Source organism: Uloborus diversus, chromosome 1 (genome assembly GCF_026930045.1).
Source record: "Uloborus diversus isolate 005 chromosome 1, Udiv.v.3.1, whole genome shotgun sequence".
NCBI lineage: Eukaryota > Metazoa > Arthropoda > Arachnida > Araneae > Uloboridae > Uloborus > Uloborus diversus.
In genome coordinates, this window is record NC_072731.1 from 156,872,887 (window position 1) to 157,120,833 (window position 247,947).

At 33.4% G+C, this 247,947-nt stretch overlaps 2 protein-coding genes across 2 annotated transcripts; both read right to left on the minus strand.

The window, feature by feature from the left end:
* Nucleotides 1–31,077: 31,077 nt before the first annotated feature.
* Nucleotides 31,078–153,691, minus strand: LOC129233113 (serine/threonine-protein phosphatase 2A regulatory subunit B'' subunit beta-like). Its single transcript, XM_054867176.1, has 17 exons — nucleotides 153,431–153,691; nucleotides 142,284–142,299; nucleotides 124,590–124,622; nucleotides 123,028–123,043; nucleotides 122,935–122,964; nucleotides 74,066–74,214; nucleotides 72,208–72,311; nucleotides 66,758–66,860; nucleotides 65,580–65,654; nucleotides 58,654–58,740; nucleotides 54,260–54,416; nucleotides 53,098–53,146; nucleotides 52,397–52,483; nucleotides 40,188–40,332; nucleotides 36,314–36,463; nucleotides 33,330–33,436; nucleotides 31,078–31,712 (listed from the first exon to the last, which is right to left on the minus strand). Exons 1-17 carry the CDS (start codon nucleotides 153,634–153,636, stop codon nucleotides 31,583–31,585), a joined length of 1,644 nt encoding a protein of 547 aa, XP_054723151.1. The 5' UTR covers nucleotides 153,637–153,691; the 3' UTR covers nucleotides 31,078–31,582.
* An 18,664-nt stretch (nucleotides 153,692–172,355) lies between these two features.
* LOC129222415 (uncharacterized) lies at nucleotides 172,356–236,185 on the minus strand. The gene is made up of 19 exons (XM_054856928.1): nucleotides 236,085–236,185; nucleotides 229,919–229,971; nucleotides 224,805–225,034; nucleotides 222,219–222,500; nucleotides 216,880–217,133; nucleotides 214,956–215,138; nucleotides 209,852–210,157; nucleotides 208,983–209,021; nucleotides 208,026–208,125; nucleotides 206,428–206,600; nucleotides 205,610–205,713; nucleotides 195,980–196,085; nucleotides 193,060–193,197; nucleotides 187,319–187,464; nucleotides 180,934–181,027; nucleotides 179,100–179,135; nucleotides 177,195–177,290; nucleotides 176,955–177,005; nucleotides 172,356–173,605 (listed from the first exon to the last, which is right to left on the minus strand). The coding sequence occupies exons 3-19, from the start codon at nucleotides 224,855–224,857 to the stop codon at nucleotides 173,511–173,513; spliced, it is 2,256 nt and encodes a 751-aa protein (XP_054712903.1). The 5' UTR covers nucleotides 224,858–225,034; nucleotides 229,919–229,971; nucleotides 236,085–236,185; the 3' UTR covers nucleotides 172,356–173,510.
* Nucleotides 236,186–247,947: the final 11,762 nt, after the last annotated feature.

Consider the following 247,947-nt stretch of genomic DNA (forward strand, 5'->3'; position numbering starts at 1 on the left):
ACTTCATTAGTAAGAAATCATTTTCTACTCCTCTGATTTCGGTGAGGAAAAAATGCATTTTGTCTACGTTCGAAAAATTGCACTTAAGAAACGGACTCAGTTCAACTGGTTTTGGTTTTGAATTTTAAGTGTTCGATTAAAGGAAAAACATGTGCTGGTATTCAAGCCGTAAGGTTAAAGCAGCCTGATATGCGAAATTATATCAATTTTCAAAAATGAGAACACTTATTTTCAATCTAATTTATTATTTGTCTAGAATGTTTCAATCGTTACGCGAGATCTTCCTCATTCCTTAGTCAAATTCCATAATTTACGAATAATTTTTAAGCGTATCATGCTGGCTAATGACAAAACTTAGACGCATGGTCTTTTTTTTTCTTGGAAAAAAGGCTTTATTGCTGTTTTTTATTACACATTGCTTCAACGAATAGCAATCAAATACGAAGGCGCAACTGCTCGGTTGATTGGAGTGTCGTGCTGTTAACAATGGCGCCAGTTCAAATCCGTGCCAATAAATATCTATTTAATGTTTCTTTTTTTCCCGTCAGATGCTCACATAGGCAGGACTGCATTTGCCACTACCCAATTTTTCGCATGCACAATTACTGCTTTTTCACGAGACATGTAGTCACACTTTTAATGATATTTATGTTTGCATTGAAAATACGTACAACCAAAAGGTGAGCGATGATCACATCATTATACAGCGTTGTATTTAATGAGGTTTTGTTGCTGATGTATTCAAATTACCTGCCTTCTTTTGTGCGTTTACTTTTTCCCGTTTACTTCAATCCGTTTACTTTTTTCAATTCTTCCTTATAATGTTCTTTCTCTGAAATTTTTAAAGAGCGAAATGCCACATGAAACGATTCGAAGCACAGTGCGGAGTTCCGTGCGGGTCGACTAGTAAAAATTAGTACCTAAGACTCTGTTACTTGTAAAATAAGATCTAACAACGTTTTATCGTAAAAAAATTGGCAGATTCTGCAAATTTTGTGCGATAAAATGTTACTGTCTTATTTAACTTTTCAAGCACAAAGTTATTTATGCAATCTTACAGGACTTGGTTTAAGAATTATGTCATGGCAGTTCTTTTTTTCCAGATGTTTTCTATTTCGTAGTGGCATAGCCTATATTATTATAGGATTTTTCAAAGATTTGGCAGTAATTGTGATTCACAAATCATGGAATAACTTTTATCTGAAAATAAGAAGAAGAAAAATTGTAGTCTGAAAATTTAATGGCGCAGTATAGCCCTCAAGGGCTCTTGCGCCATTAAAAAAAAATCAACTGAAATCTTAAACCTGATAGTTATATTTTCGCTTACATTATGCTTTAGTTTTCTGACCGGAGCCAAAGCTTTAAAAACAAAAAAACAACAACAACAAAAAAATCTTACAATTTAGAATCAGTTTAGCTACAGGTTGCATCAAGTTTTTTAACAGCACATAGGGTTTCCACCTCACTTCTTTTATTACCTCACTTGTTTTAATTATTGCGTTTAAATGCTTATTGAATGCGTGATATTTGTCTAATTTCTTGATGCAAATCGTCCGGGTCAGGCCCGAACACTCATTTTTCTGGTTACCAGTCAAACGCTCTGCCGTTCGATATACTTATTCTTTTTTAATTCTCGTGTTCAAAGTTTTCTCATTAAAGGAAAAAATGACTTTTAAAAGGAGAGAATGTGTTAGCGGTGAATATTTTATACCATATAATCATTTTGCACAACACAAAAAGATTATTTTACAAAACGTGAAAACTGGGGGGAGGGGGGATGTTCAAATTCGTAGCCCAATGTTTTCTTATAAACTATGGTAAGAAAAATGGGAAAGTTGTTCATTAAAGGTTATTATATTTCTCCGAATATCAGTAAAAGCTATTTCACAAACCGGGGAAAATTTATCTTTAAATTTGAAAGCACATTTGTTTTATTTTTAAAACGACTGACAAAGGATTTTTTACTCGTAAACTGAAAGTAAAAACCACACAATATTTCATTTTATGAAAGAGCAATTAGATAATTTCTATACCCCCCAATGGTATCTTGCAAACGTTAAAACTTTTAAGAATACCTGGGATAGGGAATAATTGTTTTTAAGACTGAAAAATAAAATTAAAATTTCAAATAAATGGGAAAAAAATAAACAGGGTGCATTTTAAAATTTTCTACGATAAAATAAATACGTACACACAATAATATACGAATAAACTTGAAATAAAGAACTCTTACATTTTGAAGAAAATAGGTAGTGAATGTAATTGATCAAGAATAGAATTGTTGCATATTGATCAGTTATCAAACGTTTTCAATGAAAATAAATTGTGTGATTGGTTTTGTCCACCGGTAAATACTTTTTCATTTTCTTGTAGGGCTCTTAGCTGACAACTCTCATCATAGTGAATTATTCACGCTTTTCCTTACCTTCCCTTTGTAAAACGTTTCGTGTTTTTGTTGTCTACTCCCAGACAGTTTATCAGTTAAAGGGAAAGTCACATTAAATGAAAGGTTAAAATTTAGTGGGTCACGTGTCAAGCGTCAAGCCCCCTCCTAGTCTGTGGACGATCCATTATAATCTCCCCCTTCTGGACTGCCTTGCGCGGGACCACTTGCAAAAAATGCAACATTTTTGCTTACGCTGATCTTGGGAGAGATTTGGTTTTCTGGTGTAGCTTAGTTAGGGATCTTCTCGGATATTACCCGAAGATAAACCATATTACAACAATAACAAAAGTTAATAATCTATAGAAAGAAATTGGAAAAGCAAAGCGCGATTAAATACAATGTTTTCATGTTATGAAATATTGTTAAAATTTAATTTCGAAGAAAAAAAGTTGAAATAAATTAAACATCAATGGCATTTGAAACAAACAACTTATTGGTGTGTTGACTTACTGTAAAGTTGAAAGAAAGAAGAAAAAAGAAAAAAAAAAGAAAAGAAAAAACTTTGGTGAAAATCTAAAACTTTCGTATGAGAACTAAAATCTTAACGTTATTATGCCAAAATTCAAGATCAGTTGGGTATTTATTACCAACAGGAGGGCTTGAGAAATTAAAATTATTTTAAAGGTAATAAAAGTACTAAAACCAAATCAAACCCTGTGGCACGACAGCCCGTGAGATGTTCCGGTTAGGTGGTCAGCCTAACGTGGAACCCCCCTAAGTACAGAATTGCAATAATACGATGTAAATTATTTTCATCAATCGACTTGAGCTCTCATAAAACGTAGGATTTAAGATTACATAATAGATTATACTGTCACGTGAAATAGGAATGACAACTTGATTCAGAAAAAATGACGATTCTTTTTCTATAATAGTAGCAATATCAGCAATTATCAGTATTTCAGAACAAAATTACAAAAGAAAACCGGCTAAGTGCTGAAATTTTGGGAAATAGATATAACTAAAAATCAAATTGTGTTGTCACCAACACTAGCCAAGGGACATGGGTCAATTATTTCTTTCAGTAAGTTACTAACGAGCCAGATTGAGGGAAGCCTTGTGAAGAAAAGAAGTCATATCCTTCTTGTCGTTTTGCTCTTACAACCAATATCTACCATCACAAAATTTTTAAACTCCACAAATTCATTTTTTTACCATGTTTTTATGAACTTGGTTTGGTGCATGTCGGTTCGGGTGGAATCTTGCAACTCAATTTCCATCTACTTCCTGTGATCGGATTCTTTTGAAATTTGGCATGCCCTCAGACCCGATGACAGTGCAATATTCTGTAATCATATTAATTAATTAACTATTATTAGTTTGTTCAAATTTTAATTAACAACTTTTGCAGAAATCCTTTGAGAACGAAACAATGCTCGCACAAATTAGAGTTAAATATTTATAAAAAGGAACTGATTTTTTTACAAGGTAATTAGAAAGTGAATTAGAATTGTCTTTAACTAATTTCATGCTAAAATGTAGGTGAGCCTTCGACTGAAAATTAATTTATTAAAATGTATCTCAAATTTTAAAGCAATATAAATATGACCCGCCAGGGTGCCATGACATCGACTTTAGAAATCACTGCTTTATAAAGGGTGTTTTTTTTTTTTTTCTTTTTCTTTCTTTTTTTTTTTTTTTTTTTTGAGGTATAGAAATTTAGGTTCAAATAAAACACAGTTAAATGCTGTTAATGGCTATGAATTTAGCATTATTCGAAATATGATTCTTTGTCATTTTTATTCAAGTGTGATTTCCGGCATGGTCACCTCGGCTGGCTCGGAGAAAGTCCAATCGGGAAGTCCGATTTTCTCACTTTTTGCAGCAATGGAGGCCGTATGTCAGTGATAATGTGGCGAATGTTCTCTTCCAAGGCGTCAATCGTCTTTGGCTTGTCAGTGTAGACAAGAAACTTCACATAGCCCCACAAAAAATAGTCCAGTGGTGTTAAATCGCATGATCTTGCGGGCCAATCACGGTTCCATTGCGCGGAATTATTCGTTCACCCAACGTTTCTTTCAATAAATCAATTGTAACACGCGCTGTTAGCATGTTTCACCGTTTTGTTGTCTTTTCATAATGAAATGGCAAACCAAACTAAACACAAAACAAGTGACAGCTATCAAAATGGCGCACAAATTTAAAGTGTTGCCAACTTAAAGGTCTATACCTCTAAAAATAACACCCTACTATCTGCACAGAGCGATTAAATGTTTTGTTAAATTATAAATTCATCAATTATATGTTGTGTGAGCTCAAACTATTTCATTTCACAGCTTACAAGTATGCTGATAGCTAACAAAAACTCACAGTCACACATTTGCCAGACAATCTGTTAGACATTCTGAATCTGTATAGGACTTTAAATCAACATGAAGCTTAGAAAGAATATTTACTCTTTTAAACACATGGTATATATTAAAACCTTTACCGATAATAATTAATTTCATTAATTATTAATTTCATTAATTATTATCGCTATAAACGTAATTGATGTATACAGTACATAAACTTTGTTGTTTTTGAAAACGCTTTGTTCGATCCCTACCCCTTTACCTGCAAAGCGTAAATCGCACGACATTAATTTTATTAGTAATAAATAAAATAATTCAGCACGTTCAACTAACTTTTTTTTATATTTCTTTCAGATTCTTGTGTAAGTTATAAAATTGTTTTTAAAATGGGCAAGGTAACAGGAAGGTAATTGATAGTGAAGTATTTTCTCTATCATCCTAAAAATTCTTTATTTATCGAGGGAAAAATACTGAGAACATTAAAGTGAAAAATATTTTACTTATCCTCCGGTTTCAATTTCACAACCGAAATCGGTGCGTTTTTCGAAAATCTCGAACAAAAATTTAAGAAACACGTTTGGAATTTCTTGGCAGACTTTTAGAAGAACTGTTTAAAAGGGGGTGGACAAGGGGCGGTCAGGTCAGCCTTTAAGTGGTTAGATCTCCTCCTTTTCCTGCAATCCATTTCTCATATTCTATCATTTTGACAGCTGTAAACGGGAAACACTACTACCCCGTCTGAAAATTCTTCTCTCTTCGTTACACCTCATGTTCTTTTGTCCGTTAATGTTTCTGGAACGGGGTTGAGCTTATTTTTTATGACCACTCAACAAAGCTGGGAATTTTGTTTTTAACTCATATTTTATTGCAGTCAAATACATCTTTTTTTCCTTTGGTATAACACTTACATTCTCATCTGATAACATCAGGTTTACATACATACATACACAAACACACTTACATATATATATATATATATATATATATATATATATATATATATATATATATATATATATATATATATATATATATATATATATATATATATATATATATATATATATATATATATATATATATATATATATATATATGTGTGTGTGTGTGTGTGTGTGTGTGTACAGGTAGTTATCAAAATAATGGAAGCACCTGTGAATAAAAGTGACATCTTTGAATGTGCTTGTGCTTCGCACGTAATAAAGAGTAAAACTAGATATCTGGTTTTTTGATAAATAGCAATGTACATATGCTGGTAATAAATGGTGGATGAACTGAAGTTCTGGACGTCTCGGATTTTTTTTAAGCGCGTGAAATATCGGACCTCTCAAATTTTAAAAGAGGCCAAATTGTTGGAGCGCGTCTAGCTGAAGCAAGTGCAACTGAAACATCTCAACTTTTTGGTGTTTCTAGAGGTACAGTATATAAAGTCATGACAGAGCATACACGCAGCGCGGTAACACAAGCTCGGCAAAGCAAAATAGTGGACGGAAAGAGAAGCTTAGTAAAAGAAACCGACGGTATTGAAGAGGATTGTAATGTCTAAAAAGCGAACAATATCAGCAAAAATCTCCAGAATATTCACCAGTGTGAGTGATTAGAATCAGAAGACACCTTTATCAACAGAACATTTATGGCAGAATATCGATTCCCTACACACTTGTCTCAGAGTGTTTCCATTATTTTGATAACTAACTGTATGTATGAATGTATACAGTATATATATACTGTGCCCCCAAATATAAGTAGTGGGAAAAGGAGAGTTCTGCGGCAGGAAGCGGTGTTGCGGTGTTAACACCGCCTCCCACTCTTCCTCTTCCTCCTAACACTTCCTCCCACCCCCTGACGATTGCACCTCGAACTTGAAGAAGGTGACGAGGGTTTTTTTCCCGTGATTTCACTCTTCCTCGTTTTCGCTCGGCTACATTTTCGCCCTTCCTCGTTTTCGCTCGGCTACATTTTCGCTCGAGTTTTTGCTCTTCCTCGTTTTTGCTCGCGTTTTTACCGTGAAAGGTTACAGGGATATTTTTAGACTTTGTCGTTTTTACCGTGAAAAGTTTTTGGACTTAGAATATTTTTCCGTAACCTTATACGATGGTTTTCGAGTGGCAACCTGTTTAGGGTATGACAAAACGTCACAATTGTTGTCATAAGAATGTGTGATACTTTTTGTCATGCCATCCTCATGAAGTTGTACAGAGCTATTTCCAGTGTTTTTTTTTTTTTTTTACAAACATACTGGACTTTGTCGTTTTTTTTTTACCGTGAAAGATTTTCCCTACCTTTCTGAACTTTGTTACAAAATAAATTTATGTTTTAAGTTGACGGTCCCACCAACCAGCCCGGTGTATTAAATACACCCCATCAACTTCTTTTCATCTGCCAATGCAATTTGCATACAAATGCAGATCAATTTTGAAGATTTTTCACAAGTTAGATCAATCAGCTTTAATATTCAATATGATTTATACATTTTCATGAGTTATGTTTTAATCGCGTTATTAATCGTTTACACTGTCATTTTATTATTTTCATGCATTTATTATACTTGTAAAAATAAATCCCAACTCTGTTATATTTATCATTCTTTCGGTGATTCTTTTTTTTTTTTTTCGGACTTTGAATAATTTCGACGAATGGTTGTCAAGACAACCAAAGTTTCGCGAATTTAATTATTTTTTGAATATTTTTCGCGAATTTGATTATTTCAATGCTTTATGAACTTGGATTATTTTTCATGAATTTGATTATTCATTTTAGAGTTCGAATATTTTTTACATTCAGGTCTTAGACTAATTCGACGTCTTTCGTTCTTTTGATTATTTTCGAGCGTTTTCAAACTTTAAATATTTTTCACAAAACTTTTTTTTTTTCATAGTACTAATCAGCTTTAATATTCAATATGATTTATACATTTTCATGAGTTATGTTTTAATCGCGTTATTAATCGTTTACACTGTCATTTTATTATTTTCATGCATTTATTATACTTGTAAAAATAAATCCCAACTCTGTTATATTTATCATTCTTTCGGTGATTCTTTTTTTTTTTTCGGACTTTGAATAATTTCGACGAATGGTTGTCAAGACAACCAAAGTTTCGCGAATTTAATTATTTTTATTTTACAGAGTGTCGGGAATCGAACACCCAAACTTTGAGTTAGCAAAAACGTATGCTAACCACTATGCTATATTTCCCATTACACTTTCAGTCTTAATGTGAATCTGTACCATGACAACGAATATTACAATTAAATTAATTTTAAAACCATCAGTTAATTCACTCTTTAGTACTAATCATGGCATATCATTAACTGTATTTCAGCTCATAATTGAAACTATCATCATTATTATTATTTTTCATAATAACAAAGTTTTCACTTAAGTAAAGATTTATTTAAATACAACCCATTCGAGATTTTAGATTTGGTTCAATGCTTTGTGGACTTGAAATATATTTTAAACTTTGATTTTCTTTTTCATGCATTTCAAACTTTATCATTTTTATTTTTTCTAACTTGTTAAATTTTCTTAACTAATTTCTTTTTTCTTTGTCAAATTGACAAATATTTTTTCTAACTTGTAAAAATTTCGAAGAAATAATTTTCTTAACTAATTTTTTTTTTTTTTACTTTCATACAACAAAATATTTTTTCTTACTTGTTAAATTTTCGAAGAAATAATTAACTTAAATATTCTTTCACACATTTTGAACTTTAACGTTTTTTCCTGTCATTTAGCACTTTGATTTTTTTTTTTCACTATTTTAGCGTATTTCAATTATTTTCAGTCTTTAACTATTTTCTTAACTTTTTAGTCTTTAACTAATTTCAAGCATTTCAGACTTAGATTATTTTTTCGTGATTTCGATTTTTTTTAGTATATTTTAGAGTTTGATCATTTTCTCGCTTGTTTTTACTTTATCGTTTTTTTCCGATATTTTTAAACTTAGAAATTTTTCACAAGTAGTGACAGGAATCGAACCTTCAAATTTTTCAAAACGTTATCATGTCTTCAATTTTTGCAATCATGTCAAACTTGCAATCAATTTACTCGTAGTAGTAATTAACACTTATCATTAACAAATTTTCTCAGATTTTAAAAAATCAACTTAATTAATTTTTTCCAGTAAGCAAATTGCGCACTCAAGTTACATTCCAACACTGCATATACGTTTCAAGAGTTTCATTGAATTTATCACATTCCATTTAATTAACTCTAATAATTACTTTTTCATTAATACTTAACTTAATCATTTTATCATACATTTATTCCAGTTACAAAATTATGCTTAAAAGTTATTTATTTTTCTTAGCACAAGAGATTTTAACATGTTCCTACTAAAATGCTTTTCACTCTAGTTTGAGTTTACTAAAATAGCAACTCATTTACGATTTAGATTCATTTAATCGTCTTTGATTCTTTTTCATTGTTAATATTTTAAATTATCACATACGTTATTATTTTTATACATTTATCCATTTAATTTTCCAAAATCTACAATCAATTTACTTTTCGTATTAATTAACACTTATCACTATCAAATATTTTCATGAATTTTAAAAATTATCTTCTTAAATATTTTTTTACTGTAACCAAATTTCCCACTCAAGTTATATTTTATCACTACATATGCTTTTCATGAGTTTCACTTAGTTTATCGCATTTCATTTAATTAACTCTAATAATTATTTTTTTATCATCGGTATTTAAGTTAATCATATTTTCCTTTCTTTATTTTATTTTTTTTCATGCAAACACTCTTGATGGAATAAAACAAAATTTTCAACTTTCATGAATTAAATCCCCTCTGAATATTTTATTTTACTTTACCATACTTTACTATTTTACTTACTGCGTTTTACTATTTATCATTCATTACAGCTTTTCCAAAATATTACTTTACAACCAACCAATTTCATTAACAGAATTTTCATTACAATTTATAAATTTCACTTTTATTTAATTATTTTTACCTACGGTAAAATAAAACACATAACACAAAAATGTTAAACATCAATGAAGTACCCAAGAAATGTTAAAATTATAAGTCGAGTATCAAAACTTCATGTCAGCAAATTTTAAAAATAGACTTACCGAAAAATAACTTCTACTGAAATTCATTTCAAAACTTGGAATCAATTTACTCTTAGCATTAATAAACACTTATCATTAAGAAATTTTCATGGATTTTAAAAATCAACTTATTTAATTTTTTTCCAGTAAGCAAATTTCGCACTCAAGTTACATTTTATCACATTTTATTTAATTATTTTTTGATTAGTATTAAACTTAGTCATTTTATCGCTTAGTATTTAACTTAATCATTTTCTTGCTTGTTTTTACTTTATCGTTATTTTCCCCGTTATTTTTAAACTTAGAAATTTTTCACAATTAGTAACAGGAATCGAACACACAAATTTTTCGAAACATTATCAAGTCTACAATTTTCATCCAACTAAGTTAATTTAAAAACTTGCAATCAATTTACTCTTAGTAGTAATTAACACTTATCATTATCAAATTTTCACGATTTTAAAAAAATCAACTTATTTAATTTTTTTCCAGTAAGCAAATTTCGCACTCAAGTTACATTTCATCACTTTATATGCTTTTCAAGAGTTTCATTTAATTTATCACATTTTATTTAATCAACTCTATTAATTATTTTTTGATTAGTATTTAACTTAGTCATTTTATCGCATAGTGGTTTACTTTATTATTATTTTTTTTTCATACAAGCACTCTTGTTAGAATAAAACAAAATTTTCAACCTTCATGAATTAGAATCACTTTGACTATTTCATTTTCCCAATAATATTTTACTTTAACAACTAATTTCTTTAACAAAATCGATATCATTTATTTTAGTCTTTATCCTTTTCGAACGATACATTCAAATGGACAGCTATACGTTAGATTAAGAAACTTAATCTAAAATTTGACAAATTAAGTTAAAGCTAAATACTGACTAAAATTAAGTACAAAAGACTAACCTTTTTGGGGTGAAATCTCTCAAGTACCAGCTATCGCGAAGTTATTTAAAAACAGTGAATGAAATTGTAATAAGTGGATTGTTAATTATAACTCAATCTCACAAATTACAACTACACGCATGTTTTATTTGAAATCGCTGCATACGGCTGTTTGACCATCGTCGATTTGCAGAAGGCATGCCGTAAAATCGCAAATCAACTCGGCTGTTGAAAAAAACTACAATAATCCTACAGCACTTCGGATGGTCCACACACAACGGTGCGAATTGAGGAAATGACTTTATCAATATTTCTATCTACCCTTTACCGATAACAGATAACAAACCCCACGTGCGAGTATGATTCACCCCTTAGCAAGTACGTCTTGTAAGTGATGTCACTGTTTCTGACCAATTAAAATTAGTTCACGTTTCCCAAATATCAAGCACATAGATCGACAATAGTCTGATGTCAGGTTTTCCAAACAAAATTTTAGATTTTAATTCGTAGTTTCGAATTAATTTCTTTTTCATTTCAAACTTATAAAAAAAAATTTCCAGCTTGTAAGAATATTTCTTTCAAAAACAGATTTTTGATTCAAAACAGTATTTTTTCAAACTTGTAATATTTTTCTACTTAGAAAATGAAATCAAAAATTTTTGTTTTCTTTAATCATATAAAATGTTTTTAAGAAATAATTTCTCAAACTTGTAATATTTTTCCACTAATTAAAAAAAATCAATTTTTTTTCAATCATATAAAAATAAATTTTTAATCTTACAACAATAAATTTTTCCGCAAAAATATTTTTTTCAAATCAAAATAATAATAATATTTTTGTAACATATTATTTTTTTTTCTTTTCAATCTTTTTTTTTTCGCAAAACTATTTTCTTTTTTTTTTTTTTTTCCAAAAATTTTCAAACTTACAAAATAAAATTTTTTCAACTGAATCTTTAAACGAAATGCTTTAATTAAATTTAAAACTCAATATCACTTTACTCTTAGTATTAATAACCAATAGCACTTAACCATTTACTCTTTGCACTCTAAGTATTAATTAACACACATGCATTAGAAATAATAATAATAATGTTTAAGATACTTACAAATCATCCACTCAAGCTTTCAAATATCCATCTAGCATGTTATTGTTCATTCGTGTGAGGGAACTTGTAATAAAACTTTACACATCAACCGAAATTATAAGCGAAAATATCACATTTTTAGCACTTAATATAATTCTACAATTAACAAATTGGTTTTAACTTTGAATTTAAGAAAAATAAAAACTATTACACACTTAGTAACATATCTATCGATGTATATTATTTCATGACAAATCACAAATAGGTGAGGATCTTTTATCGATCATGTGACCAACTAAGTTAAGAAAGAGCGTTCTTATCTCATATGAGAATTTATAAGTCTTTAATATTTCTCTTTAATGTAAGTGTATTGATACGTACGAGTTTGTGTACGTGAATATAACTGTGTATTGTTTTCAAACCATTGACATGTTTAAGCTTTACGGTTCTAATTTTGACTTTCCACTTAGCATTAATCGAAGTCCTTCGCATGTATTAAACTATAGAAATATTACAAAAATTATATTTTCACTCAGTCTTAATTACAAAACCATACAATAAGATGAAGACAACACCGATAGTATAAAGATTACTTACAATAAAGTGCATATAAAAAATATATGTAAGAGTGATTTCAAAGTATAATCCATCAACCATATTCAACAACTCAATCAAAACACAAGTCTCTTTTAAAATGATAAACACAATTTATTCACACACACAAACTCGTACGTATCAATACAATTACTTTAAGTGATTACTTAAGTGATTTGTATGCAAATTGCATTGGCAGATGAAAAGAAGTTGATGGGGTGTATTTAATACACCGGGCTGGTTGGTGGGACCGTCAACTTAAAACATAAATTTATTTTGTAACAAAGTTCAGAAACGTAGGGAAAATCTTTCACGGTAAAAAAAAAAAAGACAAAGTCCAGTATGTTTGTAAAAAAAAAAAAAAAAAAAAACACTGAAAATAGCTCTGTACAACTTCATGAGGATGGGATGACAAAAAGTATCATACATTCTTATGACAACAATTGTGACGTTTTGTCATACCCTAAACAGGTTGCCACTCGAAAACCATCGTATAAGGTTACGGAAAAATATTCTAAGTCCAAAAACTTTTCACGGTAAAAACGACAAAGTCTAAAAATATCCCTGTTACCTTTCACGGTAAAAACGCGAGCAAAAACGAGGAAGAGCAAAAACTCGAGCGAAAATGTAGCCGAGCGAAAACGAGGAAGGGCGAAAATGTAGCCGAGCGAAAACGAGGAAGAGTGAAATCACGGGAAAAAAAAACCCTCGTCACCTTCTTCAAGTTCGAGGTGCAATCGTCAGGGGGTGGGAGGAAGTGTTAGGAGGAAGAGGAAGAGTGGGAGGCGGTGTTAACACCGCAACACCGCCTCCTGCCGCAGAACTCTCCTTTTCCCACTACTAATATATATATACTATATACTACTAAATATATATACTGGGGTGTGCCCCCAAAAAATGAAAGTCGATTTTTTAAGTCGCACACCTTCTTATATATTTTTATTTTAAGTCAAAAAAAAAAAAATGTAAAAAAAGTTTCATGTAATTTGAACAACAGCATCCTCGTGTCTACTTGCGTTTGAAAGTGTAAACCATTACTGTGTACTAGGCCGAATCTAAAAAATACTTTTTTCGTATGTTCAAAGCTTTGTGTTGATAAAACGTTGTCTCTGTTGCCCCACATGTAACACAAAAATATTTATCCAAATTTAAAAATATTCAGGCATTCAGCAGAAGGCCTAAAATTTGCAATTTTTTCTTCAAAAATTTATTTTTCCTTTTTATCTTTTGAAAAATTACATGTAAACGTAAATAAAATATCAAATTCAAAACTTTTTAGCGAATTCAAAAGAAGTCATGTTGATTTGAAGATTACAAAGTCCATAAAAATCAAATACCTTCTGATCCTGACATTAGCTTAAGGTGATTGTAAGTGATACGCAGGAGCTCAGAAAACAATTTTATGTTTGTTCTCATCGTCAAAAAATACATTAATAGCATTCCGCAGTAATGAAATTTCAAGAATTTGCAATTTCGTTGAAAGATTTTCCTAGTGCAGGCAGTCATAGCCACTAATAAAAATCGAAACAAAAGAAGCATGTCTAAATGGTCTGTAGACTGATTTATGAATGAACTGCCATCCACGCGTTACACATAAACGCCCTAAAAGTGCAGCCACCTGCAAAAAAGTCCCCCCCTCTACGAACATTTGTTTCCCCATGTTTCCCCCAAGTCGAAAAGTAGATTTATGTTACGTTCTTTCCTTTCCATAAACAGAAAACGAATGCAGAGCTACATATTTTCTGTTTTTTAAACCAAGAAATTGTTCCTGTTTTGTGTGTGAGAAAATGTTTTTCCAGTTGCTAATATCCCCAAGTTCTTATGAGCATTGCTAAAAGAACAAACAATGGGATGGTATCTAATCATAACCTCATATAGATATCAGACATTAAGACAATGATTCTCAATCTGTGGGGCGCTCCCCCTAGGAGGCGCGAGCACACTCGAGGGGGATGGGGGTGCGAAAATATCCAAGATAAAAATATTATTTTAAAAAAATTGATTAACTGACTGAAAGAAAAAGCAGACATACAAATAGGAAAGAAAATGCATTTCAACACATTTAATAACTATCTTATTAAAGTAAGCAACTTCTGAATCAAAACTTACTTAATAGAAACATACCAAATTAAAAAGAAATTTCGTAGTTATTAGTGACTTCCTTGGGCCTGTCTTGAAGAACCTAGTTTTTCGAAAGGCCTAATATTAGAAATAGCCACTCTTAGTTTTGTTTCTATACACCGTAAAAACCATTCAGAAACGTTCCTGGAAAATAATGGGCAGCTGATGTACCCAACTTCTGCAAGTAACATATCTTGCAAAATCCAGGAACGTTTTCCGCTAACATTCAGTAACCTTCTTGATATATTATCCTGGAAGCCTCCTGAAATATTCAGAAATCTTTCCATTAAAATCCAGTCATGTCTCTAGAAACTTAGAGCGAACTTAAGAATGCATAATATAATAGCTTGGCATCTTCCTGATTTCTCACGGAAGTTCCAAGAGCATTAATGCAAACATGGCCAAAGCTAAGCCAGAATTGCTGATAAGTAACGAGAATTTTACTCGCCTTCAATTCTTGCAAAGCAACGTAGTACATACTAATTCGCTCCCTTAGGGAGTTTAATTAGCTTGGACGGGCCGTAATTGAACCGAAGCCGATACACTTTATAAATACGCTTAGTTAATCTTTAAACTGGAAGCTAAAAACATTTTTCACAACAGTGAAAAATCTGCATTCGTGCAACTTGTAGAAATTCAGGAAACTTTTTGACAATGATACTTGATTTTTCCAGGAAGTGGATAAAAACCATTAAAATCCCAAAATCTAACACGGAAATACCCAGTAACGTTTTGGAATTTTTTTACAGTGTATTTAGCCGAGATCTATATTTTGTCTTCAAAGAAGCCGCAGCAGAAAATCCAGTTTCACAAAGGCAGCATGGGCAATGGTAATAGAATGCGAAATCCCCTTGTTTTTAGTGCGGAAAATGAGTTCTCTACTCCTGATCAAAATTCAAATAGTGATTTATTATTACATTTTCTTTTGGTTTCGCTACTTGTCAAAGTCTATGAATTTTTCTTCTTCATCAATGGATAGTCCTTCGGGAATCTTATGAAATGAATCTCTAAGCCACCTGTGACTTGCTATCAGTTTGTCATCAGCAAGAAAACACTTTTTAAAATTCTTTGCCAGCATGGCTAAATGATTTTCAATGGTTACAAAAAGAATTTTTACATGTTCTTCTTCAGCTTTATAAATTTTAGTACTGTTAGAGGATAATATTCAACATCATCTAGGTCCTAGATTGCTTGCAATTTATTTGCATTCAGTTCTTTAATTTCCTATGTTCTAATAAGACTGATCAAAACAAAGTTATGCGTAGTAATATTAAATTTGTTATGAAATAATCAATATTTTTATATAAAAACCTGTTTCAGCTATCCTAACTAGCTTCAGTTTCAAATTTTGACTGTTCCCTTGTATTGACGGAGGGAGCGGGGGGGGGGGGGCGTGAGCTTCCGTCAGTGTTCAAAGGGGGCGCAAAGAATAAAATGTTGAGAACCCCTGAGTTAAGAATATCGTGTTTGAATTGTGCTTTCGATTTTTTGCTGCAAGGCGTCATGAGACTTCTCAATAAAAGAAAAGATTTTCCCGACATGGAAACAAGTTAAACTATGTAAATTAGTGACCTAAAGGTTGAAATGAAGTTGGACGACAAGAAAAGGAAAGAAAATATGCAAATTAACGGCTTAGATAATGTCGAAATGAAAAGTTTCCCGACAATGAAAGGATTGAAACTATTCAAAATAACGACATAAATAGGGTAGAAATGAAGAGATTCCTGAGAAGGAAACGAATGTAACGATGTACTAAAATACAACAAGAAAAAAACTGAAGCTCTGTATAGTAGGTGGAAATGGGAGACACTAATCTAAATAAATCGATAACACTAGTAAACAAGGATTTTGTCACATGAAACATTTATAGTGTTGCTATAGGGAAATTCTTGACACTGATTCCAAATATCCAACCAGAAATTTTCCACCATCCAGACTTTGTGCAATCAAGGGTTTTATGTTTTTTATTTTCCCTATTTATTTCTATGCTACATAATGAGTAAAAAAAAAACACAATTAACATCCTTACCTAAAAACTAGGGATGTGGTGATAGATGAGTAGGTTTGCTGTTACTGCAGTGGCAATATGAATTTGAATTATTTACCTTCGATAATAAAATATAAAATAAATTTCTTTGAAAAATATGTTTAAGTAAGTAAAAATGCAGCAACTTGCATTGATTTTTATTAAGATTTTTTAAATTTTAGATTTTATTGTATGTTTCGAGAACAAAAACTGGAGGAAGCCTTTAATGTTCTTTAGTTGGTTAGATAATTTTACATTATTTAAAGGGAAAAAATGAGGTAGAACATATTTTTTTCCAAATTCGTACTACGTTTAAAACCCTTATTACTGCAGATAAAATCTCTTTTAATTTAAGATAACATCTTATAAACGAATTATTAATTTACTTTCATTCATTGATTAGCTTTCTTTGAATTCAAAATATCCCTAAAATGTATAAATCTTCATTCATATGTAGAATAATTGCAAATTTTTTAACCCCCGACATACAAAGGAAGGGGGTTATAAGTTTGACGCGTCTATGTATCTGTGTGTCTGTGCATCTGTCTTTGACACGAGCGCCTAAACGGATGGATCGATTTTGGAAAAAAAAAAATGTTCGAAAGGAGAGTTGATCTACAGTGCTCTTAGCTAGATTGTGTTTTCTGATGGCATTAATTTACGAAGATATTAATTAAAAACCTTTAAAAGGTTTTTCACGATTTTTGCAGTGAAAACATACTTAAAAATGTAAAAATTTGTACCGCAATAAAGAGTAATTCTTTTCTGCGTCTGATAGAATGTGTTTGGAATTTCCATGTTATATAGAATTCGAATTATAACGTTTTTTTAAAGCAGATTTTAAATGCGGCTAAGTGTTTATTCACGCGATTAGTAACCGAATTCATTGTTGGCCGATAAGGAAAGAAAATGCATTGATTTAAAATTTTTATCTGTTGCCAGTTTCTATTTGTTAACAAATAAAATAAATCGATTTTTAATAGTATAAGGCTTTTAAAAGGATTTTCAATTTTCCCTCTTGATTCTACACTTGAGACTCAATCAAGGGTACTTATAACAGAGAGTACAATTGCATGATGAATGTTATTATTGGAATGAAATCTATATAATATTATAAAGAGAGAGAGAGAGGGCGGATTTTTGTGTGTCTATATGTTCGAAGTAATCTCCGGAACCACTCGGCGCCATCGTGAAGTCAGTCGGTTTCCCTCTTTCTACCGGGCCTGCTTCAAGCGAGCGAATTCCTGGAATGAGTCATCCAAGTGATCCCATGGTCCCCAACCCTACGGCCAGCGGCTATCGACAGAACGGCGTTTGCTTACAAAGAGCATTTAGTTCGAGTCGAGTTTGCTGTCCGTTACAGACATGCAGACTTGGATGAGAATTAGAAAATTCAAAATTCTAACAGGAGATAATGCCTTAAAAATTGAGTAAGTAATATTTTTCTTTTTATAGTATTATTTAATTTATTTATTCTATATTTCGTAAAAAACGTGTGAGGGTATCTGCCTGTTAATAAAAGAGCAATTTAAGTTTAGTCTGAATCACAAAAAAGTGACTACATTTACATGTACTAAAAATCGTTCAGAATTCTGATTATTATCATTTGTTAATCAAATTAATGTTGTGATTTAGTTAATTTTCGTTGACAGGAAAGAAAGTTAACAATAAAAATTGACAGTTCTAAAGGTTAATATGTTTGAAAATGTAAGATTTAGGTCATTTTTAAAGATGAGTCTAATTGAATTTATTTCAACTAATTTTATGCGGAAAGGTTTTAAAAAAGGTACCTGTGTGACACGATGTGTAAATAGTATGCATTAAAGCACAAGTATGTTTAAATAGACCTTTTCAGTTTCAATACTTTTAAAGTACTGTGTTGAATGTACGAAATCGATAGGGGGTGATTTTGAAATATATTCATAAAAATAAAGTCCTAATAGATATCAAATATTTTAAACTGATCAAAATGCGTTTTCTAATTTTTCTGAGTTTACTATGAAATATGAACATATATAATGGTTATATATTTATTAAATATATAATCATAATAAGCCAACAGGTTTACACAGCATAATTTTTCAAACAATGTACTGTGTATCGCAAATAATTTCATCCAAGTGTTTGCTATTAAAAACTTAAAAGTACTTTAAAGACAAAAATACGAATTTCATTCTTAACAACTTTCAAGTATCATAGTGACTGTCTCAAGTGTCATATTAAGGATTTGAATTGGTTAATTAGAAACCTCATGTGATTACATTTCTAATTTCTCATGATTTTTTTTTTCAATAAAATAGTTAAAGAGGCAGTTATATCTCAGATTTCATATGAAACTTGGCTGGATTTCACATAAACAACCATTATTGCAATTAATAAATGTGTTGGGGAATTATGCTCAAACTCCTCTGAACTTACATTTTTACGATCATTGTTATTGTTTTTTAATATTCAAATTTTTGAAAACTTGAGAACACAAACCCTTAGTTTGTAGCTTATGGGTACATTAGTAACTTTTGTGCTTATTAGTTTTGTCACATCGTTAGTAACAGATTATCACTGAATTTGTTCAGTTTTAAAGCTGTTTTATGCTATTTTTTATGTTTGTAAATAAAGTGTATACTCTCGAAATGTGTTATGTATTATTTGAAAAAAAAAATTCTCACTGAATTTTACTCTATTCTTGAACGTTCTGGTTGAAATTTTCAGATTATTTCGACCAAATAAGATTAACATAATCATAAGCAAAAAGACGAAATTTTGTAAAATCAGGATCTTACTTCTAAAATGTTAATAAATTTTAAAAGGTCTGAGAATTTTCGAAGTTGGTCATTTTAAACACCAAATTTAAACTGATCAACTACCAAAAGATTTATTTTCAGATTATTGTATCTCACAAATTTCAAAAATGTAATGAATAATCTGTTTTCTTTATTTAAGTTTTGACGGCAGTAATCTGAACTTACAGCATTTTTGTCGCACTCAATTAAAATTTAAAAGAATAATTACAATTCAAAACATAAAAAGTACATATGTTAAATACTTAAATGTATGATAATCAAAAATACCATTGCACTATTTATATTGCTTTCTGATCTTTTTTTCAATGAAATATGTATGAGAACTATTGTTTGCTGTGTATATGTCAAAATCAACTGAAGATACTGAAGTTTTAAGACTTTCGTGCTCCATATCGAATTGTAAGTTTGAAGAGAAGGGATGAAGCGCTTAAAAGGATGGGATCACATGGATTGCGCAATTAAATCTTGAAGCAGGCCCGGTAGAAAGAGGGAAACCGACTGACTTCACGATGGCCCCGAACCACTGCACCTATTTGAAAAATTCCTGCACTATATGAAAGGTGCTTTCTTACTGAGTGCACTGTAAAAAATCCCGGAAAACTCTCTGAATATACAAAAAAGCTTTCGTAATACACAGATTCGTACGCCCTCAGCAGTTTTCTGCTCTTCTCTCAAAAACCTTTCCCGTTTAGCAAGAAAGTAAGAGTCGACGCATGCGCAGTTCACACGGCAATTTTATAGTCCAGCACCAAATCCAAACTGAAACTTTCGAAAGCACGCAATGAAAACAAGTGCTGACTCATGTATGCGAAGTAACACTCATCAAGGGGATTAGTAGAAGTTTTGTTCCTCGCATGAATTCACTGAAGATAATTTTAAAGTCTTATATTTTCTTGCTTATGTATCGTCATGAGATTGAATTTGAAGCTATGTCACTTATTTTTAAGTACGAAGTGCAACTTCTCGACGCATGCTCGCGGAAGGAATACAAACTGAAATTAAAAACCAAATAACTGCCGAGAGGACGCCATGTAAATTCGTTGCGTCGCATAACTTGTGTAGGTAATTTACTTTTTTCTTGGATACTTTTCTTCTTTCTACCAAATGGGTAATTTTTGTTGGCAGAATTTTATTCTGTCATAAAAATCACCTTTTTGGTGACCAAAGCCTGCAAAAGACCACCACCGACCAATAGGTAAGTCGCGTTGCAACTCTATTACTTTAAAGAGATTTAGTTCATATAAATCTCGTTAAAAAAAAAAAAAAAAAAAAAAAAAAACACTATTTTCCTCAGTATCATTTTTTCATTGTGAACTATTGCAATTTGAAAATACTTTACATTACATAGAACACATATTTAAAGTGCAAGTGTGTCTAGTTTTATTCTGCAAAATTTATGAATTGAAGATTATAAAAAACTTTAAATAAGTGTTATTGTGTACTTTGTTTTTATGTGTCAATCTCAGTTAATATTTGGCTGAACATTTATGTATCAAGCATTATGAATTAAATGTTATAATATGCAAATTGTCAGGTTTGATAGTTCGTCTTTAAGGTTGCATGTTTTCATTCTCTTGTAAACAGTGTAGCTAGATTGTATGAAGTAATTAGGAACATAGTGCTTCAGTATTATCTAAATGACGATATCTCTTTAAATATTTGCATTAGCGAAACGCTTTAAATTGGTTAAATGTGCATTAATTTCTTTAACAAATAGGTACATATATGTATTTAAAAGTGTCTTCATTTTTTCGTTTTACAAGCCTCAATTTTACCAAAAGCAAAAAAAAAAAAAAAAGACTTAATAAAATAATTTTGTATTTTTACACCATATTAAAGTATTTGACTTATAATTTATATGATACTTTGATTTATAATGTATATGATACTTTGATTTATAATTTATATTATACATGAAATATTATTTATCTCAGCAGAGCTGCATTAGTACGATTTATTTTAGTTGCAATGTACCTGCCCTTAAGGGAAAGAAGCTGCAAATATAACAAACAAGAATTATTTCTCAATAATATATTTTTGTATATATATGAAATACACAAGCAATGAATAGCAATGAGGAAAAGAAAATTTAAAGTAGCAATTATTAGAATAAAGTTGAAAGGTTGAATTCGGAGCTCATCAGCCGTGGAAGATTCGATAAATATGGTCAAAAGACCAAAAGATATTAAACTATTTACTAAATAGAGAGTGTTTAAGCTCTAATATATGCATTACATTGGGCCAAACGCACCATATGCTAAACTGTATGCAATAAACAACAGCTTAAACCTAAAATTAAAAGTAGGGGTTTTTTACCTCGGCTAAATTAAGAAACAAGTCCCTATAATTTGTCTTCCTCAGGACAGTACCTACTGCATGCATACTAGTTTAATGTAGGACAGTCAGGAGGAATGAGTCAGTGGCAAAAATGGAACAGCTGCATTTACATGCCAAAATAAAAAGTAATATTATTTCATGTCATTGTTTTAAAAGTGATCATTTTTAAAAAACTATGTTATTAATATACAATGTACACATATGGGGAGAAGACGAGCGGCGTTCACCACGCAGACTGTGCCATTGACATTTTCAGGGGGTTGCTTTTTCAAGGGGGGGGGCGCTTCATAGCATTTTATGGGTGCACCATCACTCTTGTGGTGGGGGGGGGGGATTCTCGTATATATGAAATGGAATAATCATGTAATAGAGTTCCATGTTTTAATAAATAAAATATATATTGCATTTTGCGCACACTGTAAAAATAAAATCAGTAACCTATTTTGAATAAGTATTTATATTTGTGATGAGCTGGAAAAGGGCAAGAACAGAAGAATCAACCCGAATGGTTCCAGCAGGGGGACTTGGTGTCATATTTAAATTCACCAATTTCTCTGTTGGTACTTTTCGTACACTTTGTTCGTCAGAGAAATTGACTTGAGGTGAACGAGTTCCGGAACGCGAAGGGTAGGTAAGTCCTGTCAAATTTTATCCGAAAATAAAAGCTATCAAGTTTGATACAAGATATGTTTTTAAGTTCTGCATTAAAAATACAATATGTTGATAGTTTTGTCTTGAAAATATTGAGAGAAAAACTGAAGTTTAAGATTGTTTAACAAACAATCCCCACTTTTCAGAAGGTACCCCCCCCCCCCTCCAATTCCTCGACGATTTCATAATTTTTCAAAAATTTATAACTGTGCATATGTTATGCTGTTAACCATGCTATTTGTCATTAGAAATTCAAAAAAAAAAAAAAAAAAATCCACGAATGATTCTAAAATTGCTTGTATTATTGCTTTTAGATATGAAAGAATTGAAACTGATATGGTATGCAATACTATAATAAAGAATTATATTTTAGAAAAAATCACTGAAAAAGGATTCCGAAATTCTCGGAAACGTTTTTGAAAATTGTTTGGAGAATTCCGAAATACTCGGAAACGTTTTCGAAACTTTCATGAACCACAGCTGCACAGAATACTCAGAAACATTTCTGGAAATTACGGAAAGAGGATTCCGAAATACTCAGAAACGTTTCTGAAAATTACAGAAAGAGGATTCCGAAATACTCAGAAACGTTTCTGAAAATTACAGAAAGAGGATTCCGAAATACTCAGACACGTTTCTGGACCTTACAGAAAGAGGATTCCGAAATACTCAGAAACGTTTTTGAAACTTTCATGAACCACAGCTGCACGATATACTCAGAAACGTTTCCGGATTTTTTTTTACAGTGTGACATAGGCTATAATTCGAAAAAATCCGATACTTAGTTCTTTTTTTTATTCCAATTTAGCCCCAAATTTCACATAAATTCCCGAATATGGGAATGAAAAATTACTTGCACATATTAATATTACATATCGTTGAAAAGAGTAGAATTTTACGCGTTCTAAACTATTTGTTTCAATGCTCTAACTTAATTACGGCGGGAGTAATTTGCGTTTTAGCTCGAACTTTTTTAGGCTTAGCTGAAATTTAGGCACTACTTTCTTCATTAAATCTATCAATTAAAAGTGAAGGGATTGTCCCACAGTTTTTTTTTCTTGACACCATTGGAAAAAGCGACATTTTTTACTACAGCTCTCTTTCAACCTACGGTCGGAAAAACTTAGCTTCTATCTTCAAAAGAAAAAAAAGTTACAAGCGTTTTTAAATCAAGTATGAAAAACGTCGTTTTGATTCAGGTTGTCAACCATTTTATTTTCGCGTATCCACGGTTACTCTTTTTCACTCCATTGTTTCTTTCCTTATTTTGCATTTAATTTCTTAAACTTTTTTTTTCATGTCTCCATGGTTACGCTTTCAAAATCCATCTTTCGCATTTTAATTCCTTTAAAGTATTTTGATATCCGTTGTCATTGTTTGGAAGGGTAATTTGGTGGGTTTTTTTTTTTTTTCTTTTTTGAGCAATCACGATTGCTTATTGTTCTCATTTGACGGTCATTGGCGTTGTGGTTCCTTTTTCAGCTTGAACCAGGGGCCTCTGCAGCAAAACCGCCCACCGGCTCCTTTGGTCCTGAGCACTGTCCCCCAGAATCCGCTTCTCCTGATCGGTGGCGTCCATGCATACACTCTCACATACAACACGCATACACTCTCACACACGCGCATACACTCTCACACACACGCATACACTCTCACACACAACACACATACACACACGCCTAAGTGCATACACACAGCTCTACGCAAACACACACAAACCTACACATGAATGCACACGCGCCTACACACACGCCTGCACACACATATCTACACATGTAACCGCGCAGGAGGTGGGGCACGCTTGGGGGGACAGGAGCCGTTTCTAGAAACAATAACCCCAATGAGTAGATTCCTGTCACAACTCGTGATTGCGAAAAACATAATTTGAATTCAAAATTTCAGAATTCAAATTAAATTAATTCAATTTTTCTTTTATTTAAGTCTGATTGTTGAATATATGTCACTTGACACAATTTATTCTCGAGGTAGACCGGGCAAAGCCGGGCAACGCAGCTCTTAATATATAAAGATTTGAAAGCTACTGTTAATGTGATTTTGTACTTTTTTGTTTGTTTGGCGAAACGTTTATTATTTCCAAATTAAAAACATCCGCTTCACTCGCAAAAGGGCTGGGTTCAGGTAGCGTGGTCGCTTGGCGCGTCAGGCGCTGAGCAGTTCAGTCTCGGATTATTGTTTTAAAGCAACCGTAAATGTAATTCATTGTTTTGGCGATTTGTTTCGAAAGAAAATAAACTTGATTTGTTTTTATCCGAGTGAAATGTACGACATTTTCATCTTTTATTTCTGACGATGATTTTTGATGTTCCACGGAGTGTTTTTTTTTTTTTTTTCGTTAGACGGATGGATTATGATAGCGCGGTTGCTGGGCGAGTTTGGCGATAAACAATAGAGTTTTGCGATAAACAATTATTTTTACATTTGAAGGATATTATTAAATGTCTTTTTTTGTTTATTTTCCGAAATATTTTAAATTGCAGTAAAAACCGCTTCACCCGCTAAATAGAGTTTTAAAGCAACTGTAAATCTAATTTAATGATTTGACGAAAAGTTTTAAATTTCAAAGAAACTTGAATAGGTGTTTTTTTTTTTTTTTGAAAAGGTGTGTACCCATTAGGGTGGAGCTTATTTTTCAACTATGAAAATTTTAACCTCTTACCCTCTCATTTTGTTCCTTTGTATGAAAAAAAAATTCAGGCCAAATCTTAGCACATTTAAAGATTATTTAGAGGTAGCTCAACAACTGTGAAATTTTTAACATTGCGGGATCTTTTTTTTTTCGAAAAGCAAAGATTGCTTACTTTTTCATTATGTGTATTTGTTTTCAGTATTTTATTTTTGCTTCAGTTTTGAAAGCAAAATGACTGAAAAAGCCACAAGATCTCAAAGTGACTTGTATCTTCTTTGTGGGTCAGTTCCAGAATTAAAAGATGGAAAATTGCTATCCTTGCGTATGGCTCTGGGACATTTTTTGCATCATCATCTTGAATTGAAGAAAACCGTAAGACAAGCTTCAACTCTGACCATCACAGAAATTGCCAAGTTTTGGCAAAAAGCTAGAAATCCTATGCGAGACAACCAAAATTGTCAAATGAAGCTTGAAAAGTTGTATAAAGAATGGCAGATTTTGAAGAAAAAAAATAAAGCTCGATGTTCATCAACACAGCAAGCTAAGGAATCAACTTTTCTCTCCAAACTAGAAGATCTTTTTGATGTTGCTCATGCTGATGTTTTAACAGGAAAAGCAGTCTTACAAGAAGACAAAGACTTTTTAATAGCACAAAGGAAGAAAGGTAGGTGTGGATCAATGTTAGGAGTTGATAAAAAGCTAGGATATAAAAGAGAAAAAAGTTCTTGAACAAGAAGCAAATGCCCGAATACAGCAACAGAAAATTAAAGAATTCAAAGATTCTATAGTGGAACTTGAATCATCTACTGATACTGAACTGATAGCAAATTAAGCTCAACGGAAGAAGGTAAGAAAATAGATATCATAGAACAAGCATCAAAAAGACAGAAAAGGAAGCGAGGGAGAAAAACTATAGTTACTCCCCAACTTGCTGCAGCTTTGGACAGAACAAAAGTGTCAGACCGAAAGGCTTTCTATATCATAGCAGAAACTGCAAAAGGCTTAGGCTTCAATATCGATGGATTTTCTTTAAATAAGGACTCAATTTGCCGTCAAAGAAGGAAGGAAAGAGCTCAGAAATATGCAGACATCAAGGCTAAGTTTCAACCTAACGTCCCTCTAGTTATCCATTGGGACAGCAAATTAATTCCTGATTTCGTAGCAAAAGATAAAGTGGATCGCCTGCCTGTACTAGTAACTGGGAAAGGAATTCACCAGCTACTTGCAGTTCCCAAGCTTCCATCTGGGACAGGTGAGGCAAAGGCTACAGCAGTATTTAAGCTATTGAAAAGCTGGGGAACATCAAACAACATACATGCTATGTGTTTTGACACAACCAGTTCAAACACTAGCAGTAACTCGGGTGCATGTGTTCTTTTTGCATGCAGGCATCATGTGTTGGAACTGATTATAGGTTAAGTGTTTCAAGTGTGCATGGGAGCCACATCTTCTCCTGAAATAACATTATTCAAACGTTTCAAGAAATTTTGGAGCTTCATTGACACTGACCAGTACAAAACTGGAATTTCAATTGACATAGTTGATAAACTGATAAAGGATATAAAAGATACAATTGCTTATGCAAAAAAATACATGGAAGAGTCTCATAACCAACTAAGAGGTGATTATAAAGAATTAGTTGAACTTGTGCTTATTTTCCTTGGAACTGCCCCTGTTAGAGGTGTTAAATTTACGTCGCCTGGAGCCATGCATCACGCCCGTTGGATGTCGAAATGTATTTATAGTCTCAAAATCTGAATGTTTAGATCACAATTCGAGCTTACATCTAAAGAAGAGAAGGGATTAACAGCTGTATGCATTTTCATTGCACGTGTATACATGAAAGCATGGATATCAGCACCAGAAGCTGCAAGTGCTCCATATAATGACCTGTTACTAATGAAGTCTTTGATTGAACATTCGGCTATTCATACAAATATCTCGAAAGTAGCTGCAAATAAGTTTTCACACCATTTATGGTATTTAACAGAGGAACTAGTTTCGTTGGCTTTTCTTGATAGTCATGTCAGTGCATCTACCAATATAAAAATGGTCAGTGCTATGATAAAACCAGCTAAAGAAAATTCTAAACAGAGGAAGATTGATCTTCAAACATTTGAGAACAAAAATTTGGATGATTTTGTAACAGCAAAGTCTATGTCACTGTTCCAGGCATTAAACCTGCCCGTAGATTATCTTTCAGTTGATCCAGCATCGTGGGAAACAAGAAATGACTACAAAGAAGCCAAAAAAATTATTCAAGCTTTAAATGTAGTGAATGATCATGCTGAACGTGGAGTGGCTCTCATTCAGGAGTTCAGTGGACTGATAACATATGATGAAACGCAGTTGCTGTTTCTGCTGCAAGTCATCGAGAAACACCACAGAATATACCCTGACAGCAGGAAAGTGACTTTATCGGGGACTGTTTCAAAACAATAAACTTGTTTCCAGAACAATGCCAGGTGCATTTTATAACCCAGAAACCACCTTCTTTTATGTCTCAATTGATTTACAAGTGCTATATAAATAAATGTGTAACTATCACTTTTTGTCGAAATTTTCTCTATGTAACAAACTTCATGTTCATTGAGCTACCTCTAAATATCAAAATTTTTCATTCAAACTTCATATTTAGTGGTTTTTCATCAAAAGGAACAAATTAAGAGGGTAAGACCTACAAAAATTAAAACTTTATTTTTTCAGTGCAAATAAGCTCCACCCTAGTACCCATTTTATACAAAGAAAAATGATCATTTCACATCAGAGGGGTAGGGGGCGTTTTTTTTTTATTCAACTAACTTCCATTAAATTTTTAGCACGGGCATCGCTGTGTGGGTACTGCTAGTACAAAATAAATAAAGTAGAGACATCTTCATGGCACTTTATTTAAGTTCATAAAATTTATATTTACAATCTTTGTTAACGTAATCCGTACAGATGCACTAGTACACTTGATAAAAAATACTTTCAGAAAAATGAAAAACCATTACATTTCATTACATTTAGAAGGTTTGTTTCTAGTTTCTAAAGTACTCTAAATCAATAAACAAAATAAATATTAAGAAGTTTATAAAAACAAGTTCATGAACCATCAAATAATAAACAAAAGTTGTCCGACACATTCACCCGAAGCAAACAAATCGACTTCCACTTCTATTTGATGAAATACAATCTATAAAGCATACAAATTTTTGAATATCTCATTTTAAGAACAACACATCTGACACAGTTAAATTGGTTGAATGGGTGGGAAGGATTTTAGATGGATAAATTTTTTAATTATAAAAGTACACCATTATAAATAAAAGATGTAAGATAAGATGCTTACAGTTGCATGATTTATCGATAATAGCAGGGACTGATTTCGGCAAGTGGGGGCTCGGGCACAAACAGTAGCTGAGGCCCCTCCGAAAAGATACTGAAAATTTCAAATAGAGGTGAAAAATTTGTTACTCACTTTTCGAAGGTCGCAACGGCCACATTCTTTTGTTTTAGTTGTCAGCGGGACAGGATTCTTCTATACTATTATTTTTTAGTTAATAGTAACATCATGACGAATGCACGCACTGTAACGATACATTATAGTTAGAAATGGCCTTTTGATCATCATATTTTCCATCATTAAACAGCATTATTAACAGTATTAGTTGAGCTGTTTAACGGGCAAAAACTATTGCACTGCAACCATATTTAATGTACAAAAAAAGAAAAAAATGCCAAGAAGTTACTTAGTCTATTTTGTATTTTATATTGAACTAAATTAAAATGGCATTTTTTCCCCCATTCTAAAAGACTAGGAATAAAGTTTTGGAAAAAAATTAATGCGTAATCTCAAAACTGATGGGGGATACACAAAATGTAAAAAAAAAAAAAAAGAAAGAAAGAAAATTCTAAACGTAACGAAAACTTGCAATTTAGGGAGTCCCCCCGCCCTCATAAAGTGGTGACTCGGGCACCGTCACCGGATTCAATTCCGTAAATCAGTCCCTATGTACCAGAGATGATGAGGAGGATGTTGGATTAATAAGTTTAATAAAATGAATTGATAATAAAATGAATCGATAATAAAAGTTCAATAACATAGCTTTTGTTATTGAACTTTCATTATCGATTCATTTATTAAAGCTATACATGCAAAACTACTAAAATAATACTTCTTTTCAAAGCAGAGAACAAAATTGCAACACATACCACAACGTAAAAAAAAAGAAACTCACGGTTAAGTTTCGAACAATAAAATTAAGTTTCATTTTAATCTAAAAAATAAAATTGCGCAAACGTTTTCAGTTTCGACGCTATTTTTCCGTTAAAAGTATGATAATGATTACATGATGCAGAGAAAACGCTCAGATACAAGAAAATTGGTGAAAAACTAGGATTCACATTTGGGTGAACAAGTTTGAATTAGAATATTCAGTGTAAAAAAATAAATAAATAAATAAAAATGCAAAGGATATTTTGTTGCTTACAACAGCAACTTGCTATATGCAATTTTTAGAAGAAGTTGAGTTGCAACAAACTTTCATCTCAAATGTTCAAAAACCATTGATTAATAGTTCTCTTATTTGTTTCACTCTTCATAGTCGCCGACGAAACGACGAAGCGGTATTCAAAAAATATTTTTCACTTTGGATTTGGATTTTCATTTGCGTTACTTCGATTAGCCATAATTTGTTTTATTTTCGTACAATTATGTTTGATTTTTACTTGATTTATGTTACAACGGAGAAGTGAAATATTATGTAATAGCTGCCATGGCCTTTTCCAAAAATTAAAAAATAGCTGCAGTTCAAGTCAATTAGACAAATCTATAGCTACAAGCATGAGAAAAGTATAGAACAAAACTGTTAATATATTTGCTAAAATTATTCGAAGAATAATCTTAGTTTGTGTCAAAGATCTCAAACAGAAAAACAGTTTCAAAATAGTTCAATCGAAATTTTTTTTTTTTTTTGACTAATTTATTAACTATATTTAGGAGTTGCAAAGCTTTACACTATCTTGAGGTTTACAACAAATTATAAATGTTGGTAAAAATTTCAAGCTGTTTGAAACTAAGATAAAAATGAAATGTGCTTTTATAAGATTATATGTTATTATGTACTATCGACAAATAACACTAGAAAGCTTCAAAACATTTTAAATTTTCACATTCATGCTAGATAAAATATATTCCCATTCAAGTATGTTTAGTTAGTAGGTTTTAGTTTACACAACTGTTTGGAAAACAATGAAACGGTTTGACTAGATCTTAAAATGCTTGCACATGAGAATACTACATATTTACAATACAGATAAGCAATCTATTTAATACATTGAATGAAATAAATTAACGTTAGACATTAAAATATAAACGTACACAAAAATCAAGTTGTAGTGCTCAAATGAATTTGCTTTTGTTTTTCACAGCATGCGCCATTAAATTGAAATATATAAAAAATCATACGGCCCTACGAGAAATTAAGATGCAAATATTTTCTTAATGGCTGGAAAAGCATAAATCGAATGATCTTGAAAGGGGGAAAAGTAATAAATATCATGGGAAATATAAGTTTTTTTCTTTTTTTTATGTTTTCTTTTTTGGCTTCTGGACGATAAAAAGGAGTAACGGTGCTTCCAAAAAAGCAAACTTTAAAAATTGCTTTAAAAAATATATATGAATAAATAAAAAAAAACAAGGCTTTGGACAAAAGTATTTGTCATTTTTCAAAATAACTGCACTTCCACTTTTTTTTTTTTTTTGAAAGTCTAATCACACGAAATATTTAAGAAGTTAATAACTATTAAAGTTAAAAAGTATTTCACCTTTGTATTTCTATATTCTCTATTAACGAAACTGAAGAAATATATCCGTTATGAGTTTGTAAAGTTGGTTCAGTTGCACTTAACTCTGTATTTCAATAGGCTTTCTAAAAAACAGGATCGAATAACTCAGATTGCGGATTACCCCCTCCCCTTCATTCTTCTTTTGTATTAATTAATGCGAAATGCATTTCATTCCGTTTTCCAATGCATCAAAATTTGCAAGATCGGATTGTCCGGGATATTTGATTATCCGAGGGACGAGGGACCGAGGCTTCTTCTGGTTAAGTCCACTTTTTTGAGAAAAGGCACATACACTTACAATGTAGATGTATCTCTTAGATTACTTCAATTGTTACATAAATATTTTTGAAACAATAATAGTTGCTGGCAACACTACTTTTCAGACGACTTCAACTAAACACTAGCCTACAAAAATACTTCATAGCAAGAAAAAATACTTCATATGCTCAAGAGCTACTTATCATTCTTCTCCTGTACATTCAAATATAACATCATTCGTAAATTTGATTTAAAGAAGGCGGGATTAACATCATCATCATAACAGAATTCACTCTGAGTTCAATCTGACTCATTATAACTTAATGTGAGAACTAATCAAATGTTCTCACATTCAGACTTCGCGCATCTGTGGAACGCACCCACAAAAACCCCTTCTTAAACATACACAGAATCGCACACTACATTCTTTCAGCAAAACATTTTAAAAGGTATTTTGTAAGAAACGCTTTTTTCTTATCAAATGAATCTTGAACTCATTGACGAAACAAATTGCTTCAGTAGTGATAGTCATCCGAGTCAGCGTAATCATATTCATCATCTTCGTTTTCGACTGATCTAGAAGCTTTGCTTGACGACAATTTGTCCAAATTCGTGGACAATTCGTCGTCGTATTCCTCAAACATTCTGAAAAAAAAAGTTCACATTAATACGAAAGTCAGTATTTATTTTTCATATTAACTATCAACGCATAAATTAAATACAATAAAAATAAATCTTAGGACATTTTAAATTAATTTTCATGAAAATGAATCATGCAGAAGAAATTTAATATCAAAAGTTATTAAGAGGGAAAAACACAGCAGAAACCATTTTAAGCAGCAGATGGCAGCACTAAATATAATTCCGACTTTCTGTTTTTAATTAAAAAAAAAAAAGAAAAACTCATAGAAATGCTATTTATTATGCTTTCAGAACAGTCGAGCGTTTGGAAGTTAAGAAAAGGGCTACGGCAGGTCCTTCATTTAATTTTTTTCCGGAGAGGAGGTAGGTCAAGAGGTGTATAAAAATGCAAATTTTACCGAAAAACAATAAAAAAACCACGCCCACTTACATTTTCAGAGACGGGGAGGAGGTGGGGGAGGGGCAGTTGAACCCTCTTGGCATCCCTAAACGACGGGCATGGAAGGTAATTTTCTTAAAATATTCATTGAATAAATACTCTTTGTCCTCTGCTAGAAATTTTAAAACGACGGGTTTGCAATCTGTTTCCCTTTCCTGCCATAAAATGCAACATTACAGTAAGAATTTAAGAAAAAAAAATCATATGATTTCCGAAACACCTTGATAACTTAAATGTTATCAGTTTTATATTTTGGGCTGAAGACAATTCAGCTCTAAAAGTATCCTTCCTGCTCGAACGAAGTGCACTTTAAAGAGAGGAAAATAAAAAGGTGGGGGTGGAGGAGGGGAGAAACCAAAAACTTCGAACACTTTATGCATGCCGTAAACCGTAAACCATTTTGTTGTTTTTGAACTTACTTGCTTTTTGGTGTAGCGCAGGCGTTAAATTAATATTATTCAGTAACCTGACGAATGATGCTGCCATCTATCGAGGATGCAATAAACCATTAATATGAAATATTTTTACATGTTACTACCAAGGAGGATTTCTACGATTTTCTGAAGTCCGTCATAGTTCACTTCTTTTAGATCGAAAATGGGATTCTTTGCAATAATTAAAGACTTGTAGGTAACAATTAGCGATTTCTGCACTTTATTAATTTTATTTTAAAATCATTTTGTTGATGCTGCCATCTTTGAGAAAAATATTGAAACCAAGATTTTTATTTAGTTATTTATTATTTTTCCTGAAAACTTTTTAAACTTAAGGCTTGGGCTTGCTTTCAAATCAAAGACAACCAATCAGAAAATAAAAATCGATTACTTAGTCTTAAGTAAATAAATCGGTAGTCTAAAAATTTTAGCTTTACTATAACTACTCAGCATACACAGGTCTGTCATGCATGATAACCTTACACACAAATTAAGAAAATAAATAACAGTTTGTTAACATTGGCAAAAATGAGGAATCATTAAAGGCAAAAATTTGAATCTCAATCTCACATTGAAGCAAACAGTAATTTTAAAGGACGCATCATTGGAAGAAACTCGATCAATTCAATTAGATTTGTTTATAATGGGCTGTTATGGGGTTTCAGGACACAACAACATCAACCTATTTCTATGTCCTTTACGTACATCGGAACAATTCGACGATTTTAGACAAAGTCTACAACGTACAATTCATCCTGCTGTTCTGTTGCCCCTTCTTCGGCAACGAGAAGTTCGTATTCTTCCGCCGCGAAGCGATCCCAATCACTCATTTCCGGTCCATCCCCATCATGTTCCTGCAACAGTAGAAAAACATTATTAAGTAAATTCACTTCAAGTTCAAAACAACGACAGGCACTCGAAACATTATTACAGTTAAATTTCGTTGCAACGAACTTAAAAAGACTTGTTCGTTGTAGCAGGAATTTCGTTGATATGGAATTTAAACACTGTAATTTCAATTATGGAATTGAACATTTATTTCGCTGAAACGGATATTTCGTTGTGTTGGTATTCGCTGCTATGAGATTTTAATGTAAATATTGGCTCTGACATAGACTGTAAAAACGATTCAGAAACGTTCCTGGAAAGTAATGGGCAGGTGATGTGGCCAATTTCTGCCAGTAACATGTCTTGAAAAAACCAGGAACGTTTTCCGCTAAAATTCGGTAACCTTCCTGAAATTATCCTGGAAACCTCCTGAAAAATTCAGAATTCTTCCCGTTTAAAGCCAGTCGTGTCTCTGGAACTTCAGAGTAAGTTTAGGTAGGTATTAATTTAATAGCTTGGCACCTTCCTGATATATCAAGAGAGTTCTAAAAGCAGCATTGCTAACATGGCCAAAACTAAGACAGAATTGCAAGCAGTGGAGTCACTACGAAGGCGGGGACGGGGGGGGGGGGTCCGCTCCCTGTGTCACCCGTCTTGGGGGTGACACCCAATGTGACACCCAAAGTTTTGAAAAATAAAGCAAAAATGCATTTTTAAGACTACAAATTTGAAAATTTTCCCGGGAGGGGGTGGGGGCTCACCACAAATCACCGCCTCGGGTGTCACACATGCTAGGTACGCCACTGATTGCAAGTAAGGATCAAGCATTTTACTCGTCTGCAATTCTTGCAGAGTTAAGTAGCCCATAGATTTATTCGCTCCCTTTGAGAGATTAATCAGTCTGGACGATCCAAAATCGAACTGAAACCAATGACTTAGTAAATACGCTCAGTTAATATTTAAACTGGGAATTGAAATTTTTTTTCATAACAGTGAGAAGTCGGCATTGGTTCCACTTGTAGCAATTCAGGAAAAATTTTGACAATCATTCTTGATTTTTCCAGAAAGTGGATAAAAACCATTGCAATCTCGAAATGTTACACGAAAATAATACTCAGTAACGTTTGGGAATTTTTTTACAGCGTAGTCTGGCCTTGGTATAAAGTTGCTTGACTTTGGACGAGTTCATTTATGTTAGAGTTGAAAGAAAAGAAATTCCGCATTTGGCATAAAAGCTAATAGTTGCCATGATCGGTAACGCAAACGTGCATTTTTCGCACCCATTTTTTTTTTTAAAGGAATCGTTTAAGCTTCATCGGAAGTTATTTAATCAGAGCCAGATAAGAATAACAACAAACTTGAACGAACATCAACAAGTAATGACTCCAATTCGAAAGTTTGTAACCAGTTAATTCACCAAGTATCAAATTCTATACTCCGTTATTGAAATAAAATTGAATAACAGATATTAATTTAAATTAGACTAAAACACATTCCGTGTGAAATAAATAAAAGTCGTAGTTTCTGCACAAAGAATGTGTTTCTAATGTAGCATTTAGGTTTAGCAAGCCTTGGAAAAAAATTTCATGGTGGTTTATTTTAGACTATTGTGAAATGTAATTACATTGCTTCTAATTGAAATGCATAATATTTTTTACTTTGAAATTCATAAGGCAGGTATTTAATCTATTAAAGAAGAAGAAAAAGAAGAAATTGTTTGTTACACATTTAGTTGAAAAAGTAAATTCAACGAGGACGAAATATATTTTCTACACATTTGTACAATATGATGATGATAACGAATTGTCAGCTCCTCAGGGTAAATAACTAAGTTAATTTCTGAAATAGGAAAAGTACTAAAATTTCGTTTCTAAAGGACATCTATGGCAAAATACTTAACTGTTAATAGATTGCTTCATAAAATGCAAGCTTTTAAGAGTATTATACGCTTATAAGTTCAATATCTAACGATGACTATATTTTTCTTGAAGGGGTATTGATGAAATTTAGTTTCTCATCCAGTTAACTATGCCATAAAGAGCAGTGTCGTAAGACAATTAGAAACTTTATTTGATTAAAATGTTCCTCAAGTAGCTCAAAATGTAAAAAGAAAAACTAAAAATATTTTTTCTGAAAAGAAATAGCTATATCACTAGAAAATGTTTAAGGGAGATTACATATGCTTTTAGTCTTTTGTTGACTATTCTTGACTGATGAGTTTATAACAAGGACGAAACTGCAGTCACTGGATGTGATAACGGGTTTTTTTCTTTTCTCATTTTAAACTTTGTCTAGATCTGCTGATGTAACCTCTCATTTTCGCGATTTTTCACATCAAAACTGAATATGTAATTGTTATACAATGTTTCTTTCAAATTTCGAGGTAACTAAGAACAAAACTCTATGACACGAAGCAGTTGTAATTTATTGAATTTATTTACTGTCAATTTAACAAATAAAAATTATTGTATTAAGTTTGTAGAAAACCAGTATGTAGGATATAAATTTTGTGCATTAAGTCATTGCACCAACAACAATTGCACTGAGTTGATTCAAAGTACACGTAAAGTTGATTGAGAAGAAGTAATTTTTAAAATGTGATTATTAATATAGTCCATGTTATTACTGTCATTATTACTCTTATTATATGATAACAACAATAATATTATTATAATGTGAGAAAATATTATTATTTCATGGATATATAAATGGTATTTACGCGTACAAAATCAAAAATCATTATTTTATGTCAAATATTTTTCACACCAGTTATATTAATTTGTTCATCTATATTCAAACTTAACAAATCGAATAATTACAGGTGAATCAACTTTTAATGATTGGTTAAAAACAGAAGGAGACACATTTAAGCTCAGAAGAAATAGACGAGTTATCCTACGTACTCTTTGTGAAGCGAATGGATCCCTTTGCTCGTGATCAAGGTATTTTTCAAGATTGAAGAAAGTATCGAAGAATATTGGCGTCATTTTGCACTTCTTGAGGTCGGCTAAAGCTACTTTACCGGGAACCTTTGGCTTAATGATGTCCAGCATCTGAAAACAATGCACTGAATTATTTGTCTGTACAAACAAACCAAAAAACTTTCATGTAGCTATGTTCTTCGAACAGATGAACCTGTATAATATTTGTACAGATATTTCAAAAATATGTAACACTTACATTTATAAAAGAAATGTGCGCAGAATTAAGAATTAAAAACAAACTTGAACTTTGGCAACTCTACATCTAGCGTGGCAGATAGGCGTGTACGAAGGGACTTTACTCACGTTCAAGAATTTTTCAAGAAATGTGGTTCCAAAGAGTTTATATATATATATATATATATATTTTTTTTTTGAGGGGATGAGGGGGGGGGGGGACTTTAGCATTCGATTGAGTGCGCTTTCACTCTTGTGTGCCAGAGATGAGCACTCCTTTGTAGACCAGTCATAGGCATGGTAAACTAACTGTTCGTGTACCTAAATAACTAAATATTTTTTATTTCTACGTAACAGATAATTTATGATGGTCACATGACTAAGAATTCCCGCAATCGTTGCTGATTTTTACAAATTGCATTGATTCTGTTTTCATTATAATGAGGATTTCCAGAGGACCAGACTAAATTTATCTCTATAAAATTTATCTATTAAGTCTCTTGATAGATATCCCTGATATTTTGTATATTATGCTTTTGAGATTTCACCTGTCATTAGCGGAATTTATGCCCCAAGGGTAGAAAAAGGGGAGAATGAAGGCCAAATTGCAGAGTAAAACTTGCTAAAACGAATAGAATGATAGTCGTTACATATAACCATAATTAACAATCATATAGTTGACATAACATCAAAATTGTGACATGTACACTGTCAAAACTATGGGAGCCTTTGACAAGCTATTTGGCTCCTTGGGGTGAAAACACGGAGCCTCAGGGTGCAATAGAGGCTAGGAAATGTGATCAAGATGAATGACGCTAATGAATGTGAAGACGGACCTCCTAAATACATGGGTGAAACGTTGGCGCATGCGCTCTCCGCTCTGACATCATTTAACCACAATCAATGGCGGACGCAAGAATAACTACGCAGATGCACTTTCCCATTGAATGAAGTACGAAATTGGATTAAAACTCATAAGTTTCTGCGATTTACTATTCAAAATTTCGAGTAAGTACAGGCATATGATCATAGTGTAGCTTTTAAGGCTTTCGAACATATTTAAAAGTGTTTCAAAGGTACGTTGATTCTTCAGTTAGCCGTTATGTATATTTGCTATTTCTATCATGCATAAATTTTACCTAAAAATAGCTATCAGCACCGGATAAGTAACATTTAATAATCAAAACGCTTAAATTAGATGATATTTGAAAAGTTATTTCAACAATTAATTTCGAATATGTGGTTTTACTTGCTTGTATTGTCAGCGATCTTGAGGATTTTTAACTAAGAGATTTTTTGTTAGCAATGTGATGTGATGCACTCAGCAAGTAAACGGAAACTCTAATTACGATGATGCGAATATCAAAAACATAAAAGCACGGAAAAAAAATCCTTCTCCGTCTCGATTTTTTTAAATTTATTATCTCGTGTCTAAGTTAACTAGCTTTAATCGGCGTTATTGCTTGAAGCGAATGACTGAGCTTTTTTCGTCACTCTAGTAATAGTTAGAATGAATAACTCGTTAGAATTTGTTTCGGCTTTTAATTTATCGAAAGACTTGTGCTCTTTTTATTCTATACGGACATTCAAATGTCGAATCATATATACGTACGTATTAATACGTTGCTCTTGATTAAAATTTTGAATGTTTATGAAACGATTTTATTTTTCCATGATTGCAATATAATTGAATATTTATTGTTCGTGTAAATGATTTACAAATAGTACCTACGCCCTTCATTTTGGTACGGTCGTGCTGCAGTAAATGTCAATAATATATTAAAATTACTGAGCAATCCAAGTGGATGAACGAAAATTAGTGCACGGCAGACAAATTTAAGTCATGAACACTTTTAAATTATGTTCGAAAGTTGAAATGTGATCAAATGCCTTAAAGTGCAAGTCTTAATCATTTTCAGAACTATTCAATGTGGAAAATGTACCAAGACTTAGTTTTTTTCAACTCAAACTAATAAATAAGAATGTACACAATTGTTTACGGAAATGCACACAAAACCGAGGGGGGGGGGGGGAGCTCAGCAACAGGAAACAGTGGGTGCCAATGTTCTGCCATTGGGTTCCATTTTTCACCGCGGTGCACGCTGGGTGAAGGGTGCCAGTTTTTCGCCCGTGTTAATGGAGCAATTTCGGCACCGTATAGAGTGCCGCTGGTGAACAAGCTTTTCACCCTTGAAAAGTGCCAAATGACAACCTGTAGTTTTAACAGTGTAGATTTCATATAAATTTGAAAGTTATGCATTGGAAAAAAATATGATTTGAATTTTCAAATTGGTATCGGTTTGATGCGTACTTATACTTTAAGCAAGCTATTACATTGCAAAATACATGAACATCATGCGTTTCGGTTAAAAAAAAAAAAAAAGCAGGAGCAGAAAACTATATCTTTAATCCAGTATTTTGATTTTTGGCAAATACTTAGTCAATTATGAAGATAAAATTAAAAAGAAAATTGTATAGGTTTAACAATGTTTCCAAACAGGCTAATGAAATATTAAGCGGGCGGTTTTATACTTCTTATAAATGAGCTTCTGTTTTGAACAAGCTTGACATATGCTATTTTCCTACTCATAGTTATCTGCATTCCTGTCCATTTTTGTTTTCTCCTATGCGTAAATAAAGTTGAGATGCAACACCAATGACAAAACATCGACTCGACGCTTCAAAATTTTCAATGTTCAATTCTAAAACATCGATGTTACAGACACATTGGCCAAACACGTAGTTTCTTCTTATTCATCCGACCGTGTCTATCTATCTATGTCACTCCAACTCCTCGAGAACGACAGCGTATTAATTACCGAACCAGGCATTGAAAAATTCGAAGTTTTTCGAAGAACATGGATAGCTCTGTATTACCTTTGTACGATTTTTAATTAGCAGAGATATTAACTAAAACGACAGTTGTTAGCGATTTTCCACCTATTCCGAATTGGTAAGCAGAAGTAGACCGCTTGTGAAGAAAAGGATTAGGTAAGACTAGTATTTGATGCAATGCATTACTTTTTTTACTTTTTGCTTTGAAGGAATGTAATTTACTTTTTCTCTTTGTACGCAATCAATCAAAAAACAATGACCAGATAAAAGCGCAATCAACACTCTTTTGTTACATTAAGCAGTCACATTACGCAACACTGTTAAAAATACAGGTTGCGTTTGGCACCTTTCAGGAGTGAAACGTTTGTACACCAGCGACACCCGAAAGAGAGTTGAAAATTGCGTCAGTGAAATTTTTATTAAATAAGAACGAAGTTAACTTTGAAACAATCAGAAAAAAAAAAAAAAAAAAAAAAAAAAACCCGTAAAATGACCTCCGTTACCACTTTTGATCTCTTTCTGACGCTTAGTAACAAACGACGAAAAGCTAACTTTTTGAGCTAGGCATTTTCTTTTAATAAGGTTTTAAAAAATCTAACTTGACTTAACTTTGCGTCTATAACATAAGCAGAGAAACTTAATTTCCCCTATTCTGAAAAGCAATATCGAAACTAACTTGAGGTTCCTTTGTTAAAGGTCTAAGACCTATGTATTCTTCAATTATCCAGTCTAATACCTTATATATAAAAAATGCAATGGATAGACAGTTTCATCTGTTTATTACCTGACAAAGGCAATCGTTGAAAGGTAATGTTTCAATGCCCAGCGCATCTAGTCTTTGCAGTTGTTCTTGATAAAAATATTCTAATTCATACATAGAAAGAAAACCATCACCATCCAAATCCATGCAGCGAAACCAATATTCAATGCTAAAAAGTAAAAAAAAAAAAAAAATTCATTACTTTACAAAATTTTATAATTTACGTAAACTTGGTGGCTTAAAAGTATTAATAGTAATTCAAATGAACACTACCAATTTTAAGCTCTTTTAAAAGTGACACAAAATATAGTTTTAATAAGTAATTTTAATATATATTTTTTAAATCAATGTTTACTTTAATGATCTTTAAATGTGTCTATGAAAGTATTATATGTGCCAATATTTCTTAGCAAATAATGTTTATATGCATTTATAGTGCAACTATATGCATTAAAGCGACCATAAATTCATAAATAATTACGTCACAGTAAATCGCGGATATACTCTATTTCGAATAGATGAAATTATTTCCCGTTAAATCTAGCAATACAAATGACGATGTGTCTATTGTTTTCTCTTTAAAATGAGCTGCAGAGCTATAGAGGGCTTTAGCAACAAAGGGACATCCCATCCTTTAGAAAAAATGCATTCCAGTTAGCTACTTTTGCAGTTGAAAATATCACTTAAGGCAAAAAAAAAAAAAAAAAGAAAAAAAAAAGAAAGAAAGAAAAGAAGAGCATTTCTGTTTCAAAAGTCTGTCTTTAAAAACAAGTTGGCCTGCTAGAGTGGAAAAAATTTGCAATTTTTGTGAACGTGAAGCTTTTATTTTTATAATGGGGTGGTTTCATTCAGTCAAAAGTACTACTTTTAGTCAATGAAATGGATAGAATGAGCAAAAAAATTACATGGACCCAGAAAATACTTTCATTTTCCCAACAGTTTTTTTTAATTAATTTTTTAAAATGTCCGATTTTTCAAACAAGGCGTGGTCTTTATGACGTCACAAATGATTTCAAATTGGCGCATCTTTCTACTACGTTTCCACGTTATGATAATCAAGCAGCGAATTAAAATTGCACTCTACGCTTGCTATCAACCAGATCGTTGCCAATACACGTGAGTAAAGATGCGAATTAAATATTTTGTTCTGAGAATGGCAACATTGAGTGGCATTTCATCATTTGTGATTAGAACTCGACCGATGCATTGGCGCCGATGGTTCAACATTTTAGCCATCGGCATCGGCATCGGCGGCCGATGCTAACTTGCAGGAAACATCGGCCCATCGGCCTTAAAAAACATTGAAAAGCCGATGGAATTGGCCGATGTTTTGAAAAAAAAAGGACCTTTGTTGTTTTATTTTTTAATACAAAGTAAAGGGAGTTATTGTTTTCATATAAAATTGTTTACTTAAATTTCAGTATGAATTTCTATTTTAATCACCCCTGAAAGAGTTTTTAATACTGCATTCAGGTACCAAACAAGTTAGTTATTGCGTTGTTTCTTGTGGCTGGATGTACGTATGTATCTCTCATAAGTCATAACTCAAAAATGGTAAGCTGCAGAAGGCTAAATTTTCGCATATGGGATGTGCGTACGTTCCAGTTGTGCACTTCCCTTTTTGTTTTTGATCGGGTGTTCTAAAAAGCCTACTTACTCATTTTTTGTGGCTATTTATTACTTATTTCAATGGAAAATTAATATAGCGTCTCAGACTGACGATCATTTGGTGATGTATTGCCGAATTGGAGGTCATGGAAAAAATATGAGATGGCGAAACCGGTTTAGTTTCATTTTGTTAGACTCCCGTTAAACCGACGGTAATTTTTAATTTTTCGATATTTGTAATATGAATCACAGTAATACAGTCTTTTCGGTATCGCTTCGGCGGAGCTACAAGTTTGGGGCCCGTCGAAATACATTTTGGGGCCCAATTTCTCTATCACAGAAGTTGTAAAACATTTATCATAAGCATTTTTGTAACTCCTACGGTGCCCCTATGGTTATGGGCCTCTCGCGCAATTGCAACATTTGCTATTTTTTAAATCCGCCACTGCACGTCAAAACAAACTCGGATGCAAGTTTTAAAAGGGTTTTTCTGCTCAATGTTTATGATTGTTTTGAACTGTATTTTTATGACTATTTTTTGTATTTCCAAGAACACTTGCGTGCCCCTCCTCCCACTCCCTCAATTTCTGAAATTAAACTCTAGGCTGTACTTAGTTGTTTAAAACTAACACCATTCTTAAAATTAGAGATTTTTTTTTTCAAGCTTTATATATTGTTTAGGAAGAATTTAGAGCGTTAAGGCTCTTCTAAACCTCTCCGTAAAATCAGATTCGACGAAAACACGAAATCTGTGGCAACACAGGGGGTGTATCTGGGAGGGGCTAACTCGATTTTTTTGCACTGCTAATTGGTCAGATTTCATGATGGACAACGTCAATCATTGAGTTGTTGAAAGGACAGTCGTAAATCTAAGCTGTCCCCATGAGGGCAGAGAGCGAGCTAAGAAGGATTCTGTTCCAAAACATGTCCCCCACCCCTCCGGCCTGTTTCCCACCACGACAACAGATCGGGTAGAAGGGTGTAGTATGAGGATGAAGAAAAAAGAATCCAATTCTCCTATTCTATTCTACCACCCTTCTCACTTTTACTTGAAAACTTTGGAACCGCGAGACAATTCTACACATTTACTCTTCGAATCGAATTCTGTATTTGTTTTGCAATTCATGGGCGGCATAATCTTCGTTTTTTTTATTTGTTTTATATTTATTCGTTCAGTTCATTCATTTATGTATTTTTCAATATATAATTGAGGGGGAGAGGGCGAGCGGAACACTGATGATCTTTATAACTTTATCGATAAAAGATTGCTTTGCTTTTTACAGAAATTTCTGAAACTATTCTTGAAAAGAAAAGCAAATTAATCATAGAAAAATGTCGAAGAATTTCTGCGGATGTCGGTGTGAGCATAAAATAAAAACATTTGGTAGTTGTGTAGTTAGGTTTGCTGATAGCTAGTTTGATGAATGTTACAATTAATAAAAAGGCATAAATAGTAAATCTTTCGAAAACAATCGCGCCCTGTACAAGGATTTTCTGTGCAGTTTTTAATTAGAAAATTATGCTTTTGTTTTGTCAGTGAATTTTCTGCGCATTAAAAGAGGAAATAAAGAAACTGACGAATCTGCATGTTGGCACGATAGAAAACAGGAAAAGAAAAAAAATGCTGTTGTCTTGTTAGTGATCAGAAGGATACCATATTACCAGTGGCGCACATGAATTTTTTAAAGGGAGGGTCCAAGGTCGAAAGTCTCATTCCATTATTACGCCGTCAAACATATTGACTTGATTTTACCGATTCCCGAGAACAAAAAACAGTAAAAAATAAGCTAATGAATAAATAATCAGCATTAAGTAAAGAAATAACCAGAAATTAAATAATTTACGCTTTTATTTTTCTCATAATAAAAAAATGAATTCAAGTTCAAAGGATCTCATTTCAATTTGTAATCACAAAACTAAAAACATACTTATTACTGTCTATTCATTTATAATCCCTATTCTTCTTCTCATAGGCTAAGAGCACAATATTTTAAAAAATCTCTTAACATGCGGGTTTTATTTTTTCACTTATTAAAACAGAAGTTATTGTAACCTTTGTTTGAAATTATTTCACGCACAAAATATAGAATCGTAATCGATCGGGGAAAAAAGCAAGACCTATGGGAGGGGTCCTGACCCCCTGGTCCCTAGTGTGCGCCAATGATAAATACCCACTAAGGTTTTCATTATTTATACACGTGTACTAAATAATTAGAATGAAATGACACCTCTCAGTAATGCTAAAAGCAAATTATTGCAGAGCTTAGTATTTTTGACAGTTGCATGCAGAATCAACGCTTGATTTAAATCTGAGAAAAGCCATGTTACTGCGTACAAAAGCCCTTTATCACGCTCTGAATGCAAATTGGGAATTTTACTGTTGTTTTTCTTGGATAAAAGCATACTTCAATTCAAACTTTCGTCGATGTGCCTATTCATCAACATTTTAAGATAATTTCAATTCATTGAGCGTATTGTTAAAAGAATAAAAATTATATGTTCACAAATTTTACCAATGCATATAATAAAACGTAAGTAATTGAACTCTAATGGTTTAAATATACTTCGAAAGAATGAATGAAGTGTAAGAAAGCGTACAGTGGTTCAAAATAGTCAGCAAGTGGTATTTAGGAATTTCCGTATCATAAAAATTTGATTTCTTGATCTTGAGGCAAAGAATGTTTTTTTCTTTCAGTTTGACACTCTCTGTTATTTAAACATTTTGTTCACATAGTAGGAAATAAATAAAATTCCTTATGAAAATACAGTGGCGTTAAACAATATGAGTAGCACAGTATACAAATGAAAAACGTTATCTATCATGAAAACGTCTCGAAAAATATTTACGTGTACCAACAACTACGCTGTTGTAAAAAGATTGCCATCAATCATGAAACGAGAAAAAAAAAAATCCTAAAAAAAGGAAGGAACATGGTTTTGTTAATATTTTCGAAAAATATTTTCGTTTAGAGTTGAAAACTGTCATATGACAAAAAGAAAAAAAATGCATCGATTCAATGAATCAAATGTATGATCATGTTCAATATCGAGAATTATAGGAAAAAATAGATTGCAAAAGACACAAAATTAAATAAGCATTATTCGAAAGGAGAGACAGTGAGGCACTCAATTTATGTGCCGAATTAATTATCACTATGAGGAACTTTCTTGTTCCCAGTCTCATTCGCTGTACGCAAAAGAGAAGACTTGTTTATCCAAAGTGGGGAAACAAAGTGCAAAAGGTGAGAAAAAATTATACATGAAATCAAATGAATTGATATCGTTCCATCTTCAGTATTGGAGGCAAACAAAATAATATGAAAATTCAAAAAAAAAAAAAATGAGCAAGGAAAAAATAGTACTGTGGCCCTAAATTACTGTGACAGTATCACCATACTAAACTTTCTTGTTCGCAGCCTCATTTCTTTTCATGCAGTCACGATGATTGACAAATTCGGATTGCAAAAATAAACTTTATGTAACATGAAAAGATTTCGGAAAATGCATTGTAAATTGTGAATAGAGTTCTTTGATTGTGAGCATGCGCAAATGATCAAGACGAAAGTTCAACTAATGATACTTCTTGAAATATGGAGAATGTTTTTGATATGAAGTGCTGCTGGCGTCATTGCTTTCTGGATTCTTTGAAAAAAATACTTTCAATTAGTGTTTTAAAGAGCCATTTGGGCGGAAAAAAGCATCACTTTATACATGAAATTGAATGAAGCAAATATGATCTTGTTCCATCTTGAGTATTGGAGGCAAACAAAATAATATGAAAATTCAAAACAAAAAAAAAAAAAAAAAAAAGAGCGAGGAAAGAGTACTGTAGCCCTAAATTACTGTGATAGTATCACCACACTGACCTTTCTTGTTCGTAGTTTCATTTCTTTTTCATGCAGTCACGATAATTGACAAATTCGCCCTGCAAAATTCGTATTGCTTTCTTGATTCTTAGAAAAAATATACTTTCAACTGGGGTTTTAAAGAGCCATTTGGGCGGAAAAAAAAAGCACCAATTTATTCATAAAATTGAAGGAACCGAATATGATCCTGTTCCATGTTGTGTGTTGGAGGCAAACAAAATAATATGAAAATTAAAAAAAAAAAAAAATGATCGGAGAAAAAAGGTTGTGAGGTACAAGGGCGGATTCAGGGGAGGGTCAAAGGGTCAGCCGACCCCCTGTGAGAAGAATGTCATTATGATTATTATTAAACTTCAATTCTTTACATCCGAAAAAATAGTACATGGAATCAATGTCAACATTTTTTTTTTTGCTCGGTTCTGTAAGGTAGTTCTTTTTAGCGCGTCATAATTCAAAGAATTGACTGGATTTGTTTACTGAGGCATTGCTATTTTGATTTCTTTGTTCATTTTCAAAAGCGCAAATTTCTCTAATGAGCTTAACTTTTTCCCCAGTTCTCCTCCCCCTCAAACCACATGTTGTGCGTGTTATGGGTGCTTTTTATTACTATTTATAGATGTTATCTCATATAACTAAAGCTTACGGTGACACGACCAGCATATCTGCCGAAAGAAATGTGACTTTTGATGAAAGTTTGAGGGAATATGATCCATATGGCTCAGGCTGTGGCACTGAAAATTTAGGGGGAGGGGAGGTAATTTGAATGGGTTTTGACTTGGGGGGGAGGGGAGTGCTTCGTAGCATATGAGGCGGTACGCTCTCCTGCATGGAATGATGGGCAACCCTGATTAACTGCTACTTTTTTACGTAGGAATAATAACGATATCCATTGAAACTTGACCCCCCTTACAAAAATTTCTGGATCCGCCCCTGTTGATGTACTAAATCATACTTGCTGATGACAGTATCACCGTACTGAGCTTTCATGTTCGCAGTCTCATTTCTTTTTCATGCAGTCACGATGATTGACAAATTCGCATTGCAAAAATAAACTTTATGTAACCTGAAAAGAGTTTGGAAAATGCATTGTAAATTGTGAATATAGTTCTTTGATTGTGAGCATGCGCAAATGATCAAGACGAAAGTTCAACTGATGATACTTCTTGTACTAGCGAGAATTATTTTGATATGAATTGCTGCAGGCGTCATTGCTTTGTTGATTCTTTGAAAAAATACTTCCACTTGAGGTTTTAAATAGCTATCTGGCCGAAAAGCATCATTTTATACATGAAATTGATTGAATCAAATATGATCCTGTTCCACCTTGAGTATTGGAGGAAAACAAAATAATATGAAAATTTCAAAAACATTGATCGTAGAAAAAAGGTTGTGAGGTACTAAATTACTTGCTGATGGCTGTATCACCACACTCAACTTTCCTTGTTCGCAGTCTTATTTCTTTTTCACGCAGTTGCGAAGATAGACAAATTCGCTTTGCAAAAATCGACTTGATGTAACATCAAAAGAGTTCGGAAAATGCATTGTAAATTGTGAATAGAGTTCTTTGATTGTGAGCCTGCGCAAATGATCAAGACGAAAATAAAAGTAATGATAATTATTGAAATATGTACAATCTTTAAAGGAGAAGCATTTTGATACGAGGTGCTGACTTTGCTGATTCTTCGAAAAAATACTTTCACCTGTGGCTCTAAAGTCACAGGGGAGGAAAAAATGCATGAAATTGTGTATATATATATATATATATATATATATATATATATATATATATATATATATATATATACATATATTGGATTAATCAAATGTGATCCCTTTCCATTTTGAGTATAGGAGGAACACAAAATAATATGAAAATTTAAAAAAACAATTATCTGGGAAAAAGATAAATACTGGCTGATGAGAGTATTACCATAGTGAACTTTCTTGTTCGCAGTCTCCTTCTTTCCTTTTTTTTTCACACAATTATAATGACTGATAAATTGATATTGTAAATAAAAAATAATAATAAAAAGAAAAACCTTTATCTAAAATGAAACATTAAAGAGTTCGAAAAAACCATTGTGAATTAAGAGAGTAGATCCATGGTCGCGCCGTCCTTATGTGCGAGGTCGTGAGGCGCACTACGGCGCCAGAGTCAAAACGGCGCCTTTCACTACCAATCAAAAATGTTCCAAATGGGGGGAATCTCTCCAACCAAAGAAGGAAAAAAAAGAACTTTTCATTATATCCAGTATCCAACAGGGCCCTCTCAGCCCAAAGTGATGCCCAGGCCCTGGCAAAATTTGGTGCCCCCTCTCACAGGAATATCTGCAATTTTTTTGTGTGGAAGTTTTCAAAAACGGGAAGAAATAAAGAAATTTACCCCCATTTTGGTGCTCCTAAAATTGTGGTGCCCAGGTCCATGGACCTACCAGACCGTGAGTTCATCAGGCTCTGATTATATATCCTATGGTGGCGGAGAAATTACACTGCTCACTGAAACAAGCAATCCTCTCGCTGCCTATCTAAAATGAAAAATTATTGCCATGTTGTGTGTCTAAACATGCTTTTCAAGAGTGCAATCTTTTACACTGAAATCACGTGATGCTAGTTAATTCATACATCAGCATTTTTCTTCTTCGTGTGGAGGCGTGAATGCTGTTTAGGGTTAATAGTACACGAAGCTGAACATATGAGGCGCGAGAAATTTTCTATTCTTCATTTTGGATCTTGAGGAGAATATGTTGTACTATAATTTGTGCAATATGTCTCTTTTTGATTTTAAATTATTGCTCGCGGAAATTCGACTATTTCATTTTATCATACATAAAAATTATGGTAAGTGTATTTGCATATATTTTACTTGTGCGTAATATTTGTATATTGTAGACTACAATTTTGACTAACTTTTTAGTTCCAAAAAGTAACGACTTGACCATAATTACTCGATTCCTCTCCCCCTCCTTTTTTTTAAACTATTTGTGTGTCAGAAAAAGAGCTTTGGACAATGTATTTGTTTTAGATATCATATTCAATGCCTTCCGTATTTTAGAATTGTTAATATTTAAAATATTTTCTTTTTCCTAAACGCATTAGCATATCAGAGGAGCTACTGAACTCGAAATAAGTTCGAGATATGAAGTGAAACTGTAATCACACACGTGCACTGTAATCCAAAATTAAATACACATTTTTTTCAAAATCAATTAAATGACAAACGTATTTTTTTCTACGTCATATTGGTCTACAAAACGTCAATCCAGCTGTTAACTATATTTTCGCCGAACGCCACTGCATAAAGGCGCTCAAAAGACATTTGCACAACGGCGTTGATCAGGCTTGGCGCGGACCTGAGTAGAGCTCTTTGATCTTGGTTATGCGCAAATGATTAAGACAAAAGTTCAAGCAATGACAATTCTTGAAATATGTATATGAATCTTCAAACGAGAAGACTCACATTTTTTCCCATTATAAGATGCAGTAATTTACACAGATTCTTTAAACAAAATAACTTCTACACTCAAACGGTGTACTTATATTAAAACAGCATTGAAAAATATATCACCTAAGTAATTTCAAAAACTTATCGAGGAACTCGAAAAAAGAAAAAAAAAATGCGTTTTCTTTTTAGAACGGATGTCACCGTCGAGTCACATAGATACAAAAAACGACAAAGAATGAATGGTCATTAGTAGGGATCCAGTTTATTGCCTGGCGAGGCCTGTGGCGAGGCAGAGGGGAAAAGCGGAGAAGCAGCCAAAGACCCTGGGGGAGAAGAGAAAGTGGTCCCTCAAAGTGGGGTGTGGGGGGGAAATGGGTGTGGTCTGGTGGAAGGCGTGTTTTTCGCAGTTTTTCTCAATTTTTCGAAAATAAGGCTTTACTCCGTGGAGAATATCAATAGAACAAATTGTCTCAGAAACAATCTCAAAATATGTTTTTAAAGAGAAATGTTCAATCTCTTGCGCTCCTTTTTCCGCTTCTCCATATCATTTTTCAAACGTGTGAAAATAGTCGTTTAAAGTTTTAAAATGTTATTAAAAAAATTTCAAAATAACTACAGAAAAAATAAAAAAGAGCATCTCTAGTTCTAAGTCATAGCCATCGTTTAAAACAAACCGCATGAAAATATTCCAGTAATTTCTCGTGTTATGCTTTGTATAGGTAGCAGATTTTCCCGTAGAGAAAGCATTAGCGTCGAAAACCAAGATGGACGGTATAGAAGAGCCTTAACCCCTTCAGTCGGAATTATGAAATATTTGACCAAAAATTTTGATATTTGGTACACAGTGTACTATGGTAAAGGGTATCTTATTGACAAAACTTTGAGTTTGTAGGAGAAAAATTAAGAGAGTTATGGCACGTCCAATATTCCTGACTTATATTTTTGAAATCAATATTTCATATACAAAAACGATAAAATACCGAACAAACTTCATTATAAAATGTTCTACAAACAATTATAAAACATAATATAAGTGTTTGAAACTATTAATTAAAGATTGTATATTTTTAAAAAAATCAGGAAAAACCTCGCTTTTCAAATGAAAATCCATGGTTGGAAAAATGAGCCACTCTCTATCTCTCAATCCTTATATGTCAGTGTGTTGTCGACCCCAAAACGAAAAATTACTTCAAATTATAATAAGTAGAATGTAAAGAGTCAACTACAAAAAAATCAACTAGTTAAATCAATTATTAAATGATTAGCAGCTGTTTAAAAGTTTGAAGGGGTTAATGTAAGAAATTGATTAAAGACGTTTTGAATGGTGACATAATTCTGAAATCAAAGGCACTTTTGAATTTTTTCTTCGGAAGTGCTGAAGTAGATTCAGAAACTCTTCCGAGGCGTTGGTGCTAGCGGTTCTGTACTAAAAAAATGAGACTACAGTTGGGGCCGAAGTTTTTTATTGTGAGTTACTCCAAAATCGGAGGGTGTCCCCCCAAACCCACCCACGTCGTTTCAAGCATTTCTTAAATATTTAGCGATTATTTATTTTGGCTAAGAAATGTCATTTTGCGTATTTCTTATACTTGTTTCAATGATCCTTCAAATCGCTGACAATCTTAACAATTTATTTCTGTTAGATTTTTTTGAGCAATCATAATTGCTTATTGTTCTCATTTGACTGTGCTTGACGTTAGGCTGATTTTGTTTCCCTCCCCCCCCCCCGCTTCCCTCTGCCGCACTCCCGCCCACCGTCCTCTGCAGGCGCGGCTCCTCCGGTCCTGAGCAATGTCCCCCGAAATCCGCTTCTCCTGGTCAGTGGCGTCCATGTCCTACACAGCTCACACACACACACACACGCCTATGTGCATACACAAGTCTATGCACACACGAGCCTACACATGCACAAGCACCTACACACAGAGAGACATACACGCCTACGTGTGTGCACAGGTCTACGCACACACAAGCCTACATATGCATGCGCGCCTACACACACACACACACACACACACACAACTATACACACGTAACCGCCCAGGAGAAGGGCAGGTTTAGGGGGTCAGGAGCAGTTTTTGGAAACAATAACTCCAATAAGTACTGTCCTGTCGCAACTCGTGATTGCAAAAAACATAATTTGAATTAAAAGTATCAGAATTCATATTAATCTTTTTATTTGTTTTTTTGCCATCGGCCAACGGCATCGGCAATCGGCATCGGCAATCGGCCATTTGGAGGAAAACTATCGGCCATCGGCCATCGGCCATCTTTGAACAATCGGCCAACAATCGGCATCGGCCCATCGGCCAAAAAATGCCATCGGTCGAGCCCTATTTGTGATGTCACACGACAGAAGTGTAAACAATGAAAACGCAACGATTTAAGTAATTTTTTAAAAATATTAAACTTAAAAAAAAATATTTAAAAAAAGGTCAGATCCTGTGTTTTTAAGCATGTTCTTTCAGAAAAAAATACTTTTAAAATTTTGGAAACGACCCCTTTATTATTAAAATATTATTCTGATTATAATAATGTCAATATTAGTAATAATAATAATAATAACAATGGGAGTTATTACTATTGTTGTTGTTGTTATTATAGAAAATCGCCCGTCAAGGCATGACGGGTGAAAATTGCTTCTATATTTGAACGAGACAATTGCCTGTTTGGTGATACTATTTCGACAGTTGAAATTTAAACCCAAACTCCAGTGGATTAACCCTAAACTCCAGTAGATAGCGTTCATTGTTGACCACTTTTTCGTTTCTTCATTCTCCTAAAATGAGTCTTGCCAGTAAAACAGTTAAGTTACCAGATCAAGTTAGCCTTGTCTAAATAAAGCATTTCACTGCATGTCAAACATTACCAAAAAATATTATCAAATTATCATGCCGTGACACGAGTTTCATTGTTGGTGACGTCAGGAGCGTAACTCTGTCAGTCAATTCGCTATTACATTTATATATGAGGAGTAATATTATTATTATTTTGTGTGTTTGTGAATAGTGCTAGAATTTACTTAAAAAATTCATTTTTTCGTCTGCTAAAGTTTTTTTATATTATCAAGTGCATATTTTTATTATCAACTCTTTAATACAAGTGATGCTTTTAAATGATAAAAAAAACCCTCTATTTCAGCAAATATTCCGCTAATACATCAAAAAAGTCACATACAAATGCGGACAATACATTAAGTTAAATATTTTACATTTTTTTAAACTGGAGTTGTGGCGAGCTTGATCATCAGGAAGCTCAAATTTTAAAAACAGCACTCTTAATTATACAAGAACAAGTTTGTCTAAAGATGAACATACCTTCTTGGATGCCTTTTGTCTTCTTCGGAGATAAGGAACCATACAAACTCAGCATAGCTCATTTTGCCTTCTTTTTGTTTTGTACCTCTGGAAAACATTGAGGCATTGAATTTCTGAGACATTGCAATGGTTGCTTTGTTACAGCAATCATCAAATTTCTAGTAAAATATAGAGGGCCATTCCACGGAAAATCGGCCATCTTGTCTCGATCGCGACATCTCATTATTTACGTACGTAAAACTAATAATTTAAAAATGTAACGAACAAAATTTTGTTGCTTAAAAAATTACAAACGTATGCGTAATTTCCTTAGCAACAATTTTGTTCATTTGAAAAATCAATAGTTTTAGTGAAATATATTGTCTCGTGAGGAACAAAATGGCGGCTTTTACCATGGAATGGCACTATAGAGACTGTTCCCACTATTGGATTTAGATGTGGGGTTGGTGGAATGTTGTAAAAGAAAATATTTCGTTTCTAGAAATCATTTCTCACATTTAACCCTTTTTAAAAGAATAAATTACCTTAAGGGTATCTGAAATTTACATGTCAAACAACACTTTTGCAACTTGTGGATGTAGTTTATAAAGCTACACTTTCTGAAGAGAATAATTGGCATCTAATTAGCAAAAACACACGAAAGTCATTTATCTATGATAATTAAACATCCCTACAATGTTCGTATTTTATTAAAAACTTACCGTGTAACAGCTCCAGAAAATATTCTTTGGATGATTCTCGTCGACAAAGCTGGAAAAAATGCCATACTAGTTTAATAAAATACTCATCTAATAAATTAACTGATTTAATGAAATTTGGATTTGAATTTGTATTAAACTTTCAGAAATATTATTGTTATTAAATATCAGCGGAAAAAAAAGAAAAAGAAAATAAAGCCGTTTTTCGTTTTTTCAAATGAAGTTTAAATTTACGTAACCCACAAATATAAAAGCAAATAATTACTTTCTGCGTCAAAATTACCGTTCTAGAGAAAAGAAGGAAGAAACAGTCCAAAAATTATTCATACATCATGCGTGCTGCGAGAAATGAAGCATAAATGAAAATTGATAGAAGGCATCTTTAAAATTATTGGTTTCGTTTTTTGCGGACGGAAAAACGAAGCCAATTTGCTTATTTCATAATAAATAAACCAAATATATTTGGGAAAGGTTTCTCACTCAATCTTCACCCAAATACACACTTTATTTCCTTGCATAAATTGATTAGGGGATTAAAAAACCACAAGTGACGTTGGAACGGTTGGGATGTGGCGAAAATTGCCGGCAAAGCATTTGAAAGGATGAGAATTTTTAGGCCTAATGACAACACAAAAAGGGAAGATTTTCAACGCACTTTGCATAACTGATAGGGTTAGACAGAAGTAGAAACACCAATCATAAAATTTCCCGTACAACGTTGCTTGTGAAAAAAAAAACTTCAAAATGCAGCGTGGGTTTCTTCAGTTTGGTGCTCGAATTCGACAATGAGCAATGTTCATCATACGCCAGTCGTTCTGACGGTAGTTGTGGATTTTCAATCCACTGATCATTTTAAGGAATGAAAAAAAAAAAAAATAAATAAAAAATAAATTCATTCACTAAAATCGTAACTGTGAGTACTCCGTAGTTAAAAACATCACTATCTCGAGCGCATACCTTCAAACAAACATATCCAAAATTGTGGTTCGATTCTCTATTGGTTCAGCGGATAAACTTCTTATAGGGGTTTCGTAAATAAGGTAAGTTACTTTGGGACCACCCTTGCGTTGGTGATTGAATTACTTAGTAACCAAAATTAAGCGTCGATTATCTCAAAAAATGATTTTGTGAAAATGATTTTATCGATTCTTTACAGCATTCTTACCTCCTCCGCTGTGCAGTTTCAAGTCATTCTGGTCAATATAAAGGTCGTGATCTTTATCCAGTTCCCAAAACTTGCAGTATATCACATAGAAATGCTCATACGAGAAGTAATCTGTGATTTGATTTATGTCTTCTTCCTCTTCAAGAGTTGCTAAAACCTGCAAGGGAGAAAAAATCGAATCAAACTTCGAAATCACCACAAAAGCGAAAATTATTTTTTTTCTTTGTACCAGTCTTCGTTAGATTTGCATATAAACCAATCTTTTTATTTCACTGCGCAGAAATTTAATTATATTGCTTTTGCACAGTTGACAAAGATTGAGGTCAACTTAAAACAAGAAAGAAAATACTGAAAAAGCACTTGTTTTCGATTGGTGTTAATTTTCGCGATTTTTGCAAAACCGTCATAATCACAAAAAAAAAAAAAAAAAAAAAAGCCTTGCAAAAAAAATATTTTTTCAAATTTCGATCCTGTTCATATAGTACAGTAAAATTAGACCAAAAAATGGCCAAACCCAAACATCCAAAAAAAAAAAAAAAAAAAAAGTGAAACCTGTTGCAAATTACTTCTTACCCTTCCAGCAAGAAGGGGTAAAAAGTCCCAGCACTTTGCGCGTCGGGTTTTGGGGGGAAGTGGGGGAGACGAAATAATCCTCTATTTAAATAAAAATAATTTCTATTACTTAAAAAAAAATCTGAAACCTCGCAGAAACCACTCTATAATAGTAAAATAATAAACTCTCACATAAAAAATTCTAATTAACAGGGGTGTACAGGCGGGGGGGGGGGGGGGGAATGGGGGGGGTGTCCATGGAGCAGCTCAGCTTTGCGTCATTGGAATTTTTAAGGCAGTTTTTTCAAGGGGTAATTCTTTCTTTATTGGGGACTTTTATTCTTGATGGGTACTCCGTCACACTTAAGGGGTCCGCCATCGCTTTGAGGGGGGGGGGACCCCGATTTTACATTCTAAAATCACAGTGAGTGCACATTTGCAGTGAAGTTCACGAAAAAATTTCCCTGACTTAAACTTTTCCGAAGTACAAAATGCCTCACAATGATATGGTAATGTCAGAATGATAATTCTAAAAGATCTAAGCGAGCTCAGTAACCAAATTATTTGTGACTGGAGTTATTAAACTGTTTAGAGCGCTAGAAAAAAAAAATTCCTGTGGAGCATAAAAAAAGTCCAAATTGACCAAAGTTTCCCTACTTCTTCTTGATTAACTTACTTCAACTTTTCTACAATCTTTTGCCATCACCGTAAGGGTTGGACAATGCTGCAATTCTGCACCCTCTAAGTCGGTGGGGGTTCTCATTTGCAAACACCAAGCTACCTCTCTTTTACGCAGCTGGTTATGTGAATTATGTTAAATAAGCGGACATATACTTGAAATTCTATCTGAAACTTTTGAGTACATTATGCGATAAAAAAAATTTGATCACATCAAACATCAGCTATCCATCGATCTAACGCAGTGACAAATTCAGGTGGTCTAGAACCTGTAGTGATTCAACGATAGAACAAGTCTTGATGAGAGCAATGAGCATAACAGCAGCATAACAACAGCATAACAACAATAGAATGCTAAATATTTACACTTTTTTAGCTCTCAGTTTGGAAATCACAATCCGTTTCTAAAGCCCCCAGAAATTTCTTCCCTCTCAAGTTGGTAGTGGTATTGCTCGCTGATGATAAGGTGAGTTGCGATGAGACCTTTAACGTTCGGGTAGTAACATCAAAGGAAATTGAAGGCAAACAATTTTGTAGCATTTCTTTGTAAAGGAGGTAAGCAGTTATGTCTTTAGCTTCTGTTACGAGAGTAGTTACTATCTGTAAAGATGTGTAAGACCAAACCATCTTTTACACCGAATGGTATGAACAGTAAAGATGGAATAACAAATTGCTAAAAACTTCTGGTACGAGTTATGCGCTGATCCTTTATCAGTATTCGATAATTCTGGTTTCAGAAGGAAAGAAATCCTGTATCGTTAAAGTACTATTATCTGAAGCAAAAGGTTCATCCAAAATCACAGAACGAACAGCTGGTGTCATATATGAGGCAGTGAGAAGCAAAGGGATGTAAGTGGACATTTTCAAGTTTTGAATAAAACGCGTTTAAAGATAAGATCCTAGGTAGACTTTCATTGATTTTTTTTCTAAATCATGCTGTATAGAAGCAACTACCAGGTCTACTAGGACCATTTCTTGCCCCAAGATATAGGAGAGGTTCACCAACCATTTGTACTGGTTATCTCCAAATTTTTAATTTTGCCCTTTGCTTCTCACTGCCTCATATGTAATAGAAGGAAGATACCCGCTTGAACATATTTTTGGTAATGATATTTAAGTTTCAAGGAAATATGCCAGCAATGCAGCGTGTAGGTCACTTATAAGTATGGGAAAGCTAGTGTCATTTTTGATGGCTGTAAAGAAAGCACCACAGAAATATAAATGAAGTCCTATTACAACAGCCAAGCCTTCTGCTCTAGAAGACTTTCTGCGTCTCAAATCTTGTGCTTGCTCTGAGGGGTTCATTGGATATAGTGAATGTTTGAAAAGTCTGAAAGTAGACTGAAGTGCTCAATTATATGCGCAAACTGTTTTAGATATAGCTGCAACAACAACGATTTTGCTGAGGATCTAGATTCCAAAAAACATCTTGATAACGAAGACTTTTTGTTACAAGCTTAGGAGAAATCATTTGAAAGCAAAAAACAGTTCAGCGTTATTTTTCTGGCCATTTAATCAAATGTGCACCATCAGAGGGGGTGGGGGGGAGGATAATATTTTAGTACATAATTTCGTTTTGGGACGTGAGCTACTGTTCTTATGGGGTGGACAGTCCTGATTTATGCATTTTAGATTTGCATGAAATAATACTTCTACTTGAAATAAAAGGTGGGGGGGGGGGGATTTATTTTATTTGGCCGGGGGGGGGGTGTTGTAGCTTTGAGAGGAGGTGCACCATCGCTCTTGGAAAATGGACACACTTGATTTCTAACAATTTTCTTAGCATAAAATAATGTTTCCATATGAAATGTATGGAGGGGGGTTCGGGGGTACTGCTTCGCTTTACGGGGATAGGGGGGGCTCTGTAGCATTTGTGGGTTTTGTCATCCCTCTTGGAGGTCAAACACCTTTAATTTTATGCTTTTAAATTTAGTATAACATAATATTCTCACTTTAAATTTATTCTAAAAATTCTGAAAAAATACCCAAAACTGCAATTTTTAGATGCCCCCCATTCTAAAACCCGACGCACAATGGGGTGGGACTTTTTACCTGTTCTTATTGGGAGGGTAATAAACAATTTGCACCAGGTTTAGCTTTTTTTTTGGATATTTGGGTCCGATCCCTATTTTTACTGTACTAATATAAAATACGCGGAATTTTCAGCTCGCGAAATCACCGATACCTTGATTTCCGAGAAAGTTACTGCTGACAAAAAAATAATGCTTTTACAGTTATTACAATTTGACCCAGACAATTTGAGTTAAGACAGACAAAAGATTATATGAGTCTATTTATTAAAAGAGGGATGACGAATGCTGGTTTTCTTCGGCAAAAACGTACTGGGATAATTGTTTCAACTGTGCCAAAATGAGAATTGCCTGGCTACTGCACATTATTTATTTTGAGTATCAGTAATTATTAAGGACATTGGCAGTCAGTCATCAGATCTGTTTTACCGTACCTATACCTATGACTGAAATAGCATTAGCACGAGCGATATCTTAAGAAACACATTTTACAAACCTGGGTGTCATCAAATTGATAATCCTTTTAGCATAGGAACTTCAAATGAATTTTAAACATTTATTAAGTTCGAATTTAAATGTGACAAAGTTCTGCAGGAACTAAACTACAGAAATTCCGTGGCAGTTCATTCCAACTGCCACGGAATTTCTGTACGAATTTACTATTACGAAGAATTCTACAATTCTACGAAATCCCATTCCAAGGTTTTCCCACGTATGCCCCACTCGTTAGCAATACGACAAATTGTCGTCTCTAACACGGTTAAAACTTCCCTTTATGTATGACAACTTTTAGGGTGAAACGTTGTAGTACCAGCGGCATCTCCTAAAAGAAGCCATTTGGCTTTCCATGTTATCCTTAAGGGAACCAATGGCAAGGGGGTGCTGCTTGGGCTACAATGTTTCACCAAAGAATATCTTTGATTTCACCCTCAAAGGTGTCATACGCAACCCACTGTTTTTACAGTGTAGAACGATATCAAAAATAATAAGAGTAAGATTACATAATATGAGAGGATATAAAAGCATTTTTTTTCCTTCAAGAGACAATAAGATAGAGTTTTACGATAGATGATTAAGGCAAAACTTCGAAGTCGTTATCAGAGAATGAATAAGGAACAAGACTTTCTTATTTACTTGCAGGAAGTTGCTCCTTCTAAGCTCTGCAGCAGTAATTCGTCCACTCCACGACCTGTTGACACAGTAAAATATTCTAGCAATGACCTAAAAGTAAAGATAAAATAATTATTTAACGCTGAGAGTGAGTACACACACAATCATATATACATTACTCTCAGCCTTAGAAATTATCTAAGCGAGTAAAATTAACGTTATGTATCTAGATAGTATTCGTGACTACTGACTGGACCGTTAAAACACAAGTGAAAACAAATAAAAGATGCAGGAACGAAAGGTCAGGGTATATGAATGAGTAGAAATGTGTGTACAGTATAATTAATGTATTTGAATAAAATTAAATCCAATTCTGCTTCATATATTCCAAAGTAGAACTCATGTAACTATTTAGAAAACTACTTCATAATAATACTGTCGTGGGAAGGTAAAGCGCAGAATCTGCAGAAATTAGTATTTAGTCTGCCTCCCCCTCCCCCCCAATGGGCATATCCTTGCTTTCAAATTATTATTGGGATAAACTACTTTAACATTTAGGTTTCAAAATGTCCGATGACTTCCCTCTATTGCAGATCTCAATATACAAATAATATAGCTAGGGAAGCACATCTCCCCAACTGTGATGACACCCCTCAATTGTACTGAGCGTCATCCCCCCACCCCGAAAAAAACTGGCTCCCCTAGTGAAGAGTCGAAAATCCTTTAAAAATAACTCCTCTGATAGCTTCAGTGGTATAGTCATCCTCACGCCCCCCACCCCTTCAAATGGGCACCCCAGCTTTATCATTAGAATAAATTGCTGGAATATTTACATTTCAAGATTTTCGTAGGTTTTTCTCTACTGCAGATCTTAATATATAGATCATGATCCTAGGGCTACCAACCCTAATAAGTGCGATGGCCCCCCTCATTTTTAATTTTATCAACTCCCCCCCCCCCCCGCCCTAAAAAAAAGTCCCTATTTAAGAGACTAAAATACTTTTAAAATAAGTTAATTGATAATTTCAATGACATAGTCAACTTCAAGATCCTTCCTTCACCCCCCTCTCCACCGAATGGGTACCCTGCTCTAGGCATTATTATTTGTCTAAATTGCTGGAACATTTGCTTATCAAGATGTTCGATGACTTTTCTGTATTGCAGATCTTATGTATGTGATGTAACTGGGGTGCCAATTTTCCTCCCCAAGTGCGGTGGCTCCCCTTAATTTTATCACCCCCCCCCCGAAACAAAAGAAAAACGCCACCATCTTTTTAATGGATTAAAATCCTTCTGTAAAAAAATTAATGGCATTGTCTGCGTCATGAGCTCCCTCCCCCCTTCAAGGGCTGTTATTATTCTTATATATTGCTATTATTATTCGCATAAATCCCCCTCCCCCCTCAAATTTATCGCGCTTTCTGTGTTCAAACGTATCTGTGATATAATCCTGCCTCATGACCCCCCCCCCCCCCCGGCCAATGTGACACAAACACATTATTAGAAGAAATTGCTAAAATATTTATTCACTAAGATTGCGTATGGCTTTTCTCTGTTGCAGATACTTTTGTGACAGGCTTTGCAGTTCCCTCCCCCCCATAAAATGTTGAATTTAACGACCTAAATATATCGATATATCGAAAGTATCGATATTTTGAAAGAACACTACTTCCAGACCTCTAGGAAAAAAATAGGATGGTGCTGCCATCTTTTAAGCGTTTTGTAAAAAATTACATTAAAAGAATTATGACAGAAATGCTGGTACGTAGTTCTTTTTCGAGTTTGGAGGCAAAATGTTTTATATCCTTTTGTTCAAATACTTTGAAATTTAAAAAAAAAAAAAAATTGAGGGGAAATTACTGTAAAAAATAACTTATATTTTCACCATTAAAGATTTACGAATTTATTGCGACTGCACATAAAGTAAATTGGTTGCGACAATTTTCAAATTTGGCATAATATCAGACAAAAATTCTTTTAAAATTTAGATAAAATTCATGCTAAGGGTACACACTATCACATTTGTTAGAACCTGCATTTGAGTTTATTCTTTTGTGTTTCTAGATTTAACATCTAGTTCTCATATTTTATGCGTCTTAAACATAGGGATGTATTTCACCTTAATTGTTCCTGTCCATAGTTCATAAATGCAAGGCAAAAGAGTTTAAAAATGGAAAATAAATCGAATACAAACTGTAGGGGGACGAAAAATATTCCCTTTAGAAAAATGGATTTGCTTCATAAGTCAGAAAATGTTCAATTAAACAATCTGTAGTGCTTACGCGGCACAGTCTACGTATACATCTTGGTTTATTCATTCCAAGAATTCAGGCTATAATATTCTCCCCCCTCCCTCATCAAAATCAAACATTTAGTAAAACATTAATGCAAATAATAAACATGTTACTGCAACAATGAGATTCAACTTAAAACTCACTTCTGAATTTCAATTACGAAAACAGATACATCTCGGTTTTTACAAACATTAAAAGATCAGATCATTTGAGAATTTGACAGGTTAAGGTTGAGAACTCTGACACCTGAATAGAGAGGCAAAATCAGTGTATTTTCAACCTTTCTCAGATTTATGTAGAATTTTTTTTTTTTAATTTCGTACCAGTAAAGTTTTTTTTCCATAGTTTTTATTTTAATTATATGAGCCGCTCAGAAGCCAATGCGGTTAAGTCCATTTTTGGATATTTTCTGATTTTTGGAAATTTTGATAAAATAAATGTTAATCTTCTTAGTTATTAAAGGATTTACTCGTTGGTTATTTTTTTCTAGGTTAGACAGCCCTTTTTTTAATAGCTTCTGAACATGTTGTATAATAATTTCAGAAGCCATTGTGAATAAGTCCACCTTTTATTAATATTTTTTTACATAAACTTTGAAATAAAAATTAAATTCTTCTTCTTCTTTCGATATTTGTTGGCAACACTGAAAAACAAGAAATTCATTATACAAGAAGTCATAATCCCAGTGGCAGATACTTGAATTCAGATTTTTCTATTGCAAAAATGTATAACCTGTATGTCGAACAATGTAATGAAGAGCAAATTGTACCAGTAAAGGAAAAGTTTTATTACCATATATTTTCGACAAAATTTAACTTACATTTTAAGCAACCTTCAAAAGATACTTGTGCAACATCCGATTATTTGGTAATAAAAAAGCAATTTACAATAGATGAAGAAAAAAATGCAGCTGAAGTTGAACATGACGAACACTTGCGAGATGCAGAAATTGCCCGTAATAGTATGGCTAATGATCGACTAAGAGCTTCAGACGAAATATGCATGTTCAGTTTTGATTTCGAAAAAGCATTACCATTTCCGAAACTATCCACATCAGTGGCTTATTACAAGAGAAACTTATTTGTATACAATCTTGGTTGCCATGATTTAAAGACTAACGAGGGCTACATGTATGTTTGGCCTATAACCCAAGCATCGCGGGGTTCATAAGAAGTGTCATCGTGTTTATCTAAACACATTAAATTGTACGCAAAGGATTTTCAAAAAATTATAATGTATTCAGATTCATGTTCAAGACAGAATCGAAATATAAAAACTGTGTTAAATTTAATGAAATTGGTTCAGAGTGAAGACATAAAGCCTGAATCAATTGAGCTTAAATTTTTATTAAGTGGGCACAGTTATTTGCCCAATGATGCAGATTTTGCTGTTATAGGAGCTTATGCAAAAAAATTCTGTATATTTATAACCCTAGTGACTGGTATCATATAATACAAAATAGTAAAAGGAATAACCCTTTCAGAGTTGTCGAAAAGAATCCATGAGAGTTTCTTTTCACAAGACCATTGGAAGAAGCTGTTAGCAACAGAAAAAAAATCAACAAGTGGATTAACAGTCAATTGGCTTAATATGAGATGCATAAAATTGGAACCCTAGCAGCATTAAGTTCAAACATAATTTTGACGAGGATGATACCTTTCATGTAATTGATTTTAAATAAATAAATAAAAAAAAGGTAGGCCAGTAAATTTAAAAAATATAACTCAACCTATATTCAGAACAATTTCAAGAGAAACAAAAAAAGACATCATATGTTCAGTAAAGTATATACCTCCAATTAAACACTACTTTTACAGGACATTAAGGACAACACATGGAGATCAAGATTTATATTTAAATAACTTGTAAGAAGATGGTTTTTGTTATGACGAATAAACATAAAACTTATGACAATATATGTTATTTTATTGTTTTTACATAAATTTCTTATATTTTTCATCTGCCAAAAGGTATAAGTCCTAAAATTTTTAAGATGCTGTCATTCTTTCAATAAATACTTACGTTTTTATTTACACATCCTGTACATATCTTGTTTTTTTGCAGAGTTTACATTTCGAAAAAAGATTTTATACACTTTTCTAATTAAATTGATAAAACCAAGAATTTTAAAAACTAATGTATCAAAAAACATTAATTTTCTCAATTTTTGTGCTTTGGACTTAACCGCATTGGCTTCTGAGCGGCTCATATACCAACTTTATAAAATTTCAGGGAAGAATAAAATTGCTCTCTCCTGTTCTCAGTGCGTTCTCTGTCTATCTATCGATCCACAAAATCAGTTTAAATTTGTAAATCATATAAGACACACACCAACTTAATTATACCCAAATTAAGAAAAAAACATTGAATAAAGAAAGCTGCAACAAATATATATTTTTTTAAATAAAGAGGCTGACTTCTCTGTGGAGAGAAATGTCGATTGTTGGGAAAAGAGTTTTACAGTTGCTGTATTTTAGGAAGAGTAATTTTCAAATATTTCGTAAAATTCTCAAAACTAAAGGCCAAAAGACGCGATATTAGGCTTTCTCTTTGGTTTGGTCAAGGAGGTTATAGTCATTTCCGAATCATCTGACTCTGGGAGGGGCTTAAGCTCCTTAGCCCTCTCCAGCGACGTAGCGTAGGTTTCTGCCGCCCGGGGCAGGCACCAAATTGAGCGCCCCTCTTACATTGTCCTGCTATATGCCCCCCGCCCCCCCCCCCCACAAAAAAAAAAAAAAACACGACATGATTAATATTTTACAGAACGAAAACAAGATTTTATTATCTGAAACTTTTACATTTTAATATAATCTTACTTCAACAGAAAATACTCTTGCTTGAAAAATTCTGATAAATATTTTTCAAAAATAATTGTATTATGAGAGACAATATTTTAACTAGATAAAAACATTCAAAACATGATCTAAAACTGTGTATACTGGTATAATATTTCTTAAACCTTTTATTGAAAAGAAGAAGAAAAAAATATGGTTATAAATTACCTAATCGATACATTTTTTTATACTTGAAAAGATTTTTTCTTTTGAACCTAAAATTTTAATTTTCTACTTTTTATCAACGGAAATTCTTTAACAACCCTATCAATATTGATTGTATCAGTCGTTTCTGTAAAATGTTGCATAAAATGTTGTTATTTAAAATGACCCGAAGAATCCAATTATACAGCCCCGGATCTGCGCACCCGCAGACCCCCGCAGCGCAGGCTGGACGGCTTTAAGGGGCCTGATGATCCAAGAAACTGAAAAAAAAAAAAAAAAAAAAAAAACTAGCACTAAGACTTATTAACGTTGCAAATATACACTGCTGGCCTCTGGGGAGAGGCCCTGCAGATTTAGTTGCAGTGGGTCCAAAATTTATAGATCCGGACCTACAAATATGACCACTATTTCCCCCTATTATCCACCCCGTTTTGGAGTTCTGGTGATCAACCTCCCCCACTCCCAATTTTTTCTAAGCCAAAATTTTTATTTGGAGTAAGAGGGAGCATTATATGAAACGTTAACATTCTTCTGGGGGACTAGACAAAAGAAATTATTAAAAAGATGAGCATCTGTAGCAAGGAGGGACCCTCTCAGGGAGGTACTCCATTCTAAAATATTTAAAAAATCATCATAAAAACTGTTTCTTCTTTTTTCCACAGGCTCAGTCACGTTAGTAAAGGCAGTGACTGCTTGCAGAGGCGGTCTGGCCTGCGGGCCGATGCGTCCTCGAACGTCCTATGTGTGCCTTCGTTTTTTTCTTGTTTGTTTCCCTCAAACTTGTGCGACTTCGTTTGCTTTATTTATTTATTATTGGCGCCCTTAAACCTGTGCGCCTTCGTTTTTTCACGCCCTCAAACCTGTGCGCTTTCGTTTATTTTTGCACCTTTAAAACCTCTGTGCCTTTGAACCTCAGCTCTTTCGTGCCTTTTAGTAGTAAAGATTGGCGCCTTCTTGTGGGACCCAGTCCGCCCCTGCCTGCTTGTCTATTTTGTGATTTATAATCCTCTCCAACGAGATTGTCCTCTCACTTCTCGTCTTTCTATGTCAGCGCCAGTGATAATGGGCCGAATGCATGTCAGTATCCAGTATTTCGTGCTCGAGCTTCAACGAGAAAAATTTCCTGAGACAAGTTAGAACTGAAGAGTAAAAAAAAAAACATTTTGATGTTAATTTAGTGACACATCCCAAGCAAAGCGCCGTCTTAATAATAATAAAAAAAAATGCCTTTTCGATGTTAATGTAGTGTTACAGAATTTTCCGCCCCTAGTAATGTGCCGCCCAGGGCGAATGCCCCCTTGGCTTCCCACGCTACGCCCCTAGCCCCCTCCGTGGATGCGCCACTGAGGTTGAGAATGCTTAAAACTCTAGTGCAACACAATGAATAAACCAAAATTGTAATTTCAATTTTGGATACCTATTTTTTTTATCTAATTTTTTTTTATGAAGTTCCAACTTCCACATGATGCAATAATCTGGCAACATAATCATAAATATCATAAAATATATTTTAGGCAGTCAAAACATAACATAAAGCACACCCTCCCTCTTCTCCCCTAGATTCAATCACAGAAATCGCCAAGAAAAAGAAATATTCTCACGATAGTGCTGCCATCTTTACTTAACGCTACGAGCTAGTTGCGAAAATCATATTTACCGTGTGAATATATCTGGAGTGGAATTCTGTTGCTTCTTTAAGGAAAGTAAGCCCTGGATGAGAATCTATCACATCCTACAAAGAAAGAACTTTTTGTTTTTATTCGTAAGAAAATAATCCAATATTTTTTTTACTAGTTGCACTTAAAAATTTTGATAAACATAAAAAATATAAGTATAAATAGAACCTGTTATGTTTAACATGTAGCAAAAGTAAGCAACGTAATTCAAGTATAAATTATTAAGCTTTGTTTTGCTAATTTTTGCATCAATTAATTTGTTTACTTTTATTACTTTGTTTCACAATGGTGCTGGGATGAAATGAGTTGCACTTTCATAACCATTTCAGCCCAGTTATGTTTGTTTACTATGAACAATTGTCAGTTTCATAGTTAACTGGTTTGCACAAATGTGAGAAAGGGTCATTCAAACCAAATAAATAAATAAATAAATAAATAATAATAAATAATTAAATGAAATGAAATAAAATAAAATAAAATAAACCCTCTCGTATATGAAAACGTCAAAATCAGGAGAAAATTTAGAGGAGATAACGTTTGCTCATACAAATCTCGAATGTTTTTGAAAATCTCAAACTATTTGAGTTCATCTGCTGTAGAATTTTTTTTTCCAAAAATAATTTTTTTTTCTGTTTTCTATTTATTACTATTCATTTTTTAATTGTGAGAGAAAAATCTATTACTTATATAAGTAGGAATTACAAATCGAAATCTTAAATCAATCAGAAGTTAAGAGTAAAATTAACAGCTAAAATATCATAAACAGTGAAGAAAACGTTAAAAGCAGTGCAAATTGTAAAATAAAAGCAAATAAAATATTTATTAGTAGTTTCAAAAATCTAATAAGAGCGCATCAATCGTTCCTATGCTACTATTTTGTTTTTGTTTCGTCGATTAATACAAATTTTAATGAAACGTTTTAAATTTTAATTTTAATGAACATTTATTATACGCGCAGTCTTCTAGCTAAAAAATAGCAAGTATGTTTTGTTTCAAATGATCTTCAAGATCTAAACGGAGTGAGTTAAAAATTAAGGAACGACGAAGGTATCAGCAAGAAAATTAACAGCAGAAAATACGTAGTGTCATAGTTAGACATTACGAAAAGATATGTGTTAAATTAAAACTTCAATGACATTGAACAAAAACAAAAACTTACTTGCATCATGGGGAAAAAGTCGTCACTTATAAGATAATTTCTCTTGCCTCGAGTCATGACATGTATAAACTTTGATGACTCGTCATGACAAGTGTTGACAACTCTAAAATAGAGCAATGTGACGTAAGAACAATAAAATTAATGTTTAAAAAAGAAGAAGCAAAATGAAATCCAATCCGAAATGTATTTAAACCCTCGAGTACCCAAACATTATTTCTCGTAGGAAAAAATATTTATGTTCTCAAAATGTTTGTTGAATAATATTGTACCTAACGCAAAAAGATGGATTTGTTTTTCAATTTTTTTTTTCTTTTTTTTATAATTTCAAAATAGTTTTGTGACTCTGTGACTGAACTGTTAACTTGTATCAGTATCAATAATTTAAATGTAAATCAGTCATGTTGCGCCACTCAATTCACACTGATCAACAAAGGAATAACGCTCCTGTAGGGAAACATAATGATGAAATTTGACGAGACGTCAGACTCACTGTGGGAAGTAGAGTGTTAAGAAATTGATATAATCCCAGAAGTATCAATCGGTGGTAATGATGTGAATACCAGTTCCTAACCCTTTCAAAATTTAGCAAAAAAAAAAAAAAAAAAAGATTTAATCTTACTATCCTTTATTAATTTAACCAGTCACAACCCGGTATTTGACCGGAACAATTCCAGTTTTCAGACGAAAGCGCGTTGTCCCGACCGGTTTACTTCACGTCAAAAGATAAATTTGATTACAGACCATCAAAAAGTCCAAAAGAAACTAACTGTGAATGATTATTTAGGATAATTATTTTGTGACTTGTAACATTGACTTGTAAAAATAATATTAATAATAAATAAGGATATTAATATAAATAGGATTTTTAGAACAAGATTAAAACCAAAGAAGACATTAAAAAAAGTCCCTGTCAACGAAATGTTTATGTAAATAGTGTTCAAATCCCGCCCCCCCCCCTCATTCAAAGCGTTTCTTCTTACTAAAGTAGTTGAAAACCAGTCAGGCCTGTGTACTCTGTTGAATACTCGCGACGCGGGGAGGGGGGGGGGATGAATTCCGGTGTCCTGGTTGATCATTTCCGAAATCTGGCAAGCCTACTTTAAGAGAACTCTTCAAATACTTCATGGGATTGAAAATAAATGAATAAATAAATAAATAAAAAGTTCATTTGTCTGATTTAAAAAGCGATTTTGAGTAACTTTCGTCTTTTAAACTTTCTTGTGATACACAGCGAGAGTATTTCACACAATCAAAAATATGACAGAAACTCAACATAACATAGCACAAATAAAACTGATGGCTGATTATGAAAGTTTCCACATCGAAAATCTTATTAATACGATATTCTACTTATAGAATTAGTATTTCATATTTATTTACTATTATTTTTGAGCATGAAAAGGGCAAACATCGAGTTGGCAATTTAGCGTTCCTGTGTAGTTGCATGCATGGAGAAGCTGTTCTACAATTTTTCAAAATCTGAATCAAACTTCATACACTTTTATGAAGCACACGAATGGTATTTCACTCTTCACAGAAATTATTTCTACACAGTTTAATGAGTAACTAAAGGGTCAACCGGGATTAAATTACGAAATACTTGCAATTAAATGAAATGGAACAATAACCTTTCTCCGAAGCTCATGCGAATTGCGTCCCTTTCAATTGTTGAAAAGATGTGTTCGAGGTCAAGAGGTTTAGTTAGGATGAGATTAATATAGCGTGTCCTAAGGCCCCGCATTAGCTTAAGATTAGCCTTTTTGGATCGGAGCGCGTGTTAGAGTGGTAGTCTTCTGCTGGCGAGTTATCACGTTTGGTGATTGTTCACTGTGAGCAATTATTAGTGGCACGTGAATTGTTATAATAATAAAATATTATTTTCGTTAAATTTGGCGAAATCTGAAACTTTGATGTGGTAACCCTAGCAGCGCAACAATGAAAAATCCGATCCAAAATGGCTGAACTTAAGCTGATGTGGCGTGTCCGAGCTAGAACTTTTTCACGTTAGCTGACAGTGCAGCATGCTTGTTTGCTCGTGTATTGCTAGTAAGGGATATGAAGTAGGTTTATTTAAGTTAGTCGCATTAATGGCTTGTGAAGATTGAACTTGATTTTCCTTGCATGTAGTGTTTTTACCGATTGTTGTGATTAAATATTATTTTGTTTTAAACCATCTCCTTGGTTTATTGAGAGAATAGGAAGACAATACTCACGAAGAAAGTTTCTTTAAGATAAAATTGGCGAGATAAGGGATCTCTACAATGTAACCACAGCTAATATCAATAACACGTGAAAGAATAGGAGTTTTAGAAGTGTAGTTTCTTAGGCGTATTTTGGAATACACGCATCACTTTTATTGTTTTTTTTTTTTTTTTTTTTTTTGGCAATCACGAATTGCTTATTGTTTTCAGTTGACCGGTCCATGTTCTTCGTTTTGGAACTATGCATCTGAGAGCACCACCGCCTACCGGTTCCTGCAGGTGCTGCTCCGGCGTCCGTGTGTCTCGGAATCGAGTTATTTATAAACGGCCTTCTCGACTTAACACAATCCTTTTAAGACGAAAACAGTATCCAGCACACAGCACGCAGCACATAACATCCAGAACCCGGCCCCTGACATTCATTTGAATTTTGACCTCTTGAATTCAAATTATGTTTGCGATAAAAACCATTAGTAGAAACAAGAAACCCACTGAATAGAGTCTTATCGCAATTCGTGATTGCGAAAAACATAATTTGAATTCAAGATATCAAAACTCAGACTAATTTTGTTTTTGTTGTTTACTTTTATGCAACTTTATTTATCATCTTTCTTTTCATCCTAGTGTTTGTCTACAAATGATATCAGGATCTGGGGGGAAGAAGTTCGTGAAATTGTGAAATTGGAAGAGTGACAAGGGGGAAGAAAGGAGTAACAAGAAGTGTAATATCACACAATTTGGCTGAAACAAATATTTTTGTAACAATAATTTTATGTAATATTGCGTGACATGCGACAAGGGGAGGAGGAAGAAAGGTGCACACCATTTCACACGTCAGGGACCCTTTCCTTAACGCTATTTGTGGTTTAACCGGTTGGATAAGATCCCCCGAAGATTGCTTTCTTTCTTTTTTTTTGTTGATCCAGACCAGAAGTCGAGCAATCCCTGGTCCAACACCTCGAGAGGTATTGACTCACTTGGAGAACTTTGATCACGGCATATTTAACGTGCCCCAGTTGCCATCAACGAACATGGAGGATCTTTGAACGGCTGATATTGAACATGGGACTCTTCGCTTACAAGTTCAACGCTTTACCGATCAGGCCACCACGACCTGCAGAAGGGTACAGTGCGACACTTTGTGGGGAGGGTTGAATTATGTTGAAAAAAAGTGTGACATCATTTATAGACAGCCCCTTTGCAAAATGCCAGGCAAAAGACAACTATCTTTGTTACTTTTGAACCAGGCACGACATTTGGGGAGAGGGAGGGGGAGTTGGAGGGAGCAATTGCCCCTCCCCCGGCTTTGGGAAATCAATGTATTTACGTATATCTGAAAGTGATTTCTGTCGCATTTTGAAAAAAAATATGAATTGATTATATGCCCTTTCCCGAGTAGCATCAACTCATCGGCCGATCATCGGCCGTTCATCGAAATCCGATCAAACTTTGATCGGCCGATGATCGGATTCCGATGAGTTTTCATCGGAAATTGCTCCAATATGTCTCATCGGCAATAGTAGAATCCGATCATCGGAATCCGATGAATTTTGCTCCCTATACCGATGAGATTTGGAGCAATATACGAGCAGTGCTCTTCCGTGGCGATGAATTTTGGATGAAAATACGATGAGATTTGGAGCAATATACGAGCACTGCTGTTCCGAGGCGATGAATTTAGGATGAAAATACAATGAGAAGTAGTGACAACCGCGATATAGGGACAAGCAGGAGGGGAAAAAAATAACAGTGGAAAGGGGGGGTCCGCCATCTTGGATGATCACGTGACCCTTCCGCCATCTTGAAAACTTTCAGGATGGGGTATTTTCGGACGACGTCATTTGGGACAATATTTATTATAGTTTAGTTTTTTTTAAAAAAGTTCTTCATTTAATTCCTAATTTAACAACTTTGGATGAACATGATTCATCTATCTAAGTCGCTTTAGCCGGGAATCGAACCCTAGACCTCCGGAATACGAGATTCATATGCTAACCACTAGACAAGTAATGCTCTTTCAAAGGAGGAAAATAATGTATTAAATGTAAAATCATTTGTGGCGCCATCTCTCGGGGGGCAAGGCCATGACAGATTTCTGAACGGAAAGTGAGAATTTTATTCAGTGAATATACTTGTGGCGCTATCTAGTAAAGAGTCGGAGTCGATCATTTTGCCCGCAAACCGAGTCGGAGTCGGTAATTTTGGGAGTCAAATTGAACGGAGTGGAATTGTTTTGGAGATAGAGATAAATCATTCAAGAGTCTCATTTTGTTCGCAATTCCAGAGAGGTAATCGGGGTTGGAATCGTGGAGTTAAAGTTGAATTGATGCAGCAAATCGGAGTAAATGCCTCCAAAATCCAGGAGTCGGATTCGGAGTCAAAGTCTGTCATTTTTGATCCGAATCTCAACCCTGAATGTTGATCCGTATAGCCTTACGTTTGATCAACAGTCGGATATTCGAATAATTAAACTTATACAATTTTAACAGTTGGGAGATTTCCAAAAATTTTAGATTGGGAAAATTTTTATCGGAAAATTTAAACGACCTACTTTTTTAAAGATAAAATGTAACTCGGCAAATTTTCATCGGAAAATTTGATCGTTACGATCTCTTTTTCCGATGAAATGTAGCTCGGCAAATTTTCATCGGAAAATTTGATCGTTAAGATCTCTTTTTCCGATGAAATTCAGCTCGGCAAATTTTCATCGGAAAATTTGATCGTTACGATCTCTTTTTCCGATGAAATGTAGCTCGACAAATTTTCATCTGTAAAGTTGATCGTTACGATCTCTTTTTCCGATGAAATGCAGCTCGGCAAATTTTCATCGGAAAATTTGATCGTTACGATCTCTTTTTCCGATGAAATGCAGCTCGGCAAATTTTCATCGGAAAATTTGATCGAAAGGATATAGTTTTCCGATAAAAAACAGCTCATCGAAAATCGTTCTCGGATTCTGATCGCAACGATATCAGCGTGCATTACGCGATGAGTTTAGGAGGAGTCGATGATCGGCCGAGCAAAATCCGATGAGTTGATGCTACCTGGGTTGCATGTTTGCCTCCTGAAAAAATGAAATAACGTATGAATATAAAACTTGTTGCAGATAGTGCATCTACTTCCAGAAGCCGCTAAAACGGAACTGCCTTCAAAGCCCCCGCAGGTGGGAAGAAAGTGATCTCGACATTTTCGGCTCTGGCGCTCCTCGAGCAAAAGGTTCAAGAACCAAATTTAGCTGAAATAACTCACCTTCTCCAGAATTCGAGAAACGCTTCGCAGCTGATCGCGGATTTCTTCTCGCCTCGTGCTGCTAGGAACAATGGCAGCTTCCAATACAGAGGTAATCCACACGCCTGGAATGGAGAGAAAAAAGGAATAAGTAGAGGTTTTTGAATGCTTTGGTTTATTCTGAGACTGAAGTTCCCTCTTTTTCAATTTCGAGCTTCAAAGACACAAAATCATTTAAGAAAGAATGCGTATTCTAAATGAAGAAAAATTGCTCGCCAAATAATGAGATTTAGTTGAAGGAGAAAATTATATTTAGACGTTTTCTTTCAGATGTGAATTAATTACATACACTCATCGGCAACAGTAGTGGCAGGTCTCAAAAAAAAAAAAAAAAAAAAAAAGAAAGAAATTGGAGAAAGTTCGGTTTTTACATAATACTACATTTTTAAACTACTACAAAGAGGGGCAAAGATTATGTTTACTCGTTACTTGCAGTACAGTCTAAATTAAAAGTATATATCATACACTCTATTTCAAAAAAAAAAGAGCAGAAAACAGAAAAATAGAATTGAAGAAGTGAGGGTTTTACATGACACTACTTTTTACCGATTTATTTTCAAACTACTACAAAGAGGCAAAGATTGATGATGTTATGTCTGCTCAATGCTTTTATAGTATAAACTAAAAATATTTATATATTACACACTCTATTCCAAAAAAAAAAAAAAAATGAGCAGCAGACAGAAACATGGTTGTAAAACGAAAACAAATAATTGAAACACAACAGAATTTTCAGATTGTTGAACGGAGAGATGCAATAAATGTCACGAAAAATAGCAGAGGAAAACAACAAATAGTTTCCAAATGTAAGAAGTATAATAGAATCAATAATTATGTCCCCCCCCCTTGCAAATATTTATCCCTCGATCATCTCTACTGGAAATACAAATTCATTTTCGAAAGTTAGAAAGAAAGAAATCAAGAATGAGCGCCAAATAAACGCAACGAAATAAATAGCAACTTGTAAGTGTTGAATTGAGTCAAGTTTTATATATGTTGCAAAACATAGCTCAGTGTGCAGTTATATGCAACTATTATAATGCGTACCTAACCTACTTTCACGTTTCTGTGTAAGGTATGCGTGAAAATTTTGTTGCTGGAACTTTTCTTTTCAAGTTATGGTAATTTTTTGTTGCTTATTTTTAAAGAGTGTAGTTAAAAACCTCAACATTGTGGCAAGAAAGAATATTAAGTTAGGATTTTAAATTAATAATTATGAGGTTCTTCCAAAACGTTGGAGCCACCATTGCCGCCGTTGAGCTATTATTTGTTGTTAAGAAAATTTCAAGCAAAAATAATAGTCAGAGAAAAGAGCTGGCTCAACTTTGACTCAATTTTATTATTTATATAATGAACTTAATAATAAATATTGAAATGTTTAAAAAGTAAATTTTAGTTATTTTTGATGGTTTTCTTTTGTAATTTTGAAGTAAGCTAAGCGCAGTATTTGAAGGACTACCTGCTTTTTGAATGAGATGTTAAAAATATATTTCACTATTTATAAAGATTTGTATATTGAAGTTAATGAAATGTGTTTGCAGTCTAAAAATACTTATTTTAAGAACGAAAGTAAATTAATTAAGGACTTCAATAAATTGTGTATTGAGTAGGATAATACTTTCGTTTTTGCTTATTACGGGAAAAAACGGCAGTAATGGGACTGACCGACAGTAGCTTACCAAGGGTTATTGAATAATAATAATAAAAAAAAAACGTTAAAAACAAACTTTCCACATGTATTTGGTGAAAAAAAAATCGAATATTACTCTCAAGCGCCTCTTCGCTTAGTTTCTATCTAGCGACAAATGGAGTAACAAACCTTGGTAATGATTCCGAATTCCTCCCTAGAAGCTTTTCCTTCATTCAACCCGGAGAACACTGCTGCAACCTTTTTCAAATGGGTGTCAATTTCCTGAGGCGTTCGAGGCTTTCCATCTGGGAAATAGAATTTTGGTATTTGGAAGTTGTCTCTTTTCCCTGACTTTACAGCCCTACGCAGGGAGCTGGTGCGAGGAGACGTTGGGGCGCCGCTGTCTTTGTCTTTTCCTGTGCCGCCCTGATGTGTCTGCAAAAACGAAAAAAATACGAATTAGAAACTGCTGCAACACCATGGAAAAACTGTAGGTTGGTAATCGTAGGTAGTTTTTTTTTGCATAAACCCGAAAAGTTCTGTAATTTCTTCGAAATATATAATTTACATCAAGTTCAAACATAGCTCAATCAATCAATGAATTTTAAAAATTGTTTTTATTTCATTCATGGTCCCACTCAATGGCGCTGGCGCTTACATTAAGTATTGAGTGGGGCTATGTTTCATTCTTTGATACTTCTTGACTCTACTGTCGCGCTGCAATGCGATTTGGAACACATCCAGCTCAACCAGATCAAAAACTGCAGCGGAAAAACAAATTTTCTATGAGAAACAGCTCAATCCGTGTTTGCTTTTTGTAAAATTTTGTGAAATTTTAAAAAGTGGATTGAGTTGGTTGTGAAATTAAATGCATCACATAATTTTGTTATGTTTATTCATAATTTGAGAACAAAGAGTGGGAAGTCAGACTAGCACTAGCTAAGGAGAATTAGTTAATTAATTATGCGAAATCAGTGGGTTTGCGTTACATCTTATGATGTCAAAAGTGAAAGTTCTTTTTCCTCTGACCATACAAATGTACAGGAGATTGAACGTTTCCAATAAAGACTTAGGTTCCTGTTGTTTAGGCAACACTTTTGAAACCCATCAGCACAAAGAAATTGTGCTTTGATATACAAGTGCTTAGCTTCTGATATGCATATTAGATGCCACTCAAAACGACAACTAATAATTTGTCACCATAAGTTGTTCCTTCTCTGACATGCACTCTACGCAGCTCTGGGGAGGTGATGGACTCCGTACATTCCACTGTTCTGCTCTGAACAAGATTTTTCTCGCTGAACAAAAGATCTCCCACTTTTAAACTTTCGTAATTCCCCCGATTTTCTTGTAAGAATTTCTCAATAATATACTTCAATATTACAACCAATCACAATTTATGATTAACTAGCTGCACTGCCCCGGCTTTGCCCGGTCCATCTTGAAAATAAAAATTGTGTCAAGTGACGTATATTCAACAATCAGGCTTAAATAAATAAATAAATAAACAAAACATTATGCAAAATTTCTCTCCTAAACAATGACGACAGATATTTAAATACTTTTAAGAAATAAAGTCCAGAAAGATGGATTTAAAAAGTGTAACCATGGAAACATAAACTAAAATAAGTTTAAGGAACTAAAATGCGACAGAAAATGGTTAACAATTTGAATGGACATGAGATTATTTGAACTTGATTTAAAAAGGCTTGTAACTTTTTTTCTTTCAAGATAGAAGCTTAGTTTTTTGATGGATCTGGAGTAAAAAATGCCGCTATTTCCAATGGTGTCTAGAAGAAAACTGCGGGACTAGTCCTTCACTTTTCATTGATTTATTTAATGAAGAAAGTAGTACCCAAATTTCAGCTAAGCCTAAAAACATGTGAGCTAAACACGCAAATAACTCCTGCTGTAATTTAGTTAGAGCATTGAAACAAATTGCGTAGAACGCGGAAAATTCTCTGCTTTCCAACCATATGTAATATTAATATTATGCACGTAATTCCCCCCCCCCCCCCATATTTGGGAATTTATGAAAATTTGAGCTAAATTGGAATATAAAAAAAAACTACTCGTCGAATTGTTTTCGAACCGGTCTGCAAACCTTTCCGGTGCTAAAAGAAAGATACTGTGAAAATTTCAGCGAAATTGGCCGAGTAGTTCTCGAGTTTTGCGCGTTCAAACAAACAGACGCTTTTTGGAGACTTCATTTTATACTATGCAGAGAAGAAAAGATAACTGCCATTTACTCCATCTCCTATACCTGCATGATACATGATTTAATTTTCATAGGCAAACAAAGAGCATTTCGCCTATGGAAAAAATCAGATCATCCAAACTTTCAACATAATGTAGTGAAGCAATTCTAAACCTGGAGCATAGAAAAATTTCAAGGGGTGCGCCAGTGTATAAAAACAAAAGAAGTAAAAAGTAAAACTAACCATAATTATCTCAGTTTTAGGGTCACATGTGAATAATCTCGACTCGACATTAGCACTCTTTTTTCGTGCATTTTCGAAGTTCAGAGTTAACCTTTTCATCCTTTCCAAGACTGAATGACCTCCTTGATCATACGAAAAATCTCCCATTGAGCAGAGATAAATTAATTGGGAGAACGTCGATCATGATATTTGGTGGCATTGAAAAATGATGATACCGGCTAGTTTCATCTAAAATGCAATTTTCAAGTAAATGCGCAAATACGTAACGATAAAAAAAATCGAAATAATGAATGTACAAATATGAATGTTGAAAGTTAGTTCCTCGTTTCAGTAAGTTACCGCCCTATAGCTAGGGCTAAGGCAGAAATACATGATCTTCGAGTTGAACCGAACCATTGCTCCGGTCACTCGACTGGTCAGTGCTAATTCTATATTGGCTACCAGTATGTTTGGCACTCTTGGCTTCCTTAAGAGGTTTTCTACCTCCAGCTCAGTCACTTCCTGTTCCGGACTGATGATTGCTGATAAGCACGAAACTGCAGTCCTGGGATGGAATGACTGAGCTGGTGGTGTATTGTTGTTCTTCCTTTATCTGAAGTTTCGTGAGATTGATAGTTACTACGTGATAGCCTCAGCTAGTTCCCAAATTATTTCCAATAAATTTGTGTTTTTTCTTTGGTTCTTTGATTTTATATTTTCTAATAATAATATACTCAAAACAAAAGTTGTGTAGCGATGTGAAATTTTCTATATATGAAATATTATGCATTTTCGTTTAATAACCAGCTTTACTTCAGCTGTCCTGGCAAACTTAGCTTCAAATTTCGATTGTAATATTTGTACTGATCATACCTTTTTGTGTGTGTGTGGAGGGGGGGGGGTGACCGAATATTTGCTTTGAAAGGGGGGTGGAGATCTTAAAAGGCTGAGAACCCCTGGAATATGGGTTTTGAGTCTGTGTGCGACGCTTATAAGAACGTGTTAAATCGTACTTTTTCATAATTCCATGCTAAAGGAATGCTAGTAACATAATATGATTAACTTGTGTGCGCACGATAAAAAACAATAATGCTAGCGGGAATTGGAAATTATTTAATTTAGGTTAAAACTCGTTCTTAAGGAATCTTAAACAATTTCAACAACAAACTGCTATTGTTCGCTTTGGAGAGGACTTCATTTGGATGCGGTTTCCTAATGGGGCGCAATTTCTGCTTTTAAATGTAATTGCTTTCTTTTATATTTTTTAATTTCTAATTTTCAAACATACTGCTAATTTTTTAACGAATTTTATTGAAATACGTATTTAAAAAGAATTTCTAACAAATAATTTCAAAAGTAAATTATTTAAAATTTTAAAGCGTTGGGTAAAATTCTACTCCATTGGCAAAAAACACAGTACGATAACAGTGAGATGCTCGGACGATACAAGATTTCTAAAGAACTAAACAATATCAACAACATTATTACGCATATAAAAATTTCAAAAAATCATAAATCTATTGGTTTTTTGTTTCAAACTACTTCTACCTCAACACAACTCGACTCCAAACAGTGAATAATAACTTATTACACCAGTAAAAAATATTCCACAAAATCAGAAATTTTTCCATTTTCTAATTTCTTAAGGTGAAAAGAGAAACCACAGTTTCAGGCAAATCATTCGTAGAGAGACATCATTAAGCTATAAATATTGATTTTAGTTCATCATGGTCAATAAAGTTGAAAAAAAAAAAAAAATGTTTATATTTGTGATAAAGAGTTTCAAGTATGTCTATTAGGCGTTGAAAGATTTTTTTCAGTTCAATCAATCGTATCAGATCGACTTATTTAAAAAATTTGGAAGTTAGTTCAACGAAAAGTGACGAGTGACGTACAGATGAATTGTGATAAAGAAACGTAACCAGAAATACGAAAAAAGATAAAAATGTTGCTTGTTCCAATCGTTTGTAAACTACGAGAAAAAGGCATCAGAATATAAAAATACGAGCTTCGAGAAGAACTGATACATTTTAATTAAGGCTGCGAATTAGGAAAATAAGACAATGAAATAGCAATTATTAGCTAAGCCTTTTTACTTGGTCTTCTTTCTAAGAGATGTTAAAAGATGAAACTTTACAATAATACACAAGGTATGACTTAAAACGCATCACAGCCATTCTCTAAAACAAACGAAGATAGATCTCTATTTCTATAAATAGGTTCACAAAATTATTGTGTTGTTGCAATAAACGAACGGATAAAAATATTAATTAATTAATACAAGAGAAAAATATATGAGTGAATAAAATAAAAAAGGAATAGGAAAATAAATGATTCAATGCTTAAATATGAAAATCATTAAATGAAGGAATGTAAAAGAATTAATTAATAAACTAGCACGTAAATGATTTAATAAATGATTGACTAAGTAAACGAAATGAACTATTTCACTTTGTTCCGCATGCACTTCACGAATTATTCATAACATTTAAAATGTTAATAAGAAGAACTTTATCATTTTATAATAACAAAATAATTTTGCCTTATCACAAAATATTACTATATAAATATCAATTTTTGAAAATTGCTTGTGTTATCACTTGCTTTGATCTTCAGAGATAACATTTTCCTGTCTGGGAATAAAAGACTTCAAGTGTAACAGCATACTTAAAATATTAACTGATAGGTGGTGCTAAAAGCAGAGTTAATATTTCACCACTTCACTTTGTCCCACATTCCCCTGCATCTCACGTTAATAATTCGCCAAGAAAGTTATGTATAACATCAAAACTTTGCAATCATTGTCAGTGAAGGATCTTCGATTTTTCCTACCGTATTACCCCGTATTATCCGGCATGCCGGAAAAATAGCGAGGTTGATCAACTTGCCGGGTATATCGAATTTTCCGGCATGCCGAAATATTCGAGGATTTTTTTGCAACAAAACAAAAGTTAAATTCTTCATTCAGTTCCAATCAGAAAGCAAAACACTGTAATGAAAAAAATAAATAAATTCCGAAAGTTACTTTTTTTTCCAAATATACACTACTGGCCGTTAAAATTGCTACACCAAGAAGGAATAGTCTGAATAAAACAAAATTTTGCACACGTGATGGCAACATTGACACTAGAAAACGATTACAAAATGAAAGCAAAATGATCATTTATTACTGGAAAAATCTCACATGAATGGAGGTTTAAGTACCCTGTTGCGCCACCTCTAGCTGGAATGTAAAAACCGATACGGTCGAGCATTGAGGTACAGCAGTTTCGTACGATGTCTTACGTCTTCTCGTACCACAGTTGCTGTAAAAGCGCCACTAATTTGATCAAACATACAGGCTGTCCAATTTACCGTCTCAAGTGATCCCAGATATGCTCAATTTGTGACACGTCACAAATCGCAGACCAGAGCATCACGCAGACCAGAGAAAGTGATAATGCGGAAGAGGAAATCCCTTTACACCCTTGCTGTGTGTGACCGAGCATTGTCATGTTAAAAAAAGGTTCCTGGGAGCCCCGTAGTGAGTGCTAACAGATATGAGTTTGATCGAATGAGTGGCACGTTTACAGCAACTGTGGTACGAGATGACGCAGGATATCGTAGGAGACTGTTATGTCTCAATGCCCGATTGTTTCGCTTCAAGTACATCGTACATTCACGCTAGAGGTGGCTTAACAGGGTACTTAAACCTCCATTAATTCGAGATTTTTCCAACCATAAATGATCAATTTGCTTTAATTTTGTAATCACTTTCTAATGTCAATTTTATTATCACGTGTGTAAAATTTAGCTTCATTCTGGCAATTTCTTCTTGGTGTAGCAATTTTAATGGCCAGTAGTGTATATATATATATATATATATATATATATATATATATATATATATATATATATATATATATATATATATATATATATATATTGCATATAATTTATGTGTTTGTTATTTATGGTAGGTGGCCAATAAAGTAATCAATTCAGAAGCAATCATCGTTACTGCGATTTGTTCTTATTTTCTTTTTTAATAAATTATTTCAGGTTCCTTTTAGAGAGGTAAGTTTAATTTTTATTTATTCAATAGCTATGGTAAATTCTTTAACACTAAAAAAAACCCCTAAATTCTTTAGGGGTGGTAACTTAAAGCATAAATGTTTGCTTACTTATATTTAATTTAATTTTGATAAAGTTATTCGTTATTAAAAATATTTTTCTCGTTTAAATAACAAATGGCATTGTAAGTAAATATTTTTACAAAATTAAACTGTTTATTAATACTAATAAGATATGTATAGAACTTATATTCATTTTTAAGCTGAACACATATTTTTTATAACACTAATTTTTTTTCCTAACCTCGATTTTTCCGGCATACCGGAAAGGACCAGGAAAGTATTATTGAAAATCTGGTGACATCCAAATTTTGCGGCATGCCGGATAATGCGGGGTAATACGGTATTCTGAGGAAAACTTGAAACTGTCGTAATATTAACGTGAAGTGAAAGTAATATTGGATGTACAATTTTTTTTTTATAGGGCAAGCTGCTCTACCCACGGACGGTTGTACCTACCAATGGACGTTGGTCGGGAAATTCCGGGTATCGTCGAGAGAGATCCCAATTGAGGTTCAACGTGTGTGTCACAACACTCTCCAGTACCCCAGGAAGTTTCAACGCCATCAAACGAACATTTACGATTCTATCACATTTTTTCGGTTTTAGTAGGATCTAAGTAAAAAAAACATAAGCAATTTCTTTTTTTTTTCGTCCGTCTTGGATTGTTTTATTCATTTTTGTTGTAGGTTTCATGACTCCCTACATTTTGAAGGTTTTGTTTCTGATTTTCAATGTTGTAAAACTGTGGTCCTGTCGATGTGACTGGCTTGCAAAACCAAAATGGCGTACCTTTGTACCCAAGGACACATAACCTTGTGTACCCACGGACGGCAATTTTTAGTCTAATTGGGTCGCACTTGAGTCTTCTTTCAATGTGAAGTACCTCAAAATGGTGCCTTGTCATCAACGTCCGGAATTTGCTTTCAACAATGATGATGAATTTGAAGTAGGGCTGGAAGATATAGTGTAGACGTAACCCCCACCTGTTGTAGGATCTACAGACCGTCAACTACACCTGTTTTCATTTGAAGTCGACTTTTCTAGTATTTTGTTGGTTGAATCTAAACTGAGCTTTTTGTAATGGGTTAATTTTGGTTAGAGGTTTGAATTTGCATATAAATTGAAGTTATTATTTAGGTACATAGAGATCCATACTGTCATGAATCCAGTTATTTTTTGCTTGAAAACATATTTATTATTCATAGCATCATTAACTCTCTTAAGAGTAATAACTTTTTTAAAGAGTTCACTGATGTTAAAAATTAAGGAAAATTAAAAAAAAATCTTCGATTAATTTTCAAAGTTTAATTTCTGTTGGCTATTTTATTTAATGTTATTTTCAATGGATGTTTAAAGTATTTTAATATAAAATGGCTTGTGGAAATGTATCGAGTATAATTGAGTTCCTCAGATCTCTTTATATATATTTTTTTTATACGCCCATGGGTATAAAGGCACCTGTCCGCAGGGTGAACAGGGTGTTGTACCCGCGGACAAAAAAGATGGTTTTTAAGAAAAATTTTTTGAAGCTGAAAGCTTTGAGATTTTCACCTGACAAAAATTGCCAAACTAGATGATAAGTTGTAGATTCTGCCAGAAAATTTTCCCGATTGATTATCCATTCCCAGAGACCTTCAAAAATTTAACTGTAAATTTTGTCCGTTGGTACAGCAGCTTCCCCAACCAAATAACAGATACATCACTCAAAAATCAAATTATTAATGAGGAAGATTGCATGTTTTCTTGTATTCCAACTAATCCCATGCATTGTTCCAACATTTCCCGCCATGAGGTATGTTTGTCGACTGTCACACTAATGTTCATTCTTTTTTTACATATGGTAATATTTTAAATGTTGACTGAAAATCATAGCTATAACAGAGACTGGTGAAACAAAATCTTTAACTAAGTTACAGACCAAAAAGTAAAAATGTTCCAACATGCCCCGATCTACCCTAAGCATGCTTGTACCATAAAACTATGATAAGATTAAATAAATAAATAAATAAATAAATAAATAAATAAATAAATAAATATATATATATATATATATATATATATATATATATATATATATATATATATATATATATATATATATATATATATATATATATATATATATATATATATATATATATATATATATATATATATATATATATATATATATATATATATATATATATATATATATATATATATATATATATATATATATAAATGAAAATGAAAAACTTTTCGATACAGCCATTTACCTGCCCGGAGCAGTGATATCACAGATATGATTGTTTCGAAACAATTTTTTTTTCTGAGAGCAAAAAATCACGAATTAAAAAATATATATATATATTAATAAAACAAAGTATGCTGTAATTAATTACGCAAAGTGTATTTTGTATAAAGAAATCTAGCCGAGATTTGACTTCAACTTCAACAATTGAGATTTATGACTCTAGCAGGACGACCACGATGCCTTACGGTCGCTTTAGAGTCTTTCCTGGTGAATGTTGGGTATCAGGAAAAAAGCGAATAAAATAGTTGATTAAGAATGGGCAGGAAAAATATGGGTAGACGCTACGCAGTAAATGTGCTATGCAGTAAAATATTTGAGACAGAATGAAAGTGTTTTAAAGCGTAAATTACTACACGCTCTTCCATGAAAAGAAGAAAGCAAGGCAGAAATATTTTGATAAGAGAAGAATTGCTTTAAACTGTTGAACTTAGAATTATAACAGAAAAGTTGGAAATAAATCGTGATAATTTCTGAATTTATTATTGAAAGTGCAAAACAAAGTTCATCTTTTTTTTCCAGGAAATTCCAGTACGAATTATTTTTATTTGTACATTAAAATTAAGAAAATCATTCTAATCCCTGTATAGTTATGGTATTTTTGCCCATTTGACTCACTTGTTATGAATTCAAGGGGCACGAAATTGCGATTTGTCAGTTCATTGTGAAGCAAAAGTGAAGCTTAAATTCAATTACCTTTTAATCAAAATAATTATGCCGCAATCAAGCGCTGCATATTGTTATTACAAAGATAAAAACTTGGGATTCATTGTTGAAAGCGAAGTTTCTATCCCGGATGTTGTTCGGTTCGAACGTTTTAATATTTTCAATTTGTTTTAATCGTTTACGATCATTGCAATAGAAATTCAAAAAATCCTAGTAGGTCAAGACAGTTGTCTCATGATGATATTTGTCTTTTATATCTTCTAGCAAACCTGCCGGATTCTTACTCTACACAGAAAGTTACTTCTGCTTGAGCAAATAGGAAAAAACATGCAAATTTTAAAGTCTTAAAATTTTTTTTCTACCACAGCAAATGAAGTTCACAATTAGTTTAAAAGAAACACACACACTCAAAAGTAGCACCAAACAATTGTGTTGGCGAAAGATGACCTATCTATGATCGTAAAATATAGGTTTTATTTTGCCGACTGATATAATAAAATGATCGTTAAACTTGCAGAAATTTTTGTCAAATGCTTGTTTGGCATTTGACAAAATACAACATCATTTTATCTTATGCACATTCTATGGTTTATGTTAGATAAGATAATTATGTGTGTCATTAATTATAATAAAACGTTGGTAACGCAGGGCCTAACAAATCCTGGATGCAAGGTCACCCGGGCGGCTAAAAAAATATGTTGAAGACTAGTTCTTTCAGAAAGAGAGAGAAAAAAAGACTATTATTCGTAGAATGTTTAAGTTAAACTTAGACAAATCAAACTAAAGTTTGTGTTTTCAAATTTCTTATTATTATCTTATTATTATTATTATTATTTTGAAGTTTTATGAATTTGATGTTTTTTTAATAGAAAAGTTTAGTTGTTCACTGCAAAATACAACATACACAGTATGAGACCCCTATTTTGGAATCCATAAATCCGGAAAACCTGAAATTCAAAACCGTCTTCCTTTCAAAAAATCAAAATTATTTTCCTTTTTTTTTCTTTTAGATTTGAAAGGTCAAATTTGTAAAGGCTTGGCAGTTTTTGAAAAAAACTACTTTCAGTTCAGCTTTTTGAAAATATTTTTCTATGCCACGTGTTATGTATATATAGCGTTTAGCTGCGATTGTGCAGCAATCTTTTAACATCCACTTTCGGTTAACAGTAATTACTTTTTTCTTCTCATGAGTATGCAGTACAAATCTTATTTAACAGAAATACGAAATTATTTTTAGTAAAAATAAGTTTTATGATTTGTATCGATCGGCACTTTTCGTAATAATAAAAAGCAACATCCGCGGGATGTACACCGCTGCAAGTTATCTCTGACTTTTGTTTTAGTATAATTAAGTATTGATCAAAAGTAAGAGTGATTAAAAAATAAAGGAAATGTAGCACGAACCAGAAAAAACATGGATAAATACCGCACAAGAAGAGAGGTTTCATTATTTTAGGTTGAGAGTTTTCATAATTATAAAATCCAAAATCCGGAAAGTTCCAAAATCCGGAAAGGTCGCGGTCCAAAGTGTTACGGATTAGGGGTCCCACACAGTGCTAAAAATGGCCTACCGAATTTTGCTCTTAAAGCGAGAAATTTTGAGAAATAATTTGTCACTCATTCGTAGCTCCTAAAAAATTTCTTCGCTCCAAAGATTTGTTTTTCTTCTGACAAGTGTAAGAAACATACTGCCTAAAAGCAAATTCAAAGTTTAAAGAGTCGGTTATGCCTCTAAATAGGAAATTGAGATTCATTCGCATGCAGAGTAAGCGAAGCAGTTCAAGAGAAGTAAAAGCACTCAGCAAACCATGCAGAAAGATAAAGAAAGAAGAAAGTAGCTCAGTACTGACCACATTTAAGGTCTTGTCGCCGTCAGCCACGACCTCCCAAAACTATAAAAAGAAGCAAAACATAGCAGCAGTCAATTAGAGCATCCGACACGCACACTCAAACATTAGTATATGCATGAATTAATCCATGCAGCACACAATTGTAAATATGGGGTGACATACTAACATGCACTTACTTTTAGAAAATACTTTTTAAAAGTGCTACTGAATAATGGAAAAGATGATAAGAAATAACTATAAAATTAATTATACATATATATTAAATGGAGAACATTCCTTATTTAGACAAAGAATACATATAGCAATTTATAACTAATGCATTAGGGTAGACCGGGGCACGTTTACGCAGTGCCCTTTTTCGAAACGAGTTATAACTGGAGAGCCAACTATCATATCAGATTGATGCTACTCCTTAGCCAATATTCTCACGAGTTTTTGAGTATTAGTTGAGCTTCGGTCCAGTATGCAGAAAGAATAATCTGTTTTCTACCTAGTTGAGTAAATTTTGTGTTGAATGTTTTGAAGCTTATTGTGAATAAGTAATATTTAGTCTAAACAAAATAAATAAATAAAAAAAAAAAATAGAAGAATTTTATCCTTTTTTGGGAAGTGTATTTGCATGAACTGAAATATTATTATTATTAATTTATTTATTTACTTATTTATTTTTTTGAACGTCAAAAATAAATCCAAACTTGGCGACGGGGCAAGTTTACGCGTTGAACGTCGGAGCACCTTTACGATCGTTCTTACTGTGTCTTACTTAAACATGCCCCTGACACTTTTTTCGCTCCAAACTGCCTCAAATATTTTTAGTATTTTCCGGCAATTTAGTTTTGAAAATTACCATTTCAGTTTTAATTAAGTTACACATTCATATCTAGCTTACAATCGTATAGTGCTGTCTTCATGCCCCTTCAGCTTCAACTTTATGCACTATTCAGTCTGTAATAAATTTGCTTTATTTAAGCGATGGAAAGACATTATGTTCAAAACACTAACAGAACCACGTAAGGTGTCAAAATAAGTAATTACTGAACTGTCAAGCCAGTAATCCTTTGTTTCATCCAAGTTTCTGTCGCCTCTTTTAGAGTCGTGCCGAATATACACTCCTGTTTGTAAAAATTGCAACACCATGAAGGAAGCATTATAGTTGAATAAAATTTAATACACAGATGAGTGGTAATGGTACAAATAAATGATTACATTTTCAAACCAAACAAACAATAAAAAGAGATAGAAATTAGTATTTTGTGTGGTTACCACGCGCCGCAATAAGAGCTGCTATACCACTCGGCATGGAGTGAAACGAAGTTTGAATATCTGCCTGCGGAAGAGTATTCCATATTGTTTGTATGCGCAACCAAAGTTCGTCTGTGGAAGCAACAGGACGAGGATCACGCCCAACGACAATAAGATATCCTACTGCTGTTCTCAGTCGACGATATATTAAATATAGAGTTTTGCACTTTCAAATTTGAATATTTTGATGTTTTTGTTAGCATCATGTATATAAAGTTTGAAGAAAAACGCTGTAGTGTTTTGTAAGAAATGATGTTAGCAATAACTACAGTACACTGTAAAGACGATTCAGAAACGTTCCTGGAAAATAATGGGCAGCTGATGTGCCCAATTTCTGCCAGTAACATATCTTGCAAACTCCAGGAACGTTTTTCGCTAAAATTCAGTAACCTTAATGATATTATCCTGGAACCTTCCTGAACAATTCAGAAATCGGTCCGTTAATAGCCAGACGCGTCTTTGGAAAATTAGAGTAAACTTAGGAAAGTCTAGTATAATAGCTTGGCATCTTCCCGATTTATCCCGGAAGTTCCAAGAGCATTACCTGCAAACATGGCCAAAGCTAAGCCAGAATTGCAAATAAGTAACGGTAGTTTTACTCACCTGCAATTCTTGCAAAGCTACGTAGTCCATACTCATTGGTTCCCTTTGGGAACTTATTTAGCATGGACGGGCCGCAATTGAGCTGAAGACGACTCACTTTATAAATACGCTCAGTTAATATTTAAACTGGAAGTTAAAAATATTTTTCACAACAGTGAAAAGTCTGCATTCGTGCAATTTGTAGCAATTCAGGAAACTTTTTGACGATGATACTTGATTTTTCCAGGACGTGGATAAAAACCATTAAATTCCCGAAACGTAACACGGAAATACCCAGTAACGTTTCGGAATTTTTTTACAGTGTAGAAATAAATTATAAATAATGAAGATAAAGCACAGACAATTCACTTTTCATAATTCTTCCCTAATTATACTTTTACTTCTTAAATGAAATTAAAAAGATAAAATAGCAATGAAATTTTTTTCAGCAAAGAAAATCTAATGAAAATCTTTTTTGGAGCAGCTTTTGAAAAATTTCAGAGGGGGTTTGAACCTTAAAAACCTGTCACCCAAATACTGCCCTAATTTAAAGAATTGTGATTTTACACATCATTGCACTGAAATTTAGAATGATGATGATGAGTGCAAAAGGGCGTCCCCCATGAATTATTCATAATACATAGAGAAACGAAAACTTCGATTTCCGATAAATGAGTCATGACAAAATAAGTATCTATTCTAACTATCGCTTTTAAAAACTCCTGTTTTAAAAATATTCGTTATATGCAGTGGCGCAGCCTGGAAGGAGGTTTTGGGGTCTGTGCCCTTGCACAGATATTGACTGTGGTGGAATTACACGTTTAGGGGTCCTTCGCAAAATGACTTCTTAAGGGCTCCTTTGTCCAACGTTAGCATTTTTTCATGTGCTGATTTAATTCTTTTCGGGGCCCTTAAGTCGTTGAGACTCCTCGCAACTGCGAAATTTGCCACATAGTTATTCTGCCACTTCATGTTGCCAATTTTTGTGCTGTTATTTGTATATAGAGGACGGTGGCCCAAAGCGGGTAGGCCTTCGTGTCCCCCCCCCCCCGCAGGTGTGTTAGCGGCGATGCATACGTATGTCGTATTTACCCGAAAACCCCCGAGTTTTAATCAGCCCCAGTAAAGTAACAGTGAAGCGGCATGGCGCAACCAGGCTTAAAATTGAAAAATGATACATTTCTAAAAAAATAATAATAATAATAATTGCAACTTGTGATTAGTCGAAGACCAACTTATTTTTTTTATTGTCAATAATATTACGTTATTCTGACACCATCCACCTACAAACTACGATTGTCATGTTGCACCATGGGGGGTGCTAATAAACAAACCAATAGACCGACAGACGCATATTTTTTCATTTCAAGACCCTACTTCAAAATTATTTAGTTTCCAGTATTTATTAAATTATTTCATGTATTTTTGACTTTGCTTTTAGCGAAATTTTTGCGTTGCATGAGATCTCCTTTCATGCTTTCTTCTTATTTTTTCTATTTTTACGGAAAAGTAGGTTAAAAAAGGCTCTATAATTGGCAAAAGATTTATAGCAGTCACATTACGAGATCACTGGCAAAAATCCAAATAGAAAAAAGCTTACACTGATTCAGTACGATGTGTAGTTAGATTTAAGGACGTCGAAAGAGTTATCTTTCTCAAAACACGAAAGATTTTAGATTAAAATTGTGAAATAAAGTGTGGTTAAACCACACTTTGACTTAGTTAAATTATGTCTTTGGTTTAGTTAAATTATCAAGCTTTGCTCTGCGCGTTTGATATTTTATAGTGAAAAGTTATTGGTTTGAATTTCTAACGCAAGGAGTCTTAAATTAAAAAACAGAAAAACTAAACTGTATGTTTCGTACATGAAAAAAGAAAGAAAAAAAACGGATATTAAAAGAGAAATAAAGTTTCATTGTTTTTTCTTTTTCATTCTTTAACAAACATCAACGACAATCTTTAGCCGTTCCGGTACATTAGAATTGATTTCGATAATTTGTTGCTCTAGAGTTCTGTTACTTATTGTTCCTTTTTAAAAAGTTGAGAGTACACTTAACAATAAGATCCATTCACCAGTTTATTAAATTATTCTATAACGCACTTTCTAAATCGACTTCTAAATAGATTTTATATCCATTCAATTCTATGTCATGAATAAAAAATATTGCATGAAATGTGGTCTTAAGTTGTTGAACAACTTTTTCATCCATCATTATTTCTGATGAAGAGCTCAATTGAAAGCAATTGAATTTTACAGTTCAATCTATTAAATGGATGATATTTAGGCCAACGTGATGCTTGAAAAGCCTGGAACTCTCCAAAAGAAAAAGCAAATAAGAGTTTCTGACGTTTTTTTTTTATTGGTAACTTCTATTTTAAATCTCAAACTTAATGATTTTTAACGTACTGTCGGTTTAAAGACTTCCCTTGTGTTACGTTATTTAGAAAAAAAAATAGAGAAAAGCTTCAAAATATGCTTGTAATCTTGTTGAACTTAAAGTGCAATAACATTTCATTCTGCAAGTTATTAACTTGTTGAACGAATTATGATCTACAAATCAGTGTGAAATTTTTTTAAAAAGAAAATAAAAGCTAACTTCATTATGCTCAACCAAACGTAAAAAATAAGGTTTCTCTAATAAGAAGAGAAAAAAGTTTAAATTTTTATCCAAGTTTTTAAAAATTCATTCAATTTTAAATTGGTCAAGATAGATCAAGTAATATGTTATGTATCATCAGTTAATATGTGTCAATTAGTTAATATGTGTCAATTGCCAATAAACAATCGTTCGTTAAACAAGTTCAGCGATATTATCAATGGACCACGGGGCACCCTAAAACCAAGCCCCCCCCCCCCAAAAAAAAAACGATAAAAAAATTCTCTGCAAATCACCGTTCAAAAGAAGCAATCTTTATTGTTCAAGTTAATTGTGGGAAAACCTTGTGAAAAAAAAACTTAATTTTTATTTAAAATCAACAACAAATTTACTCAAGCAAATTTGTGCATTAAAAAATAAAATAGTTTATCAATTCTTCCTTTTAAAGAGTTAGTTTTTGCTATTTTCTGTAAAAAAAGCTAAAGCTATGAAACAATGTTAAGCTTTTTCTTTTACACATGCAGTAGCTTAAAAGTGCAATACCGTTTTCAGGGAAAAAATTGGTCTCTTTTTTGATATGTCTACAAGTAGTTAAAAAATGAAAAGGTGAACAAAGAAAAAAATGATTCATATAAATAAAAAGACAACTGCCAAGACGACGTGCTTTAAAACAGAAACAGATAAATAGAGAAATGGAGAGATGGGAAATTAATAAAAACCAAACAGAAGCGAAAGAAAAATTTTAACTAAATTGCATGAGTATCAAGAATATTCCAAGTAAATTACTTGTTTTGCATCTATCAAGTGATTTATTTACCGTGGTAGTTGATGTAAGACATTCGCATTGAAAGCTTTAAGACATCATAACCGCCTTTGGTTGCAACAACAAAAAACTTCCGTTGCACAATTTCTGAAGTCAAAGAAAACAAGTTTCAGCTGTGCTTTCACGGTCTTTAAATGTAACTCATGAGTATTTCGATCGGAAACAATGCATGGTCTAACAAAGAAAAAAAAGTTTTACCGTTATTAAAAAAAAATATAACCGCTTTATATTCATAAAAATTCATTTAGTAGTTACATAGAGGATGGAAAAATAAGTAATTAAAGTAAAAATAAGTTCTACTGTCCCCATTTTCAAGGAAAAAGCAGACATTCTTTCATATCCAACATGCCATAAAACCATTGTTGAATAGAGATCCTGCGATCGTAATAGTAATGCCAAACAATAGTTTTTGACGAAATACAAGTCCCCTTGGGTTCATGTATTGTCATTAATCACTCCTCGGCTAAAATTTTCGAAATATTAGTTAGTTACTTAATGTGATCATGATAAATACAAAAAGAAACAAGAGCCAGTTTGAATATAATTAAAAAATAAAATCTAAAAAATCGAAGTTCGCATAAATAAGTTATTGGAAATGGCAGCAGTATTTCTTTAAGGCAACTACGGATATTCACTACGGATTTTGAACTAAACTTATCGATTAAAATTTCCCCTGTAATGCAACCTCATAAATTTATTTCCATTAATTTTTCTTGTTCCAAATCATCAAACCTATGTTCTTATTCTTCAACAATCGTACTTGAAGTCGACAACTTTTTTTATCGTGTATCCTTTTGTTTTTGGATAGGAATGATGAAATGCAAAACTAAGTGCTATTATGTGATCAAGAGATTTTGAAATTGCTCCTATTTACATTAGTTTCTCGAATATACTCATATTTTTAAAATGAAAGAAACACATTATAGTTGTTTCGTGGAGGTTGCTTTTTACCGTCACCGTACTTGCTCACAAGATTTAATGCTTGTATCATTGGTGTCGCTGCAGGATTTTTCAACCCCAAGGGCGTTGACACAACATTCGGCTCAACAGAATCAACAAAATTCACAGCAACGAGCTAACGTGTCGCAATGGCCCTGACTTAAAGCCAAGATTTTTTTCATCTCGGTCCGTATCTTTCCTTCCGACTTATTTTCATTCTTGACTAAGTGGTGCGTCGGGGAAAAAACGAATAACAAAAACAAGGTATTATCTCAAACAGATGAGCATTCACGCTCCAGAAAGAAAAACTTTCCTCAACTGGGCCGAGGTAGGGTAAAGGTATGACTTTTGCTCAGCAGCATGTGAGGCTGTGGCAGAGATGACTTCGAATGAGAAAATATGATTTTAATCAGTCAAAAATTTTGGTTTTTTAATTACCAGTCAGTTAAAATATATCTTACACTTCCGGATGAATAAGCACCTATATTGAGTACATCATTTTAAAAGTTTAACTTCGCACTGAATATAATTTTGAAGTGATAAATAGTAGTACATTTTAGTATAATAACTAAAACGGTTATAGAGTAGTTCTTGAGAATTAAGTTAACCTTATAATTAAAGGCTGATCTACAAAAGAAACTAGTATGTTGTGACCAACACAAAACTTTCTCCTATATATATCTGTAGAATTCTTGGATCTAACAGATGATTACTATACTACAAAGTTATGCTATTTGCAAAAACCATATGATTATGCTAATTGGAAAAAGGCGATCTTAATTCATTGCCGTTAATTTTTTGGCACCAATACCTGATCGAGGAATGTTTCTCCTTTGCATGCGTAGAGTAAGGAAATATTAATTTTCATATGGTTACTATAAAACAACAGTGATACCAAAGTAAAATTATCCACGCAAAATTTTGAAGCAAAAGCAGAAGCACAGAGTAAAAATTGAAAAATATTTTTTAAACTGTGAAAATTGATTAAACATTTCATTTATTAGCAAATGAGACCGTGAGAAGCAAAGTGATGTAAGTGCCAAAATTAAAAAAATCGAGATAACCTGTACAAATGGTAGGAGAACATCTCCTCTGTTTCGGGGCAAGAGATAGAACAAGTATAACTAGTAGGCGCTGCTACACAGCAGGATTTAGAAAATATTTCGATGAAAGCCTACCTAGGATCTGTACATCAAATGCATTTTTCTCAAAATTTTTAAAAAGTTCACTACAGCCCTTTGCTTCTCACTGCCACAAATAGTAGTAGCCTTCGAATGCTTTCTAATTTAGGATTTTTTTTAAAAAGAAAACAACTTAAAATTAATACACCGTTTTTTCATTCCAAAATTAGAGATAACTCTTCAGAATATTAATGCATCTAAACGTACTTAAAACAGCAAAATACACTCAAAAAAAAAAAAAAAAAAATATATATATATATATATATATATATATATATATATATATATATATATATATATATATATATATATATATATATATATATATATATATATATATATATATATATATATATATATATATATATATATATATATATATATATATATATATATATATATATATATATATATATATATATATATATATATATATATATATATATATATATATATATATATATATATATATATATGCAGAGGTTTGACGTAGTAAGAAAAATATTTATTCAACAGAAAAATCTTAACATTGTTTCAATGAAAAACGAAAGTTCCTTCGAATAACATTCTTAAAAAAATGGATTTTGATAATCCATTTCCTAAATAATTCGATTCACGTGAATAATGGCACCCTGTACCGGTTTGTCACAATATGAAGCGAGTTTCTTAGTAAATGAAAGGTTGAAAATCTCCAATCGAATGCATTTTAAACTAAACATACTTTGTGAAAGATATTTACAAAGACATCCTCGTACAAATTTTATTACAAGATTAAAAAGTTAATGAACGGGATATTCTTTTGTCCTATCTACTAATTATTCATAATTAATGTAATTTATACGCTGAAATAAATTAGCTATTGTTCGGAAGAAAATATTTGTGGCACAAAAATTCCACGGTTGGTCTCCTCTATCTGAAGCAACTTGTGTAGCACCAATAATTAATAACCCCATGTAGATGTTATAAACGGTTTCATGCATGAATGAATCTGAGGTAGTATTTAAATAAGTAAAGAAACACGCAAATATGTTGCAATTGCCTTTATAGGGGTGAATCATTTATTTAGAGTTGCATCTGAAAATTTAATTTTTGTCTGCGTTATTTATGTATGCTAAGTAGGGATGTGTCGTTCATGAACGAACGGGTCAAAAAGAACGAATCCTCAAAATGAACGGATCCGTTCATTCACTTAAAAAATGAACTACTGTTCTCTTGAAAGATGAGCAGTTTGGAACATTGTATTCATGCACTTGTGATAAAATCGCATTTTTTTCCCCTTTAAATTACATTCATCTTAAAATTTTTAACTTTCAATCAATCTCAAATTTCATTTTACTCATTGCAGTACAATAAATTCATTTCGAACCTTTTTTACTTTCTGCTTTATTCATCATTTTCTTTAATCGTTGCAGTTCATTTGCAATTTTCCAATGTATCCATTAGTAATGTTTTGTGTAATTTGTTTGGACTGCTAAAACAAAATATTTGGACATTCCACTTCCTGTCCCACGCACCTGCAAAAATCCTTCTCACACTTAATGTCGCCAAAATTATTTAAAAAAATAGGGGAAACCCGGCTAAAGTGGATACCCTGGGCAAAGTGAATTTCGCCTATAACTCCCAAATAATTAGTTGGCCGGCAGCCACGTTGTCATAGAAACGGTCGCCTGTTGCCGCTCCGTGTGGGGCAAACACGTCAGGACGAGTTCCCCTCACGCGACGGCAGTGAGCGAACAAAGTATGTTTTGGAAAAAATATTATTCGTTTACAGAGGTTAATGTTTCATTTAGAACTTTAATACTATTTGTGACATGTTCTTTGTTATGAGTAGGATTTGATGTACGTTTATGTAGCTTTCAATTATCCGCAGACGACGAGTTTAGATGCTCTGGTTTTTTAGTAATTTTTAGTAACCTCAAAAATGTACCTGAAGGGCAAAACGTATTGGGCAAAGTGAATACCATATTCACTTTGCCCGGTCATGACAAGTCACTTCATCCAAACCTGGAAGTCCCTCAATATTAAGATCTCAAGACAATACTAACATTGAAGACCGTCCTTATACTTCCATGGGATCTGAAACAACAGAATAAACCCAAGGCAATGATGTTCCCGCCGCTTCATCCAAACCTGGATGTTCTAAGAACTACTATAGTCCTTCAGTTTTGTGACCTATTCCTTAGCCTGTTAAACCTATAACTACACGTAAACAAAAACTACAGATATCTGCACTCCAGACAAGTACTCCAGTAAAGGAGAGTCAGAGACAAAAATTTGAAAAATCCAAAAAGACTGTCATGAAGTAACTAGATGAAGTTTCGACTAAATCTTCTCAGAAGACTTAAAAAGACCAAGTACCAAAAAGACTAATCAAAAATCTCTGCTACAAAACATAGGACTGCATAAGAGAATGATAAGAAGAAGGAAGTAAAGAAATTTGATGATGTAAAATGCATTTTCTGTGATAAAATGTTCATTGAAGAAGATGATCAGCCAATGGAAAACAGGATAAAATGTCGTATTTGTACTCAGTGGTGTCATAAAGAATGTTCAACATTCGAATATGGTAATTATTTTGTTTGTGATAGCTGCAATAATTAGTATTGTAGAAGAAAAATGTTTTTTTCTTTCTTTTTTATATGCTCCTAAATTTTGGATGTTGACTAATTTCTTTTAAATTTCTTTGCTTGTTACAATAATTACTGCAATAATTAGTATTGTAGAAAAATGCTTTTTAATATGAGCACTTAATTTTCAATGCTTATTTTATTCTTAAGTTTAGTTTCATCGTTTGTAATAACAACAGTAATTAGCACTGCAGCAAAAAAATGTTTTTAAATATGTTCCGTTTATTTTCGACGTTTATTTTATTTTTAAATTTAATTTCTTTGTTTACAATAACTACAATAATTACCATTGTAGCAAAAAAATGTTTTTCGAATATGTTCCTTTAATTTTCGATGGTTATTTTATTTTTAATGTTTAGTTTCATGACAAATAATATTGCTGTTTGCTTTGCCCTAGTAACGAATCCACTTTACCCGGGGTGTTGGGCAAAGTGGATATTTATGCCATTGTTGAAAACTGGCCTTATATCTAACAGTGTAATCAATATTAAGGACAACTGCTATTGCATTACGCAAGTTCATTAAATGAAGACTGATTATAAACATTTGTTTCAGTTTCTAAAGTTATAACTAAACGACAATAATCAAGAAAAGCTTAAGGTATTCACGTTGCCCGGGTTTCCCCTACCTTTTATCACTTTTCTGGCGATCCTTTTGTCTTCGATAACATCCCTATCAACTACCATCTAAATTAAATGAAAAATCATATTTTTAATCATACCATCTGTATTGATTTGACTTGATTTTAAACTAGCTTGGCGACTTTGAAGTCGCTTATTTTACATTCAATATCCAGAGATTTTTAATAAGGTTTATCACTGTCTATTTTTTTCCCCATTAAAAAAAAGTGTTTCGTTTTTTTTTTCTGTTCTCATCGGTACTGTGGAATAATTTTGAAGCTCCCTAATATTTTTAGCTCATTTATTTTATTTTAAATTAGGTTATCCGGTACTCTGGCTTAACTACCGATACATTTCGTATTACTTTTTTCGTTGTACATGGTTAGTTGGTAATACTATATGTATACAGGATATTCCGGTTTAACCTGCAAAACCTCTATTTTCGCAAAAGTTAGTCCTAGACGTATACTTCCAATAGAAAAAATGTTCAAAATCAGATGCAGAGTTGAGGCATTAGATGTTTGAAGCAAAAATAACAACATGTCAAAAATACTAAAACTTTTTTTATACGGGCCGTAGGTACCCTAACTTATGTTTAGGGAAATAAAATCCATTGAAAAATAATTCCAACCTAAAACGTTTCACATTTGTTCGACCAATATTCACCGAGATGTGCTGTAGTGGGAAATTTTTAATAACTTGATATTTGACATGCTGCAATGGAACCTGCGATTTTTGGAATAGAGAAAACATATCTTACCATTCGGCAACTGAGAAATATCGTAAAAAACGAACTATAACTGCTTTATACATCTAAATCGGAACGAAATTCTTTTGATTCATTTTTCATAAGCATATTTTCTTACTTCATTTAATTATTTTTCAGATCATTTTAGTTATTTTTCCTTCAAAGAATATAATGGATCTAATTAATGAAGCATTTCGAATGTACGTGAATATGTCGTGAATTTTTTTTCTTTTAAAAAGTTTTAAGGAAGTGAACTAAAAATGCATTTGTGAATAAAGAAATAAATAAAAATAAATAAATAAATAATAATAACAAAAAATAACGATAGAATTTTTTTTCAACGTGTGTTTTGAATTTTTTTTACGTGAATAATGTTTTATAGATGCAATAATTTGTAAATAACCAGAACCTTATTTTTAAACATTTTAAGAAGAGTTTAAATTTTAACAGAATGGCAATTTAAAATTTAATTAGTGTAGTAGCACTTTAAACTACATTAAAGCTTATCTCTTATATAATAACATATTAAACTATGACTTTAACTAGAGTAAAATTTGCACTTGTCTTTTGTGAATTTCGTATCATAAAATAATCAAATACAAAAATAAAGAAAGAGAAAACATCAATAAATAAATAAATAAAAGTAAAAAATAAATAAATGAATAAATGACAGAAAAATGCGATAATGTACAAACGAGGCTTTTGCACAGCTGTAAACTTCGGAAGGTTTTTCTTTTTTTTTCTTTTCGATTCTGATAAGCTCTTTTAGCAAAATATTTGACAGTTTACTTTCTCAGTATTTGAGTGCAGCAGTAAAGAAACAGCTCCAGAGACCTTGAAGCACATGTTTACTTGCACACAATAGATTTATTTTTATATTTTCTTACTATTTGTTTTTGCTTTCAAAGAAATTTTTTAATTTCTATATTGTCTAGAATTGCTCACTAGTTTACACTTTAGACGAGTTAACGCTGTAACGTGTACAGTACACACCTCAACAGAAAAAAAAGGGAAACAACCTACATGAGGACATTTTAGAATAGGTCAATGTTTTTTTTTTCCCACACTTATGCATAAAAATGATTATGGCAAGAAAAACAGTGCAGGGATATATTGTGTTAGAACAATAATTCAAAATCCAAATCAAACATAACTGCAGCAGCATCACGAAGCAAACAGAATACATAAAACTATGAAGCTTATAACCTTTAAAACTAGAACTGTATTGATTACAGTAATTGTTCTAAGACTAATTCTCAAGCCAAACTGAGGGGGGGGGGGGGAGGTATCGAAAATAAAGTAAGAGCTGACCTTTACGTTTCATGCTGAGAATTTTTTTATTAAGAGCAGCTGTAGTTTTTTTCCGGGTGATAATGCTTACAACTTTATGATAATTATCACACCACAGGATCGAAAAAATATTTATTGTATTTTTTCTCGTAATTTCCTTGTAATTATTATTTTTTAATTGGACAGTACGTTACTCTTCTAGAATTAAAAATAATTTGCTGATATATGTGCACATTTTTTTAAAGTGATTTTAACACATGGAACACCACTTACAATTTTTGAAATCTTATATAATTAAAAACTGAGCGTATGTACCTATGTATCTATGTATGTACCAAGTGTCTATGTACGTACCTATGTATCTATGTATGTACCTACGTGTCTATGTACGTACCTATGTATCTATGTATATCCAAGCTTCTTTTCCTGAACGACAGTGAACTGACCATCGAACCAGGTATCGATGTATTCGTAATCTTTCCGTCTTCATGTTTGGCTATTTAACATAATCCTCCGATAATAATTAGTGGAGATATCAATTAAAAACTTATAATTATGACACTTAGATTTCGACATAAAATCCCTATTTTTCGAAGGCTTTCCTCCATTGAAACTATTATTCAGTGCTTCATCTCAACTTTCCCGCAACAATGCTTTTATTAAAATGTATAGCGTGAAGAAAATCATTGAGATGAAAGATCTGTTGCCTTTTTTTTTCTCGAATGTGAACAGGTAAAATTCTTGTTTTTGTTTTGAGGCTTTTCCTGTAATCAAGGGATTTAAAATGTTTACTTTTTGGGTTTTTTCCGCAATCTGCCGCAAAATTTCTCTGACTTTTTTTTTTGGTTTTTGTTTTTGGTTTAAGCCTGAGTGTTGAACTCGCGTCACTTGACAAAACTTTTATTTTCGAGGTGGACCGTGCAAAGCCGGGCGACGCAGCTAGTTGTATTATAAAAGTAGCTAGATTTTATCGTTCAAAATTTTTTCTTTTGATGTGTGTTACAGATAAGTGTAAAATTTAACCAAAAAAAAAAAAAAAAAAAAATTCAGCCAAATACACCAAACCAGAAAATTATGAAAATCATCAAAGCTTAACTATGCACACCTTTGGCTCACTCATGTTACATTGCCAACAGAGTTATTTTTAGTCAATTTATCTGTCTCTAACAATTAGATCAACACTAATTTTAAGGTGACTTTGAACAGTAAATGTCGTCAAAAATGCGAATACTAAACATAATGACCATTTCAAAATTGTGGTTATGTAATTTTTACAATGCCAAAATATTGCTATTTCAGATGCAATTCACGTAAAGATTTAATGTGTCAAAATGTCGTTGTGTTTCGGAAGTTCATCTTTTTATCTTAAGATAAAAAGATGTCTGAAGTTAGAGATAGTGTTCGTGTAACCGATTTGTTATCTGGGACACAAATCATAACGAAAAAAGAAAAAAAACATAAAAGACAAAATATTTGACAGATGAAAGTTCAAGTATCGATAAGAATTCTTAACTATGAGTAGAAAAAAATCCAACTTCTTCCATTCTAGGAATGAAAATTGATGAATTTAGGTCCATTTTAAGCAATAAAGACGTTCCGTTTTTTATTGCTTAAAATGCACGTAACTGAAAAAATAGGAAAGCCACTTGACATGCCTCATTAACTTGAGGTCTCGTGATGTTATTTTACTGCTTTTTTTTTAACTTCTCCTTAGCTTTCTTCAACTTTTAAAGCAACACGAATACTATTTTCAAAAGTAATTACAATGATTTTAACTGTTTTTTTTCCTCTCAAATGAACAATGTTCATGTTTCGCTTTGATTCAGCAAGGGAAAAAATGCTTTTCATCTAAACTATACCGTTTTGCAATGTGAATACACTTCTACGTGAGCACTTTTGTAGTTCTGAAAAGATTTAGGCTTCATACACACGAGGTGGTTAGTTGAATCAACGTTTAGAAAAAGTTTCCTGTCAACTAGTTGAGTGGCGTTTTACGTCGTGCTCACACGAGGCAACACTGTTGAATCAACTTTTCGTCTAATAATCCGAATATATTCGAGCAACTGCTCCACAAGGCTGTTAAAATTGAGCAGACCAGACTCAACTAGTTTACTTGTGTGTGGAGAGAATGCTTGGTAACGTCCCGATGAGTGAATGAACTGTAAAGTTGATTCAACTCATCGGGATGAGAATGATAGCGGCACATGTGCCTGGCGTGGCTGAAAAGTTTACTGCCATGTGAAGGAAGCCTGGCGATACCTTCAAGTTTCTACCTAGTTACTCTCCTTGATAAGTGTCCATTCGAGAGTTAATTCAACTATGTTGCCTTGTGTGAAGGAGGCCTTACGCAATTTTTAACATCGCGCCAGATACTAGAGCAGCGGTAATTAACTCTCTAGGGTGTGAGGGTTATGGATATAAATATGGGTATAAACCAGGGGTGCCCACATAGGGGGATTAGGGCGCAAGTTGCAGCATCAAAAAATGTTTTGCGGGGGGAGGGGATAAATTTTTTTTTTAATTTATTTCATTTAGTTGTTTTATTTTATTTTATTTTATTTTGTTTCTGTTTTATTTCCTTTATTTATTTAGTTTGTGTGCGTGTGTGTGTGTGGTATGTCATTGGCGTAGCACAGAACTTTTCCAATAACATAATGATAATGATAGTAATTAAAAATAAATAATAAAAAAATAATAAAATAAAAAAGCGAGGTAAAAAGTTTAAAAAAAAAATTTGAATTTTGACATCTTGAATTCAAATTATGTTTTTCGCGATCACGAGTGTGTGTATGTAGGCGTGTGTGTTTTGTGTGGGGTATGTGTTTGTGTGTACGGGTTACGTGTATGTGTGTGTAGGCATGTGTGTTTGTGTCTGCGTGTGTGGGGGGGGGGGGGGGTGTATGTGTGTGTAGGCATATGTGTTTGTGTCTGTGTGCAGGCATGAATGTGTGGGTAATTGTGTGTATGTATGTTTTTGTGTGTGTAGCTGTATGTATGTGTATGTGTTTGTGTGTAGTTGTGTATATATGCGCGTGTGTGTAGGACATGGATGCAACCTGGAGACGGCTTTCGCTAGAGGTGCAGCATCGTGAGGAACCCGTCGACGGTGATGGTGCGGAGGGTGGCGGTGGGAAAAATCAAAGGAACGCCAAAAACAGTCAAGTGAGAACAATAAGCAATCGTGATTGCTCAATAAAGGAAAGAGGATTAAAAAAAAATGGGGGGGGGGGGGGGAATGGGCATCCTTGTATAAACTGTCATATTAGAACTGGCATTATGTGTTAAGCCAAAAGTTCTGGCAGGTTGACCCTAAACCTCCCTCACGGAGCTCCAGGGAACCTCCTCTTTCATAGACGCCATTTTCAGCTTTCGGTATTAACGCCTCCTACATGTCTTGAGCTAATATTTTACTGATGGGGGGAAAACACATTTGATGAGTTTTTTTTTTTTTTCAATAAATACTCTTTATCAGCTCCAGACTAGAGGAACAGCCCGTATACCATTCAAATAATAATTCATAGATTTATTTTTCATTGTCTCGGGGTTATTTATACATCCATAATTGTACATTCCAAGCAAATCTGAATCAGCTCCATGGCCGGAAATCTGTATCCTATTTGGAAATACGATGCAAATAGGATATCATTTGGATGCAAGAAAGAATGTAAAATATTAGCTTAATCATATGCAACATGATCATTTTACTGTGTTTATTGTTCACATTATTTCCCGAACATTTTTTGAAAGTATAGCTGTTGATAGTATAGACAAAGTATCAAATTATTTGAAAAAATATCAACTCACGAAACATTTTCTATACATTGTTATTTTTTTTTTTTTTCGTTTTCCTTCCTGAGCGTCAATTTTGATACTGTCTGAAAGTATTGAAAACTTACAGACACAGAGTAGTAGATGCAGTAAACTCAAATAGTGGAAAAATTAAGTTAATATCTCGAGATTAAAGTTGTGGAAAGAACTTCACTCTCTAGAAAATGAAGAATAAACAAGAAAGATAATCATTTATCTTCAAATTGGTTAACTGATTTTAGTCAAATAGGAGATTAATTTTCCCTGATACTAAGCTGACTCTTTTTTTTTCTCTAGTGTTAATTAGAGCTCCGAGATTTGTTTCAAATTTTATACAATGTTAATATTAAGTTAAACAGCTCAAGCCAACATTTTCGATTCCATCATTGCATGCTAAATAAAGGAAAGTATTTATAGCAGGGACTGCTTCCAAATAAACTTTACTCAGTTAATGACGGGCTTGTTAACTGGATAACAGTTAAGCTGATGGGGTTTTTCTCAAAACTTATCTTTTAAACAACTTTTGAATACTATGAAAGCATTTATTTCGCAAGCTGTAATTTTCAAAAAAAAAAATGAAGATTTCGCGAGCTGAAAATGTCACGAATTTTTAATGAACAGAACCGAAAGTTGAAGTAAAAAATATTCACGAGGTCTAAATTTTTGCGATTACGACGAGCTTGCGAAAATCGCGAAAAGTAAAGCCTCTCGAAAATAAGTGATTTTACAGTAGTAGGAAAGTAAAATATAAGAAAAATTGTCACTGAAAATGTGAAAATAAAATTTCAGAGTGCTACAAACAAATCGGTGCAATTTTTTTAACGATTGCAAAATAAATAAATAAATAAATAAAAATAAGAAAAAAAAATCATTTTTAAAACATATGCATTGCCGTTATTTTTCCCACCTCTGGGGACATGCTTACAGTGAAGACAGTTAAATATTAAATCCTTTCCTGATTTAATTACTAAAAATAACAACAAATATTTAAAGCTGCTAAGACCTCTAAATTATATCCCTTTTAAAATTACTCCCCTATTTTACATTTTACTAGTTTCGATAAAAGTTCTACCATGATCATAAAACAGAATACTTTTCCTTTCCATTGCTCAGACTTCAAAGCATCAATCATTAACTTTTTAAGTAAATATACAACGCAAGTAACTATAATAGATTATCAATAACAAACTTCAAAACTTGTGCAAAAGCAACAACTTTACTAGGTAGCAAAGTTTTCCCCAACCAAAACTTTTCTTTTTACTGAAAATCGATTGTGGCGCTTCTTATCTAAATTTGCCCAAAGCTAACTTTTTGAAACGCGTTCTCATCTGTGTTAATCGAAAAAGTTAATGGATGTTTCTCCTAAACAACAGAAATTTTGTTAAGTTCATATTTATAGTAAAAAATTATCAATTTAAGTCAAGTGAAAATAATATAGTGTTAGTCATGAGAAACGCTTAACAGAAAACTACATTCGTTTTAAATAAATTTAAAAAAAAAACTTTCTTAATATTGTGAAGTATATTTTGATTCTTGCATTTTTTTTTTGTAATGTAATAGAGTGATTTCTCAGCCTCTAATTGCATATGGATGAAACTTAATCTGAACACACGTTGAGTGATAATGAATATTTTAAAGGCAACTATATCATATGAAGTAACTTTAACGTAATAATATAAGCACCACTTTCTTCAATTTCAGTTACCTCGGCTTTTTAAAATCATTTTGCTTCAAAAAATTTGGTGTTAAGAAAATGCGGCAGTGTTATTTGCACTCAAAACACTACTATTTAATCTACTTTCTCGTAAAAGTAAAAAAAAAGAGAGAGAGAAAGAAAAAGAAGAAGGGGAAGTGAGTCTCACTTAGTTCTCACTTCATTTCTATACTTTGACTAGCTGACCCAGCCACGCGTTGCTGTGGCAAAGAAGTTGGATTAAAATAAACTTGAACTCATTATTTTGATAGAATCAAATAAATATTTTTAATAGAGCTTAAAATAGTATAGCCGAATTTATAACATATGAGATTGATAATGGGCGTTATTCAATTTAAAAACGATTCCTAAATGTTCCTGGAAAATTATGGGCAGCTGATGTGGCCAATTTCTGCCAGTATCATGTCAAGCCAAAACCCGGAAAGTTTTCCGATAAAAGTTAATAACCTTCCTGAAATCATCTCGGAAGCCTCTTGAAAAATTCGAAGATCTCCCCGTTTGAAGTTAGTCGTGTTTCTGGAACTTTAATGTAAACTTAGGAAGGGATACAAAAAAATGCTTAGTACCTTTCTGATTTATTAAGGAACTTCTATAAGCAGTAATGCAAACATAGCCAAAGCTTAGGCAGAACTGCAAGCAATTATCGAAAATTTTTACTCAGCAACGTTTCGGATTTTTTTTTTTTTTTTTTTTTTTACCGTGCAGGTTGAAGAAAGTACTTATTGAATTCAATAAGTACTAACTAAATTTTCTATGGAAAAAGCACTATACTTACGCTTAGTAAATTTTGTAAGTATAACTTCCGCAAAAAAAAAAAAAAAAAATTGAAAGTGATAGTAAATATCGAAACTGATTGTAAAATAACCGAATGTAGAAACTTAGCGTAAACCACCATACACTTTTAGATTCTACACTACATTTTATTCACATTAGCTTTCTCTATAGTTTGTAAACAATAACTTCTTAAAAAATACACTAACTAAATTAAAAATGTATAAAAATTAAATTTTTTCAATGAAGTAGATAACATTGACTTCGAACTATTGTTTCTATTATTTGAAAACTGAAAACTGTCTAAGCACTAAGTTGTGCACAAGGTTCTTGATCAACCAGTCTTTTGCTAATACGAAAAGTATGATAACTTTCCACGTGTGAGTAGGCAATATTTCGTTGCCCATAAGAGAAATATTTATGTTTCAAGAACAAACCGAAAGAAGACATTTTTTGTTCTTTAAATCTATTTATGGTCTTTGCAAAAGCTAAACGAATCAAAAATAGAAGCCTTTCAAATGTGTTTGAAAATTATGACGCTAATAATGGATTACGTGGCAACACAAACATTTCTCCTTTAAACTTTTCCGACAAATATTGTTGACTTTATGTAGAAACGTGTACCGTTGCGTAATTTAGGTGGGTTTAAATTGCGAAAAAGAATAAATTGTTGAGCCAATTTTCAACCGGAAATCGTGTAGACGCATTCCTGGTGTATCCAGGGAATTTAAAAATTCATTTGAAGTGTTTACTGCTTTGTTTTCATCGACAACTTGTTCAGCATCAATGGAGAGCTTTTTTTTAAAGCCGTCAGTAATGGCTCATTATTCGCAATAATTGTAGCTAAGACAGAGTCATTGCTCTGTTGTTATACGTTGCAAATCAGTGTTAACTAAGTCGGTGGCCCAACTATCAAGTGACGGCATATCATAATAACTAAGTGGTAAATTTGAAATTGAAACGCAAAAACCTTCATTTAAAACTAAAGCTTCATATTCATCTCTGGTGTAAAATCTGGATTTGGACATTTGTGTGTTTGTTAAACTTTATGAAATACGTCTTCAAACGTGAAAGTAATATAGTTTATCCTTAAAAAATAATGATTGTGTTGGATAGTATGTCGTCAAAATTGTTTTAAACAGTTGACGAATACTGTTTCTCCTTATGTCAAACCTGCATTAGAAAGTGTCAACTCCCAATGACTTTGTGCTACCAATAAATACAACTTGCGAAATGCATCAGGATATGTATTTGACAGTCGACAATTGACGATCCACAAATATTCCTGTCTGCTCGGGAATGTTTACCGAAAACAAAACTGCTACAAAACCAGCGCGATTACAGAGGCAATTATGATTTTTAAAAAATTAAATTTATCTGGAAATAGACTCTCAATTAGTTCACTTTTCGTCTCAACGGCAGTGCAGAAATTGTCTGGCTATTTGTTGTACTGTATATTTTGATACAGTTCAATTTCACCGTTTCCAATACTCAGCAATTGCTTAGAAAATACTTATGCGATTAGATTATTTTGCGTTTATACTCGCATGTTCATGGCCAATCGCATTATCTCGTCATTACGCAATAAAAAACGTTTTTTTTAAACATGCGTTGATTTCATCGGAATAACTGGTAATGTCTGCCGGAAGTCCCCAGACAGTATTCAGACAATTTCGCCTAAAAGTTTATCGTTGCCATTCAAATCTTGCATAATCCTATGATGTGCTTCGAATGAATGCTTTTACTCATGAGACATAGTACACTCATCCCAAATTATAATTTCACTCTCTTGCAACACTACAGCCATACCACTTCTTTTTTTTTCTTTATTGTACACATTGTGTTTTGTTTGTTATGAATATCTAATAGGCAACTTTAAAGCTGAATGTGCTGTTCGTGTACCATCTATAAAAAGTAGCAGCAATGCCTGACGATGCAATTGTCACTGCAATTTTCTGTTGCGAATGTATCTTTGCAAGAATTAATGATATTAAAAATTTCCTGCGGAACAAAATAAAGAAAATAATTGTTTTCCGCTTAAATTCATTAACTTTCCTGAAATAAACCTGGAATATTTTTGAAGAATTCAGTAGTCTTCTTGGTTAAAAAGGCAGTTATGATTCTGGCACTTGCAGAGAAGCCAAACGCAGGATTAATATAATAGCCTGGAACCTTCCTGCTTTTCTAAGAAAGCTCTCAAAGCATTAATACACGCATTGCCAACGCGAAGACAGACTCTCAAGCAAGTAGCTCGAATGTAGTTTCTCTGCAACTCTTGCAAAGCTTCGTGATCCAGACAACTTTTCGCACTCATTGGGTGTTGAGTCAATCTAGACAAACCGCAATCACTCCGAAACCGATACACCTATTAAATACGTTTAGTTAATCTTGATACTGGTGGAGAAAAATACTTTTCACAACGGTGTAAAATCTGCAATTTGTAGCAATTCAAGGAAACGTTTTGAAAAATATAGTTGATTTTCTCAGGAAGTAAATAATAACCTGTAATATCCCGAAACGTTATATAGAAATTCTAAGCAACATCTCTGAGCTTTTTTTATCATGGTGTTTTTAGCAGTAAGTCATACGATGTTAGAGTTATATCGATTAATTAACTTACACCGCCATCTATTAAGAATTTTTAGAACTAAACAATTAATTCACACTATTATTGCATAATTAATATGAAATTTGCAGTAAAAAATTATAAAAACTATCCTATCTTTTAAGTTGGACCAAATGACACATTGATATGAAATTTGAGAAAAATCGGTTGAGTAGTTTCGGAGTTTACCCCGAACAAACATCGTGACACGAGATTTTTATATATATAGATTTTTTTAAATAATTTTTCGTTCAATTTGATCCGTTCAAAATAATTTAAAGTTTGACTCTACGGGTAAAGTTGAATCCTACATAAGTTCTGATCTAACAGACAAATTTTCTTCGAAAAATCTTAATCGCAACGAGTTTCGGGCGTAAAACATACACCCTACCCCTTTATTTTTTTAATTTGATTAGTTTACGAGCTATTTTTCCAACAAATCAAAAGCTTAAAACGTTAGCTGGCATGCAGGAATTCAAAACGTTTTATCTGCAGTAGGAGAATGTGAGGTAAAGTGAAATGGAGAAATATTTACTCTGGTTTTAGCGCCACCTACCTGGTAATATTTTAACTATGTAGTGGCACATGTAGTTTACTCCAATCAGGAAAAAAATACTGCCAATGATTAGAACATATGTTACAGGCAATTTTCAAAAATTAATGCTCCTATTATAATATTTTTTGTAAGCGAAAAATTATTTTTGTTATAATAAAATGATCAAGTTCTTGTTATCAACATTTTAAATATTAATTAAAACCTTCCAATATTCGGTGCTGTACTTATTTAGTTAATATTAAGTTTAGTTGTATTTTAAATATTTTGTACTATTAGTCAAGTAGGGGAACATGTGCCAAAGTGAAATAGCGGGGCAAAGTGAAATGGGGAAATATTTTCTCCACATTTAGCTCCACCTATCTGGCATTATGCTTACTATGTAGTACCACAGATAGTCTATTCCAGTCAGGGAAAAAATACCACCAAGGATTTAAGCTTTTGGTCATACAGACAATTTTTTAAAAATGATACTCATATTGTAATATTTTGTAGTAAGTCAAAAATTATTTTTGTTATTTCAAAATTATAGAGTTATCGTTATTAATATTTTAAATATTAATTGAGACCTTCCAATATTCAATCCAGTATTAATTTAGTTAATATTAAGCTTATCTGTGTTTTAAATAAATTGTACAATTAGTCAAGTGTACAGGGATTGCAATATTGAACCAAAAATTCAATACCGGTATTCGGTATTTTTAAAACGTGATACCGGAATACCGGTATTTGAAATTTCTTAAAAATTACTTGAAAACATATTGTTTCGTTGCCACATTTCATAATTTTGTACAAAAGTTGTATTCTGAAAACGTATTGTGAACTAATATAAAATGAAGCAACAAATGTCATAACAAAAAATCAATACTAGTGAAAAACATAATACATCTATTGAATTGTCTCTAAGCCTAGAACTCATTTTAGCGGTCAATTTTCTTATAGTTGAAATACTCTTTCTGAATTCACACAGGTCGGTGGTACTGTTAACAATGCGTGATACACCTCCTCTAATTTAATTGCCTAAAAGTATTTTATATTCAAAAAAATTCGGTCTGTTGCATGTCATTTTTGGATAAACCCTTTTGTGTCTGTGTGTGTGTGTTTCTTTCGTATTGTGTCTATTTCTATTATTTTTTTAATTTAAAGCTAGTTTAAATTTCTTTCCTGAGAGACGATACTTTTCCAATATTAACATCATTTTCTCTTGAACAGAAGGGGTTTGTGTTTACTTTTTATTAGTCCTTTGGTTTGAAATTTACGATAAATTTGACTAAAATTTGATCATGTTGGTTTCTCTTATTCGTTTTAGTTTTCTTTTCAAAATGCTTTGCAATTATAATTATGTAAATATCTGAAAATATATTTGAATTCGTGGAACATATTTATGTTTTTCCTCTATGCAATTTTTTAAGGCAATATATAATTTCTAAAATATTATCGTGCTAAGTATGAAGCCAGAATAGCGAGACGGTACAGCAAACCAATACTGGTGATAACAAATTGCCATTTGTAATGCTAACAAGAAACAGTTTTTGTCAAAATTTAGTAGAGTTGAGACAAATATTTAAGAAAAAAAAATCATAAAGCATTCCTGCAATTGATGGTTTGAATAATTTGTTCATCGGACAAGGGGGGAGGGGGGGGGGGGGCTTTAAAAATTACACTCGAAATTAACTTTCCCAAATGGAAAAATGAGCGATCAGGGAAATTTAAAAAATAAATACATGGTGCACAAAATACGTTTGTTTAATGATATTCTATTAGTTCATGCTTTTGAAGCTAAATTTGTACATCAATAGATTGATTTCGGTTCTGTATCATGGGAAAATAAATGTACAAGTTGGTTTTAAAATAACGTGAGGTGTTCAGAGCCCTCTAGCGAGTGAAGTAGTGGACGAAACATTGCCATATTTCATGGGCATACATAGTAGACCATGGAATTTCGATTTCAGAAAAAAATGTACCAAAAATCGCCATTATGTAAAATTGTGGCGTTGAAAAGGTGTATTACTGTGACTATTGAAGGATTGAATGCTAACTGATAAAATATGCATCAATTTCATTCACAAAATATGATTTTTACCAACAAGTGAGGTTGTCACCAACATCGAGATTTTCCAGGTACTGCAAACAATGCGCAATATTTTACACACATCCGGGGAGGGGGGATTAATTTCGCCAACCTGTAACATTTTCCTAGTTTTGAAAGTCGAGATATCGGGAACATGTCGCAGATACACAACACCATTACGAAATCCCCATGGTTAAAAATCACAAGGTAAAAGATTGGACGACCACGGTCTCCATACCGTAGGAAATGTCTGACTAATAAAACTGCTATCAAAGAAATGTTGCCGCCATACACTCAATACTTAAAGCTCAACATGGGGCCATATGAACGCCCATGAAATTTGGCAATGTTTTGTCGAATACTTCATTTGCTAGAGGGCTCTGAACACCTCACGTTATTTTATAACCACCCGGTACATTTAAAATATAAGTATATATTTAATAAGTTAAATTGAAAAAATTCTTGAATTAAAACTATTTATTATTTTCAGCTAATACCGAGAATACCGGTATTTTCCTCAGCAAATACCGGTATTACGAAATAGCAAAATTGCTCGAAGTACCGGAATTCGGTACACCGGTATTCCAATCCCTAGTCAAGTATATACGGGGCAAAATGGATGGGTCAAAGTGAAATAGTTTGTTTCATTTACACACTCAATCATTTAGTATAATCACTTATGTTTTCGTTTATTAATCAATTCATTTACATTCCTTCATTTAATAATTCACTTATATATTTATTCATTCACTCATTTATTTTCTTATTCGTTCATCATTTTATTCGCTCATTTTTCTTCATATATTAATTGATTTATACATTTAATTGATTTATTCATCGTTTATTGTTTCATCATCTTTTCATTTATTCATTCAACCTTTTATTTACTGATTCTTTTGATCAAAATTATGTTTTATAATCGAATAGAAAATATTTCATAAGAAAAACTTTTTTTTTCACTTTGTCCTATCAAAAAAAAAAAAAGTGAAAAATTTCCACTTTTTTTTTGAAGACTTATATTTACTGCCAAAAATAAAAAATACTGTTTCAAAGCAAGTTTTATTATAAAATACAATGTTCTGTCTTTATGCACTGTAATTTTCAAAATAAATTTCCGATTTGTTAATTTTGAAAAAACTCAGTCACCTTAACCTTTGCTCCACATTCCCCTGCATGCGAGGCAAAGTGGATGGGACAAAGTGAAATAGTTTATTCCGTTTACTCACTCATTCATTTACTAAATCATTTACGTATTCATTTACATTCCTTTATTTAGTAATTCAATAATTCAGTTATTTGTTCATTTATTCACTCGTTTGAGCAAATGAATGTATTAATAAATTTATCCATTTAATTATTCGTTTACTGTCTAGTTACTTTTTATTTATTCGTTCAAGATTTTTTTTATTGATTCATTTGATCAAAAATATTTTTCATAATTGAATAGAAAAAATTTTATTAGAAAAATATTTTGTTTCTCACTTTGCCCCATAAAAAAGGAGGAAAAATTTCCTCCTTTTTTTGAAGGCACAAATTTACTGCCAAAAATAAAAAATACTGTTTCAATGAAAGTTTTATTATAAAATACAATATTCTTACTTTATGTACCGTAATTTTCAAAAAAAAAAACTTCCAATTTGTTCATTTTGAAAAAGATCAGCTTACTTAACTATTTCACTTTGCCCCACATTCCTCCACCTATCAATTTTGAAGTTATGCTTAAATAGCAGAAAACCGAATAATTGCTAACATTTCGAGTACATCTTCAGTTTTTGGAGCTATACACCTTTCGCCGCAACCAAGTTTCAATTCTCTATGTTGAAATCTTACAGTTAGATAAAAACCAGCTTTTACTTTTAGGTGACCTTTGTATTGTCTATGTAACCATTTCTAAGGAGTTTTTTTTCCCCTTGGTATTACATGAAATATTTGGTATGCAGTAAAAATCCTATTGCATAATGTCAAAACAACAAAAATAATGTCTCGTAAACTATATCAGAAAAATGAAACCTTAAAAACGAAGAGTAAACTGTTTTAAAAGAAGATGAAAGTATACATTTTTGCTAGCGTGAATACTATATTCAATGAAACTCTCCTTTTTTGTTTAATAAAAAAATTAGATAAGAAGTTTAAATATTGTTTCATTGAATGTTTCCTTTAAAACGAATAGAATGCAGAAAATAAGACAACTTGTTCCCTCAAAGTAGAATGTTTATTAACACAGTTCGGCCAAGATGAGTCTATTCCTTTTCAATTCTCCTCTGATCCTTTTCAATTCGGATATTAACCTCCGCGTCGTTAAAAAGAGCCAGTTAAAAGCTTCTCCATAACAATTTTCATAACAATAACTAGATCCCTCATCAGTTGGCCAGTTTAGAGAGAAGAAAGAAATGAAACGACGAAAAAATCGTCTTTTATTTCAGGGATATCCGTAGAAGGAATCGGGCCACACCTTGTTTACCAAGCACGTGGGCATGGCAAAAGATGCGTTGTTGATCTGATTTATATTTAGCATGCTTTGCGGAAATATAAAATGCTTAAATAAAGCAAGCGCAGGAGAAAAAAAGCGTGAAAACAGAATAAAATTGCTTAGTTTCCCCATATGTTTTTCCATTCATCAGAATTAAAATGTCAGCAGAGTTGAATGTGCATACGCATGTAAACAAAGAATTTAAAAAAAAAAAAAAACTAATTTGAATTTTGACATTTTGAATTCAAATTATGTTTTTCGCAATCACGAGTGTGTGTGTGTATGTAAGCAAGTGTATTTGTGTCTGTGTTTAGACATGAGTGTGTGGGTATGTGTGTGTTTGTGTGCGAGTGTGTAGGCATGTGTGTTTGTGTCTGTGTGCAGGCATGGGAAGATGGGTATGTGTGTATGTGTGTAGGCGAGTATGTTCGTGTCTGTGTGTAGGCATGGGAGTGGGTATGTGTGTGTGTGTATGTATGCGTGTGTGTGTAGGATATGAACACAACCTGGAGACGGTTTTCGCGAGAGGAGCAGCATTGTGAGGCCGGTCGATGGTGCTGCTGCAGAGGGAGGCAGGGCGAAAATAAAATCGTAGGACATCAAAACAGTCAAATGAGAACAATAAGCAATGTGACTGCTGAAAAAAAATGAAAGAAAGGAAAAAGAAAGCAGTAAGGAAAAAAGATAAAAGTCAAGTTTATCAACATGAAACTTAACGGAAAATGCGCCGCTAAGGAAAAACATTGCCATGGAATAGAGCACTGGATGAAGTTCATTCTTAACTGTAACTGCCTCCGTAAAGCAGTGTTTATTATAGTACAACTATTGCAAATTATAGCATACTCGTGTTCTGGGTTACAAGGAGCATTTTTATTTCATAGTAGTTTCATCCGACTAAAGGCTCTTATGAGACGTTTCACGCAGAAACTCACGTTTTTACACATGCTACAACAGTTTGCAATTTTTGTGCTTCATTAATAAAGTTTTATCAAATTTTATACACGTTCATTCCTATAATGTACTTTAAAATAAAGTTAAATTTATTGATCGTGATTTTGCAATAACCAATGCGCTAATTGTTTGCAATTGACAAATTTTATTTTCTTAAAATGTTGTTGTTTTTTTTTACAAGGAGCCCCTTTTTTAATTAAGAACGGTCTGGTTTTTGGTCGGGCATCTGACCCAAAATTTGCGCTGTTTAATCGAAAAGCTCTAAGTCACTTGCATGGAAAAAGGTCACGCAATAGTATGCATATTTTAAATTTTTTAACTTTGTTTCTATTCATTTCATTTTAGTACAAATATATTGTTGTAGTTCTTACATGTGTATAAGTTTTAGCTGCAGATTCAAGCATTAATTGGGATGAATTTGCTCTAAGAATTCCATCTGTTTTTAAGGAAGCAAATTGAGTTCTTTTTTTCTTTCTGTTTTTGTTTGAAAACTGAGTTTCCGGGTTACATCAACGCCAGTTACGTTTTCGTCCTACTTCCTACCAAAATAACTTAATACGTTACCCCAGAGATCCACAGTCAGGCATGATACGATGATACGATTAATCAAGAAACTAGCTTTGCTGCTCTATGTTGAAGATGAAAATTACGTGAAGAAATGAAACTTAATTAAAAAAGCGCTCCGGGTGGAACCCTAATGAACTAATAGAAATTATGTGTAGGAGGAAAAGACGATTAATTGTATATTCAGCGTTGCGGAAAGATATCTGCGGGATTCTGTAAGAGTTCACATGCGGCTTTTATTCGTAGTCAAGAGGATCCTTTCATTTGACCGAAAGGGTGGAATGGGGATTCTTGCAAAGCATTTCGTAGATATTTGAAGGACGTTGCTCCTTTCCAGAATTTAAATTTCCATTCCTTTCACTTAGGATTGAAGCATTTCTTTAGATATGTTGTTGTTATCTTGTGCCAGCCAGGCTAGCAATTTGGGGTGCGCTGCTTCACTTTTGCAACTGTACCGTAATTTGGTGGCAAGTCCGACTTCCACAGTGCACACATGCCATAAGGTCTAGTTTATAGGGTAGGCAATCATTCACAGCATAACAACACATTCACACAAAGGAAGGACAAGGACAGGAGAGAAAAAGTACGTCCATGACCAAGCCGAGATTTGAACCCGGGACCTCCACATCATTTAGATATGTTACTGACAAAGTATAAAACGCCTGCATTCTATTGAATATCTAGGCATTGTAAACAATGCCGGTTTAAGTTGACATTTAATTGTTTTTATTTTTTTATTTTTTTCGAAAGTACATTAATTCATTTAAAAAATTATTTTTTGTGAACAGGGGAAAAACAAACTTTTTTTTTGATATGATGCTTTTTGTTTAATGAGCTTATTAATTATTTTTTTCTTTTTGAAAGCGGTTAAAGAATTTTTTTAATGGAAAAAAGTGTATTTGCTGACTTGTTTTATAGTTGCTGCTATTTGATTTGTTCGTTTATTTATTTTTTTTTACGCATCTAATTCTTTAGATGAGTGAGGCATATTTTATTCCTAGAAATCGGCTTAAAATATTTAAAAAGAAAATGTTTGAAACAATTTGCGATTTTAGCTATTTTTAAGAAGTTTCTTTTAGACTAATTACGAAACATGAGAATTATTTTATACTTTCTTCACACATCGCATACATAGCCGAAATCGCTTGTAACGAGAGCAAAGGGATCTTGACATTTGCTCGTTATAACCAGGTGCACGTAAAAAACAAGTTCGTGGAAAAAATCAAAAGGAATTTATTCATACATGCTTGCTTATTTTTCTGTACAGTACCAAAGAAGTTTGTTAATTTGCTTTGAACAGGGGGAGGGGGGCGTGACCTCATATCAGGGTAGAGAGGGAGGACGCAAAGCTTGAAAGATTGAAAATTCCTGATACAGAAAGCTGTCATTGTAGTAAACGCATTTTGTTTTTCATTTTCATGTCTATTTTAATGTACATAGTTACATATTTTTCATTTTTGTTTTTAGCCTACTTTCCCAGTAAAAGTCAGAGAAAGAAGACAAAAGCATGAAAGAAGGCTCAATTCATCTTGAAAATATCGCAAAAAAATAAATTAAAAAAAATAAATAAATATCGAAAAATTAAAAGTTGGAAAGTAGGGTATTGAGATGGGGAAAAATGTCTGTCGGTTTGTCTGTCTGTCCCCGCCCCCAATAACTATTGAATGAATAGTCCGATTCAAACAAACTTTTTTTGTTCGAAAGATCTTGACGAAGACACCTCATTCCCATATTTCACTTTTTGATTTGAACTACTTTTTGTTCAATTTTGAACAGTTCAAAAAAACTTAACATTAGCGCCAACGGGAAAATTCAAGGCAGTTCCGAACTTAGAGGCGAATTTGCTTCAAACAAACTTGTAGGAAAAAGCTTTTGATGAAAAACATGTATGTAAAATATCTTTTTGATTTGAACAATTTTCCTTTCAATTTTGAACATTTCAAATCCCTTAACATTAGCGCTTACGGGAAAACTGAAAGTCAATGCAGATTCCGCGCTTGAAGGCGAATTTACTTCAAACAAATTTTGTTGGAAATAGCTCTTGACGACTAACTCCCGACTTCGACTCCGAGAATTTTGTGCACCTGACTCCGACTCCGACTCCTGTGCCTGACAATTAGTCGGCCTCCGACTCAACTACTTCGACTTCTGACTTCGTACTTTTAGCAAAAATGTATGCACGGAGGAATGACTGACTCCGATTTTTGGATATTCAACTTCGACTCCTTTATCTCAAAATAAGTTCGACTCCGACTCCACAAACCTTGGCAGAGTTGCGTACTCGAAGTAAAATGACCGATTCTAACTCCGAGTCTTTGAATTAAATACCTTCGACTCCCGAATCTGACTCTTTTATCCCAAAATAAGATTGACTCCGATTCCTAACTAATATGACACTCTAAAGTTTTAATTTATGTATTCAGATAAACTAGAAGTCCTTTATGTTTCTGAACATTATTTCTTTAAGTTGACATTTAATTGTTTTTATTTTTTTCGAAAGTACATTAATTCATTTAAAAAATTATTTTTTGTGAACAGGGGAAAAACAAACTTTTTTTTTTTGATATGATGTTTTCTGTTTAATGAGCTTATTATTTTTTTTTCTTTTTGAAAGCGGTTAAAGAATTTTTTTAATGGAAAAAAGTGTATTTGCTGACTTGTTTTATAGTTGCTGCTATTTGATTTGTTCGTTTATTTATTTTTTTTACGCATCTAATTCTTTAGATGAGTGAGGCATATTTTATTCCTAGAAATCGGCTTAAAATATTAAAAAAATATGTTTGAGACAATTTGCGATTTTAGCTATTTTTAAGAAAATTGATCAGAGACTGGAAAGTAGATATGGGTATACGGGAAAGTAGGCTCGTTTAGTTCTAGACGGAACTTCTTGTTAAAATTACTTTTTAGCAACAGGGCAAAAAACAAACGACTTTTTTATATGATGTATTTATTTTAATTAGCTTACTAATTTTAATTCTTTTTTCCATTTTGAAAGTGGTTAAAGGTTTTTTTAAATGGAAAGAAATGTATTAGCTGCTTTGTTTAAAATGTGCTGCTACTTTATTTGTTCGTTCATTTATTTTTTATGCATCTAATTCTTAGATGAGCGAGGCATATTTTACTTCTTGATATCAGCTTAAAATGTTAAAAAATTATGTTTGAAATAATTTGCAATTTTAGCTACTTTTGAGAATATAGTTCGGATACTAGAAAGTCGATATTGGTATAAGGGAAAGTAGGCTCGTTTAGTTCTGGACGGAACTTCTTGTTTAACCAAGCAATTCGTTCTTCAACTTACTTCTGTGAACCCGTTTGATACGTTTGTGGCGCACGGGATTTTTTTCCCTCGTGCTTTCAGTAAAATTTAATAATAATAAATATCTGATAGAAATAACTATTGAGACATAAAAACAGATTTTTTTTAAAAATCGTTTCTTGTTTCGACTAATTTTAATTATATTTATTCAGCTCACTGAATTACATTTGAAAAAAAAAACCGGCATTTTCTATTATTTATTCTTTTGAGATATAGAATGAAGTTGCAACTGCCAATTAATTCATCCAAAAAAAACCAAACCTTTTAAAACATTATTATTATTATTATTATTATTATCATTATTATTAATGTCTTTTTTTGTTTTTTTGGAAGCAAAAAAAAAAAAAAAAACGAGCTGTTTATTAATTGTGCGGTCTACCCTACGAGTGAAAGTAAATTTTACGATGGATTACTAATCACGGAAATACACATTTGAAGAAATGGTTGACGTTTTTGGGCTATGACTTCCTGAAATTTTGATTGTTTCTTGTCTGAGAATATATTCAACAGAAAATTCTAAATACATCATAAATCTTTTGTATTTTTTTACAGCTATCTTTTTTTTATCAGTGAAATAAAAATGTTGTCTAGACTATTCGTTAAAATTTATTCCCTGAACAAAAACTCACAGATAAATATTTCAATGCACAATTTTACTCACAAAACTCTCATACTTCACTTTGGCAGAGCAGAGGGAGGGGGAACTTTCACAAAACAGAAAAGTATGTCAATGACATTTCTCTGTCCCTTTACAGATCAATAAAAATCAGAATTATACTTTAACGTTGTTTTATCGAGGCAGACTTTCTCCCTAATTACATCGATTCTGACAGTCGTCGCTGAAAGTGCTCTTGGTAGACCTTGAGCTTTTTAACGCCTACTATAGGCGTCAAGGTCTTCCAAACATTCGTTTATGTAGGTAAGGTATTGGGCATGACGTTTTCAAGAGTTTCTAAACAAACCCACGTCGGTCCATCTACACACTTTTCTCCTCCTATTCAAACAAATGATAAGAGAAAAAAAATGTATGCGTGCAATTGTGGGAAGTAATTATTGCGGTGAACATTTTAAGAATTAATTTGGGGGAAGCGTAGTGTGTAGAGATTAGCAGCTTTGAACGAATTTTTGTGGTTTAAGTAGGGGCAAAATGAATTGGTTAAGATAACTTACTTTTTTCAAAATGAACAAGTTGGAAATTTGTTCTAAAATTAAGGCACATAAAGAAAGAACAATATATTTTATAATAAAACTTACATTGAAACGTTATTTATTTTATTTCTGGCAAAACATTTGTTCCTCAAAAAAAAGGTGGAAATTTTTGACTTTTTTTTAATGGGGCAAAGTGAAATATAAGATATTTTTCCAATGAAATATTTTCTATTCAAATATCAAAGATATTTTTTATCAAATAAATAAGTTAATAAAAGAATGAATGAATTTGAAAGGAAATGAATCAATAAACGAATAAATAAATAAATAAATAAATAAATAAGTTAATAAATGAGAAAAAATGAATCAGTTAAAAAAATTGTGAATGAATAAGAAAATAAGCGAATGAATGAATAAATAAGGGAGCTATTAAATGAAGGAATGTAAATGAAGTACTTAATAAATGATAACATAAGTAATTTCATAAAGGATGAATAAGTAAATGAAATGAACTATTTCACCTTACCCCATCCAATTTGCCCCGCATTCACTTGATTAACAGTACAAAGCATTTAAAATACAAATAAGCTTAATATTAAAGAAATAAATACAGCACTGAATATATTAGTAGATTTCAATTCATATTTAAAATGTTAAGAACAATATTTTTATAATTTTATAATAACAAAAATAATTTTTGACGTGCAACAAAATGTTTCAATATGAGTACTAATTTTTGAAAATTGCTTGTATTACTGCGATTCTTTCGTTATGTGTGTTACTTTTACATAACATTTTTCAACTTTAATGCCCTTTATAACAAACTTACTGGCCACTTTTCTTAGTTTTCTCAACTAGTTGTTAAATCTTCATGTGTTTTAAGCATGTAAAAAAATAAAGTTGCAGATTCATACTAATTTTTTGTAAAAAAATTATTTTTCTGAAATTTCGTTACGTGTGTTACCCTTTATAAAGCTAGGTATTTGAAACTTTGTACACATACGTTTAATTCTTTAAAGTATAATCAAGATTTGTTTTCTATAGACAGATACATTATCAAAGGTGTGTTTAGGGATTTTTTTAAAAAATTTAAGCAGTAAATAATTTTTTTAATTTGGTGATAATGGTGCGTTACGTGTATTCTGAAGAGTGTTGCGAGTGCGGCAGCATGTGTAATTTTTTTCATTCAAAAGTCATTTTAGTACAAAAATATGATTTATTAAAGTCAATTTCAAATCACGTGAACTAAAAGTCCCCAACATTGTTGACTAGGGGCGCCCAGGAAGGGGAGGGTCATGGTGCAGACTGCGCCATTGAATATTTTAGAGGAATTCATTTTATAGGGATTTTTTATGTCATTTCGGGGGACAGAGAGTTGCTCTGTAGGATTCCAGGGGCTTGTCCCTCTTCTTTGGAGGGATGGTAACCTTTGTGGTAACTTATGTGGTTTGGATTTTTCCTATCCACATAACACAAGTAACCTACTTGTATCTCAGTAACAGCCTTTGTTTTATTTGATCAATCATCCGAAATCACTGTCAAATCTGGTGCAGATCATGCCTTTTATAGCTGTATTTTGCCCCTCATAGCTGACACAACATTCATTCTTTTAATACCTGCGGTACATTTTACATTTTTGCACAGGTTATCTTCAAGCCACTATCAACTTGATTGAATAAAAATACTTTGGTTAAATGCGTAGGATCCTTTCTTATTTTCATGGATCACTTTTCATGGAATCTCCCATTATCATGTTCTTTGATTTTCATAGGTAATTTATTCTTGACTAGAATAGACTACATAATATGTTACTACATACTTAAAATATTACTAGATTGGTGACGCTAAAAGCAGAGCAAGTATTTTACCATTTTACTATGCCCCGATATCCCCCTACATCGACATGCACTAAGAAAAAATAAAATTCGCCTTGGTTGATAAGGGAATGTACGTAAGGGAAAAGTACCACACTTGTTTCGTTGTATTTAATTCAACAATATTCTTGGTGCGAATATTTCTAAAATAACCTGAAAACTCAGCAAATAGGGGGAAAAAAGACGAAAAATTGCATCCATGACTGAAACTGAATAATATTTCTCAGTAAATGAAAAACTGTTTGATTTACATAAGAATCAGTAGGTACATAAAACATCGATTTTCAGAAAAATGTTATTGCTTTGAATTGATTTCCAATTGTTTGTTGGAAACTTGTCAGAATTGAAATTTTAAAAATACTTTTGTAAAGTTTCCTAGGTAAAATTAATTTAATTAGTATTAATTTCATTGATAATTTTTTCGCAGAAGCGTAACATAAGTAAATATAAAAGCAGAAAAACAATTTCATTTTTAAAAACTGTAAATTGAGTTGTGAGAAGTTTCACACAGTAAGGAAACTTTTTTTTTCTTCTGAGTGTATGTAACTTGCCTTTTTTTAGGTTTGTTTTGGGTGCAAACAGTTTTCCTTAGCTAAGAACATTTTATGGCTGAAAACACAATATCAGAGTCTTGTCACAAAATCTTGTCATAAAATCTTCGAATACGAGTCCTACGCTCTCAATGCATGAGAGTAAAATTTGAGCCATAAAAATCAGTTAGTACTATTTTTTTTTGTAATTTAGAAATTTACCAAGAGTTTTGCAGATTTAAAAAGCTACACTTGTCCAGAAGATTTTGCTGTACGGTTAGTTTGCAACGGTTTAGACTGTAACACGTTTTAGCCAGGGGTATCAAGGTATCATGCACAAACCTTTTAAAATTCCCTGTGACATGTTATTTTCAAAAGGTTCACAAGATTATATATGTCCACAGTATCTACTTTCAATTCTTTAAAAATGTACCAATAAGTTAATACCCACTGGGGTATGAATAAATAAAGTTAATATCCATTGAGGTATTAACTTTATTTACTCCATTGCGGGGAAGATAAATCTGGAGCTCTAACAGATCAGTGTTTCTCAACCTTGATTGATACACAGACCGGTAAAAAATTTAACAGACAGGTGAGGTATTTTAAATTTTGAAATTTTTATATGCAAAGAAAAATTTTACTACGGGATAAATTTATGTTACGTAATATTTTGCAAAATTTTAAATTTAATTAACTTACAGAAAAATTAACATCAAATAATTAATAATTTTAATTATATCATAATTCTGTGAGAAAAATCGCAGAAAAGTTAAACAATAATCGCAAAGTTTATGCGAAAAATGTAATGTAAAATTTTATTATTATTATTATTATTATTATTATTATTATTATTATTATTATTATTATTATTATTATTATTATTATTATTATTATTATTATTATTATTATGAAGCTTTCAAATAAGACAGAAATGAACTAGCATTATTTGTAACAGCGTTTGAATAGATTTCACGATTCACAACAGAATGAAATTTGGCAATTTTGTTGCTTATTGATACTTGTAAAAAAACTTTCGAACCAAAAGCTTTTAAAAGTTGGAGATTTCCATGTTTCCACGAATGCACATCATGAATACATGATTATTTAAAATCGAAAGTGATTCGAATGCAAAAGTTAACTAAAACAGTTGTTCTCAAACTGGGGGGCGAGAAATCCGTGAGGGGAGATAAGTGGGCGATGAGCATTTAAAAGACAAAATAATGATAATAAAAAACCAGCGAATATCGAAATTGAAAAATTATACGAAACTGATTGTTAAGAGCTCACTTCAGGAATCGAAAGTTAAAAAAGAAACAAATCAAAGTTCAACAACTTCCTACTCACACCGCGGTTGAGACTTAAGAAAACATTTCATCATTCATCACAAAATTAATGAGTTTTCAAATTTTTAGCCGTTGTTTTTAATTTTAAGTGTCAGTGTTTTTAATAGCCCATGGGTTCCAATTTAAAAAAGAAAATAATTTCATAAAAAATGTATTTCTGTTTTTGAGAAGTACACCCATGGTAATTGTTGAATCAGTCCTTCAAATACCTGGCAGTTTGTTTTGGAAGAGAGAGAGAGAGAGAGAGAGAGAAAGGAAGAATGATTGGATGAAATTACTTTGTGTCTCATACACACTTCATATATAAATTAGGCTTTAATGTTTTCAATATTATCAATATACATTAGTGCCAAGTTATGGTTTTTTGAAGAGAGAAGGGGTGGGGTGCGATAGGTGTCAGTTAACCTCTAGAAGAGACGTTGGGCTCAAAAACGTTGGGATCCACTGTACTAAAACAAAATCTGCGCACAAATCTCTTGAAAGTTAAGTGTTTACTATTATGAAGGGTGGGTAAATCATCAACCTTTTCTCATATTTAAGTTCATCTGCTTCAAGTTAACGAACACAAAAGTTATTCATTAATCTTTTACTGCACAGTCTGAAAAAATTTAATTAAATTTGAAAAAGAACAAAAATAGATTAAATACCTTATGCGTAACTATACATGAAATTATTAAATTATCGCGAACTGAAATATGTTAATTGCGTAAATTTTCATTTCTATGAATATAGCCAAAATTTTTAAATTAGTGAGATAAGTAAATCAAAGAACTTTTCTCTGCAAAAACATTAATGAAAAATGAAGTACTTAATTTTCAGCTCATAACAGGATATACTTAATTAATATGAGAAAAAAATTAAATCTTATCCAACTAAATTAAATAGTAAACTTTACAATATAAAGAAAACTAACTATGAAATTTACTAGTAAATTTTTACTGATAGATATATCCAAACATTGTAAAGCTACACATTGTAATGTGCGCCTCTTCCTGTTATTTGATTGCCGTGAATAAACAATTTTCTAGCGCTTTTTTACATCATACTTTGTTGGTAAATTTTTTTTACGGTTCGTGCGCATGAATATCAGGAATATATTTAATTAATGTGATGGAAGAAGCTATTTATAAAACTTTTAGTGAGCAAAAGTTGATTCCAAGTTATTAAATTAATCTAAAAAAGGGAAAGAAAGAAAAACTATATCGCGAAAAGTAAAATGCTTTTTGAGCAAAAATGCTTTCAATATTATTCAGTTACAACACAAGTAAATGTAAGTAACGAAACTATGCCAGCGTATAATTCTATTTAATGTTTCTTCATTAATGTGAATGAAATTCTGATAAAAGAGGTTTTTGCACAATTAAGTATCAAGATTACTATGCTCACAGTTTGGCTATATATCTGAGTGAAGAAGTTAGGAAAAAGAACTTAAGAATAAGGATTGAATAAAGGAACAGTAATGAATATTTTTTGAGAAAATGAGGATTATAACATTGAACAAATACATATGAGGCAGTGAGAAACAAAGGGATGGAAATGGACATTTTTAAGTTTTGAGTAAAACGACTTATAACGTCATAGGTAGGCTCTCATTGAATTTTTATGCTAAATTATGCTGTACAGCTGCACCTACTAGGGCTACTAGTGCTACATATCTCTTGACTCAAGACCGGGGAGAGGTCCACCTACCATTTGTACTGGTTATCCCCAAATTTTTAATTTTGCCACTTGCATCCCTTTGCTTCTCACTGCCTCAAATGACAAAAAACAATGGTTACTTAAAATTGTTTTGAAAGTTTCAAAGTAAAGTCTTAGTATTTTATTTCCCCTCTTTGTCAGTGCTATTTCGTTTGTCAAACATCGCCACAGCCACATACTATTTTTAACGAAAAATTTGATTACTAAGAAGCGGTTAAAAAAAATCGTTCATGATATTAAATAATTTTAGAAACAGTCACGCGGAACCTTTCAGAAGTTATTTTGAATGACACTAAGGATCGAGTGATGTACTAATGCCTGTTGAAGAAGAGCAGATGGAATAGGGTGAAGTGACACTTCGTCAAGTCAAGAATCTGTCGGAAGAATTTTTAATGGAAAAGACTCTAGAAAAAAATATCAATCTTTTTTGGAAACACTTCTTCCGCGCTTGTGAAAAGCTAAAAGAAAAAGAATATATTTCATAAAGTAGATATTTTTACTTCCTTATACAAAAAAGGAAGTATTGTATTCGTAAAAAAAAAAAAAAAAAAAATACTCAAAAATTGACTTTAATTTCTATTTTGCTCACCCCCGAATGAATATTGAGCTTTTTTTTGGACTCGACCACACGTAAGTGCCTAAGAACGTATAAACACGCAAAACATGCATTTTGACGATTCCCGAGTTAATTACATTGAATTTTCTCGTGACGCCTGTAGTACGTATGTATGTGCGTATGTGCGGATGTGCGGATGTATATCGCATAACTCAAGAACGATAAGTTCTAGAAAGTTAAAATTTTGTACGTAGACTCCTTGTGGGGGTCTAGTTGTGCACCTTCCTTTTTGGTTGCATTCGTATGCTCCAAAGGGGGTCTTTCTTTTAGGGATGAAATCATTGTTAATTTCGATGTAAACTCAAGTGGTGTTATTATTTGGCGGGCACTTGGCGATATATTGCCAGTCTTTTGGTCGCAAAGTTTTGTCGCCACCTTGGCGAGAAATTTGGCGATTTTTTCAAATTTTAAATCTGTTACAATTTGGCCACAGTTGGTGATAAATAGAGAGTAAACTATTGCCTGTAATGTGGAAATGACATTAAATTGGAGTAAAAAAAGTCATGTGATGCACACATCAACTCGTTTGATTCTAGAAAGGCAAGAAAACGAGTGCTTTTAGCTAAGTAGATTGTAATGAAAGTCTAAAATTCATTTGCTTAAATTCCGAATGTGATGGAATGACCTTTTGAGGTGAAATAACAGTTTTAAGTAATTGCTGTCAAGTTATACTCCTCATTTTCTTTTTTCTTTTTTGCCATTTCAGTGACAACACATGAAGGATGAAAATAGTGAAACCTGCGTATAACAATACTGTCTATAACAAAAAACCTGTCTATAACAATATTACCCTTCGCCCGGGAAAAAATCTCATTCACCTAATGTATTTTCAACCTCTCTATAGCGATAATTGAATTTCAGTTGCACCTGTCTTTAACGATAATATATACTTTTTTTTTCTTTCAAAGCATAAGAACTGATTTATTTAATTATCACCGCTTTTTGTGTATTAAAAATTACTTCCTGAATAATTATCAGAAATATTGGAAGAACACTGATATTGTGTAGTATGTAAAGACATTTTCAAATGTTATTCATATTAATTAGAAAAGCTAAAATTTCTGAAAGATTACGATACCTATTATTAAATTATTAAAATAGTTTGATTTTTATTTAATTTAAACTCAATATATTATACACACCGCATAAAGAGGTGAACATAAATCTATACTGTCTATAACGATAACTTATCTATAACAATATTTTTTTTAGGTCCCAACAGAATTGTTGTAGACAGGTTTTAGTGTATTACGGAAATTTAAGAAAAATAAATTATAAATTATGCTGATTTAGTAGTGTTTTTCATTTGCTCTGAAGCGCAATCAATAAATCATGAACTTCTGTACGAAAGTAATTTTTGAAGACGGAATTAACAACAGCAATCATGAGGGCGCGTCAATCAAGTTATGCAGAACCACAACCAATGGTACTCGCGAAAAGAAAGCGATAAAGATTTCGTTGCTGTCAAGAAATTAGGATTGTATTCGCTGGATTGAGTGAAATGACAATGTTTAACGAATTTTTAAACCGAAACAAGTGTTTAATATGCATATGAGGCAGTGAGAAGCAAAAGGTTGTAAGTGGACAATTTCAAGTTTTGAGTAAAATGTGTTCAAAGTTGCGATCCTGGGTAGGCTTTCATTGAAAAGTTTTTCTAAATAATGCAGTATAGCACCTCTTACCAGGGCTATTAGGACCATCTTTTGCACCAGAACAGAGGGCAGGTTAACCTATTAATTTGAACTGAAAATCTCCAAATTTTTGATTTTGTTACTTACATCACTTTGCTTCTCACTGCTTCAAATGATCTTATAGTAATAGAAAATGGAGGAGAGGAAAAAATTATTTTTACTCACATTTATTTTCAGAAGTATCATTAAAAATCCAACGTTTACGAAGAGTCAACTTGTATGTTTCTGTAAGAGGACCGTTTTGAGAAGAAAATCGCAGTAAACTTCCAAGCGGACAAAAAAACAGACACATTGTGTAACTAGTAGCTTCGCAGAAGTTCTTTCCCCTTTCTTTTACGGTTTATAAATACTTTTTTAAAAGTTGCGTCAAGTCAGAAAACATTGCCCCTATGTCTTTTGCAAGTATTAAAATCGTCTGCCTATTCGATGGAGTTGTTGCCAATAGATAATAAAGAATGAAAATCCACTTTGAAATAAATCCAAACAAGCTTTCTTTGCTCTTGTGAAGCGGAAGACAATTTCTTTGAGAGCTAAGAACTTAAGTCGAAGTATTTCTTTTAAATCCAAATTAATTCTCCTGCTCGATAAAGGTAATGGCGTAAGAAAAACTATTTTAAAAAAATGTGTTGCGTTTTTCCTTTTAGGAAAATGGTTTTGATAGAGAGGAAAAAAGAAGTTGAGAGCGTTACAAGGATATTCAGGGTTTCGAATTTATCTCTACTGCTTAACACACAGATGTGGAACTTATTTTTGTTTTTATTTTTACGCTTGATTTATTTTATTGAATCACTTTTAAAACCGTCTTTTTAACCGCGTCTTTTATCAAAAGAGTTAATGATACTTACTAACTCGTTTCACTCAAAATTCCCATTTATTTTTCTACACAATATATTCCTATATTTATGGACTACATTTTTTGTTAATTGCACCAATTTTTAAAAAATTCTTGGTCATGAATACATGTCTTGTTATTCCAAAAAATAATCAAGCGCCTGTATACTGTATTATATATGTTATAGTTATCACGCTTGTTGTTTTTTGAAGCAGTCATTTAAAAATATGACGCGACATGTATCGCCAGAATATCACACCAGTGGTGGATTCACACCCCTTGGGACAGCAACAAAGTGTTTCTGTCATGAAAAAACCGTTGCGAAAGAAAAACAGCGAAGAAAATAACGTCATTGCACAGTCAACAAATTAGAGCCTTCTGAGCGAAAGTAATTTTCAATAATAGAATTAAAAATGTCCACCAGAGTAAGTGAGTGGCAACACGAGTTCGTGTTGAATAAATCATCCAGGTGTGAGCAGGAAGTGTACAACTAACTTTTTGTGGAGTTAAAATTGTTGTGAAGGCACCATGACAGTAAGTAAAAATAATTTTCATCAAAAAAGTTCAGAAATTAAAAAAAAAAAAACATTTGTTTCACATTTTTAGCTTTTTAAAAATAAAGAAAGGAATTGTATTTAAATTACTAAATTACTTAAATACATTTAAAACGATTCTTCTTTGAACAAATATATAAAGAAAAGAAGCATAACGATATTGGTGGTGTTTTTGGACTCACAGCTTGATATGTAAAGTGATAAAATGTCCTTGATCTCTTTACAGGTTTTCGAAGCATTCTTTTTTTGCCTCGAAAAAACTGTTATGAAAAAATAATTTTTACGATTTTTTTTAAATAACTTTTCAAGAATGATGTCATTAATAAATAAAAAAGGAAATGATTAACAAAAATACGAATACTTTTGAATAGCTTGTACTAGTTATTTGAAATCATGTTATTCAAATTCAGATACATAGGAGAATCTGCAATAATTCTCATGAGAAATCAAAATTTTACTACCAAAAAATATAGCCAAACTCGCTTATAACTATCACGATAGGGCCACAATATTGGTTCGTTACAACCGAGTGCTCGTGAAAAGCGAGTTACGAAAAAAAAAAATTCAAAATTTCATTTTCATTTTTATTTTTGTGCAGCACCAGAGAAGTTAGTTAACTAACTAGCTTTGAGCTATTTTATTTTCTTCTTCTTGTATTATTGTTTTCGAGGAATATTCATGGCCCAAAAAAAGATCTTCATTTGCACTTTGGTTTCGGAAAAAAACTGAAATTTTCCTGCACATCAAAAATGCAATATTCTCGGAAGTAATAACAGTGACCGTCAACAAACATATAATTTTCAAATGCTTCTTTACTAACCAATTTTAATAAAAAAAATGAATGAATGAATAAATAAATAAAAATACGTAATAAATAAATAAATGAATGAATAAATCTATACTAATATAAAGAGAGAGGGCGGATGTATGTTTATACGTTCGAGGTAATCTCCGAAACCATTGCAATTATTTAAAAAAAAAATTTCACTATAGGAAAGGTGCATTCTTACTGAGTGACTTAAGCTATAAATTATGCATATATGTATTTATACTAATATCTTAAACCAATAGTTTGTCTTTCCCACCAGTTTCGTACCGTCTTATTGTTATAAACGTAAAAATCAATACGATTGTCCCGCACCTGCAGTGACAAACGAGTCGAAGTTTCTCTTTGAACTGAGTGCCGGGGAACACGTGAAGGAAAATAAAATTACGATGCCGGCATAAGAACCGCCAAAACCTTCGCACGTATTTGAGGCTGCAGAGGATAAGGTATATAGCATTCCGTTAGCTTTGAAAATTGCGAACCATCGAGAGTCGCAGAGTGTTTATGCATCAAAATTTATTTAAAGAACTACAACTGAGATTAGCTTCGGACAAATTTGTTTTAGAACTCAAGTAGTGCAAATAGACGATATTAATCCGCGTTTTTAAAAGTTGTAATTTTGCATGCAATTCGGCCTAGCCTTTTAGGGCTTTTCATCAATACTAATATTATAAAGAGAGAGGGTTTATTTTGTATGTTTATATGTTCCGGGTAATCTCCGGAACCGCTGCACCTATTCAAAAAATTCCTTCTTTGTATGAACGGCATTTTCTTGCAGAGTGATATCTATACTAATATTATAAAGAGAGAGAGAGCGGATTTTGCATGTTTATAAGTCACGGTTAATCTCCGAAACCACTGAACCTATTTGAAAAATTCCTTCACTACATGAAAGGTGCATTTTTACTGAGTGAAATAGGCTATAAATTACGCGTATATGTCTCTATACGAATTTTTAAAACTAATAAGTTATCTTTGCTACCAGTACGTCCGTACTGTTTTGTTCTTATATACATAACAACAAATTCTGACTGAATATTTATGTCTGATAATAAGCCCTCTTCGAACGATATGCTAAGGAAAAGAAAAGGAATGAAACTGTCAGCTTAAGAATCACCAAAAGCTTTATCTGAATGTGAGGCCATGCTTCTAAAAGTTGCAATTTTGCATACATTGCTTCAGGTATTGTATGTATACGAAAATCAAAATAAAAAACATCTGCTAATGAATTCACGTGAGTTGTATTTAGTTTAGAAAATTCTTAAGTCATGAGTAATGTTCATTTACAGTTAAAAGTTAAAACATTAACGAACAAAAAACATGCAATACGAAAGAAACTACCGAAGAAGAGGAAAATGAAATAAAAATGATTTGGAGAATTCATCTTCATGATGACCGTATCTAAACGTATAAAACGAAATAATAGCTCACAGATATCCCATCCGAAAGAAATTGCAAAAACAAAAAAGTGATAAAAAGATCACATATTCATCCTACTTGCTAGTCGGGTTCTTTTCATTAAAAAATTCAATTTTAAAATGTTTGCGGTTCTTCGGAATTTTAGAGGAATATACTATTTAAAGCTAACCTTATTTGATGCATACGACTTTCAAACTTCGGTCCTAAACTCGGAGAATGTTTTGCAACAATTTTACTATAAAATCAACTTTTTGATCTCTTTGCTTTATGGCAAACATTTAAAAAATATCTCTGTGACGACACATTGCAAGAAAAGTGTAAAACAGACAGAAAAAAAAATTTGAATTTTGACCTCTTGAATTCAAATTATGTTTTTCGCAATCACGTGTGTGTGTGTGTGTATGTAGGCGTGTGTGTTTATGTGAGGGGGGGAGGTAATGTGTGTTTGTGTGTAGGGGGTATGTGTATATGTGTGTAGGCATGTGTGTTTATGTCTGGGTGCAGGTATGAGTGTGTGGGTAGTTGTTTGTATGAGTGTTTGTGCGTGGGGGTGGAATGTGCATGTGCATGTGTGTGTAGGCATATGTGTTTGTATCTGTGTGCAGGCATGAGTGTGTGGGTAGTTGTGTGTAGGTGTATGTGTAGGTGTCTGTATGTATGCGTGTGTGTGTATGTGTTTGAGTGTGTGTATGTGTTTGTGTTTGTGTGTGTGTGTGTACGTGCGTGTATGTATGCGTGTAAGTAGGATATTGAAGCAACCTGGAGACGGTTTTCTCTACAGGAGCAGCATCGTGAGGCGGCCGGTCAGTGGTAATGCTGCAGAGGTTGCTGGAGAGGGAAAATAAAATGATAGGACATCAAAACAGGCAAATGAAAGCAATAAGCAACCGTGATTGCTCAAAAAAGAAAAAGAAAAGACCATGATTGTATGAAGCAAAGAGTCAACGGGGGAGTTTTGTTTGCCAGCGCCGCAGAGAATCAACGAAAACGATTCTGCAACAAGATTGATACATGATTGCAACTCACTGAATAAGTACGTTTCTAATTACGCAACCAAATTATAAATCGATCAGCGACTCGCCTATGATAAAGGAACGCAAAGTAATGTTTATTGGCATACCCGGTGGAACTGAAAAATGCTTAATAAATTTGCCACTGGCCAAGATCAACAAGCACACTAAGGTTGTACGTGCAAGGTTTTCTTTTCTTTTTTTTACTAAATTGCAGCAATTTTACTTACTTACTGACCACTCTAGATTTAAACTACTTTGAATGTTTTCCTTCAGAAAGACTCCGTACGTTTAAAAAAAAAAGGTCCATTTGCAAAGAGTCTTCAAGAGGTCGGTCTCATAATGTAGGACGGATGTTCGATGAGTCACTGTTTGAATATAGAAGTCGTTTATAGAACTCTAAAAGGACTAAAAGATTAAGACAACATTATGAGAGGTGTCATCGTCGTATTTGCCAGTGACTTTAATCAAACTATTTCAGTCAGTGGTTCTTTACATGAACGCTTCCAGATATACTTCAAGCCTGTTTAAAGTCATCTCCTTTTAGGAACTCTGTACGATCTCTGTATCTCAAGAACACTTTTTAAAAGCCCACATTTATTCTACTAAAATTAAAGGCGGTATACAATAACTTTGTTGCGAAAGTTTAATTTGCTCTACATGTACAATGAAAATGGAACCCCCAAGTAAAATCAATATGGGCTACTATGATTTAAAGTATTATTCCAACGGGACCAGCAGCAGGTCAGTCAACTCATATTCCTCGAATTCCCATGGTCCTTGCACGTTTCCATTTCCAATATAAGTAATTGCAATTTCCAATGAAAATTTCTTATGCCATCATCATCATCAAAACTGAAGGTCAAACGTACAGTTATGCACAGTACGACGTTGCATTTAGGAAGCTTATATTGTTACCGGGGAAGAAAAGGTAGGTCTCTTTTTATTAGGAAATGAAGTGAATCAATTTATTTTAAAACCTCATAAAAACGGAACAAAAAATGTTATATAGTGGAAAATATCAATAATATTTATTTAAGACAGATAATTTTTCAACCCGAACAATTTCGGGACGGGCCTCGAGTAAACAAATAAAAGATCGTCTTCAGATGTTCTCAGGCTTTGTTTCATCATTAACTTTTGTTTGGCTTCGGAATGCAGAAGGAACTTTTACATGGAAAGATAATCAGAGATGGAAATCAATAGAAATTTTATCGATCACAAAAATTTTGCTCGCTTTAAGCGGGGATTTATCATTATAAATGAGATACACTCCGATAAACTTAACATTATACTAGCCAAACCATTCTGATTTACACGCTTAATCAAGGTTCCCGTTGAATTAGGGCTTTTTATAAGCGAGTTACACTGTATTTTTATAATTATAACTACAATCAACTGATATAAAATAAAGAGTTCAAAGCAATCTCTTTATAAGGTGGCACGTAAAAAATACTTTTTGTATAATTCTGGAATCTTGGAGGCCCCTAATGAAGCTTAGGAAGTTTTGGCATATGGCCAGGCATTTCTAGAGCTAAATATTCTGTAACTGATCTGAAATTCAGGTCACAAGTGCAGGATAATCTAAACGCAACAAGACGGTCACGGTTTGTAAAATGAGTCTTCTAAGGAAGGACATTGAGCTTTTAATCCTATAATTAAGAGTGACAGACAACTAAACTTATCTTATCAGAAAAGTTGAGGGAAGAAAAGAACACTGTTCTTCGGATATAAAAATCTCAACTTGTCGTTACGAAAATTACGAATTGAAGGAAATAAAATTTTCTGTTAAAACTTAATGAGATTTTACGTTTATAGACATTGAGTTTATCTTCTGTTGATGTTTTCTGTAGAAAGTGATAAGATTATAAGATTTCTTAATTAATGTAATGACTAGTTTTGCTTGATGAACGTTTGAGAACGCTTTTTTCTTTTTCTTAGCTTAATTATTTTTTTTTTCATTCAATCAAAGAACTTGGATGCCTCTAAAAAGATTTTATACATTTCAAAAAAAAAAAAAAAAGAACGAAAGAAAGAAAAAAGGAAAACAGACAGAAATAAAAAGAAAAGCATTTTTTTTATTTTTTATTTTTTTTTAGACTAGAACAAATGGTCTATATTTGTCGATCTGGGGAAAATATAACAAAATACATTTCCTTTACTACATAAGATACTGTTTATGTAAGACATTTTTGCAAAGGATTTTCTGGTTTCAAAGGTTTTCGACAATTTAAAATGACAAAAAGTTAAATTTTATGTTGACAAAAGTAGTTCATTTTCTTCTGCTGTCGACTCGTGAAGAATAATTAAAAAAATAAATAAATAAAGAATTTTTTGTCAAATAGGTGCAAAGTGAATTTCTTTGTTCCAATCAATCAGTTCTTAATATTAACCTTTAAGTTCCCTGTCTGTAATATTTTACAGTATTGAATAATCCATGTCTAGGGCCTTACAAATCCAAGGCTCCAGGTTGCTCGGACGACTAAAAACACTTTGGCGACTAGTTATTTCAGAACAAGAGTTTCAGAAGCCATGTTACTCTAAATTTTCTTACAAACTTCTGCATTTTCTAATCCCCCTGAAATGTTTGAAAAATTCCTATAAAAAAAACGGGTGTGCAAAATTATTTCCCAGATAAGATTTTAGTTTTTGTCGATCTCTGCTATATCTATCATTTAGCAGTGTGAGTGTGGCTTTTTTTTCTTTAAATTTCAATTGTTTTTAATTTAGAAAACGCAATATAATGGCATTTACATCAAGTTTTATTAATAACTAGTGGCACCCGCACGGCTTTGCTCGTAATAGAAAAATTAAAAAGCCTTTTGGTTCGCCTGTAGATTTACAAATAATGTATGGTGAATTTTCTCGCCAATTGGCTTGTACCCATGTTATGGTTCCACATTATGATAATTTCGTATCTCGCCAATTGGCTTGTGCCCATGTTACGGTTCCACGTTATGATAATTTCGTAATTTACTCGTCCATCTTGTGATAGTTTTGTTTTTAAAATTGGAATAAAAAAAGAACCACATCGAATTTTCGAAAAACCGCTTCGAGGTGCACACCCAATGCTACAAACTAACTTTGTGCCAAATTTCATGAAAACCGCCCGAACGGTCTAGACGCTATGCGCGTAACAGAGATCTAGACATCCAGACATCCTACAGACATCCAGAGATCCTCCGGACAGAGAGACTTTCAGCTTTATTATTAGTAAAGATTACGTACATATGTTAGAACTACTTAAACATGACTGACAAATACAAACAGCATGGTGCATAAAGTGCACCTTGTCTGTACGAATTAACAACTGACTGAGCGATTGACTTTACTAAAGTCATTTGTATTGAAATCCAGTAATATATCAAACCAAGAGAGGCAAGATTACACCAGAGAGCTGGACTACACGTGCCGAATAAAAGTTATTAATGACATTCTGAAAAATTGAAACTCATTTATTTCCTGAATCGATCGTTAAATAAATCTATGAAAGAAATATATTAATCTCAACTTACTAGTTGATATTATACTGAGGGAAACTGAATAATGTTAGCTTTTGAATTGTTTGTCTGCTTCCTTGAGGTAAAGGTTTTGTTTTGGGATGCTGCCAAAAGGGAAGACACTTTTAGGACAGGTTCTAAAGAAAGTTCAGTGCCGGAGAAACTGCCGAAACGGGGATCCATATGTAGACAGATGTTTCTGCGAAAAGTCTTAGAACTTTCAGAATTTATTAGATGTTTTCTCTATCAGCTGAAAGTTTTTCCATTTTTATAAATAAGAGATTGTCAGCAAACTCATATTTAAGCTGGATAAATTTATTCTGAAGCTTCTGAGACTTGCTATTTTCGATGATCTGCATCTAATTTATCACAAATTTCTGAACTATTTTTAGGTGTAATTATTTTGTAGTTCTCTTCACAACCTCAAAACAGTAGTTTTAAACCTAAGACTAAAGTAGACGAAATGTTGCATTAGAGATTTCTTTCATTTAGGCTTGAAGCTTCACCAATAAAGTCCAAGAAGCAAATGTTACCAATCAGACTACTTTATAAATTTTTTTGCAAGAAAACTGATAAATGTGAATTTTACAAAGCGTTTCGCTTTGAAAAATTAAAAACACGAATAAAATTTTTGATTTTAAAGTTAAATGTCAATAGTAAAACAGTTTAATCACAAAACAAGTCTTTTACTTGTTTATTCGTTTCACAAAATTTGATAAAAAATGAAAAGTATTTTGCGAAGGTTACTTCTCCTTTATAGGGGAAGGTTGCCGTCAATAAACCGGATCCATGACTAAACCGCGAAGATATTTCCCGTACCAGAGTTTGTGCAGACGCGTAATCAGTTTTAATACCTTTCTTTGTCTGAAAACAGTTTACTGCAGAGTCGTCAAGTAGCTAAAATTTTTTAATCATACTGTAATTCGGTCAGAAAAGATTTCTACCATTATCTTACTAATTATTGAGATTTTTATTTAATTATAACATGCTTTGAATATCACTGATCATCTAAACATAAACATTGACTTAAATGAGTGCCTTTTCAAGTACTATTCCCCATACTTCATGTTTCATCATGATTCGTCACAACAGTAACACCTATAAGAATATTCAAAATGACGCAGTTGTTATCATTGGACCACTACGTGTTTCCATGAATGGACCACCTGATAAAGTGTTTCATTTATGGAAACTCTCAAATAGTGCTGTAATTTCAGCGCAATTGCCATTAAAATTGCTCAATTGTTTTAAAATAAATATGACAATGAAAAAGATAATCTCAGTAATTCATAAAAACTCATATGGGCAAAAAATAGTAAAATATGCATGCCTCAAATGCCAATTCGATTAATTCCACTTTAAAAAAAATCCTCATTACCACTTTAATAGTGCTTTATCATTGCTTAGCATGTGATATTTATATTAAAATTTTGGCTCAGTACATTTCCGATCATGTGATGACAGAAAATGTAACACGAGGGCCTATTCACTCCTATGGATAACACCATCTTCTTCTAAACTTTCTCTACTTTTTGTTTTATGGAGTTAATCGATTTGACAAGTGATGCATCCATATGGCCAGTAGACAAGTGAGAGCATGTAATTTCAATCTTCGTTAATATCTAAGATTAAATAAAGATCCAAATGAATTTTACTTTGCTCTTTCCCAATAGAGATTTGTTTATAGAATGTGGAAATATTTATAAAGTCTACCTTTATAACTTATGGAGTTATCGAGTCACAAACTGGTTGCAATGAACTCTAAAAATTTAGGCTTAGCGTAAGCATCAACTTCTAATTTCAATAACAAAGCAACAAACAGTTTTTAAACTTCCATACTTTGCATTTCCTCATAGATATGCATGGTTTACCAAAATAAAAATTTTGAAATCTGTGACATGTCAGACAGATGATTTGCGCATTTCTCATGGAATGACAGCAACGAAGCACTGACCAAGTTACTTATTTGACAACAAAGTGTAAGAGCTATAGCAAAAAAGAAGAGATGAAATTAGAATACATATTACGTAATTTACTGAACAGGACTTTTCTTCATTATTATTTTAATTAAAAATTTTCTTTTCACCATAAGGAATGAAATATATCTTTAATTAATACATTTTTCGCAAAATTTCTTTTACTAAAGTGCGATACTCGAAAATTTTTAGTGGTCGTGGAAGTTCTTCGCGTCATTTATGCTTTCGCTTTAAAATGCACTAAATTGCATATTTGTTCCACTCTCTTCCTCCCATTTGTACGCTACATTTTTTTTATAGATTTTTTTTTTTTATTGTGAAAAATAATGCTTTTCAGCAAAAGACGTAGTTCTGACTTTATGAAATTTCCTATATTAATGGAAAGAAAAGATATAAATGTTGCTACGTTAATATAATATTTAGCGCAGGGTATAAAATATTATTTGTATTTGAGAGTTTGATTACAATTTTGAACAATGTGTCAAAGTGAAGAGGTTCACTTTGTCCTCATTAGCTTATGAATAGTGAAATATCTATATGATTAGCAAAATAATTTTACTTTTTGTTACAAATTACACAACATCCGGTTAGTCGAAAAGTATTTTTTCTAATATCCAGAGTAGGTATTTATTTTGCCCTAAAAACGATTTCATTCCCTACAATAAAATCGAGAAGTGAGATAAGTTGTCAAACACAAAAATCTATTTGGTGCTAAGCAATCATTAATAAATTAAATTCAGTGGTTGGAAGTTGCGCGCTACAAGTAACGACGCTACTGTAGTAGCTACATTTTTAGAAGTTTGTAGTGTAGCGCACTACTTTTGAAAAAAAGTAGAGTAGCGAGTAGTTCGATACAAAAAAAAATGTAGTTTGTCGCGATTTCGAAAAACTAATTTTAAATAAAGTTTCAAAAAAAAAAAAAAAAAAAAAAAAACGAGGTTTCAAACAAATCTGACTGGTGGAAGTCTTTAGCGAGTAAAAGTTACACCAATCAGATTCGCATAAGGCTTTGGAAAATGCGAGCTGACCTCAGGCATATGATACCGTACGTTCTTTGTTTGACGCCATTAATTTGTTTAGCATCGAGATGTTCAAATTTCCCCATTATTCGCCTTGAATAGAGCATGCATACAAAGAAAAGAATAAGCGATAATTGCCAATTTAGTGCAACGTTTGTGCTTTCTGGCAGCAGAAAATGTCCCGTGGATGAACATTTTAAAATGTTTTAGGCCTTGACCGGTTAACATTAAATATTAGTCTTATAGAAATTTATGATAACGGAATTTTTTCCGTTTCATGCAAACTTTGCCCGTCTAGCAAAAAGCTTTGGTATCATTGTCATCAGTATCTTACGTGAGGGATGCGTTCCTCGCACGGGTGAGAAAGCTGAAAAATACTGTTAGGATACACATAATCAATGAGAGAGAATGGCGTAAAATGAAACAGTACGTTACGTATAGCATGTAGCAATAATAAAACGCAACACAACCACAACAATAGTACTGTACAATAGATGCAGTAATTATATTCGACGCATTTTTAGTTGTTCAAGCATTTCAAAAATCTTTAAATTTCTCTAGTTGTCAGAAACTTTCTATTCTTCCTTTCATTTCATTCATCAAACTTTAGCTAAACAGCCCACTTATGTGAAATTATGTTTCATCAACGTCATATTTTGAATGAAAAATATACGGAGTGGTGATTTATTCGTCAACAAAGCGATGTTTCGACTAATAGTACGGTGTGAGAATTTCCGCTTTCAGTGATGCTAAAGAAAAAATCCATTCACCCAGTACCCAATTAAAAAAGGCAATACTTAAGCCCATCGATTCAGTTCCGAAAATTTTCACGTTGCGGGTGAGGATTTCGCGCTAGCTCCAAAATTCGTTCTTCGAGAAGAACTCGCTATACAGCCGTTTCGCGTTTTTCAAATTGCGTTGCTGTGCGAATCCACAGCAGTTTAAAATTACACATAGAAGTAGAGTAAACATTCTTAGTTCTTTTTCATATTTCGGATATTTATTAATATTTGATTTTTAATGCTAGGACCATTTGGGATATTTTTTCTATTTCTTATTTTTTTTCTTTTTTACTGATTGAGTTGACTGACATGTTAACATAATAAAAGTCAATTATTAAATATTGTAAGTTTTTCAGGTTATTCGGTAAAATTGAATAACGTTTTTATTCATTTTATCAGTGGCGTAAGAAAGGAGATGGTGTCCTTGTCCAGATCCGTAACTTGAAGCTGAAAATCAATTACTTAGCTTCTACAAAATATAAGTTCCTATAAAATCAACTCCTATAATGGAAATTAAAATGTTTCTCTTTTGTTTAAAATATGTTTTCTTCTCTGCAATCTATTTTATGTGTATGTATACTATGTAAAATTTAAATCAAATTACACCTGCATTTATTTACATTTTCAAGTAGCCGAGTTGTACTTCTTGAATTAAAAATTCACTGTCAGGAAACAATTAAAAAGTTGAAGGTTGAATTCTTTCACATTTCAAATCCAACGCTTTTCATTAATTTATTTTTTTTAAAGTAGCGAAGTAGCGACTACTTTTCAAAAGTAGTTTGTAGTTGCTACATTTTGAAAAAAGTAGTAGTAGTTGTAGTTAACTACATTCATAATAAAGTAGTTGTAGTTGTAGTTCGCTACAAAAAAATGTAGTTTTTCCAACCACTGATTAAATTAATTAATGAATTAATCAATTTAATCATTACTACTACTACGCAATCATTTCATTTTCTCCCTCGTTATATGGCACGTACGTTTTTGCACCGTAGCGAAAAGGCAGGTCTTACGTAGAATTGTGAAATGGATTAAGATATATTTTTTGACATATAGTCATCATAAAAAAATATTCATTTTTTGTAACTAAACATGCAAAACACACACACACACACATAATAATTAAATAAATAAAATAAAATAAATAAATAAATAATAACTTCATAATATTTTTTAAACTGTCGATTAAACGAGATTATTAAGTTTGTTTCCGGCAAAATAGAAATCGACTTAAAAATATTGCAATTATAATAGTGCGGTGATATAATTTGAGTGGCATATTTTACATGCGTTTAGTTAGTATTTTATAAACCATCAACCTGCCTGTATTTTTTTAAGAGAAGTTATTTTTACAAGATAAGAACCGTTACTTTTTCACAACATTAGTAAACTCCTACGTGTCACTTTTTAATGTAAATTTTCATATTTATATTTTGTCTACTGCAACTATAAAATTTAAAGCATGAAAGTGATTAAAAAAATTTCTTTTTAAGGTCATTTTTTGGGCACAGCAAATGGAAATCAAGTATCAATAAATCGCAAATTTCAAAAATATTGCACGCATTTGCTTAGAGGTTCATTTTAATCTTATTTATTATGAAGATAATTTGATGCTTTCTTATTATAATTACAGATTTCGTTCGATTATTTTTTTTTTCCCACCGCATAGATTTAAACTATGCATATAATTACCACTACCATCAACATCTTCCCTTTACCTGCGAATAGGACACACACGCGCACACCCATATCTAGCGAAGCGCAATAGCACACTTTTTATGGTGCAACATTATCACTATTTAATGACGAAGATTTTCGTCCCCAATGTGTTTAAGATACTAACTTATACAAATTCAAAAGAAAACAAGGTTTAAAGCTTCTGAAGTAAACATATCCTTTCTTTTATTTGTTTGATTTCCAAGTTGCAATAAGCTGAAATGAAAAACAATAATATTCAGTTTCAACAAATAGTGTTATTAAAGTATCAATATTTGCCAATCTGTCATTAGTTTTGAATATTTCATCGAAATCAAACGCCAATTCGATAAATTTCACTCTGATACTAGCTAGCAAACAACTTAAATAAATAAAATTCAGTTAAATCAAAATTAAAATAACGCACTGGTTTACTTAAAAAATGAAAATTAAAAAAAAAAAAAGCCTGTCAAACCGAGGTGAGCAAAAATAATGTTATTGTTCATGTTAATATGAACACTCAAAAATTACCCCATTTTTGAGTGTTCGAATGTTCGAAAGATTAAAGTATGATGCTTCTTTGAGATAAAGGAGCAATTAGTCAGGAATATCATTTCAAATATTCAAACGCGGAAAGCACCAATTTTTAAAAACGAACATAATTTTCACCGGTTTTTTTTCTTTGTCCAACTTCAAGAAATGTTTCCGGTTCAAACAAAGGAAAAAAGTTTTTAGTTTCTTTTTCTTGCAAGAACTTTTCATTGCGATCATTATCTTTTTTTTCAATACATACTAAATTAGAAGAAAAAAACTGATTTTTTTTCAGATTGCTTTTGAACGTTTTAAAGATGTAAATAAACAAACTATCCGATACAAAAACCACGCCTCTTTATCGCATTGCACAACAAAGGTTACCGTATCAAAAGCGATTTCGCCAAACTTGTCGCCAAGTGGCAACTTATCCTGTGGAGTAGGAGGTTGAATTGGAACGTTAAATAAGAAATAAAATTAATTGCAACACATTGCGGAATTCTTGTTTTATTTATTTAATTATTTATTTTCCGTCGAACTCATGATGCTTATTTTATTTTTCATTCAGTAGTGACGGAAGCAAGTAAGCTTTAATGAGCACATGTTAATAGTTTCATTATGGAAATATATTTATTTTTATTTATTTTCTTAATTTTTCCCTTTTTTCCCATCAAGTGGATACAATGGAGTTGTTTCCTTCAGTCAAAAGTAATACTTTTAGTCGGTGAAATTAATAGAATAAGCGAAAAAAAAAAAAAAAAAAACATGGACCCAGAAAATACTTTTATTTTCCCAACAGTTATTTTTTAATTAATTTTTTTAAATGTCCGATTTTTCGAACAAGGCGTGGTCTTGATGACGTCACAAATGATGCTCTTTGGCGCATCTTTCCACCGCATTTCCATGTTATGATAATCAAGAAGTGAATTAAAATTGCGCTCTACGCTTGCTATCAACCATATCGTTGCCAATACAAGTGAGTAAAAATGCGAATTAAATATTTTTCTCTGTGAATGGCAACACGAAATGGCATTTCATCATTTGTGATGTCATTGGCAGAAGCTTAAACAATGAAAGCGCGCCGATTTAAGTAATTTTTTTAAAAATATTAAACTTAAACAAATTATTTGAAAAATGGTCAGATCCTATGTTTTTAAGCATGCTCTTTCAGAAAAAAATACTTTTAAAATTTTGGAAACGACCCCCAAAAAATTACATAAATCTAAGTTGTATTTTTATAAGTCCTCATATATACAGGGTGTTACGTTTTAACCTGCAAGACCTTTATTTTCGCAACCGTTAGTCCTAGAAGAATACTTCGAATTGCAAAAATGTTCAAAATCAGATGCAGAGTTAAGACACTGAAAGTTTGAAGCAAAAATAAAAATTAGTCAAAAATTACAAAATTTAACTTTTTATACGGGCTTTGGGTCCTCTAACTAATATTTAGGGAAATTATCTACATTGAAAACCATTACTGAACTTAGCATTTGTCTGCCCAAAATTCAAGGGGATATTCCAATTCAAAGTTTTAAGGGACCATCAGAGGATGAGATTGAAACTTATTGCTCTTTCAGAAGAAGGACAGGTCGTCAAAGTGAGAAAAACAAGGTATTTATGTTTTTCAATTCAAAAAGAAATGCAAAAGTTATGCCGTGATACGCAAAAGCACGCTACAAAATCTCGAACATTTGAAAAACTACACTCAATGCACACATGTAATTTAAAATATTTGTTAACCGCTATATTTTCCCCTCGAAAGTGTTATTGACGGTGAATGAAAAGTGGTGTAAGTCACAAAACGCTGCGTTTCATAACTCGGTGAATATTTTTCGTACTAATTTCAAATTTTTTGTGTTGGAGTTATTTTTCGATGGAGATTACTTCCCTGAATAAAAGTTAGGGGACCTAGGGCCCGTATAAAAAGTTAAATTTTGTATTTTTAGACTCATTTTTTACTTTTGCTTAAAACGTTCAATATCTTAACTCTGCATCTCATTTTGAACATTTTTGCAATTGGAAGTATATATCTAGGTCTAACGGTTGCGAAACTAAAGGTCTTGCAGGTTAAAACGGAACACCCTGTATACATATATATATAATAGCCAAAACCACAAATAGAGTAACGTTCTGATGTCACCAACAACGAAACTTGTGCCATAGCATGCGTGACGGCATTATTTCCTTGTTAAAACACCAAAACTTCACTAAGTTATTTATGACTTGATAATATTTTTTGCCAATGTTTGAGACGCAGGGAAATGCTTTATTGTAACAAGGCTGAACTGGATCCGGTAACTTAACTGTTTTACTAGTAAGTCTGTCATTGTAGGAGAATGAAGAAACGAAAAAGTGATTAACAATGAACGCTATCTACTGGAGTTTAGGGTTAATCCACTAGAGTGACGGTTAAAATTTCAACGATCAAAATATCACCAAACAGGCAATTGCTTCGTTCAAATGTAGAAGCAGTTTTGCCTGTCATACCTTGACGGGCGATTTTCTAGTTATAGGAATAAAGTTGAAAACTCCAAGTAAAAATTATTTTCTCTCTTCCCTTTATTAGCATTAAATTAATTATTTTTTTAACGAAGATTTAAAAAATAAAATGCTTTCAAGAAGCATAACATTTGTCAAAATGTATGTTGATTATTCTTGCTTTGCATACTTTTAAGCGAACCTAGGATGGACGGACCGTTTTTCAACAAGATACCTTTAAATTTACCATCAAAATAAACTCCTATTTTAAATACGAGATAAAACTCAAAAAGAAAGAAAAAACAATGCACCGAACATATACAGAAATGTTTTCTATCACCTTCTTTGATAATGTGTGTGTTCATTAATGAATTTCGTTTCTTTAATTCTAAAATAGACTATTGTTATATATCGCAAGACACAGTTAAAACGAGAAAGTGAAACAATTTATAAAATATGCGTTCTTGAAAAAAAATATAAAATGAAACCCTTTCATTTATTTATTTTATGTGCTTTAAAATTAATTCTCCTTTTTTTTTTCATGATAGTATTACTCTTGGCCTTTTTTTTTTGTTGCTTCATTGCTTAAAAAAAATACAAATATGTTCATAATATTTCAGCAAAATAGATTCAAGTTGAAGGTAAAACTGAATTCCAGTCTTTAAGCACAAAATATTTTCTTCAAAGGAAGTGCAGTGAAACTTGAGAATTTAATGCCTTTTTCCTTAAGCATATTTTAAATTTCTCTTACATAAAGAAGGAAAATAAATAAATATATATATAAATGAACAGATTTTTTAAGAAATAGGAAATAAAACGTTCATCAAACAAGCCTACATGCTCTCATACCGACATAGAATTTCAAACATTGGTTAGAAATTTACTGAATTTTCCAAATTCCACTTTAAAATGACCTAAAAAAATCTTTTTATGTTTTTTTGTTATAATTTTTTTTCTCTTACATTTCATTTGAATTAAATCCACTTATAAGATCCTGCTGTATAATGGTTTAAATATCAATTTTTTGAACAATTTCTTTCTTTCTTTTCTTTTTTTTTTAAATTGTTTTAACGTTTTTCGCAATTTTTTTAAAGATAAATTGCACTTTTATAGGTTTTTTTTTAAAGTTAAAAATATGACGTAAAAAATCATCATTTTAATTGCTATTCTTAGCAAAAGTAGGCTAAGAATGAAAAATATTCAAAATTTTTAATACTTTTTGACGAATATTTTTTCTTCCTTAGACTACAGAGAATGTTTCTTAATTTCTATTTTATCACTTTTATTTTACAATGTTTCTATCTTCTTATCTTCTGCTTCTGTTTTGTAATTTGTTTAAGATTAAATGCATTTTGTTACTGTTGCTTCGATTGAGAATATGTGGTCAGAAGAAAAAATCCATGTCAAGCGTTTGAAACTTTTTCTTATCTACTGAGGTTTCCATTTTCCAATGAAAAAAAATCAGATTATTATTATTATTCTATTGATTAATTGATTGATGGATTGATTTTTTGAGTCCAATCAATCTAAGTTGCAGAAGATAACTAATTTCTTCTTTTGTACCATGCAATCGATTCCAGTGGAAAGGTGAATAAGCTAAAGTGGCGGAGCTAATTATTGGAAGGGTTATATGAATTGAAAATATAAAAAATACTATGATAAATTTAAAAATCAATTTATGCCATTGATTCATTTTTCACGATCAATATAATGCCAATGGGGAAATTCCTCTAATGAGAGACATATTGATACCACTGACACTCACTGACGTGCGCAAGCTATCTGCAGATCACATATACTCACTGATGTCAACATCTAGTTACTGTCTGACCACGGATTGTATGGAAAGACGAACATCAGTTTTACAGCCGGAAATGGATGAATCTATTATTTTTTAACGATGCCAGCTTTTGCAGAAGCAGAGTCTCATTCAAATGAGCGGAATAACAGCATAAAATTTTTACTTTTCCTCCTCATTCAGATAGATTCGTCTTATCTGAACGTTTGAAAATTCCATACAATCCGTGATTGGACAGTATGTTTCAACGATTTTGTTGCATTTATTAACTGAATAAAAAATGTAAATGCCATTGGTACGGCGGATAACCCAGAATGGCGGATAAATCGGAGGGCGGATAAAAGGAACTCGACTGATAGGCTTCTAAATAAACACTAGACTTTGTGCTTCATCTTCGAAATTCATATATTTGTTAATTTATGCCAAAACAGTTAAGTCATATTAAGTCAGTTATTAACTATTGATTAAAAAAAAAAAAAAAATCCAGAAAATACCTTTTTTATTTTCTTTTTTCAAAGCTTAAATTTTGTTTTTGAAGGAATGACTGATTCGAAAGTGGGAGCCAGCTTGGTGTTTTTCGCATGTTGGGACTAATTTATGACGAAGAAATACAGCTCTACCGGAACTTACTAATTTGACGTAATTTCCGTTCAATAAAAATACACTACCGAGCTAAGCAGAATCCAATTGAGCAACAATGCGACTCTATGTGGGGAGCAGCGATTACGGTTGAGAAAAAAAAAAAAAAAAAACGATAATGTGCCCTTGAAACAAAAATAAAAAGTCCCTTATGCTTTCTGTGTTGCCACGTTCATTAGAGAAACTCTGGTCGGGTGACAGCGTCTAATTTAAGAAAGGAAACCAACTGCAGGCGCCGAGTATTGTCGAAACGTTTTCTAGGTGGTCACGTGACCTCATGTAAGAGGCGTCCAGATAGGAGCAGTGACCTAAGCACCCACGCGTCACTTTTTTTTCCCTTTTAACGCCCTTTAAACACTCCGCCAGAATGTAAGTCAATGGAACAGTTTTAAGGGTGGGCGAAACGCATTGTTGTTCTTGAAAGAAGGAAAAACTAAGCGCTACGCCGGCACATACCCTCCATCCTCCCCTAGCACACCATCCGAGTTTCGCTTTTTACGAGAAGGTTTATTAGTAACAGTTACAGGTCGTATTTCATGCCTTCGTGGTTCCACATTTGCACTGCCTGCGTTTTCTCAAGTGTTAATGTTTTATTTGACATAGGCGCAGTTATTTCAAACATGCGCTTGTAGTTTTTTTGCTCCAATTTCACAACCCCTTGCTCTTTTAAAAATGACAATGGTGTTAATCTTTGTTGAAATATAATAGTGGCTGAGGAATTCTTTTCCATTAAGGTGTCGTTTTTCAAATTATTTTGTCATTATTGCTCCTTTTGAAGCTATATTTCTCAATTGCAGACTCGACCTTTTTAAAAAATTTTTTAACCGACTTCAAAAAGAAGGCGGTTATCAGTTCATACCGTATGTATGGTTTTTTTTTTTTTGTTTGTCCACTCATAGCGTCTCACCTAGTGAACCGATTTTGATGATTCTTTTTTTAATGGATAGAGGATGGCTCAACTTAGGTCCCATTACTTTGTTTGACCATATTTGTTCTTTAGAAAAAAAGTTATGGGCAAAAAAACAGTAAATTTCCCTATTAAATGATTAAAATGATATTGTAGCAAAGTTCGCACTTGTCATTCGTGGATAACAGTGGCTCAGTGGTAGAATTCTCGTCTCCCACACGAGCAACCTGGGTTCAAATCCCGACTAGGACAAAGTGAATTTTACTAAAATTTCGTTTCTACTGTTTTCCGTATTTTCTCGAATGTTCTATTAATTTCTGTATCTTTTCATGTCTGGAAAGTTCCAGCACTTTTTCAAGTTGTATATAAGGAGATGTAACGTTCATTCGTGGTTCTGAATTAAGATCTCGAGTTGAGACTAACGAGTATTCGCTTCATTTGGCTTCCACATTGTCTTCGCTATCTTCATCTACGCGACAATATGAAACTCATTGTTATAAAAGTTTGGTGCCATATAACTGTAACATTAATAGTAATTGTAATGATAATTTTGAATAAAGGCTTTTCTAAAGCAATACAGTGATATAGAGCCGCACTTCTTACTAGGTAACTTCTTACTTTTACTGAAATATCTACATTTACACTAAAAAGAATGAAATAAAAAAATTTTGAAAAAAAATAGAACCGACTTCAAAATTGCTCTAAAAAGTGAAACATAATTTTATTCTTTAAACACCTTCGATAATACTTTTAAACATAATTTTTGAAGTTGGCGCAAAAACAAAAAGTAAAATCCATTGTAACCATGCTTCGTTCATATTTTTATCAAAAAATCATCCAAAGTTAGGAACGAAACATTTATATCGTTACTCAAATATGCTGTCATCAATGCGTAATGCATGTGGTAGTGAAGAAACTGGACCTGGTTAAATTTATACTTGTAGTTGAGTTATGGCTGTGAATGATTTTATCGATCGTTTTTGCGCCAACTTCAAAAATTATGTTTAAAAGTATTATCGAAGGTGTTTAAAGAATAAAATTATTTTTCACTTTTTAGAGCAATTTTGAAGTCGGTTCTATTTTTTTTCAAAATTCTTTTGTTCTTTGAGATTATGAGGAAGAATATCAGAAGCATCTTGTGTTTGTTTTCTAACTTTTATAATGACTTCTCCGTTAAGCTTGTAGTTGCTTGATGAAAATTTATGATTACACTTTTGAATCGAATACATTAAATATTTTTGCTATAAGAAAATAATGCTAGTGCATCTAGATTGACCACCATTTCGGTTTTTCTGAAACCACGTGGTAATTGTACCTTGGAACAGCCAAATATATTACACTTTAGGACACGTTCTAAGGTACAACATGTGCATGGTTCTTAATGATCGAGATATGTTTAGGAACATGGAACAATGTTCTAATCTTATGTAGTCCTCTAAACACATTTAATGTTAGATAACAATTCATAATTCATTATTAAATATTCATAATTTAATTATTTAATTCGCTACCATGAAAAAAATTTTTTTTTTTTGTTTTCTGGTGTAAAATTGATTTAAGTATATGGCTGTTTCCAAAATCATGAAGACTTCCCCATAGTACAACAAGATCTGTCCCTAACTTGGAGCTTTTACTTTAAATAGCAGGCAACATTTTATTTTCAAACTGTGAATTTTTAAAACTATATTGCATAGAAGTATGTTGGGATATTTTGATGTGACTTTTAAGTTTTAAATTTGATTTAAGTACTTGACGTTAAAAATTAAAATATGAAAAGTGCCCCAAGTTACAACACTCTCCCCTACTGTGCGACACTTGAAAGTTCAAACCGTTTAGGTACAAAAAGTTCAAATCGTTGTTTGACTTTATTCAAACTTAAATACCCGAAACATTTTCACCCCCTAAAATATGCCTCTTTAGGGGTAAGGCGCAGGGAGCCATAAAATAAAAACGCACCCTTGGGACCCTCCCATCCGTAGTCGAAGTTTGTGGCTGACTCATAAGAGATTCTACGCTATTTTTCTTTCAAAAGAATAAATTAATAGCTAATGTATTTGGACGCTGAAGTCGTCCAAAAGGCATTTTGCATAGCAATAACATGTTACTCAAGATCTTTTTGAACGTAAATCTGCGCTATCAAGTGAGAAGCACATCATTAAAAAAAAATCATTGTTGCAACACCAGGTTCAAAACATACATAATATGGAAGAAGATCTGAAGCGCATGGATTTGAGACTTTGTATTGTGTTTCGAGACAAAGGTATTTTGATATACGAGAACGACGCAAGGGTTTTTGTTTGGTGTACGTGCGAATAAATTAAATTATATTGCAGCATTCGTTTCAAAAAAGTCAAATTGACGTAAAATGTGTTCGATGAAAGTCTTGCAATTTTTTTAAAGATCGACTGCGCATGCAATTAATTAAGTCGAACCTCGTTAATTCGAACTCGCTGAAAACGAATTATTGCTAAGACGAACTACATTTGCGAACCATCTTTGTTATTTATAAGTAATGCTATTTATTGTTTTTCGGATAAGACGAATTAATTGTAAAGGACCTTTAAGTTCGTTTTAACGAGGTATTTTAATTTCAAAATAACTGCTTTTTATTTATTTATTTCATTTTCAATTTTTCTATCTTTTTTTGGTTAAAGTATTTGCACATGCGATAGCCGAAATAACACGTTTAAAACAACTTTTGTATCAAAAATGCAATATAGATACAAACTAATACAAGCTGATGAGTTAAGCAATGTGCAAAAGAACTGCAAACTCCTTCCTCCCCCGTCCCCCCTACGCTTTTCGGCAAAATAAAACGATAATTTGAGAAGAGCTTCGACTTAAAAGATGCACATTCCAGACAAAAATACATTTTTGTATTGAAAAACACCAAATTATTTTGGATTTGGAACCTAATTAAAACTTCGAAATAAAGGAGTATTCGAGTTATCGCGAGGTGACTGTAATACATATTTTCCTTCTATGCCATCTTCCGTCCAAGCTTTAGAAAGTTAGTTTTTAATGGAATTAATTACAATTGTGGTCTTTACTGCTTTCGTACATCTCACTCCTCCAAAATTAATTTCACTCCTCTCAGAATGTCAAGCAGCATTTTCACGCTTTGAAAATACTCTAGCAATATCTCTCTAGGCAATGTTATTAGGAAGTCATGGCAAAACGATCAGAACCAGACAACATATTTTTGTTTTCCAAAGAGAAGAAAAAGCGGAAAGTTTCTAGCAAATATCTCTAATTGGGAAGAAAATATATGTTTTGAAATTATTTAAAAACAAAGCAAGAGCAATGTATGACCTCTGATTTATTTCGGAAAGAACTAATTTCTGTAATTGATCTTTCAATGTATTTTGTCTTTAAACGTATAATGTATTCAATTGCTATAAGTTGTTTGATCATAGTATGTATATCAATAAAAAATAAAAAGGGCGTTATTATTAAGTATACTGCTGAAAACCTTTTGAAAAATAGAGCAGACAGTGTTAAAATGAACACAGAATATTTAATTTTTTCAAAGTAATGCGTAAAAACACTTTTTGCTTTTTTTATGATCAGAATTATCACGTGATAAAAACAGATTTCGCTCGGACGACAGGGGTTGTTACAGATAGCACCGACTGTTTAAGTCGTCTTCCTCCCCCCTCCCTACGCACACAAATTTAAAAGTTTACTTTGTTATCCCCCCTTTTTATTGCAGTAAATTCTGGTAAATGCTTTTAGGATGAATGGTTTATTTAGTAAAAGTTTACTTCGTTTTGTTGGTGTTATTATTATTATTATTATTATTATTATTATTATTATTATTATTATTATTATTATTATTATTATCTATCATCACTTTCATCTTGTTATCATCATCATTATTATTGCAATAATAATACTAATAATAATTGTAATAACAATAATATAATAATAATAATAATTATTATTATTATTATTATTATTATTGTTATTATTTACTATTTTTCCCTCCGCCGGTTTGAAAGAAAGAACACAATATGGCAAAACTAATTAAAGTTGCAGACACTTGTCGTTTCATGCCGCTAATGAAGCATTATGACACAAATAGCTAAGTATCTCAGCTAAGTTTTATTATTGTAAAAACACCCTCTCCCATCTTTTACTTTCATGGTGAGTTAGTGCCCTAAAATGTTTTTTTTTCCTTCTCAATTCACATTCTCTGTTTCAGACAATGGTTATGAATGATTCACGATAAATAGCAACCATGTTAAAGCACTATTTTTTTAAGACGTGAAAATTCGCCTTGATATTTTTTGGAGGAGTGAAATTCATGTTGAAGGTGGAGAAATACGAAAACCGTAAAGACCATAATGGCGATCAATTCCATAAAAAAAATGAATAAATAAAAAGAAATAAATAAATAAATTAAAAAAAGAAAAATTCTAAGGATGCGATGAAAGGTGTTAAGAAAAGAAAATATGAGAACTTTTTATATTTTTTCACCTATAATAGAATTTTTGACATTTTGCATTTATAACAAAACATTTTTATGTAAAACAAATACAATTGCTTTTCTTTCCCCATTTTCCATTGTAGTAAAAATTTCATTTGAAACTCAAAGTGCCAAACGATGTTTTATAAAATATTTGAGGTATGTTTTAAAATTTGCAATGCATGTTATACCCTAGCAGAGACGTTAAAAATTCCTCTGTTAGTAATATCAACATCAGCTGACTACAAAGTATCAGACGAAATACTTTTACAAAAAATACTTGTTTCCGATGTGAAAGCTTCAGGAAATTTTTTCTTTTCTTTTCTTTTTTTTAAATCCTTGTTGCTTTCCAGATCATGCTTTTAGAACTAACAGTTATCGCTGATAAGATACCCATTTTGAACGCTGACATTCCTAAGCGTCTGGGGAGGCACATGGAGGGAAAAGAAACATATTGGCACAGTTTTTTCAAACTATAACTCTTGTCTGATACCAAAACGTTTCAGGATTAAAAACATGGGAAAGGAATTTCTAATGAGAACTTATTTATACGATTTTTACAAGGTAAAATAAATAATAATAAATATTTTAGTTGCTTGAAAATCATTCAAACTGGTATTGGCTAGAATAATCATTACTGATTCGAAATCCCTCTTAGGGTTTTTTGCCTGAAAATCCGTGAAAAGGGATAGTTACGCCTATTATTAACAATGATATCATTTTTTGAAAAAAAAAAAAGGCCAAAGACGTCTGAATTTAAATTTTGAGGCCTAAAATTGCTCTTTTCCACACATAGACGTGAAGTTTTACATCATTTTTTTTAAATTTAAGTCTGATTGTTGAAAATGTGTCACTTGACACAACTCTTGTTTTCGAGGTGGACCGTGCAACGCCGGACAACGACGCCAGTAAATATTTAAACTGAAAGGATATATTCACAAAACAAAGAATGAAATGAGTTTTTATTTGTATGTGAATTAAATAGTAATGTCAAGCTTATAAACTATCACGAATTTCTAACACTTACTTATGTGGTTTAAAACTATTTGGAATGTTTTAAATCATCTGTAGAATTTATTCACTTCTCTTCTCAAAAACCAAAAATGATCAAAACATATTAATGCAATTTAAGGCAAATAGAACATTGTACTTTTGATCTTAAAGTATGTAGATTGCGAATACTTAGTTCAAATTGTTCTTTGGGTATGAAATAAGCAGTTCTTATTTATTTATTTTTATTTTTATTATTATTATAATTATTTTTTAAAACTCATTGAGTCATTGTTTCAGTGCTACACACTGTTTTTAGTTGAATTATGTAAAGTACTTTTTTCCGTAAAAATGGTACGAAAAAATATTTTTACAATGAAAATCATTCAGAAGTGTTACGTGTGTGACATATTACAAAAAGTCTCGTTAAAAAATTTCTATCGAATGTTTGAAGATGAAAGTCTGGTTACAGGTATTATGTATCAAGATAATTTATGATACGAGATATTTTTCTTCTAGTCCCCCAATTTGACCTTGGAGGAAAACTTTTGTTCCTTTTGCGTTACGTGTGTGATCAATGAAAAGTGACCTGCATATTTTGGAGGTAAAAACTTATCAAAAATCTTTATTAACAAAACATGAGACATAATTATAATAAAGCATCTGTGTTCATGATATTTGATAGTTTTTCACAAAAAAATGAATGATTAAGTAAAAAAAAATGGCTCTTACATTTATTTCAATAACGATTCGTTTTTTTTTTTACTTCGTATAAATGTTATCAAATAAGGCAAAAATCTGATATAAAAATATTTTAAACTCAAAATTGATGCTAGAATTGAAAAGTGTCGATATTTTTTAGTGAAAAAATAAGGTTTGTTTCTATATTACGTGAAAAAAATTTTGGTGGGTCAGGACCACTTTTCGTGGAATTGCCCTATTGTAATTTAGCTTTATTGTGCAAGCTCGCATATTTGGTTTCCGGTAAAAATAAATCTCCCCCCCCCCCCAAAAAGAAAAACACTTAAAATTCCAACATTGCCCTATTGTTGGTATGACACTCAAAACGCGTTTTTTCAACTTTTCAAAAACTCATTTTCTCAGTTACTTCCCCTTAACCTTCCTACGGCAGCATAACAGTGATCCATTCCATACAAAAAAAAAAACTAATTTTCTAAGAATGAAATGGATGCTGGCTAGGAAGGAAGAGAAATGCGCTATTTAGATTTTTAACTTTTAGAATGTTTAACATCGTGTGAAAAAAATAATAAAGCATTCAAATGTCCTTTCATGATGCCACACTTTTTTCAGCAAATTTTATCCTCTTCCCTCTGTTCCCTCCCCTTCTTTTTTCACAAAGTGTCACGCTTCTCACTTACCCCTGCCCCTCTTTGTCACATGTCATGCTACTTTTATAAGCATAGTGTTATAAGAAATGAGTGAAGTCATATTTTTTGTGAACCCCTCCCTCCCACTTATCGCAAACTCTCATAACTTTACGATCCCCCCCTCAATGCGTGACTCATTTGTAAACGACATCTAAATATATTATTTCAAAAATTCCAATTTTTTTTCCTTTTTTCAAAATTGCAAAGTAAATAATTAAAAATAAAAAATAAAAAACACATCAGCTAGTTTAAGCTAAATTGCTTGAAGTACGTACGTACGAATTGAATTAAGTATCACAAATCGTACAACTTATAATATTCAAAGACGGAAAAGGTTCAAATATGAAACAAATTTAAATTTCTGCTCATAAAAAATTACACTGAACTTTTTATAGCTTTGTGTAATTTACTTGATGTTTTGTGCCTGCTTTTAATTCTTTTTAAATTAACAGCAGACACAAAAGTATTTGAAAAAAATTATAACTAAAGTAAAGAATAACTACCTATAAAAGCAGAAATTGCAGTTTACTGCAGACACGTTTGTCGGAGTTACAAGGAACCACTCTTTCAATGCAAAATAAGTGAGCTTTAGATGAAAAGACATCCGACAAAATCACATAAGGCACATTTGGTTTTTGTCGGATGTCTTTTCACCCATAAGTTATTTTGCCTTGAAATAGGGGTGTGGTTAATTGTAACCCTGAAATACGTGTCTGCAGCAATCTGCAATGTGTGCTATTATACGTTGTTCTTTCGTATTTTACTTTTCAAGCAAAATGCACTAAGATTTAACTTGAGTTTATAATTAGTTAACAAACAGTAACATACAAACACTAAGAATGTATACAAATAATACAAAAATAATTTATAATACAGAATCCGAAACTTACGTGAGTTTTATTCTGAACATCGCTGCTACCAGGTCTCCAAGTGCTTATCAGATTCGGTTTTGATTTGTTTCCAGACGAAGTTCTTTCAAGAGCTCTATCGGGACAACACTCAAAAAGCAGCACTCGTTCTGCCACGGATCCTTTAGTCAAAAACGGACGAATAGGCATATGAGAATGACGATCGGTAGGTGATAAAGAACGTTCTTTTATATGTTGTTTCTGAGCTGTTGTTAGTTTTGGATGTGGTATAGACGGACTTGGAACATCCAAAAGACCTTCCATTGAAAGTGTCCTCTTATGGCTCCCTCTCTGCAGAGCCTCTCTCAAAGGCTCAGGAATAGAGTTGTCCACATCTGACATAAGGTGGGAATCAGTCCAATTCTGTTGTGGAAGATTTTCCCATTTTATTTTGGCATCACTGACTAGGTGTCCATTTTTCACAGGTTTAGGCCTTATGTCATCTTGTTTATTATTTTGGACGTTCTGAAATCGCGTTTTGGCATAATCCACTGCTGAATGCACATAATCTTGACCAGATTTTCCAAATAATTGCTGATTGTAGTTAGTTATCAGACTAGAACCTTGTTTAGCAATTGGATCTTCCTTACATGTTTCATCAATATAACATGGTAAGTAATTATCACTATTACTAAATGGTTTAATTTCTAGTGGAGCAGTAGCAGAGTCAAAATTCATTTGAGCAGTTCCAGCATAAGGCACTGACTTATTATGAAACACAGTTGTCTGAATGGGCTGCAGAGGGGTAGCAGATTCAGAGCTTGTAGACAGCAACAGCTCCTGCAATGCATCAAGGCTGAGTGGACCACTTCGCATGGGTCCGGCAAGAGGTGATTCAGTAACATTAGTTTTTTTTGTAGCTTGACGACGATCAAGAGAATTTGCTGGAGAATTCCTTAAAACATCTTTTTCTTTAGAAGCAAATTTTGTAATTTGGGCTTTTACTCCGCTTTGCTGATACTCAGCTGAAGGTTTTGATGAAGGAAGAACAGCTGTCTTAAACGAAGGTGAAGATGATCTTTCGTATAAATTGTCTTCGAACTGTGCAACAAAAGCATTTGCCTGTCTGTTCAAATGTTCTCTGCTATCGAATATAGGATTAATGCTTTCCGTGTGAACTTCTGAAGGAAATGGCACTAAGTCACTTGTTCCAGGTGAAATCGGCTTAGATACCTTGATAGACTTTGGGTTTGCTGATTTTTTGGCAAAACCATTTGACTTAGAAGATTGCGATGCATCACTGGAGGCAGATGTTTCATCATCTGAAGAAGTCACGTCTTTTATCTTTTTATCATATTTACGAATGGGTGATACAACTTTTGTTGGAGATGGTGAAGATTTTGCACTATTGGGAGCATTTTCGCCCTTTTTCCTAGCTGCCAAACGAACTTTATCTTGAGCAACAAACGAATTGACTAGGGCTTCTAACTGATCCTCTAGATCTGCAGCCAGAAGTGTTACAGGGTCTAATATTTCTAAATCCATGTTGGACGATTTTACAGGATTTGTAGTAGGTACCGCACAAGTTGAAGGAGGTGTTTTATTTTGGACATTCGAAGAACTGACTTGAAAGTTACTCGGAGAATTTATCACAGGAGAAGATGACCTCAGTAAGGCGGAAGAATCACAAATTGGATTTTTACTGCTTAGTGGCAGAGCTGCACCAAGTAACTCAGCGATAGTGGGAGCGTTGCCCTTTGGGGTCACTGGAGAATTGGGTGTTGAAGATGTTTGAGGGGACGAACTAGTTCCTTTTGGGGTGGCAGGAGAAGAAGGTGTTGACGTAGATACTGGAGGAATAGAAAATGATGGCAGTTTCAACAGTGGAGAACACAACCCATAATGGACGGCCTTACATTCCGAAGCAGACAGTTTCGTGGGATCTGGACAGCAAGGATCGTGTTCGACTGCATGAACGGTGCGACTACGAGTCAAATCCACTATGGCACTATGGTAAAAAGTAACAGATGTCACTACGTAATGACAGCTCACATGATTAGTGAGCATGCTAATTAAAAACTGAAGATTGGCTTTTATACGTTAGCTATTGATACACCAAAATTACAGACACGAAATGTAGTTCGTTTAGATGAAATTTTTCTCTCATTATAGCTATCACAACTGTGTTTCAAAGTCTGAGCAATATGATGAAATTTTGCCGGGCACAATAATTTACCTTGTCTTAAATAACGAACAAATTCAGAACGTGATTTTAAAATTAATTTAGCTATAAAATATTTAAGTTAGCCACATTTAACCATTCATTCACTGTAAATATAGGACTTAATTATCTTTCAATGCTTTTAAAATTTGATATTTTGAAGGATGTATCAGCTTACCTTATATTTTGATAGAAACTTTAGGTGTTCAAGCTCTTGTAAAAAAATTTCAGAAAATCAACACAAACCACAAAAGTAGGATTCACACTTTTTTCAAAATAAAAGTAAACCTGTTGATTCACTCACAGTTTCACGACACATTTTAAATAGGAGAACGAACAATCAGCAAGTACACTTTAATAATAAACGAAAACCTAAGAACGGATCAAATTTCCAAACAATTCACAACATTTTTGTCAATGATGCTCCAATTTTTCTCAGTAAATACAGAGACAAGTCTGCTCGTCAATTACGTAAGCAGAAATTAGTTCATATTATTTTTTTCCAAGCTAATTATGAGCGAGTTTCACTGTGCGGGGGCTGAGAGCAGAGTTTTGAAAATTAATAATTTTCCCGCGAAGAACAGAGGAAACAATCACATCTCGACAGGTCTCCGCGAACACCAAAGCAGACGATCGCCTTCAGGTGGAAGATTTCAGGTTGAGCCGCGAAAGACGATGTTGTCATCATTTTACAGTCTGTTGCTATAATCGTCCAGCCGCCATATAAGGGAACGAGCAGGAGCGCTGTCAACGCTCGCGAGAGGGAGCTAGCTAGCGCGCTTCTAACTTTCAATGAACAGATGAAAGTCGGCGATGATGTCTGAACGATGTTTTCATGAATGGGTTACTGGGTTGGCGCGTAAATCTTACTGCTACTCGCCACGGCGCGGCGTTTTGTTTTTGAGCTGCGTAGTAAAAATATAAGCGGAAGTGAAGGAAATGCGATTTGCAGGTGAGATGGATTCATAACTTTCTATTGTTTTTGGGAGGTCAGGTGGGATAGGCTTTGACGAAGAGGGAGCATTTAGTTCTCCACAGGCTAGTCATTTTCGGGCAAGAGCGTATCAGCTGAACATGGAAGGGGGCGGGGCAGGCCCAGGGGAGCCCCGATGGGAGGTCACGAGAAGTCACTGTGACCTCCAAAAACTTTCCTTATTCGGCAAATTTTCCTAACGATTCGGAAAAATTATCATCATTCAGCGACAATATGGAGCTCCTTTTAGCGAATTGAGAGTTCTGCCCTCCCAAAAATTTAAGTTCGGGGCCCCTCTGGGCATTCCATCATTTGGGCAATTAGGGGATTGGTCTATTGCCCCCTTCCCTCCTTCCAAGAATATAGGTGCAATGCAATTCTAAAATGATGCGGTTTTTACCCAAGTGAACACTAACAACTTTCCTTTTTCAATGGGCTCCCAAAAAGATGTCTTCACTTTCAAACTCAGTGACAAATTTACTGTAGCAGAACTCATTGATAATTTTAGAAATTGAAGTAACCGTCAATTTAAAGTTATAATTATAATTATTTTGGTTTTATTTTAAATATTTTTTTTAATTTGGAAAGGAGGGGGAGAGGCAGCTGCTGTTCCTTGCCCCATTCTGGACGGCCATGGTAGGTGGAGGCAAATTGCCCCTCCGTCCGACATTTAAAAATGAATGTTTTTTCGTACAAGTGAGAGGGGTTTCTGTTGTTTGTCGTTGAGTGTGTAGTGTATTGAATATATTATAACGCCCCCCCCCCCCAACCATAAAAAATAATGTCGGGCCTGATTCTCCATTATTCCTCTTCTATAAATTTTATTCTAAAATGTGCTTCTTCCAAAATACTACTTAAGGTGTTCGAACACGCTAAAATGGTTATTTTTGACAAAATTTCACAATATTTGTTTATGAATTTACAGCAAACTCGCGATTATCTGCGAGTCCACCAACAATCAGGAACAGAGTTGGCTCTAGTAGCTCTGCCGCCCTGGGCGATATTGACAAGTGCCGCCCCCCCATTGAATAATAGTAACAAAAATAATAATATAAATATTAATAAAATAGAAATACTAGTTCTTTGCTTAAAATTCTGTGAGCTTCTAGTTAAATTCCAAACTGGATTTTTCATGTCCAAGCACTGGTACACTATTTAAATTATTTTTCTTAACATTAAAGTAGTGCATCTTATGGCACTGAAACACATATTAATATTTTAAAAAGATTTTAAATCACGCAATTTGCAGCCTCTAAAATTAAATTTCTAGCTGATTTCTGAACTATGCCTTGCATGTCCAAGCACTGGTATACACTCTATAAGCCTAAATTGTTATTATTAATAATTATTATTTTATCGATGCAGTGAATCTTATGGCACTGAAAGAGATATTCATACTTTAAAAAAAATTAAAAAAAAATCAACTTCGAATTTGCCGGCCCTACAATCTGCCGCCCTAGGCGGCTGCCTACCCATGGAGCCGGGCCTGATCAGGAACATGTATTTTCGCAGTAAAAAGCAAATAACAATGACTGTTTTTTTTTTTTTTGGTAAAGTATTTGTAAATTTAAACTAGTTTTTTTTTAAATTTATTTATTAGTTTTCTTTCTTCATCGCATCCAGTTGTTCTTTGTTGATGTTAAGTTTTGTTGTGAAAAAATACAAACATTTTTACTGACTTTCTTCAAACAATGCTGTTTGAAGAAGGTATTATGCATCAATGCAGTTTTTGAGGACGGACAATTTCTACCTTATTTGACCCTCATTTTAGCTTTTTTGCGGATTATCCACGATTTTTATCATACGCGACACTTGTGCTACCCAATTCCTGCGGATAATCGAGAGTTGACTGTATTGGAAATTATTTTGTATTGCTTGTTTTTTTCTTACTTCTAATGCATACTGTAAATCTGTTAAGCACAAACAAATATATATATATATATATATATATATATATATATATATATATATATATATATATATATATATATATATATATATATATATATATTGTAACGGATTCGGTGCGACTTCCACTTTCTTGAAATGAAGACACAGTTCTTGATAAAAACACAGGAAATTTATTTACACTATGTACAGGAGAAACCGTTAACAACTGCTAAATTATTCATCAGCAATTATCACACAACACCGTAAACTCAACGTTTACACACGTATTTACTTCCAAATACGAAAACAACACAGCGAAATGCCTCGCTATAAACAGAGCCAATACACTAACGAATTCTCAATCGAAACTGACTGTTTATCCATCGCTAACGGCTTTTATAAACATCGAAGAATTTTCCACAACATTCTTTCTGCTTCCAGAAATACGTAGACCGTTTTACAACTACACTTCCATTGATAAAATCAGTGAATGAAATAAGAAAAAAAAGAATAGGGGGTTGTATACTTTAGCCATATGTTAAGGGGTTGTATATTCATTACGGGAAACTATTTACAGGTTACGTTCCTACAATAATTACTATTTACAGAATTTGTAACATTGCCCCCTTCCTAAGGACTGCACGTCCCGGGCAGTACAATCCCCAGAAAGGGTGCCAAACTTCTATCACAAGTTTACAAATATACACATTAATTAATAACTAATCAGATACAGAAAACACAATAATAACAAGAAATATTACTAAACATTAAAAGCAAAAATTATCTACAACTTTTATGTTATCAACCATGGTTGTTTACGTAATACTCATGAACTATGGCCATAGTATGGGGCTAACCGATCATAATGTACAACCCTAGGTTTTGCATTAGGTGATTTTTGGATCCTCACTACGACGTCATTTAGTCGGTTAAGGACTTTGTAGGGTCCATCCCAATGCGACTGCAATTTGGGTGACAGACCTTTCCGTCGGATGGGATTCCATAACCAAACCTTGTCGCCTTCGTTGAATTCATGTCCAGTAGACCTTGTGTCGTATCGGGTCTTCATCTTCTCCGCCGCGATGTTGATTCGCTCTCGTGCGAAGTTATGAACGTCTTCCAACCGGGCCTGGAGATCCTGGATGTACTCCTCAGGCGATGCAGGCGCATCCGGAGGACGACCGAAGACGAGATCACAAGGTAGCCGAAGCTCTCGTCCGAAGAGCATCTGAGATGGGGCATATCCGGTAGTCTCGTGGACAGCACTGCGGTAGGCCAGCAGGAACAAAGGTAGCTTCTTGTCCCAATCCTGTTGATTTCTGGATACCATAAGCGAGAGATTATTTAGGATTGTGCGGTTAAATCTCTCCACCATGCCGTCCGATTGTGGGTGTAGTGGTGTTGTCCTAGTTTTCTCAATTCCGAAGATTTGACATAGGCCCTTAAACACAGCAGAGATGAAATTCCTCCCTTGATCGGAATGAATCTGCAAAGGTGTTCCGTATCTCGAGATCCAATGTTGGACTAGAGTCTCTGCTACGGTAGTAGCCTCTTGATCTGGAATGGGATATGCTTCCGGCCATTTGGTGAAGTAGTCGATGGAAACAAGAATGTATTTGTTCCCATAGGCAGTTCTTGGAAGAGGACCCAGGATGTCGATCCCAATTCGTTCGAAAGGAGCTCCAACGTTGTACAGATGTAGCTTCCCTCTGCTTCTCTTCTTCGGTCCTTTACGAGCAGCACAGGCGTCACAAGAATGGCACCACTTCTCCACGTCATCCTTCGCCTTGCTCCAGAAGAAGCGCTCCCGAACTTTATTGAGGGTTTTCAAGACACCAAAATGTCCTCCAGTCGCACTACTATATATTTCTTTCAGAACATCTGAAATCCTTGATCGGGGAAGTAGTAACTGCCACCTAGATGTTTTGCCGTCGTCAGATTCCCATTTCCGGTGTAGCACGCCGTTCCGTAAATGGAGTGAGTTCCATAAAGCCCAGTATCTTTTTGTTGCAGGACTGAAGATGGAAACGTCCTGCCAGCTAGGGCGTCGACTGTCACTTTCCATGAACTCTAAAATTGGTTTAATGTCGGGGTCTTCAAGTTGATCTTTTCGAACTTGGTCGTCACTCCATGGATCAGGTTCTGATGATATTGGAGTCACTGTCACCTGATAGGCGGTAGGGCTAGTCGTTCCATACTGTTTCTCGATTCGGGAACAATAGTGGCAGTTCTCAGGACAGGGTCTCCTGGATAAAGCGTCAGCATTACCGTGAGATAACCCTTTTCGATGCTTGATCTCCATGTCATATTCCTGGAGCCGCCGTATCCATCTGGCTATCTGACCTTCCGGATTTTTGAAGTTCAAAAGCCAAGTTAATGAGGCATGATCTGTCCGAAGCAGAAATTTTCGGCCGTAGAGGTAATGATGGAAGTGTTCTACAGCTTTCACTATGGCCAGTAACTCCTTTCTGGTGACGCAGTAATTTCGCTCCGACTTTGATAAGCATTTGCTCCAATAAGCGATGACATGTTCATTTCCGTCAATTTCTTGGGATAAAACAGCTCCGATTCCCTCGTTGCTCGCATCAGTGTCCAGGATGAAGGATTTTTCAGGCTGAGGATAGGCGAGGATAGGCGTTGATGTTAAAGCCTCCTTCAGTCGTAGAAATGCATCTTCGCATTCTTTGGACCATTCAAACTTTTGCTTGCTCTCCGTCAGCTTATGCAAAGGTCGTGCAATGTTGGAAAAACCCTTCACAAACTTCCTGTAGTACGTGCAGAGCCCCAGGAAACTTCGCAACTGATGGATGTTTTCGGGACGACTCCAACTCCTGACCGCAGATACCTTCTCTGGATCGGTTTGTACACCCCCAGAAGAGATGATGTGACCAAGGTAGTTCACTTCCCGGCGGAACAAATTACATTTGGACGGGCTTAACTTCAGATTAGCTTCCTTAAGCCTCTGCAGCACCTTCCTAAGATTTGCCAGATGTTCTTCGAAACTGCGTCCCACGATGATGATATCGTCTAAGTAGACCAGACAGGATTCGTAGGAAAGTCCTCTTAACACTGTCTCCATAAGACGCTCGAACGTAGCTGGTGCATTGCAGAGGCCGAAGGGCATCACTTTAAACTGCCATAAGCCTTGTCCAGTTGTAAACGCTGTCTTCTCTCGGTCATCAGGGTGTATCTCAACCTGCCAGTAGCCGCTCTTCAAGTCCAGGGTCGAAAACCACTTGTGTCCGGAAAGAGTGTCCAAGGTGTCGTCTATCCGTGGAAGAGGGTAACTGTCTTTCTTGGTGATTTCATTCAGCCGCCGGTAATCGACACAAAATCTGGTGGAGCCATCTTTCTTTCGGACCAAGACGATGGGAGACGCCCAAGGACTGGATGAAGGTTCGATTACATCGTTCTCCTTCATCTCCTTCAGGAGGGTCTCAACCTCTTCCTTCTTGGCGAACGGTAGTCGTCTTGGATGCTGTTTAATAGGGAGGTGTTCTCCAGTGTAGATCCTATGCTGCGTTAAATTCGTCCTGCCCACATCCTCCGATGTAGATGAAAACAGATGCTTGAAGTCCTCCACCAATTGTTCCGCAGCAGTTCTTTGATCTTTCGATAATGGCGCACTCCCAATTAACTTCGATGTCAAGGACTCAGAAGACACAGTCTCGGGGGAATTGATTCTTCTAATGATGCAGTTTACTGGAGTACAAGTTGCTAACACTTCACCTTTCCGGATATTCCTTGGCCTTTCACTCACGTTGGCGACTCTTACAGGAATTACATCCTTAGAAAGGTCCACAAGTGTAGATGCTACCAGCACTCCTTTTAGGTTATTGCTTAGGTTAGGGTATTCAATGAGTCCAAATCTAAAACTATTGCTTTCTTCAATGGAGCCGGGTATTAATGATTCTGACCTTGAGGGAATTGATAAATCTGTTTGGGCAATTATTTGATGAGCGGATTTTACATCACTTTCTGCGGGAAAGACTGCTATGTCTTCTCTCGTCGAGTGCAGCTCGTTAGTTTTGAAATCGAGGTTGAAGTCATACTTCTTTAAAAAGTCCAATCCGAGAATGAAGGGGTCTATGATAGCAGCAACGAATGCGGTATGATGGTAAATGGCATTTCCAAACACAATTTCTAAGTTCACTTTACCTTCAATCTCGATCTTGTCACCTGTCACAGTTTGGAGGGTAACGCAGGGCGGCGTCCACAGAATGTTGAGTCCAAATTGACGAGCCACATCTGTTCTAATGATCGTAACATTGGCTCCAGTGTCAATAATCAGTTCGCATGGAAACCCGTTTACATATGCGTAAACAAACAGTCCATTACTGCCGCCACTCGTCGATGAAATCTGGAAAACTTTAAGATGGGGCTCATTCCAATTTGGCGACCTCCGCCCCGCGAGATTGCCATGGCTTAGTTTTCCTGGACCTGCGAGGGAGAGGTGCTCTTCCCTCTGGTTTCTTGACGAGCTTCACAGTTTCTTCGTAAGTGACCCTCGCCACCACATTTCCAGCACTTAAGTGATTGTCCATTATGGTCCTTGGGAGCCGAAGTCCTTTTGAGGATTCCTGCAATTTCTTTTATTTGCTTTTCCAGTTCAGCAAAACGTGACGAAACCGGATCAGGCTCATCAGTTTTCACGCCGCGGATTGAATGGCGATCCTTGCGGGTTGCTTGCTGGGCGGCCTCCAACTTCATCGCATACACAACAGCAGAACTCAGGTCTTTGACATCCGCCATCCGTAAAGCTTTCTGGATTTCCGGATCTCGAACCCCGTCGATGTAGTAGTTGAGTGCCAGGTTGTCTCGAACGTCCGCAGGACAGTCACAAAAAGCAAGATGAGACAATCTCTCGACGTCCGCCGCTAGCTCTTGCAGGGTTTCCCCGGTTCTCTGGAAACGGGACTTCAACTGGAGTCGGCTGAAATCTTTCTGGCACTTCTCACCGAAGCGAAGCTCCAACGCTGATGTGAGGGCAGCGAAATCCAGGCGCTGGCTGTCCGGAAGGGTCTGGAGAATGTCCGCTGCGTCACCTCTCAGGGATGCTGCAAGATGACAGGCCTTGGTAGCAGAGTCCCATCCGTTCGCTTCCGCCACTATCATGAATTGAGTTTTGTAAACCTGCCACGAAGTTTTCCCATCAAATGTGGCAAGTTTAATGGACGGTCGAGCAACCGATGTGGGAGCGCCAAACTGTACAGAGCTGCTTTCCGCGGTCACCAATCTCCTTTCCACGTCCTTAAAGATCTCTTCTTTTAATAGATGAAATCTTCTATCTTCATCTTCAAATTTATTTTCTACAGCATTGAATCGGCTTTCAACGGTATTAAATTTTTCTTCAATAGCATCAACTCGATGCTCTATGTCATTAAATTTATTTTCCATCACAGTCTTTACCGAAATAAGGTCGTTTTTAATTTCTTCTTGGTTAGACGTTAAGTCCTTTTTCAGCACCGTTAAATCGCTTTTTAACTGGTCTTGATTTGCCAACATACTTGCAGTCAGGTCATTTTTTAATTGTTCTTGATTAGCCGCCATATCATTTTTTAATTGTTCTTGATTAGCCGCCATATCATTTTTTAATTGTTCTTGATTAGCCGCCATATCATTTTTTAATTGTTCTTGATTAGCCGCCATATCACTCTTCACAGAGGTGATTGCGTCAAGAAGTTGTTTTAATTGTTCATCCATTGCGCGAGTAATCACCATAAAAATAAAGTCCTAATTCAAAAAAAGTCTTTATGAGAAAAATGTCCAAAGTCACTTACTCCAAGAAAGTCCAGAAGAAGCCCCACGTTGGGCGCCAATTGTAACGGATTCGGTGCGACTTCCACTTTCTTGAAATGAAGACACAGTTCTTGATAAAAACACAGGAAATTTATTTACACTATGTACAGGAGAAACCGTTAACAACTGCTAAATTATTCATCAGCAATTATCACACAACACCGTAAACTCAACGTTTACACACGTATTTACTTCCAAATACGAAAACAACACAGCGAAATGCCTCGCTATAAACAGAGCCAATACACTAACGAATTCTCAATCGAAACTGACTGTTTATCCATCGCTAACGGCTTTTATAAACATCGAAGAATTTTCCACAACATTCTTTCTGCTTCCAGAAATACGTAGACCGTTTTACAACTACACTTCCATTGATAAAATCAGTGAATGAAATAAGAAAAAAAAGAATAGGGGGTTGTATACTTTAGCCATATGTTAAGGGGTTGTATATTCATTACGGGAAACTATTTACAGGTTACGTTCCTACAATAATTACTATTTACAGAATTTGTAACAATATATATATATATATATATATATATATATATATATATATATATATATATATATATATATATATATATATTACAATACTTCTATTCCTTTTCGTTTTCTGCACTATATGTAATTTAAAAAAAAGTTGCTGTAGTAAGAAATCTATAATTCATTTCTTCTTTTAAACTTATAATAGCGGGTCATTCCATAGAAATGTCAATCTCAACCTCAGATTTTTTTTCCCACAAAGCCTTAATTGTGACCTATCACTTCATTCAGCATACTTTCTAGTACATAAATCCAGTAACAGTTTGCAAAAATTTCATTCGGTGTTTTTCTTCTGGCTCTAAGCGTGCGAGGTTGTAGAAAAGGCTTAGCATGCGCAAAAAACATGCGTCTAAGTTCACTTGCGTAATGTAAAAACTTTTGCAAATTTTTAAAAAAACTATGTTTATTCTAAATAATCAGATGTTGGCCCAATAAAATTGACTGTTCTTTTTGCATACATTATAAGATAAGTATTTTAATTAGTGTGGTTATTTCACTGAAAATATTTACGTTACGTTAGTCACGAAAATGTACTATTTTCTGCTTAAAAACTAAACCAGATGATTGAGCCAAACAACACTTTTTATTTTCTTACATGTTTGTCATATCTACTTAAAAAGTGCAAAATATTTATTTTAGTATCAGTAGATATAAAATAACTAGTGTGACTAACGTAACATTTTAGCTGTGACTAACGCAACAGTTTGCATGTGACTAACGAACATTTATAAAATGACTGCTAATATTTAAAACTTATTTAATTTAATGTAAATTTTCATGAATAATTTTGAATATGTAGGTATTCTATATTGATTAAAAATATAAAGGGTGAAAAATACCAGTAATGTTACATTGTAGGTCTTCTGTTTACTTAGAAAAATACATTTTTAAAAGTCCTTATAAAGATACTTCCAATTTAAAGAATTATTAAAAAAGAAAAAAGGTGAGTAAAGCAAAATGAGTACTCTGCTGAATGTGCCATCAACACAAGAATCCAAGCTTAAGAATTAAGATAATAGAAATACAGTCTTAACAAAGGAGAACGTCTCTATTTTTTAGAATATACATCTCCACCTATTATTAAAATGAAGTAATGACTGCTCGTTGGAAAACATTTGAAGATGTTACATGATATAGTGACAATAAGCGCTGCTGCCATATATTTCAGAAAATGCAAGAATGATCATTTAGAAATTCAAACATTTGCAGTGATATCTGGAATTAAAATGCATTCTGTAAAAACGTTCGAATTTTTTTTTTTTCAATATTACATTTTAATTCAAAAAATGCACAACACTATTCGTTCGATGAATCAGTAAACCTTAAAATATAATATGCTACTGAAAAGTACTGCGGAGTTTCTTATGATGATAACTAGTATATCGGAAGAATACTAGAATTCGGTGAAACTATCAACTTGCATAAAGTTAATTTTTTAAAAGAGAGATATTTAGGATTTAATTAGCTCTCAAGAATGATGTTATTTACTTTGTAAAAGCTTTTTTTTTATTTGTTCATTTTTTCACACATTCAAATTGAGTTAATTGAACTGAATCCTTCCATTCAATTTCTTACACTAATATAGAAAAAAAGTAAAGAAAGAACCATAATGCAACACAAAGAAGGTTCCTAAAAAGTGTAAAAGTTATATAAGAGCAAGAAATCAATTATAAAAAGTTTTTTATATGCATTCGTTGCTAGCTATTCGATGGTTACGTTAGTCACGTTACGTTAGTCACACACAGTTTTTAGTAAAAGTACCATTAAGGGCCAAAAAAGATTCATCTATAACAAATCTGTTCTACATTTTTAAAAAATAGATTCTTTACCTCTTACAAATATATCGGCCAATTTCGAATGCCTGTGTAAGTTTCAGAAAAATTTCTCTCGTAACATAAGCATTGTTTCTCAGGGTTGCAAAAATGTTACGTTAGTCACGATAACTTTTTTGGTGAAAAAACACCTGCCAGCGCTTATTTTGCTTCAAATTCTTGGTAGAAATGAAAAATAGTCACCTTGTACATTTTAAATCTGCATATTAAACCAAAACACATTTATTTTTACTCCCGGTGTAAGTAAAAAGAGTTTGAAAATCAGCTGCAAATGTTACGTTAGTCACTATGGAATGACCCTAGCCGTTTCATACAAAGTTAGAACAATACTGTGAAACTGTAAAATCAGGTACTAGAATGTCAGAGACTGTAAAGTGCAGATGAAGTGCCTTAAATAATTTTAATTGTTTTAGAGTCCTTAAAAATAATTAGATACGTCTTTGCAACTCCTATGCAAACTGTACTTCAATTTTAATTCTTTTCAAGTTTATGAACTACTAGTGGTACCGCCCGACTTTACCCGAAGTACAAAATTAAAAGGTCTTTTGGTCTGTATATTTGCAAATAATGTATGGTGAATTTCTCGCCAATTGGCTTGCCCATGTTATGGTTCCACGTTATGATAACTTGGTAGTTTACTCGTCCATCTTATGATACTTTTGCTCGGGAAAATATTCTTAAAATTGGAATAGAAAAAGAACAAAATCGAATTTTTGAAAAACCGCTTCGAGGTGCACACTAGGGTGTCCCGAAAAAAAAAATTTCCGTTTTTCTTAATGCAAGACCTCTCTAAATTTGCGAAATCGATCGTAAATTACAAAAATAATTTAAAAAATAGAATATAACTATATCTTCAGGGCTCTACCGATCGTCAAAGTTTTGAAAAATTGTCATTTTTATGGCAACTGTAAAAGAAATACTGTGAATAAAGTTATAAATTTACTGTGAAATAAAAGCTTGACAGCTGAAATAAAAAGACCGTGATTCGTAATATCAACACGAACAGAAAAAAAAAAAAAACATATGGTGATTACTACTGTAAATGCCTATATGGGAATAACCCCCATTTCCGCAGTAGAATCGTCCACGAAGCTTGGCGCCACGTCTCGATTTGCATGCAACAATATGTTACTGACGACTTCGACTTTGTTTGGTTTCAACTTGCTAATTCCTTTTACTTGTTTCGAGGGCTTTCTTGGCTTGACTCACGGGTGTTTTCTTCGTAGCCAAAGTAATTTTAATGCTATAAAAGTACAGTTGCAATTGTTAGTGTTATATGCCGATTCTGTTAGTTTTAAGTAATTTGTTCGAGACGTAGTGAGACTACTTGTGCTATACTGGGACCCTACAAGGAACTTGATGATCGGCTGCTACCTACTGTAAAAGACGTCATAAAATTTATTTTATTTGTCAGGAGCGAACAGAAATGTATGCATAATGGAAAGGACCCTTCCAGTTCAGATATATATAAAATTGTTTCTGAAAAAATCAACAGTATTTGGACAAAAGCTTCAATTCCAATTGTAACTAAGGAACGAGTAATTCAATTATTAAAATTCTATTTCGAAAAGTACGTCAATTTGAAACGATACCCCAGAAGCAAACGAAGTGATTCCAATTGTAACTAAGGAACGAGTAATTCAATTATTAAAATTCTATTTCGAAAGTACGTCAATTTAAAACGATACCCCAGAAGCAAACGAAGTGATGGTTTTGAAAATAAACTGAAGTGCTTTTTAGAGTCATCTGAGAAGCTCTTCGACGTTGCGGCTTGTAAGTGCTATGTATTTGAGTCTTGTTCGTGTTTAAAACCTAAAAAAGTTCCCATCATTGAGAGAAGTTTCTTGTTGGATCAAAGAAATGACAGGAAAATGGTGATAAGTGGTGTCGATAAGAAAGAAATAGCTAGATTAATGAAACAACAGCAGAGAAAACTTGAAAGGGCAGCAAAAAAGTCTTCTACTGAAAATAACGATTCTGTCTCAGCAAATTTTGATGACGATTCGATGCGTGAATTTTCTCCAGAAACGTATCCCATAACAGAGACGAATACGGCCTCTACAGGGACACCATCAACTTCAACGACAAATAGGAATACACTGATCTTGCCAACAGTTGCTAAGGTCTGTGATAGATACGTTTTGTCGACGCGATCTGCTGCTGCTGTTGCTTCTGCAGTTTTAGCTGATGTCGGCTTGGTTTCAAAAGAAGATTTAACTCTAGTTGTTGATAAAAACAAAATCCACAGAGCTGTAGCTAAAGCTCGGAAAGAAGCTTCCAAAGATATTGGAAGTATTGTTATAAAAAGCATTTACTTTGATGGACGTAAAGACAAGACTCTGATAAATGAGAAAATAGGAGCTCGTTACCATCGCAAAGAAATTTTAGAAGAGCACATCTCAATTTTAGCAGAACCCGGATCAATTTATTTGGGACACACAACGCCAAGTCGTGGCACTGCAAAGGCAATTCTAACTTCGATTACAGCTCTATTAGAAGGTCAATGCTTGAATTTAGAAGACGTGATTTGCGTTGGATGTGACGGAACTGCAATAAACACCGGTTGGAAGGGTGGCGTGATTCAACATTTAGAGGAGTATTTGGAAAGACCATTGCAATGGTGTGTGTGTGTATGCTTCATGCCAACGAATTACCCCTTCGTCATTTATTCTTGACCTTAGATGGTTGCACTTTGGGTCCTAAAGAATATTCCGGACCTATTGGAAAACAGTTAGCTGGTTTTGAAAATAAAATGACATTGTCTTTTTGCGCGGTGGATGGTAATTTGCCGAAAAATGTGGTTGATGAACTAAGCACGGATCAAAAATATCTTTATGAGATTTGTCAAGCTGTATCAACTGGTTTCTGTAGTCCTGAGCTGGGAAATCGCCAACCTGGAAAAATGGCGCACTCGAGATGGCTTACTTCTGCTAATCGTATACTTAGACTTTATGTAAGTACTCTTAATCCAACAGAAAATTTGCGATTACTTGTTAACTACGTGGTTAAAGTGTACGCTCTAGTTTGGTTCTTAATAAAGCAAAAGTCATCTTTTAAGGAAGCAGCCAAACATCTTTTTCAAATGATTGTGTACTCTCGATTTTTACCCGAAAACTTGAAATCTGTTGTGTATTCTGTTATCGAAAGAAATGCTTTTTTTGCGCACCCAGAAAACCTGCTGGTCAGTATGTTGTTTGATGATAGGGAGCACATTCGGGAGTTAGCATTACGAAGAATAAAAAAAGCTAGAGAGGCTGAAAGTAGCACTAAACGCAGAATATTTAAAACACCAAAAATTAACTTCTCTGCTAAAGATTATACGGAAATAATTGTCTGGCAAGAGTGTCAGGTTACAGCACCACCGGTTCTTCGACATATTTCTAACGAGAACCTTCAAATTATGGCAAAAGATAATAGCTTGGAAATCGTTGACTTTCCTTGCCACTCACAATCTGTGGAAAGATGTGTTAAACTAATAACACAGGCTTCACAAAGTGTTACTAACGCTACTTCTAGAGATGGCTTCGTTAGAACCAGGTTGCAATCTCGGGCAGAAATGCCAAATTTTGGACACAAAAATAAGCTTAAATTCTAAACTTTTGTCATTATTTATAAACTGTAGTTTGTTTATTTTGTTTTCTTGTGCTTTGTTTCATTAGTTTCTTAAATAAAATGCGTTCTAAACTTTATTTTTGTATTTTTTAAATCATATCGTTTAGGTCTGTCAAAAATGTAAAATATGCAAAACTTCAAAGAGCGGTAGAGCCCTCAAGATGACACGCAATTCCATTTTTTTTACCTTTTTCGTGATCTGTGAAAAATTTCGCAAATTTTGACACCTCTTGTGATAGTGTAGCTCAAAAATTTTTTTTTTCTCATATATGGACGGGACACCCTAGTGCACACCCCCATTCTACAAATTAACTTTGTGCCAAGTTTCATGAAAATCGTCCTAACGGTCTAGGCGCTATGCGCGTCAAAGAGATCCAGATATCCAGGCAGAGAGACTTTCAGTTTTATTATAAGTAAAGATGAATTGTCTAAATGGGCAGTATGTTACTCTCTTGTTACCTATTTTCTAAATCTGTACACCATTTCTTTTAAAGCATTTTTTTTGTTGTTGATCATTTTATATTTAATTCATTGTTATATTTGTCGGTGGGTTGGAGGGGTGATCAAAAACTAATTGTACCGAAACCCGATGTGAGCGATTAACAATGCATTATCTTTTTCCCTCCCTCACTCTTTCTCTCTGTCAACTGCAGTCATTGATTTGTCGACCCCAAAAACATTTTTTACTGTGTTTTATCTTAATTTTCTAAAGACAAAATATATATAACTTTTAAAACGTTTTGTCTGTCTGTTTTTTTCCCACATTTTTGTAGTTCCAATTACCACTTATAAAGGCTTCAAAATGAAGAATTTTACATCTATTTTTAAAAAATTCCTCCTATTCCCTATTTTTAAAAATCGCTGATTTTGGATGTTCTTAATAAAAAAATTTCAAGTTTAGCTCAAAAAAAAAAAAAAAAGACTTTAGCTCTTATGCTGTTTTTTGCAAAGGGTTATAGACATGTTTGATCTCCTGTTATTCATAACTTGGAGATTTTTTCTTTAGATTTAGATCAGTGGTTACAAAAATTCTAACCATTGTACGAACTTCAAATAAAATTCGTCTTGCGTGCTATTTTTACTCATGTTTAAAATGATCTAAAGCTTCTGAAGATATTTTGGAGTGTTTCTTAGAGGTTTATTCAATACTTTCTCATGAGTTTTTAAAATCGAACCAAATAAAACTAAATTGAAGCTGTAAGAATGAAGGCTTTCACGGCCGGTGGTGTTCTTTTATTCTTACTCCATACTTAGAATAAAAGAACACGAAAGAAATTGCCGTCTGGGCCACACTGAGAAATCACCAGTCGCGGGACACACTTTTCGTGATGGCACCCACGACATTAAATTCAAAGAAACCAAAATAATTTCAAGGACTTCCCACTATTACTCCAGATTAAACAGAGAAACGATCGAAATTTTCAAACATCCCAACAATTTTAACAAAAAGGAAGAGGGAATTAAGATCAACAAACTCTGGCAAGCTACACTTAGACGGATTATCCCGAGAGATACTTCCAGCCAACCAGAAACAGCGACGGATGCCCATCAGCCAATCCCCAACGAGAATGAAGAGAACTCAAGTTTCAGCTAACCAGAAACAAGGACGGACGTTCATCAGCCAATCCTAGACCAGAACGTAGGAACAGCTAGCTCTTCCCACATAAATAGTGACAACACTTAGATATCTGCATCAGTTTCTAGGAAGTCGCTTCCCTGGAAGCTTAGACCTTCGACCACGCTAACACTGAAGATTGCAGCCGCAGATGCGGTCGAAACGTTTGGAGTAACAACACTCAGACCACGGCACAACAGTCTGGAATCTTACAACATTATTAAATTGAAGCTCCTAGTAGAAGCTCGGCAATAATTCTTTGGAAGAAACGGTTGGATTTTCTAGTAAATTCCGTTCGAATACATCACGGGGTATAGAGTTACATAGCATTAAAAAAATAAAAAAGAATGACATAGGGGAGGGTGGCCCAAAGCGGTTTCGCATTCGTATGCCGCCGCATGGTATGCAAGCTGCGATATCTGTGCATGTCGTGTTGACCCGAACACCCCCACCCTCGACCCCAAATAGCGGAACACACAGTGCTATTTATTTGTAAATAATAATTCTTTATTAAAGAAACTTGTGTTTTGCGTACATAAGAAACTACACGCATTAAAAAAAAAAACTATTTTATTATCAAAGTCAGAAAATCAATAGATAAGAGTTCAGTGTCAATAATTTGTAATATGCAATACCACGTACGCCTCTTTTTAAAAAATATATACATATGCAATTTTTAATGTAAAAAAGTTGAACACAAACAACGCTATTAAAGCAAAGCGTAAAACCACTACATATTATTGAAAGGAGAAAAAACCCACTGATCTTCGGTATACTAAGGAAAAAATAATTTTGAGCACAAAATGTTTATTCTCCGTACGTTATAGTTACTTCACTTGCATTACAGAAGAAATATAAGAAGAAGAAAGAGACAAATTTGAATAATGGGATCTAGTCAACCTCTGGGTTGTTGGCATTCGTCCTCGGACTAGTCAACTTCGAATCCGGTTGAAAACAAGAGAAATGAGGGTTGCTAAGTTCAAACACGGTGAAACAAGCTTTTTCTTGAAGCGTTGCTGTTCGTTGACAATGAGAAATAAATTTTAACTAAAACCAACCGCCAAACCCCCCGCAAACTGTAGAAGTCTTTAATATGGAGATCACGGTTACTGTCCTCCCAATTAATTCCAACGAATTTAAAATTTTAAACTCTTCCGCCGTGTGCCAACAATGCTCAGTCTTACTATAATAAGAGTTAAGAACTTGTTACTAAACATGGTTTTTAATTCGTTTTGTCACTTTCATCTGTCCGTTTAATTTCTCTGTTTTGTTTTATTGCTTAAATTTTTACACAAATGTTTCTGCTGTTTATATAAATATATACACAGCTGAGAGGAAGCGATTTAAAAAATTTCGTTTCTGAAATGACAAATAAATATTTAAAACAGAGAAATAACGTAAAAGTTGTTTTCGAGATACAAAAATATTTTTTTCTTCTAAACAGAAGCTCTTTCTGCACATACCAAAACAGTTTTTAAATTAATACATGTAAGTGCTATGTATAAACATAAAAATACATATTCAATGAAATAGCTTCGAAAAGTTAAAAAAAAGTTTAGATTTGTGATGGCAATTTTATAACACAAAATCTTAATCATGTAATGTGTTGGCAGTCTTTCATATTAATGGTATGAACAGTTCAATTTTGCATGCAATTTAAGAAATCAACAGTTTTTTTTTTTTTTTTTTTAATGAAATGGCGGCAAAAGTTTAAGAATGCTGTGAAAACATTCGTGAAATTAGTAGTCCAAGTAAAAGAATTGCAGGCACAGCTACCACGTTGATACTTCCACTGCATCGTAAACCTGAAAATTGTGAAAAAAGTTTTTATGATCAGTGAAAACAAGAGGGAGAGAGAGAGAGAGAGAAATTTTATACGATAAAAGTATGCATAGAAAATTCTAAGCTTGGGTCATTCCATGTCAAATCATTCCATCATTTTTTGAAAATGCCACCCACCATCTTCAATTTCATTCAAATTTGGAGTACTTGTAGGCATTTTGATGCTGATTATGAAAATATAAAATATATTGGGATTGATAAAGGGGGTGAAAAGTTATGAGCCTTGAGAAATAGGTCAAAATGATTTTTCTGCGGCCATTTTAATTAACACAAAAACAGGTATAAATGGCTATAACTCATTAAAATCATCATCCTTAAATTATCCTTATTATCCTTAATAAATCCCTAATAATCCTTAATTTTGTTTTATTTTGTTCAGTATGATGTAAACTGGAACTGGGTTTAACTTATACAACTCTTTTAAATATTTTTCTGAGAGGGTTTCCTATATTTTTTTACTCCCCAAGCGCGAAAAATATAAATTTATAACTTTCACAATCTATAACCCAACTAGTTTCCTCAACCATGGCCACACTAGATGGCTCTGATGCTTAACGGGCCTTAACTATTTATGAATTTTCTGTGTTAAACCTATGCAGCTCATGCAGCCTCCAATTAATATCCAATGTTTCAAAGTTTGTTTATTTTTAATTGAACATCGTCCATTTTGACCGCAAGAGGAGCTGCACAGAGCCCTTGCATCCACCAATCAGTGGCAACGTAATGGAAACAAGGGTTCCCTGTTGAGACCTCTTTGTTGCCATGTGTTTCAGCGATTGAAACGGCCTATAAGAATTAAGTGGGGCCATGCCTCAACTCATAATAAAATTTTAGTTGAATATTTTAAAAATTCAGAAAGCTATCAGCGATATAATGATCCGAATTATAACAACTCTTGGCTATTCAACGAAACGTGAGGGATCGTTCGCAAATAATCTGGTTTTTATCATGAATCACGCTGAATGATTGCAAGCAAATGTTACAGACTTGCGAACAACCCCTCACGATTCGTCGCCTGTACAGAAATTTTATTGAAATTCGGCTCCTTAGTTCCCTGATAACTTTCGGAATTTTAAGTTACTGAACTGGAATTTTATTATGAGTTGAGGAATATAGTTGGGTTTTATGTTATGAAAGGTTTCAATTGCTATATCTCGCGCATGCGCAGTGAAAAATTAATTGCTCTAAATGTCCATATTTTATCAAATTTTCAACATTTAAATTTCACATTTTAGTATTATACTTCTCTTGGATGCTGTCAAGTTTTCTAAAAGTTTGCTAAGCTTTGGCGGAAAGCTTTGCGTGTTATAAGCCAAAAACCTCCAAATAAGGTTCGTAGTTTTGAAAGAATTGCTTACATCTTCGTAAATATCAGTGATACTTCTCGAAAGTATGTGAAGCAGTTGTGTATAGAATGCTAACTAATTTCTGAAATTAACAGCTTATTCTCAGCCATTTACCATGGATGATGATCAAAGAACATTTTTGTTTTCCTCAATTTGTTGCTGGTCCCCAAAACGCATGGGTGATTTAATTTTTATTGGAAAATGACAGCTGGAACATACCATTTACGTGAACAAAGTTACAGAGCAATTAATCACTTATTTCTGGAGAAATTCTTTAAAATGTGAATTTTTGAACGTGTCACAATAGGGTAGGGTAGGGCAAGTTGAGCATAGGGACACGTTGAGCAATCGATAGATCTCGAAAACTATTCACTACACGTGTAGGCATCAAATGGCGAAAAGAAAGGTTTATGGGAGGGGAACTCATCACGCGATCTTCAATTGCAGCTCGACAAATGAGTGAAGCATAGTTGCACATTATTTATTTTGTGACAAAAAAGTAAAAAACTCATTTGCCCAAGTTTTCGTCTCTATTAGTCTAATGTTATCGGTTTTCTGTTAAGCAAGCTTTATTCTTTTATGAATTGACTGTACTTTTGTTATGTATAGAGATTTTGAGCATAATTCGTACAATTGTTTCGGAATCTCACTTTTATTTTAAGACTTTGGTTTGGGGTTAGATGAGCAAGCATCGTTCAACTGACCATCGCGACTTAAAACAAAAGTAGCAATATATTTTTTGCTTTTGTTAGGATACGGACCTATAAAAGGAAAACTACACGATATTCTTACACTACTGATGACTTGAATAATGATGCAAAAGCTGTCAATGATGATGGAAAAAGTGTGAATGCCGCCACAAAATAATTCGATATCAAACGGTTGACTGACAAGATTTTTGAAGAAATTAAATGGTGGTGATTCATCAATGGGTTATGGAAAACGGAGGCAAGTTTTTTCTTCCCAACAAGAGTACTCAATAAAAAAAATACTTGCTGCAAATGGCATCAACCTATTATGGATATTCGTCTAAAGACGCTCGTCGCGTTTCCTACGAGTGTATTGTTAAATTTAGCATTAAAACTCCATCCGCCTGGACTCCAAAAGGGATGTCCGGAAAAGATTGGCTTACAAAGTTTTTAAAACGAAATCCGAAACTATCCGTCCGAAAACCAGAATAATTTCAGTTAATTCGAAAAAAAAAGAAAAAAAATGTCACACAGTGGATTATCACACAGAAATTTTATTTCATCTCTAGTATAATGTCTAGTCAAACAATAGGATAAATGATAAGTGCTCAACTTGCCCCATACATTTGCTCAACTTACCCCATTTATAGGGTACGTTGAGCAAGTTTGACTTTTTGCATTTCGACGTTTGTAGCTCTTAAACGTGTGCTATTAGCAACAAGTTACTGTGGACACTTTTGAAAAGGATACATTACTAATCCACCAGGTTGCATAACAATTGAGACTTACCGTTGAGGAGTTATATCCGCTCAAGTGAAAAATTGCTCAACTAGCCCCGCCCTACCCTACTTTTGGTCATTTATTGTATCTTTACTGATCGATAATCCTAACACCTTATTCTGTTGTTTATATTTATTTTGTACACATCTAAATTCTCATAATGTGGCTTCTTTTACATGTGTTGGCTTTCATTTTGTGGGAAACAGAGTTTAATAAACAATATTTCTAAAAGGAGTTCCATTTTTTTGCCTCAAACCTGCCCTCTAGGGCGGACGTAGTTAAAGCTTTTTTTTAATCAGCACGTACAGCAATAAAATGTCAGGTATCAAAATACAACAATTTCTATGACAATATAAGTTTTTTAAAATGAAATTGTGCTTTAAGTGCCTAGTTGTTCAGTGATCAGACTAAAGAATAACAAAATTATTAATTATAGATAAAAATGTATTGCACACAGCTGAAAAAAAATTGTGTTTCTGAGAAAAAAGAATCTGTACCTTCATGGGAAAATTTGAACTTGATTTGATCCAATGTTCTGCATTTTGCATCTAAAAGGACATTATTAAACATTAATCAATTGTGTTACACAAAAAGAAATGAAAGAAATTTTATGCAAAAAGTGCTTCTCTCAAAGAATTTTTTTTCTTTTAGAGACCTTTTTGGCTTCTAAAAGAAAAGAAATTCTTTTTGGTTTACAATGTTTCGTTTTGATTTCGAAGAATAGAAGTCACACATACCTCTATTGTCGACACAGAAACCTCTTGACTTTTCATCAGTGGAATTTATGCCAATAACAGAGAAAAAATAGGGTGAACAGGTAGTCACAGTAGCGCCTACAAAGAACAATTTAAGAATTTTTCAGATGCGCTGAAAATTCTTAGGAAAACCAGTTCTAAGAAATCTGGCGACTTTGCTTAAGAGAATGAAGTTTGAAAATTATTTAAGCACATCAAAATAAAATAGTTGAAAAGCTGAATTAAAATCAAGTGATAAGGCAATTTTACTTCTTCAGTGAGATAAAATATTGTATTATTTGATTAGTTTACTATTAAGTTTTTAAATTGTGAGCCGTTTTGCAGCTACTATTAACATTTATGTACAGCTTCAATTGATTTAACTTAATGATCAAAAATTCGTTGAAAAACCAATAAAATGAAATTTTATTAGTTATTCAGCGAATACAAATATTAAAATTAAATTAGCAGGGAATTAAACTTTAATGCTTTTAAAATGACTTGATCACATAATTTGTAAAATTCGCTTTTTTTTTAACTGCGGATTTTTTGTTTCAAGTTCAAGATTCAAGAAATTTTTAATCATGTGTTTGGATGAAAAAAAATTGAATTTACTATTTAAATTTACCTTTTAAGAATCCTTACTCTTGCATCATTTTGAGTGAACGACGGAAAAAGCTGCTAAATCAAATAGTGTCAAACTGCACATTTATTCTCATGCATTTGATTTTAAAGTTAAAAATCTGAATTTACTATTTAAATTTATCTTTTAAGAATCCTTACTCTTGCATCATTTTGAGTGAACGATGGAAAAAGCTGCTAAATCAAATAGTGTCAAATTACACATTTATTCTCATGCATTTGATTTTACAGTTAAAAATCTGAAAGTAGTTATGTTAAGGAAATAATTTATAAGGAAATAATTACCTTTGTGCAAAAAAGACAGAAAAGAACCAACGTTTTGTTGCACAAAATCACAGATTACTGCAGACACGTGTTTCGGAGTCTCAAAGAACCCATTTTTCAATACAAAATAGTGAGCTTTCGGATGTAAAGGCCTCCGAAGAAAAACAGTTATGCCAGTTATGCTATTTTTTTTTATTAACACAACAACATATTTTTGTATTAATTAGAGTTGAGGACAAAAAAAAAAAAAAAAACTTCTAGTTAGCTTCAACCTCTACTTAAAACAAGTTTTTTAAAGCCCCAATTTTTTATTTTGATAAAAATGAAAAAGTCTTTATTTCCTTTCTCATCCGTTTGCTTAACAACTGTAGTAAGGGAATTATATATTTTTTTCTTTTGAAGTACGCCTAAACTTATAAAATTCTACCCACAGTTGATCACATAATTTTTGAAGCAATGAAATATGAGTATCCTACTGTTTGGTATTTTAAACTGCGACCTTCCTCGAATTTGCGCATGCGTCAGGTCGCTTCTGATTTTATCAAAATAGGAGAGATATTAATAAGAGAAATAACGAATGCGAGGGGATTTTTTTTCCCGTTGGATTCATTTATTTTAGATGTGTTGGTTTGAGTTGTGGCTTTTCTTTTTTTTTAAATTTATTCCCCTTCCTTATCGGTAAAGCAGAAATGCTGCCATGGTGCATTTTCTTAATCAAGCTCTCACATCTTTTTGTAATAGAACCGTTCAACGGTGCTAGTCGCGGCTTTCGTGGCCGAGCAGTACATGATACGACGCAATAACAACGACACGAACAAGGTACTATTAATCAATGCATTTGTATTTTCACTGAAATTATATTTTCCAAAGGCTTATTAATTTAGATGATTTAGACAAGAATGCATCCATAAACTATTATCAAATGAAAAAGAATACTCAATTTATTTTTGTTACTTTTTCATGAAATAATTCAAAAAGCAAAAGATATGAACTAAAACTTACTCTGGCAAGGATTGGAGTCTTTAAGTTCCAATTTATCTGAAAAAAAAAAGTAAAGGATTGCATTAGTATGCGGTTTGTTTAAAATAATATCTGATAAATGAAGAAATGAAAAAGAAAAAGCCTTTATACTAATATTTGTTTCAATACAGCAATAAAAGTTGAAAGTGTTATTATTATTATGGCGTCATTGAATTTTTTAGGGTGATTTTTTCTTTTCTTTTTTTGGGTGGGGGACTTTTTGTACTTAGGGGTCTTCATGTTATTTGGGAGGTGTGCAATTGCTCTTGACGGAGATCGGAAGCTATTCTTTTAAGAGACAGCAGGAACTGAAAAAATGATAGGGCAATGAATCTACCAAAAATAATGTTCATAATGAAAATAAGCGCTTAAACATTATTGTTGCGTTGAGGTTTTAAATTAATTTATTTTCAACTGCTAAAATGCATGCGCTTAAAAGTTGTATGATTTGTAATGAACTGGTTGCTTTTTGCAGTCTAAATTAACAGTGGGTAGTTAAAGTTTCCGACCTTTTTTTTTTTTTCAAACTGAGTTATTTTAAATTTTTGCCAACGTCAATTATACCATCAATACGCCTCCGTGCGCCAGTTATGCAAATTAATTTTGCGCCAGCAATGTGACATTAAGTCCTTTCTCGCCACATTAATTAAAAGTTATTACTTTTTCTTCCGTTTAAATTTTTTAAATGAACCATTTTTGTCATTGATGAACATTCATGTGACATGAAGATAATTTTCGCCATTGTTATTGCTATTGTTAAGTTTTTAGCTATAGAAAACCGAACAAATTAAACGCATAATCTTTAATAACACTTGAAAGCTAAATACTCTAAAGCTAACAAGCACAATCGTGGTAATAACTGCTTATGCGATCTTAGAATACTATTACCACGTATCAAACTAAAAGGATTACAGTCGAACTTACTAACAGCGAGAGCAAAGGGAACACGATATTTGCTCATTATAACCGATTGCTCATAAAAAACGAGTAGATGAAAACAATCACAAATATTCATCACAGTCGTTGTTTTTCTTATTTTTTAATCTCTGTGCAGCACTAAAGAAGTTGGTTAATTTGCTTTGAACTATCTGAATGTATGTTCTCAGGATTTATAATTTACTAGTGGAACCCGCACGGCTTTGCCCGTAATAGAAAAATTAAAAGGTCTTTTGGTTGCCTGTATATTTACAAATAATGTATGGTGAATTTTCTCGCCATTTGGCTTGTACCCATGTTACGGTTCCACGTTATGATAATTTCGTATCGCGCCAATTGGCTTGTGCCCATGTTACGGTTCCATGTTATGATAATTTCGTAATTTTACTCTTCCATCTTATGATAGTATAGAACCACATCAAATTTTCGAAAAATCGCTTCGAGGTGCACACCCCCATGTTACAAACTAACTTTGTGCCAAATTTCATGAAAATCGGCCGAACGGTCTAGGCGCTATGCGCGTTACAGAGATCCAGACTTCCAGACATCCTCCGGACATCCAGACAGAGAGACATTAAGCTTTATTATTAGTAAAGATAAAGATCACTAACTTTCGGATGACTATAATATATTGAAGAAAATTTTCTCAAAAAATTATAAACTAAGCTAGAAGTCAACAAAAATTTTATGAGTCACAGAAATATTGCTCGCTTTAAGCGTTGTTTACTGGTAAAACTCGAGGTATGCTCCCATAGATTTAACAGTGTGTCAACCAAGTATGTCGGATTTCCTTGCTCAATCCGTTTTCTCGTTAAATCAGGTCTCGTTGTCGGCAAGTTCGACTGCACTCGCTATATTAGACTACAGTCCAGTTACTTACTTGTAATTACGTCTTGACAGTTACTCGCTCTCAGTTCAGGGCTCCTGTTCGCTCTGTTGTGACAAACACGAATAGATCCATACTGAGACTCAAACTGTGGAAGAAAAACCCATTTTGATATTAGTATTGTTACTTTAAGGACTTAAAGGGTCTAAGTAAAAGCTTGTAACTAAATTTCTATGCAAACTATGATTAAAATTTTAGTTTTAAATCAAAGCTGAAAATCTGCTAAACGTACACGATATAATATACATTTAAATAGGAAAACTATAGGAGACAAAATAACAATACAATGATTCTATGATTAATTTTAAAGTATTGCTGTATACTTCCGTCAGAATCTAAACCTACATTTAACTTAAAATGCATTTATTTATTTATTTTTTAAATGTTAAAAATAAATATCAAAATTACCAAAATTTTGGGAGAATTTTTTTTTTAAATTAATTTTCATTTTTTAGTACAATTTAGACTTACAACAATGGACCAACCACACATAAAAAGTGTTATGAAATATATTGTAAACTTTTTGAGACATCCTGCACGCAAAACGAAAAACAGACTTCTGAGAAAAAGAGGCTTAAACAGCTAGTATTGTTAACAACAGAAATATCTTTGAAAATAGTTACGTTTTTACGTTTAGGGTGGACCGGGGCACGTTTACGCATGGGGCATGTTTACGCAGTGCCCTTTTTTCAAAACGAATTATAACTGGAGAGCCAACAGTCATAACAGATTGATGCTGCTCCCTAGCACATATCCCCACAAGTTTTGAGCATCAGTAGAGCTTTGGTCCAGCATGCAAAAAAAAAAAAAATAATCTGTTTTCAACCAAGTCGAGTAAATTTTGAGGTGAACGTTTTGAAGCTTATTGTGAATAAATAACTCTTAGTTTAAAAAAAAAAAAAAAAAACAATATATAAAAATGAGCAGAATTTTATCCTTTTTTGAGACCTCTATTTGTATGAACTAAAAAGGTTATTATTTTTTTTGCACGTTAAAAATAAATCCAAATTTGGCGACGGGACAGGTTTAGGCGTTGACGTCTGAGCACCTTTACGCGCGTTCTTACTATGTCTTACCTCTAAGCGCGCTCTGAAGCTCTTTTCGCTGTCACAAAACGTTTTTGTATTTTTAGGCTATTTAGTTTTGAAAACCCCCATTTAATTTTTAACTGAGTTAGAAATTCGTATCTTATAGCTTACAACCATGTAGTGCTGTCTTCATGCCCGTTCATCTTTTACTTTTTACAATACTTAGTCTGTAATAAATTTGCTTTATTTTAACAATGGTAAGACATTATGTTCAAAGCACTAACAGAACCACGTTAGGTGTCAAAATAAATATGCGTAAAGTGTCCGAGGCAAGTTTACGCAACCGACTTGGACTCAAAAATATTTTTTTTAACGGTTAAAAACACAAACTAGGCAATAACTGAATGTACCAATTTTGACTCCATTAACTGCTTCATAAAACCGCAATGTCTATAATTTCCAAAGTTAAAACATGAAATTTAGAAAATTCTTAGAAAGAAATCTTCGTAAACGTGCCCCGGTCTACTCTACGCACGCACTTCGATAATTCAAAAAGTTTTTTGTGTACAGTAATAAGTAAGGTGTCAAATTGTTCAAAACTTCAACCATGCGAAACATATATTTTTTCCAGAAAATCGAATATTTTAATGGTTATTGGTCCGTAGATCCCTTAAAGGAATTAAATTAAGTTACGGCCAGACTTATCAGGTTTTGTTGCGCGAAGGAATATTTAAAAGAGCCACCCCTATATACCCCCTCCCCCCCCCAAAATGTTGCAGGTATTCACAGTGTTGTTCAGGTTGGAAGGGGGGGGAGGGGAAGTAATCTTAAGATTTAGGAGGAAAACTATGAAGTTTTTAGAAACAATTAAGGTATTATGGGAGATTTGAGAGCTTAAGAGGAAAATTACTTGCATGAATTTAAAGTTTATGCCAGGAAGTATGAATTATAACGAATTTTGACCTTGATATATATGTATGAATAATAAATATGAATTATAATTGAATATGAATTATAACCTTTGTGCTGAAAATTAAAATAATCAATTAACCAACGTTTTGGAGCAGAAAAATTGCAAATTACTGCAGTAACTTGCATTTTTTTTGCTCCAAAACGTTAGTTAATTGATTATTTTAAGTATGAATTATGTCTCGAGAACCGTAAATTGCCCGTCACTTAATAGAACTCAGTAGTTGAGATTGCAGAAAACAATCCTAAATTGGGCTGTTTAGCTGATATTTCGAGGTAAAAATAATTTTGCAACAGACTATGTGATTTGAAAAAGTTCCATTTATATTTATTTATTAATTGTGCGTTCAGTTTCATGTGAGTAAATATGTTCAAATGAATTTCTATTTCAAATTTCCCAACTGGGTTTTCCATATCCATTAAATGAATTCGTTAGAAATAGAATTTTTAACACTGATATAAAAAATATGGAGATTCCTTGGCTCTCACGATTCGAAATTCCAATAAGAATTTAATTTTGCTGAGAGTGTTCGAGCCAAGCAATTCTCATGGGATCTTTTTTATACCGCGCAATCAGACGACATGGACGATGACGATCTCGAAGATTCACTGACTCGATCTGGATTTAAACACACGGTGTTGTGCGTTAGAAGCCAATGCCTAAACCACTACGACACTCTGCTGACAAGAAACAGATGTCGACGTTCTTTTACATTTTAACATTGTAAAATTCAATACTGTAAAGTTTTGTCACTGTATAATATGCCACTTCTAAAACCCGAAGCAATAAGCGATGGTATGGGTGTATGTACCCACCTAAAGAGCCGACTTTGGAATGATGTTCATGACTATAAAATTTAAAAATAAATAAATAAAAAAGAAAATTCAAATTCCTTCCTTCGTCCATGAACTGCTAATGCGTATTAATAAAATGCACTCCCTGCAAGTCTGGTAATAGTTATAATTATATTGTAATATTAAATAAAAGCGTTGTGCTAAACCCTTTGAGAAGGAATAGGGGTAGAGAGCGCAGAGCAACCCCAAAGCCGTCCCCAAGATGAAGTCACGTGATGTGTGGAGGGAATTCCGGTTAGCTGTTAACCGGTTTCTACTACCGCATGGGATTTTGCATTGTGGTTGATCGCAATCGTTAATAAATTTTAACTGTTCTAGAATTTAAATGATTTTTTGAAGATGGTACATTACTGCTGTGCTTTCGGATGTCAAGAAAAGTATTCTAAGGATAGTGCTGTAACATTTCACAGGTAAGGGCGACATTTTTTTGTTCTTTTTCTACTTAAAAAATGATTTTCAAATGTATCTACACTCGCTGACATGTGGTAAATAATGCTCTGTTTGGAAAAGTAATGAATTTTCCTTATTTAATTTGCAATTGTTTGTGCTTTAATATTCATTTTAATTGCTTTTGTCATTAAAAACCTTTGGAGATGAGTTAATTTGTTGATATTTATTAATTTTCTTGGCGAACGGCCTTGAAGCTGCTGTCTGCTTTATTTGGCGAGCAATTTTATTGCCAACAGAATCGAAAACAAAACAGTATCGTTGCACACTGATTGTTTTAATGATCATGACGCTCTTTATTTCTCCATCATTGACAGTTAGATGTTTTAAACAAATTAGTTTATTTGTGTTTGCAGTTAAATGTTTTAAATAAATTAGTTTAATGTTTCTCAAAGAATAAGTAAAAAATTGCACAGAAAAAAAAAGTCTCACCGCTGGTGCACCTACTATTTTAATTGATTATAATCAACTATTAAAATGTTTACAATGTTTTGCTTGATCGTTTTATGACTTTTGATACCTGCTTATAAGAAAAGAAGTATTTAACATTTGAGTAGTTGATACAAAATGATCTTTTCAAAATTAAAAAATATTGCAGTTTAATCAAATATATACGTTTTTTTAAAAAGTTTTCCTTTTATTTTTCGCTTGTTATAGTTTTCATTGATTTTCGTTAAATCATACAAATCTTCCAAACAAATTTATTCTTCTGTAGAATTGCATAATTCAGTAGAATTGCAGCATCTTTAGATATGCATAATATTATTGGTTATTTTTAAAAACATGTCTAAAATTATCTCTGTTGCATTTGTTTACTAGTTATGTTTTATGCATTAAGCATCAGTAGGGATTAATCAGTAGTTGTTAAATTTATAAAAAACATCGAAAAAGTTTCTGTTTATAGAATTTTGAAATGAAATTGCAGACATGTTAATTTTTGATTCTGCTTTGATATCGACTTTTTTTGTTCTTCAAAACGGCGATAAATGTCCGGCGGATGTCTTAATTGCAATTTTGACTTGTAATTTTTGAAGTTTACTAGTAATAATTTTTCAAATTATGACAGAAAAGGTCCTCACTGAAATGTATGATTATCTTTGCTTTATTAATATTTCCCTGAATATTAAACAATTCATTGACATGGCATACTTGAAATGCATAAGTTCATCAGTTTTTTTTTTTTTTTTTACTATATTTTAGTCTTTTTTTTGTTACTACTCAAAAATTATAGCTTTTACCATGTAATTATATATTGCTTTGATTTCTTTAATAAAAGAGTTTTTAAATTATTTCTTGTGGTTCTGTATTTTTACTATTTTTCATGAAAACAATACTATCTAGCATTCACGTAGAAATAGCAGTTTCAAAAACAATTTTTTTTTTTGCTCACTGAAAGTAAACTATTGAAAAGAAAAGTTAAAATTTTTCTAAACCTATTTTTCCAATTATAATTGTAATAATAAAAAGGATTATAATACAAGAATTTAGCTGCATTGCTTTAATTTGCTTTGCACTTTTTGTTTTCCTGAAAACATTAAAAAGAAAATTTTAATTTTAAATTATGTGCTGAAAAAAGAAAGTTATCAGTTTTTAAGAAATAACATTTTTGTATAGTAATAAAAAAAACGATTATCTTATTAGATTATGATGTTTGTAAAAATGATTTGCATTCGTCTTTTCTTAAAAAATTGCAATTGTATTATCAATTATCGGCTACTATTTTTAGTAATCTATTTTGAGATGACTAATTTTCAAAATTAATGGGCATGAAGTAAACCCCAAGAGAAAAAGCTGTTTATTATTGAATCGAAACCTACCGAGTTTCAACGGATTGAGGGGGAAAAAAAGCCGATGCGCGATCGCCAAGAAATGCGATGATCGCCAAACATTGCACTTTTCTACCAGGTGACTTGTGGACAACTCTGGCGCGTTTCTTCTAAAGGGGGAAAAGGTAGCTGGGTCCCTCTACTTACCATCTCTCCTCTAAGGCTAAACCATTTAGTCCCAATTACAGTTAGTACTCCCGATTATCGGCGGTCGGATTTATCCGCACTTCGGATTATACTCGGATCTTTTCATTTTTTTTTTAAAAATCTTATGGTTGTGTTATTGTTCGCTTTTAGATTTTTTTTTATATTCAATGTTAGTAGGATGCAATGTAGCAGTGTTTTTAGTTTTATTAAAATGGATCTTGAGTGTTATTAATATTTTGTAGCCTTTGTATAATGAAGTCGTTTCCAAAATTTTAAAAGCATTTTTTCTAAAAGAGCATGCTTAAAATCATAGGATCTGGCCATTTTTTAAATAATTTGTTTAAGTTTAATATTTAAAAAAAAAAATGCTTAAATCAGGGCGCTTTTAATGTTTATGCTTCTGACCGATGACATCACAAATGATGAAGTGCCATTCTGTGTCGCCATTCAGAGAGCAAAATATTTAATTCGCATCTTTACTCACGTGTATTGGCAACGATATGATTGATAGCAAGCGTAGAGCGCAATTTTAATTCGCTTCTTGATTATCATAAAGTGGAATAGCGGTAGAAAGATGCGGCAAAACGCATCATTTGGGAAGTCATCAAGACCACGCCTTGTTTCAAAAATCTGACATTTTAAAAAATTTACTAAAAATAACAGTTGAGAAAATGAAAGTATTTTCTGGATTCATGTTTTTTTTTTTTTTTTTTTTTTTGCTTATTCTATCAATTTCAGAGGCAAAAAGTACTACTTTTAATTGAAGGAAACAACCCCATTGCCACAATTTTTCTCCTTTTATTCGGATTATTCGTGGCTTTCGCTTATCCGCTGTTACCGTGCCACCCTATTCCGCGGATAATCTTGAGTTACTGTATGCTGTATCATGTTTGTTCATGGAAGCTTTCGTGATAAAAACAAATTACCATGCATTATAGAATATTAAATGTGAAACTTTATGAATATTTAAAACCAAAAATGTCGGTGAAAGAAGTTGCACATACCACAAAAGAACACAAAGCTCAAATTTAGTCAGAATGTCTTGAATTGAAATCGGTTAATTTTGCTCTACAAATTAAACTTATGTATTGAAACGTAGGTACTTACGAAAAATTTCATTCCTCGACTTTTATACAAGTACTCTGCGGGTATTTCCCAATGTTGAATAACGTTTGGCGAAACGAAGTAGTCGAATACAGCAGTATTTTCACTTTTAGCCTCCTCGCAATCAGTATACTGTAGACGGGCCGGAGCTGCGGTTAGAGAAAAATAAAAATAATAGTAATTAATAAGAAATTACTGGCGTTAAATCGTTGAAGACATTTTACCTCGCCACACGATATAAAATGTGATTTATTAGAAGCCTTTATGACTCACATTGTTGAAATTAGTTATTTAATGGGATTCATTTTATGATTTTTTTTACTCTTTATTCTTGACTAGCGGTACCAGCACTGACTTGCCCGTAGTAGAAAATTAAAAGGTCATTTGGTTCGCCTGTGTATTTACAAATAATGGATAATTAATTTCTCTCCAATTTGTTAAGTTAATTTGCTCGTCCACGTTACGATAATTTGCTAGTCCACGTTATGGTAATTTTTTCGTCCACGTTCTGATAATTTGCTCGGTAAAATGTTCTTAAAATTGGAATAAAAAAAGAACAAAATCAAATTTTTAAAAAATCGCTTCGAGGACTCCCCTTTATGCTACGAACTAATTTTGAGTCACATTTCACGAAAATCGGCCCAACGGTCCAGGCGCTATGCGCGTAACAGACATCCAGAGACAGTTATCCATAGACACAGACTTTCACCTTTATTATTAGTAAAGATCTAAAACAATTTCTCATTTTGTTTTAAAGACCTTAATAGGGGAAGAGTGGGTTCAGCAGTGAGATGGAAAAATTCAATCACGTTTTTTATTATGAAAAAAACATTGAAATCAGTTTCTTTTGAATTCTATAATATGTGCTACTGTAATAGGTATTATAAAAAATGGTTTAGAAAAATCTACGAATTCACATAAAAGAAAAAGAAAATAAGAATGAAGTACAATTTTGTCAACAGTGAGACACACATTTATCGAGCTAGCGAACATTGAAAACATCAAGATTGACCAGAAAACATATAGATGCTTGTTGCCGTTTGGTTTTACCCTGGGTTACAGGCTTGATCAAGTCACATTTAAAACAAAAAAATTTCAGAATCGGATTTTCCGTTTAGGGGCTACAATGCACGTGACAAAATTATCGGGTTCCATATAACTCGAGAGCCGTAGGTTGGACAAACCTAGATAAAAACAATCTTGATAAAGTTTTTTTCAAACAAAGAAAAAATATTAAAATCAGTTTATCTGGCATCATTGATTAAAATAAAATAAAATAAAATAGGGGCTGCGATGCCAAACACACACACACACACACGTCGCATTTATAATCCAATCCCTTTTTACGTCGGGCTTAAAAACTAAAGTTATATAGATTAAATACGAAATCGAAATAAATACGCCACATAATTTATATAAAATCTAGCAAATACATCTATCATGGTTGATTGTGTTCCGGTATTTTACCGAATTTCCGGTATTTTCGGGCGTATTTCCGGTATTTTTATGTCCGAAAATACCGGAATTATTATTTTTTTTTTTGGTTATACTTTTATCTCCCTACCTCCGCAATTTTTTAAAATTATATAATACTCAGCAAATATATCTGCAAGAGCCTTAAGATGGACACCTATCCCTTAAGATGGACAAATGTCATGATAATTTGTATAACACCACCCCAAAAGTAATTTTGTAACCCATTAAAAACTTAATCAAATGCACACACAATATTTTGACTCAGAACTATATAATACTTTGGCAAAGGTGCACTTAAGTAATAGGGGCCAAAGATTCCCCCCCCCCCGTTCTCGCTTTGAAACTTTCAGGTATTTTTTGATGAACTCACAAACACCCCTGATCTATATTACTTCGATAGAATGGCCATAACTCCATTCAACCTCCTTATTGTGTTGGTGCAAGGCTTTCAAACTCATCATGTTACTATTTTCGTCAACAGTTTAGTTGTAATTAAATTCCATTCAACACATAATTTTTCCACTTCTTATTTAAAAGTACCACGGGATCAGTGAGACACAAACTCATGCTGTCTCACTGTTCCTGTCTTAAGTGTAATTTAGATATCGTCCGCACATCACGTTAACCATGTCAAGCGGACAGAGGAACGTTTTCCAAAAGAAGAGAAGCATTCATAATGCGGACGCCCGTTAAGTACTCACACAATAGAGAGAATCTTGTGAAGATCAATGAAATGCGACTCCCAACTCTACGGATATCTAGATTCTCGTCCCGTTGACGAGTCCCGTACAATACGGCTTGCTGTCATGGCAACGCCGGCCGAAAACTGGTTTAAGGGAGAAAAGTACGTGGGTGACGGGATGTGCGGACGCAGTGTGAATGTTGCATATTGCTATATCTGAAATAATTAGGCGCCATTTTCATGCAAAGAAAAATATCAAAATCATTTTACTGCTGAAATGAACGTTAAATAATAGGCTAATAAAATATTAATAACACCAGTTTTTAAAGTTATATCAAACAAGGCAAGAAACGATACAACAAACAATGCAAAATATTTACTTTGATTGGGTCAAATTAAAATGACGTAATTATTTTCCTTAGATCTGAACGCAACTTCCTTTCTGAACTAATGTTCAGAGCACATTGATTTGACTTTACAAAAGTGTTACCAGTCTGGAAATAGCTAAACAGAAAATAAATTGCTGCTGTCTCGCTGTTCTCCCTGTCTCACTGTACCCACGCTTCCCCTATTTTTTCCTGTGATGATCAGATTAGAATTCCAGAATTTTCGTACCCAAAATTATTGCCCCTATAACTCATAAAGTTAATTTAACTGTTTATTCGCAGTCAAAAGAGTTAAGAGAGAACTAAGAAATAATTCTTTCATTTAAAAATTTATTTTATATTAATGTAACAGAATGACATTTAAATGACATTTCTTTGGTTATTTAAAAATTAAATTCATTTACTGTAAAATCGAATAAAATCTGGGGAAAAATATAATTTTTCGAAAAGAAATAAATAATTATTAACGTTAATAATACTAATAAAGAAGAATTTTTATTGTACATCGCAGTGAAGTTCAATGTACTTTTAATCAAATTTCGTAGATATAAACCTGTACATTAGAGTGGGCTGATTTTTTTTTAATTTTTAGGAATCGATTTTGATATAGTGCGGAAAAGTTGTGCAAAAGAACATTCAAAAAAATTCTTCCATTTTTTTTTTCAATATTGACTCACGCCCATTGGCTACAAAAAACTGAAAAAAGACGGAAAATCTAGTATCCCCCCCCCCCTTTCTAAAAAAGAAAACTTTTCCTGCATTGTGCGAAAACGTTGAGCGACTGTTTTGTTAAAACCTTCAAACCATTTCATCAATTTTATTTGATACTGAAAAAAAAAAAAAAAAAAAAAAAATACGAAAGATAAACTGGTAGCGAAGACAAACTATTGGTTTCAAAAGCTAGTATAAATATAGGTATGGATGATTTATAGACTACTCTGTTAAAACTACAGGTTGCATTTGGCACCTTTCAAGGGTGGAAAGCTTGTTCACCAGCGGCACCACATAATGTGTTGAAATTGCACCCTTAACACGGGTGAAGAACTGGCACCCTTAACCCAGCGTGCACTGTGAGGAAAAATGGAACCCTACAGCAGAATATTGGCACCCTTTCTGTTTCCCGTTGCTGCCCCCCCCCCCCCCCCCGATGTGGGCATTTTTGGATACAATTGTGTACATTATTATTTATTGTTTTGAGTTATAAAATTCTAAGTCTTAGTACATTTTCCACATTGAATTGTTCTGAAAATGATTAAAACTTGTACCTTAAGGCATTTAATCACATTTTAACTTCCCAACATAGTTTAGAAGTGTTCATGACTTGAATTTGTTTGTTCGTGCACTAATTTTCGTACATCCACTTGGATATCTCAGTAATTTTAATACGTAATTAACATTTACTGCAGCACAATCGTACGGAAAATGAAGAGTGTAGGTATTTGTAAATCATTTACACGAACAATGAATACTCAATTATATCGCAATCATGGAAAAATAAAATCGTTTCATAAACGTTCAAAATTTTAACCAAGAGTAACATATTAATACGTACGTATATATGATTCGACATTTGAATATCCGTGTAGAAGGTAAATAAGCACTTTATTTTTCAATATGAAGTTTTTCGACAGATAAAAGACAAAACAAATTTTAACGATCTTTTCGTTCTTACTGGAGTGATGAAAAACCTCAGTCATTCGCTTCAAGCAATTACGCTGACGAAAGATATTAACTTTTAGACACGAGATAATAAATAAAAAAATCGAGATGGAGAAAGAATTTCTTTTTCAAACCGCTTTTTTTCTCGTGCGCTTCTAGAAGTCTGTTTTGTTTATACGCAGCACCGAATTTCCGTTCATTTGCTGATTGCATCACATTGTTAACAATAAATCTCTTAGTTAAAAATCCACAAGCCTCCTGGCAATACAAGCAAGTAAAACCACGTATTAAAAATTAATATTTGAATTAACATTTCAAATATCATCTAATTTAAGCGTTTTGATTATTAAATGTTCCTTACCCAGTGCTGATAGCTATTTTTAGGTAAAATTTATGCCTGATAGAAATAGCAAATGTACATAACGACTAACTGAACAATCAACGTACCTTTGAAACAATTTTAAATATGTTCGAAAGCCTTAAAAGTTACATTATGATCAAATGCCTGTACTTACGCGAAATTTTGAAGAGTAAATCGCAGAAACTTTTGAGTTTTAATACAATTTCGTACTTCATTCAATGGGAAAGTACATTTGCGTAGTTACTAAATTCGTCCGCCATTGATTGTGATTGAACGATGTTCGATGTCAGAGCGCATGCGCCAAAGTCTCACCCTTGTTTTTAGGAGGTCCGTCTTCACATTAATTAGCGTAATTCCCCTTGATCACTTTTCGTAGCCTCCAATGCACCCTGATGCACAGTGTTTTCACCCCAGGGAACCAAACAGCTTGCCAAAGGCACCCGTAGTTTTGACAGTGTATGTCACTCAGTAAGAATGCACCTTTCGTATAGTGAAAGAATTTTTGAAATAGTTGCATTGGCTCCGGAGATTACCCGGAACATATAAACATACAAAAATACGCTCTCTCTCTCTCTTTATAATATTAAAACGTATAAACTACGTGACACCCCTTTGTTATAAAAAAAAATCGCTTTCAAAAAAAAAAAAAAAAAAGTTTTAAAATTATTTTTATAATTAGTGGAAATGTTTTTTGATGAATCGCAGAGGTCTCTCAAACAGTTTAATGAGTTTCATTCAATATTTAGTTACATCCCTCTAACATTAAAAAATTGCAAAAGAAAAGAATAATTGTTTTTTTACACATAAAACTGTAATTTGTAAAGTAATATCGAAGATAGCAATAGCATGTATTATTTCGTAAATATTTCATAATGCGCTGGGGTTTGGATCGACATAAAAATCAATCAATTATATTTGATTAAAAATTTTGCTCATTAAACACTACGCACGCAGGCCATTAAAATATATTTTGCAGCTAAAGGAACGCTATTAGATATCAAACAAAATCCATGACATCTTTTGAGTGTTCTACCAGACCTATTGCACAACCGAAATCGACTTCTGAAAAAGTTTTTTTCGATCCCCCCCGCTGTTCATCTGACCAGCAAGCGACCGAAACACCTATACCCCCTCCCCACACAAGCAACTCTGCTTAAGTGATGCATCATAGATTCTTTACCTTGGATAATCTTCTTGTAAAGATTATTTCCTATGGTTTCATCACTGCCTTCTGCTACAGTCATGACAAATGCGATGTCTTGTTTGGCAAACCGTTGCAATACTTCTGAATTCCTCCCAACGGCAAAAAATGCAGCATCTAGGGGCAAAAAAATTCAATGGAGTAAGATAAGGATTTCGAAATTTTTTCGATTCACTGCATTGAAGAATTGAAGGGCTCGGGGCTAGAGAATGTGTTGTGCCACACGATGTGAATTTTTCAGTAGGCCAATTTCCAACTTATAAAAAATATTTGTAGAATTTTTCAAAGACATTATGCATTCTATATTCTGCAATACTTAAATCAGATATGTTTTTTCTCCAAATGACATGATTCATTGCCATGTTTATTTCAATTTTATTTGTGAGAAACAAAACCTTTTATCAAAAAGTCACTCCTTGCGGCTTGTCACATTTCTGCCCCGAGCCCTTCAATTAGAATTTTCTCACGACACCCTACTCCATCTGTTATGTACACAGATATTGATGTTATGGACACCTCACGGAACCCCTACGGCAGTCCAGGGTGCCACGGCACTCAACTTGGGAACCCTTGGAATAAGCATTTTGAATTTTGTTTATGCTTTCCTAGCTAAAGTGGTAGGAATGCATAAACGCAACTTGATTTGCAGATAAAAGGTGAAAGAATTTTAATGCAGTTGAAACAACAGAAAGGAATCTTTAAAATAAATTCTTTTAAACCGTTGTTCGTCTTATCCGAGAAACAATAAATAGCATTCAACTGCAATATGACTAATATGTTGTGTTACATTTGTCTTCTAGTTCAGTTTTGCCTTGTTTAAAATAAATTTCTCCCCCTCACTTTCAGGCTTGTCATTTAGGGGGTCGCAAGGGAGGTCAATTCTTCCCCTGACTTCGGAAAATCAATGTTTTTACACATAAGTGGGCACGGTTTCTGTTTTTTTTTTTTTTCTTTCGATAAAACTTGCATTGAATAGACACCCTTTGTCCCCTTCCCCCTCCTAGAAAAATTCGAAATGACAGGCCTGATCCCTTCATTTTTCAAATTTAGACGAAAACTTTTAAAAATTTAAAGTAATTTTCGGTCTTTCCTTTTAGGTAAGAAAATAGGACAACAGTAAAAAAATACATTTATGTTCTAAAGATTTTTTTCTGACTTCAATCCTTTTCGCTGCTTCTTCGGACCAGGGCTACGGAGTCGGAATCGGAGTGGCACTGATTCTGGGGCAAAGAGGTTTAAAGTTCCAAAAGTCGGTCATTTTCCCCCAAAGTCCGCAACTCTTCCAGTGCTTGCGAGGTCGGTGTCAGAGTAGAACTCGGATTGATTTTGAGGTAAAGGAGTCGGAGTCAAAGGTTCTAAAATCTCCGGAAGCGATCATTTTCCCTCCGATTCAACAGCTCTGCTTCTGTATGCGATGCGTGAGTTTTTGTCACTGATTTACTGGTGAATGGATACCTTCCAGTGCACCAAATTTGTGAATGCGACTCAACTTTAAGACAAAAGATCCCTTTGCGTAGTGGCTATCGAAGTGTAAATAGAGCTTTGAAAAAATTAACAGGACAACAATGGCATGTAGAAAGTGATGACTGTTGTTCAACCAAAACATATACAAGATTTTTTCCAAAAAGCTATACTTTACCTCCGTTCACCCACTTTGCATTCGTTTTCGGCCTTCGTTTGAAAAAAAATTTGCTTTTTGTTACTTCAATTTGTTTAAGACAAAACTCGTTTGAAAACATCCGATGGTGTGAACTTATTATGAAAACATGTACTGGATGATGGGATGCCGCATGTTGGAAATGAGGAAAACTGAACTTCCCATCGAGGCTCGAATCCTGTCGTATTCTGGTGGTGACTATATCCCTATAAAAATTCCTTAACTTCTCTCAAAATATTAGCAGTATCACACGTACATAGAAACTAAAATTGAGTACCTTGAAATTAAGTTGCATTTTTACTTCCTTTTACAATAAAGGAAGTATTGTATTCGCGAAAAAATTTTCCCTCAAAAATCGACCTTAATTTCCATTTTACTCACCCCCGAATGAATATTGAGTTCTTTTTTTCGACTCGACCACACGTGGATAAGTGTCTAAGAACGTATAGACACGCGAAATATCCATAATGACGATTCCCGAGTTAATTAAAACGAATTTTCTCGTGACGTCTGTATGTACGTATGTATGTGCGTATGTATGTCGACACACACCGGTGGCAGATTCTTGAGGAGGTCTGCAGACTATTTCAGAATTGAAAAGTTTTTTTTTTTTTTTTCGCTTTCTGCACGAATCTGTTGAGATTAAACTAAAAACATACTGTCGAAGTAGAACATAAAAAAATTAGACACAAAATATGAGTCCAAATTTATACTAGGAGATTCTAAGTGGCTAAGAGGCCTATGTTGCCTTGCACCGGTATCCACTACTTGCCTCCATTTTATTTTACAACTTTTTAAACCACTAAGTTCAATTTCAATTTTTAGACATTCTTTAGTGATTATTTGAGGCAGTGAGACGCAAAGGGATGCAAATGGACATTTTCAAGTTTTGAGTGAGACGCGTTTAAAGACAACGTCCTAGGTAGGCTTTCATTGAATTTTTTTTTCTAAATCATGCTGTATAGCAGAACCTACAAGGGCTACTATTACCAGCTCTTGCCCCAAGACAGAGGAGAGGTTCACATACCATTTGTTCTAGTTATCTTCAAATTTTTCATTTTGTCACTTATATCCCTTTGCTTCTCACTTCCTCATTTATAACAAGTGCCACAGCTAATCAAATGCTGGTTAATCTTGCAGATAAATTTCAATTTGTTTAATGTGCGTCACAGACCGTTAAAAAAACAGGTGCAGGGTTGTGCTCAAAGCGAGGAAGAAACACATTGCATTTCAAAATGTTACCTTGATGATGTAAATGAAAATTTTTCAGGGCAGTGAGTAATCTCTGGTAATCTTTATTTCCTTGAGAAACTTGGATATCTTCATCAAAGTTAAAGTATATGACTACCTATGATTAAAAGAAAAAGGCAACGTGAATCAAGTACATATTGTCAGGAAAATGCTGCAAATATATGTCTCAAAACTTCCGTTGAACCTCGTCATCAATGCAAAAGTGTTCAGTACGCAACAGAAAATTGTGAGTGACGTTTTAAGTTTGAGAGGAAAGTTGAGAGTTAAGTTTAAAAATTTCTTTCTTTTTTTTAAAATTATCTCCTAATTTATGACAGCAAGAAATATTTGTACGTATTTAGCAGTAAGTTACCGTCCCTGTGTGATAACCGAGCTGTCTGATCTATTGCATGTATTTCAACGTATGTTTTTAAACTTTAAATATAATTAAATTAGAGATTTTTTAAAAATTTTAATCAACTGGACCGTAACCAGACTTTTGTTTAAGGAGAGTTTTACAGAATACATTTCTCTTAATAATAATACGTGATCGTAATTCGAATAAATAATTTGATTTTATTAGAATATTCCGTTGATTTTTTGCACAATAGGTCATTTAAATGTAGGTTATAGTTGAATCCGACACTGCTAAGATACCTTAAAAAGAAAAGAAAAAAAGTGGGTTCCAAAATGGCCTCCAAAGGGGAAACCGTGCCAAACATGGCAATTCGTTTCACAAAGCTAATCCACCATTTTAAAACCTTTTTTTCTAAATGGTCCTAGATCCTCAGGATTCTGATCTTGGAAGCTGAAAATTTGTATAGGTTAGTTTAAACAATGGCCCAGCTAAACTCCAATTATTTTATTCATAAATAAAAAAAAATACATTGTTCACGAAAATTTAAAAGAAAAAAAAACTTATAGTGTTAGAAAATAGATTCCAATTTAATATCAAAGAAGTAGTTTTGTCAATTGGGCAAACATTGAGCTATTTTAATGCTTAGTATGAGTCTAATATTAATTTATCTTAATATGGCTTAAATTTTAGTTATCCTTTTAATTCAAATTTGTGTTGAAAAATAGAATAGTATTAATATATTTCCAAATTAGTAAATTAGAAAATATTCTGGTTTTTATAATTTTGGTAGAATATCTAAAATTGATGTATTTCCACTCCGTCATTTATTCTCGCCTCAGAAAGAATGACATTGATTTCACGGAGGAGAATAATTTGCTCTTTATAAAGGCCTAATGGATACATTTTTAAGGGAACGAAATTTTTTCTTTGTTGCTACAATCTGCACATGTTAAGCATATGGAAATACCAGGGCACGTTTACGCATAAGGCACATTTACGCAGTGCCCCTTTTCCAAAACGATTAATAACTGGAGAAACAACAGTCATACCAGATTGATGCTGCTCCCTGGTAAATATTCTCATTAGTTTTTTTTAACATCAGTCGAGCTTTGGTTTAGCATGCGGATAGGAAAATCTGTTTTCTACAAAGTTGTGTAAACTTTGTGTTGAACGTTTTAAAGCTTATTGTAAATAAATACCACACAGTTAAGAAATAATAAATAAATAAAAATTAGCAAAATTTTATCCTTTCTTGAGAATTGTATTTGTTTAAATAAAAAACTTATTAAAATTTGTTGCACTTTAAAAATAAATCCATATATACATCTTGCCGACGCGACACTTTCACGCATTTTCATCGGGGCGCATTTACGCACGTTCTTACTTTGTCTTACTACTCTGTCTTACTTCTAAACGAGCCCCGGACGCTTTTTTCACTCTGTACTGTTTCACTTTTAATATTTCCAAGTTATTTAGTTTGAAAATCAAATTGCATTTTTAATTAAGTAACAGATTCGTATCTTTATTGCTTACAATCATATAGTGTTGTCAGTGGCGTAGCAACAATAAAATTGAGAGGGAGTAAAGAAATTTTGCGAGGCCTCCCTCCCCCCACACCATTTTTGTTTTGAAGTAAATTCTAATTCAAGTTTTTCAACAATTCTATGTAACGTACCAAACTTCTTGCACTTTGTAGTCAACCAGAAAATTATTACTACATTTAAAAACATATCTAAAACATTAAAATTTGTAACGCATATATTTTGGGTTAGACATTTTCAGCCCACATATTTTGGGGAAATTTGGGGATTTACCACCAGAACGGACGATCTTCAATGACTTTAGGAACATAGAAGCTCATAAGCTCTATCCCGGAAATTTATAGGAATTGGATTCCTGAAAACGAAATTTGGTCAATGGTTAACGATAAAGAGAGCAGTGGCATACCTATGATCATTAATCGGTTGATTATCAACAGCAGACTAATCGGTAATACGGTAACCGGTCAATTTGCTTGTCGGCGCATCCCTAAGTGGAATATTCAATCTCAAACAGGGGGTCCGAGAATCCTTCTCCGAAATTTTTTCGAAATCAGCTCAAAAATCGTAGATTAAACGATCTTTGGTGATGTTTAAGATAGGGAAGCCCTCTCTTGGAAAATTTTCGAAATTGATGTCTTAAAGGTTTCGTGTGCATTATGTATTTAAGCATAAACATATAGAGTATCACACACAAAAAAAAAAAAAAGAAAAACCAACTCTTACTTATTTAAAACTTAAAAAATTTAAATATTTTTTGAAAAATTTAAAATTCTTCATGCGACTTAAATTTTTTACATTTTTTCTTAGTTTTCTCATTTTATTAAATAATAAATCATTACAAAGAAAAATTGGTATTAATTAGTAAATTCCTTCAAAATAAAATTTTTGAGAATTTTTTAAAAAAAATACTTCAATAAAAATTCTCCGAAATTTCTCTGGCTAGTAATCTTTAGTCAATTTTTTAAAAACCTTCCTGAAATTAGATTCTGTTGCATACCAAGTTCTAATATTTGGTAAAACATGAGGCTAAATTTTGAATTTCGTGTACTTTGAGCAAAAATTGTGTCGCATGGAGCATTTTGTAGGTATGAAAATTGAGAAAATTTCGTTTCGAGTAAAATGCAATTCAAGTATAATTTTTGCCTTTACCTTAAAAATTACTTTGCGAAACCTCTCTTTTAGTGTTTTTATTTGTCATTGAAGCATGTTTTATTACAAGAAGAAGCTTTATAATAATATTTTAATTAAAATGATCGGAGAGATTATTAAAATTTAACGTTTCCTCCTTTGTTTACTTCTGAACAGCCGAGTTTGACAGAAGTATTTCATAAAAAATCGTTTGGTGTGCAAACTTTAAGCAATCGTAGCTTTTTAAAAAAAATGCTCAATCGCTATGCGGTTTTTTGAGTTAGGAAGAGAAATGTTAGAAGTACAACAAAACACAAAAATCAAAATTTTGATTTTTTAGTCAATTTTCGCCGAATTCAAGGTTTACCGTTCCCTTAAGAAGACTAGTGGTGGCCTTTTGTCGTAAAGTTAGGGAAAGTGATATAGTTTTCGAGGATTCTCTTTTGGCGAGATTTGAATTTGAAATGCGTATTTTAAAAAAAACGCAATATTGGATGATCTTCAATAAGTGTTGGGGATAGAAAAGTTCGAGGGAAATCCCATTGAAATTTTCTCACACAAATCCTTTGTTAGAGAAAGAATGTTTCAGGAATGTGCTATCGGCAACATTTCGGAATTAAAATTTTAAGTTTAAAAAATGCAGTTTTAGTCTGTTTTTCTAAAATCAATCTTAGAGGCAGCGGTCCCTCTCCAGGGAAGTTTTTCGGGCATTAAGTCCTGAAAATGCAATTGTAGGTTTCCTTTGATGACGTTAGAGTGATTGGGATGGAAAATGGATGGGGATCCGGACTCTCTCCCGGATGTTTTTGAAAATTAAATTGCTTAAACGTCCTTTTAAATAATGTTCGAGAGAAAGGAATTCGCAAAGTGTTTCTGAAATTGAAGTTATAATTTAAAAAATTTAAAAACACAATTGTGAGCTACCTTTGGTAACGTAGAAGGAAGGGTTTACGTTCGAAGACCTTGTTCTTCTTTTTATCTACATCCTTAACTTTAATACTTATCTCTATATATTAAAAATAAGTAAGGTCAAAGAAATTCTGAAAGGAAGTCTGTGATGGGCCTGCGTTCAAGAGACCTCATAGCATGCTATGAGGTCTCATAGCCTTGAAACTTTGTTCAAATTTACTTCGAGCCCCGGTGGTTTGCACTTGGGGGTTTTGTCCTTTTAGTTTCGAATTAGTTTTTTTTTTTTTTTTTTTTTTGTATTAATTTTTTAAACTCAAATTTCGCGTAAATTGCTTATTGAAAGAGTGGAAATTACTTGCTCATATTAATATTATTTATCGTTGGAAAGGGTGGAATTTTCTGCGTTCTACACAACTTGATTTCTAACTTAATTACTGCAACAGTTATTTGCGTTTTTAGCTCGATTGTTTTAGGCTTGGCTGAAATTTAGGCACTACTGTCTTCATTAAATCTATTAGTAAAAAAAAAAGAGAAGAAATTGTTCCACAGTTTTTTTTTTTTTTTTTTTTTGCCACCAATGGAAATAGCGGCTTTCTTTACTCCAGATCTAATTCGACCTATGGTCGACAAACCAAGCTTTTATCTCCAAAAGAAAAAAAAATTACAAGCCGTTTTAATCAAGTTCGAGAAATCTCTTCTCCATTCAAATTATTGATATTTTATTTGGCGTTGCCATAGTTACGTCTTTTAGTTTTGTTTGTTTCTTCATTTTTATTCACAAATTTTAAGGGTTTCAATTTTAACGGAATACCTTAGGCTCAACTCAATTCAAGACCCAAACTAAAAAGCAAAATATATTACTAGAGACCACGAATATGAAAGCGACTTTTCAAACGTACAAAACTGGAGTCTTGCAATGCTCAAGTGCCCCTTAGCTCTTCCGGCTCTGCAAGTTGGTATAAGTTATTTTGAAACCTGGGAAAGGGGTGCTTTTATTGGGAAAATAATCATGATGAAAATTTAGAGAATAAAAAATAGCACGAGAAGGAAAGGGGGAGAGTAGGCTAAAATTTTACTTTGAAAATATTACATAAAAATTACACCTTTTGCGCTTCATCGCAATATAATCATTTATAGCACTTTGTTCCATGACAAAACCAGTTCACACTTTCTTTTACTCAACTCAGTAAAAATGATAGCTTGCTATTGCTTGCATGCAAGTAAGTCCGTTGATTAGAGAAGAAATACCAACACTCCATCCTTCAGCCACACTCGAAGTACTTCCATGTGCATTTCATTTTCTCAATTAATAGTTTTTTCTGTTTTTCCAAAAATATCTTTGAAAGAATCATTGAGTCTTGGACAAGTCACAATGCTTCATTATTCTTATTTTTACACCTGCATCTCAATTTTGATGCACTATTCAGCCTGTAATACATTTTCTTTATTTTAAAGATTGTAAGACATTACGTTCAAAACACTAACATAACCACGTTAGATGTCAAAATAATGGAAAGGCTTATCGATAATCCAAGTATTTCTCCCACAGTAGTCCTTTCACATCGTCACATATGGGCTACCCCAACTGAGACCATTTGAAAAAGTAGGACCAAAGCTTAGGAACCAAGAAAAGAAAAAAAAAAGGATGCTCACAATCCTTACCCCGATTAAAGAAGCTCTCAGACAAGAGCAAATAGAAGCTACAAAAAAAAAAAAAAAAAAAAAAAAACATAATGGGCAGAACAAAACAAAAAGAAAAAATTACTTCAGAATTTACAAGTTTCTATTGAAGCAGAAATAGAAGATACCAAAGAAAACAATACGAAACCAAAACCTGAGACAGGGAAAAAGTTAGTACACTTTGTGAAAAGGAAATTAGTGAACAATTCTGTTTACGAAGTAGAAAATTGTGCTTACATCTATTGTTTGAAAGCACACAACCAATCGGAAAAAGGACAAGACAGGGTTCAATGTCTTAGGTGTCAAAACACAGCAAAGCTGTAGCTAGGATTTTGTTTCGGGGGGGGGGGGGAGGTCATAAATATTTCCGACGATAAGTCACCTGTTGCTATGATTTCTGAAGCATATTTCGCATTGGTAAGCATATGGCAATGGGGGGGGGGAACAAAGCAGAAAAAAATGCAAACATTTAGGAAGAAAACCCGTGGGGGGGGGGCGGTTGTTTTAATTTTTTTCTTTTGAACGGTAATTTTACTGAGTTACCAAATGTTAAAGATACTTTATCAAAATATGAGCAAATGTTTTCTCAGATAATTTAAATTTATTATGAAAATATCATTTAACCAAAACTCAATAATGTACAAGTTTTGTTGGTTCAGAGAAAGATGTGTGGTGGTCCTAAATGTTGCTATTACGAAAGATACCAATGATATGAAGACCTTTAATTGACCCTCAAGTTGGACATGAAATAGTAATGTGTACCACTAGTCATTTTTCATGAACTCTGAGGATCAGGAACGCCCAAATGATTGTTTGTAAGGGAGGAGCAGAACTAAGAGTAGTTTTAATATTTTGAAATACATATGCCTAACTGACACTGGATCCGGTATCTCATTTTAGACGCAATTAAAAACAAAACAAAACATTCTTTTAAAAAGCGCAATTGCAGGCTATATTTGGTAATAACGCTAGGGAAAAGATTTAGTTTAGCGAACGTTCCCGTAAACATTTTTGAAGTCTGAAAAATGCATTTGGGACTGGCCCTGGAAAATTTTGCTATTGAAGTTTTAAAAACGCAATTTTGGGATACATGTTGACATGTTAGAGAAGGAGGTGGTTGCTTTAAGTCGGAAATTTTTTGAAGTTATAATGCCTACGCTTGTTGACGTGGGGGAGAAGAGAAGGTTCGGGGGGTTCTCAAATTTTTGACAATAAGACTTTAAAAACGCCATTGCGAATTTGGTTTGGGTGAGTTTGTAGGAATGAGATGGAAATTTAGGAACTTCCCCTTCATAAAACACATTCAAAAGTTCTCTTTGGCAACGTTAGACAAGGGAAAGAGGTTCCCTAGAGAAAATTGTTTGTAATCGAAGTCCAAGAAATATGATTTTCGATTATGTTTAGTACGACGGCATAAGGGGCGGGTAATTGGCAGCTGTCCTCCCATATATTTTCAAAATCAAAATTCCGGAAATGTAATTAGAAGTTACCTTTAGTGACATGGAAGGAATCGGGGAATCTGACCCAAAAGTTTTCCAAAATTATGGGCCTAAAAACGCAATTTTGGACTCTCTTTGGCCTTGTCAAAGGAATTTAAACCTTCCTTTGGATCAGCGTTTTTATCGCGGGGACACTCCAATGTCAAAAAAGTAGGGAGGTGTATGAAATTGAAGGCTTCGTTTTTTTTTATCACATGTGTCTTAAATACACGGGCTTCTCCCCCAGAAAGTTTAAGGATTAGTAGTTTTAAAAAAGCATTTTTGACGATCTTTGGTAATGTTAGGGGAAGAAGAGGTTAGAGGATTATCCCCCCTCCGTCAATTTTTCGAAATTGCAATTGTAAAACAGCAATTGTTATATGTCTAATTATGAGGATGGTTCTGGAGCTCACCAACAAAGTTTTTTTTTTTTTCAATTGTAACACAGTTTTAGAAGATTCTTGATGATGGAAAGGAGAGATTCAAAGGCCCAACGTCAGAATTTTTCTTAACTTGTTGTTTTAAAAATGCCTTTTAGGCAATTTTTGGTAATGTAAAGAGGGGAGCGGGGTATTTAGGGGCGTTTCCCTGGTTCTCTTATGAAATTGAATCGTTTAAAATGCGATTGTTGATTATCACCTATTATGCTACAAAAAGGGGGCTCGGGGGCTCTTCCCCGAAATTTTTCGAAATTAAATGTTAGGGAAAACAGAGATTCGGGGCTTATTCCCAGGAATTTTATGAAATTTAATTCTTCAAAACACGATTGTAGGCCATCTTTGGTAACGTTAAACGTACCGGCAATCTTTCACAATTGAAGCTCCAAAAACGTAATTTTGGTTGATTTTCAATGATGTATGGGAGATTAGTTTTCGGAAGCTCTCATACGAAAACTTTTCAAAATTCAAGCAATGAAAACTGAATTAAGACAATCTTTAATGATGTAGGCAAAAGAAAGGAGGGGGGGGGGGGAGACGAGAGACATTCCCCTGAAAAATTTTCAAGTCTTCTAAAACACAAGTTTTATAGATGATCTTCGGTAATGTTTGTGGGAGAAGAGGTTTGGGGGTCACCCTTCGGTAATTTTCAAGGGCGTTCCTCCGGAAATTTTTTTGGAACTGAAGCTCTAAAAACGAAAGTTTAGACGATCTTTGTTCATAATATAGGGGGAGGGACAAATTGAATTTTTCAGAGTTAAAGTCCGATTTTTTGCGATTTTCATAGCATGTGAAACTTCGAAAATTTCGGGGGAGGGGGGGTCTGGGCCCTGAACCCTTCTCCCCGCTAGTTATGGCCTTGAAACACAGTACCATGTCAAGTAAGCGAAAAGAAATACTTTATTTTTGTTAGTAAAATTTAACAGTGATGAAGAAGATGACTAAATAGTTTCTGTTTTCAATTATCGCTAAGTCCTACGATATTAGTTTAGCTTATAAAAAGTTCTTCAATTAATTATTTGTGATTTTCTTATTTTAAAGATGCTTTAAGAGAAATAAAACATTAAAATTTGGTTAAATATTGATTTCACTTTCTCCTTGATATCATTTTTAATGTGCGTAAACGTGTCCCACTCGATGTGTAAACTTGCACCGAACACGGGGCAAGTTTACGCAACCCACTTGAACTCAAAAAACATTTTTTTACGATTAAAAACACAAGCTGAGCAAAACCCGAATACACATGTTTTGACTTCATTAACTGCTTCATAAAACCAAAATGTCTAAAATTTACGAGGTTAAACCATAAAAATTAGAATTGCCCCGGTCTACACTACACTTCATTTTTTACATTAATTTACATCCCTAAAATTCAAGTCCAAGAAGGTGAGAGTTCCCCATAACTGCACTTGGTTTTTAAAACAAAATCTATCTTCTTGTTTTTCAACAAAAATCTTACAACTTCTTTATGGCTGAAAATCAACAAGGGGACTCCTTTGCATTATGGAAAATAAAATGTAATGCTATTAAATGAGAAATGGCATTTTGTGTTTGAGTAACGGAGGTGAGAGTTTATTGTGTAACGCACTTCCTTGTCCTACTAAAACGAAATAAAACACGATATTTACGTTTAAATGATTAATGTTTGAGACACTTATAGAAGAAATAATAAATAAATAAATAAATATATACTATTAATTAAGCAAGCTATTAAGCAACATAAACAGTCATACCAGGTGACTATTGCACCTCCGTGGCAGGTGTGTGACATGCCACGGAGGTGAGAATTCATTCTGTGAACCAAAAATTTATACTAAAATAAAAATTACTATTAAAAAATTGTTGACAAGTTTTAATGGATTTGTTTTTGTTGAAATTAAAAAACATTGTTGAATGAATTGTTAAAGTTTTTATTGTAAGAGGCTTAAGACAGAAAAGTTACACTTTTTGAAAAATGACCCATATAGTTTTTTTCAGCAATATATAGCAGTTTTTTTAGCAATTAATTAATTTATTAATTTGAAAAGTTTAACAGTTGACTACATTCATTCAAAAAATCAAAACAAATTCACGATCACTATATATTTTCAAAGCATTATGAGTGTACGTACCTTTCCCGCCGCTCCGTGGAATCTTGTTTCATTCTTTTTCCTCTCTTCTAAGAACTGATCAATGGCAAAAATCACTTGATCTCTAGAAGCAATGCTGCCCCTGCCTGATAAAAGAAATGTTATCTTTCCAGTAAAATATTCTATTTACAATTTAAAGGAGTTGGAATAAAATATGGTTTTCCTTAAATTATGTCATTATCAAAAAGTAAAATCAAAAAATTAATTCAAAAATAATTCTGTTTAAATAGCGTTATACAATAAATTATTCCTTCTATTAAAAATATTAAAAGTGCTATTTAATTATAAATAGCATTACATGATTAGGTGAGAGAGTTTTATGAACAATATATGACCAACATTAATTTTCCTGTTTTTAAACTTTACGATTTATATATATATATATATATATATATATATATATATATATATATATATATATATATATATATATATATATATATATATATATATATATATATATATATATATATATATATATATATATATATATATATATATACAGCCTACATACACACACACTCGTAATTGCGGAAAGCAAAATTTGAATTCAAGATGTTGAAAAAAATCAAGTTTTCATTTTCATTTATTTATTTATTTATTTTTCAGTAATGCCAAATGTTGCAGACTGGCTGTTTAACTATAAACCATACCTAAATGAAGCAACGATTTTTAAAAGTATTTTTCTTATGATTTGAACATAAATTCAAATCCAAATAAGATATTTTAAAGTATTTTCATAAAACCATGAATTTAAACTTTTTCATCTTACGAGCGATAATAGTTCATACTCAACTCACTAGAGGGAGTGATTTGAAGGATCTCGCAAGCTGCACAGCTAGATGAATACGTCTCGTTGATTGCAGTTTCCAACTCAATTTTTCCATCTGCTCCATTAGTTGGCAATCTGACATCCTTCAAAACAATCATACGGCTTCCAGAGTGGCGCAAGTCCATTTGTTTAGCAACATGTCTGGGGAATAGGACGCATGAAAGCATAATGAGCAAATAAGAATCTTAAAAACTTTTTAATTTTGAGTGAAGTCACGGGAGGTCACTGGAACTTCCAAAAACTCCTTAATCGGCAAATTGTGCCAGATGATTCGGCAAAATGATCATCATTCGGCAAAATATGGTGTTGTATTCGGCAAAAACTCATTATTCGGTGAAACTATCATCATTCGACAAAATTTGGAGTTCCATTCGACTAAACTATCATCATTCGGCAAAATTTTGAGTTTCATTCGGTAAATTGAGAATTTCTGCCCTCCTAAAAATTTAAGTTCTGTGCGTCTCTGTGTGAGACCCTATACGTTCCATCATTGTTATCGAATCAGAGTAATTCATAATATATTCGATCACATACATAATCGAATTGATTATGGCCCCTCTGAATCTCCAAATTAAGCTTCCACTATTTAATTGATATTACAGACAGCAAATCAGCTTAAGATGTGTTGATCAACCTAATTTCTATATTGTAACTAACTTGGTGTCGATCAAAAGATTTGAATTCATTTTGTATTTTAACTCTAAGCAATTTTCTACTGTTGATCGTTTGTTTTAATTTTACACGTTAACTTGAGTATTAATATTTTAAAAAGATTTGCTGTACTGCAAGTTGCAGTAAAGTAGTTAGCCAAAAAGAAGAAAAGTTAAGTTTTTTTAGCTGATGTGTTTACAACTTTCGTGCGAGTATTTCCCTCATTAACAAACAACGAAAAGGGTTGGATTTCAGAATTTCTGTTCTGCCCATGAAGGAAATTTGAATGTCTCGCTTCTTTTCTCTCGTTTTCAGAAGAAACTCGTAATGCTTTTTCTGGTGATTTCTACTACTGATACAGAAACATTTGAAGAGCTGACAAGCCACAAGGAGTGACTTTTTGATCAACTTTTTTTTTCCTCATAACTTAAATTGAAATAAACGAGACAATGGATTATGTCATTTGGAGAAAAACATATCTGTTTTTAGTATTGAAGAATATAGAATGTATAATACCTTTGAAAAATTCAACAAATATTTTTTATAAGTTGAAAATTAGACTACTGAAAATTCACACATCATATGGCATAGCACATTCCTGCCCCGAGTCCTTCATTTAGATGAGTTTAATCGAAATACGTATAAGAAAGATTCTAGAAATTCAATTACATTTCACGATTAGCAAAATGGAATATTTACGATAAAATTTAGTAAGAATACTGTATGTAGTACATGCCTTAAATTTTACAGTTATGGTATGTCATAACAAAAGAATAAAAATGTAAGTCCTTGGACCGTATGGAGTTTTCACTTAAAAGCTCGCTAAAATTTTGGTTGAGAACTTTTATTATCTTGTTAAAGCTGGAAAAATCTATACTAAATAGTCTTGTTTTTCAAATAGGAACTAATACTTACCCAATTATTATCTGTTGCTGGCGGAAGGTCTCTTCTCCGGCGGAGGAATCTAGGACTACAACTACATCTAGAGGAGTCTCCAATGGAAGGTTTTCAGGTTCTGAAAAGTGTAGACAAAGATTTGCATTACGGCCAGACTGATTTCATGATTAAAAAATGAAGAGCCATCAGTTTCACACACCTTCTTACTTTTTTGCCCTGGCAATGGGCTTGCACATATGCATCTTGGGCAAAAAAGCGTTCATAGTTTTTTTTTTTGTCTTTTGCACATTGGCCAACTTTCGTTAATAACATAAAAGTTGCTGTTTCTGAAAATAGTATAATTTTCATGTTTTCATGCTTAATGTAGAAAGTTAAAACTTTTTTCTGGCGGGAAGGGGGGGGGGGAATTATAAATTATCGCCCCGAGTGTGTACGCCACAGATAAAAGTATTAGTTAAAGACTAGAAACATGAAGCCTTCTTTAAACAATAGAAGGAAAATTGAGTTAGGTCTCAGAAGAGACCGCAATCCTGCTGCATGTAGTTTTAAATATCTGAGAGTAAATCATTCTTTTTTCTGCAATTTGAGTTCCCCAGTTTCCACTTGCTAGACATTGGGACTAGTTTTGATTTAAACATTGATAAACTGCTTGTTAAACACAATCTTTAAAATGTAAAATAACTTTTCGTTCAGTATTTTTCTGATTATGAAAGAAAAAAAAAGAAGCTGCACTTGAAATCTATTTTTTGATGTCCCTGATAAAAAAAAGAACTTCCAATTTAGATACTGAAAAATAGTTGCTGGAAGTTTCCAAGTCTTTTGTTTCGATATAATTATGAAATATTTTTGGGTTCATTTCTGCGCAGGTAGCCTTTTTTGAAACCAATACAGTGCGTTTAAAATACATCACGAAATTTTTAGACGAAAAAAAAATCTGAATTTTTTAAACATATTTTTATGTAAAAAAATACTTACTATCCAATCCTACTGGAGCATCGCAGTAGTTTTTAATTTCTGAAAAGAAGACAAATATTATTTTTTAAAAACAGAATTTTTAGAATGGAATATGTGACATTGAAATTAATTCTGATTTGAAAATGCTATTAGGAATATATTTTTAAACTCTTTTCTACTCATGACTTAAATTTTAAACTTATCATAAGACATTAAGCAGAATGTACCACCCAATTTATTACCACCGTATTCTGCCTTAGCCCTGACTTATATATAAATAAAGAAAATATGCCATAGCAAAGGCAGAACTACGTTAAGTACACTTAATACACAGGTTCGCTTATAACACGTCTTGTGCGAGAATTTTTTTGCAAATTTGCTTCTTAATTTGCATTTTTAAATCAAAACTATTTTAGAGTTTTTTATGATTTGAAAATTAAGATTGTAGACTTGACCGAAAAAAAAATACGAGAGCGGCTTCAAACAGCCAAAAAACAAATTTAACACGAAAATGACCCAGGGAAAAATGTCTGAATCTTGTAGAGAAAATATGATTTTGATGTTGCATGAAAAATGTATAGTGCGGAATATTTTAATATTATATGAATAGCAATTTTCATGGAAGAACAGAAAATGACAACGGAAACGGGATAACATATGAAACTGACAACGCAAAATCGGGGTTTTGCAAATGTTAAGAATCTGATGGCACATAAAATTTATAAATTACTTGTACTTAATAATTTATAAAACTTATTATAAATTAACTGGGACACACATGTACGTTGGTACTAAGAAAAAGCAACTTAAAACAAAGCAAGAGATATAAAAAGAGTAAAGTAACTTAATTAAGTTAAAGGATATAATTAGAACAACCAATCAAATAATACCTTCGCTCGCCCTGTAAATCTCATTTTTCAGTTCAGTATAGTATTTCCAGGAATCCCTATGAATTTCGTCCAGTTGAGCATAGTTTGAGGAAACAAGGTATTCGAAAAGCAAAATTTGCTGATTTAGTGTTTCCTCTAGCTTCTCCATGTTGGCTGCTCTCAAACAGAATGAAGCTCTGATTTCAGTTTGATCCTCAGATTTTTCTACGATTCCTCCTCGGCTGTAGTACATTCGAAGAAGTTGACTCAGTCTTATGTCCCTGTTCCCTTTCACCAAGTTTGACGAGATTTTACCCAAAATAAGACCTGTGGAAAAAAACAATAATAATTAATTCAAAAGGAATTTCTTAAAGATCAAATACCACTCGAAACTCATCATCACGTCACCCTCGGGACTGTTTACAGAGTGCTCTCATAACCGGAGCAAGCGTCTTAACCAAAATAGTTAACAAAAATATAATTAAGTTATATTTAATGTGATGTGCAAAAAGGCAGTAATTTAACAATACAATTTATACACTTAATAACTAACTAATGAATGGATGTTGTTAATTAGATTCAATTAATGCTGTTTTTATTTACTCGCAGACAAGTCTATAAGCATAAGGGAGGAAATAGGGCTATTCTTACTGTTTTCATTTCCGTCTGAAATACTTTCCTAACTTACTTTTTTAAATTTAAACACTCCTTCCTTCTAGGAAGTTAATTTTTAAATTATTGAAAGAACTCCTTACTTTTGGTCACAATCTATGCTAATAATATAAAGATGAAGAGTTGGTTTGTCTGAACGCGCTAATCTCAGGAAGTACAGTTGAAAAACTCTTTTTGTGTGGAATAGTCCATTTATTGAGGAATGCTATAGGCTATATAACATCACGCTATGACTGATAAGAGTGGAGCAGCAATAAATTGAAATAATATAAAGCTGAAGAGTTAGTTTGCTTGAACGCGTTAATCTCAGGAACTACTGGTTCGTACTGAAAAATTCTTTTTGTGTGGAATAGTTCACTTATTGAGGAAGGCTATAAGCTATATAACATCACGCTATGACTGATAGGAGTGGAGCAGCAATAAATTGAAGTAATATAAAGCTGAAAAGTTAGTTTATTTGAACGCGTTAATCTCAGGAACTACTGGTTCGAATAGAAAAATTCTTTTTGTGTGAAATAGTTCACTTATTGAGGAAGGCTATAAGCTATATAACATCACGCTATGACTGATAGGAGTGGAGCAGCAATAAATTGAAGTAATATAAAGCTGAAAAGTTAGTTTATTTGAACGCGTTAATCTCAGGAACTACTGGTTCGAATAGAAAAATTCTTTTTGTGTGAAATAGTTCACTTATTGAGGAAGGCTATAAACTATATAACATCACGCTATGACTGATAGGAGTGGAACAGCAATAAATTGAAATTAAATCAATAATAATCATGAGGCATTTTTTTGTTGCAACAATAGCTCGAACATTCGTTGCCCGAATAGCTAAGTCGGTAAAGCGCTGGGTCAGCAGCCCTAGAGTCTCGGGTTCAAACCCGTTGGAGCGGGAAAATTGTCAGCATTTATTACTCGGCTCATTTAAAAATTAATTAATATATAAATTAGGGTTTTCAATTATTTTTTATTGAAAAAATTTTTTTCTTTTCAATTTTCTCATTTAACGGAAAACATTGAGGTTAATAAGGGTGTGTAATTTTATACGAAATAAATCATATCCATATTATAGCGAGGTGTACTTAAAATTGTTTTTTAAATACATTTGTTGTCTCATTAAAGCGGATGAAACCGCTGGGCACAGCTAAAAATAAATAAAGAAAATTGTATATTGTTTCTCAATATTTTTACTGACCCAGGCAACTCTGGGTATGTTTGCTAGTCTGATGTATTTTGACAGTTAATGATCTGCTTTCAAACCTCTATAATTTTAGGTTGTGTTCTACTTGCCAATATAGGGGCTTAATGTTATCGCTTACTCTCACGGAAGAAGCTTACAATGGCCATCTACAACTGAGGGCAACACTATGGTCTTTCTAATCCTAGACCAGTTTTCAAATCCATCTCCTTAGCGTTTCTTTCTATCGCCCCTCATGTCAAAGACCTGTAGCTTTCAGAACTTACGTACTCACTCCGTTGCTCTTGAGGTGGCACGCATAGAGCTATTATAACTCACAAATCTAATTGCTTGACAGAAATTGCAACAAAGTTTCCCAGATATTTTCATTGTTTTTCTGAAAATATTTCAGTTGTGAGAAAAACTTCGTCCTATCTAAGCACCCAAAAGTGTCGTGGTAACCAGAGTTACAGAGTAAAACACTGTCGTGAAATCTGGAGCTACTTAACATTAAGATTATAGGCCATAAGTTTTGGATTTTCGAAACGTGACGTGACATCCGGAGTTTCCTGAAATCCGGGTGTCGCGATAGCGAGGTTTGACTTGTGATGGAAACAAGTAACAATATTAGAACCGGATAACTTTTTGTATGATCTACTGCACAAAGGGCCATTATACATAACAGCTATAGTTTCTTCTAAGAAATTTAAAATGGAACGGAGTTTTAATATATGACTTAGATTTGCCAATTAAATTATATGCATGTATGCAGGCCTATCATTTGGAACATTCAGCGGTAGTCATTTTTATCTTTTGAATACTCATCGCCACTCACGAACTTATCGTCCCCCTTGAGGATACAAATCCCCCTTTGGGTGCGATCGCCCTCAGATTGGGAACTACTGGCAAAGCATAACCGTGCAAGTACAGCAAGTAGTAAATAAAGCGTAAAAGCAATTTTCAAGCGCAACAGACGAACACTTGAACTATAACAGAAAAACAACTGATGAATTTTGCTGTCGAAATATATACATTTTTTTAAATTTTAAGTCAATGTAGTGAAATTAAAAGGATGTAACTTATGTAGGTGCTACTGAGCACCAACTCTCAACCTGCGGCACATGGGCTGTATGCGGCCTGCAAAGCTTTTCAATCCAGTCGAAAAATGTAAAATAAGGTCCGAATCGCCCTAAGACAAGTTGCGCAGCAAGCTCATGGAATATCACTTAAAAGAGCATCTTTTAATATAATTAAAAACGGAGCGTATGTACCTATCTATCAATCTATGTCCGAGTTACTTCTCCCGAACGCCAGTAAACTGACCATTGAACCAGGTATCGATGTATTCGTAATTTTCCCGTCTTTGTGTTGGGCTATTTAACATAATCCTGCAATATAAATTAGCAGAGATATCAATTAAAAACTATTAGTTATGCTACTTAGAATTTTCGAAGGATTCATCAAAATAACAATCTATATATATAATTCTCTTACGTGCCGGCAAATGAAGGGGTGAATTTCTAAACCTCTGTTGGCAACACTTCGCCGATAAATCATGTAAACAAACTTCTACGTTGTTTTGAAATCTTGAATCACAGAATACTCAACGAACTTTTTTTTTTTTTTGAGATGAGTTTGAGTCGGGCTGTGGCCCATTTCAACCTTAATCAGCAAAGAAAAGCTCAAAGAAGGCAGGAAACCGTTCTTGAATCCAATTTAAGACGAGCCATTTCCAGAGTTGTATTCTCTGATTCGCTGCCGATAATTTTTAGCGGCTGGGGAATTTTCAGTCAGCAGTTCCTTCAACAGATCAGGTGCGTCACACAATGCCGGTAACCGCACCTTTCCGTCATGGCAACATTTAGTATATTTATTTGCAGTATTACGCTCTTTCTGCCAATAAAGAGCACCACAAAATTCGCATTCTTCACACATTGCTCCACAATCATGTTCATCGGCAATGTTGTTTTGAACGCGTAGGCGCTTTGAGCGTCGTCTATTCTCTGCTTCAGTACGACAGTTCAGTTCAAAATGAATAACCGAGAAAGAATTTACTTTATTCCTTTTATTCTCAGCTGAAAGGTTTCGCCAAATTTGTTTAGGGTTATAGTAGTTTTAGTATTGTGCAAGCAAAGTAGCCTTGGCGAGTTTTCGCGTTTTTAGTTAAACCATTTTTTGTTCGTGACGTGGCAAGGATTCAGAATAACAACAAGAAGGACAAACGTTTGAGAAAATATGTTTGGTGCTCTCTGAGCCTGTTTTTAGTCATGGCCAGCTCTATGTGGCATTATCAAGAACAAGATCTTTTGAAGCAGTGTCAGTTGTGGCTCCCAAACGGGACATTTTTAATTGTGTATATGAGGAAGTTTTCTCAGATTAGAATATATAAGAGTGTAAATATGTAAATATATAAGAGTGTAAATAATGTAAATACATCCCTCGGGGGAGCCTGTAACCCCTAGAGGGCGCGTCCCCAGGTGGCGGATAGGGGAATGCCTTCATTGGTTTTCCAATGGGTGGTAGAAGGGAAATAAAATACCTTCCGCGGACCAACAGGTAGAAGTGCAATCTCTCCAAAGCAATGACAGACACTTTTGTATCTATAATGGTAAAGTTGTGCACATTGCCAAGGCAGTCATCTTACATACAGCAAAGTTAAACTGTCGAAAATCTGGCTAAAGCAGACAAATTAACATTATGAACGTAATTTTCATATTGGTTAAATGGATGGTGACCTAAATGCAATTACCAACTTTAATTTTTACGGAAAATTTTAGCTAGGCTAATGTATTGGCATACAGCGAGCGAGCGAAGCGAGCATGGATCGCGAAGCGATCCACAGGGAACTGCGTAAGCAGTTCCGGGGGTTGGCGAGCGATAGCGAGCAGGGGGCGATAGCCCCCTAGTATTTTTATTAAAATTTGTAGCGTGAAGAAAAACATTGAGATAAGAGATGTGTTGCCATTTTTCCCTCGAATATGAACAAATAAAATTCCGGCTTTTGTTTTGAGGCTTTTCCTGTAATCGGAGTATTTAAAATGTTTCCTTTTTAAAATGTTTCAGAAAAATGTTTTATTTTTCTGAAGTCTGCAGCAAAATTTTACAGAGTTTTTTTTTTTTTTTTTTGTTCTAGCCTGATTGTTGAACACGCGTCACTTGACACAACCTTTATTTTCGAGGTAGACCGTGCAAAGCCGCAGCTAGTTTAAATGAAAAAAAGAAAAACATCACAGACGTTAAAATGTATTGCTGATCAAAAGAAAAAAGACAACTTACCATCTGCAGCACCGCGGACAGAAGAATACGTATAAGCTGAATCCGCGCTATCAAGCTTGTAAATCATAGGGCAAATTTTAGCAACAACTTCGTCATCTTGTTTGGTTGATGTTGATTTCCATTTGCCGTTGGGACTTAGCATATCTTTCTCTTCAAATTTCCACCCAGCTATTGTAAGAATTTCTGAAAAACAACCGAAGTATCCTCGTCAAAAATGCCATATTATATTGATATTTTGTTCTTACTGTTACTTTAATCAATATAACATTTCACTTATTTTCAACATGCAAAACGAAATCCTTGATCTGAAAAACATATGACTTGGTTCATAAACGTCTTTTGTATGACTTATGTAAAAAAAATCTGTACTATGTTTATTTATTGAAAAATGCCATCATCCTGGATTAAAATCGTTTTTGGGAGTGCCTCTGGGTCTTAATTTCATTTAGCCGTTGGTTTGCAACTAGATTCCACCCTTCCATAGCTAGGACAGATCAAGTCTTTAGGAAGTACTTCAACCTGCTGGGACTCAAAGAAGTGGGATGACTTCTTTGTATTTTTATCTTTCATTCAAGACAATACATTTACAAACAATTCAAACAAGAACTAACATTAGCTATTTTTGCTGTTTTAGTTTGGTTGCTAGTCAAGAAGCTGCACTGTAAATAATTGCATACATTAACAGTTTTACTTTCAACGTTAAATTTCTTTGCAACATTAGTTTCACCTTAAGATAGCTAAAGAAACTGGAGAAATTGTTTGGAAAAAATCTTTTGTTGTCGGGTATCTGGTATTGTTGCAGCAGGCAGTGTGTCTGAAAGTTGTTCAGTAAGTAGCTTTAACATTAAGATTTTATTTCGAATCTTTTGGAATTAATCTTGACTTCTCATTCAGATTCCTTTCCCTCACAGTAACTACAGTAAGCCCACGACAAAAAGTTTGTGTTAATCTATCAGGAACAATTCAATATGAAAACAAATATTATAGCTTTGAAATGCATAAGAGAAAGAGGCAGCAAATATCACACCTTCTTTTTTCTTAGAAAAACGAACTAATGTCACCACATGACTTTCTTTTACGCCAATTTAATGATTTTTAATCACTACTTTCAGAAAAACACCAACATCATAAAAACCTTACCTGATTTGAGTGCATCACTTATATTAAGAAATCTAAAAACATTTCAAATATTAACTAGTTAGTCGCGAACTCATGCAAAAAAGCATTTTATGTAGATTACGTTTCTCAATATCGACAATTTTAACGTGATTCATTGGATAACTCTATAAATATCACCAATAGCGTCAAATTGAAACCAAATTCGAAAAATACTTTTATTTTCGCCAACTTGGTGATATATTGCCAAGTTGGCAACAAATCTTTATGACCAAAAGCTTGGCAATATATCGCCAAGTGTTTACTAATTTAAAACATCACTTGAGTTTGCATTGCAATTAACACTGATTTTGCCGGAAAAAAAGTGTAAAAGACCCCTTTTGGAACATCCGAATGAAACCAAAAGGAGAGTTGTACAACTAGACTCCACTAGAAGCTAACATACCAAATTTGAGCTTTTTACGGCAGACCGTTTTTGAATTTTGCGAGATACCCACAGAAGAACATACACACGCACATACAGACGTCACGAGAAAATTCGCAGTTATTAACTCGCGGTTTGTCAAAATGGATATTTCGGTCGCTCATACGCTTTTAGGTAGGGCCGAAACAACAACTCGACATTCATTCAGGGATAAACAAACTGTAAATTTAGGCCGACATTTGAGTAAAAAGTGTTTCGCGAATGCAATACTTCTTTTACTACGTAAAAGGAAGTAAAAATATTAAGATTTTTATAGGTGTTAAATTTCATGCAGATAAGTAAGAAACATAAAACAATGAAACCAATAGCATAGTTCGTTCTCACCTGCAATTGTCAACGAATACAATGGATCTACCATTTGATCTGCTGGTAATGCATTCGGTGGAGGATTTTTTTGAATCTTAGAAAATGAATCCAAATTTCGTCTTCGGTTTCGGTTTTCGTTTAGACCCACGTAAATTCCAGTAATAACTCGACCTAATGATACTGCTGTTTCTGAACCTAAAATGGCAACTACACCTTGTTCCTGAGGATATAACTCATCTATGTTGGTTGTAGTCCTGGGTATGTTATCAAACCTGATAAAGAAAAGAAAGGCGTTTGAACATAAATTTCTAAAATAATTGCAAAGAACTATATATATATATATATATATATAAAAGGTATGTTGGGTGAAAATTGCTTCTACATTTGAACGAAGTCATTGTCTGTATGATGATACTTTGATAGTTGAAATATTAACCCTAACTCCAGTGGATTAACCCTTAGCTCCAGTAGGTAGCCTGCATTGTTGACCATTCTAACGTTTCTTCATTCCCATGAAATGAAAACAGTCTTACCAGTAAAACAGCGAAGTTACCGGATCGAGTTCAGACTTGTCACAATAAAGTCCTTCCAAGCACGTCAAACATTACCAAAACATATTTTATCAAATTATCATGCCGTCATGCCGTAGCGTTTCATTGTTGAAACACGCGGGTTACTCGATTATCGGCTATTATTTATATGATGATGATGCGTGTGTGTGTGAAGTATTCTTTATTAATAATAAAGCTAAAATTTTGTGTCTCTGGATCTCTATCTGTTACGTGCCCAGCGCCCAAACCGATTTTCATGAAATTTCTCACAAAATGAGTTTGTAGCATAGGGGTGAGCACCCGGAAGCGATTTTTCGAAAATTCGACTTCATTCTTTTTCTATTCCAATTTCAAGAACATTTTATCGAGTAAATTATGATAACGTGGACGAGCAAATTACCATAACGTGGACGAGCAAAGTACATTGGCGAGAAATTCATCATCCATTATTTGTAAATATACAAGCGAATCAAATGACTTTTTAATTTTCTACTACGGGCAAAGCCGTGCGGGTACCACTTGTATATGATATTTGTGACAATTTTTGGGTTGAACATAAAACAGGAAAGAAATTTGAGACGCTTTTAATAGTAGCCAACAGTACCACAGACCTTTGCCTGTGCTACTGGTATAACCTTAGAAATGAAGAATAAACTTACTTGCTAAATAGCAGGAAAAAGGTTGATGGCGTGGTTAGCAATTAACATTGGAGGAAGAATTAGTGCTATTCAGTGGTAAAAAAACCCGCAAACGCTAAAGAATTTGAACTTCTTTCTTATTCTTCATACTTAGTTGGAAAAGTTTCTATATTGCAACAAGACGGTTCATTTACATTGCAAATGTTGTGAAAATGTGGATTTGTTTCAGGTGTTCGAGTTTTGTTACGGCCAGGCAAAATCCCTAATTTAAACTTGTAGAAAAAATCTGGGCAATGGTCATTCGATGGGTATACGATGAAGAAAAATATTGTTCGTGTTTTACGAGAAGGCACTTCGCCCCGCCTCCTCGAACGCAGAGTTCCATTTTACACGGAGGTGATCAGTAAGCAATCCTCGCGTTTCTAAATGAGACAACCAGACAGCCTTAACTTGGACGTGCATTTTAACGTGCAAAAATATCTTAGTGTCCTTTACATCATTTGCTTCACTTGTCTGTTGACATTTTAGTTATTCTTACATTTTAAAGATTGCTGCTTTTACAACAAAATACTATGATCCGATAATACCTTCTGCCGACTACAGCGAAATAGAATCATCGGATATCACGTGACGAAGGAAGACTCAAGTGCCTTCTCGTGGAAAATGGACAACAGTAAACAGTACGAATTCATCATTGAACTTAAGAATGCATTTTATTAAGCTGCCCCATTTGCTGCCACATTGAAATCCAAAAAAAAAATGTATGACCGATGCCAAACGGGTTTTTTTGATTCATCTAAATTAAATGAGAAGAAAACTTGTTACTAAATTAATGACCTACCTATTGAGGTATTTCACGTCAACTGACCTAATTTTTTAAATCTTCTTAACACGATCATCTCCGAATTGGACGAGCTGCAGAGATGCCTTTGAAGTTAATCTATGCAAGTTTTCAAGATCCAAGTACTGATTATCTGGGATATCCCCCAAAAATGCTCCAAAAAAGCAAACCAGCTCTGAAAGACGAGTTGCCATGTTTAGGCTACAATTGCAGAAAAAAAATATCTCTATTCTAATGTCTCTATTCTATATCTAAATTCGGAACCAAACAAATTCAAAAGCTCGTAGTTCGCAATTTTACTATCAAAATACTTAAATACTTGTTTTAAACGTGTTACAGTTGCAGAGGGTAAATATTGATTTTGTAAAAGGTGTTGTCATCCAAATTGGCTATCAAATTACTTCTTGTGAAAAAATAGTCCATTTTTAATTAGCTGCAGCTCAAGTTTGTCACCTTGAATCTTCTCCTTGTTAGCACCATTAGAAGAACATATTTTGTCCTATCAAAATAGATTTTTTTTTTTGATTGTGTTCTTTCAAATAAGGATATGAAAATGAGTTTAAAATACGGTATGGTTTCACGAGAAAGGCTCATTCCACAATATATAAGGGATTACGATTGCCATGGAAAGCTGTTAATTGTGATTTAGGACTGTTACTAGTTTAAAATTCTTTTTTATTCTTCTTCTAAAAAGTTAGTTTTGCAAACTAAATGAAATAGATACTGGAAAATATTTTGTTTTGCCTGTGTTATCTGTCTGATTCATTAACAAAATATTTTTCTGTTTACTTAATATTCCAATGTGATAACATTTGCTGCAACTTAAGCTTAAACATAGCAATTCGTTTCACAAAGCTGATCCGCAATTTTGGAGCACTTTTGTTTGGGAGATCCTAGATCCTCAGAATTTAGATCTTGGAACATGCATAGGTCAGTTTCAAAGGCATCTCGGCACCTCTATAAAATTTCATCAAGTCGTAGTTGGTCTGGTGGCGACCATCAGGTCACTTCACATGGAAAGACTTTATAAAAAATTGCAGCGTTCTTCTACAGTTTTTTTTTTAAATTCTTCAATGCAAAAGCACAAAAAAAGTGTAAAAAAAAGAGAGGATATATTATGAAAATTTACCATTAGGAAGCACATAGAAGCAAAAGAGTAAGTTTTCAAAATTTAAAAATGAAGACTTCTAGTACTACAAATGGTAGGACTCTTATCTCTCTTGGTCTAAGAAATGGCAATCGTCACCCAAGCAGGTGACTACGCGAACGTGACTAAGAATGTGTATTTGAACTATGCGAAAGTGACAAAGCGAAGTTTCATAAGTTTTTACTCAAAACCAAATACTTCACTTTGCTTTGCACTGCCTTAATTAAAATATTTATATGTTCAATTAATTAAAATATAATTTTCAAAATATTGTGCTCATAAAAGAGTTAAAGTAAATTAAAAAAATCTTTTATTTTCGGTAAAATATTGATCTGTCCTACTTTATAAACAGAGTCTAACCGCTTTCTAATGCATCCGGGCTTTGATGAACTTATGAAATTTGCAAATGCAAGTAATTGCGATAGTACAGTCAAACTCGCTTATAAGGACCCCTGATTTAACGAGAACTCGGATTTAGCTAAGAAATAAGACAGATTTGGTTAGTACGATGTTAAGTCTTTGGGAACACAACTCGCTTTTAACGAGTGAACCCCGTTTAAAGCGAGCAATGTTTCGGCATTTCGTAAAAGTTCTGCTGATTTTGACACAAAAGATTATCCAATTTTTGAAAAACTCCATAAGCATTTTGACTAGCCGAAAGTTGTAAAAAAGACAAATCCTTAGAACAACAGCTCTCGAAATACTAAACACGACTTTTGAAGTGCAGAAAAACTTCAAACTATTTTGAAGCCACGGATGCAAATTACGATGTTTTTCAGGCAACGCGTTCCTCGAAAACAACAAAAAAAGAGACAATAAGATAGTTCAAAGCAAATAACCAACTTCTTTGATACTGTACAAAAAAATAGAAAAATAACTGATTTTTTTCACAAACCCATTTTTTACGAGTACTCGTTTATAACGAGCAAATATCGTGGTCATTATAAACGAGTTTGACAGTATTTAAATTATTGCAATGAATACGAAAGATTGCTTTGGTGTAAATTTATGACACACTGTGAGAACTACAGGTTGCGTTTGGCATCTTGCAGGGGTGAAACGTTTGTAGCACCAGCGGCAGCCAATAGGGAGCCAAAATTTCACCCTTAGCTTGGGTGAAAAACTGGCACCCTTAACCCAACGTGCACCGTGGGTGTACGATGGAACCCTAGGAGAGAAAAATAGCACCTTTTTACTGCTTCCTACAGCGGATCCTGCCTAAACTTTAAAAACATTAAGCCTGTTGGAAAGCCCTAAATGTTACACCATAATTAAATGCCTGTACTTATGCAAGGTTTTGAAGATTTGTCCAACAAATGTTAAATTTTAATCCAGTTTTGTTGTCTATTTCCCTAGCATGTACGAGTGTTTTTTACTTCTAAATAAAGAAAAAATAACATTTATATGCATTCAACGAGTACATATTCCACAGTTGCCTATAATTTTTAAATTTTTGTACTTATTTTACCTATAAAAGTTATAAAATATTGTATATCTTGAGTGCAAATAACATTTTAGTTCCATAAAACCACTTTTTACTTAACTAGTAATTATTTTAACGGCTCTTAAGCATTTTGTGCACATTTGCTTTGTTGGCGAGTATCTTCTCGCCAAGCTCTTGTGAACAGCAGATGCGCAAGAATAAAGATTTGCTACTTTTATGCTTCAATTTAAATACTAGTATGCCTGCGTATGAAATCATTTCAAAACATTGATTACAATACATATGAATCCATAAATATTCAGTCAATAACAGAACACGTTAAACTATTTGTACATGCCCGTCATTTCACGGAATAAACATCAAAATACGTGGAAAATGCAATTACATTATATTTTAAAATCCGGAAAGAAGTGGGGAGAAGGAGTTTGAATGATAGGCCTGTATTTGTATCCGTTATTTATTTATTTATTTATTATTATGCGGTAAAAGAGTTGGAGCCGGAGTTGCTCTGATTTGTAGCCCCGACTTCATAATAAGCGCCGTCGCGTCGTTTGAAAAAATATTTAATGTCAAAAGAGCGATTGCGTGCCAAAACGCGACAACTTCCCAGTCAAACAAGTCACCTGACCTGGGAAACATTGGGTTCCAAGCTTATTTCACTGAGACATTTGCTATGGCTCCCTCCATTAGTATTCCTTCTCAATGGTTTTAACAGTGCAGTTGGAAAGAAACTTACGTCGCATTTGTGTAGGATCGCTGTATTTTCATGAGATTGGAGGCAGATCTTTGACCGTACGATGGCTGAGCGACAGATTTAGCTGCTTCGATTACAGAATGAGACAGCATGAAGAAAAGACTGCATTTCTCGTCTTCGGTGAAAGGATCTCTCACTTGTGGAGTTTGCTTCCGAAAGTCTTCGTCTGGCTCCCAAAGATCATCTACGTTACTATAATCTGTATTTAGCGGCTTCCATGTCGTAATGCCAAACTTCCCAAACTGGATATTGTCAAAAATGAATCTAAATAAAGAACAAAATTAGAACACTTAAATTAAACGAGCTGATGTGTGCATCACATGACTTCCTTTTACTCCAATGATAATGTCATTTTCCCATTATTGGCGATTTTAATGTGATTCAATAGATTGCTCTCTAAATATCACCACCAGTAACCAAATTGAAACCAGATTAAAAAAAAAATTCGGCAAATTTTGGCGACCAAAAGACTGGCAATATATCGCCACGTGTCCGCCAAATTATAACACCACTTGAGTATACATCGAGATTAACAATGATTTCCCCCAAAAAAGGGGCAAAAGACGCCTTTAGAAACACCCGAATGCAACCAAAAATGGAGGTGCACAATTAGGCCCCACCAGCAGTCTACGTACCAAATTTCAACTTTCTAGGACATACCGTTCTTGAGTTATGCGACATACATCCGCACATACGCACTTCCGCACATACGCACATCCACACATACGCACATACATACGTATTACGTACATAAGGACGTCACGAGAAAAGTCGAAAAAAAATACAATACTTCCTTTTTTGGAAAAGGAAGTAAAAAAGAGTCACAAAGTGCAAATAGTTTTACAATATATTCTATTGTTTACTTTCATGTGACATTACGATAATTGATGATTTTTGGTGGTAGAACAATATGAAACAAGTCGAAAGAATTAGGTAAGCCCAAAACTGTTTCCTGATTGATTGTTTAAGACAGTAATGCCGGACCGACGGCGCGCAAGCTGATCCGCGAAGCTGATCCATGTAGCTCTTTGATATTTTCAATGTTACAAATAAAAAAAAAGGATATTTTATAGCCTCCAAAACAACCAATCATCTTCATTTGGTATTACGAATGATTTATGCAAATTATACGGCAAATAATCCAAAAATTAAATTCTAAAAAACAGTTGGAAATTTCGTTTCAGTAAAATATGCGTGTACAGTATTGATAACAATCCTTGATTTGTATTTTTTTTCTTCTTTTTCGATTTTTCCCATAAAAGAGTTAAATATATTTTAATTTTTTATATGTTCAGGCCCACGAAATTGATCTTAGCATAAGGCGCGGTCAACTAGTAGAAAAAGATTGGGTATCACTGGTTTAAGAAGAATCAAATGAGTCTTAGCCGCAAGACTCATTTGTGAAGAAGATGCATGAAATCCTTATATCATTAGCCATCATGAAGTTTCGCCACAAGAAGAAGTAGCTTATGAAGCTTTTCGCTAAATCTGAAGCTACAACACTTTTGCTGCCTTCAACGAATTAGAGGTGCCAATCATAGATCAGATGTACTCAACTATCAGTTTCTTCTCAATAGTGTCAATCATTATGGGATAACTTTTGATTTGATGCGTGTAAATATGTTTAACCTTTGAATTCGACTTATTTCTCATTCATTCAGCTTGAATTGCGATTAAAATCGTCAAGAGGAAATCTCATACGTTACGCTCAAATCGTCGGATTTTTTAAATGTACACTTTTGAACGAGTAATTAACCCACCTTATTTTAATATCACGCGCTTCAGTATTTCTAACGATGAATTTTTTTTTTTCACTAATCAGACGGGCTGTCCTGGACTCAACCCCCAACATAAAAAGCTTAAATTTGATCGAGGTATCCCCCCTATGTTCATCTGACACGCTAGAGTAAATCTCCAAAAGCACTTTGGGTTCCCCGTCTATTGGAGAAAGCTTAAGATTTCAGGTTTATTCGAGTCATCTGGAGTGTTTGACCGGGATCTTCGTCTGAAAGATCAGAGGTGCCCATTCCCCCCCCCCCCAAGTTCAATGACGCAAAATTCCCCCCTCCCCAAATTTTTCTCAACCCTCTTTCCCCCCTTTTTTATTTTTTATTTTTTTTAAATATGTTAATTTATTTTTTAAACATTTATTTATTTATTTATTTTTAATCATTATTACCATCATTATTTTATTAGAAAAGTTCTGTGATACGCCAATGACAAACACACACACACATACAAACTAAATAAATAAATGAAATGAAATATAAACTGAATAAAATAAAATAAAATAAATAACTTGAATCAAAAATAAATCAATAAATAAACTTAAATAGAAAAATTAAAAAAAAAATAAAAAATCCCCCCCCCCCCACCAAAAAAAATTTGATGGCGCAACTTGAGCCATAATCCCCCTCTGTGGGCACCCCTGGTGCAGATGTATCATTAGAAATATCATAATATTTGAAAGTTAGTAACATACAACGACGGAAAAAATCTAAATAAAATGTTAAAAGTTTAAATAAAAATATACGAATGTCTATATTCAGTGTAAAATGCATTAATTACCTCCTAATGAAATAAAATAGTTCATTTTTCAACCCAATTCCTTCGTTTTCCATCTCAAACTTTTCCGCCAAGGCAATAAAATTCTCCAGCGTACTGGCAAGGGGATATTTCTGGCCATTGATCTTCAAAGCCCCTGTTTCTTCATCATTCTGGAAGCACGAGTTTTCGACGAGAGTGGTAAAACTCTGGAGGAGTCAGGCCGCACCATGATGGAGATACCAAAAGTAAACCTACGTCAAAGCATAACGGATATTATACAATGAAAGACGATATTAATCTAAATCTAATACAGTGAAACTCCGTTATACTTTTCTCAGGGGACTGGATTTGAAAAACGTAAAATACGGGAAATACATTAAAAGAAAATATTTAAGAAAAAACTAAAGAAAGTAAAGATGATTCTTTCTAAAGGTATGTAATATTTTTATTTTATACCAGCGGTACCGGCGCTGCTTTGCCCGTAGTAGAAAATCAGTAGCTTATTTGGTTCGCCAGTATATTTACAAATGATGGATGATTAATTTCTCGTCAATTTGCTGTCTTAATTTGCTTGCCCATGTTATGGCAATTCGCTAGTCCACGTTATGGTAATTTGCTCGCCCACGTTGTGGTAATTTACCTGTTCATATTATGATAAATTGCTAGGTAAAATGTTCTTAATATTGGAATAGAAAAAGAACTAAATGTAACTTTCGAAAAATCACTTCAATCCGCCACACCCCTATGCTACGAACTAATTTTGTGCCAATTTTCATGAAAATTGGCAAGAACGATCTAGGTGCTATGCGCGTAACAGACATCCAGAGATCCAGATACCCAGACATACAGACTTCCAGTTTTATTATTAGTAAAAAAAGGAACATTATTATACATATAATTTTAAGATCATTTTAACACATTCAGTTGCAATCCTTACGTTTAGGTTAAAAATAGTCTGTAATATTGTATTGTTTTTTAGTCATTGAGTTCGAAGTGACTACAGCATCTTACAGAATTAAAATACTTTACAGGAGTCTGTGGAATCCATTTCTATTTTCATAACTAACTTTCAGCAACTTTGATTAGCCTTGAAAAAGCACAAAAGGAAAAATATTGCTTAATTTAGAACATTTTTTCCTTTTTTTATTTTCCAGGAAAAACGTAAACCGCCAGAAATTCCATAAATATCGAACTTACAATCTGGGTTAAATTAGCACTGTTATTGTACGTAAAAATTGGGACGTGGCGGAAAAAAAACATAAAATGAGGGGCAAAGGCAGATTGAAAAGACGTAAAATCGTTTCGAAATTTTTTTACAGCTTAAGTAAGTTGTGTAAAACTATTTAAAATTAACTAATTAGTTTTTTTTTAAATTCTGTATTTTTCGCAGTGAATTTTGCTGTATTTTTTCAATCACCGCAACAGTAAACATATCTGTGAGCATTTCGTGCTGCAAAATCGTACTAGCATGAGTAAATACTAATGGCGTCATCTGTGCTATAGAGGCCTTTCGGTGGTATGCCAAGTGGTATGAGATGATGGGTTTGACTCTCACCCTCTCTCGGAATGTGCATACACTTTTCACTCTAGGGTCCCCTCTACTTACTACTATTTGTGGTTTAACCAGTTGAATGGGACCCTGAAGACAGCTCTGATTTTTTGATCCTGACCAAAAACCGAACAATCCCTGGTCTAATACCCACACAGGTATCGTTTCACTTGGAAAACTTTGTGATCACGAGCAGATTTAACATCACCCAAAGACGGTGGAACTTCGACCGACCAGGTTCGAACCCGGAAACCCTCCGGTCACGAGTCCGATGCCTTACCGATCAAGCCACCACAGCCTATCGGAAGTAGGGGAGACCTAGAGATCCTAAATACAGAGAGATTGGACAACTTCAGAGCGGCGGCCATCTTATGTCCAAAATGCTCACTCCCTGTAGACCATAATGCATCTTCTGCCCCAAATATCACTGTACATTGTATGGAAAAAATTAGAAGCTAGTTATGATATTATGAAATGAAATGTTCAGATCACAAATATATTTGTTTTCTATCTTTATGAAAAAATTTTTGAGAAAATTTTTTTTCTTTGTAAGCGCTATGACGATACGAAACGATTGGCACCGGATTTCCAGACTTGGGGCTCACTCCGTTTGAAGAAAATACAAGGAGAAGAAAAACTAGTCTATTCTTCAAAGATTTCATGTCCTATATTCCGTGGGAAATCTAGAAAATCACACAGCGCAGCATTTCGAGCTAACAAAACTTGTACTAAACATGGCGGACAGCGGCTCGCCGTTGTCCAATTTCTCCGTTTTTAGGATCTCTAGGGAGACCGGTGTCATTTTTGATATTTTTTTTTCTCATTTTTGATATTACTGTGAGATTTGAACTGATGTGAAATATTTAATGCATCATATCACTAGAGTAAAACTTGATCAATATATTTAAAAAACAATTACCAACATTTTAAACGTTTTTAATGACATAAAATAGAATTTTCGTAGCCTCTAAGTTTGTCTCCACTTGCCCCGTAGCGGGGCTAGTAGTGACATGCTTGAGGCACATTGTGACACACAAAAAACGAGTACAAATACGTTGCAACATGTACAAATTAAGTAAGGAATGAAATTAAATGGGATATTTTAAGAATGAAAAAAATAACACAGAAAATAATACCTTCATGTTTTTAATAATACTTTAAAAAAATGAAAATAAAATAGTTGAATTATTAACCTTTGTGAACTATTTTAAAGACACATTAAAACTCTGTTAATTAGGAAAGATAAAACGTAAACCAACAATAATCTTTAGCCATATTAGTCTTTGTCTCGGTACAATTAGTTGGTTCGTATCCTACAGGCCTACCTATTTTTGTAATCGCTCATTATCATCGCTTGTTTCAAAATCCGATGTCCTGTTAATGCAAATAAAATAAGTATTTTTTTTTACATTGGACACGAGACCAGTTTTTAAGTGTCATGCATTGTACCCAGTCTTCTATGGGTCTAAAAACTTTAACTGTTCCAAGTAAACTAGACATAATCAATTTATTTTCATATTCAGAGCTATCCGAATCTTTTTCTTCATTTCTTAAAATTCCGTTCGTGTAAGTTTTTGAGCTTTTTCTGACATTTTCGTACAGTTTAAATTTTGCTTTTTCTTCTCCAATTTGTTTCTTGCGTTCTCTTGTTCTTTGTTCTGCTCGAACTTTCTCTTTAGGTGCGATTGTTAGAATGACAGGTTTTAAAACATTTACGAACGGAGTGCTTGCAATTTCGATTTCCAGCTTTAGGTGGCGGTTGCTTTCCATAAAACGTACCGCTGTAATGTCAACTGTCATAGACTCATTGAATTTAATGATATTTCTCACTTCTGAAGACTGCTCTGCATTCTTACCAGCATTGACTAAATTTATTGCTGAAGTGCTGGGTTTGATGACAGCTTCGTATTTAATATTTTCACCATCATTTTTGGTCATCAACGTTGACATCTCTGTCAGATAACGGATCAGGGCAAGTAGTGACGCTGTCACAATGTGTCTCCTTGACTTTGTCACTACTAGCCCCGTGTTACGCCATTTTTAACTTTTCTCAATAGTTTCCGAAATAGTATCATAATCAACAAATGAAATACATAGAAAAACAGCAAGAAACATATATTTCAGTAATGTTAGGAAAGTTTTCACGCCTCAGTATCCTTAGTGACAATGACAATTCCAACGCAGGTCACAAAATCTACTTTTGCTGTAGAAAACACGGTAAATATTTTCATCTTGAAAACAGTCAAAAGCTATACTTAGAAACTTACACAAGATACTGAGACCATCAACCTGCTCACTCAGATGAAGCGACAGCTCTTGAAACCTATTGGCTTAGTCAGCAGGCTTGATGGCACAACTTGCTCCTGGCACAACTAACCCCGGTCTCCTCTACATGCAGTGAACTCTCTCTGTTTTGAATAGTCATGGGACCGAGCAAAAGTGTTCAGATTATGGGAGTGTTCATTATATAGGGAGACTGAAAATGCATGCATATGTATTCTGTTGTGTTAACGAACTATGTTCAAAACTTTGCCAAGTGAGCTATACCAGTGCATTTCTTTCTTTCTTTCTTAATTTAAAAAGTTTTGCGCAACTTTAATATATTACAATACAGTTATATCGATACAACACCTGCAAAAAAGCGTTAATTTGCTTTTGCATTGTGAATTCTCGTGGAAGGTACGAGTTATCAACCAATGGTTGAAGTGAAAATGTTTTCAGTTCATTATCAGCCGCATATTGTTTGTAAGTAATGGTATTTTAAAGGTCTTGAATACTTCTTGATACAATGGTTGTATTCTTGAAGCTGACAATTCAGTGGCAGAAACTTCAGGCGCATATTTCTCATGCTGAATGATTTTATGCATTGTAGCAATATTCGCAAAAATAATTTTTATTTGTTTTATCTCTTCGTCTTCTTAACACTCTTCAATCATTGTGATAAAATTGTGAAAGTGTTTCAGGTTTTCCAATTTGGTTTATAGGAATTCCCAAGTACTGATTGTGAACATGTTCAGTACATTCTTCAATAATTATTGAAGGGGAATGAAAATAGCACTCATAATACTAGAGTGTTCATATTATAGGGTGTTCAGAGTACAGAGAGGTCAGCCTATGTTGTCTACGGAGTTTCGTCGGGATATCAACATGTTCAGAATATCGGGGTGTTCCCATTAGGGAGTGTTCAGATCGACGAAGCTCACTATTTTCCTTCACAGGAAATTCTTTCGTGTAAGTTTTTACGAACAAAATTTACGTCATATGTAATGGAGGTGAAGCGGTAGTACCCAGTACGTTTACTTATTTATTTATTTATTTTATTTTTTGGTTCAAAACAGCACCTTGTGAAATTTACAGCAATATGGAATGATATTCACAGCAATAGTTAGAAGCATAAGTTTGTAAAATTTACAGCAAAAACTTGGGATTTTTTCTCAAAGGGATTTTTTTTTTGGGATTTATTCCGAAACTTGGGAATTAGTCTCCAGTAATTACAGATTATAGTTAATGCGTGAAACAACAAAACAACTATTTAAAACATTTTCATACAGATCCAGAAATTTAAAATAAACTTAAATTTACTTACAAGTTAGTAGAAGTTGATGAATCATTTTTTCTTTCTGAAAGTGTTTTGAACGTCTGAAAGAAGTTGAATAATAGCAAGTTAAACTCAAGTTACTTAACAATTACAATAATAATAGACAATAGAAAGAAAAGTAACTCTATAGAAAGTAAAATAAGTCCATAAAAATAAGAAATAGAAAGATAATAACTTTTGATACCCAAAGATAGTAGGGTAGAACGAGGCACGTTTACGCGGATTTTTTTTCAATGAATTTTCTAATTTTTATGCTTTAATTTAGGAAATTTTAGACATGGCGATTTTATGAAGCAGTTAATGGAGTCAAAATTGGTATATTCAGCTATTGCTCAGTCTGTGTTTTCAACCGTTGAAAAAAATATTTTTAAGCCCAAATCGGTTGCTTAAACTTACCCCGGACACGGGGCACGTTACGAATATTTATTTTGACACCTTACGTGGTTCTGTTAGTGTTTTGAACATAATGTCTTACCATCGTTAAAATAAAGCAAATGTATTACAGATTGCGTGATATTCACTGCATGGAGTGAATATCACTCCATGACTGAATAGTGTATAAAGCAAAAACTGTGAATGGGTATGAAGGCAGCACTACATGATCGTAATCTATAAGATGAATTTGTAGCTCAATTAAAAATAATAAATGGTGATTTTAAAAACTGAATAGCCAGAAAATACTAAAAAGGTTTGAAACACTTCAGAATGAAAAAAACGTCAGAGCACATTTAGAAGGAAGACACCGGAAGAATGTGTACAAAGGTGCTCCGACGTCAACGCGTAAACTTGCCCCGTTGCCAAGTTTGGATTTATTTTTAACGTGAAAAAAAAATTAATAACATTTCAGTTCATACAAGTTCAATTCTCAAAAAAAAAAAAAAAATAAATAAATAAATAAATAAATAAAATAAAATAAAATAAAATAAAATTCCGCTAATTTTTATGTATTTTTTCTTTTATTACTAAGTGTTATTTATTCACAATAAGCTTCAAAACGTTCAACAGAAAACTTACTCAACGGCAGAAAACAGATTGTTATTTCTGCATGCTAGACCGAAGCTCGACTGATGCTCAAAAACTTGTGAGAATATATGCTAGAAAGCAGCATCAATCTGTTATGACTGTTGGCTCTCCAGTTATTATTTGTTTTGAAAAAAGGGCACTGCATAAATGTACCCCATGCGTAAACGTGCCCCGGTCTTCCCTACATGAAGGAAAATTGGCGTAAATTTATCAATAAATTATAGAGGAAAAGGCGTAAGGATCGGCAAGATATGAATTTGGGCACCCCTTTCTAAGTGAGGGTTTGAGCTGGCGAAAACTGGTGACCTGAGCTGAAGACAGTGCCAACTGACATAATATATCAGAGACCAGTTTTATCCATTCTTTCAAGTGCTGCTGTTGTAACTTATACCATTCTGATACCGGAGCCCGAGCTGCAAAACTTTTAAGAGGCATCTGAAATATTTATAATTTTTTTTCCCCAGGTTCTCATTACTAGCTTAAACTGCTTTCATATTGCTATCTAAAAAGAGGGAATCTTAAGATAATTAAGAAGCACGTTTTTAGTAAGTCTTGCCTTTAGGGCATATGAGATAACAGCCATCTTTTTTAGGATAGGTTGGTTTAAAAAAGAGCACCTTTTTTTAACACCTAGCGTACTTATTGTTTGTAAAAAAATGTTTGAAGATAAGAAAATTTTAAAATTTCGAAATGCAAAGCACCAAGGTCCAATCTTATCATTGGATACAAGAATCAGTAGACCATGTGCTTGACAAAGATTCTCCCAGAAAGACGCCTTGAATTTTCTGGATTAAGGGACCAGCCACGGGTTGGGAGTAGTCCCTATCCTTCAGCCAGTTATATTTACGGTTCCTGTAAAAAAAAATCTCCTGTAATACATACCGTAGCTTACGATTTTGTAGATTGTTTGTTGCTTTGCGTTTTACTTTTTCTGATGCGTTTTTTGAAACTGTTTGTAAATCTTCATTTTCTCGTTGAAACTAATGATAGGAAATAATATTTTGCTTCCTTTCATTTCGTAAACTTTTTGTTGTCGTATGCGAAGGTAAAAGATTTTTCGAAATGAATGTAAAGTAAAGTCGAAAACAAAAGAGGGAGACCCCATTGACACATTTCCCTTAAACAGTAATGAAATAACTTCCAAATTGATCAAGTTTTAGCATCTTATACATATAAAATCTGAGTATCTATCTATCTATCTATGTCCAAGCTTCTTCTCCCGAACGACAGTGAACTGACCATCGAACCAGGTATCGATGGATTCGTAATCCTCCCGTCTTCATGTTTGGCTATTTAACATAATCCTCCGATAATAATTAGCGGAGATATCAATTAAAAATTATTAATTATGACTCTTAGATTTCAAAATAAAATCCATATTTTTCGAAGGCTTTCCTCCATTCAAATTATTATTCAGTGCTTCATCTCAACTTTAGGCAACAACGCTTTTATTAAAATTTACAGCGTGAAGAAAATCATTGAGATGAAAGATCTGTTGCCATTTTTTTTCTCGAATATGAACAGGTAAAATTCTTGTTTTTGTTTTGAGGCTTTTCCTGTAATCAGGGGATTTAAAATGTTTACTTTTTGGGGATTTTCCGCAATCTGCTGCAAAATTTCACTGATTTTTTTTTCTTTTCTTTTTGTCCAATCCTGAGGGTTGAACAGGCGTCACTTGACATAACTTTTATTTTCGAAGTAGACCGTGCAAAGCCGGGCGACGCAGCTAGTTAACATTTAAAAAGCTAATTTTTATTCCGCCAAATATAAATAAATATGCCAGTAAATAAAAATAAATAAATAGATAAATAAAAGTAATTATGATAATAATAGTAATAATAATAATTTAAATTGTGACATCTAGAATTTAAATTATGTTTTTTTGCAATCACGAGTTGCGTTAGGATCCTACTCGTGGGGTTTACTGTTTCTACAAACAGCTCCTGTCTCTCGAAACCGACTTTATTTATGCCCAACACTCTCGATTTTGCATAATCCTCTTTAGACCAAAACAGCATCAAGCACATGACAAACTTCCGTGATCATCTCTCTCCTTCTGGGTGCTGGCGTCCATGTCCTCCGGTCCAGAGGCCTCGAGCATGTGCCTCTTTCTAGGCGGTGGCGTGTGCGCACGTGCGTATGTGTGTAGGCGTGAGTATGTAGCTGTATGTTTGTGTATGTGTGCATGAAGTTGTTGGAGCCAGGGATCCTGGGGTAACATCGTAACATTAAAGGCGTGTGTGTATGTGTATGTTTAGGCGTGCGTGTGTGCAGGTCATGGACTCCAAAGTCCTGGGGGATGGGATTCCGGTGAAGAGTCCAGCGGGTGAATGCCCAAGACTAGAGGGGCAGCACATGCAGGGGTCAGTAGACGGTGGTGCTGCCGAGGCCCCGGGTTCAAAAATCATAGGAACATCAAAAACGCTCAGATGTGGTAAATAAGCAGTTCATTTATTGCTTAAATAAAAAAAATGTGAAAAAATCTTCACAGAAAAGAATATATTTTTTAATGATTTTGTAAATAATTTAGGGGGGCGGGGGGCTACCCCTTGAGTCTTCCTCCGTGATACAAAAATTTTCATCTCCCTAGATCTGCAGAACGTTAAATGGTTAATATTATGCTCTCTTTCCTTCCAAATCAAAATAATAGCTGTGAAGCAGATGAAAACTGAAGAAAAAGGGAGAGCTATCTCTAAAAAAGTGTTGAATGATAGGGGATAACGGAGGCTAAGCATGGATTCAGTAGAGATCATTTTACATACGAATCAGGAGGAAAAGTGTCTGAAGCATTTTTCATTCTGCGCAGTGTAACTTATTGGTGGTAACTTCTTTACTGCTCAAATTTCATTACCAAATTCAGCAATTATTGTAAGGCAGAAATATGCGTAACTAATACTGAAGTAGAAAAATATTTTGTCATAAAAATCAGACGAAGAACAGAAAAATGACGCTTTGAATGTTCTATTTATGATAATTTTTCAAATGTAAAAATCACTTGATTAATGTCAAATTTGTAAAATGAATGTTACAGCTCTGGTTGCTAAAAGTAAACGTATAAATAATTATGAACTGCCTTGACAGCTAATTATACTTTTCGGTTTTAAAATACACGAAAAGGTTTTAAGGAAAGAAAATTTACTTTTTTAATATGTTTTCATTAGTGTTTTTGTTTCACAAGATCTAGGTACTACGGACATGTAAATGGCGTCATATTTTCCTTATTTGACTCAAGCGACCTTGAGTGTCGCATTATGCATGTATCATTATAGAATTTTAACCAACATATTTCAGTATTAATATCCATAAGAATATTTGTTTTATTCAATAGGTTGTTATGGTTGCTTGACAACCTACAAAATCAATTTTGTTGCTTTGGCTGTACATCCTATAAGAATGTTGGTTTATTCTATCACCAGCAAAGCAAAAAGATTGAAAATTCTTTGAACTAATCTTTACTCTCACAGTAATGACATAGAGTTTGGTATACATTATTGAAGCATCAAAGAAAATATTTCGAATCATTCAATATGAATAAAAAAATCTGATGAATGCATTAAAAATTCATCTAAATTTTTTATCATTTTCTTCAATTCAAAACAGAACTCAGGCTTCAAATTTAGCGCATAACATAATAAAGCATAGCGAATAAGGACGGTTCATCTTTTTAAATTTCTTAAACAGAATTTATCTGGACTGAAGCATTCGTCTGGAAGCTCCTCTCTCCTTTTGTATTAAAACTGATGCGTCACGACAACCATTTTGAGTAGTTCAATCATCACAAAAAACATGCCATGTTGAAAAGTATTTATGCAGAAATACTCTTTTTAGCAGCATAGTCCCCGCATTCATTAAAAGATCCCCTTGTCAGATCATACCTGCCTCTCTTTCAATTTTTTCAAGGCTTGAAATATGCTCATAATTTTTTTTTTCTGAAATTCAAATCCTTCAGTGGCCTCAATGCTGTTATACCCCACATATGCTTAATACTGCCTTAATCAGTAAAAGTTCAGTGTAACTGCAATTTTTCATTTTCATTTCCCCCCCCCCCTTTTTTTTTTTTTTTGCATTTTTGCATTTTGTCGCCTAATGTACGTTAGCTTAATGGTACAAGTTTGCTAAGTTGGTTTCCGCTGAAAAAAAAACGTTAAATTGCAACACTTTTCAACTGCTAGTGTTGAATTCAAAGCGCGTTTACCTGCCCACGACAGAATAGTTTGTCATTATTCAAACGTTTAAGCTTCAAGGTTGGCATCAGCAACTTTAAATTTTAACTTATTAATTATTAGATCTTAACTTTTGTTTATCAAACAGTTCTTATTTTTATGCAGGTAAAAATCTATCATTTCTTACCAGGAATTCTTAGAAGTAATTAACAGTTAGAAGCTTCAAGAGTTATAGACAACTAGAGAGCAAGATATTCCAATAAGTGACTTTCAAATGTTTTTAAATCAAATACAACGTTTCAACAATGTTCTTTAATTAAAAATGCTCCAACGTTGGTTTTCAGAAAAATTATTCAAATTTCTAAGTTAATAATTTTTTGTTTTGGCATATCAAAGCTATTTTTATCCTTTTTTTTTCTATTTTGAAAATAATAATTTTCTCAAATGTTCTCTGTAACCAGTAAACCGTTAATTCTGTCAAGAATCACAAAAAAATTCACAAAATAATTCGTTTTTTTGGCCTGAAAGGTTTTTTAATTTTAACTTAAGAAAAAGAAAAAAAGAAGAAGAGAAACTTTTGAAACTGACCGTCATCAAGTTAGTTCTTGCTCGTCGATTTTTTTGAGGGCGAGGTTTGACAAAGATAAACCACGCCTTTAAAAAGTGTCAGTGTTTTTGGACAGAGAACGTGTCCTTTTCTATTAACAGTAACAGAGTAACAATATCAAACACATGTACGTACATGCGTAAACGCATGTACAAACATTTGCTAGTTAAATAAAAAAAAATTCAACGTGATTTTCTCTTTTAACCCAAAATGGCAAAGAGGTTGCACTTAATCAACATCTTTTATTTTGAAGGCCATTTCTTTACGTAGATACAATTTCTGAACGGCGCTTTAGTTAACACAAGTTACACATCGATGTCAGAAAACGATATTTTACAAGAGAAGTTCAATGGTTACTTACCAATTCTAATTCCTGAGATGTTTCAGTTATGGACAAAAAAATCAAAAAGAACCGTTAATAATAAATGCACACCTTATTGCCGTTGGCAAGGTAAGTGCTATGCACCTTTTTTGAGAGGTGACAAAGAAAGATAAACCGTCGGCATAACAACGAAAAGATAATAATTTTCTTTTCCGCTGGCTTGAGGTCGAAAGTACAAGTAGAGTAGGTTTTTATTTGCTCACTGTGGAAAATCTAAATTGGAAATATTTTCAATTTTCAGAACATTGAAAGCTTGCGGAGCAAGAAGAAAAAGCCAATCTCACCCGGATGTTTTAGCAATGAGTCTTTGTGTGTAATGTATAGTGGAGCGAGTCAGAGCCTCCGTGAAACTTAAATTTAGTAAGGAAAAAGCGCCGGATGTGGGGTATTTTTTCCTTTTGTCACGTACAACAAACAATATTGGGAAAAAAAAACAATATTGAGCGTTTAATGAAACTCAGAATTTTAAGCTTAGGATCATTTGACTTTAAAAGCTTAAACTAATAATTATTGTTATGAATTTTATCGAAGCTAAACTTTTTAAGCGAGGGCTTTTAAATTCTAGTCTGTAACTTTTTTGAGTGATGGAAGTGACGTAGTTAATGTTCAATTGTTGCCATACACTGATAGTACAGGTAGCTCTGGTTGGTGATGCTATACAGCATGGTTTAGAAAATAAATTCAATGAAAGCCTTCCTAGGACCCCAGCTTTAAACGTGTTTTACTCAAAACTTGAAAATATCCACTTACATCCCTTTGCTTCTCACCGCCTCATATGAAAATAACAGTTTGTTACCTAATCACTAGCAAAATTTTGCCGTAAGATATCTAGTTCTGCTCTCTCGGTCTGGGGTGCAGCTCCATCTTGCATCGAAATTCTGAGAATGACACCGGATCTGCTGCAGTTGAGAAACTAGGAATGTTAGCTACATGTGCACGTGTAGGTATCGTTGTGCATTTAAACGAACGTGTTATGTTACATTAAACGAACCCGTAACTTCAAAAGAATAAAAACCAAGCAAAAACGTTTAACAGTACGTTACCGTCCCTAAGCCAGGGCTAAGGCAGAACTATCATACATGCAGTATGCCAGACAGGCCCGGTTATCATATCAAGAGAAAGTCTGGTATACTGCGCGTAGTTCTGCCTTAGCCCTGGCTCAAAGGCGGTAACTTATTGCTAAATACTCAAGCTTTGCCTTTAATTCAGGACGCGAACCGCACAATGCTGCGGACACTCGCTGGCAGGGCCGTATCCAGAGGAGGGGGACGCCCCCCCCAAACCCGAAATGTTTTGTGCCGTAAAACAGAAGAAAGTTTATCTTTTTTATAAATTTCTAATGTCAGAAAAGGAAAATAAAAAAGCTTTTTTGTTCTTAATTTTTTAACTATTAAACGAGTGAAAATTTGAAGAATTCAAAAAAAAGCAATTCTATTTCTCATTAGCTGCAAAGCATGCTTGAAATTTAGACCCTTAATTAGGACTTTCTGCTCTCTTTCCCAATTCAATTCAGGGCCGTCCAGGTCCCTAGTCAGTTTGGTAGACTTGCCCTCCTCCAGGGGCGTGCACAGAAATTTTGGAGCCCGTCACAAATGACTTCTTCGGGCCCCCTCCACATTGTTTACCCCTATGTTCACCCCTAGTTTTAAAAATATTGGGCCACCTTGAGGCTCAGGCCCGGGTCAACAGGTGTCCCTTCTCCCTCCTGTGCACGCTACTGCCCACCTCCCACTAAAACTCTTATAAAACTTACACTGCACCGATTTCAAGTCGGGGATCACCAAGGGCCGGGTCCCTAGTTTCTGATTAGGCTAGTATCTGGTTACCAAGATATGCCAAATTCAGCTCCTTGATACACCCTGAGTGAAAAATGCAAAAATCATGATTCTCGCGTTTTTGTAGCATATTTTACAAGATAAATTTTTGGGACTGGTATGTTCCATGTCTTGCTATCCTTATATATATATCACTGATGAGCCAAAACATTATGACCATCCAGTCAATAACGCGTTGTGCCACCTTTTGCCTGCAAAACAGCTGCGACTCGTCTTGGCATGGATGCCACAAGCTCTTGGTAGACGTCTGGAGATAGATTGTACCAAATGTTAATACAGCGGTCACGCAAAGTTGAGAACCTTGACATGGTAGTGTTCAGCTCTGAGCTATCTTTCCATGAAATCCCAAACGTGCTCTATAGGATTTAAATCCGGTGAATTTGGTGGCCAGGGATTAATTGGAATTCTTCATCATGCTGCTGGAACCACTCCAGCACGTTTTAGCTTTGTGACATGGGGCATTGTCCTCCTGGAAGATGCCATTTCCAGTAGGGAAGACCGACGCCATGTACGGGTGGATCTGATCTGCCGCAATGGTCAGATTATCCACAGCTTTCATAGTATGTTTTACCACAACTAAGGGTCCCAGAACCTGCCAGGAAAAAGTCCCTCAAGTCGTAATACCGCCAGAACCAACCTGTTTACGACCAACGGTACAAGACGGGAGCAACTGTTCACCTGTAAGACGGCGAACCCTGACACGATCATCCACGTGATGAACAAGAAATCGTGATTCTTCGGACCAGACAACTCTCTTCTAGTCATCCAAGGACCAGGCTCGGTGTTATCAGGCCCACTGTAGGCGTAGTTGGGGATGACTATTGGTCAATAGAGGCATACGAGTGGGACGTCTGCTGCGCAGTCCCATATCCAACAGTGTTCACTGAACTGTGAGTTTAGAAACACTTCCACTCGCACCTGCATTGTATTAAGCTGTTACTTGATCAATTATCTGCCTCCGATTTTGCTTTACCAAGCGGCCTAGTCTCCGACGTCCCTTATCTTTGATGATGCGTGGCCGTCCAATACCTTTACGCCTACTATTGGCTTCACCGTCATTTTTCCACTTTGCATAAGTACTAACAACGACAGATCGTGAACACCTACCAGTCGTGCAGTTTCTGAGATACTCGTTTCGAGTCTTCGGGCCATCACAATCTGTCCTCTATCAAATTTTCTAAGATCGTTAACCTTTCCCATAATTTGCAAAAGAAAGTGCTCGAATGAAGCCATACCTTCTCCAGCCCCAGTTATATATTAATCCCACCTCATCATGTGGTCTCCACGTCATCCAGACGAGTTCTTTGAAAAAGTTAGGGATGGTCATAATGTTTTGGCTTTTCAGTGTATTATTTCTGTAGCCTGTTTTTTTTTGTTCCTACGCGAGATCTTCCTCAATTTTTGATCGATTTCTTTGATTTACACCTCAATTTAAAGCTTATCGTGCAGGCTAATGACGAAAAATGGACCCATGGTATAAAAATTGTTTTTTCCTGACAAAAAAACTGTTTTAAAGCACCGGACTAAGATTTTCGGTTAAATTTATAAGTTTAACTTGCGCTGTGATCGACAGAGCTGTATGGCTCGATCGGCAGGGCGTTCGACTAGTAACCAGGAGAACGAGTGTTTGGGTCTAGCTCGAACAATCTGCATCGAAAAATTAGACAAGTTTCGCGCCTTACATTTGTAGTTAAAATACAATGAATAATACAAGTGAATCAATAAAATAAATCAGATGGGAACGCTACTTGCTGTTACGAAATCTTGATGCAACCCGTAGCTAAATTGATTCTTCATTGCAAGGGGATTTTTTTGCTTTGTTTTTAAAGCTTAGGCTCCGGTCAGAAAACTAAACCATAATGTGAGCGAAAAAAGTATCAGGTTTAAGATTTCAGACTACAGGGTAATAATTTTTTGCTCAGAAAAAAAATCGTGTACTGAAATGAAGATTTTTCTAATGACAATGTTTGACCCTATGTACAAATAAAAAAAAAAAATCCAAATTGAAATTACGCTTTTTATTTAGTTAACCTATGAATATTTATTAGCATGCGAAGTAAAACATTAAAATTACTAACAACTCGATGGGTAAAACATAATTTGTTTTACCTCTTTCGGCAAAAAACATATAGCCAATCACATTTTTACTACATTCGAAAATCTACGCTTAAAAAAAGGTATTAGTTCAACTGATTTTGTATTTTAACAGTTCGGTTAAATGATGAACACGTGCTACCATCTAAGCCATAACGGTTCAAACAGCCTGCGATAACAAATTGTATTAATTTTCTGATGTAAAGACGCTTCTCTTCAATATCTTATCTTATATATTATTTCTGTGGATTATTTTCCTGTTGGTATGCGAGATATTTCTTATTTCTTGAAGAAATCCCCCCTCCTCCTTTACTTTAAAGCTTATCGGGCCGGCTAATGACGAAAAATAGACATACGGTCTAAAAATCAATTTTTCGGAAACGCCCTTTGCTGTTGCAAAACCTGTAGTTCTCATGCAGATTTTTTTTTTTTTAAGCGAAATTCTAATACAATTTTCCAACTTTTTACCTCGTTTTCCGCGAAAAAAAATTTACAATTAACATGTGTGTGTGTGTTTTAAATAAAGCTTAAAAACTCTTGACTTAGTAGTTCGGTTAATTGATAAGCTTTTTTCGGTACAGTGTTCGGCTATAAACTTGCTGAGATTCGGGCCCGCCCGGGCTGTCCGCCATTATAGCTAATTTAGGCTAATATTACGGATTTCATGTCCTCATAATATGCAACAGATAACACACGTAGGGCAATAAAATAAATGCGACGGGAATGCTCCTTGGCGCTTCGACTCATTTGAGCAGGCTACAGTTATTATTCAGATAAGCTGACTATTAATCGAAGGGTGTTCTTTCTTTTTTTTAAGCTTTGACTCCGTTCGGATAACTAAGAATAATATAAGTATAAAAAAAAGTATTACATTTTAAAATTTTGACCTCAAGGGAATCATTTTCGTGCAGAAAACCTTTTTAATGTATGCTGAAATGTAGATTTTTCCAAAAGCAGTGTTCGACCTTTTGTATAAATAAAAAATACTACGCCAAATTGAAATTACGAGTTTCACCCAGTAAACCTTTAAGTATTTATTCGAATACATGTAAAACATTAAAAAAGTTATCAACTTCACAAATAAGAAATCATTTTCTACTCCTCAGCTTTCGTCGAAAAAAAAAGCATTTTGTCTATGTTCAAAAAATTACACTTAAAAAACGGACTCAGTTCAACTGGTTTTGGTTTTGAATTTTAAGCGTTCGATTAAAAGAAAAACATTTGCTGGCATTCAAACCGAAATGGTTAAAGCAGCCTGCTATGGGAAACCGTATCATTTTGCAAAAATAAAAACACTTATGTTCAATCTAATTTTTTATTTGTCTAGAATGTTTGTTTCAACAGCTACGCGAGATCTTTCTCATTTCTTAATCAAATTCCGTGTTTTACGTATAATTTTAAAGCGTATCATTCTGGTAATTACAAAACATAGACGTATGGTCTTTTTTGGAGGGGGGGACCTTTTTTTTTTTTTTTGCTGAAAAACGAAGTCGCAATTGCTGAGTTGGTTGAAGGATCGTGCTGATAATCAGAATGGCGCCAGTTCGAACCCATGCTGAAAAATCTCTTTACTGCTTCTTTTTTTCCATCAGAAGCTCTCATAACCAGATTGTATTGGCCATAACCCGTTTTTTTACATACACAATTACTGCTTTATCACTACACTGTAAAAAAAATCCGGAAACGTTTCTGAGTATATCGTGCAGCTGCGGTTCATGAAAGTTTCGAAAACGCTTCTGAGTATTTCGGAATTCTCTTTCTGTAATGTCCAGAAACACGTCTGAGTATTTCGCAATCCTCTTTCTGTAATTTCCAGAAACATGTCTGAGTATTTCGGAATCCTCTTTCTGTAAATTCCAGAAATGTTTCTGAGTATTTTGGAATTATCTTTCTGTAATTTTCAGAAACGTTTCTGAATATTTCGGAATCCTATTTCTGTAATTTCCAGAAATGTTTCTGAGTATTCTGTGCAGCTGTGGTTCATGAAAGTTTCGAAAACGTTTCCGAGTATTTCGGAATTCTCCAAACGATTTTCAAAAACGTTTCCGAGAATTTCGGAATCCTTTTTCCATGATTTTTTCTAAAATATAATTTTTTACTATAGTATTGCATACCATATCAGTTTCAATTCTTTCATATCTAAGAGCAATAATACAAGCAATTTTAGAATCATTCGTGGATTTTTTTTTTTGAATTTCTAATGACAAATAGCATGGTTAACAGCATAACATATGTACAGATATAAATTTTTGAAAATTTATGAAATAATATAGTAGTTTCATTCTTAATCACAAAATCGTCGGGGGATTGAAAGGGCGTACTTTCTGAAAAGTGGGGATTGTTTGTTAAACAATCTTAAACTTCAGTTCTTCCCTCAATATTTTCAAAACAAAACTATCAACATATTGTATTTTTAATGCAGAACTTAGAAACATATCTTGTATCAAACTTGATAGCTTTTATCTTCGGATAAAATTTGACGGGGCTTACCTACCCTTCGCGTTCCGGAATTCGTTCACCTCAAGTCAATTTCTCTGACGAACAAAGTGTATCGAAAAGTACCAACAGAGAAATTGATGAATTTAAATATGACACCAAGTCCTCCTGCTGGAACCATTCGGGTTGATTCTTCTGTTCTTGCACTTTTCCAGTTCATCACAAATATAAATACTTAATCAAAATAGGTTACTGATTTTATTTTTACAGTGTGCGCGAAATGCATTATATATTTTATTTATTAAAACATTGAACTCTATTACATGATTATTCTATTTCATATATGCGAGAATCCCCCCCCCACACACCATAAGAGTGATGGGGCACCCATAAAATGCTATAAAGCGCCCCCCCCCCTTTAAAAAAAGTAGCCCCCTGAAAATGTCAATGGCACAGTCTGCGTGATGAACGGCCATCGTTTTTTCCCCATATGTACATAACATATTAATAACATAGTTTTTTTAAAAATGATCACTTTTAAAACAATGACATGAAATAATATTACTTTTTATTTTGGCATGTAAATGAACTGTTCCATTTTTGCCACTGACACATTCCTCCTGACTGTCCTACATTAAACTATCACGAAGGGGGGGGGGGAGGGAAATGTTATTTACAGAACAATTAATAGCATAACTATGTTGTTTACTAATAGATAACTGGGTCATTTTCTAATGGTATAAATATTTTTAAATGAATGAATAAATTATAATAAAAAAAGATAAATAATACTGGCACATTTTTTGTGAAGCATATTACAATACTAGAAAATATTTGCATTACCATATTTTTAATGAATTAAACAACTGATTTCTTTTGAATCAATGTAGTATATCCAAACCGTTTTCGAGTATTTCGAATAACTTTTCTGTGATTGCTTTTCGAGTATAAATCTTCTTTCTTTTGCGTAATTAATCAGTTTCAATTGGTTACAACAAATAATACACTGCGCACATAGGTATGTAGGATAACTTTAAATTAATTAGATAAACTTTAAATTAATTAGATAAACCCAAAAACAGTTACAATTGGAGCCTCATAAAATGCAAATCGACAAAAATATAAATGTATATAACAACATGTTTTAAAATATTCATTAATACTTACAAGTGAACAAGCGAAATAAAGTCTAAGTACCTCCATTACAACTGGATAAGTAATCCAAACGGTTTCGTTTCATAAAGTATAAACACGGGTGTTGAAACCATTCACGCTTGAACACACAATATATGTCTAATCATGGTCGCACTGGAAATTGTAAAGAAGCAAATCGCTATTAACTAACTTAATAGCTGCGTACATCGTCTAAAAAATCAAGGACAGTCCAAAATGCAAAGGCGTAAAATTAGTTTCGACACATTTTACCACTCTCTAGACATGAAATAACAAGCAATCCAATGCTAAACAGTTGCTGACTGCAGCAACCATAGATAAGGAAAAAATAAGTTTTCGTTATTTCCGACTCACTGGCGCCCGTGTTGGAAGGATAAAATACGTTTCGAAGCATTGCGTGAGCACTTCCGCTTCTAGATTTTTTGAAATAACAAAAAGCTTTCTGAATAATGAGGAGTTCGCTATTGGATGAAGAATTCTTACTATTTTGGAAACGTTTCCGATATATCTCGAAACGTTTCCGAATTTTTTTACAGTATAGTCACTTAGTCACACCTCTAATGATATTTATGTTTGTATTGAATATACGTACAACCAAAAAGTGAGCGATGACCGCATTATCTCAACATTGTATTTAACAAAATTTTGTTGTTGATGCCTGCAAATTACATGCCTTCTTTTCTGCGTTTACTTTATTCCGTTTACTTTTTTCAAATCTTCTTCATAATGTTCTTCCTTTGAAATTTTTAAAGAGTGAAATGCCACATGAAAGGATCCGAAGGCACAGTGCGGAGTTCCGCACGGGTCAACTAGTTTATTTAATTACCGAATTCAGTATTTTGGAAGTTCTTTTGTTATTGCTTGTTTTTATCTTACTTCTACTGCATACTGTTAATATCTTAAGCATGAGAAAAAAAAACACTCTACTCTATTTCATTTTTTGCACTATTTGTGATTGAAAAAAAAATTGTTTGTTTCGAGAAATATTTCGTTATACATACATTTATTTTTAACATAAAACGGGTGTCTCTTACGAAGATATAATCATTTTGTAAGACTGTGTAATCAACTTCTGGAAAGTGCAAATGAAGTGCTTTAGATAATTTCAAATGTTCTAGAGTCTTTACAAATTATTTAAGTTTTTGTCTTGAAAAGTTCTTCAGTTCTGTCTCTTATCAAGAAAACCAAGCATGAACTGTTCAAATGGCCAGAATATTACTCTTTCGTTCTTCTTTTCTGAATTTCTTCACCATTTCTTTTTAACCATTTTGTACAATTTCTATACTGTAGGGCATTTGATGAAAAGGGGGGGGGGTGGAACAATCAAAAACAAACTACACTAAAAGCCGATATGAGCAAATGGTGATGTCCTTCTCTTTTCTCCTCTCTCGTTTTTCCTCTCTGGTCGATTAATGTCAACGATTTGTCGAGCAAGCAATTTTTATTTTGATTGATATTGATTTGAAAAAGAATGCATAACTTTTAAAAGACTTTGTTTGCCTATTTTTCTTCATATTTTTAGGCTCAATAACCCCATATAAGGCCTCGAAATACAGATTTTTATTTCTATTTTTCAAAAAATTTAAAAGGGGAGAAATCCTCGGACTCCCTGAAATTACGGATGATTTACATCCGACCTGAAAGGACACTCTCTTATTATCCTTACCACTACAAGGTGAATTTAAAAAAAATAAGAAATCAAAATAAAAATAACAACAGCCCAACAGTGGAATCATTAAAAATCAAAACATCGACAAAAAAGATCTTCTATGTTAAATATGTTTATGCGTGTATGCATTTCTGTATGTATATGTATGTGTGTGTGCATGTTAGGGCAATGTGCGAATTCGGGCCCTTCCGGAAACAAAATTCTCGATACGACCTTGCGTCGCTGGTGAGATAAATTTATTTTATCTACCAGTTTGTTGGCACTCTCAGCTTCAAAGAAATGCCATCTGCTTCCAGCTCGGTTATTCACTGATCCAGACTGATGAGTTCTAATAAGAACGAAACTGCTGTATCCAGGTGTGATAACCGGGCTGTCTGGTACACTGCATGTAAAAATGACTGGTCATTGACGTTGCTTAAGATTAAAAAGTTTTTTAACGATCAGCACAATCTTTTGTAAACTGCAGGGCCACCTGCTGGAGGTTGTAGGGACGATTTTTTATTTATTTATTTATTTTTTTCAAACTTCTTCCCCCTTCCTGAGTGGTAAATGCATCAGTTTTTGCTTCGTTTGGATTATTCCCGCAAACTACAGACGACTCTAACGAGAAATACTTATTTTATAGCCACCCTCATAACTCGAATATCATTGCTGTGGGCAAAATTTTTGATGTATGTAGTTTTATACGTGAATCATATGATTCGAAATCTTTAATGTTTTTAGAATTACAAAAAAAGTAGCGTAAAAAAATAACAGAAAACTTTCAAAATGGGTCGTTTCCGAAATTTTAAAAGTATTTTTTTTTTTTTTTTGAAAGAGCATGCTTAAAAACATAGGAACTGACCATTTTTTACATAATTTGACGAAGTTTAATACTTCAAAAAATAATTTAATCGGTGTGCTTTCATTGTTTACGCTTCTGCCGATGACATCACAAATGATGAAATGCCGTTCACAAGGCACAATATTTATTTTGCTACTTTACTCACATGTGTTGGCAGCGATATGGTTGATAGCAAGCGGAGAGCGCAATATTTAATTCGCTGCTTGATTATCATAACGTGGAAACGCGATAGACAGATGCGCCTAAATACATCATTTGCGACGTCATAAAGATCACGCCTTATTTTCAGAATCGGACATTTAAAAAAAATTTAAAAATTAAGTGTTGGTTAAATAAAAGTTTTTTCTCGCTCCATGTTTTTTTTTTGCTTATTCCATCCATTTCAGTGACTAAAAGTAGTACTTTTGACTGAAAGAAACAACCCCATTATGTAGCTCTTGATTACTCAGTATAGTTTCGCTTAAAAGTGAATTAACACGTATGAAAAAGAAGAACTATCTTTGCACATAACGTTATTTATAAGGATGATCAAATAGCAGAATGTATAGGGATTCTTACTTTTTTTTTTTCACTGCCAAAGACTCCTGAGGCATTTATCACTCTAAAAATGGTAAATGCAGCTTTATCATTCCTATATCGACAGGAAAAAGCTTGAGTCAGAATTATCGTGCTGCATTGATATTGAGCTGGGCGTGAAAGATTATCTTTTTCCTACGAAATTATTTGCTTATCACTAAAGCACTTTCCTTTTGGTGTCGGAATAACTGCACTCAAGGATTTTTCAACTCAGTTTATAAGATAGAGATATTTTTTCCCCTCTAACAACTTATTTTTTTTGAGAAAAGAGATCGTGCAGTGAGCGTCATTTCTATTACAATAAGTAAAATCGTAGTAGGGACATTCCACCACCACGTCTGGGACAAAAAGATGCTTAAATTTCATTAACATTTTGTCACATCTCTTAATATTTTTATTAAACAGTGGTAAGCCATTTTTCTAATCTCTACATTTGATACAAATATATGGGTCATTCACCAGAAAACGTATTTTTGAACGCAAATATTTTTCAACTTCGAAACCTTTTGTTTTCTTTTTTCATTTTTACATGAAAGTGTTACCTACTAGAAGTAACCATAAACAATGGCCCAGCTAAGTTTCAATTATTTCACTCATAAATAAAAAAAATTAAGAAATGTCTTTTTCACGGAAATAAATAAATAAATAAATAAATAAATAAATAAAAATTAATGTTTAAAAATCGAGGCCAATTTAATATCAAAGTAGTAATTTTGTTATTCGTGCAAACAATGAGCTGTTTTAATGATTAGTGAGAATCTAATATCAAGCTCTCTTATGATTAAAGTACGGCTTAATTAGTAGTTATCCTTCTAGTTCAGATGTCTGTGAAAAAATAGTACTTAGTAAATTTGAGAATATTCTGGCAATTTATAATTGTGGTAGACTGTCAAAGATGGATATATTTCCCCTCCATCATTTATTTTCACTTCAGAAATAATGACATTGGTCAGTCTGTCACGGAGGTGAGATTCACGGAGGTGAGGAGTTTTCTATTAATATAGGCCTAATGGATACATTTTTCAAAGAAATATGTCTTTTCTTCGTTGCTAGAATCTGCACATGCTAAGCATATGAAAACATGTTCACTTTTTTTTTTACATTAATTTACGTCCCTAAAATTCAAGTTCACGGACGTGAGAAGTCACAATAATCACACTTAGTTTTTAAAACGAAATCTATCTTCTTGTTTTTCGACAAAAATCTCAGAAATTC

What these genes read in the sequence shown, in the direction of transcription:
- LOC129233113 (XM_054867176.1), bottom strand. Translation starts at nt 153,636, where the DNA reads ATGGAAGGTCTTTTGGATGTTCCAAGTCCGTCTATACCACATCCAAAA. An exon ending in AATTCGGAATCATTACCAAG is followed by an intron (nt 72,312 to 74,065) that starts GTTTGTTACTCC and finishes TCTCCATTCCAG; the next exon opens with GCGTGTGGATTACCTCTGTA. An exon ending in ACAGAACAGCAGGATGAATT is followed by an intron (nt 31,713 to 33,329) that starts GTACGTTGTAGA and finishes TTTTTTTTTCAG; the next exon opens with AATGTTTGAGGAATACGACG.
- LOC129222415 (XM_054856928.1), bottom strand. Translation starts at nt 224,857, where the DNA reads ATGGAAAACGAAGGAATTGGGTTGAAAAATGAACTATTTTATTTCATT. An exon ending in TTTTCATTTACATCATCAAG is followed by an intron (nt 193,198 to 195,979) that starts GTAACATTTTGA and finishes TTTTGCCCCTAG; the next exon opens with ATGCTGCATTTTTTGCCGTT. An exon ending in TTACAAGAAGATTATCCAAG is followed by an intron (nt 187,465 to 193,059) that starts GTAAAGAATCTA and finishes CTCTAACCGCAG; the next exon opens with CTCCGGCCCGTCTACAGTAT.